Genomic DNA, 279958 nt, shown 5'->3' with positions numbered 1-279958 from the left:
GAATCTGAAGAGCAGTATCTAGCGAAAGTCGAAGTGAAAATAAAGATTCCAGAGGAACTTAAAGTGTGGCTCGTCGACGACTGGGATGTCATCACGAGACAGCAAAAACTGGCCATATTACCAGCAAAACTGACAGTCGCACAAATTGTCGACAATTATCTAGCTTTTAAGAAATCCAGTAAACTACACAATCAAGCGAAGGAATCAGTCCTAGTTGACATTACAGAAGGAATTAAAGAGTATTTCAACGCAACATTGGGATCGCAACTCCTCTACAAATTTGAAAGACCACAGTATAGTGAAATACTCCAAGACTACCCAGATACCCCAATGTCCCAAATATATGGATCTATACATTTGCTACGGTTGTTTGCTAAAATGGGACCAATGTTAGCATACACTGCACTCGATGAGAAATCATTGCAGCAAGTATTGACGCATATACAAGACTTTTCGAAATATATGGTCACCAACCGGTCGACCCTGTTCAATTTACAAGACTATGGGAACGCTACTCCCGAATATCATAGGAAAGTTCAGTAGTTATAAGTATTATGTGATTATGAATGTGTATTGATAATAAATAAGTGATAATTGGATTTTGTCTTTTCTTAATTATTATCATTTATGATGATGGAACGAAAATTATGCAAACTTTTAGTTTCTTCATTTAAATGGAGTTTTGGTTACAATAGTAGCATTTAAAAGATTACGGTTACTAATTTTCTTACCGGGCTGCTGACCAATTCATATGTCATGAACTGTAAATATAACACACATGAAAAAAATATTTACAGCTTACACAGTTCTTCACGACAAATTCTATTTTATTTGGCGTTATATTATAAATCTGACTTTAGTACTGCTTTTCTTAAAAAAAAATATTCTTAAACAAAAGTATTAAAATACATAGTGTTATTATGCTCAAATCATAAAAACGCCATGGAATTCTAAATGACGAGTATGTTGCGTGATTAGTTCGTACGCGTTCGAAAATATATTATATATGCGTGGATGCTAAGCGTGGATGGTTTTTGATAAATAAAAAATATTATATAGGTACTCGGAACGTTATATTAATAACAATAATTGCATTTCTGCATGCAACGATCAAATCAGCATTAAACTTTAGTTTTAGTATTTCATAGTCATACATGGTCATACTACCAATTTAACTCCTTCATCAAAGATAATAATACAGTACTGTTCACACGTAGATAAGTAAATAAAATCAATTATCGACCTTGTTTTTTTAAAAAAAAAAAAGATTTAATTGCATTCCTGTATTCTACATTGACCATATATTGCCACTAGAGGTCGGTAGTGAGACTTGACCGAGTTTAAACGTGATGTGACTCACGCATTAAGAAAAAATCGCGAATATTTGATTACTGGCGCGACTGATTCTTAAATAATTTCTTCGTTGAGGTCATCGAGATATGCCGCTTCGTAAGGTTATCAGCAATCACGATAATATCTTACATGTATTTCTTGAAAAGGAATGAGAAACGTAAACTATAATATAGCTACATACGTACACAGTACACACTTCTTATGGAATAACGACAACGGTTTTGTTAAAATGCACAATATAACAATACCGTTGTCGTTGCCGTCGCTGTATAACATACAGCTTCCATGTAAAAAAAAATATCAAATTTTGTTCTAAATAGCAAAAGAGATAGTTTGAACTTTTAAGACTACTGTCTTTAGGGAAAGCGTGCAGCATATTCTGTTATTTTCGATAGTAGAGCACTCTAATACCTCCTTCGCATTCTATAGGTAGTATAAATTCATATAGCGCGCATCAATCAGATTGCGTTGATAACGCATACACCTAATCTTAATTCCATCTGAGCTTGATAACCATCCACATATAACATAACTAGCTTTCCACCCGCGGCTTCGCCCGCGTTTTCAAAGAAAAACCCGCATAGTTCCCGTTCCCGTGGGATTTCCGGGATAAAACCTATCCTATGTGTTATTCTGATGTACCTATAAGCTATATTGTGGTAAAGTTTCATTCAAATCCATTCATTAGTTTTTACGTGAAAGAGTAACAAACATACATACATCCATACTTACAAACTTTCGCCTTTATAATAGTAAGATTGTGCGATGCTTCGGTAAACCTATTTATGAAATTATTTTATAATAAAATGGTTCTTTTACAATAATTTTGCTGTATTTAAAATATCTGTTACAAACGAATTTCTTTGCGATGCGAGAGATTCCACGAAGTGAAGCTAGTGTTAATAGTGGTAACTGCAGCTATTGGTAGTAGTACTTACCTAGTAGTAGTAGAGTATAACTCTATACTTATTATAATGTAAATCAAACAAGTAACATTTGATTGTATTCCTTATACGTTTTATAACAAATAACAATGTTCAAAGCTACTTTTATGTGTTGCAACCGAGCTTACCCTGACTGACCAAAGCCGATTTATTTGCGATAGAAATTGAGTAAGGTTTGATAAATGATACATTGCTTTAGAATGCAAACTGAAACAGCTGTTTAAAGGAAAACGTGACAAGGCATACCGCCATATGGTTGTATTTATTTAAAATTTCTGTAATATTAGGTCTTGAAGGCTTGAAGGTGAGTTTTAGATGTTCGTATCTCAACCGATTTTAGACGGGTAGATACAGGTAGATAATGTTTTATTTACATGTGGATGAGTTGGATCTTATTTTAGAATGATTGACCGCATTTAAATTTAAAATGATATAATAATATCTTGTTCCTATTCTACACAATCCTATGTGATGAAACATTTCGTTGTGTTAAAAAACTTTTTCTCGTTTCAACTATTTCTCGTTTTATACAGTCTAGCTATTTATGTAATGGCTACTTTAATCTTCTTATATATAAAAATGAATCGCAAAATGTGTTGGTAAGCGCATAACTCGAGAACGGCTGAACCGATTTCGATAATTCTTTTTTTATTATATTCCTTGAAGTACGAGGATGGTTTTTATGTAGAGAAAACGTAAATATGTACCACGGGCGAAGCCGGGGCGGACCGCTAGTTACAATTAAAAATAAAATTAGTTGGGACGCACGATACTTCAGTGTTTAAGCGTAGGTACCTCACTAGCATTAGGTCACTATTATGAACTTCAGACTAAGTTCAGGCTAATAACATAATAAGTATGAATAAAGCAAAAAGTATTAAAACAGCTCAGCTAGAGTCTCTGGAATGATGAATCTTTCCAGAGAAATCCATCTCGTTGAAATATCCTTTCTAGCCGGCAGCCGTCATAAAAATATCACGTACGACGCAAGACGCAGTTATGCATTGTAGTTTTCCGTGGCAACTGTTATCAGCCTTCCAACCTTTAAAGGCAAAGAGCTCCACAAGGCCGGTGTCGCGCCGGGCTGGCGCTCGCTGACTCGCCATTGCAATGTTTTTTATTTGCCTAGTCATTTATGTAATACGTAGTACCGACTGCTCTTAGGTTCAAGAATCTTAAGGATCCTTTCTCGGTTCTGGAGATGTAATAATAGAAGCTACTTTAAAGAAATTGAAAAGAAGGCCGTAGCCCGTAGCGTTATCAGACACAACAATAGACATTTTATAAGTAAGAAGCTATATCCAAATCAGTTATAAGATAAAGTTTAATTTCTCCAAAAATCATGTACTTACCTACCTATGACTGGTACCATTTAAGGATTGCCCTATGTCCCTATGCATGTTTAAATCTTTCAAACTACGCAACGGATATTGATGCGGTTTTTTTTTTAATATTTTTTATAGAGTATTTCCTTCTATATTTTTGAAATTGTTGGTAAACGGTGATACGAGAAAATTTATTTTCCTCTCCATAAATTATCTAAATTCTAAATGATCATTAAATTGTTTCGCTTTTCTACGTAGGTATGCTTCTTCATACATCACAAATCGCCTGTAATGACGACAGCGCGGCTATTCTTAGCTTTGGCGGGAGCCGAAAATACACCGCTCTAACATGTGTTCAGGATATGGGTTTATAATATGATCTGGATTGATGCATATTCTAGTAGAGATTTTGTGTTAGGTACATGAATTAAATACGAATTAATTAAATATGAGGAATGATGATGATTTTTAAGGATGATGGTAATTTTATTCAAATGACAAAGTTTTATATGTAGTTATTGCTTGAATTGATTGATCAATCAATTACATAATATCTATGAGTTATTATGTCGACATATTGTGATAGATTTTTGTCCATATATGGGAATGTATCACAATGTGATTCATTTACACTTTTCTCTCATGATTCACTTGTCTTCACCTAAATACTTTGTTATGAATAGGTCGAAAAACACCGTAATATTAACGTTAACATGAACATTAACAGTAACATCCAATTCCTACTAATATTATGAATGCGAAAGTTTTAAGTTGGTGAGGATGGATGTATGGATGTTTGTTATTTTTTCACGCAACTACTACAGAACCGATTACAATGAAATTTGGTTTGTAGGTAGCTGAAGACCCAGAATAAGACATAGGCTTTCTATCGAGGAAGCACAGGAACAGAAACTATGTGCGGGTTCTTGGAAATCTAGTAATAACATAATATTCGACACAATATATTTTTTGTGAATGTATTGATGCATCATGATATTGGATATTCTAAATTAATAATCCAATAATTGGAATTGTCTACCAATTAATATTAAAAATATACGTTTGAAAGAAGGTGAGGGTCTTCAAATTTCAACCATAAATCGAATCTGCTTAAAATAACAATAACGTGAGAATAAAATATGATGATCACAGATATATTACCTATATTATATTATTATACTTCTTATAATATATCACACGACTGAAGTCGAATAGCAGGCAAGTACCTGTACAAATATATGATAATTGATAATTATCTAATGAGATCTATTGTCATCACACTGCGTAAAAAAGTTTTGTTACGTTATCATCAACATTATAACAATAACTTGGTGCATCTTCGTGAGAATTGGTTAACCGAATTTTCTTTTGATGGGAAAATTATTGCCGCGTCTCTACGTAATTTATTGATATCGGGCATCATTATTGTAAAATAGCAGCTGCATTTTGGGAATAGCTAACTTACAAAAATATGCGATAATATTTTTGTTTTGAATTAAAACCACAAACAGAAATTAAATGGTTTTTACTATACCTAGGTATTTATAATGACTTAACCAGACAACAACTGAGTACCTAATTAAATTATTTATCTTTGTCATAATATCTTGATGCTATAAAAGGCGAGAAATAAAGATATAATCATACCTTTCAATGCAGAGTAATATCACAGGTAATATATTGTGAAGCTGAGATTAAATTGCGACTCACAGGTTGAATTTATTACATATACAAATAATTATTAGCAATCTGTGCTGAGTGCTCAATAATTACATGATTTGTTTATTTATTGTTAAGTTCACATCAAGTTTCTAGTAGTCCTAAGTACGTATAGCTGGAGAAGACGCATAATATTTCATTAAAAATGATCCAGCCGTTTAGGAGGTTGTGACACTTACGTAGACAGGTGGAAATGTAAAATCAGTCTGCCATCTTTGGCACGTACTGACCTAAGAAAAACTACATTACCCTATAATTATGCGTGCATAATTAGCAAATAGAACATTAAGAGCACGTAAAGCCTCTAATATATCTTTACTTTGTATCAGCAAGTGACCCTTAAGTATTGTCCAGCGCCAAGGCAAACAGACCTTAAAGGTCCCATGTGGGTCAACACCAGCCATACGGTTGGTGACTCATAGACGACGCGTATTTCGAAAATATACAAATGTCATCTTGACATGGAATCATTTTCCAGAACAGCTGTCAAATTTAAAAAGCTGAAATTAAACACTTGACCGTAATTTGAAGCTTACTTATTGAGAAGGTACCTAGCTTTTTCCGCCTATTTTCCCTCTCTTTCTCGTTGTATATATGCTATCTCTCTCGCACACGGCACACCTCCCACCAGGTGGCGCGGCCGGCGCACGATAATGTGCAGGCGCTTGATCTTCTTCATTGGCGTCTAGCTTCCGCCGCGAGAAGGTTGTCTACAAGACTACAACCTTGGTGCTATTAAGTATTAAGTATTGCTTAAAGCAAGTGCTAAAAGTGTTAAAAAGTGTATCCCGTCGGATCGGTACAGTGAGTTATTTTTACATCTATTCTAATAATATTTTACTTAAAAATGAGTAAAAATCTTTAGGCCATGCGCAGACGACAGACTATCCGTGACGCACTTTTTAGTCTGTGAAAATAGAACCTATGAAATTATATGCAGTAACGCACACGACGCGCAAAAAGTCCGGCGCACAAAAAATCCGTGTAATTCGGGCAGACCGCACCGCGCCGCTCCGCACAAAAGTGTGTGAAAAGAATTGAACGTTTGCTTTAACGCGCGCTAACGCAGACGGCGCACACTTTACACGATTTCCATAGCGTCTACGTCCCTACAGCTCTGCCGACAAAATGATCGAAGATGTGCGTCGTGTGCGTTGAGTCTGTGAAAAATCCGCGACCGACTTTTTGCGCGCCATGCAGACTTTTTGTGCGCCGCAGACTCGATCGCACAAAAAGTGTGCCGTCTGCGCAGGGCCTTAAAGTCAACGGTATAATCGTTGGACTTTATTTAAAATGCTGAGGTTTTTAATGAATCCTTCAGCAATAGTTTATTTTTCAATATGCTTAAATACTTAATAGCATGAATAAAGATATTTAAAATTAACGATACAACCGTTACATTTTACTTGAAATAGTAACTTTTCTTTTGAAATATTTCATTATGCAATATGTACTAATTAATATTTGAATTTTTAATACTGTGAGTAAAGCTATTTTAACGGTGTTACCGTTCGGCTTTACTCGAATCGTTAATATTACTTTTGTGATTATTTGATATGATATATCAAATACCCTCTCTTGTATATAGATATTTTTAATATTTTATTTCATTTTTAATAATGTGTTTTTATTACAAGGGCACAAGTGAATTTTTCGTGGAAAAATTACAATTAATACTTAGTATGGATATGAGCCAACTCAAAGCTTTACAGGCATACAATCCATTGCTACGACTTTATTACATTGTCGTTATCGCTAGGAACGGTTCGGAATTCCTATCATAGTTTATTACTAAAAATTATCGAACGAGATGAGTCAGCTCCAAGAAGTCACGACATGTCAGAACACGTTGTGATATTATTTTATAAATCGTACGGGAGTTACCGCTCAACTGAATAATGATGGAATTCGCTCATGTATAGTAGATACGTACCATGAATGTTCCACACATTCAAAACTATCCGTAGTCTATACGTGTCCTTTTATGAGTATTATTCTGATCCGTTTTTATGTGAAAATAGACATATTACACACGGCTAATTTGATTGAAAATTACGTTTCCTATGTTCAAATGATGCAACTTTTTTGTTAAAACGAGTAAGTACCAAAAATTTTACAATTAAATTCTTTGGTTTACTGAACTTGTGCTGAAAGGGTTATCGTATAATAATTATCGAGATATCTTAATATAATTAATTAGATTTAGATACACTTATTTCAAAGGATTTACAATTCACTTCTAACGTTTTAGAATAATATTATAAACTTGTACACCTTGACAAAAAGTAAAAAATTGCGGGTGAGTGGAGATTATTTTGTGCAATTAAATATTATAACGTCCTACGACGGTATGGTTGCGTTCGTAAGGAATGTTAACGGATATAAAGCAACTAAATGTTACATCGATTGCATGAACAAAAATAAATATGAATCGAAGTTCATTTTAAAATTTAGTGAATTGATTTGAATTATGAATTTATTAAATGTCGCTAACATTGGAAAATAAGTTAAAGGACCTTGTTAATTGCTATATTATTTAAATGATTATTTACTGCTATTTTTATATTAGCACTAAGGTGTATTCTTGCTCGAAGCAGAATACATAAATGTGGCCACTACTCCTCGCAGGGGTTAGCCAGGTCAAATTCACCCTCGCAGGGTGTCTCTTAAGCATTTTTTGGCAGGCCCTACTTATTTCTAGTTACAAACATCCCTCGCGCAGCTGTCGCTCGCAGGGAAATGGTGCAAATATATATCGGCCCTCGCGGGGCTTTGATTACAATCGTCCCTCACGGAAAAGATGGTGCGAATATATATCAGCCCTCGCGGGGCTTTGATTACAACCGTCCCTCATGGAGAAATGGTGCAAATATATATCAGCCCTCGCGGGGCTTTGATTACAACAGTACCTCACGGAGACATGGTGCAAATATATATCAGCCTTCGCGGGGCTTTGATAACAACCGTCCCCACGGGGAAATGGTGCAAATATATATCAGCCCTCGCGGGGCTTTAATGGCGATTGGTGCAAATATACAAAGGATTGATCATTAAAATGATCATAGATATTTGCTTTTGTCAACGAGGACCCACGAAAGAAGTTTTGGATATGACCGTATCGGATCTTCACTCTTCTAAGGTAGGTAGAAAAAGGTTTTGAAATCTACTTCACAGTGGGCAGTATAGTAAATGACCTAATAAAATACAATAAAGGTTAGATACGTCAAATAATGGGCGCATGAAATTGATACTTCGTATCCTAAAAGTTTACGCTTCAGGAATCAGGAAACCACCATTGGTTTACCAATTATGGAAATTGGAATTGAACAAATTGTATTTACCAATGCAAAGCCTAATCACAACAAAGGAAGGCGAGTCGGATCAAATATCATCTCGCAGATGATTTGTGGCGGTGGTTTCGAGGATTGTCACCAAGCCTTGTGTCAACGGTATGTTTGGTATCGTAATTAAATGGCACTAGCCGACCAATTTTCATATACAAACATCGGAAGAGATTTTTTAATCGCAAAGCGATTGAATGTAACAAATGACGATTGATTACGTATAGTTGACCTCTCATAGGCCTATTTTAGTTGCCCGGTCTTGTAGGCAATTTATTTGACTCGTTTTTCAACCCATTTGACCTCATTATTGCACCCATGAGATTTTTCTTCGGGGCTCAAACAATAAATCGCTGAGGGATTAGGATAATCGTTTGTTAGACAAGTTTTTTTGTCATCCCACCAGGATTATTATATTGTATAATAAAGTTATATACAACTATTAACGTAAAACGTTTAAGTACTCAACGAATGCTGAGAATACTGACTGTTGAGTTACATAGGATAGAGGATAAATAACGGAAAGTCAATCTTTCCAAACAAAAGCCTCTTATTATTAGATATTACTTGGAACCCCTACCCTTAACGAGAAAGCTCTGCCAAATGACTTCTCATTTCTTTGCTTTGGGGGGGGGGGGGGGGCAATAAATGAAATGTACAGGCTATACGGCTTTTAAAATATAAGTCTGGTAATCGAACTAAACTTTGCTGGTTTAGTTCTTGCTATATCGCTATCCGTGCCTGCTTCTCGTGTTTACGGGTGAATTAAGTTTATCAATAGTCATAAATGCAATGCTATTCAGAGGATATACTGCATTTAAAACATGACAAAGTCTGGTAAGCGAACTAAACTTTGCTAGTTTAGTTCTTGCTATATCGCTGTCCGTGGCTGCCTCGCGTGTTTACGGATGAATAAAGTAATGTCCTGTCTTCGCATCCACAGCTAACTGTCCTATACTGTCATAATCTTAACACAGATTCATTCGACATAGCTCCCCACGAGCTCAGTTCTTCATTTTTGCACTCGCACAACTGTGGACAACACAAGAGCAATGCCTCCATTGGTAGCAGTCACAATCAAGGGATAACTAACCTTAGGCTAGCCATATTACGGATGTTGGAACAACCGACTATATTCAGGGCAATTTTCTTTGTTCAGTGTAACGTTTAGACTGTCGTAGCATTCCTACGGAACAAAGATGGGATCAGATCTGCATCCTTAATGCAGTTAATCGAAAGGAGATACTTTCAGACGACGATAGTATTCAAAACCCACCATATTCCTTAACATAATAATGCATAGTTAAGCTTATAATCTCTCTTGCCATTATGTCAGTTAGAGACCTGAACGACGCGATAGAGTACCGCTATTTCAGTAGTAGTAACACCTAGAAGGGTGAAGGTATTTTGGAAAGCGGAACTGAAGGCCCGGTCAGCAGCATCAGCCACCTAATAGACAGTGTTCAGTGCTGCACCACTATAATCTGCAAAATGACTCTGACGGTATGTAAATGTGGAGTACATTTTCAAAATATCAAATGATATAGTTGGAATAAAAATCCTATTTGCCTCCGTCTATCCAAAAGACATACGGAGTAGCTAGTAGCAGTTGGTTGATTAGAATAAAGTAACTATAGTTAAAATCCTTTGTTACTGACTGGATAAATTTGGCTCTTTTCCTATCTGACGTTCATATAGCTGTTGACTGCCTAGTGTTGTGCACAAACACTATTATTATAAACTAGCGGTCCGCCCCGGCTTCGCTCGTGGTACTTACGTTTTCTCTACATAAAAACCATCCTCGTACTTCAAGGAATATAAAAAGAATTATCGAAATCGGTTCAGCCGTTCTCGAGTTATGCGCTTACCAACACATTTTGCGATTCATTTTTATATAAGTATAAGAATAAGAAGATAAGTCACGTTATGTAGTCCCGAGGCTTTCGGTATATAAGTTCTGATGTAAATCATAATTATATCTTAAAACCGAATTGATTAAAAGTAACGTACTTGGCTGTAGTAATTGCAGTTTTGGGACACAGATAAGCTCCTTATCATTTTAGTCTCTTAAGTTCAGTATATTTGTTTCCAGTACAGAGTTTATGACCTATCAGTTTTAAATAAATAATTCATGCATTGTACTGAAAGTACTAGCCATGTTTAGATTATGATTGGTGGCGTTGGCTCTAAACATTAATAGATACCGCACGGTTTGGTTGGATGTTAAAAATCTGTATTATAATTAAAACCGTTTACCTGTTTTGATATTTTATTGCCTTATTCAAGGGGTGACCTTTTAAATTTATTTCTGACCCCAAAAGTAAGGACCAAGTTCTCTTCTTGTCCGCTTGTAGCAGGTTGGGTTAAAACTGTGTGAGTTGAGACAGGTGGTAATTCTATGTTAAGATGATTCAATTGTGCTTCTACAGAGTTCTAATTGAATAAATAAAGGTTTGAGTTTGAGGTATTTTTGCCTCGTCGGGATCAGCTGTTGCTTCATTTTGTAAGTAACATCTAAATGCGTAATTGAAAGTCGTTACTGGCGCTTTCGCAGATTTACGCTAAAGATAGTGAAAATTGTAGTAACTTTAACTTTTCAAGCCCAAAAGGTTAACTAAGGTACGCTTGAACCAATCTCATAAGTTCTAATACTTTTAATCATTATGATTAACTTTTTGGTTCTTATTTGATTAACTTTTCATCTGGGATTGTTAATATAAATAATATAAAAATTTGTGTGATTTATTGGTATACTATCTGCACACCTTACTCTTTCAAATAAAGAAATAAGTAATTACTTATGTACCTATTCAAATTCACATTGGCGTCCATATATTGTACACCAGGTGGGTAACAAACAGGTCTCAATAAGTAAGCTTCAAATTACGGTCAAGTGTTTAATAGCTGTGTTTTACCTGAAAATAAAACACATATTAAATACTTACCTATATTTGAAGCTTACACTTAACGTCCACCTGTTGAGGATTTCGACTCAATGAAGAAGATCAAGCGCCTGCACATTATCGTGCGCCGGCCGCGCCACCTGGTGGGAGGTGTGCCGTGTGCGAGAGAGATAGCATATATACAACGAGAAAGAGAGGGAAAATAGGCGGAAAAAGCTAGGTACCTTCTCAATAAGTAAGCTTCAAATATAGGTAAGTATTTAATATGTGTTTTATTTTCAGGTAAAACACAGCTATTAAAAAAAATACTGTAGACAACTGAAAATAAAAAAAAATATATATATGAGCACAGACAAATCTTACCGATGAATTAAACTTATTTTTATTTTTACGTTATGGATAGATAATAAAGTGTACCTAGTCTGGTCATAAGTTTTGTCACATATGTTTTATTAAATAAAAAAGAAGTTACTATTATATATTTATTAATTTATATGTGCAAATTAAGCTTACATATTACTTAATAATTATGAATAAAAAATTTTCAAAATGGCCACCATATTTTGCGATACAAGCTTTCAATCTTTGCGGCCAGACGTCTATCGCAGTACGCACCATGTCTGCGTTTATTTCAGCAGCTACTTTAATAATGGATGCTTTGAGTGACTCCAAATTTTGGTAGGATTAAGCGCAGGTTCTCTCCTCTAAATATTGCCAGATTTTATAATCCAGAGAATTCGGGTCTGGGCTAGAAGATGGCCAATCTTGGTGACGAATGAAGTGAATCTGTTGGGTGGCCAGCCAATTTTGGGTACTCTTGGCTATGTGGACAGATGCTGAGTCCTGTTGGAATATCCAGTGCTGATTTTTAAACATGGTCTGAGAAATAGGTTTACAAGGTTTGTCAGGACCGTATTTTGGTAAACATTGGCACTTGTTTCAACACCTATTTCAGAGAAAAACACCTCTGTAAGGCCAAAATACGACACTCTCAGCTAAATCATCAATGATGAGGGGTGATGCCTGCGTTGGACTCCGTGTACACGTTGACTCGCTTCTTCACTACTGTGGGCATACATTTTGCTATTCTGTTTGTTGCAGCACTCCTCCACTGTAAAAATTTTTTCGTCTGAAAAGAGGAGTTCACGGTGATTGTTTCCCGTGTATCGTTTAAGCAAAGCGTGGCATCTGTCCAGTCTTAACTTCTTCAAGCATGAGTAAAGAAGATGCGATGTTTTTCTACGATAAGCCCGTAGCCCTAGGTCCTCGTTAAACACCCTTTTAACTATGGTTCTGCTCAGGCTCATCTGCAGTGCCAACTGTTTTTGATTTCGGACTGGATTTCTTCTTATTCGCGCCCATACTGCATTAATCACTGCCGTTGTCCTAACCGTACGAGGACGACCACTTCTCTTCGTATTTTCTACTCTTGAATCTTCCTTTAATCGTTTTATAGGTCAATCAACAAATCTCTATGTTATTTGTAAATTTTTTAGCAAACTGAAAATTGTACTTGGCGCGTAACCACAAGGATGCAGCGCGAGAACAGCGACTCTGTCTTATTTTTGCGTCCACTCTATTGTAAAAAATACGTTATTCTAATAAAATGTTTCGTTTTTAAATGCGTAAAATATTCAAAAATCGAACGTGAAAAATAAATTTGCGGTAAACATAAAAAAATTGAAAATCGTTCATAATGACAGAACTTATGACCAGACTAGTTATACTTACTTATTAAACGAAAATTTAGAGATTGGTATTTTACTGTTTAAATCAATAATTATTAATTATTACTACCTACCTTATAAGTACGTACTAACTTAAAATTTTAATTATAGAAATTATTAATGTTCAGGCCACGTACATTCGGGATACATTTTTATCAAGCTTACGTCAGTGGGTCTTCCAATAAACGGAATGACCGAAGAAATATTTATTATGATTGATCACGTATTTACATGGTATGTGAAATAAAAATGTTTAATGAATTGAAATACCTAATTGAAACTCCACATACCTACAAAAATTGTAAATTCTTAGTTTAATTCCTATTTTATCTACTACCTATAGAGTAAAAAAAGGTACATACCAACTTTTTGTATTATATCGCTTCACCCAGAAAAGCTACAAAACTGATCAAACAATAATTTTATAATACATATTATGAACTTTTTTATTACGTCCATATAAAAAATAAATAAACCGGTACTCTACACGAAACCTTTTTTTCGTGCAAAGAGGTTTAACTATTTCAGTTTTTAATTAAAATTAATAACGTACAGATACCAGATACTATAAATTTTTACGCAGGTTGTAAATATTATCAATTTATTTATTTACCATTACGGTTCCATAAATTTTAAGTATTTAAATGGTAAGCATGTTTTCAACACCTTTCAAGCGAATTAAGATAGCCTTGACTGCAATACGCACCACAATTCGGTTACTCTTTTGAATAAAATATAAAAATTATTTTTTTGTATTATCACACATAATATTATAATACTGTACCTTTCACAGATAATATAATTCTAGGTATGTAATTATATTCTTGTGGTCTGGACCTTTGGATTCATTATAATATTATGTCCTAGAGAATATAGGATGCATCGGGGTAGTTCCGAATGACAGGGTAAATCCAATAATGTGAATCTACGTTAGTTACATTTGAATAAATAAATATGATTGCTTTTATTCCTGTCCATTTTAAAATAATACCTCGATATTTTACGATAAAACGATCCTCTGAAGAGGCATTCACAATTTTCGGAAATTATCCCATATTCACACTTCCTCCTAAACTACGAATTCTCGAAAACAGGAAAACTAGTAACATAAATTAAAGGTACACTTTATTTTCGACATCTAGGAACTAATCTAGATTTTTTCAGAAATACTGATTAGATTTTTTGGCAATATTATTGAATAAATTACATTGGATGATGGGATTTCATGAATTTCGTTAAAAAAATATTCTATTTCTTGTTGTCGTATTCCTCTTTATTTTTGAATATCTTTGATAATAGTGCCAATTTTAATCCTCTTTACATTAGCATTATTATTAAAGATAATAAAAAATGTACTCATTAATGTTAGACCCGAAGTGAGAATTCCGAAATATAACTACCTATCTAAACAGATTTCAGCGCATGCACTATAAAGATTATGCATGTATTTTTTCTTCCTCTGTTTTTTAGTCTTTAGCCGTGTTGTATTAACACGTTATTTTACATTATTTCATTCACAAATAACGGAATTTATGTTATTTGGTCTATAACATAGTACATGAGTGCGTACTGTTTGCAACTTGCAATCTAAATTTACTCCTGGATACCTGATGCTTAGCTTGCGTTCTCTAAAACGGATTAGTCTGTAAGCGCATGTACTTGACCTTGTTGCCATCCTTAAGATTAATTGCATTATATAGAAAAAGTAAAGTAATGAAATAATCGAAGCCTTCCCAAACCGTATTCTTGGAGCGGGGTTGTCATCTCCATTCGTGGCGGTAAGGCGACACCGAAGGAGCCGCGGCCGCGCTTGCCAGTCGCACCACAGCTCGCGTCGACTCGACATGTAAGTACTCTGTGTAGTGCCATAGTGAATTTGTGATTTTTTTTTAATTTTCCGAAGTGCATTGATCATTGTTGAAACAGTTGGTAAGTGGATTACGTGTAGCTGGATCGAACGAATTCAAAAATTAAGGATTTGCGGAGTCAAAACGAACCATAGACAATTTTTTTTATTTTTGTGTCAAAAAAGTTATTCAAAATTTTGATTTATTGTTATTCTGAGAAGTTCATAAATTACACAATTTTAAGTGAATGCATCACCCTACAAAGATTTAAATTGTTTCATTCATGCCGGCTGTACGCCAAAATTGTAGTACATATTTTGTAACTTCGCCCTATATCTATTCTATTTTTGAATATCGCGGTGCTCGATTACATTCGCGGTAGCCAATGGGAACCATGTTTGTTCGAGATTCGGTGCGTTTTTGGCAACAAGCCAAATTCTAGCCAATGGCGTGCAAGCGCGGGAAGCGGGGGCGATAGATTAACATTTATTCAAAAGTGCGAGGGAAATTTTTCAGGAAAAGTTATTATATTTTGATGATTATTAAAAAATGCAGTATATTTAATTGTAATAACTACATAAAAATTATTTAAACATATAAACAGTTAAGTGTGAAATATGAGAGCTATCTGAATTCGATATCTACAACTAAATTCGTAATTTATACACAAGGACGTGACAAAGATTAATTAATAAAAAAGTCTTAACGCTCATACATTTCGCGTAAACACATAAAAACTGTATTTAAAGGTGACAATTAGTAATTATTGAAGATTTTCTAGTGACTACAGGTACTTTGAATCTATTTTTAAATAAGCCTTGCTAGTCTCTGAGCTGATCTGACGATGCAATATGTATTTAAAATATTATGTGTAAAGTTTTATAAAATTTTCATAATATAGAAAAACTTACAGTGTACCTATATGTTACTTTATATGATAAGTTAGACTATTATATAGCGTATGTCAGCAGTTTTGCTTGTATGTTTCGATAAATTTGTAGATAGTTACTGTTTATACCTACCAACCTGCGATCCAATTTTCAAACGAGCTCGAGACGGTAATCTATATAATGTCTTCAAATACACACAACACATACCTATGCAACGATATAAATATATGTTACTCAAAACTTTAAAGTTCATTTAATCCAGGCATAGGTACCTATCTAATAGAACTTCGGAGATGATCCTATTCTTATTAGGTTCAATTTAATTTCAGCTTTATCAATTTCAAAACGTAAACAAAAGATATCTGATGTTTCAAGATAATATCTCTTTTAAAACTAATTTATTTCCTATAAGAATCTAAATAATTTATACAATCGTTTTCTTCTTTGAGATCATTCCATCATTTTCACCAAGTGAAAATACTGAAAATATTATATACTACCAGATATATACCTAAGTATGTTCATCTATATATTACTTACTAATATTATAAAGAGGAAAGGTTTGTATGTATCTACCTATGTATGTATGTATGTATGGTTTTCACGCATATACTACTGGACCGATTTCAAAAATTCTTTCACCATTAGAAAGCTGCATCTTCACTGAGCAACATATAGGCTAAAAAAACATGTAGGTACCACGGGCGAAGCCGGGGCGGACCGCTAGTAATACATAAACGTATACAAAGCCGGGATCATTAAAATGATAGTATTGGAATGCTATTTACATGCGCTATTAGGTAAGATGGAACGTGCCATGTCTCGAGTAATTATATCGAACAATTATATTGTTACACAATAACCTTGACATCCGTAGGAACTGACATTTGACCCCCTATTTATAATTTCTAAGAAAGAATAATTATTATGATTGTACTTAACATATTTACTATAGACACGACTAGAAGGGTTGAGTTTTCCAATGTTTGTTTATCAATTTCTTTGAATAATTTCTTTTTAAATTAAATCAAGAAGAATTAGTCTGATGTAGATGTGGTTACCTATATTTCATTAAAATTTTCATTGTTTTTCATTGTTGGTAATATTTGATCCACAGTCGGGGCCTATTCATGATATAATAGATGCATTATTGTTGTTGATTTTTTTATTGGATTTTTAATTGAAGAACTTTATAATGTAGTAATGTAGTTATTTGTATTAAAATAGTTCTATCACTTTACAAATACCTAATACTAGCAGAGCCTCAATGAAAAATCATCCAAAAATAAGAATAGACAAAGTTGCGTAGGTCAGTCATGTTATCATGTATCTTATAAACTGATTAGCTTACCGTCCGCGGCTTCGCCCGCTTTATCTAAAAAATAAATTATATACTAAACCTTTCTCTTGAATCATTCTATCTATTAAAAAAAAAACCGCATCAAAATCCGTTGCGTAGTTTTAAAGATTTAAGCATACAAAGGGACAGAGAAAGCGACTTTGTTTTATACTATGTACCTAGTGATGATACAGCATTGAAATAAGAAAACATATTTGAACTCACAATACAATTTGTATTATGCATGATATTTCACACATAACCGAAGGTATGGGTCAGACGGTATCCCGTTCATCGCACAACATCCACATTTTTGCGAACCGTGACTCAGACAATGAAATATTTTCCCTTTGAATCATACGAAGGCTTTGCTTCAGTGATAACGACAAATATACTTATTTGGTCATTCTTTTTATATGGACTGCATTGTCAAGCTTCGTTGTTGATTGGTCACTTAACATTTTTTATAGAATCTAGCTATTTATCTATATAAACTACAAAGTAATAAGTGTTTGATATATTTTAGTCGAATGTTAGATAGACTAATTTAATATTCAGAGATAGAATAACTAGCAGAGAAAGTTTTGCCTAATTGCAATTAAGATTACTTAAATTAATTATATCTACCTAACTAGGTACTTTAGTCACAAAAAAAAACCTTGACCTAAAATAAAAAAAAATACAGACTTATGTTTTCCATGTAAGAATTGATAAATGTAATACATTCTGTCTAGTTATAGATAAACAGCTGTTATCCAAATTAAATATTCACACTTTTCAATAATATCAATACTTTTTATTTCTCCATCGGGCACTGAACCTATAGTCTAAGATCCCACCGCAGGATCAGTGCGTTCATCGGTTTTTTGCTGAAAACCGAATTTTTATGTATATTTATAATTAGGAGAATATATATCGACTAGGTTGCCAGTCAAAATTTCGCCGCAAGCATGTTTAATTAAAATGTTTCTAATCGATTTTTGGGAAAAAAAATCGTTCACTTGTTTTTTGAATAAAATGTAGTCTACATCACATCAAATGATATAAAAATTCTAAAAAATCACGGTTGCCGCTTTTCACCTGGCCGCAACATCTTGGCAGCCTGGTGCAAACAGGTATGATTTCGATTCATTTTTACGTTCATAACGCACATTTATGAATCATATATCAAATTAAAGCTAATTTTTTTCTATTTATTATCATATATGGTTGCCTAATTAAATCCCGCCGCAAATAAGGGTTGCTGGCTTTTAAAAATTATAAATATAGGATTAGTGCGTTCATCGTTTTTTGCTGAAAACCGAATTTTTATGTATATTTATAATTAGGAGAATATATAATATCGACTAGGTCGCCAGTCAAAATTTGGCCGCAAGCATGTTTAATTAAAATTTTTCTAATCGGTTTTTGGGAAAAAAATTCGTTCACTTGTTTTTTGAATAAAATGTAGTCTACATCACGTCAAATGATATAAAAATTCTAAAAAATCACGGTTGCCGCTTTTCACCTGGCCGCAACATCTTGGCAGCCTGGTGCAAACAGGTATGATTTCGATTCATTTTTACGTTCATAACGCACATTTATGAATCATATATCAAATTAAAGCTAATTTTTTTCTATTTATTATCATATATGGTTGCCTAATTAAATCCGGCCGCAAATAAGGGTTGCCGGCTGTTAAAGATGTTGAATATTTAAGGTTGAATGTAAACATGCTTGCGGCCAAATTTTGACTGGCAACCTAGTCGATATATATTCTCCTAATTATAAATACATATAGTTACATAAAAATTCGGTTTTCAGCAAAAAACCGATGAACGCACTAATCCTATATTTATAATTTTTATAAGCCAGCAACCCTTATTTGCGGCCGGATTTAATTATGCAACCATATATGATAATAAATAGAAAAAAATTAGCTTTAATTTTATATATGATTCATAAATGTGCGTTATGAACGTAAAAATAAATCGAAATCATACCTGTTTGCACCCGGCTGCCAAGATGTTGCGGCCAGGTGAAAAGCGGCAACCGTGATTTTTTAGAATTTTTATATCATTTGACGTGATGTAGACTACATTTTATTCAAAAAACAAGTGAACGAATTTTTTTCCCAAAAATCGATTAGAAAAATTTTAATTAAACATGCTTGCGGCCAAATTTTGACTGGCAACCTAGTCGATATATATTCTCCTAATTATAAATATACATAAAAATTCGGTTTTCAGCAAAAAACCGATGAACGCACTGATCCTGCAGCCGGATCTCGTACTACTATATAAATTACAACCTCTCAACTTTTTTCAAACAGTAACCAATGCAAATGTACCAATCTATGGTACCAGTACCAATAGTAAGTATATGTAAATAATAAGGCATCTTAAAGGATGTAATTTCAATAATGGAAAATTATTTCCCTGATTACAATACGAATACTTGACTAATATGTTAATAGAAACCTTGACTAGACTTGGCAAATAAAATAAATACATTATTTCAATGGAACCAGCAAGGATGTTTTCACAAGGAAATTCCTTTTCTATGTTTAAGCTAGCTGTGCCCCGCGGTTATACCCCCAGTTCTCCGCTCTCTGATGATATAATATAGCCTTCCTCGATAAATGGGCTATCTAACACCGAAATAATTTTTCGAATCGGACCAGTTCTTCCTGAGATTAGAGCGTTCAAACAAACAAACAAACAAACTCTTCAGCTTTATAATATGAGTAACTTATTAGTATAGTTAGGCATCAAGTTATAAGAATGTGAATCAGACAAAACTAAAAATCAATGAGATATATTGTAACACGTATAAATAATTATTGGTTCCAAATAATTCTCGTCATAAAATATAACCAAGACAGGCTGAATAAATAATACGAATATTGAAATCTGCTCAAGGGGCATCGGTATCACTTTAAAATTCTTGGAATCATTTTACATGAGATAAATCTACAGTAATAAAATCTCATATGTTTTATTTCGAGTGCAGATCAATGAACTTTATATGAAGAGCAATGCCCAATGGTTTAAACTTCCCAGTTACGGAAGTTGGTAATTAAGTAATTAAGAATACATTTTGTTTGTAATACTAGTTGAGTATTAAGATTTTGTTTTGCGTAGTTAAATATAAATTAATGCAGTAGTGTGTAAAATTTGGTGAATTATAAATTTGCAAAGGTGTTGGTAGTTCTGGTTTTTAGGTGGTCTGCGGTAATGTAGGTAATCAACCTTTTTTTTGGGGAAATATTCCAAAGATACCCACGGCTCCCGGGGAAGGAGCCGTGGGTTATGTCGGATTCTTACCGACTAAAACCCCACTGTGTTCCGTCGAGCCGCTTTAATGATGGGGCCGCGGGTATTGTTTATATGTAAAATCGGTAAACTGTATGAATAACTGTTAGAAATTCTTTTGGATTTTTCTATACTAAAATATGTAGGTGATAATTATCTTTTTGCTGGCTAAGTTAAAAGCCTCAATCACTAAGGAATCTTCGATCAGCAACGGGGTTTATGCCATGTATGCAATGTTCCTGCCTCTGGGAAACATGTAGGAAATACCTCTGTCTCCTTTGAAAGTATTTTGAAATGCTTTTTTACACTTGTTTCAGCGTTCAACGAAAGATCAATGCACTTCTCATAAATTGAAAAATAATAATGCTATGATAATACCTAGGTACTTAATACCGTAGTTATGACAAATAAAATTTCCTTTAGTTCTGTAAGAATCTAATAATGAAAGTATGATGTAATAATTGTATAAAATACAGACAAAAAAACATTGAGTTTGTGATGTTTTAATGTAACTAATGTGTGAGGTTTTAAAGAGTTTTTTGTTCAGAAATAACTGGTTTTTGGTTGCAAAATTCTGTATCGTACATTAAGAAAAGTAATGTACAAAAAATATACACTTGGTTAAATTTTTTTGTCTAATATTTTAAATAAATTCGCGAAAAGTGTAAAAAATAATGCATTAATGATCTTCAATACTATTATCTAAGTCTATACGAGATATTAATTCTACGAAATGTTCCCAGTTTTCGTCTAGGAAACAAGCAACACAAACCCCGCCAAAATGGACGCGATCAAAAAGAAGATGCAGGCGATGAAGCTGGAGAAGGACAACGCACTTGACCGCGCCGCCATGTGCGAACAGCAGGCCAAGGACGCCAACCTTCGTGCTGAGAAGGTACCTAGCATTTCATGATATCCTGGTACTTACAACACCTTAAATCCACTTGTGCTAGGCAAAAATACTATTAAAAACATTCCACCAAAGTGGCAATAAGGTATCAAAATAATTAATTAATTGCCTTGCAAAAAAGCTGAAAAAAGTTTGAATTTTATCAATCGAATTGTACAACGGAAAGAATTGTTGTTTGCATGATAAAAATCATGTTAATGGATTTCTTCCTAAAGTTAAAATGACTAGTTACTTATCTAACTAACATTAGTAAAGTAAATAAAAGAAGCAATCCGATATAGTGCAAATAATTCAGAAATCTGCTTTTATGGAGAGTTATTTCACTACTAATAGACGACCATTATATCCATTGGTGTAAACAGCTTTGAAATTCTTGTCCATAATAAAGGGATTAAAGTCCCTTTCAAAAAGGACCAATAAAACGTAGGGTCTTGACCGCACTGCTATGTGCAAGTAGCAGGCCAAGGACGCCAGCCTATACGTTCAGATTCAATGCGCCAATAATCACACGACTTCTTTGTAATGTATGCGTTCCTGGTACCATGCCCTTTTTGTCCCCTCTTATCCCTTTGCCTTAAGGGCCCTGTTGTGTTGTTATGTTTATATAAGCAACGAAAGTATAATGATAAATAAAATCCGCAAAATATTCAAAATGATTAACTACATTTTCATTAGGATTGGTTTTACTGATAAATCTACCTGAGACGACCTAGTCACTGATTCTGTATATTAAATTACAGTGAACACGATATTCCATTTGTCACTTTACTGTTATTAGCCGATATTCTTTTATTGATATTTTACAATACATTCGTAGATTCAATCATCAATTATTTGTCGATTGCTATTGTCTGCAAAATTATTAAATAACTAATAACTTCCTTTTTGCTTATCACGTCGGTAGTGTATTTAACGCAATTAAAAAAAAATCCACTAACCTTAATTCACTTCCTTTAAAACAGGCCGAAGAAGAGGCGAGACAGCTCCAGAAGAAAATCCAGACGATTGAAAATGAGCTCGACCAGACCCAAGAGGCCCTCATGCAAGTCAATGCCAAGCTTGAGGAGAAAGAGAAGGCACTACAGATGGTAAGTCTTTTTAAATTGATGGCATTATGTTGATACTACTTGATACTACTTTCTTTATTGGATAATTTATTTAAGTCCCAATGTACATATATGTGAAAAAGATAGGATTTGATAATTTTCAAGTACACAGAAACCAACCACGTATTTTTTTTTATTTCTATGTCTCATTCTTGGTTAATATTTCGAAACTATCAACATACCGAGCGCTAAATATAAATCTAATTGTAATTAGCTTTCATGAATTGCAAAACAGAACAGATTATGGAGGGTTTGCAAAATGCTTGGTGCTGTGGTTGAAATTTAACTAGAGCAGTCAATTTTATCAGACAAGATTTCCACGGATAGTATGGAAAACTACACTACTAAGGGAAAATTAATATAAAATAGTAACATTAGAAGGAGAAGCATAAGTACCTTTTTATCCTCACATTATTTTGTTTCGTGCTCTTGGATAAAACAATTGTAGCAATTGTAGGTAGAAATAATACCAATTTTTGCGTATATTTCTTCCGTAGGTATTCCTGCAATGAGTGCATAATATTATGTGCTAGGTAGGAATGTCAATTATTAATGATGGTTAATTGATCGCGTCTATATTTTTTACTTGAACACATCATATTTTTGTAGAAAATATAAAATCTTAAATTTTAACTAATGTATGTTCATTATTGGCATTGGATTTGTTTTATTGATAGATAAAAATTGGCCTTAATATAAAATTCTTTGGTAATTTTAATATTAAACATTTAGCGAATAGCTTTTCTCCATTACCTACTAATTGTTCATGTATTTAAACATAATTATGAGACTTCTATGTTCATGTTTAATACTTATTTCCACGTTTATCTAATGAGGCAAGACCTTGACCTGTAATTGACGGTGTTGGCTTTGCTGTAAAAACATTATCTGTAAATAACTAGCTATAGAAAAAGGTATCTTGAAATGTAAGTAAAATAATACTTGGAATTAACTTGCTTTGTTTGGGGAAACATTGTTAATATTGTTAAACAGATGGAGGCGAGATTAGAATCTGCGTTGAACGCGCCTCGCGCGCGCCGTGATGTTATTTTCAGCATCGCACACCGAATATGGGCCCGTTGCCCGGTGTTTCGGTAAAATTAGACGGACGACTGCTATACATTCTTGCTTCGTTTAATAGCTTTTTTATTACAATATGTTGAAATCATTTCTTAATTCATGTTTAACTTTTTTGTATGAAATCGAATTAGTCAATTTTCGAAAGTATTTTTTTAACATAGGGTCAAGATAGGGTCTATATTTTTTTTAATTCAACGTTATGGTTAATGAAACTAAGACTAGGTATTTTGATAATACATATTATATACTTACTCATATAGATAATAAAAAAATATGCACTATTTTACATTCATAAAGTATGATTCATCATTAATTGAAATTAAAATAATAACAATCACAAATCATTTGGCAGTCCATAGTCATTAATTTGTTTGAATAGATGCCAAATGATTATTTAGAATATAAACAATGATTTTAAATTTTACCGCGTTACTGAACCGTCGGTAAAACAGTGTTTGACAAGTAGTACAAAAGATGGCGGGCGAGAAGCGACAGCAGCGCCACGTCTTTGTTATTAAAAGAGACTGTCAGTCAACATGGCGGCGGGCGCTGCGCGGCCGGTCGGAGCGCGCGTGCAGTGATGTCCGCGTCCGCGCCCCACGCCCACGGGCGCACCCCCGTGCGGCGCAGGGGGCATCAACACCACCCGCGGCTGAGGGGCGACCGCATTCCCGCCCCCGGGCCTACCGTAAACAATACTCCGTCCAAAGATGTGACCTTAGACTGCAAAACAGACGATGTTGTGCCTTGTGTCAATAGTGTTAGTGAATCTCAAGAAGTGACAAGGACGAATAGTGACGATGCACTTTCGAATCGAAATATAATCGAGGACTCGAATATAGATGATGATGAATTCGATATTAAGGTTCCCGATGCGGAGTCCAATGGTAGTTCCGATGATGACTTTTCTTTTAGAGAAGAGAGGTCGGCGGGTGACGGTTCCGAGGTTGTGCCCCTCACCTCGGATATATCTGACGATGATCCTGAGACCGCAGAGCTAGCAAAACTCAGGTGTCCAAGCGAATGCACTGAAGTACTAGCGGCGAGGGAAAATCGTAGAAATCGAAGATGCGCTGATTATCCAGGTCTCGCGTTTGGCAGTTCGATTTTCTCTTCAGATACAATGATGAAATTCTCCATCATCAAGAATGAGTTGCAGAATATCAAGAATACGGCGTTAAAAAGGGTAATGTCCTATATTATTGTACTTGTGTTTGAAACGGCAAGCGAACAGGCGTGGGTTTAATGCGCTAGAACTATTTTTAATCACATTTCGTCAGAGAATCTCGTAATGTGCTCTGTGAAGCGATGTGGATTGCGATCAGCTGAGCAATTGACATTTCGCTTGGACTTGTTTACGCGTTTAGTAGCTCTCACTTCTACTAGATGTCGCCACATTGATTTGTCAAGTGGAAAATTTTCCATCCCTTAAATTTAAAAAAAATAATTAAAGTTATTATTTTTCAATCAATAACAAAATCATAACAACACACGATGATTTTACATGTTATTATTACCATGCCAATTATATATTCTAGGAAATTATAAAATGGATGTTCATACAATGATGCAACATGGATGCAACTATCTTCATTTTATCTCAAAGTATCTCATGACATGTCCTCAAGAATGTCTAGTTTACTGATAACAGAATTCTTACAAAAATCCTTTCATCTATAATGAGAATGTAAAGAATCTTTCTAAGATAGCACATATTTTTTATAGTCAACTTTTTTTATTATTAGTAATGTAAACTGTATATCATTTCTATTCTATCTTTTAAAAAGTACACACCAAAATTTTACCCATATTATAATTTGTCAAGGAATTTTCATACATTTTATTAGATTTTTGCTGTAATGCTAGGATAATTAGATATGTATTCAGATACACAAAAGTACATAATAATGATTTATCTGTATAGATCAGGTTTTATAGTCCCGTCCTACTAGGGCCTTTCTGGCCTCCAACACTCAAGCGACAGCCCAAGCAGAGGTTCGTGAGCCCGTCAAGGGGGGACGTCCTTGCACATGTTGCTACAAGGATGAACCTTCAGTTCACCCATGCGTTTGCGTTAAGACGTAGAAGTCCTTCTGGCTAACATCTGGAGACAACACATTTCAAATATTATCAAAATTGCATGCAATAGTTGTAAGTACAGGTTTTTTACATTATATTCGAGAATATACACAGGAATTGCTACTATGCATTTTCCTCGGACAGAATACAAGTCTTAGCTAATAATATATCAATGCAATTATTAACACAAAAATGATGTTCAAATGTAAGCCAGGTTTGCACATTGTATAATAAATCATTATGTGCGTTTGCAAGTAGAATAAATGAAATAATTAGGAATTGTAATGAAGCAGTTGGACGGGACATGCTACAATTACTGAAACTTGTTTATTATACAGATATTTTCAATTTACAACTGTTTATAAACGAATTGTTATTATTTCATAGTTTATTATGATAAAAGACAATCACTTCATTGACAACAAAAAATATAATAAATGTAACCAATTAAAAATAATTGAATGCTCTAACATTCCTTTTTTAAATTTAGATAATAGTAGGTAAAATGGAAATTCATTGATAGGGTAGGCAGGGAAGTATTCATAGGATATTTGGTCTTAGGTATTTTTATCACTATAAAATTGGTGATGTTTATTTGTAGGTAACAATGAAATACCTACTACATATTTTAATTGTTCTTAGAATTAAAACATTTTATATAGATATTTTCTCTAATAATAATTGGAATCAACAATGATTTATTAATGTGAATACATTAACTAATATTTATTGGTTATAATATTAAACAAGTACTATTAGTAATTAAAAGTAGTTCAGCGGTTACTGCTGTTTTTAGTGCAAATGCCTCAGAATGAGGTCAAAGCAGGTAATTCACTTACATGCAGAATACTGAAACATGCAAGGTCAGATATATTAACTCATATTTAGTTGAACGAACAAATTAGAGCTAAAATGTTCTTCACTGAAACTGCTTCAAAAGAATCTTTGCAATATTTTCTTAAAATTATCTAGCACTTGCTGTCATGGACAGTTTTTTTCTATTTAAACTTATAGGTAAACTTAACCTTAACTTAAGGCTGCAGTCTAGCAAAATTGCGTTTTCAACAAGTTATTTGACAATTTTTTCCCGGCTAATGAAATGATAAACTGAATTTTTTTTTCTTGTTTATCAATTAGTGTTATATACGCAATGCGCGTGAATTTTTTCACATTTATAAAGTTACTTTATGTTACCTTAATCAGGCCTTCAAGATAAGTCTCTTTCCCCCAAAATCATTTCGAGCTAAGTTTGTGCACTCACTGCGTTGCAACCGATTACAATTTACATAATCTGATCAGCGCATTATTATCCTTATATAGTCGTTATTAAAAACTGCTGAATACAATTGCCGAAAAACTTATGATTTTCTTAATTAGAGCGTTATAAATTCATTAAATTTCCCATTTTTTGCCTTACAAAATCGATTGATAAATACTGCTAAAAGTTATTTTTTCCATTAATTTATTCGAGTTGGTTGAAGACCAATGAGTATTAATCCCTTAAAATTTTTTTTTTTTGAATTTTGATAATTCTTTAAATATTAAAAAAATATTTAAAATAATAAGGAAAAATCCTAGCGAATTTCTTTAGTCGCGCTCCTTGGGCCGGAGCGTTCTGACGTGTGCTCTACGCTCGATTTTCCTTCATACCGAAGTGAAAGTTGCTCTACTTCATTAAATTTAATATTTTTGTTAATTGATTATTTTTATCTTAGTTTTGTGCAAATATTCGTATTTTTAAACATTTGATTTCGATATGGAAAATAAACGAAAAAAATACGCGTGTAACTAGTAACTACTAGAAAAAAAATTATCTTCGAACATAAAGTTAATGAAACCAAATAGATTGCAAAGGTGATTGGCAACAATTTCTTTATTTTACGGGGTGTCAGTAAAGGGATGTATATTTCTTTAAAACTAAAGTAGTTAAGCTCATAAATTTTCTTATAATATAATTTTTTTGAAGTTCCAAAAATGTTTATTTTTCGTTTGAGAAATACAAAATATAATATAAACTTGTATTGAGAACTTGAACTTCCCAAGTTCATCCGGGGAAATCCCCATACGGGGAAAATGATTTGTTTACTCCAAAATTGATCCGAGGTGTTTTAATTTTTTCTTCTAGTCATTTTCAACGTAGCGGCATGTTGTTTGATTATTAATTTTGTAACTTAAATACAGGATGTTGGTTTTATATTCTGATCTTACAGACGCGCTGACAAATTTAGTCCACCATTTCTAGTTTAGTCTAACTACAAAACTACCAAAAAACTCTAAGTACCAATATTAAAACGAATGGATTATCATCACATCATCAAAATTCAGTGGGGTTGAGAACTAAACAAACAGAAGTAACAGAGACGCGAAGAATAAAAAAAGAGGACGAAAACGATAATTCGTTGATGCTTTCCCTTTTCGACGTATTGTTAGGGTACATCACCAATCTGCAAAAAACAAAACTGATGATTCCCAATTGCTGATTAAAAATGAAAAACAAATAATCGACAACAGTGGTGAAAATTTGCTGATCACAATGAAACATCCTTCAGTGGTAGCAGATTTACTCATTTAAAATGTATCGGTGAACAGCGTAAAGGAGAGGAGGACAGGAAAACATTATGAATGTGGATGGTGGATTGTATACAGGGTGTAATCGATAAGTATGTGCAGGCGATTATGACGTTATTATTGCAGGTATCAAAAAACTTAAAACTGATATCGAAATTACTTTACCTAATGAGCAAAATGACAATAATAACTTTTTAAAAGTATAACGAGAAATATCTAAAAAATTTACTTTATACACTCCCATATCAAAAAGGGAAAATGGGACTAGTAGAAGTTAAATGTCTAATTCCGGCAAAAGACATGAATGCGGAAGATGTGGTTAAAAAAAATTTTAATATTTGAAATACAATGCAAAAAATAACACTTTTGTCATAGATAAGAATCATGACTATTTTTTCCAAATTCAGGGACAACTAAACGTTGCAGAAGCAGAAGTCTGCTTATTTGCTGTTTGGACTGGAGTGAATCATTCGTTAAAAATAGAATATATAAAATAGAATATATAAAATAGAATATATAAAATAGAATATATAAAAAAGTATGTAACGTTTAGGCAAAATAAAATGATGGACCATTATTGGATTTTACATAAATTGCCTACTGTCAGAATTGACTGATTCGAGACTTCAGCATTCGATGCCCATCAAGGACCCATCCTATATCATTCAAGCGATTGAAAAAAAAGAGATAAATCCAGTGCAACCGATAAAGCATCAGAATGCTAGCAAAAGATTTATTAGGTTTATCAATATAAATCTATATATTATACATAATATAATAAATCTGTAGAAGACGCGAAGACTGACATCCGCGCGGACGGAGTCGCGGGCGGAAGCTAGTCAGAAATAAATATCTTTTGTTTTCATTTGCTTATTTTTCTATTTTATAATTTTTTAACACAAACATTACATTTTTTTTATTAAATACAAAATTTGTTTATCCGTTTTATTAGTTAAACTGAACAACTTTCACTAAGAAACTTAGGTCGAAAAAAATGTATAGAGTTATGCATTTTGTATGGAAAGCTTATTTTTTTATATTCCGTACAAATTTCTTTGTAAAAGTTGATCAGTTATATAAACATGAAGTTGAAGATATCAATAGAAAGTATTCGCAAATTTTGTGTACTGATAAAAAAAAATCACCCGGTGTAATTTTCACGAAAATTGTTTCAAATTGTCATTTTTGGTACTTATTACGAATATTAAATTATACGAATGATTTAATTTTTAAAAATTAAGTGGAGCAACTTTCCCTTAGTACATTTGTATTATTTACATATAGGATGACAGGATGCATTTGTTTGCACTACTAGACCAAGCCCTTAAACTTCAACCTACTTATAGGTAATAATATGTTGTATTGAAATATTAAATTATTTTCAATACCTACTATTCATGATAGAGTACCTAAAAGAAGTAATGAAAATAAATTTACAAAAAGTAATAATAGTGTTTAATATGCATAAAATTCAGGACATAATGGCATGATCTCGCAAGAATTTACACAGGTTGTTAAGTAGCTACTTTCTAAATTACGTCACGTTTACAGTTCATTCGATTTTGGCTTCTCAACTAAATACCTACTTGGTCCTCAATGTTATCCCCATTTTTTGTCTTGTCGTGTTGTCTGCTACCAGTTGAAATAATGTCACACGTATAAACTAGATGGCGCTTTAATATAAAACTCTAGTACCTACACACTTCATTATTCACGGTACCAAATTTTCACTATTTTTTAATGCTTAATTAAAAATTAATTACCTATATTCAAAATAGTTTTAATCTGTCTAAGACTAGTTTTATTTCATAACTTATTTTTAATTATCTTTGTAATGTTGATCCCAGGTTCACACGATTTCATGAATTAACTCCTCAGTCCTCACTTCCGCCATTATTTTTGTGTACGATCATTGAACCGTTACACCCACTGCCTATCCCATCCCATGATTTTGAGGAATCCTATTGAAATTTGAAAGTTCCTACGCTTTTGACCCCACAGGATGTAGCTTCCTAAAACCATAACAGGTGGTGTTAGTGTGCCCAGCGCAGTCGATCGTGACGTTTACCATTTATGTATGTGGCTCTCTGTCAAACCAGTCATTTCAAGTATAATGTGTTAACGCGTGGCATCGTTATTTAATTATATTTAATGTATTGAACATTAACGTTATTAGTCATTATTGTTTTTTAAAAAGTTGATGCATAAAGTGCAGACGTACCGTGAAAAGTGATAAAGCAAGTTTCGGTTTCTGGCGGCCATTTTATTTGCCGGCTGTGTTCATTCGTATCTCTACGATACGGAGCATTACGACAAGCCCAGTCAGTTGGCATTTTCGCGACAAGGGCGAAGGTGTCTCTTGTTTTTAGCTTCTATAAATTCGGTTTAAGTCAAAAGTGAATAAAAATGACGACAAATATGCAACAAGGAACAATCCTCGACGTATTGAAGAAGAAAATGCGTCAAACTAAAGAAGAAATGGAAAAATATAAAGACGAGTGCGAGGAATATCACAAACGATTACAAGTGGAAATAATGCGGAGAGAAGAAGTAAGATAACGTGTTTTCTATGTGTCATGTGATTTGTGCAATAGCGTTTTAAATAATATGTGAAATTTGTGTCAAAATTCTTGAGCTACATGAAGTTATCAGTTATTGCCGTAAAGTATTACTATCTACCTATAGTGAGTAATGTCCGGCCATACTTAGGTGTGCCGGCGACGTACGCATATTCACCTCTCTTTCTGTTTTGTCTTCGGTTGACCTGTACGAATGAGATGGCGAATTCATGTTTTTTTGTAGCACTACCATATTATTCTTTCCATCGAGCACCATGTAGTATCAAGTATGTTTAAAAAAGCAACGGGTGTTGCCGTTTCGACATTCATTCTCGGGATAAGGCTTATAGGAAATTAATATCCATAATTTAACGGTGCGCGGTGTACCAGTTTCAGTTTGTAACAGGTTTCGTTGAGTCTGAGGTCGTGTGCCAGACTCGAGCACATGATGTCGAGCCGGTCTGTACCGTGAAGTGAAGTCGTGCTCCCTTTAATGCATTCCTCATGCTCGCTGGGGCTCGGACGTCCTCCGAAGGACCGCGCCGGCGCCCGAAAGGCGTGCCCGTCTCCTCGTTTTTATCGATATGACGTAATTTTTACGTCTGCTTCACAACACTTTATTCCCAACCTTTCAAAATCTGGAACATTGAAACGTTCTATAATCTTCTCCGTTATCTGTTAACAACGGAATCGTATTAATTGCATTCGCCCATATTCATGGTCATCAATTTTATTTTGTTAGCATCGCATGTCTTATCACCATTTTCATGTATGAAATTATCGATAAGATTTAAGACTTCAGATATTTTTAGGAAACGAGGTTAGGCAACGTTTCTTTAAAGCTAAGAATTATATTATTTCCTAGTATAATATTATAATCATCTTGGCCCAGCCAAAAATGTTGCCATCTATTCTCTGTGTTCATAAAATAATCAGATTTAGTATGTCACAGAGGTACCTATAGGATTGTGTATGAGTAGGCGTGTACTTACATGCAAAGTCTACATATAAGCATGACGCTATTTGGGCATTTGTATCATTACAGAATGCTAAATATAGAATTTCCATATAAATACGTAATACTGATTTACTTGAAATGTAATCTGTAAACATTACCGAGAAGGATTTGTCATGTTCTTGCTCCCGTAAATGGACTCATTAAAAAGAAAACCGGACAAAACTAATTACAAGAACCATAAAAGCATTTCAATGCTTCAAACATTTGTAAGAATTTAAAAATATCTGTTCTTTACTGCAAAGTAACGGCGCCTTCATTGTATAGCATTCGAACACAGAATTTTACTACTACCTATGCGTGACTGTTTTGTATTACAATTACTGATCGCTATTGTATCGAACATATCAATGGAAACAATGATCCCGCCCTGGCCAAACCCATGGAACAATATTTGATCCCCCTTATAAAGAGGATTTAACAGTTTGACTATTCAAGTGTAACCTCCTTTTGGAAGCCTTATTAAACCCGTATCACGTTACAAATTAAAGTTTAGGACCTTACATTCGCAAAGGTTAATGACTTGCAAGGTTAAGTTTTCGTATGTCCTCAGAAGAATGGCTAATATCAATATGCATGAATAGAACCGACGAGTTCAAGGTGATTATACAACGCACAAAGATCTAAGAATAGTATCATATGATTACCACCTGAACATCGATCTGCCGTATCATATTTAGCATATTTCACGACACTTAATGCTGCGCTATTTATTGGAATTGAGTTTCATTAGTTGCATGTTTGTAGCTAGTTTACTTTATTGCGTTTATTATCACTGGGGATTATTGCGATAGCGTTGCAATCATAAGTAGTTATTATTAGAGTACTAGCATTGATGACGACACAGGATAAAAGGAGAAACTGGGACTCGTTTGAGCTTCCTCGCAACAAGGACGCGTGATGTCATAAACATGTGCAGCTCACTGAATATAAATAGGTGACTAGCGAAATATTCCAAACGTCGGTTAATTCTCAACACGTATAATGTGTCGACGTTTAACAATGCGACTTGTGCTGTACACATACTTAAAAAAACTGGGAACAATGTCCTGGTAGTTACCACGATTTTGCGTGACCTTTTTGAGACGGCACGCCAAATATCGATATGTCCATTTGTCTTTATACATCACTATTTTATCTGCACGCAAACTATGCTGATGAATAATGCAATTTTCTCCATTAGGAATGCATAGACTGATGAATAAAAAACCTAGTCGATTCTGAATCTAATCTGAATGAGTTTTTATTACATACCTAAATAATTATAAAGGCGAAGTTGATACTTTTTTGACAGAAAATAATTATTTTAATAATCTGTATTAGATAGATCATTGTTCGTTTTTGGTCATGTAAATCGATCCATTTGTTGTTGCTTATTCGGTCAGGCGCAGCCCGTCATGCCTCGTGTTTGTCATCGTTGAAGTATTTAGTTTGCATATCGTTGTATGACAACTTCGACGAGGAATGATTTTAAAGGGAAATATCTATTCTCATTAGCACTATCGCAGAACTTTATTTAGTTTAGTATTTACTATTTAATTATGATTTCAATGCCTACTTCTTGACGGACAAAAATGTGTAACTATGGTGTAACTCGAGATACTTACCTGTTATCTTCTCAGTGGAAATATTTAAATGAGTTTAGACAATAACCGTTTAACATAATTCATTTATTTCGGACAAAGCACGATTTCGATTTTTTTTTCTATCGAGTATTTGCCCAATTTAGGTAACGTCATTATGCTATTTTTAAAGCATTATCTTATTACTTTCATTACTCACGTGTAAGTGGATTTTAATCACAATACTTGTTTTTCTAAACACCAGGAAATATTCATTTCTAACGAGAGTAGTTTTTATAAATGATTTGCTAAACGGTACCTACCTAACGAGATCCCGGCAGACACTGCCTACGTAAGTACGTAGTGTCGCTCTCTATTCAGTTGATAATGACATGGATCCAATATTATCCAGCTAGTTGTTGGTTGAATGTTTCTGTGTATTTGATAGTGGACAAAAGAAATCCCTAGGACCGGTTTTACCACTTGACTGGTAGTAACCCTAATAGCTTATTTGACACTTTTGACTTACATTATTTCTCCAGTAGGTATATAGATACTGGTCAGATAATGTAAGTCAAAAAGTGGAAAGGAGAAGAAGGACAGATACAGAAAACACTGAAATAATTATTCGACTGAATTGCAAATTGTTCGTTAATATTAATGTGATGATGTTTCGTAGGCCGAATCCGAAGTGGCTGCACTCAACCGCCGCATCCAATTGTTGGAGGAGGACCTCGAGAGGTCTGAGGAGAGGCTGGCGACCGCCACAGCGAAACTCGCTGAGGCCAGCCAGGCCGCTGATGAATCTGAACGGTCAGTTCGATTTCACTACAGATTCGAATATGGAATGATACAATTTTGAACATAGATTATAAATAGGTTCTTTTTTTATTGGGTAGTATTGATTCTGAACGGCCAGTTCGCTTTTGTTCTAAATTCTATTCAATACTGGCTCGTGGTTTTTATTTAATTCCTTCTAAGAGGATTATCGTTTGTTCTATTATTTATTTTTTATCTTCATGTTTTAACTTACAATAAATGTGGAAATAAATGATTTTATTATGATCATGCTATGAAACGGCAGGTAGAAAAATCAAGACGGGTTCGATTCCCGGCCTTCTTTTTAACAATATACTTTATTTTAGTTTTGAGAGATTTAAATATTGTATTAATCGATTCTGCTACAAAATTATTCATGTAAATATATTGTATTACTTATTTTATTTTCTACAAGAGTATGTATTATATTCGTGTGCATGAGTTTTATTTTTGTTGTTATATTCTGCTCCTAACCACCATATTACCTGATTATTTACAAATATTTAATTAGTCGACAAATACCTACTTTAATTTTTTGTTGTATTGAATAAATATCTGACTCTAATAGTTTCTTTAAAATAAACTTCTGTTTCGTTTATATTCGGAGAGTATCATGATTATAAAATTAAATATGTATTAGCACTGAGGTTCACTGGCTAATTATTAAAATTTTAATCATATTTTAATGAGTTTTTCAATCTTAATAATTAATATTTCACTTAAACAAATACATGAAACTTTCCGAAACACTTTAAAAAATACTATGTCATCAATGTGAATAAAACACTCAAATAGTGTCGTCACAAGTTTTTATCGATGTTTTAACACGCATGTGTTTGGCCCCGCACTAACACAGAATACGCAAGGCGTTGGAGAATCGAACGAATATGGAGGACGACCGCGTCGCCATCTTAGAAGCACAGCTTGCGCAGGCGAAACTCATAGCGGAAGAGTCCGACAAGAAATACGAAGAGGTGAACGCTTGATAATGATGTTTTTGCTCGGCTCCCGTGTTACTATACGATTATAGTTTTAATATCATTGACTTGCCAAGAAATAACATTAAAATCTATCCATACGTGTCAAGAAATGTAAAAGAAAAACGTTGATCGAATGCATATTTTTACGTATAGTAACACAAACGAGTCTCTGTGACAGAAACGCTCGTATCCCGATGATGTAACGCCATCGCGGGGTAAATTGTTTCTGGACACGTACTTAGTATAATGAAACGTTCATTATCAAATAATATGTAGAAATATTCATAGCTGTACTGTCATTTAGCGATAAGTGCATGGGACAAGTTGAAACACAGGGATCGCTCTGTTTCGATTTGTTTTATTAGAACCAAGAGCGGTCGTTACAATGTTTAGTATATTTATCACGTATTGACAGTCATTAATGATTACCCGATCGCTATCTTGGTTCTAATTGATTTTCTTCACAGCATTCTTCTCCAAGGTATTGTCTCGCTTTGTGCGTTTTCTCGATTGTGTCCGTCCGCATGTCTTCTAACTATTGGGTCACCCTTGATCGCTCTGAATATTCCGATGATATTGACTTGGGTGTTATTGGGTACAGTGCCCGCAAGGTCCTGGAGAACAGGTCGCTGGCCGATGAAGAGCGTATGGATGCCCTGGAGAACCAGCTCAAGGAAGCCAGATTCCTCGCCGAGGAGGCCGACAAGAAATACGATGAGGTCCATGTTTTTTCGCGTTGTTTGGTTTGATTTGCTGTGCTTGTTTGTTTGAAAGCTATTAGTTGATGTTCTAGCTTTCCATCAGGAATAACAAGTATCAGATGAAATGTTGATTTTTTATGTTTTTAACACTAATTGTTGTTTTCTCCAGTTTTTATGATCCCTTTTACATCCTTACTCAAAAGTAATAACATACTCTTTTTCAATAAAAAACCGTCTAATATTAAAATAAATTGTGTGATTGAATTTTTAACTCGATTCCAAAACAATCTTAACATTGCCTTTCCCATTCCATAAGCATGTATTGCCGTGTAATTTTTTTTTGTTATAATTTCACGACATTACTGAAACGTAACGTCGGTTTTTACATTTTGCAATATATTTTCAATCGACGTGATATTTCATATGAAAAGCCTTGTGCAAATTATTTTGCGAACATATGCTTGAACAGATGGCTTTAATGGTATTGCCCTAATTCCCCTGACATATGACCCTGCACGGTGAAGGCGGTCTTAAAAGTCAAACCAAAGATGGTGCGCTATAGTACGTGATCGTTGATTTCTTTTCCATAAATGGAAGAACAAGTTGACTCGCATGTCTCGTTACATAAGCACCTCGACGCCATATATGCGAAGGGTGCAGTCGTTCAAGACTATACCTTGCTTCCCCAAATAGGAAGAATCTAACGTTTAACATATTATCATAGATGGAAAAAATGGATCTTATATTGTGGAATGATATGTTCAGGTCGCTCGTAAGCTGGCCATGGTTGAGGCTGACTTGGAACGCGCGGAGGAGCGCGCCGAATCCGGTGAATCGTAGGTTTCAATTGATTTTGAAACCCACTGCTATACTTGTATTACTCGACAGAATTTGCGTCTCGTAATATTGGTATTCGAAGTGGGCTTTTAGTTTGCTAGTTTTCGCCACCGTTTTGCATGGTTGTTCATCGCATTTTAATCCGCACAGTAACCTAAATTTACCGTCATTGGTGATTCTAACTCTCATCATGCATGTACAGTTTTAGGTGGACGAGATGGAAGCCGGCTTGCAGTTTTATTTTATTTAGTTTTACATGTATCATGAAATTAACTTGGCCGCGTTGTTCGTCCGATTCGTTGGACGGTAACGCTGTTTATTTTAAGTAGGTAATTACACGAGTGATGTTTGCAGACGCTCGCGAGCTGCCAGCGTCACTCGCTTGGTTAATTACAAAACAAGGGTTGCCCCATCTCATGAATATTTCTATTCAATGTTAACTATCATGTCCATGTGTCGACTAAACTTCTGTCCTTTAATGTGTGTTTACTATAATGGCCGTAGGACGTAGGTTACGCTATCAGGAAATATGTGTGGTATAGGGCAATTTTCGTTTTCAGATATGCACCGCATTACACCAGAATTACTGGCCGTATGCGTGCCGCACATATACAAGCGCACACATCACATAACGATTATGATAACGCACTAGATAGCACATAGATTTTCTTATAATATTTGAAAAGTTTAATTTTTTTTAGAGCTAAATGTTTTGGGACAACCCTCGTTTATTTTAATTTTGAACTCGGGCGCCATTCTCGATTCCCGCTTTGCGTGTTTCCACTTTCCCCACGAGCACATCCTCTTCCCTATTAGCAGCTAATTAAGAGCTTAGATTTCAATACTATATTGTAAGATACCTTGAATTCTACCCACACCTAAAACACCTATCCGACCTACCTTAGTAACTACAATTTTGTTGCTTGGACGTTTGTACTTTAAAAGATAACAGCGTAACTCCCTATGAAACGTTCGCACACCGCTAGCGCGTAGCGTGCCAGTAGCGAATGTAGTGAGCGATATCAAAGGCGATACCGCCCCGACACGTGACGGCGAGCGGAGAATGGCGCCGGAGCGTAGTGTAGTGTGTGTGTGTGTGCGTGTACTAACGCGGGGCGCGCGGCAGGTGGCGCGCAAGCTCGTGCTCATGGAGCAGGACCTCGAGCGGGCGGAGGAGCGCGCCGACCAGAGCGACTGGTATGTACTGGCCTAACGTGTTGCTTGTGTGTTGGTTTGTTGGCGGTTTACGTTGATAGATGGATTGGGTTGAACTGAAAATGTTAAAATTTAGTAAGGGTTGTTTGGGTCAATTTAAGTTAGAAAAATTTAAAAACTTGGGAAGACTTTTTTCGAGTTCACTGATTTTGCTTGGACGTTGTGGGGTTAAAAATTCAAATGTTGGTGATATGGTCCATAACAAGTAGGGGCTTTTTTTGAGTCGATTTGAGTTCAAAATACATTTTAAAAACTTGGATAGACATTTTTCGAATTCACCGATTTTCATATTTCATTTTGATTTGATAAGTGTTTAAATCTAAATTTAAATGTACGCGATTATTTATATAGATGAAAAGTTAATTGATGAGTTCGATGAGACAGTTATAAATAAATGGAATTTTTCATACCTAAACCACGAGACGTGACATCAAACCAATAACACACAGCCAGTACGTGTTTTAGTATAATGCATAAATTATACACATTTTTATCAGCTAATGGATTGTGAAAAATTGGTTGGCCAATAATTAATGATTTTGCCATTAAAGCGGATAAAAGTGTGTAGGTATTTATATATTTTTTCATTATTTTAACAAAATCTAAAAATTCTGCTTTATCAGTATTATTATCTATCAATATGTACAGTAAATTATTATCCAACAAGGAAAGGACACAGTAGTAGAGAGATTATAAAATTGATAGAAAATAATACTTAAGCTTTGCATGCTGGTTGGTAGTTTAAATTTTATAGTTTATAAGAAGATCAAGTCCCTTTCATGTACCATACAAATATTTGACCTATTTATTCATGATAAAGAATTTGATTCAATTGATATAGCATTCCAATCCAATCGATTGTTTGTCAATATCAATAATAGATCAATTAAATTTTTAAAAGACCTTACGCAATTTACAAATTAGTTACCTACATAGTTTAAAAAAGTTCATACAATACATTTTTTTACAATTTCTACCTAAAAAAAGACACAAATTTGCTACAAACAACTTTCTTTTAAAAGAAATTGACTATTGTTCACTTGTCTTTCAGCAAAATTGTCGAGCTTGAGGAGGAACTCCGCGTTGTCGGTAACAACCTGAAGTCTCTCGAAGTCTCCGAAGAGAAGGTACGTCTCATAGATAAGACCTAGACTTAAACACTAGCATCAAGGGCTAAATTTAATATTAAGGCTAGACGAATCCAAGCTAATGACATCCGTTTACGGATCATTACAATCATGAAAAGCACCAACCAATTTCTGATGAACCGATGATTTTTTATTATAAACAAATTAGTTTTAACTTAATAGTAATGTGTCATATTCTATACAGGCCAACCAACGTGAGGAGGAGTACAAAAATCAAATCAAAACCCTCACCACCCGCCTAAAGGAGGTGTGATGTGAACGGGATACGTTCTTTTGCGAGTGTTTTTTTACGCTTGCCTAACTGCATTATGCCGCACACATCTAGTGTAGCGTTTACGACTGATCTATCATTACCCACAGTTCTACCCGTGCCTATAATTCATAATGTTAATCAAAGCACAGGGGAAATGATAAATGAGCCGTGAAGTAGTGCGACTACCGTTTTTTACCTTAATACTTCCGATTTTAGTTGTTGTGAACGTAACAGTACTGTCGATGTTTAGTTTTTAGTTTCTAATCCTAATGGTATCCGAGTGTTCGAACACTGCGATACACAGCATGGAGTTTTTTCTGTTTTGTTACCTCGTTTAACTGAAATAATCGCAGGCGACGCAAAGGGAAGAGTCGTTCGAGGGTCAGGTGAAAGTGCTCGACGCGCAGCTCAAAGAGGTAACGGATCGGACGACGTACATAGATTTGGTTGCGGCTGTAGTTTCGGTTCATGCTCATCGCCATTTTTGTGTCTATTAGCTACGGGGGCACCTCCTATTGTGATACTTTATCTGGTCGGTTGGTGCTTTATCTATGTATTTCCATGTGAGGTCTATCTACCTATGTATTTAATTTCATTGCTTTTATTTTTATGAACCTATTCCGCTTATGTTGTGATCGTGCATTTTTCATTTGTATCATACTATATCTTTGTTTTACTCGTATGCTTTCCGCAATGTAATATTAATTATCTATTTCTGAATATTTATATAAATGCGTAGTAGCGTCAGTGGTAGTAGAATGGGAACAAACGATGAATGGTATACAATCACAACATGGGCTGAGCATGCTTGCTGTGAGTATGTAATGCAATGAGTCGTATGTGGCTAGGCGATGGCGTCTCGGGAGCACGTCGAGGATAAGATACACAGCCTCTCCCAGAAATTGACGCAAGTAAGTTGCTCAACGAGCGGGGGCCTTGGTCACGCAATCGCACAGATTATACAGATACATTTTGACAGCTGTCACATTGACAGTTTTGACAGATGAAGTCCATGTGGATGCATTCTGTACAAAAAATACATATTAAATGAATAAAAAATTATAGGTACACATCACAAAACAGAAGGTTAATTTGTAAATTTTGTTGTGTAAAACTTTTCTCACACTACGATGAGTGTACAATGCACATATTTACACACATTTTGATTACAATCATTGAACTAGACACAGTTTTATTACGATTTTACATACAGATTTTATCAAGAATTATTTACTACTTTTGATATAATTTTTTAATACACAACAAAATCCTAGTGACTAAAGCTACTTGCGCCTCTTGTATATAACATTAATTATCATTTTCATTATTCGATTTTGTCTATAATAGGGGGTAATGGTATATTATATGTAAATTTTAGTAGCGTCAGCACAGCACATAGCTGCCCTTGGTAAAGGTAATTTGCATGGTGTTTGTGTTGCTTTGTTTTCAACTAGATTTTTTCTTTATTTTGAGCTAATAGTAAATTTTGTAAATAAAGTATTTGATAAATTAACTGTAAAAATTTTGATTTGGGATTAAATTTTTTGTTGTTGTTGAATTAAAAAATAAATTAAATTAAATTTTTGAGAAAGTTGCATGTACTGTTTGTCGTAAAATAAATAGCCTTTTTTCTAAATCTTTTTCGATAAATCGATTACTTACAATTTTTATTGTTATTATAAAATTCACATAAAACCTATAAACTGAGATTTAAAATGTTAACAGAAAAAAGGCTATTTATTCACAAGTATTTTTATTAATACGATGTTAAAAATGTTTGCAGGCTGAGGCTCGTGCTGAATTTGCTGAACGCTCAGTCCAGAAACTGCAGAAAGAGGTCGACAGGCTTGAAGGTAATGTTTATTCCATTATCACTTTAATGAATATTTTAAATATATTTTTTTTTTCAAAAAAAAGTAAAAAAATCTTTTAAAAGTTAAAATAAAAATATAATAATGATTGAGTTTAAGAGTCCACAGATATATTTAAACAATCCAGTACAGCAGTTGGTTAAGTGATTTTAATTATCTCTGGAGTCAAGTTGTTAACAATAACGTTTGACGAATAACCAAAGCTTTTACGCACTTAAACCACATCAGACATTTTAAGCCGTTAAAATTGTTGGCGCTGTACTATTTGATTTTATAGCTTTTTTCTTCTCTCATTACGCTACGTTAAGCTTAATTTTTTTTTCAATTAATTTTCTTAGTAACATTTTTTTTTATTTCATGAAAATCAATTCCGAAAACGCTATTGAAATTAAATTACTCATTACTTGAAGTGCATTTTTCTTAATATTTTTATACAATAGCTTTTTCGTAATCATATTTTTATTGCGTAGGCATGGAGTTTAAATGTTGTCCTAATAGACTGCTCGGATTTTCGATGTAGTGTCCCTTTATTTTTTTTCGCATGATTATTATTTTTTGTTGTTTTTTGCCTGTTTAGTTTATGTGAAGTATATGCAACTCGGAACATTTCTAGATTATAAACGTATACGTATTTTTTATTTTATTGTGTTGCGTAGTTTTTTTTCTTTTAAATTATGTTGTTTTAACGAGTGGCGTATATTTCGCTAACGCTAATGTATGTGTTGTGTGACTCACCGTGGCCACATCGGAACTTGCAGACGATCTGGTGGCCGAGCGCGAAAAGAGCAAACTCCTGCAAGAGGAAATGGAGGCCACGCTCCACGATATCCAGAACATGTGAACACCTCGCCCTCGCCCGCCCGACTCACTGTTTATCGATGTCGATACTTTTCTCGCCCCTTCCCTAGCCGCCTCGAACCAAACGTCAATGTCAAACAAATGTCACCTGTCAAACCGAGGCTTTCAATTTGTAGGAATGGGCGGGAAACAACATGTACATTATTTAATTCTCTTATTTATTGTCTCTTTCGATTTTCGTATTCTTAGCGTGTAGCGATTTTATATACGTGACAGAGTGAGGCGGGCGGGTGACTAGCTGTTAAAATGTAGTGTAATTGCCAGCCGCTTTTAATTTTACTATGATCGAGTGTTCGCTACGACACCACTGCCACGTGCAATTTTCGTACACCGTTAATCATTCTAATTATCGTTCGCCGATAGGTATCCTCATTTGTCTTAGTCATTCGCTCCCGTATCAAGGCCGTAAGGATATTAGTGTTGTATGCGATTAAACGCTTGTATTTATAAGTTAAAGACATTCCATATCGTGGACCAATTTTTACACGTCTAAATTTTATAGCACAATGATGATTTTTAGCACGCGATTTGTATTAACATTCCCCATTTACGTTTGTAAGTGTAATTTAAAGTGCATACGAACTGACATCGAGGAGAGCTCAGAGCACTATTTTACGATCATGATTTTTTTATTTACTTAATTCTAGAAAAGAGATTAGATGTTTTTTATTTAATGAGTGATGGTAACAAGTAAAATGATATTTATATGAAATGCTTGATATGAAGAATTTGATATTCTATATTAATTCGAGAATGTTTCCTTCTTGTGTCATATTTCCATTTTGTTGTTAATCATCGAGCGATTCGATGAACGACGGCCATCTTTCTAGGAGTTTCGGAATATTTAGAGCTGGCAATACCCTCGGGTAGCGTCGCGTCACTCGCGGTCCGGGCGTTATTACATATTATGAGACTAAATTTAATGTATTAAAATTAATTTTTCAACCGATCGAGGGTAATCCGTCTTGAAAATGTTATCGATTTATGAATTGATAGATAATAAGTACGTGAGAAATAAATTAATGAGTTTAAGAGTATTCTAACACAAGTGTTTATAAATATATTATATTATTATTTTTAGTGTGTTGTTTTTTTACTAACATGTGTGCACCTTCTCTAACCCCTTCCGTCTCCACTAATTTTTAATATCGTTCCATCAGCTATGAAGGTTTTTGTCGATATCTGTTCTCATCTCACTTGTCAATAAATACGATAATAACTGAACGTGCGAACGAGTCGTCGAGTATCATTGGCCGTCATCGTTTAAATGTGAACTAGGAGCACGGGGCATGAAATGAGTGTCCGTAACGAAATGAGTCCAGACAGTGTTAACGCATGCCCTCCGAGGTCGTCGAGACGGTGAAGACGCGTGACGAGAGTAGAGAGCCCGCATGGCCCACGAGCCCTTCCCGGTCACCCCCGGCACCCCCGGCATGGAGTCGCTAACACCCGCCCGGCGCCGCCTGACCGCCACCCACTGTCGCAGATGAACTGATCAACGAGAAGGAGCGGTTCAACGACATCGGCAACGACATCGACGACACCGCCGTGGAACTGATCCCGGGCGTGGAGATGACGGAGGGGCAGGCGGAGCGGCTGCGGCGCGCGCGCGAGCTGGCGCGCGAGCAGGCGCTCAGCAAGCCGCAGTACCACCAGCAGGCCGCGCCGCAGCCGCCGCCCAAGGAGCCCACGCCGCCGCCCGCCAAGGAGCCCACTCCCCCCCCGCCGCCGCCGCCCAAGGAGCCCACCCCTCCCCCCGCGCCCGCCCCGGAGCCCGAGCCGGCCCCGGCCGAGCCCGCCCCGGCCGACCCTGCCCCGGCCGACCCGCCCGCCGAATAGACGCTATCGCTATTTTAAGAGATTGTATTTTACGATATTTAAATTAAATAAACGAAATAGCTGATGGAATAGTAGTTAACTCTCTGAGCATGCGTGTGGAGTGCGATCGAGCGAGTGAGCGTCTGACCGCGGCGGTCTTCGCAGACGAGTCGGTCGCGAGCAAGGAGCTGCTGGCGGCGCTGGGCGACGAGCTGGACGGCGCGCTGGCGGAGCTCGGCCTGCCCGCCGCGTGGCGCGCCTGCGACCGCTGCCCTTGCTACCACTGACGACAAAACCGACCGAGTTTTACGCTTTTCATGTGCATTTAATACCAGTAAAATATTTTCACTCACACTCTAGACTCCTTTGAATTCAGAATTCGCATACGCATGGACGTTACGTCAGTATAATGTGCGAAACACGCATGGCTTCCGTAATGGACGACGACATGTAAGCATTATTTTAATATTTCTACGCGCTTCTGTAAATTTCGCTCGACTAATTCGAAACTTGACTTGCAGATGTTTTTAAAATTGTATAAAGTGAATACAAAAATAGAGAACTATTTGCTATAGTAGTGTAGAGAAAATGATTTTTCTATGTTGTATCTTCAGTTGTACTTTTATTAACATACTCCTAATATATTTAGACGAGCTCGTCGCCGAGAAAGAGAAGTACAAGGACATCGGTGACGACCTGGACACGGCCTTCGTGGAGCTCATCCTTAAGGAATAAACTGGCGTGTACTCTGTGCACTAACGGACCAGTGTTACGATGGTACCGCATTTGGGCACAACACCGCCCGCGTCAACTATGTATAGATTAACTTTATATTTTATATTGACAAAGTATTAACGTTATCCATAGATTTATGGTGGTATTTATTTTTCAACTACGATAAATAAATAATTTATTATTTACCAACGCCGTTTTATTTCTACACTTTTTCAGACCATGTGCTGTAAGATATCCCTTTTCAATCAGCATTTTGCACTATAAGTGTTATATTTTTCATGCACATACCTTAATTGCAACTGCTTGTGTAGTTATTCGCTCTATGCTTGTTATTTTCATTTGCTAATTTGTAAAGAAAGTTATTTCAATTCAGCCAATAAATATATTAAGTAGATAGACATTGCATTTAGTTGAAGCTGGGTCAATTGAGTATCAGCTTGGGAAGAGGAGTAAAAAATAAAGATATCTGAAAAAAATATGTTTGATTCTTATATTTAAAAATCGTTGATCTAATGAAGATACCTAATATCTATTTAATAGTCTATACATTTCTACTGGATTGTAGAAATATATTTATGTTTACTAAATAAAAATCTGCGACTTCTTAACTAATGTATTTAATAAAACTAATTGTTTCAATACTAATATAACTTAGCGTACTAGCTACTAACCATACTAACAATTAGTACTAACACCACTAAACAGATGAAGTTATTGAAGAAAGAAGTAAATACAAGGCGATCGCAGAGGAAGTGGATCAAACATTCGCAGATCTTTCTGGATATTAAACTGAACGCAACCATAAAGACCGCCATTTTAGAATGTGATGCAAAATGAGCGGGAAAATTTAAAGCTTTATGCACATGGCGGATAAAATGACATGTGACACTGTGATTGTAGTTTTCTTTTTAAATTGATTTGGAAAGCAATGAAATTGATTGAGGTGTGTAAATGTGATTTGAAATTAATAAATGATGACAATTGAATAATTTTGGATGTTTAATATAAATTTAGGCGCGGGACATATACAAGCGGCGCGGCGCGCATCGGGCGCACCGCGGGCGCGCCAGCCGGCGCGCCGCGGGCGCGCCAGCCGGCGCGCCTCGGGCGCGCTGCCGGCGCGCCTCGGGCGCGCTGTTGGCGTCCGAAAATGATATTTATATAGAGTGGTTAAATGCATTTTCTTCATGCATAATTTAGTAAAATTATGTTTTTTGTGCTAAAAGAGATTTGAAAGTAACGTTAATTTGAAAGTAACGATTTTGTTTTGATAATTCCTTGTAAGTAAATAGCGAGGATAACCCCACGATTGCAAATATATCTTTGTTGGAAATGTTGGAATTTACTTGGAAAATTTTATAGTACTTTTAAAGTACATAATTTTAAAGTAGTACTGGTGTAATGATGGAAGAAAAGAAGGTTAAAATAACACAAAATTTATATTGTACTAGCGGTCCGCCCCGGCTTCGCCCGTGGTACATATTTCGCAATAAAAGGTAGCCTATGTTCTTTCTCAGGGTCTAAAGATTATCTGTGTCAAATTTCATCAAAATCGGTCCAGTACCTAGTTTATGCGTGAAAACCATACATACATACATACATACAAACCTTTCCTCTTTATAATATTAGTATAGATAAAATATGGTTTTCAAACACAGGTTTACATTTAAACCATATAAATCTTATCATTAAAATCTCAGTTCAAAAGTATTTACAGTACTGATCATTCCACAATATTATTACAATTACAAATAAATAAAAAACACAATCAAAATCAGGATTATCTTTATTTCTGACATTGTAAATACATGGGAACTTTCATTATGCTCTTCTTCATTTTCACTTTCCCTACTGCCATCACCTGTGTAAATCATTTCATCGATTAATTCAATTCACCTTTAAAAACAAAACGAAGAAATGTATTTAATAGCAGCTCTATATAATTCCACACAGAGAGAACACATTTTTGACTGACAGGCTACCGTCTCCTATAGACCGGGAGATACTGACACAAAATTTCGAGTCATTTGTAACAGGATGGCGGTTCTACAGGGGTCTTAGTACGCAATGACAAAAAGAAAAACGATGGTGTGAACGCTGGTACCGGCGGCTTAGTCGCGTGGGCGTTAGTCGAACTCGTCGGAAAAATAGCGAAGTCAAACGATTTGTAACACAAAAATTTTAGAATTTACCGATAGCCCATAAAAAAGAAGTAGGCGGTAGTGTCATGCCATACTTTTCCGGTGTGACTTACAGCCCGCCATACATAGACGCGAATGTGTTGATTTAAAAAAAACAATTCAACCATTTGTACCAGGCTAACTTTTGCACAGGTAACCATCGTCGTGCAGCCATTTACGAAAATCGCCATGCCATACTTTTCGGACGATTCCAAATGGTCGCCATACCGCCGAAAATCTGCAAATTTTTTTTTTGTAACAATTGTAACAGACAAATGACTCGAAATTTTGTGTCAGTATCTCCCGGTCTACTACCACCCGATTTGTTTTTGATTGTGTATGACCGTGAATTGACCTCTATTTGGGGAAGCGCGCCTGCGCTGCGGTACGCCTGCGGTACGCCCGCGGCGCAACGGTGGCGTGCCGCCTCGACGCCTGTCCAAAATTCTTTCATACAAAATGTATAAGAAGGATGTGGTGCAAAACAGATTGAAGAGGCGCGCTTATGGCACGCCCGCGCCCGCACCGCTTGTGTTTGACCCGCGCCTTATATTGCTTTATCATTAATTAAATCATCGGTTGCGGTTTTTATATCTATGTGTAACATTATTGCTCATTCCATGCAGCTACTCCACTTCAAACTTTAAATAATTGTCTTTGAGTTAAAGATATGTAAGTAGCACTGCCGTTATTGTAATATATAACTTCTTTATACTTACCTACTCTAAATTATGGATTTATCCTTCTGGACGTGCTCACAAGCACTTAGTTTGCTATCAATTTTTCCCTTCTAGAAAAGCGCTATTTTTTTTCTCGACGGAATGAGATGCGGTCTATACTTGCTGGATGTCTGTTAGAAATATGAAATAAACATATAATTGTATGACAAAGTTGAGAAAAAGAAAAAAATATTCTTAAGGTTTATTCAAAGCGCATTCCTGTAAAATATTTCGTTTTCCATGATAGTATTAATTTTATGGCTCGAATAAGGGGTCAATGTAAGAGGACATGAGAAGGACAGAAATGACCCCTTTATAATAATGACTTTTCCATGTTTACGTGTTTTATACAATACTCATATTGCTTAGTTTCGAATTAAGTAGCTTTTAATATCGACGAATGTAAAGCTTCGAATAATTTGATTAACTATGAATATATACGTTTTTCACAATATTTGCGTTTTATTTTGTATATCCCTGAATCTATAGATATGCCAGACAATCCCATTTTTTTAAATTAAGTTTACGTGATGTTGAATTGAGATATTAATTCCTCATTTTTTTAATTTTTTTTTAAAGAAAAATTGAAGCAATTAAAAGTTGTAACAATAAATGTAAAACTATGATGCTTATAATTAAATATGATAATATGATGAAGTCGCAACATAAAATAATGGATTAACTAATCTGTCTGAATAATAAAAATTAATGAAATTAATTTGAAAAACAAAATATTGGTGAGCAATAAGTCTAGCCCTTGTCTAGCCTATTTCATACCTGAAACAGAGAAATACGGCTGTCGGATACTCTTATTATAAGACCAGTGAAAGATTGTAAACGATTTCACAGAAATGCAAAATGCAGAACAATCCTCAATTTGAAAAGTTCACCTCGATTCTAATTCCGGCATTGAAACTGAAAGTAGATATAAGTCACAGAAGTGACTTTCATTATGTGAAATGTGTTAAAATTTGATGAGGCATGTTTATGCCTTTATTTTATTAAATAATTATACCATTCATTGAATGCATGAAATCTTAGATCATTAAGTAATAATACTACTACCTAGTTACTACTAAATGATAACAGCTGGAGTAAAGAAGTTAAAAAGAAGAACTGCAAAACTATATTCGACATCTATACATCGGCCTCTATATATTAAATATAACTATATTGGCCTATAAAATATATATGTAGTTATATTTAATAGGTATTAATACTAGTTGTATACGTAGTATTTTATTATTAGTCTGTGATACTAGCTAGCTTTAATACTAGCGGTTTTACCCGCGTTGCTCCGCTCCTGTTGGTCTTAGCGTGATGATATATAGCCTAGGTATAGCCTTCCTTGATTAATGGGATTATCTAACACCGAAAGAATTTTTCAAATCGGACCAGTAGTTCCTAAGACTAGCGCGTTCAAACAAACAAACTCTTCAGCTTTATAATATAAGTAAAGATTAATAAAAGAAAGCGTGTAAGTAATGTGTTATTTACACAGGAACTCAAGAACTCTACTGAACGCACTTAAATGATAATATTTGATTTGTTACATTTGTATATCCTGGGGATTGCGATATATAATAACTAAAAATTTGTAAAACATCATTTATTGATGTTTTTATAACCGGGCGAACATCTAGTTTTTCATAAAGTGGCAAAAAATTATCTACTAAAAGACAACAGACAGTTATATTATACCTTGATACATTTGAAACTTTAAGAAGTATTGTAAAGGTATAATTATCTCGTTTTTTTTATCTTTACCTACATGTTCACACATCACATGAAATGGCTTTCTCTTTACGAATTTGTTATAAATCTTTCTTCATATTATCTTTCACACTTGCATCTACCTATATTCAAAATTCAAATTTAAATTCAAATTTCATTTATTTACAAGAATGTAGTTACAAAAAAGGTGTTATTACAATGTTAACTCTGTTATATCTGCAAATTTTGGCAGAGGTTAGAAATAAATACAGATGTACTTATAAACTACCTATATCACTAGATAACATAAAGCATAGGTACTGGCTCAGACCAATTATTATTTTCATCTATAAGGGCCCTACGACAATAAAATATAGATGAAAACAAGTCAATAACTGCGTTAAAAACAACCGACTTCAAACTTGCACTTGCAACATTTACAAATACAGACAAAAATGCTCATAAAATAAAAACTACTGGGCCTATCCGAATAAAATTTTTATGGGACCAATTCGACACCATCCCGCATCGAACAAAAAAAGAATCACGTAAATCGGTTCAGAAACCACGGAGTAATCGGTGTACATACATAAAAAAAAAAAAAAAAACATACCGGCCGAATTGATAACCTCCTCCTTTTTTTTGAAGTCGGTTAATAATGATAACCTCCTCGTTTTTTGGAAGTCGGTTAAAAAAAAAAAAACATACCAGCCGAATTGATAACCCTCTCCTTTTTTTTGAAGTCGGTTAGATAATAATGATAACCTCCTCGTTTTTTTGGAAGTCGGTTAAAAAGGTTCTAAAGATAGGTTTAGCTTTAAACATAGGTTTAGCTATCTTAGATGTCATACAATTTGCACAATGTCTAATTATTGGTTAGTACATGACTACATTTACATAACTAAGCAAGATTGCATTTTGAACGACATTTTGTAAACATGTCTTCCCTTACAGGATTTGTGACCAGCTGCAGCGCCCGGCCGTAGCTCACGAGGGTAGAGACTAAAGTTCAAATGACGCTCTTTGGTCGAAGCATTCATTATCATCAAATAATATTTTACATATTTAAAAAAAAATATTCCTATTAACTAGTTAGTGATGTCAATTTCATAACTTTTTGCCTATTCACCAACAAGATGAACATCTATATGATAAAAATGCATGTAGTTTAATCTAACTACAAGGTGTAATATTGGCGTTATGCACTTTGGAGCCCCTTAGAACCACCATAAGTTGCACTCATGCAACCGCCGGTACTGCCAAGAAGTGCTCTACCTACGTCCTAATCCAGTCTACTACAATCAATATCCTTGCTGAATTTCATCGAGATTATTTATAACTAGATTTCCGCCCGCGGCTTCGCCCGCGTTTGCAAAGGATTTCCGGGATAAAAACTATCCTATGTGTTAATCCAAGTTACCCTCTATATGTGTGCTAAATTTCATTGTAATCGGTTCAGTAGTTTTTACGTGAAAGAGTAACAAACATCCATACATCCATACAAACTTTCGCATTTATAATATTAGTAGGATAGAAATTGAACACTTCCAGTAGAGGCAATTAGCCACTAGTATAAATTATATGTCTGAATTAAAATCCCACAAATACATACCTACCTATCTACTATTCTGTTCATAGTTACCAAGCTACTGGATAACATTTAATACACAATTAAAAATTACGCATATACCGAAAACATGCCTCATTTTATGATCCTGTAATCTGATGTATCATAAATGTTGTGTAGGAGTATTTAATGTTTGTTTTCTATTCTTTATTTAGTGCTAACTAAAAGACGGACGATGATCTCAATGGCTGCTAAATATAGCTGTACTCTACGCAATGGTATTTGAGATTCTTTCAAACATTCCCATATCGATGTGAAAGCCGCGTACAGAAATAAATCGTAACAATAGCAAGAGAACAAGGATGACAAACTATAAACACCATATAAATAATCATTTAGTTACTGCTCTGCGTTGTCTAGAAAAATATTCACCATCGAAATGAAATATTAAACATAAAATGGACAAATAAATTTATTTCATTTCATTTCAATAAACGTTTGCGATAAATTCGCGTAGGTACCAACCCCGGATAAAACGTATCCATGTCTGCATATATCTATCTCTGCACAAAATTTCATACAAATACGACCAGCTGTTTTAGCACAGTATTACCATTATTTCCTACAGTAAGGAATCGCCTTTGATGTCGCGCGATGCCGCCGCCAGCGTAGGTAATGACGCTGCCACACGAAAATACGCTAGGGTTGCAACAAATGGGAAATAAAACAATTGTGATTATTAATATTATGATGAAATCTTTATTCATATGTACATTCAAAATAATTGCGATTATTAAATCTGATGTAATTATTTGTTCATAAATATATAATTACAGATATTGCACTGCTAAATATTATTTACGTGGACACTTTATTTTTGGATGTTCTTAATTGTATATTATAACATTTAACTAAGTAATGCATTCGCATTGGGATGTACAATCTGATTAGAAAATAATGAGGACAACATATATACATAGCTTTGATTTTAATTCAACAGATACAATTAATACAATCTTTCTGAAATATTGTTTCCTTCTGGGATTTCAATGTAGATTTACATCCGTAAACCGAACAGTTTGTGCGCGCCATAATAGAATATGTAAGTACCTATGTATAATAAAATTATTACACAAAAAATACGACTGCGTCATCCTTTCGCGCTAGGTAAAGCAAACTAAGCGTGTTTGCTTTACGCGGCCCGCGTCGCCCGACCCCCGCCAGTTCCCCTCCGTTTCTCTGCACAAGTACATTCGTCGCACTACTGTAGGAAATAATGGTAATACTGTGGTTTTAGTGAGTGCTCTCACACGTACATACATGATACATTCTGACAAACTTCCGCATTTGTAATAACTAGTAGGATTAATTTTTAGTATTTGAATACAATGCGTCCAAAGTAATTTAAAATTTACAAGAAATGAAACATTTTACAATTGTTTTAGGTATTCGTTGAATATAGGTAACAGTAGGATACATCCATACTAATATTATAAATGCGAAAGTAACTCTGTCTGTCTGTCTGTTACTCAATCACGCCTAAACTACTGAACCAATTTTCATGAAATTTGGTATGGAGATATTTTGATACCCGAGAAAGGACATAGGCTACTTTTTATCCCGGGAAAATGACGCAATCCCGGAAATCCCACGGGAACCATGCAGGTATTTCTTTGACCTCGCGGGCGAAGCCGCGGGTGGAAACCTAGTATTATATACATAACCACTTGAAAAATTTGCAGGAATAAAAAAGTTTAAAGTTAAACCTTAGAGTTAAAGTTATGAGATGAACGTTTTAATAATATTATAATGTTCTCACGTAAATATATCTATAATAATATTATCCAAATTTCTTTTATTTTTTACGTGTTTTGAAGCTATAAGCCACATTGTTAAAATATCTTTAACACTGGGCGGGAAACTTAAATATAAAACAAATCAAGCAAGCATCCATTGGTAATAGGATATCGTGTTCGGCGTCAAGCAGTCGCATTTTACTGCTGCTATTTCATTGAGTAGGTACTAGGTACCTACAAGTCAAATTAACCCTTCATATTAGGTATAATTAAAGTAGTGCTTTAAGGGCGTGAACTGCATTATTATTTACAAGGTTATAGGACTATAGGTGTCTCTTTACAACAGCAACGTACTTATTAGGAAAATATGCTCATCGATTTCAATGTCCAATGTGCACAAGCACTAATTGGATTTATTCTTGGTTAACATTGACCCTTACATGACCCGTTAGGTATTTGAATTTCAACTTGCTGCTAGAAGGGCCGATTGCAGCTGGTATGACCGATACACTTAGTTTTCTTTCGTTTCCTCTTACTGTAACATTTCCGAAAGAATGTTCGAAAGCAGATTTCCGTTAGCGTCAGTTTGCATTGCAATAAATCCGATATCCGTAACCCATAGCTGCCATACACATACATGATAACCGCCTCGCGGATCGGAATCCTGAATTTTTGGCACCGAAAATAGCTGGGCGGGTGGCGCGGCTTCAGGGCGGGTTAGTGCGCGCCGCTCCGCCGTGTGAACCGCCCGTAGGTGAGTGAGCTGGATACCCACGGACCTCACGAACCCGACGGACCCAAGAGCCAACTATTTGGAGTCTTCAAGGGATAGTGCAGTGCAGTGGTGTATCCTAGCTTTGTGTTGAAATGTGATATTTAGTGTTAAAGTCTCGGATTACACTGCGCGGGCGTCTTTGCTGAAAATAGTGCGCGACGGTCGACCTATTTGCGGCCGTCCGATGTATTTATTTAGCGATATGGGAAAACTCGCCGTGGATTGTATTTTTAACGTGTGCCCCATTTTTTATAATTATTTAGGACGTGGCAGGTGACAGTTGATTTAATAGATAGTTAATCTGGTAAAAATCACAAATTTTATAGAGCCACAATAAATATAACTTGTAAGTAAAGTTTTCAATAACATAAATGACTGTGACACATACAGTAATAATGTTTTTTTTGTAAGCATTTTTTTTAATTGTTTCTAATTCATTTTAACACGAAAGTAGAACAAAATAACTTTATTAAAGATTCTATTGATTCGTATAAATTGTGATAGAGAACATTACTTTAAAGATATATTTTTAAGTACAGCTGCAGAGTATTGTTTTTACAAAATTTATAACATAAAACACAAACTTGTATTTTAAGACATAGGTATAATTAAGTCATATTACACTAAACATAAAAATAATCAATTAGTAACTTACAAAAAACATTCGTTTAGTTCATCGTTTTCGGTTTAGTTCATCGTTCTATATTTTTGATTTTTTTTATTAATGTATCTATCCTTGACATATTACACCAAATATTTTAATCGAAAAATACTTATCATGCTGAATAATTAATTTAATGTAAAAAAAAATCCCGCATTCTATTTATTTTATATTAGCTAAAATATTGTAAGAGAATTTTAAAGTAGAAAATTGTCTAACTTGTAGCGTCTAGCTTGAAATATTAAGTTTCAGTATTTTAAGACATACATACGTTTTTAAATTTTTTTAATAACATTAATATGATAACTGACACAAACATATACTTAAAAAATCCGCACTTTAACATTGTGAAAATATTAATGAAGACTGAAACCTTATACAATCTTCCACTGATTAGTTAAGCGTGCAAAGAACACTGTTATGTAGCAGCTGTTTAGTTTTAAACAGCGATTTATTTCAGATACCAAACTGTAATATTTGACAGCCCGCCAAAAATAAAGCCGTCACACACGCGTTATTTTCGCAACACGAACGTTTCTGGACGTTTTAACGGATTTAATGCGGTTGACGTAACGGTTATATTTAATTTTTTTTATCTTCTACTAAACTTATACGATAATTATACATAATACAGAATGCGGATACAAATAATTACATTATGACAAATATTTAGATAATAAAGGATTATACATTTTCATCATTTTGCTTTTGTTTGCTTATTTGTTTGTGTGTAACATATAAATTAAATCATAGGAATTGAACATCGAAATATTTTACGAAGTGACAAATTATGGATAATTTATCTATAAAATATAAAATCTTATAACATATTTAACTTAACTTTAAACAAGACATAGTCAAAAAATATTATACATTTACAAACATAAAAATAACCTAGAAACATCCTAGAAACAGTTTTATGAAACGTTCGCACAACTCAAAGTGGAATGTTAAACGGAAATTATAGGAAACAGTTAATATTTTAGAGATTAAAGGAAGCCTTATAACAACTATTCTCAGTACCTATTGTATAGCTAGTTAAAAATACGGGAGATTATCTCATCGCACACGCAAACGATCGAGTTGATGCGCAAGTCAAGAATGTTCAGAATTATTGAATTTTAATAAATACGCAAACCGTGTAATGTTATTAATTAATTAGTATAAGGTACACAATACACATATTATTATAATGTAGGTCTTTTGGGAGGGTTATTAATAACGCAAAGTAAATTAATTCCAAATAAAACAAAATAAGATAGTTAAAATTTTTTTATTAAACAAAATTTTTACAATATTTGAAATAATTTCACTTTCACAAGATAAACTGAACTAGACTATTAAATCTGCAGTTCTGCATATGGCTGGTTGGAACTCCGCCAAGTGTGAACAAATAGATATAAAAGTCGATCTATTCTTGCAATGTAGAAACTCAGATTCTGTAACTAATACCTGCTTCGTCAGCTTTTACTACAGATATGCTAATACTTGGAATTGAAATATCGAGCAGATGAAAATTGTAATGGCCTTCACTCTTAGCATTGAGATTGCGGATACCGGGCTCTAAATAGATTTACTTACAGCTTATCTACAATTCGTAGGAAAAGACGCTAATGGATTCGCTCTATTTACATTTTAATCTAATCTTCTATAATATAAAAATGAATCCCAAAATGTGTTGGTAAGCGCATAACTTGAGAACGGCTGAACCGATTTCGATAATTCTTTTTTTATTATATTCCTTGAAGTACGAGGATGGTTCTTATGTAGAGAAAACGTAAATATGTACCACGGGCGAAGCCGGGGTGGACCGCTAGTGAAGAATAAAATACGGTACAAATTTAATACTGGAATAAAACCTCGATAAATCAAATAAGTATAAATTAAACATTTCACGATACCTCCAACACAAAGCTAGGATAAGCGTAATAAGAAAGGTTGTCAGAGAAAATAATGCTGCCTTTCTCTGTACAATAAGTTTAGAAAAGAATGCTTCACATTATTTTCTCTAAATTAAATGAATTAAAATTAACAATCCAACTATACTTTCAGGTACAACTGGCGTATTTTTTGTGACCGAAAAGTAAAAAAACAAAGCAGCCACCATGGACGCGATCAAGAAGAAGATGCAGGCGATGAAGCTGGAGAAGGACAATGCCATGGACAAGGCTGACACCTGCGAGCAGCAGGCCAGGGACGCCAACCTCCGTGCCGAGAAGGTTAGTAATACAGGCCTGATAGTTTTTTTTCCAGATCATTCTGTAAATACAGAATGCAAAACTAATTACTTTTGAAAACCAGCAGTCAAAAGTATTGAAGACATAATTTCACAAAAAATCGAGTTCAAAATATTATGGTCGTAGTTATTTCAACATTAACATAGATTACAACAAATACCTTAATATAAAGAATAATAAATATTATAGAACTCACGATACTATATAAATCTTTGTTTAAACCTTGTATAAAATGTAAAACCATGTATTTAGCATTTCTCCTTGATAAAAATGTTTAGTAGGTGCAACAATTAAATCTTTACCATCAAAACGCACATCATTCCAGGTCAACGAGGAAGTCCGTGAACTCCAGAAGAAGCTCCTCCAGGTGGAAGAGGACCTGGCTCTCAACAAGAACAAGTTGGAGCAGGCCAACAAGGACCTGGAAGAGAAGGAGAAGCAGCTCACCGCTACCGAGGCGGAGGTGGCGGCCCTCAACAGGAAGGTGCAGCAGATTGAGGAGGACCTGGAGAAGTCAGAGGAGAGGTCCGGCACCGCCCAGCAGAAACTTCTGGAAGCACAACAGTCGGCTGATGAGAACAACCGGTTAGTATTTTTTATTGAAATTAAAAGAAATAATGAAAGCTTTATTCAGTTCAACCATTGTACTTATGTATTTTTTAAAGTACAGCTAGAAACTAAAAATCACTTGTGTCTACCCATTCAGTACAATTAAAATGGTGTATGAAGAATGGAATTGTTATATGTATTACGTGTAATAAAAGACGTATACTTAATTATAAATTATTTTGTAAAATATAAGAGTTGAATTTATTTTCGACGATTTATGACGATCTGATAACACTGTGAAAAATGGTGTACTATGAATAATGATATAATCAGTGCACTGGATTCTTTCATAATATTAATAATAAATATCTATTCCCAGTATGTGCAAAGTGTTGGAGAACAGAGCACAACAAGACGAGGAGCGTATGGACCAACTCACCAACCAGCTGAAGGAGGCCCGTCTCCTCGCTGAGGACGCTGACGGCAAATCCGATGAGGTGACTTATAAATACTGATATTTAGAACTGTTTAAAACGGACAAAAGACAACCTAATTGAAATTAAAATTTATGAAATGAATAAGAAAATCTCATAAAATTGTAGAGCATTTAAATAACTGGACATTTAAATAGTAGCTGTTAACAACTTTATTGCCATAAGAATGAACAAGGATGTATGTTTTATCAATAACTGAGCTCTGTAAAAAAAACTTTTAACAACTTTAATTACTCTTTTAAGGCCAATCGTTCTCCAATTTCAACAAGTAAATGTCCATAGTCCAATGCTCCATAATGAATATTTTAGAATATTACAAATGGACAGAAATGACATATTTGATTTCGATATAGTTTCGGTCAGATGACACAAAGAAGAAAGAAAATATTTAATGACAAATATTAATTATGTCTCAGGTATCCCGCAAACTGGCCTTCGTTGAAGACGAGCTTGAAGGAGCTGAAGACCGTGTCAAATCAGGTGACGCAAAGATTACAGAACTTGAGGAGGAATTGAAGGTAATAAACATTATCAATTATACCATTATAATTTTATCAATACCTGTTCCAAATATTGTATAACTCTTAAGTTAAGCTTATACAGTCATTACGATTAACAACGTCTTCTTCCACAAACATGTATCTAAAAGTTAGGTAGCACGGTAAATAAATTCACAAGTAAAAACAAATGAATGTTCGTTACCCCACAGGTCGTAGGTAACTCCCTTAAATCACTGGAGGTCTCAGAAGAGAAGGCCAACCAGCGTGTAGAAGAATTCAAAAAGCAATTGAAGACCCTCACCATAAAACTGAAGGAAGCTGAAGCTCGTGCTGAATACGCAGAAAAGACCGTCAAGAAACTACAAAAGGAAGTCGACAGGCTCGAAGGTATGATCCAAACTAACACTAAAATACTCACACATCATAAATCATTGAAAAGAAGAATTATTATCTTTATACATGAAAGTAATCCAATTTAAATCACACTTAAAACTATTTCTTAAACAAACGAATCTAACGTGAGTGAGAATTTCAATAACACACTTAAAGAATTTTCTCTCTTCCTGAAATATTGTGTTGGGTGTTGAAGCAGTCAGTTATTAAGGAACACATTTACAAAATTACATTCTTCTGCTTCGAAACCCGACCAATAATAGCAGGTTAATAAAAGATCTAATAAGCTTACTTCTTTTACAGTCACTTGAACTAATTTCTTCACAAGCTGTCTAATAACAAAATTTTCCAGACGCGTTGTTCAACGACAAGGAGAAATACAAGGCGATATGTGCTGACCTGGACGGCACATTCGCCGAGTTGACAGGATACTAACTTCCCTTAGCACTTAGTTTAAGACAGAACCGTCCTTTAGCTGTCTCCATATTAGACATTCGAAATTTAGCCTCTAAATTCTACTGCCCTAGATTTTACGTGTTTATTGGGAAGTCGTCATAATATGTTCTAGATTGCTAATAACATCTCTTTAATCCTAACCCCATCGATATTTAGAGGATTGTCCTTAACCAAGAAATAACGAATTCCGGACAATCCTTTAGAAATCGCCTTCATACAATAAACCTTGCTTTCTGTGTTGTGATTAATATGTCTTACGCTTTGCTGCTACCGTCGTGGACCAATGCTTCTAAGGTACATGTACTTTAAACTCTTAAATAAATGGTTAAAATAGTTATTAAATCGACATATTCATAAAATTAAGAGAATCTTTAAAAATAACTTAATATTTAACAATATTAATCTTACTTCTTTTTAACAGCGATATCAATTGATATTTTACTATACGATCGTCCAGGAATTCCCAAATCTTAAAAAATAGGTGTTCTTGATAATTCATCGATTAATTGTTAATTTCTAGTTTTATAGTTGGGGAAACAAGCAAATTACTTGCTGTATTTATTAAAACAATAAATTAGCTTTGAACTCCTTTAAAAATCTATAGTCATGCAATTACTACGCAAAAGCGCATTCGTAGCAACCGTAGCACGTAGCACGTAACCCGCTACACCGTAGACCTACAGTACTAACTTGATTGCACTCGACAGACGAGCTGGGAATCAACAAGGACAGATACAAGAGCCTCGCAGACGAGATGGACTCCACCTTCGCCGAATTGGCTGGATACTAAACACACAAGCAGCCGCGCTGCTACGAACTCTTCTACTCGTGATGTAATTTATTAATATTTATGTAAATTTATTTACGATTTTCAATAAAACTTATTTATAACATCTTTTTGTGCGTTTTATTCGTTTTTTTTTGTTAATCCAAATATTCAATGTATCTTTTTTATCATAAATACTGTGTAAATTTACAAGTAGGTATCTGTATTTGGAAGATGGAATAAGGAAAGAAGAAAGAATCTGAATATTACAAGATCTGAATAAAAAGTCTAGGTATTTTATAAATAAATAAACATTTCTCTGTTGTAAAGTGTTTTTATTACTACTCTATAAAAATATTCATTTCAATATTTCTTTTACGAATTATAATATATTCATTGCTTTCTCTTTAGAAGTATGTTACCTAACGACGACGAGTAGGTACCTACGACTAAGTAATTTAAAGTAAGAGCATATTGGAAAGCCATACTTAAGATTTTCTTTTGAACCATTAATAAAATTAATGGAGGCAATTTTCTAAGAAGATTGTAGGCGTACTAAAGAGTAAGGTCAGAACGAAACAATAGAACATTTATAGCATACAGTTGGGTTGGGCCTAGCAGTTAAATTCAATTAATGAAGAAATCATAAAACTCCAATTGAGCTCCCACCAGACGCCTAAATAAACCCCTAAATACGTCATTAGAACTTGAATGGGGACCGGAAGCTGCTCTGTCATATGTCAAATGACGATCTTCCGGTGGTATATGGTGTGGAGAAGATGGCGCATGCGTGGGTACCTGCGTTCTACGCTTGCGCCCATCAACCGCTCGTTATGATCAATAGTGCAGTACCGACGACAGCCTGTTGGGTCGTACTTTCGCTCGAGTGTCCTGACGGCTCCTTTTTTCGGTTATCCGTTCTTTAAATTATTCAAGGTGTCGGTTTCAAGCAGTGTCCTACCAGGGGCTATCACCATGAAGATGCTGGCAGCAGAAGGTCCGGACATAACACCGGTTGAATCCTGTAAGTACAAAAGATTCCAAGGACCTCTAGAATCAATTGCTAACTTGATTAATGTTAAAAGCATTTAAGGCGAGGGTACTTTGTGATTGTTGAGGAAAATTACGCGCAATTCGATAGAGATGAGGTATAGAGCCGTGAAGGTTTATTGATGTTGTTTTCTACTACGTAGTAAGTAATGGTAAGGCTTTGTATTTGTTATACATATATGTATTATAAATTAATACATTGGGTCTATATTTATAATATCGACAGGTACCTAATAACTGCATAGTTTAACCGAATGCAAGTTATTATTATTAAATTGAAGATTTTGATCATTATTTTAACATTTAATGATTGATATCTAGGTATCTACGTTAAGGCTCAGAATCGGTTGCGACGTAATAGGGATACATTGTGATATACTAGAAATATGAGTCATATTTTTGAATACGATGTTTTAATAATTAATATCAAGCTAATAATGACGTTATTGTAGTTCTCATAATGCAAAAATCTCATGAAAAATAAATGCGCAGAAATCTCTAATATAGAGAGGGTACCACGTAATATTTACTGTAATACCTACGCTAATTATAATGCTCAATAACTTATGTTTTATACAGATTAAAGTATAAGTATATAACTATTTTTTTACAATATTTCATAGTAAAGGTAACTTAAATTAAGATACTAAAAGAGAATTATTTTTTACTATTTAGTAAAAATTAATAATCTTTTATATGATTTATGTATGATAACTAACTACTTGTAAACAGGTAAATATTAAAAGCACGTTAACACCGAATTTATCTTTCTCCCTTACAAAGCTTAATTATTTCTAAGTACTAAAACGTTTCATCCATTCATATTGACGAAGATAAAAGCTAGTTACTGGATCTATTAACAAAGAGAAGAAGCTAGTTTCAATAATGGTTTTGGAAATCTTTCAGCTTGTCATAGAGTACAGGCATATTGCGTCATGTTACACGTATAGAATGCATCGCTAATGACACATTAACGAACAGAAACCATTGTGTTACTGTCTAGACGTCAATAAAAGTCGAAGCTTTTATAAGCTTTTATCTGATGTTGCTTTTAATGTTGATAAAACAAATGATTTCAAATTAGTTCTTTTTGGATTTTTAGAGGAGAATCAAATGGACAAGGAAGAACTTTAAATTGAGACTAGTCACAATACAGTTACCTATGGATTGTAATAACTTTTCAAAAAAGCGTAAAGTTACCTATTTTTTTCTATAATAAATTAAAATTATTCTGGAATCTTCTGAAAAAAGTAATCATAATTTAAAATAATAAAATTGTCCATATTTTTGGCACTCAAATTATCGCTTAAACATTATATAACTAGGTACATTCACAGATTAACATTGATAGCAATCTGATAAGCTAAAATGTACCAACATTATTGATAGGTTATCGAAACAAAATTTACTTCTCATGCACTTATTGAAGAACTACATCAAATATCAACATCATAATTGCGAAATAAAGACCTTTTTAGATCTTAGAATAAAGATCACCCTTGTTTATATTACGTCCTTTTCGTATAAGGTAGGGTCAGGGAGGAAACAGTGACTCGGATTTTTTCGATACGCTCAAAAATATAGTAAATAATATATAATCAAAGTGATTTTTTTAGATCTTGAAGTCAGGTTACTACATTTCACTATTGTGTCATTATATTTTCATTATACTTTAAATTAATTAAACTAAAAAATAAAATATAAAAAAATAGATTTGAGTCACTGTGTACCGGTGGATGTATACAGTGACTCAATAGTGTAGTACACAGTGACTCTAATAGTATACAGTGGCTCAGTGAAAATAAAAAAGATATACTTAATCAAAATTCTTTATTATCTTTCATAAAATGACTAATGCAAATGTAAGAACTTCAATATATGAATTAATATCATCAGTCTTAGAATAAAATAAAATAAAAAACATTAAAAAATTTCACAAAAAAAAAAACACATCTAATATCTAATCATCGTCAACTAATTCACAGTAATAAAATTAAAATCGATTGAAAAATAATAAAATGGTCTCGAAGCTGTTCCAATCATTAACGGTTTAGGTAGAATACATTTTAAATCGTCCTCTTTTACAATAGACAGATCGGGCTTATTTGGCATAATAAACTTATCAGTAGTCAGTACCAGGCTTTCGCCTCAAAAATGATATGTAAAATTCCATGTTCTCATTTCGTTCCTCTAACACTTTTCCCATATATCTCTGTTTTTTGGTAGCTAATTGGACAGTAACATATTCGCCTTCTCGAGGTGAATGAGGTAAAGGTTTCTTTAAATCTTCATCCGTTAAAATAATGTTTTCGTTATCAGTGTCAGCGTCATTTTCATATCCATGATTGTTATCTGTTGGCCATTCCATGTCATCATCCGAATCTTGTAATAATACTTCTTCATTTTCCATTTCTTCATCGCTGCTGCTCTTATTGTTCGAGTAATTTTACTTTTCTTTGCGTCATATTTTCTTGTTCCAAAAACAAATTTTCAGATGTATCAGTAGCAATTAGCCTGCGTCTAGGATTCCTACGTTTTCTGTTATTTTGTCTAGGTTTGGCTTTTATTGGATCTCTGAATTCAAACGGACTTTTAAAAGAAACTTGTGAGGATGAGATCGGTGGTATGTTGACGAATGAACTCGGTGGTATGTTATTATATGAAGTCAATGGTGTGTCGATAAGCGAAGTTGAGGGTATGTTAATGGATGAAGTCAATGGCATGTTGATGAAGGCTGGAAATAGGTTTTCTGAGATAATGTTTGCATTCGGTTGGTTGTCTTCTACAGTTTCTTTGAAAAATATTGGCTCTTCCAAGACACATGATGTAAGTGGTTCAGTAGACTCATTTGTCTTGAAATTTATAGGTTCGTTAGGGCTCCAACTGTTGATCGTCAAGAGTTTCACAGTTTTTGTCTTTCAATAATATCTTTTAAGGGTAGCAAATGCAACACCGACCTTCTTAGATGCTTGTCTTATCGAGTCTCCATTTCTTATTAATAACCACCCTTCTTTAATGTTTTCTTGTGTTGCTTTTCCAATTTTACGTTCAGCAGATTTTTGCCGTGGTATTCTATCAACAAAATATAATAATTAAACAAATTACCTAAAAAATCAAAAGGAAAACATAGAACTGCATATTATAAACTGAAGTAGGTACACAGTGGCTCACGAGTCACTGTGTACCGCTTCAAATTGAGTCACTGTACACAACTCCGTCATTTTGATTATTTCATATTCAAATGGATCGAAAAATCAATCAATAAACTGAATTAAACATACAAAGGCAATCTGCATAAACATAACTATAAGACAGAAAAAATGATTACAACATTTATTATATACTTTAGTTATTAAAATCAATCAAACTTACGTTAAAAATATAATTTTGTGAGCACTAAAACAAAAACACGTGGTGGCACCACTGTTCGGCGCTTGAGACGCCGGCTGATTGGTTTGTACAAGTCCGAGGACCGTTAGCTTCAAACGAGGGAGGTAGACAACAACTGTGTACGTCTTATTCTAGCCGAACTAGTAATGAGTCACTGTAGCCGCCTGAGTCACTGTTTCCTCCCTGACCCTATTTAAAAAAAACTAAAGAGCGTACATATTATTTGCCAAGTATAGTTGAATTGAATTCAGACTAGAAAGATGGCACACCATCTCCTAACATGTGCTAGTTTAAACTACCTCTTTTACGGCCACTGTAATTTTTATTATAACCTATAAAATCTTGTAACATATGTGACTTTTACATTCGAAGTTAAGAATTTATTTGAGCTGAAGTACTTACAATATATGATGATACATACCTTTAAAAAAAAAAACAGTTAGTAAAATTATTGGTATAAGTAGGCGCATTTTGAAGCGATGTTTGTTTCCCAACCATTATAAACCGGATGGGATGGGAAGGCGACAAAAAATGGGATTACTGAAGCAATGGGATAGAATGACATTTGGGCGTTCCACGTTAATGGTTTGCAAACAAAGAGATAACACGTAAAAAGGTGTGCTAATTAAAAAAAAATCAACGAGAATACCATCCATTATTTTCTGGTATAATCAATATAAGAATTAATCATAATTAAGCCTTTTTAAGAAAGAATTTAATATACCTATGTATGTACTTAATAATGTTTTCGTATCTATACCTACTATTCATTTTATTCCCAAAAGTCTAGAGATACATCATATATTTTAAAAGGAAGTTTAACATAGTTTAGTCTAAAACATTTGCCTACAAACTCGGAGTGGAATGAAGAACTCTTTAGAGAGGAGCCCTCGCGCTCGGAAGCCCTCCAGCTATTTTAATTTTATGCCCAGACTGTATTTTTATGTTAAAAGCATTTTCACGCATCCCTTTATCTTGCTATAATATTGAGAAAGCATGATGTTCTTGCAATTATTTCTCTCATGTACATTTTTAATACGGTTCACAGATTTTCAAGATTTTATATGATAATATTGCATGTTTATAACTGTTTATTATTTAAGACTTTAACGCGCAAGTCACAACCTCTAGTTATTATTGCACCACCCATTTATGTATTTCTTCCTCTATTGTACCAAAGGTTGTCTGGAAGAAATCGCTCTAAGCGATAAGAAAAATTGCCGCCAATTGTACTAAGTGTAAGCTATCTTTAAGTGCAATAAAGTATTTATAAATAAATAGATAAATAAACCTCATAAACTAATACTTTTTCTTTGTTTTTCTGTAATATCATCATGTAAAGTATATATTGTTTAACCTAAGTAGATACTTCATTAGTTCGATGGCCTTAACAGGCTTCGATTATGTTAAGAAGGCTATAAAATCACTGTCATGGAAAAAATCACATAGTATTACGTTATTAAGCCTGATCGTTGACCTGTCGGTCTTTATCATGAGAACTTGTAGGATTTTAATCAATACTATTGCAATTGGCTCTTTAAATTACTAAAAATTATTAATATAGGCTATCAGTAGCAGAAGTTAATGTAATGATTATTAAACCAAAATTTTAACTTCAGCAGGTATTATATAAAATCAACAAACACCTCGGATAAACATAACCCCAACTGTATAAATCATGATTACACGAGATTATAGGCTTAAAGGGATAAAGAGTTTCTAGAAATTTCGTCTGGAATTTTTTGGTCACATTTTAAGCTGAACAACAACATTAAATTTATATCGTTAGGTTCAAGCATCAATTTGCTGGTTGTTGAATGCTATCCAATTATCTGTAGACTGCTGTAAGATGTCTTAGGTACCTACTTACATAAAAATATAAAATATTTGTATTTTCTTGATGTATGTTTTTTTAATGATCGTGTATTATTTTAAATAAAACTTTATCAGTAAGTATTGGTATCGGAAAAAGTAGTTATACTATAATTACTAAGATATTTACTATTATTTAAATTATGTAAATTACTATTATATACGTATGTCATCACAAAGGCTTTCAATTGTAAGTAATGCACCTAGCTATTTATTGAAAAGATAATCATGACGACATTTTTTTTATACGGGAACTTATACTACAAGAACATGTATTTCCTATGAGTACATTGATGTTATTATGATAATATTATATGCTACAAAATTAAATCAATTTCAAGACGGTATTGGAGCGCCCCGTCGCACCTTATTACGCAGTAATTCAAGTAACTACATCGCTATTCGCTTCGAAATTAATATTTGAAATTCACGTCGCTTTATATTTTTATCGTCGAAATAAATTTCATATTTTACTTTAAACGAAAACAAGATATAAATGGAATATTTATTTGATAATAAAACAAGAGAAAATGAAACATTTTATACATATTTTTATTTAAGCTAGACAGTACGTGAGCTAGGCCGTCTGAATTAGTTAAAAGTTTTTATTGCAGACAGACTCCCCGCAGACATACTTCAAGATTCTGTTACAATATTAGATGGATGTCATTTTTAATGTTCCTTGCATTTTATGATATAGTAACTACATATATATTTGCAACAGACGACGTTAATATGTTACGACTTTAATATATCTACCAAATAATATTTTATAAATAGTTAAGCACATATTTTATAAACCTATATTATGAATTACGTTAAAAGCTTTTGAAACTATTTTTAGTCTTCATATTCAATAAAAATACCTTTAAATTATTCACGTTGTCAATCAACATCTTTTCCGCCTAATGAAAACTGTCGTTTCATTAATTTGCGATTAATATCGAGCTTGAACGAGCAATTTATATAATTAATAAACGTTTCCATCAGCTGCCATCTTCGTAATTTTCATAAATTTATGAGCGCAGATAATCTTTCCATATCCATTAGTTAATATTAATCATATTGTAATGTAGGTATACCTAGTAATAGACTTTTATCAAAAAGCTTACCATTAAGCACAGGTAACATATTTTATTTCCCGTGGTTTTCTTTCTTTATTTTTAGGAGTCTAAGAAGAGTCTAATAATAAGGTTAGTTATTTAAACTCTATAGGAATTAGTATTAAGTGAATTAATTTTTAATAGCAAACATTGGATCGATTGAACTATCTAGTAACGACCCCAAAACTTCCAAATGTGTTGCGTCTAGGTCAAGAAGGTTACTTAAACAAAATAAGTAACAAGTAAGTCTCACACTTCATATATCGATCTGTCAAGTGATTTTAAACCTTGTTACACTGTCAAACATTTTATTTTCGTTTTTCTTTCTTGTCCGTTCAAACTAATACTTTATTACCCGCTTTTGTCTAATCTTAATATTTTCATTGTACCAACTTTTATTTGTTATGTTATTGTATTTGTCAATTGTCATGCTGTTGTAATTTGTTTACTGTCAACTGTCAAACATTGGCTGTCAGATCACAGATGTCACTGTTTAAACGTTCCCTCAAACGTTCCGATACAGATTAAAAATGCGTTCAATTCTGTACATTTAAATTGATTGCTGGGGTGTAGTTAAAATAAGTCATAAACAATTTTTTTTTTGTCTTGAATATTAATTACAATCATTTTTATTCATTACCATTAGAATATATAATCATTATTTTTTATCTTTATTGATTCATATTACTTGCATAAAACTTTATCATTTTGTTATAGTCTATTATTATACTTATTCATATAATTTATTTAATATTATATTATATTATTATATTTTATATATATACATTTTATATATTTATTATTATTTATCTTTTGTCTAATGAACATGCTGAACGAAAGCACTTCTAGTGATTTTAACTATTTGTCTTTCTCATCTGAGGATCCTGGTAGTGAGGACAGCTTCCACAGTACTTCTTCCTTCACTCCTCTAAATAATCTCCTTTCAAACTGCTTCCCTAATGGGTCCAAAATTTTCAACGCAGTGCATGTCAATGCGCAAAGTGTGCCTGCACACTTTCCCGATTTGTTAACAACTTTCGATTCTCTCAACATTCACGCTATACTTATCTCAGAGTCTTGGCTCAAGCCCTGCCTTCCTTCCTCCTGTTATTCCCTTCCTGGCTATAATCTAATACGCAACGATCGGATCGGTAGAGTTGGCGGTGGTGTCGCGATCTATCTAAGCTCACAAATCTCCTACAAAATAATTAGCGTGTCCCCCCAGCCTCCGCCATCCGATGCTGCTGAGCATCTAATTATTGAGGTTACTTTGCATCACTCTAAGCTTCTGCTTGGTGTTTTTTATAGCCCTTCCCTTTCCATAAATTACTTTCACTCCTTTCAAACTATCCTCGATCATTATGTTCCCATCTATGAAAACTCCCTGATAATGGGTGATTTTAATACCTGTATCATCAAAAATGATTCCCGAGCCAAGACTCTCCTTTCTACAGTCGAGTCAGCGAACCTACACCTTCTTCCCTTAAATCCTACCCATAATTTACCTAACTGCTCTCCCTCTCTCCTTGACCTTATTATTGTTTCCTCCCCTAACCTCGTCCTTAAGCACGGTCAATTTGCTGCCGATGCTTTTTCCCATCACGACCTTATCTATATTTCCTACAACATCCGTCATCCTAAACTGAAATCCAAAATTTCCCTGCGACGCAACTTTGCTGGAATGGATGTTGATCAACTATGTCGTGATGCTCAAGACATAGACTGGTCCGTAGTTTATTCTGAACACAATATCGATGCCAAGGTTGAACTCTTCACCTCACATGTTACACAATTGTATGACAAGCATGCTCCATTGAGACCTGTTAAACTCAAACACCTCCCTGCACCTTGGTTAACTGATGAATTAAAGTCACTTTTACATCTTAAGTCTAAAGCTAAAACTAAACTGAAGCTGAACAATACCGACGCGAACAGGGAGAAGTACACAAAGATTCGGAATCGTTGTAATACATGTTGTAGAGATGCACAAAGACGCCACATTCATTCGTCGGTCGAGAACGGCGACCCTGCTAAAGTCTGGAAGTTCTTAAAAACCTTAGGAGTTGGCTCTAAAGATCCTAACACAGATTTTAAAAATTTTAATATTGAACTTCTTAATCAGTATTTTGCTGAATCTACTCTCTTTGATAACATTACTAAAGTTACGACTCTTAATACTCTTTCCTCTATTCCAACTCCTAATTTTCCTCCGTTCTGTCTTAATCAATTTTCTAGTAGTGATGTTAAGAAGAATATTATGTCTTTGTCATCTAATGCCGTCGGGAGTGATTGCATAAGTCGTAGCATGATCCTTCCTATCCTCGATGTAGTTGTTCCTGTCATTACCCATATTCTTAACCATTCCGTTTCCTCTGGTACCTTTCCCACTTCTTGGAAAAAGGCTAAAATTATTCCTCTTCCGAAAAAACGCAACCCTTCCTCTTTTGCCGATTTCCGTCCTATCTCCATTTTACCATTCCTGTCTAAAGTCCTCGAAAAGTTAGTACATCACCAATTAAACACCTTTCTCAATAAAAATAACTTGCTGAATCCTCTCCAGTCCGGTTTTCGTCCAGGTCATGGTACGACTACTGCTCTCACTAAAGTCACTGATGACATTAGACTTGGCATGGACAACAAGCAGCTCACATTGCTTACGTTGCTGGATTTTAGTAACGCTTTCAGCTCTGTTGATTTCGATGTCCTTGTGAGTCTGCTTCGTTCCCTTAACATATCTCCAACTAGTATTGATTGGTTTCATAGTTATTTATATGGACGTCAGCAAAGGATTCACAGTGATGACGTATCCTCGTCATGGTGTGATATTCGAGCTGGAGTTCCTCAAGGTGGCGTTTTGTCTCCACTCCTTTTCGCCATTTTCATCAATTCTATCTCAAAATCCTTAACTTCTCTCTACCACATGTATGCCGACGACGTTCAAATCTATACCCAGTCAACCCTAGCTGAGTTGCCGAATGCCATCCAAACAATGAATAATGATCTGAGTTCAGTCCTTCAGTGGAGTAACCAATTCGGTTTGAAAGTTAATCCATCAAAAACGCAGGTCATCATTGTTGGTAGCCCATCGGTAATCGCGAAGGTTGACTGTGCTTCGCTTCCTCCGGTCAGTTTATGCGGTACTCTAATACCCTACAGTAAACAAGTCAAAGATCTTGGCATATACATCGATCAAACACTATCCTGGGATGTTCAATTGAATAATGTAAGTAGGAAATTGTTTGCTTCCGCAGGTGCTTTGCGGCGTCTACGGAATCTTCTGCCCATTCCAACAAAGTTAGAGCTTGCTCATTCCCTTCTTCTATCCCACCTCGACTACGCCGATGTCACCTACCTTGACCTTTCTGAAGCCCAGTTGGATAGGCTTGAGAGACTCCAAAACTTCTGCATCCGATTTATATTTGGGTTAAGAAAATATGATCACGTTTCTGAGTACCGAAAGAAGCTGCAATGGCTCCCTATCCGACTGCGGCGTAACTCCCATGTCCTTCATCTCCTGTACTGTGTGTTGTTTGATCCAAAAGCTCCAAGCTATCTTCGAGAGAAATTCAAATATGTAAATTCATTGCGCTCCTCCACTAATCTCTTGCTTTTTATGCCGGCCCATAATACTAAGTTCTTCCACAACTCATTTGCTGTTCGTGCAGTTCAATTGTGGAATTCTCTTCCCATAAATGTCAGACGAGCCCAAAACTTAAATTCTTTTAAAATTTTAGTAAAACATCATTTCATGTCTCTTTCTTAGTTCTAATTTAGCTGTCTCGTTAGTTATATAATTTTGTTACTTAAACTAGATGTGTCCAGCTTATATTTATACCTATATGTACGTATAATTATGACATATACAGTATACCTATATTATAAATATATTTAGACTGGGGTAGAAGCCTTTGAAAATAATGAAAAGATAAAAAAAATCGCAGTCGGATGAAACCCATTAGAAAAGGAGGGGAATATGATAAAAATGTAAGGAAAAATAAATTACGGTCAATCCGAGTTCGGGAAGCGGGAGGGGGGAGCTTTTAAGAGAAAAAAATGGTTTCTCTCGATTTCCGACAAAACTTCAAGTCCTATAGAAAAAAGTTCAATGGCAAAGTTGTAGGTAATTAAAAGTTCTACAACTTTTGTATTCACAATTTTTTCACATAACCTAAAAATTTAGGTGAAAAATTCAAAAAACCAAGTGTTTGGTCTTTTATTTCTATCTACTTCAAAATTTATTTTTTTTCTACGAAATTTGGTGGAAACTTACTTTATTATGTCCCAAATACACTGTAATTCATTTGATTGAAAATATTTATTTTTTCGCCTTATTTTGAATGAATACCAAAAAAACAACCTAATTTTCAATCGAAAAGTCACCCGTCAAAATATCAGCTTTTTTCAAAAACTTGGGGTGCCTTTTATTCAGTGAAATCTCTACTTTCATATGGTGTAAAAAAAAATAAACACCACCATAGTAAATGTTCTCAGGAAATGCATACAAACAGTCTGAAAATTAGCTTTTACTAAATCAGGCACACTTCTCGAACTACCTGAAATGTTTTTATCGACATCATTTTGCTTTTGAATATACTGTAAAATATTAAACTTAGAACAGATAATTATTTTTCTTTTGAAATATTACCGAAAATCCGATACAAGAGAAGATATAGAGTTCAAGAAGTGTGCCTGATTTAGTAAAAGCTCATTATCACACTGTTTGTATGCATTTCCTGAGAACATTTACTATGGTGGTGTTTATTTTTTTTTACACCATATGAAAGCAGAGATTTCAATGAATAAAAGGCACCCCAAGTTTTTGAAAAAAGCTGATATTTTGACGGGTGACTTTTCGATTGAAAATTAGGTTGTTTTTTTGGTATTAATTCAAAATAAGGCGAAAAAATAAATATTTTCAATCAAATAAATTACAGTGTATTTGGGACATAATAAAGTAAGTTTCCACCAAATTTCGTAGAAAAAAAATAAATTTTGAAGTAGATAGAAATAAAAGACCAAAAACTTGGTTTTTTGAATTTTTCACCTAAATTTTTAGGTTATGTGAAAAAATTGTGAATACAAAAGTTGTAGAACTTTTAATTACCTACAACTTTGCCATTGAACTTTTTTCTATAGGACTTGTAGTTTTGTCGGAAATCGAGAGAAACCATTTTTTTCTCTTAAAAGCTCCCCCCTCCCGCTTCCCGAACTTGGATAGACCGTAATTTATTTTTCCTTACATTTTTATCATATTCCCCTCCTTTTCTAATGGGTTTCATCCGACTGCGATTTTTTTTTGTTTCAAAAATTATCTACTCTAGTCTAATTAACCTATGTAATTATTTTATTTGATGTACTTTATCATGATATTTATTTATTTTTTATGTATTTTTTATTATATATATTTATAATATATATTATATATATTGTTTATATTTATATATATATATTTTATTTTTATTTATATATGTTTAGATAGTGTATTTAAATATAACGTATTATGTGTCTTAATAGAATATTTTATTTAGTTTTCCTTTTTCGCATTGCCTTGTTTTTGCTCACCCACTTTTTGCTTTTGTGTTTTTCCTATATTTTAAGGGTTGCCTGGCAGAGATCGCTGCCTAGCGATAAGGCCGCCTTTTGCTTGCTTTATATTATGTGTTGTGTGCTTTTGCATTTGTATTTATTTATAAGCAATAAAGAATTTTCATTTCATTTCATTTCATTTCATTGGATACAAAATAATTGTGACGTAGCGTAGGTATCGCTAACATCGCAACAAAATCGATTTTTAGTATTTTAAAAGCTCAGGTAATGTAATGAACGTTCATTTCTACTTTGATGTTTTTTATACAATGAATGGTAGAATAAGAATCCGTAGGAAGTCACCAAAAGTAAAATTAATTATGAAATAACGAGCAGAATTGTTTTGAAAGTCGTTGTATGACATTAAGCTCGTATATAATAACTTGTTAATTAACACAAAGTTTTATTTATTATGAAACACAACTCGTCATATTCAGTTAGAAGAGAAACGAAAGTGATATAAAAAATAATAAATACACATAAAACAAACCGGTGGCGTAAGCAACAAAAACAATACTTCTCTTAGGATTATTGACATGCATTCACATGGTTTCCTTTAGAAAATATCGATTAGGAATAATAACTAAGGAATAATAACAGAGAGGAGCATACGATTGCTATTTCGATTTTAATAATTTATATTAAACTTTAAAAAATAACAGAATAATCTTTCTGTCACAGACGAAAGATTTTTTGTCACAGTCGAAAGAACAGACCAAACGTAACTCAGGAATGGTCAATGGTATGTATTCAATATTAAATTCCATACCATAGGAACGCCATTACCAACGGTAATAATGTTATAAGTATCATTGAGTAGTATATAGGTATTTTCGGCACAATCAATAATTCTAAATGTCATCGAGTGTTTGTGATGAAGGTGCCATGTGCACTTGACTTACGTAACTGTATTTACTCATGCTACGCCATTTTAATTACCAAAGTAAACTCGTCTTAATAACATTGTTGTTTATTTGTGAAAATAAAGATTAATTAATTATTTTGATTATTCTGTGGCTTCCTTTTTATCCCACTAAAAATAGCTATCGAAAGGAAAAATATTTTTCTAGTTATACAGGGTGTCCCACTGTTGGTATACTAAGCTCAAAGGAGGTTATAGTTTTGCATACGCTGAGTATGTAAAAAATACTTAAAAAAATCCAGACGCATTTTTTTTTCAAATAGATGAATTCTTAAAACTCTATGTGTACACCCATAACAAGCAACCCGCCCATTTTTGCCACTAGCACGTGAGCTATCGTTTAAGATTATGTTTTCATAGACAAAATGCTCACATTAGAGAAGCGGTATATGACGGCTGCGCGAAGCTAGAGAAGAAAACATGGATTTTCAGGAAAAAATTATCAAAAAAAATTTAACGTAATTTTGTTGTTTATGTATTTTTTACGTGATCAGTGTATGCAAAACTACAAGTTCCTTCGCGCTTAGTATACCAATAGCGGGACACCCTGTATAGGTTTACACAAAGCAATATTTTCCTTAAGAACTTTCAAGTGAAAATTGCTTGTTTGAAGTTCAAATCTATAAGTAAGATATTATTTATTATTCACATAAATTATCAATTTAAAATTCACTGAAGAAATACATATCTAGGTGTTAAGCTGCTTTTTTCCATACTCTGATGAGTTTATAAGTAGATATTAAGTATAGATGAATATTTATAATAACTCTTTCATCGGAAAATGATCGTGCAAAACAAAAATAAATTCAGAGGTCTGGAGAATCTGGATGAATACATACTAATTTAGCTTATTGTTATAATTTAAACTGCTGCTGTTAAACAATTTCGTCATTTTGTAATTTTATACACAAAGCTTTAGGTAATGTGTCACCCTTTTTAAAGGGTCAAACAAGGTACGTAGAGACAGTTGGAGGTCAAACAATCGCACGAAACAAATTTTTATTAGATAGGGTCTGTTACTGTTGAATTTTAATCAAATCTGTTTCTATGTTTGTAAAGGCGTTATACCTTATTTTTTCTTTTTGTCAAATTAAGTACTTATTTCTTAGAAGAAAATAATATTGTTTTCTGTGAAATCTTGGATACAAAACTCAAATTAGATGTTCGAAATATATTCTCTCTAAACCCAAATCAATTCAGAAATTACCTGACCAATAATAAAGTGACACCACCATAGTCTTGACACTAAAAAGCGTGTGTATCAGAGGTCCTGGCATCCATCGAACAATACACCAAAATACAATACATAATATTTCTTTAGCTAATAGCTAGACCATAAAAAAAGAATCGATTAGCGAAACAGTCTGACATAAATGTGTCTGCTCAATAGTCGATACCACACAAGGGAGACGGGTTTTTATGTCTACCTCAGATCTAAAATGGCTATTTATTTCAAGTTGTATATCAATATCAGACTATCAGTGAAGATCTTATGAAATTAATCTGCGTCATAATCATGGACTAATGTACTAACTTGATACATCACTATTATAAAATTACTAACTCACTTACGTATTAACTCAGTAACGTGCTAACTCACTTACGTAGTAACTCACTAACTTACTAACTACACGTGGACACTAGTTGATGAAACGATTAGATTCCTCCATACACGTGTATGTTCCACGTGACGTACGTATCTGACAGCTGCATTTATTTTTAATTGACCGTACAAATAGCTCTGGGTGGGGTAAACTATCTCTAGTTTATTTTATCGTGTTTATCAACGCTACTCTCATTTTATTTTCTCTTTTAAAGACAAGTTCAAAGGCGGGTTAAATAAAAAGTATTTATTCGGTATAATCGTTCAAGGTTATCTTTAAACACGACTGTTTCGTGTTTTATTTTATCTGAAAAAGGGTCGGTTTCATTGGGGCGTAAGCGGTTGTTTTACGGATAAGCAAGCTTTTTGAACAATGTGATGGCCAAATTGTATATCGTTTCAAATACAGAAAATTACAATTGTTCTTTCTTTTCGACTATGAAATAAGGATGAAAATACAATATCATAACAAATCCGTAGTTATAGTAATGTACCAGTAAATATTCGATTTCAAATTTAAATATAATGAATAAAAAACGAAAGCTTTTGTTCTTTTAGGGTTGATTAAAGGTTGCTTGTATATTGGATACAATAAAGACATTACAATGTCATATTTTATTTGTGAGGCCTTTGTAATTTATCTAAGGTGCTCTACATTTCTATTTTCAACCAAAAATTCGAGCTTTTAATTCAATTAAAACATATCATACATCTACACTGAATTGGATATTGAACATCGGTGTAGTATTCGATGAAACATACTATTTTTAACAGTGACCAAAAGCCGCTGCCGCCGAAATGGGTCACTGAAAGAATTATCAGTGCATCGCCGACCTATAAAGCAGCGGACTTATCGATTTTATTGTGTTTCTTGGCTTCTCTACAGATAGAATTGTCTCTTTATAGACCTAACTGTAAAACTATTTGTTGAGGTTGATGTAGTAAAATGCTGTAAGCTCTTATGCTGAAAATATAGAGACTAAACAGCAGTCGCAATAATGCTTTTCGTGCAATATATTGCTTGTTGTATTAATTTAATACAACCGTATTAATTATTTATTTGAAAAAAAAGTAAAATATCAAGGATAACACTAGAATATTCCATCTCATTTCCACCAATCGTTGTCCCGTTTCTTCTTTGCGAAACTTTCCAGACTTGTACCTACTACCTACTTACAAACCTTCACGCTACATTACGCAAACCCAGGGGTCAAAGGTTAATCCCACACCGATCATAATCAACATAACCATCCTAACTAAACAGGGAATAACAATTACCACGTGACAATCACGTGTAGAATGTTATACCAAGTAACGTGCTTCCCTTGCTACTTTCTCACTGACATTCAAGTAATTCTGACATTTACGTAAACATGGCCGACCTACACTACAAGTATTTATATTTCGCTCGACGTTTATGGAGTTCTTTATTTATTACGTTCCCGGGAATTGCCATAAATTGAGGATTACTGTTTAGGGCGACACTACAGTCTCAAAGGATCTTTTGCAATGCGATTCTATTTATGAAGCTTAACGGTTTTAGTATTTGCGTTACTTAAAATTCGGTTGGATAAAGTTGAATATTTTAACCTACTAAATCAATGTTTTGCTGTCATATTACTTATTATTCGAAAAATACGGTTCAAAAACAACAAAAAACATTATGAATGTAATATGATATCAGACAAATCGACTTATTGTAAATCAATTGATTATTTTGTTAACAGTCACGCATCTCCTCATGTATGTTTAAGGTTTTGTTCGTATAATATATTATGTAATCGATTGTTTACTTACTTATAAGGCTTCACTTACAAATCGGTTTTAATTATATTGTATTACAGTTAGTTTTGCTAATTATTTACCTAAGGTTAAAGGTGAGCTTATGTCAGCCTGTGTAAGTCACGTTGTTAGAGTTTAGAAAGGGAATTATTTCATTTCGGTCCAGAGTAATTAAACCACAGATTAAACTAAGCGAATGCTTAGAGAACATTTTAATTCAATTTTGTTATTTACTAAAGGAATAATGTTATCTTGTTCATTATTTTATTAATTAATGTTGTCTCTACTTCTATATACATATATAAAACTCAAAGGTGACTGATATATTGATCTATCAACGCACAGCCCAGACCACTGGACGTATCGGGCTGAAATTTGGCATGCAGGTAGATGTTAGGACGTAGGCATCCGCTAAGAAAGGATTTCCCGAAATTCTTGTGGGAACGGGGGAAAATGGGGATGCACGTACAAAGTCGTGGGCGGAAGCTAGTATATTATAAATACGAAAGTAAAGTAACTTTGTCTGGTTGTCGCTCTGTCTGTCTGTCTCTTGTTCAGGCCTAAACCTCGTAATGGATTATTTCGATGATACTTTACAGTGATGTAGCTTAATATGTAGAATATGTATTATAATTATGATAAAGAAAAACTTCATTTACCCGCGAGTTTTCGTGTGTGAAACCGAGCGACGCAACTAGTTTCAGATAATTGAACAAGCAACTGTTGAATAAAATTCAGATAAAACTTTATCATTTAAATATGATTTAAATATTAAACAGAGATGCCACTTGCGAATATAGTCCATTAAATTTTTAATGAACCTTTCTGCAATTGTGAAATGAATTTCATTTTCACAGTGAAATAGAACAAGTAAAATAAAATTATTAGATACATAAATACCTTCTTATGCCTATCTAATAATAATATAAAATGACAAAGGCATTTGATGTGGTTAATCATGACATATTATTGAATAAGTGCGAACAATATGGAATCAGAGGCATTGCCTATGACTTAATCAAGAGTTACTTATCCGAAAGAAAACAGTGTGTAGAAATCTCAAATTTAAATCATAAATATGAAATGACGCCGTATAAATCATCTTATGAGTATAACACGTGTGGTGTACCACAAGGAAGCATGTTGGGACCTTTGCTATTTCTAATTTATATAAATGATTTACCAAACGTGACGAATTATAATTATGTTCTGGAATCTTGTATTTTTGCTAAGAAACATAAGGATTTGTTTAGATCTGCAAAAGAGGGATATCAACTTGGCAATAGAGACCCTACAAGGCTGCTGATGCCTAAATGCCGTACGGCCTTATACCATAAAAATGCATCTGTTATGTGTATAAATATATTCAATGAAATTCCCAAATCTTTGAGGGAATTGCCATTTAATATTTTTAAAAAGCGTTTAAAAGCCTGGCTAATTGAAAAATGTTATTATGACTTAAAAGAATTTTTTCAAAAATCAAAATATGACATAATATTATAATATTGTAATTACTTATTTATATAAATTAAATTGTATTTGTAGAAATGGACATTTAATAGTAAAAAGCGTAAGAATTGACATATATATTATATAATTGTAAGTGAAAAAGGGTACATAATAGTTGACATATATAATTATTATAAAAATAATATTTATGTATAATTGACATTCTCTTGTTAATTTTTGCATGCCAATCAATTGGCGATTTGTGCTGAACAATGAATTATGCAACATCTGTAAATCTACCACATTTCTTGCAAAATAAATCATTTCATTTCATTGAATGGATAATATTATGTACACAGGTAAATATTTCTTGTCTGTCTTACTATTGTAGCGCATTTACTAAAAATACTAAAAAAGCATTAAAATTGCTGAATATTATTCAAATAAGTTACAATTTTAACAAAAACACCATGATATTTATAGACTCAATTCTGCGTATGAATAACACCCAATTATTGTTATAGCAAATGAATGCAGTGCTGGCCAAATGTGAGAAATAAATTAACGCGAAAAGCTAGTTATAAATTGTAGAATACAATGGAAGCGCTCCAATGGCGACCCGTTGGAGCCCTATTTATTATCAAAGACTGGAATATTTAGGTTATGAATTCAATTTCATCTCTATTTCGCCGCTGGCTTTGTTTCTACTTACTTTGTCTCTATAAATGGAAAGATTTGAGCCTTATTGTTGCAAGGCTTCTGCCCTTTAGATAGCATGGATAATATAACAAACAGCGGTTATTATTTGACTAGGTATCATATGAAATATAAATATAATTAAAGATTTATGAGTTGTTACAAATCTTTCTTTTTTATATACCTAATTTCAAAATCGTATTATGTTAGAGCAAAGGTAATGTAGGCTGGAAGTTATAGAATTAGGTTAGTAATTTAATTGAGTACTTACAAAGATTTCTAGAGATCTACGTACCTAATACTTATTATAAGAACTTACAACATTGCTTAGAAAAACTAAGTAGGACCTTAATTAAAAAACTCTATAGGGGAAAATTGTAAATATTGTAATTATACTGATTGGTTTTCATTCACCTTTAAGATATTTCACGACCTTTACATAAATGCACGAAACCTTAGTACCAGGGTGGCATCAAACGAAAGGACACATAAAAATATTCGACATTGGCTGGCTTATTGAAACTCGTCATACGTACCGTGGCACCGCGAATTCTGTAACGAAGGTAATATACCCGTATTGGCTGCTTTATGTACATTTTGTGTCGAGACCTTCTCCGGGCAAATGTAGGTCGGCTGTATTTACTAGAAGTTTCGGGTGAGCCGGCGAATTTGCGCTTTATGAACCTTGATATCATTGATATGTCAACGCAAACAACAAAAAGCTTTTGTTTATAAAGGAACTTATGAACCATGAATTTCATTATTTTCTTTAGTTATGTCGTGTATTTATTTTTTTGATAAAATATCATGTTATGTTTACCTAAACATATCGTTTGCTTTTCATTAATGTAAAGGTTTCATTACTTACGCTTTCATTATGGTCGATTTCTGATTTATGTATAAGTCATCAGTTTTATATTCTCAAATTATAATATAAAACGCGGGTCCCGAAGCTCTCTGAAAAAGCTACCTACAGACTGGCAATCGTTTACATTAATTTTTGTTATAATAATGATTTCATAATATAAAATTTTCCATGCTCCACTTTGGCATGTAATATTGATTAAATTAGATGTGTAGGTAGTAAGGAACCTACGTCTTGGAATTTGAAATACAGGTGCTAAATATGAAGTGGGTGGTTTCCAGGCTAGTGAGCCTCTGCCCTCTCATATTGTGAATTATTTTAAGAACACAATATGTAGGTATCTAAGTGTTATTTATACCAATATGTGTTAGCTATGTAGAACATACATAAAGAATATGAACGTCATTAATACTATATAAAGTTCGTTTCTGGCGTTTAATACTTGAATGAAAGTAGTAATTTCGAAAGACATCACAAGAAGTGACACACTCCATTGAATATGATTTGTTATGGTTATGGAAAACTAATAGAAAATATTATAAGCAAATGTAGGACAAACGGCAACTATAGGTAAAGCAGCAGTGCAACAGTGAAATACAAGTGTCTTTTGTTTCTTTTCAAGCGAAAAATGCATAAGCGTGGACCAATTTTCAGAACTGTAAAATCTTACGTTTTGTTCACTCAAGTGAACAATATGCTACGTAGCTATTTCTAAATTTATGCGTCTCTACAGACTACTCTACAAAATACCATTTCCTGATAAAAGATCGTTGTAGGTTATAAATAAGCACGTATTAAATTCATATCATGAATAAAGAAGAATATCACAGAGCCAGCACCTACAAACTAGCTACAAATATTTCGTAATTATCCAAAAACGGCTAAAAAATACATTTCAGTTTAAATTATTCGCCGACGTTCGGATTTTGCTGTTCTTTACCAATCTTTCTTATGTATATTTTGTTGCAGCCGGCGAATGGCACAGCGCAACGTTCTGGGTGCTCGTGGTGGGTGCGGCCGCTCTGCTGGCCATCATCCTCGCCGCCGTCGCCTGCTGGGTGGCCCGCAGGCGTCACTCGCTCGCTCATAAGCTTGGTAAGTCACAAGAACACTCCGAAAATAAGGTTTTGTTTTAGTTCGATTTGATGGACGGGGGAACTTTGTAAGCTGTCATTAATTAGTCTTCTTCTTGCTTTTCTCGTGTATTTGGTTGGTTGGTTTTTGAGAAGTACATATTTTGATAGAGAGAAAATCCAACAAATCCAACCTTAAAATGCCTCTATTCTTCAGTAATAAGTAGTAATAAGTACGGTAGTAAACCTCCATTGTTTTATATAACTAATAACATAAATTTTAATTCAAAACCTCCTTATAATTTGGTTTAAACGACGTTATTGGTATTTTTTTTAATAATCGCAGAGTGTTCTAATTGGCTGAACCATTTGCACCGTAAATCTATGCCTATTTACTGTTTCATTTGTGTTATTTATTTAATAGTTATAATTATATTTTCTCTTATTATATACTTCTATGTATTTGTTGTATGTGATATATATTATATACATTGAATATTTATAATTATTCTTTCTTTCTCCCTAACGCCTTATTTTTTTGCTCACCCACCTCCTTTTAACGTCTCTCCTTACATATTACTTACGGTGGCCTGGAAGAGATCGCTACCTAGCGATAAGGCCACCGTTTGTACACTTTGTTTTTCTCTTACCTGTACTTTATGTGTCTCTATTTCCTTTGTGTGTGCAATAAATAATTAAATAAATAAATTAATTAAATAAATATTTATACTAATTTATATTAAATTGAACACAGGCGGCAAACGTGGGCCGGACAAGGCGCTCGTTTTCCAGCCGCCCCGACGCGCCACGGCTGTGCGCTCGCCAGGCTCCGCCACGCACTACTTGCGCAAGTCACCGTCGCCCACCGCGCCCGCGCCAGCGCCGCCGCAGCCGCAGACCCCTGCCAATCCGGTGAGTGAGATTTTGTACCACTAGTTGTCATCATCATTATGTTCCTACTACTACTACTGGGACACGGGGCTCCCGTAACGTTGTATTTACATCAAACGAACATAGAGTTAGAACATTGCATAGAATCTTTTCGAATGCACTAAGAATAACGAAGTAATGCTCTACAGTCAACACGCCTGTTTACACTAAAATAATTTAACATAGTAGGGTTAGAATAAGCATTTGATCATTTGATGTACATGCACCGTAAGGGATAAGGCTGTAATCCGCCACGCTGGCCAAGTGCGGGTTGGCAGATGTCAGATAGCTGTAGTGGTACAAAACTGGAAGCTTCTTTTAGAACCCTCATAGGTGGTGTGGTAGGTACCTACGTCGCAGCCAACTAGATTAAACAACTCTTTCACCAAGAGCTTTATATTTAAATTGCCATTGTGTTCAGAGTTACATTTAAAAAACGAAAAATAGCCAACGATGCGGCTGAATATCATTCAGGGATTTAATTAAGAGTTTCGTTTTGTTGTTGACAATAATTCAAGTACATTAAATAAAATATAAAAGAAAGTAAATTTTATTCCTATTCAATGTCGGTAAAACAGTACACGGTATTTAATAAAATAGATATTAAAGTAACTGCCGCCTGTGAGAACAAGTATTTCATTAAAGTTTGTAAAGCAGTAATGTACATTGTATTATTCTATAGAAGCTGGATTTAACTTTAATTAATTTTGCTGCCGCGATATTAAACTAGATTCTAGACTTCAGTCTTAATATTTGATTGGATAAAACTCATTGTTTTTTTACCAGATGAGGTTTTCTTAAGATTAGATAGTATACTTATAAGATTTAACATTAGAGGATACATTTACAACATTAGCATAAACGAAATTAATTACAATTTATCGCTATTCATGATATAAGACAATCAATAATTCTATCAAAAACTATCACAAGACCTTATGAAAGATTGTTTATACCTATATGCGAAACTGTTAACTAAAGGAAATAAAAATCAAACATTACACAACAAGTTATATAAAGTTCGTTTAGAAGCGCTTTCGAATCTTCAATATGTGTACAGAAAAATAATTCTTAACACAACAAATATACTTATAATATGATACGCTTGAACATTTAACCAAAAGAGATCCCTAACAAAACCTATATCTCCAGCCATCTGGAGGCAACAGCCCTCACTCGCCGACCGCTCCCACCGCGCCCTCCGAGCCCGCACCGCTGAGCAAGGAACTGGCTGATGTCCACGCTACTGAGAAGGTCAAGCCTCTGGAGCCTGAAACCAATGATGGCAAGCTTGGTGATCTGCATTTTAAGCTGCGGTAAGTGAACCTAGCACTTAGGACACAGTAAAAATATAATAGGGAATTTATACTGCGGTTGCGTAGAAGACAAAAACTGGACGATAGTCTGTTTATGCATATGAAATGTGTGTAAATGTAAAAAAAGTTGTGTAATAAAGTATTTTTAAATTATTTTACTTCTTAGTACTTAAAATCATAATTGCATTACAATAACTTGTGGCTTGTGCAGTTGAGGTTAAATTGGAAAAAAAACATGAGTTTAAAATAGATTCAATTCGTCTTTCAATAAAAAAGTTAGTGTATCCTTCTACATTATACATTGACGCAAACTCAAGACTTGTTTTTAAAGTTTCCTTTTAGAAAGTCTTGAAACAATTCGACTTTCCTAATTCAAGAGATTTAAAGTTACGAAAAAGCTTCCAAGTTTTTCCGAGATAACAAGAATAATATCAATGTCTTGTTTATAAAGTAGACAAGAAATAACATCATAATTTGAATAATTATTAAGGTTTTTAAAGGGGAAAAAAATAACAAGAAAATTAACGAGACATCGATGATAGAGCTTATTTTAGTATCATTGAATTGTTTTTCTATTAACTTCTAATTTTACAAAAGTTTTTAATTTGAATTGTGATTTGAACTGTATTAATTTGTTATATTTATATTAAATATATTATAAAATTATAAACGTGATGGATTTTTGAGATTTAAATTTAATGCATTTTCATGCACCCTTATCAATTTATATCTAAACACTAGATTTCCGCCCGCGGCTTCGCCCGCGTTTCCAAAGAAAAACTCGCATAGTTCCCGTTCCTGTGGGATTTCTGCTATAAAACTTATGTGTTAATCCAAGTTACCTTCTACATGTGTGCTAAATTTCATTGTAATCGGTTCAGTAGTATTTGCGTGGAAGAGTAACAAACACACACACACACACACATCCTCACAAACTGTCGCATTTATAATACATATTAGTAGGAAATAGGATTACCACAGAGGATACCGTGAAATTGCAATTAACAAATCAATTCCCTGACGCGGAAAATCGTGGTCAACACGTATCTAAAACCAATTTAATCCATCTATGCGTTATATATAACCAGCAAATCAATACTTGCACACCCCGCGCCGCCCGGGGTGAGGTAAATATATCAACGTCCATTTAGCGTCACATTATACTTATTATCTTCTCTATATATACAGGGTGGAAATTTTCGATGGGCCCTGGAGGGAAAGTACTTGAAATACTGGAGATAGCAAATTGTATGTATATACAATTCTTGTGTCACAATATTAGTAACCACTCCTCCGAAATGGCTGGACCGATTCTCATGAAATTTTGAGTGCCTATTAAGTGGATCTGAGAATTGGCTAACATCTAATTCATACCCCTAAGTGATTAGAGTGACAGAAAAACATTTAACGGGACAGCTAGTAATAAGTATAATAATATTTGCTAATTTAGCATTGATTGATTGAAAATTTGTTCTTGAATAACTTAAGGAGTGGAAGTTCACTGCGTGTTGTTTCGTATACATCTGTTTGCTGTGGGAAAAGGTCAACGAATAGTCGGAAGTTATTGATTCCGGTATTGGAAAGCGCAACAAGGCTTAGCTGTATGAAATAGGATATAGCGTGAGCGTGTGTAACTAGACTTGTAAATTTAAAACATGCCTATTTTTTAATGAAGCAAGACCAGCAAACGTTTCCTAATTCATTATTTTTAAGAGTTTCAAGGTTCCCATCCCGATTTAATTTATATTATCAAGATAATTGCAAGTTGAGGCAAATTCCAAATATTGACTTGGTGCAATTTTTTTGTAAATGTCAATATATTCTTCAATTAAAATGTCTACACTGAATGCTATTTAACAATGCTGTAACAGAACTCAGAAGACAAACTATATCTTGTGTAACTTTCATGTTCTCACGTCGCGTGACGCGAAACAAGTAACCAATCTATGTAGGTGACCAACACCGGATACAGTAAAAGTGCGTGTAAACGAAACCCTGACGCGTCGTAAATAGATAGAGATCATTAATGACCTTCAGGAAGGTCTCGGCCGATAAATTTACGACTCCATTCGGACGTAGTAACTTCGCCATAAACTCTGTCATCCAATAAATGAACCGTTGATTTAATGTTATACAGTAAAAGCTCGTTATTCGCGCTTCCTGCATTCGCGGTTTCACTATTCGCGGATGGAAAAAATGCGACCTAAATCCTGTATTCGCGGCCTAAAATTCTTTATTCGCGGATCGAATCGGTACATCGGTACATACATATATGTATTTACCTAAATAAAAACCATTCGTTAGCCTTAGTAAACGCTTGAGCTACAACTACGAATTTATAATGTCGACTTAAAAAAAATGAAAAACGAGTAAAAAATGACAAGCCATTGCCTAAACCTGAAGATAATACCTAATTAAATGGTAATTAATAAATATGTTTGGTCAAAAACTTAAATTAAACTGGTTTTTTATGTATTTGCTTTTTTATTTCGTCACCTAAGAACGTATTCCCTATAACCCCATACAAATTACCATTCCTTATTCACGGTTTCTCTATTCGCGGCACATTTACGGAACCTATTACCCGCGAATAAGGAACTTTTACTGTATTTAATATCGGTTTACTGCTCACAGAGGTAAATGGTATTCTTGTGATATTAAATTTTTATGATGGTCTGTCTAAATGTCATAAATACATTATAGCTAGGTATATTCAATAAAGAGTTATTTAACATTTAAACTAATACACCTGTTACCTGTAAACAGGATAAGCCTGAAAGGGAGAAAAAATACGTTTATTCACGCTTCGCCTCCTCTATTGAAGTTGGTTAAAAATAACTGACGAGAATTGATTGAAAACGGTTTATTTTGATACGCTAATCCATAATATTGCCACGCAATTTTATTACAATATGAGTCTAGGTCAAATTGTAAACCATCACGCAACCTTACTCATGATATTTTCTTACTAACTTTACTATAATGGGTAAGTATACAAATTGTAGTGACCATGAGTCATACAGCTTTACACAAGGCTGTTAATCCACGACAGAACATACAACATACTGTGATTTAACCTATTTGCCGTCTTATATGGAGCAAGAACAAATCTAGGTTGTCTTGGGTCACATCAATTGTTATCTTGATATTTAATCGTATTTATTTTGATCATAAATTTTTTGTCTATCCTACAGCAATTAAATGTAGAAAAGTATCGATTTATATAGGGATTTTAACAAGTTGTTCCTAGTCTTAAGTACATTTTTGGGTACAACGATGGAGATGAGATCAGTATACATAAACATGATTACTTTGAATTCTAAACATATTTTATCAGATGGTGCATTTACATCAAACGAACATAAAGCTAGAGCAAGAGCAAGCGCATTCTTTCGAGCTCTACGCCTGTTTACACTAAAATATTTTGTCATAGTGGGGTTAGAATGAGCAGTCGCTCGTTTGATGAAAATGCAGCGTAACAAGAAAATGATTGATATGTCAGGTATGAAAACGAGAAGAGTGCGTTGGTGGTGTCTGTGGTGTCCTGCCAGAACCTACCAGGTCGCGAACCCGCTGGTCCCGACCCTTATGTAAAGCTGCAGCTGCTGCCTGATAAACAACATAAGGTCAAAACTAGGTAAGGATCTTAGATTATTAAATTGCCGAAGAACTGGTCACGTTAATGTTATGTAATGATGTTGGTTAACTTTTCATTGAAATTGTTAAAGAATTGAAGAATTAACGATAGTGCGATTGCAAAATAGAAATAGGGTCTAATTTAGCTAGAACATTGATCGTGACGTGATACAAATTATTACTATCTAAAATGTTATATTACGACACTTTTTAACAAGAATACTTTTCAAAGGGTTGTCCGCAAGACCCGTTGCCCAGTGTACGATGAAGACTTCACTTTCTACGGCATCGCGCCGCACCAGCTGACTGGTATCACCCTCCACTTTGTGGTGCTTAGCTTTGACAGGTGAGACTAGATCTAATAAAATAAGGACAGGTTTCACCATTTGCTGATAATGTTCCTATGTCTGTCGGTTGGTCTGTCGTATTCGACAGACAAGTCGAGTATTTTTAACTGATCGATAAACTAAACACCAAAATGCAGAAGCTTTTGTGCTAATGAAGTATATTTTACTTCCATCTTAATTTGTTTACAACAAATATTTATATTAAGTTATTTAATTTAATGTGGAATATGTTTGCAGATACTCCCGTGATGAAATAATCGGTGAAGTGGTGTCCCCGCTGTCGAACCTGCAGCTGCAGAGTGGAGAGGCCATGGCGCTCTGCCGTGAGATTCAACCTCGCAGCTTGAAGGTAGATCAAATGATTTTACTAATATTTTATAAAGTATAGGTTGTACTATATAATATATTCTGTGATAAAGGTACTTAAATTTTAAGTTTACGTTATAAATTGTTTCAATGTGATATGAACCTTTCAAACACAACCAGTTAACCAGCAAAACAATCAATTTTAAAACCAACAAAATTTTATATGTCGAAAATTGATTTTAACACATTTGAATGAAACACGCAACGTTGAAAGAAGTTTCCGTAAGCTTTTGTGTAAAGATAGGGAAAGTCCTTCTTCCGCATGATACACAATCGATAAGTAATCACCAGCCGTGACTGTGCCGGCAGATGCGCAGCGTGGGGCGCGGCGAGGTGCTGGTGTCGCTGTGCTGGCAGCCGGCCGCCGCGCGCCTCACCGTCGTGCTGCTCAAGGCACGCAACCTGCCCAAGATGGACGTCACTGGATTGGCTGATCCGTGAGTAGATTTAACAAGCTTCATTTTTATGGCCTAAGTCTCTACTGAGTCATGCTACTGCCCGACTGTGGGTTCTTCATCGTTGTTATGAAACATCATACCTCTAGATTGATCGTAGTGTACATTTTTTAAATCTTTGTTAGTGACCCCTAGTTAGGAATAACTTGACTAACCAGCATTCAAATCAACTTTAAAATACTACACACATACATTTTACTGCCACCTAACTCAAGATTTAGACCTATCAATAAAACCAACTCGCAAAGCTCAAAATAATTGAGTAAATCAGAAGATGCAATAACTATTACCACATATAAAAAACGATTTTATAAAATTCCACCTTACCACTATATATAAAAAAAAAACATTGCAATATCATTTCAATGCACAGGTACGTAAAGATGTACCTGCTCTACAACGGGCAGCGCATCGCCAAGAAGAAGACGCACGTGAAGAAGCGCACGCTGAACCCGGTGTTCAACGAGTCGTTCGTGTTCGAGGTGCCCGCCGCGCCCAACGCCACGCTCGACCACGTGTCGCTCGAGCTGCTCGTGCTGGACTGGGACAGGGTCACCAAGAATGAGGTATGAGACATTAGCTTATTTTAAGCTATTGCATAGCTTCTATCGCGGGCCTTGAGCGCGGGGACCGAATCGAGAAATTCCGTAACGAAAAAACAACACGCTCCCCACTCCGACGGACACGGAGGTGTGGCTTGAAGGCATAGCATGCAATAGCTATACCGCGGCAGTCCCCGAGTGCCATACGTCTTTTTTTTATTTGTACTTTGAAGTCTAAGCATGTTTTAGATAACGATTTATTCGACCATTAAAACCATGTTGTATGAAACTTTGTCTCTGTGAATTATTTACTCACTCATGTGATTGGAACTATGTTGACAGATTGAAGGGTATTGTTGTTAGACGTTTTATAAGAAGCTGATATGGAGTAGTGGAATGAGAAATTGTTACAATGAACAGTCAAATTAAAGATCTTTTAACGGATTTGACAAGAAAGCATTTAGCTCAAATGAGATAGTGCCGCCCTTTAGATACCATTTTCTAAGCTTCACAAACTTTTAAAAACAAAAGCAACAACACCCACATCCTTCCATTCATTCCCATTAAGATTATTTTAATTCTCATTAACAAAACAACTATTTGTTGATAAAGATAAAGAATATTATATTTTAGATACTAAAAATATGGTTAACATAATGTAATATTTGCTCTTAGGTGATCGGTCGCGTAGAGCTGGGCGCGAGCGGCACGGGCAGCGCGCGGCACCACTGGCGCGAGGTGCAGGCCGCGCCGCGACGGCAGATCGCTGACTGGCACAAACTGAAGGAGTAGATCACTTACCACTAACTATTCTTATGTACGCCAAATAACTACTACCTTTTTGACGTGACAACGTCTTATAATTCGATAGAGCCGGCTGCACGCACGAAAAAACATGACTCATGCGGCGTTACCTCGCTCTGAGGCGTTCCATGTGGCTTGAAGTGCAAGCGAGAGCGCGGAACGAGCGACAAAGAAGCACAACCGGCCGTTGTCACGTTCAACTATCGTTAGTAAACCGACTTTACAGACAATCAATTTTTTTTAAAGTGAGGAAAAATTACTACCTGAGTTATGTAAAAGTATTCTGTGTGAATAGTTGGGCTCTAATCGCTTAAAACACCTTTACGATTTAACACCAAATAATTGATGCAGTAACACAGTTAACAGTTAGAGCAAGAAGGTGATTGAACAATTTACAATAGTATGAAATTGAAATCTATAGCAGCGTAAATCGTTAAAATACTTTCAGCTAACCTAGACCTATTATTAAATTGCGTGCGGAAAGCTATGTTTAAATTAGCTACACGGCATTGAAATCCTAACTAAAAGAAAGTGTGTATATGAAAGATCATGCGATTATAACCGCTACGGACGCGGAAGTGCCATATTTGTGTAGAACGGTTTAGTTATTTGGCGTCGAATATTTGTGTGAATTTGCTGTAAAGTGCTGATATCAACCAATTTATTTTCTGAATCTGATGAAAGTTTCTCTGTGCAATTGCTATCATTCTTCATCGTTTGTACTGCAAAAGAATATTCATTACCGCGTTTTTACACAGTAAAGAACAATCAGACACGGATATACATTTATAATCAAACACGGAATAATAATCGAAATTATATTCCAACCCTTTTGCAAGCTTTTGCTAAAAATTGGTTTTATTAAGCACTTGCAGCAATTTTAGATACATATTGCATTTATCTCTATAATTTGGATTGTAATTTTCCTTTCTTTCTTATGTAAGGTGCGTTTAGACCAAATTGGTAATTCATTAAGTTTTCTAACAGCTGTAAACTGTTCGCTCTTTATGTATGAAGGAAGATAATATCTGTATCTAATCTATCAAAGAACGATTATTTCGTCTAAATGCACCACTACAATTTGATCTCTGTAATCATTCTTAAGTACCTATTTATCTATCATCTTTAAGCATATACATATTTGATTTGTAGTTTCAAAATCTATGATTAAATATCCTTAATGTGTATAAAGTCCTCTACCATGTAGAATGTGATTGTAACTTTTGGAATTCAAGAAGTACTAATATTTATTTTATCTTTCGTATTATAATATATATTTATAATTATTATTATATATTTATAATTATTTTTTATTATTATATTTTTATTATTAAGTATATTATTTCAAATGTAACATTGAATAAAAATGCAATTGATACTTATTCATACAAATCAAAGTAGTATTAATTAGGCCAACGATTTTCGATTATATTGTAACAACGAGATAAATTATAACAGGCCAAAATTCAAAAGCAGGAAGTTTCGTTAAGAATTTAAATTGGTAATGAAATGATAGTAGATATTTTGTATTAGATAGAAAAATTTATTTCTTAAATAACCCATTTATTGGTTAGAATTTATGATCAAGTAATATAAGATACATAGTCGTAGTTTTTCCATTATATTAATTGTTTGGAAGCGCACATCTTGATTCCCAGTGATGTCACTTTTGCTAAGTAATGTTACATATCCACTATCTCTATTGGATATTCACATAAAATTAAATTCATCGACAAAAAACTGATAAAGACGCAATTAATTGCTTGCTCTTGTAAAAAGTGTGAGTCATCTTTTATGATTCCACGATTCAATATGTATTGAAGAACGAATTAATATAAATTATTTTGTTAATTTTTGACGAAATTCTCATTAATGTTGTAGTATTTTTGAACGTGAAAAATAAAGATATATTTGGTGTATTTTTCATTGGAAATACGTATATAAAATCATTAAATTCATAATACTCAATTCATGGAATAATATTATTTAAGTTAGAGTAAAGAAAAAAAAATCTATTTTATACTAATTGTAGACGTACTAAATGTCTAGATTAAGAATTGTAAGGCTCATAAAACTTTGGGCTTTTGGTCACGTGTACCTTTAGCATTTCACAATAGAAAGCTTAGCCCTTTACCACTTAGACATCCCATCGCAAAAGTAGCATTTTAAATATTACTTACATAGTAAGTTATTTAAGATCACAATATACCGTATTTAATCATCAAAATTTATAGAATCGGGTTTAAATACACAAAAGTATCCCCATATAGTAGCATCTATTTTATATAAAACATGTAATTGAAATAATCAGAATATATGATATTTTTTGTAGTGACAATAAAAAAAATTGACGCGAATTCATTTCTTTATTAGTAGATGTAACAATACGACATGGTTTGGTCACACCAAATAAATGTCCTGTGTTACAACATCGATATAACTAATATTATAGGGATATGTGTATATATTTAGTACCCACTCCATACTTAATACATTCCAATTGTAACTTGTATATAGTCATTTTGATCTCATAAAAATTTCATACTAATCGTTAGTGTTAAGTTACTAAATGTCGAACACTTTATAGATGTTTTGTTCGTGATTTTCTGTTGTATTTACGTGTAGTAGATGCATTTTGAAGCATTCACTAAAAAGCAACAATGTCTATATAATTATAAACTATAATATGTCATATTTATATTGTCTTATTTTACATGTAAAAAAAATCATTTAACTACTTTTTTTTCATATACAAGTCGGGTCTTCCACGCAGGCCTTCACAGGCCTCGGGGTAACTGTTCGGGGCGACGGCCCCTTTCAGTGGTAGCAACGCCGCCTGCAACTACAGACGGGGCACTGGGTGGGACCTAATGGTCCGAGGTGTCGAGTTCGGGAGGTGTCCTGCTGCAGTGCGATCGAGCCCGCGTGTATCGCGGGCGATCTGGGAGCTGCAGCAGGGAAGATTGTCCGTGGGTGCTTCATCGCCGCTTAGCGAGGTCGAGCCCGCCGGCAGAGTGCCGGGGGGCGCCCATCAGTCAGCATTTTTTTTTTCATATAAATTTTTTGGTTCTAATTTATAGTCGACTCTGCGTTTCCGATACGGATTTTTTTCTGTTGGCATATAATAGTTTATGGTCACCAATGATATTAAAACCTTGGGATATATCACGTAAAGTTTTATTTACTTATATCTAATTTTGTTCTAAATAATGTGTTCTAATTATGTGCTATATCCTAAAGTTTAACGGAAACAGCCGGTATCAGTTTTGTATACCTACTAAGAAATTTTAGTGAATAAATACTTATTGACTGGTGCTTTCACAATAATTGTGTGTTTTATTTACCTTCCTCACTGAATACTTTAGGAAAATCCTATTCCTTCTTCCTGTCATTATAAATAAAAAAAATCTTTAAATACCGTAACAGAAATTTAATCAGTTTCATGTAGAATGTAGATCATTTTTTATTTGAAGGGTTAAATCCCTTGGTAAATTTCAGGTTGTTTCAAAAACAACGTACTATTTTATGGTATGGATTTTGTCAGTTTGGCGCCTAGAAAGTGATAATATAGACTACTTACACAGTAAACAACTCATTCCCATCGGAATCCAATAGATGGCATTATATTTAAAATGTGACATGCATGATAACGGTTAATTTTTCTTACAGTGCATTTACATCAAACAAATATAGAGCAAAAAATCTTTCGTGATCTTTTAGTGTAAACGGAAACTCGTATTCAGTGTTGTTCAATGTTCAGCATTAGAACATTGCACAGAATCTTTTTGATGAATTCGCTCGTTTGATGTAAATGCACTGTTAAAGCTAGGTTATTGTTATGTTTGCTTAACAGAAAAATAAAAGACATTCATTCTTTATCAATTGTATATTTGATATCAAATCTTACATACACATTAAAAACTTACGAATAGAGGCGATATTTAAGTAAAATTAATACATAATATTGAGATCTACTCCAGTGTTCATATTATAGTGCTGTATTATGTGATCAATTCATAGCAATTTCTACGCTTATTATAGTGATTGTGTACATTGGTTCACAAGTTTCAAAGCTATGTACAAATATACGTAAAAATAACAGCGGATTTTGTAAAAAAGAACCTATTACAACGCGTTACGTTTTAAATTGAAATGACACACACACAATATTGTATAAGATCTAAATGTGACAAACGTTTTTAGTAATGAGAATTTTTGTCTTTTTAACGAAATTTATTTTAAATTAATTTGTTCATGTTTTCATTAATTCTAATACATTTATTTATGAATAAATAACACATTTACCATTACATTTGGTCATAGCGTTAAAAACATTATTTTATACGATACATACATCAAATGTTAATCTAAACAATGATAATCTCACAAAATTATATTAAATTAAAATTGATTTTAAGCCATTTACTTATTTCCACATTTACACACAAGAAAACACTTAAATAAGTCGTCATTGCGACGATTAATCGCTAGTGTGTAAGTAGCCTTAGATTTAAAATCGAGTGATATGAAACCCTTGATAATGTAAGACATAAAAAGCTAAATGTTATCGCGTATTTAACAATATTGTCATGCCGTTGAGGACGTCTTTGATATCATCTAGCTAAAACCAACCAACAAATAAGGCCGTGGACGTACTAGCAGATTGTTTACAATAATTAAATTTATTATAAAATGGCAATATTTTATTGAGTTGTTTCACATTATTAACATAATGTCTAAGAAACACAAAAACTACATACATATAATTAAACATTTATTGCGTAATTGGCAAGTAAAATACAAATTTTACATTATGGACGAAAATTTTAAACTTTAATTCATTCACTACCAAATAAACTATAATTCGTGCGTAGCAGAGATAGACAATTATATAAAGTGAGAGAAATTATTAGTTTTTTTTTTTATTAATTTTATTATTTCTATCTGGCAAGACTGTACTCGAAAAAAAAACAACTAGGTACAGATTTTTTTTGTAATTTTAAAAATCGAACCTGCTAATTTTCTTATTATCAATGGCTACATTTATTGCATTAAAAGATATGAGTACATAATAATATACAATATAGATATGTAGAAAGATTTTGGTCCGAAATTGTTGGTACAGAATAAAAATCATTTCCAAAAACTATTTGAGTAGAGAGCAGATATGTAATTCAAGCCAAAAAACCTTACTGTCTTACCACAAAAATCTTAAGACAGGTTTAACTTTAAGCGCGGGTTCTCTTTAATCGGGTTTTGTCGTATTTCACATAGACAACTATTAAAGTGACAGATCCCTGGTTTAAAGTTAGACTGTGTTTCAATTATTTTGTGGTAAGACCATTAAATTTTATTAAAATAATCTAAATTTATACTAAATCTGTCTTTAAAGATATTTCAATTTATATTCACGGATTCATTAAATACAATAAACGGATATAAGATGGGGACCAGTTTCACGACTTCCTGATTAACTGACTGATAAGTCACAGATTCTATACTCATACATTTTCTATATTCATACATTTTTCATCATTTTAACTGGCAGATAAGCTAAACATAACAAATCCAGAAGTTGTGAAACCAGCTATAATTTTTTACAAAGAATTAGAATTAAAAAAATATTTTCTTGAACGTGGCTACATTTTTGTGTTAGTACATAAAAAGATTCTTAAACATTTGTCCATTATCTTAGCTTAAATACAAACAAATACAATAATAATATCATTTTACATATTGTCCAGACACAAAGATCTTCCTTAACTCCAATACAATTAATATATCGGTAACCGTAATAATAATATATACCTAATATTTACATTAAATGCGTGATAATAAAAATGCAATTTAATATCAAATTAGGCAAGTATCATTAAGCATCTTCAAAAGAAACAACGCACATCAAATAAATATTTTCTAACATCCAAACTTAATTTTATTTACATTATAAGAGATATGTTAGGAAAGAGTTCTCCCTTACGAATTTTCTGTCATCCTGTCATAATATGTTAAAAAAAATAAAATGTCAATAAAGTTACTGCGTCATATTTTTGCAATATTACTTTTCAACCAATCACAGCGCTCTATTTTGCGCGCGAATTTCGTTCTTGTTTTAAATAATATGCTTTTTTCATCTTTCGAAACCAATCCAACAACAAAAAATTCAAACATCACATTTCATTCAATAACAAAAAATCAATCCTTTTCTTAAGCAAAATATCCTAACAACATTATAACAGCGAAAATACGATTACAACTTAATTAAAAATATTTTGAGTTAAAACCATACTAAATTTTTTCTTAATATTTACATGAGGCAAAAACTGGGCAAGTCTATGTCCTATGCATACTATATTTATGAGGTGCAAAACTTAGTAATAATTGAGTAAATGACGTCACACAAGCATAACTATCGTTCTCAAATAAATGACTATTCCTAAATACTTAGGTGATATTGTAGTCAAGACCTCATTAATGTTAAGACGATTTTCTGTTGTTCGTACTCGTCTGTTAAAAAAGTTTGAGTATTTGTAACAGTCTTTTTGCTTTTGTTTTTATTTTGGTTCCGAGTATAGAGATATGGAGAGAGCATAATTTAAGCAATTAACCCCTAATAGTGGTTTTTTGTTTCTTCTCTAAGACTTCAGATCTTTTCAACAACAACTTAAGGTCACCCATTAAACATATTTGAAAAGGTATGTTAAATTGCTTCTCTCTGTATCATAATTTTTTCTTCATGTCATGTCTTATATTTGACATCAACATCGAAAATAAATGCTGAAAAATTTTCTTGCTTTGCATTATGTGCCCTGTTATCTAATTTGCGATATTTGTATCGTCACTACTTGGTTTTAGTGTATTATTAAAGTGCAAGTTAATCGAAATATTCACTCTTTCCCGAGTTTGTATCAATACGGCATCTTTTTCTCATAGGTATATACGAGCCCTTAGAATATATTATTTTTGTTGATCTTTCATGATAATCTTTCACATTATTATTTCCACATCACTCTAATTCCCATTTCACAATTCATCATCAGATTGTTGCAAAAAAATTAAACAGAACGCCTGCATTTCAACTTGCAGCGTTCAAAAATCGCACCTAACATTGAACTAAAACCAATTTTCTTGTTACCGCTAATTCCAAACACTACCACCCTAACCATTTAGGCGTTAGAAGCTAGCAATTTTAGGACGGCACAAAAATTAAATTTTTCTGAATTAAAGCAGGCCTCGGTCTAATTCTTTTCGCAGCATTCTGGTAAGTTTGAGCACTCCTTCGTCTATTTGTCCCGCGAATAATGAATCTAAGAGGTCGGCTCGAGACGCGAGCGCGAACACTCCGGCGAGACGAGATACAGACTTGTCCGATAGATGGCGCTCTACTACTGATCTGAAAATATAGAGATAATAAATTTAAGTCTGGACTATAAATTAATATGCATAAAGTTTTTGGAGTTATTTTTAAATGATGTGTTATAAAAAGATGGGGGAGACAACTGTAATAAGTTTTAATAAGATATAATATCTCCAGGACGATTAACTAATAGTATTACTAAATCTTATCAAATATCAGGAATCATAACCAAAAACAAATCTTGCGATTAAAAGAGGAACCTACTCCCATCTGTGATCTGTATAACAATATTCGTTAATTTAAAAGATTTATAAATGTACTTACTTGAGTGACTGATGAGATTCCCTCAACGCGTCCTGTAGGAAGCCTCTGTCGTACGAGAACTCCACCTCCGAGAAAGATACCACAGCCATCAACACCGTCTGTAAAGTTTATACAAAATTTTATTAATATGGATAAATTATTCGATATATTGTTTAATTTATTCATACGCAAAGCTTCCAAAGTCATTTTCAATTTTAACGAGTATTTTAGTTAATTTTCCTTTCTGTAATACTACCAGTCATGTAACAAGTATTTATGGTAACGCTTTGCTTGCTCTAACATAATCCTAAAGATAGGAACAATATTTCGACTTAATTTCGACTCAACCGAAGACTACTATGTATAGCATAATACAGACCTGGAACTTGGATCGGAAGGCAGTAAGCGCACGCTCGTCGGCCGCGGTGAGTTGGCCGTGCCGCCGCAGCACGCCCAGCTTTACCGCTGACTTGATCACGTGTTTCACTAGCTTTTCTGCCTCGCGTTTCTCGACGCGCTCCCGGAGGACGTTTAGGAACTGAAATTGGTAATGGCGTGTTATTTTTATGTTTATGTAAATAGATGGGTTGTCGATATCATTATTTTTTAAATCAAAACCTTTAACATAGTGCAAAAGTGTCCTCATCAATGTAGAATGTATAACTCGTTTGGGATTGCCGAACGAATTTCTCACGTTTTTAAGTTCATTGTCTTTATTTATAAATATTTGAGGCCGTAGCTGTAAATAAATTTAACATTGGATTACAGGTTAAGCAAATTAAAACTGGCTAGTAACTTGTCCACCTAGAATATCCACAATATCTAAGTTAAATACCATAATATGACCATCCTGGTCATCAGTCCTACATAAATTTGGCAAACGAGAAGAACCTTTACATAATATAATATATTTTATCACACAACGTACCTGATCCAATAACTTAGCAGCATGTTCGTCGAGCACGAGCGCGCGCGCGCTGGCCGCGCCGCCGACGCGCGACAGGAACTTCTTCTGCGCGCGCAGCGATATGTCGCGGGCGCACCACGCGCCGCCCTCCATCGCTGTAACATGACGATGGTGAAAATTCGCCTTTATCCATACACTAAATAATATACATACATATTTAAATACATTCAGAAAGTGCAAACTGCTTCGGTTTTCATCGATGTAAGCGATGAAAAAAAATTAAAGAAGAAATTGGATTCCAAATAGAAATTAAAGTTTTATAAACTTGTATTCGTGTAAAATTAGTAGATACTTATTTAGGTATGTAACATTGGCATATAAATATATTATGTACCGAATGGTGTATTTTTATGTTATTAAAACGTTATGTTTATAATTCCTCCACATATTTTCATACTTGTTTATTTTCCTCACAAAATTGAACCGATACCTTATATACCGTGTCACAGACTGTGTATAAATATATCATAACCTTGAATACTGTAGGTATTAAAAACAGGAAACTTTATACTTTACAACAAAACAACAGCTGTTCAAGCAGATGCTAACGATCCCAATGCAACATCGGGTCAAATATCACTTGACACGAGTTCACTGAACATTATATACAACACAGATATACAACGTTCTAATAATAAAAATTAAGAAGTGACTAGGATAATTGAGAGAGAGAGGTAAGCGCAGTGGTAAGAAATGTGCTTGTGGATTTAATCTTTACGATGATATAACTATATATAAATTCATTTTTCTGAGCTTGCAATCATTAAAGCTTATGTGAACGACTTTGCTCAAGTTACACGAGGATATCAAGTACATGAAGTACCGACTATAAGTTATTCCACACCATAATCTTTTTCACATCGCACATCAAAATTCAATCAAATCAGTTTTTTATTGCTTAATGTATAGAGAACAACAAACACATTATCAAGCTTTCAGGCAACAATATTAGTACATATACTCAGCAGTTTTTTTAAAGCATTTGAGGTGCAGAAAACAAAACAAGGATGCTAAATTCTAAAAAACAGAAAAAATATTTAAAAAAGAAACAACAACAATACCAGACTACACGACTAACAACAAGTATGTTGTTAATTAACTAATTGTAAATTTAGCTTCAGTGACTAAATTACACCAATTGATCACGACAAAAACAAGTGGTCAAGGGCAGAGCGGATGAGTATAAGACCACTAATTAGTATACATAATACAAGATATTAAATATAATTTAAATTATGACATGCTTCTTCTTATTATTCTTTAATAAGAGCAAGGCTAGGAGGTGCAATTCATTAGCTACTTGTGGTTAATAAAAATTTCGTGAAATAAAAAAAAGACTATAAAATCTAAGTAATTAATTGATAACAACCAATATATTAAGAGTCAGGAAGACACAAAATCCATATAATTTATTACATTTACATTTCCTTCTATTGTACATTACAAAAATATTGCAGAATTGTGAAAGCACGCACATGCCCTCACCAAATATATTTCATCTTTCTCAAACTCATAAGGTAACAATAGAAGACAATTCCACACTGGACAGAGTCACCGCGGAAAATTAACACCCTTTATGTGTAATTCTTAACAAGGTGGAACAAAAAAACACCAACTTCCCTACTTCATTTATTATATAAGAGACCACACCAATTTTGAAAAACTGATAATGATTCTCGAAGCTCTACAAAATACAGTCAATGTACCAAAAATAAGAGAAGATCCTATTCTGTGATCCTATTCATATTTGATGAAGTCACAGATAATAGAAATATCTTGTAAAAAGGTTTTATCCCAAATATACTCTGGAAAAAATATTCTTAACGAGCTGTATATAAATAATCCTAGACATGTTAGTTTTGACTAGCAATCTATTTTTCTAGGAATCGGCGTAGACATGAAGATGTAAACATAATGAGGATGCGAATTGATGTTATCTAAAATATTATGATTCTCGAAATAGATATATGAATAAAAATATGAACAGAATACTGTAAAAAACAGACAATACGCAAAAACTGTAATTGTTTTTCAATTAATTAATTTTTAATATAATTAAGGCCTTTTATTAGTCACACACTTAAATATCTCATGCTCAAATGTAAGTTTATTTTTTCCACGAAAAAAAAAACTAAACTAAAGCAATCAGTTATACAAGTCTCAACATTATAATAAGCTCCTATCTCCATATTATCGGGGACCAAAACATCAATCAATCCACACCCTTGTAAGCTAAACCAATATGGTAATCTATACAAAAGGTTTTCAAAAGTATTTTTGTATGATTTTCAAATATCATCATTATCACGAACTGCAAAGCCCATCTGCATATTAGCTTACACGAACTTGCAACGTATACATAGGGTTCCTTAAGCCAAAACTACCTAGTACCAGACGATTTGCAAAGTTCCGTAGCCAAATGACCGAATATGATCGTATCGCGTGAGCAAACGACCTTCGGAGACTGTACGCCCAATGTCATGAACGAAGGCATTACGATAAAGCCCTTTACCTGAAGGGTCTTGATAAACGTGTAATAATATATTTGGATAACATTTGCAAGACGTTTTTTGGTGCGTGAAGTATTAAAATTAGTTTTATTATTTTTCTAAGAATTATCTATGAAGAAGAATCTATTATGTTTTAAGACAGGGTTTTCATTCATAATAAATAATAATGAATAATACAGTATTATGTTTGTACTAGATTTCCGCCCGCGGCTCCGCCCGCGTTTTCAAAGGAAAACCCGCATAGTTCCCGTTCCCGTGGGATTTCCGGGATAAAACCTATCCTATGTGTTAATCCAAGTTACCTTCTATATGTGTGCTAAATTTCATTGTAATCGGTTCAGTAGTTTTTACGTGAAAGAGTAACAAACATCCATACATCCTTACAAACTTTCGCCTTTATAATAGTATTAAGATTGTTTTCTGTATTATCTTTTAGTGAATTTTCATTTTTTTCGATGTTAAAAGAGAAAGCAATCTACAATGTGCTTTAAATAAAAGACATCTAAAGATTCACATCACTTTTGAATTATAAAGGTTTAATTTTGATAATGTATCAACTAGGGTTGTAACGGAACTCCGCCTCCGCCTCCGTTACTGCGGAACTTCCGCAAAGAATTTAGCCTCCGCCTCCGCATCCGCCTCCGCAAAATTTATGCGGAGTCATATCGGAAGTTCATTTACGATCAAAAACAACGCGCAAGGAGCGACGCGGCCGCTCGGTTGCGTGTTTTCAAGTGAAATGGTCGAGAGTTTGCTTAAGGGGGCGCATAAAGCAAAATAACCAATCTTCTATTAGATGATACGTGTAATATGCAAGACCAAATCTAAAAAATAAAATATATATCAAACTAGATGATATGTTCAACGATTCTGTTTAATCAAAAACATAAAATATTAAAATTTACTCGATAAAAAAAAATCACCAAGTTAGCTCTAATTTTCACACTTTTACGTTTTCTACTTGACATGGTAATACTTATTATGATTTTTTTTTTCATAAACAATTATATTAAAATATTTGCAAGATATTTGTCAGAGCATTTTGTGTAATTACTTTTAGTTTTGGTTTTATCTGCGATAAACCACTTTTATCGTGACAAAATCAAACGTTTATCTCGAGAAAAAAAGAGCGCCAAAAGTGGTTTATCGCAGATAAAACCAAAACTAAAAGTAATTACACAAAATGCTCTGACAAATATCTTGCAAATGTTTTAATATAATTGTTTATGAAAAAAAAAACATAATAAGTATTACCATGTCAAGTAGAAAACGTAAAAGTGTGAAAATTAGAGCTAACTTGGTGATTTTTTTTTATCGAGTAAATTTTAATATTTTATGTTTTTGATTAAACAGAATCGTTGAACATATCATCTAGTTTGATATATATTTTATTTTTTAGATTTGGTCTTGCATATTACACGTATCATCTAATAGAAGATTGGTTATTTTGCTTTATGCGCCCCCTTAAGCCGCGGGAACACGGCCAAGCGGGTGATGGGAGTGTGAATCATATAACATTAAAGGTAAAGTTTTTGCTCTGAATGTTTAGTTCGCATTTACTTATCGGCGCCACCAAGCTCAGTGCCAAGCGAACAGTTATTTAGTGCTGCTGGTTTAATTTACGAACCCTTGAGAAACCGTTTAGAAGGCGAAAAAGCCGCAAAGCTTTTGTTCATAAAATATAATTTGCCTCTTGTCAATTTTGATTACTAAGATGAATCATGAACATGTATGTATAATTGTACACATTATATACATATACTTTATATAAATGTTGCTGACTCTATTAATCATAAATTTATTTATATTTTCCCAACAAATTTCACCTCCGCCTCCGCCTCCATTAACCTCCGCATCCGCGGAGGCGAACCTCTTCACCTCCGCATCCGCCTCCGCCTCCGCTAAGTATGGCCTCCGTTACAACCCTAGTATCAACTATCAAGTCAATTAAATAATGAAAGGAAACGTTAGGTAGTGGAGGCCAATGTAATTCTTTGTAACCTTTCAGAGGTCGCACGACTTTTTGTATAACTTGATTCAATAAAAGCTTTGTTTATTTATGTGCCTTTTGAAAATACGTATATTTTTATCTTGGTATTGTGCTTTTTCTTTTTAAAAATAAAGGCTTGAACGGAAACACGGATCCTTTATTCCATTGATAACACAGATTTACCCTTTCTATTCATTCAATAAGGTTATAAGTACTAAACGTAAACATATAATCATATTGTTCTAAATATAAACAAACTTTAATATCCAAAATAATTCTTACTCATAGAAATCTGATCGTATTTCCCAAAACAAATTCGCGACAATGTCAGAAATATCTGACTCTTTTTATTCCAGACCCACTTATTCCCAAGAAAGCGGACAGAATTATTACTACGAATGTTTAACTTTTTCTTTTGTTCGAGTTTACAGGCTTACGGCCAGGTGAGGATTTGTTAGATCACCTTTATTCTATAGATTTAGGTACTCTTATGTGTTACTATTTATTATTATATATTAAAACATATTTTTATTCGTAGTTTTTTATGTAGGGCTTTCCTCAGTTAATTACCTACATTATGAAGAGAAATAGATTGTTGAATTATTAAAAGTGACATTTTTATTAAATAAACAAAAGCTCCATAAATAATTCTAACTTAAATTTAAGTTATACTTGTCCAAAATAAGCTACATAACAAAGCATTAGCAATCCAATCTAATTGGCAGAATCTTAGAAGGCTATCGACATTTTAGCCTTGCGTTCCTTCCAATTATGGATATTCATTGCTGCACATATGAAGTTAATTTAATTTAAATATAAAGGAAAAACTAAAATAGACTAATAGAGGTTATATGTAAATGATATTGGAATTCCTATAATTACATATTAAGCATTTGATGGAGTCCAAGAAATAAATTACATTAAATACATTTCTCGATTAGGCGTTACCTATATACATATAAGCTAAACTGCTCGCTCGAATCGGTAGAAATTGGTAAAACTATGCTATGACGATTCAAAAGTGCTCTTAGGAGAAGTCTAATTGAATAAATAAATGTTTGAGTTTGAGTTTTTATATCTTATACCTAAGAGAGTCAAAATTTGTTTTGTTTTTGGATTTAAAACTGTATCAATTAAACAATTAATAAAAAGCGACCCATAGATGCATTTACAACTCTATCGAATAGAGCCTACAATACTGAAATTTAAAAGAAAGAACCAGCTTAACACACATATTTCACATGACTCCACATTATAAAACCCTGGTCATTTCAGTCCAATTACGTAGGACTACCGAGTACCGATATCCCCGGGGTATAATTTCCGGCCCCCAAGGGCTGCACTATGGACGATTTATCGTGATAAAATCGGGCAGGTTATTACATAAAACCAATATAATATAGTGCTTTGTAATGAATGATAGGCCATTTACTATTAGCGTAATTTATATAAGAATCAACCTTGATTTCCAATACTTTTAATGTAGGCGAAGTAGCAAAAAATATAAATAATTTGGAAAATCCAAAAGTGCACGCCTCATAATTTTTTTTTAATAATTATTTATTAATTATTATTTTTGTTTATTTAATAACAATTAAACCACATCGAATCAGACCCTGAAAAATGAAAGGGTTCTATTCCTGAGCATACTCAAGCGTAAGAGAAAAAAAAATTTGGAAAATCCAAAAGTGCACGCCTCATAATTTTTTTTTAATAAATATTTATTAATTATTATTTTTGTTTATTTAATAACAATTAAACCACATCGAATCAGACCCTGAAAAATGAAAGGGTTCTATTCCTGAGCATACTCAAGCGTAAGAGAAAAAAAAGACTCGATTAGTAAAGTATTTCGGTCGCTATCGTGTTAACAAGAAAAAGGATCCGCACATACAGACACACGGACGTCCAAGACAGAACTTTTTTAAACTGTTTTTTAACTAGTTTAAATAACAAAAATGTCATCAAAAATATCATGAACGTTAAAAATAGTGTTTTTTCTTAATATGTGTGTGTATGTATTATCTTACAAGTGCAATGTATGATACATAAAGACATTTTAAGTTTGAAAAATCAGATGTTTTGCGCGAAGTGACAGTAGTACCCACCTCAACGCTTCGCTTATGAGGCGTGCAAAAGACTCGATTAGTAAAGTATTTCGGTCGCTATCGTGTTAACAAGAAAATCCTCCGCACATACAGACACACGGACGTCCAAGACAGAACTTTTTTAAACTGTTTTTTAACTAGTTTAAATAACAAAAATGACATCAAAAATATCATGAATGTTAAAAATAGTGTTTTTTCTTAATATGTGTGTGTATGTATTATCTTACAAGTGCAATGTATGATACATAAAGACATTTTAAGTTTGAAAAATCAGATGTTTTGCGCGAAGTGACAGTAGTACCCACCTCAACGCTTCGCTTATGATGCGTGCAATAGTGAGACAAAAACTTGCATCGTTTCTCGAAAAATAAAGCTTTAGTTACAGAACTGTTTCAAAATGATACGAAAATTCAGCTTTAAATTTACTAAGGGACCTATACGTAAACTCTGTGATTGACATTAGAAGAACGGGTTTTCGCAATTTAATTTGCATTCCTCCTTAATTCTCTTTCAATAGGGAAAGAAAACAATACAGTCTGGACAATATAACTACAGACAACTCAGCTCCTAGACAACCTAGACACTATAACACAGGCTATTTTACCTGTGGCCAGGACACTCTCGTTGATTGCACTCCATTAAATTGAATATTACTGAAAACCAGTTCACTTCATTACCATAGCAATCGAGTAACAAAATATTCAACAAGCTGAGTGCTCCCGGCTCGTATTAATTGAAAAGTTAATTAACCAAACTGTATCGCTCCGACTCAACAGCCCGTACGTACATATTTGCTATTTATTCACGGGTCAGGGAGTAGTATAATTGAGTATTAATTACGTTTTTGGGTTTGATCTACTTTTTTAAGGAAAATATCAAAGAGAATTATGGTAAGGCCGGATTCTGGGTCTTTCGTCTCTATATTATGGTCCGGGAGCCAGCAGCAGATTTTATGACCAAGTTCCTCTCAAGCGGTAATTAGTAAAATGCATCAAAGTATAATATTATGAAGCCTCGTGAACGTCAGCTGGAGCTCGGTTGGGGGGAAGAGCGGTTGTAGCCTCCCGTATCAGCTGACGGTTTTTCCACCAAGATACAGCCAGCTGACATATATATTTATCCACAGTTACATATAAGCTATCATCAGGTAAATTTTTGTTTGAGAGGAAATAACGGAAAATAAATTTTTCTTTAAATTTAACTTTCATGTTCGAGACACCAGCTGACGTATAATACACCATGTTGTAACCAGCTGACTATTTTTTTTCGTTGAGATATTGGGTAGCTAACCCAATTTGACAAATTTTTAGCTGAGAGGAAATGAATGAATGAATGTATTTTTTTTCCTATGTGCGTGGGAGGCTACAACCGCTCACCCCCCCAACCGAGCGCCAGCTGACGTTCACGAGGCTTTATAATACTATACTCTCATGCGTCTGACGAATTATCTCTTGAGAGGAAATAGTTAACCAAATTTGCACCTGGCTCCCTAACCATTAGTCTTTTATATTCTATAGATTTTTTTAAAATTACCAATTTACGTATGAGCCACTTCCATGGTTTAGTGCTTATCACGTGAGCGTTGAACCGAAATATTCTGGGTTATGGAAAATGAATTGATCTCATAAGACAGAAAAGATTGATACATCTCCGTAAAGAAAATCTATGAATCCAGTTATTTGATAGACCTTAAACTTATTTGCTCATAACTTATCCTATTGTTGTTTTTGACACATTGTAGGTTCCGAATACATCGTTACTTATTGGTGATTAAGGTAGTATTTTTGAAGGGAAATTTAGGCGCGTTGAGAGTAAAATTTCAAGGCAATACGTCATGGAGTAAGGGGACGATTTTGGTATCTTTGAATCTTGCCAAAGAAGTTTCACTTCTGACACGTGTGCTCGGTACACACGCACTTTTTTCATATATTTTCTATCATCCAAATATTTTCTCTATATATTTGCATAATTAAATTAATCAATACCAACATCTAATCTTAAATCCACTAACAAATGACATGTGACTACAGCATTTAAAGTTTAATTGAAGATCGTTATGGTCGATGGGCAGGCAATGATCGCGTGATGAAGATTTTTATTAGAAGCAGACTAAACTCTTGTATTTATACCACATTGTATAATTTAAAGCGTTAATATAAATAAAAAGTGACCTAGATTTCTGTTATAATTACACTATAACATATTAATCTACTTTAAAAGCCATTAATCCGGTACGATGGTGGTTTTTAGTCAAAAATATGTAAATAACGTACACGTATGATATGTATTTTAATTTACATTTACAATATTATGTATAAATGATATTATCACAAAAACCCCATTAGTTATTTGCCATGGACCGTTGAACTAGAAAAAGCTCCCAACAATATATTTAATAGATTTTTCCTGTTCGAGAAAAGGATTCTCCTTTGAAAGAACTCAGAAGATCTGCGCTATCAGGAATTAAATAGTATTAAAATAACAATGCTATATAACAAACAAATATATCAATGTGGTATAAAATATTCCCAAACTGTTAAACACGAACAAAAATAGACATGAAAGAGCATTTTTTTAGAATTCTTTAAACCGATTTTCACATTTTCCAGAACATTCGAACCGCTCTAAAACTATGACTCAAACTTGAAGTTTTTAAAAGCTTCGTGTCCAAAGCAAGCTATTCCACTTTAAACGAAATAGCAATGTATAAAGTATAAAATATGGAAGCTTTGCGTGACAAAACACGAGCAATCGATCGGCCTTACCTTTACCGTGTTGAAAGACTAGGTGTGCCGTGTGGAGTTTATTATTATTTATAGAAATACACTTCCGAGATTTGTCTCGTCTTTAGTTGTATCATATTTATTCTTAATGAATTCCGGTCTAAATCTGAACGATAAACTGTTATAGAGGAAATGTTAGGTAACGGGATTTTATGCTGGATTAATGTAATAATGAATAAATGGTCAGGATACTAAGTCGCTGCAAATATAATTAGATTGTATTGGCGAAATATTTTTCTAAGCTCGAAGCAATTTTACAAACTCATCATAACTAATTTTTAGTTTTTAGGATAATTTCAAAGTCGGGGTGGATGAAAAGTATACCCAATTTTTTTGGGAAATGAAATATAGAGGCATATTTATAACTTCTATCTTTAATATCAGCAAACTGCTTTACTAAATGCATTAATGTAACATTTTTTCTTAGTTATCTTTAGTGATAAAGTGTATATTCTTAGAAAAAAATGTGTGCGCGTGTACTAGTGTACACACCTAAGAAGTGAAACTTTTTTATGACCTTATTTTTAAAAAAAATTACTATATGCAACTTTACAGAAATACGTCGAATCACGCGTGGTAGGGATAAGAAAAAGATGGTGCGTAACGGAAAAATGTCACGCGTAACGAAAAAATGTTACACTAAATTTTTTTCCAACCCCGATAAAGAAGTTTCACTTCAATAAATATATTGTTATAAATAGGACTTACATTGTATACAGTCAGTTACATATTTCTCATATAGTTTATCAGAATTTCCAACAACAGAAATAAACCCCAGTTGGCGTGTCGAATTTAATTTTAACGGACAACCACGTCCCTGCGACAACGGTCTCGTAAATAATTTTATTTTCTTCACTTATTTTATCGTTTTTATTTGCCTGCAAGAAAATACGCCTTCTTTATTGAAAACAGATTGACCAAAAATAATACTTATGAATTTTTCTCTAGCATATAATATTCTATCTCTCTTCTAAGAGATTTCAGTCTCCTGCTATATTCAAAAGAAACACATTTTCGCTATGATAACGTCGAGCACTCACATTTTAATATGCTTCAGCATTTCTTATCGCATTTTCTCGACTTACTAACACTTTATTATTCACATTTAAACTTGATTTATCAAAGCGACCAATAATGAAGGAGCTTTAATTAAAAGGAGCCTGTGTCAACGACGGGCCAAAGTAATGGTCCAAGTCTGGAAGTACTTGCAACTTATGCCTATAAACTTTAGGGACACCACTTTAGGACAAGGTTATATAATAATGGGACGTTAGCTAACTCTGTCCCTTTTCATTTCTTTGAAATGTAGTTTGCTTGAGCGAGAAGTGTGTACAGTGTATTATTAGCTCTAACCTTATCATAATTATCTAAGCCAAATGGTTCATTGAAATTAGTTATAACATTTTCATTGCTAACTGTAATGATTAAAGATTTAAAATCAGCTACTGAATCATCAACAAAAGTACTAGAACTCATGTCTTTATCTCTATTTTAGATTTGTTACGAAATTGGAGGCCTTTCATTTACCCCTTAGACAATCTCCACCCTGGCGAACTTAAATCGGCCATGTCTTACAGCACTTGTACAAAATAAAGTAGCAAAAAGTAAAGACATTAAAGCAAAAAGAAACTTTGTAAGTAGCTAGTTGGAAACAAGATGACGCGGCGGCGTACCAACAACTTTATTACTTTTTCATCACAATTTGTAACGAGATCTAGAGGCAAGTAAGTCGTTACAACCACAATGAGGCTTCGAATAGTTTCATAAATTACAATTTTTATTGGTTATGTTTTTGTCGCATTAGTTTTGTCTTTATCGTGAGCGAATTGATTGCCGTAATTGCTGTTTGAAGCTATTGGATGATTACTCTTTTTAGAGCCTCTTTATAAAGCGGCTATTGTCTCATCAGAACATTGAAGTATAGAAAGCATTTGTGTTAGTACATAAGTGAAGTCCCATGTCCCCTAGTGGGGTAAGGGGCAGATGCATTATACATCTGTTTCACTGATCGATTTTCTTTAGGGACAAGTAGGTGATCAGCCTTCTGTGTCCTACCAGACCGAGACATTTTTTTTTCTTCGTCTCCACTGGGAATCGAACCCAACACCCCTCGGTGCTACGCTCACGCGTCAACCACTGTACCAAGGAGGCGGTCACAGGTGTGTTAGTACATAAGCGTCTTTAATTTGATTGAGTTCTCCTTTGAGATTATTTGCTTTGGGATTTAACTAAGGCATTATCTATATAATGGCAGCAAGAAAGCTCCATATATGACAGCAGCTTTTATTATTTCTTCCAAAATTCATAGATTCAGTTGAACTATATTGACTAAAACGACACTGACAAAATTCTATCTCCAACAAATTAGAATACATTGTTGGTCTACAAGCTCGTAAAAACCGGTACAAAATAATTTATCAGGACGCGTCATAAAATGTTTGATTGAACACGTCCACCGTGAGACAAGTCGTAAAACTTAACAAGATGTAAAATTGAAAGTGAGTGAATTTTTTATTTGTTAGAATCTGGGTTAGAGCATAGTATAAAGAGAGAAGTAGGCCAACCTCTGCCGCGGCGTTTAGGAGAAGGATTTTAAATTCACGAGAAGCAGGGTTATCACTTGTAACATTGATTTTTAAATAATCGTATAAACAAACACCGACCGTTCATGAGTAGGAACCGAGCAGCGTTGTGTGCGTGCATCAAGCTTGCATACGTACATGAACGCGCACATACAAACAGCACGATGTACCTTTGTTCGAAGATAACTTACGTTTCTCTTTATACTATGGTTAGAGCGATCATGTTCCACACTGGGTTGATACCGTGAGATGCTTTATAAAATAAACTCTTAATTACTTCAAGTTAAGTGGACGCGATATTGCAGATTTTTATCAAGCACGTCTTTATTTTTGTTAAGCTGTTTTTAATCTTATATCTTTTTGTTGGACGATATCTTGGGGTGTGGTTGAATAAGTTTTATCTTCTGTATATTTAACTGTCTATGATATATATTTCTTTATGTGGTCATAGTTGCAAGGAGCTTTTTTGTTGCTATGGCTTCTAAGAATAAGATTAGAAACTATTTTTACACTTGGGTATCGACTCTTGAATAAGTATATCGAAAGGGATGTTCGCAATTTTTTATGTGAAGGATTTTACGAGGGTTCTAGATATCTAACCGATTTTATTGGAGAGGAAATTTATAACAATCGTTATTTATGTTAATTTAAGCTTCCTGCTAAGTTTCGATTTTATTTTCTTGACCATTGTCAAGGTCAATGCCTTCATCGTGTTTTAAAATCCGTTAAATGTCTTTAATTTTCAAAAGCTATGCATCGTTTACCATTACCATTACACATAAATCTTCCACTTTTAATAATATTACTTGAAGATTTTATATTGATGATTAGAATTTTGTTATAAGTTAATCGATCTAAATATAAACAAGCACTTTTTAAATTATAAATTTCTCTTTTATGTTCGTAAACGCAATAACATCACAAATTTGCTTTCACATCCTGAGACTTCCTTCCCATGTGAACGAACCGTTACCTTCGAACAATCAAAAATAATAAACTTTATAATACAAGGTCTTTACCCTATAATTGAAGCATCCCTTTATTAGAAATGGGGTCCGTTTGAATGTAAGGATTTAGATACGAGAAAAGGTCAGGAGGAATGACCTTTATCCACCTGAAGGTATTAAATTTTAGATTAATGATGGTGTTGAAATATTGAGACATGAGCAAATCCATACTAATATTATAAATGCGAAGGTAACTCTGTCTGTCTGTCTGTTACTCAATCACGCCTTAACTACTGAACCAATTTGTAAGAAATTTGGTATAGGTATGGTATAGAGAATGGTATAGAGAATTTTAATACCCGAGAAAGGACATAGGCTACTTTTTACCCCGGGAAATAGTTAGGTTTTATCCCGGAAATCCCACGGGAACGGGAACTATGCGGGTTTTTCTTTGACTGCGCGGGCGAAGCTGCGGGTGGAAAGCTAGTGTTTTATAATTGAATTTGTTTAAGGGTACAACAGACGACAATAATTTTTATAAATAATATTCGTAACTAAATTTGAAAAAGAATACGAAGAGAATAATAATAATTTATTGGTAAACGGATAAGTGGTAAAATCGTTATCATTATCAGCCCATGCATACGATCCCACTGCTGGGACACGGGCCTCCTGTGAGGGTACGTTTACTTTAATTTATTTTCCATGGTCCTCTTCACACTGTTCCATGTTGTTAATTCTTATATTGCCTACCTTCGATTAAACATATTTATTATTTACCATCCTATTATGTGAAAAGGGTATACTCAAAAGGGTCTGAAATTCCAACAATTTCCGGTTTCCAAATACCTTATTCATTTTATAAGATTAAATAGCAACAGGAATATTGAACTACGCAGCGCATTCGGCCTTGGAATTCTCGGAAGCGTTGTTATGGCAACCAGCTGCTCTTGACACCCTACGCCGTTTTGTACTACCCTTGGCTCTTCATAATATGGCATCCTTCAATATAATGAGGTAATTTGCTTCCTACACGGAGTAAGACGACACAACATTAAAAAAATAACATTTGATATTCAAAAAACAGTATTGCGTAACCGACGCGACCTTGCCCGCTTCGGAAGTGTTGCTATGGCAACAAAGCATTTTGAAACTTCAACAAATGTGTTGGCCAAGGTGTTTGCTACTAAGGTTTGCTAAATACCCGAATTTAATCTTTTTTTTTTAATCTGCAATAAATTATTAGTTAACTAACATTCCGCGGCTTTGATCGCGTGTCCGTTATCGCACGCTGGCCATTCCTTTTTTTCCATTCTCTATTTTACCCTTTTCAAGTTTAAATTACTCAACAACAAGTGGCCATTAAGAATATAATAATAATAGAATTTTGCACAAAGATTGTGAATATAATATAAAGGGAAAAAGGGACATATTTCCTGCAATAAAATCGACCTACGTCAAATATTGTCGTAACTAGATAGTGCAGTGCCTGGAGCATTCAAAACCGTATAACCTCGGATTAGAGTTATAGTGAATGAATTAATATGATCGATGTGGGATTTATTTATTTATTTATTTATTTAACTATTTTATGTACCATTACATTACATAATATTAAAAGAAATGGAAAGCATGCATAGCACATAAGGCAACCTTATCGCTTATCAGCGATCTCTTCCAGGCTGCCCAAGGTAAAGGATAATGAATTAATGATTTATAGGTACACGGGCGGCAATAAAAGTAAAGATAATAGAAAATAAACTAAATACATATTATATGAAAAAGAAGAGGGAATATAATACATACATATTTATTTAGAAGGAAAAGCTAAATTAGAGAAATATTTATATAAAAGAGTTTTAAAGGAAGTTTTCGAGGAAGCTCGTCTAACAGCAATAGGCAAAGAATTCCAAAGTCTGATAGCGGTTATGACAAAGGATTTACCAAGGAAACTAGTGTGGTGAGAAGGAAAACTAAGGAGAAGGTTATCAGCGGAACGGAGAGTATAAACACCTGAATCAAGGAACTTAAATTGTTTTTTTAAATAGGAGGGAGAATTGGGATCGAAGAGGATGGAAAATAACAGTTTCAACGCATTTGCATTCCGGCGAAGTCTTATAGGAAGCCACTTGAGTTTATTGCGAAACTGGGATACGTGGTCATATTTACGAAGACCGTAAACAAAACGAATGCAGAAATTTTGGAGACGCTCAAGTGTATTTAAATGCTCTTCACTAAGATCAGTGGTACAGGCGTCAGCATAATCAAGGAGCGGAAGTAGTAAGGATTTAGCTAACATAATTTTGGTAGATATCGGTAAGAAATGCCGTAAACGTCTAAGAGAACTTGCCGCTGCGTAAAGTTTGCGACTCGTCTCTTTTATGTGATACGACCAAGACATGGTCGTGTCAAAGTGTACCCCCAGGTTTTTGACAGATTTTTGGAATTCAATGACGTAGCCATCAATATAAATTTTGGGGATGTATGTCCAGTCAATCCGGGAGATTAAACAGGGGCTACCGATGATAATGACTTGGCTCTTGCTTGGGTTAATATTCAGACCGTACCTACGGCTCCAAGTCGAAATTCTTTCCAAATCGGTGTTGGTGTTTAAGATTGCTGAGGATAAGTTCTCGAGGGTTGACTGGGTGTATATCTGGAGATCGTCGGCATACATGTGATAGAGAGAAGATAAGTTTTTGGTTATGGAATTTATAAAAATAGCAAATAGGAGAGGAGACAAAACGCCACCTTGCGGTACACCTGCAACAACATCACACCAGGACGATGACTTGTCCTCCAATAATACATGCTGTCAGCGACCGTGCAAGTAACTGTGAAACCAATCAACCACTGTAGGAGATATGTTAATAGAATGAAGCAGTTGTAGCAATATGTCGAAATCGACGGTGTTAAAAGCATTACTAAAGTCTAGGAGAGTTAAAATTGTCAACTGCTTCTTTTCCATTCCATTACGAATGTCATCCGTGACTTTAACAAGTGCAGTAGTCGTACTATGTCCTGGACGAAAACCAGATTGGAAGGGACTGAGAATACTGTTTTTATATAAAAAGGAACTTAACTGTTGGTGGATAAGGCGTTCAAGGACTTTGGAAAGGAAAGGTAGAATGGAGATTGGACGGAAATCTGAGAAGGAAATTGGATTAGATTTCTTCGGGAGAGGGATAATTTTAGCGTCTTTCCAAATGTCAGGAAATTCACTGGAGGATAAGGAAAAGTTGAGGATGTGGGTTATGACGGGAGCAATTATATCAAGGATGGGGACAAACATATTACGACTAACTGAGTCACAACCGACAGCATTCGATGAAATGGACAGAATATTCTTTTTAACATCACTAACAGTGAATTGATTAAAATAGAACGGTGGATGAGTAGGAGTTGCAGTTGATGAAAGATATTGCAGTGTTGACCTTTTTTGATCAGGACAAAGATGGGAAGAAGATGCAAAGAAGATGGGATATTGTTTTTTAAAGTATAAATTGCAATGTTTACCCAATTTTTTTTTTGTGCACTCCATTGTTTCGTTGATTAAAAAAAATGTTATGAAAAATTAATGTTTGACCAAATATTTTCACTTTAAACAGTATTTCTTTTTTTATTCGAGTAGACATATTATAGGAATATTTTTCAAAGATACCTGTGTATAAAAATAGCAGTAGGGATCTCGAACAGATAGAAAAACGTGGAGGGGAGAGCGGAGCCACAACTGCTATGTACAATGGAATTTCTCGGCCGGTTTAATTATAAATTAAACGTACTCTATTGAGTACATTTAAAAAAATAAGGTAATTAATTACGACTAATGAAAAGAAAAAAAATATTAGTACCAAATCTGTTTATTTAAATATATTACAATGACCTACTTACATTGTTGCCTACATCAAATATTTAGTTGAAATGATAATATCATCGTGAAAGCGTTCTATTAGTCGTTTTTTAATAGTTTTTTCTACCGGGATATGTTCTGTAGTGATGACGTTTTTCAACTTTTGCATGGTAAATTGGCAATCATCATTCTCTTCTATGTACTACTGTAGGTACTTGTATATTTGCTCCATTGCTGCATCTGCTTAGATTAATTTTCTTTTCAACATACTGAGGTGAATTGAATTTTTCAGCAAATTATAATAATCCGAATGATATTTTGCTGCAAGTGTCTCTAAGTCGGTTATACCAGAAATCCTTTTCTGGATATCTCGATAATAATCGGTTTTCTGGACGGCTATAAAATTCGTGATGGATTCATTCAAAGTTGATGTATGAAATCTGACTACACCGGAATTTTTTTGTATGGAGATACTACAAAGTACAAAGACCTCGTCTACTCGAGAGAATGCCGCAATTTGGACGAATTAACCCGGAAATTGAGAGTAGCAGAAGAAACCATTTAATTAATAAAAGGGTATTCAGACGTTTAAAAGACAACTTTTTCCGGTTGCAGTGAGCAACAGGGGGGGTCATTTTGAAAATTTATTGCAATTAAACACCTTGTAATTGGTTTTATTTTGTTTGCATTAAAATTTTGCACTTACCACTTTTAGATTTCAATTTTTCGATTGAAGCCTTATGAATAATAAAATGAAATTTTTAGGGTAGCTACCTCATAGATAGAGTAAGTTTTTAAAAAGCCAAACGGATATTTTTTATGTGATTTTATTTTTTACGGGCCCTTGAAGTTATGAACATACTGGGTAATTTTATCTTTCTTGGCATTAAAATCTTTTTTTTATTCCATTCGAAGATCTAACGATAGTAAATGTTACTACATATACTGAATTGGCCTATCTTTCAGCTTAGCACACAAAAAAAATCAAGCATTTACCGCCATAATTCACGTCACCATAAATCAAATTCTCTACGTACTCGGCGATAGGTGAAAATTTGAAAAAAACGTCATAACTCCGAAAATACGAAAAATCGCATGATATACATGGGGGTGATTCGGATAGCCCTTTATGTCTTCTACCTCCCAGCTTCAGTATATCACTACTTCTTGGGACACCCTCTATGGTCAAACATGAATTTTTCACAATAATTTGTTTAAACAATGAAACATCAAACAATGGAGTGCACAAAAAAAAATTGGGTAAACATTGCAATTTATAATTTAAAAAACTATATCCCACATCGATCATATTAATTCATTCACTATAACTCTAATCCGAGGTGAAGACCCCCAGGCACTCTGTATATTTATTTCTTGTCAGCGAGGTTAAAATTGTAGGCATGAGAGTCTGCGTTCGACAGATGAGTGATTCTGTGCCAATTCCAATCCCAACACGTGATTTAAATTGAAACATTTTCCATCTTTCCCTCGTGTCTGACATATAAACCCATTTCGAATACAAAATAAAATATCTATTTAATTTCCCTCTAATCCCATCACATTATACGATGTCAAGTGGGATTAGGGCTGCGAGATAGGTATCTAGAATATAATATTATGAGAAATGCTTTAAAATATAGAGATGTAAGGGGGATGTGGGAGATATTAGGAGAAGCAGAATTATACCCAGTAACAATTTAACATAAATTACCTATGCTAAAACAATCACGTTATAAAAATGTTTTAGCTTTAAAGTAAGATATGTATATGTATTAGATTTTACCTTTTACGTTGATTTCAGGCAATCGATTAAGATGAAGCGATTGTAAAACAGTAAAACACGCAGCTTTTAAGTATAACTATTTTCGAGAAGCTTTTTGTGGGCATATTTTATATTCTGTTAGCACTCAGCAGTATTTTGTATGTGGTAGTGTTGATACTTCTCCGTGCGATATGTACCTACCGTGTGTCAGAGGACATGTGGATCTGCCTGTCCAGCGGTGTACTCCGCCTTTCTCGATAAATGGGCTATCTAACACCGAAATAATTTTTCAAATCGGACCAGTAGTTCCTGAGATTAGCGCGTTCAAACGAACAAACAAACAAACTCTTCAGCTTTACAATATTATTATAGATATAGATTTCCTGCCTTTGTCATAATCGAGATTGGCAGAGGCCGAAATCCGTCAGGAGTATTTGGTTTGAAATGTGCCCTACATTTTAATCAATGGTCCGGGAGCCAGCAGCAGATTTTATGACCAAGTTCCTCTCAAGCGGTAATTAGTAAAATGCATCAAAGTATAGTATTATGAAGCCTCGTGAACGTCAGCTGGAGCTCGGTTGGGGGGAAGAGCGGTTGTAGCCTCCCGTATCAGCTGACGGTTTTTCCACCAAGATACAGCCAGCTGACATATATATTTATCCACAGTTGCATATAAGCTATCATCAGGTAAATTTTTGTTTGAGAGGAAATAACGGAAAATAAATTTTTCTTCAAATTTAACTTTCATGTTCGAGACACCAGCTGACGTATAATACACCATGTTGTAACCAGCTGACAATTTTTTTTCGTTGAGATATTGGGTTAGCTACAATTTGACAAATTTTTAGCTGAGAGGAAATGAATGAATGAATGTATTTTTTTTCCTATGTGCTTGGGAGGCTACAACCGCTCACCCCCCCAACCGAGCGCCAGCTGACGTTCACGAGGCTTTATAATACTATACTCTCATGCGTCTGACGAAGTATCTCTTGAGAGGAAATAGTTAACCAAATTTGCACCTGGCTCCCTAACCACAATACTTTATGAATTAGGACGAATCCTGTCTGGCAACCCTTATGGGACACTTCTGTTTGTTGGAAAACGCTTGGCTCTAGACTAATTCAATTTTTGCTTTATTTTGCGCTCGTTCGCTTTCATAGATGCCTAAATTTTTTATCAAGTTACATTCGTGAATAATTTGCTTTTTAGTTGTCTCTAGTTAGGGTTATATATGACATACATAATATATTCTGAATTACGCATCAACAAACCTCCAAAAGTTTGCCTATGGTTTCCGACAGAGCTTTAATAATATTTTGTTTGCTGTAGAAAAGATATCATTTTAATACGAGAAAGAAGTCATACAACTTATCAAGAATTATTTATAATAGAATCAACCAAGAAAATATGCCTAGAACAATCTATCTAATATATTTTGCACAATATGTACTTCTCTGAAATATTTTTAGCCTCCATTTTCTTTTTGAAACTTCTATAGGCTAGAGCTTTTTTTTTAAGATAGAGCTTACCAAGAAAGTAAAGTTTTATAGAAAACAGGACACTGTAAAATGCCGAAAATGCCCTAGTCGTACCTGAAACTGATTCGCACATTTCAGAATATATTCCTCCCACAAGATTGCCCTATAGGAAATGGTACAGTGCAAAATGCCCTAGTCATACCTGAAACTGATTCGTACATTTATAAATTTAATCTCCCATAAGATTTACTGCCCAATCCTTCACCACATTATGACTATAAAGTGAAAATCGCCACTAAAACCCAAAACACCATAAATTTCTAACACCATAAACTATAGAACACAACGCATTAACAAGAAGTGATCGGCCATATTGATTCCTATGTCACCATAAAGTAAATAATATATAGGTTTCAGTAGGCGTTGTCCTGGATTGGAATTCCGGTCAAGGTGTTCAGGTATGTTTCCATAATGTCCTAGAGCAGTATTATTTCCAGTGTGGGAAAGGGATGGCGCTAGACAACCTATATAGCGCTGTCTTTTTTCCACGCTGGAAATATAACTGCTTTAAGACATCATGGTACGGAGACAGGTGTGTAAGTTTGTCACATGAAGGTAGAAAGATATAGAAGGTTGTACGTGAGATTAGAAATAATCGGAATCGATTGACTTGAATATTTTAGTAGAGTGAACTTGGAAATAGCTTGTTAAATAAAGAAGCTTGTTAAGTTTATAGTAGTTAAGTAGTATTGATTTCTTTTTCAGTCTCCACATAGAACCAGTTTATAAATAATATCGCTTTTGAATAAATGACTATAATTAGTTATGAAGTTAGTATAATTTTCATTCAATATTTCATTATTTTCAGAGACTGAGAAAATTATATTGTTAGAAATTAAAATATAATTGAAATAATACTTATAATATAATACATTCTTGTTAAAACAGAACGGGTGAAATAAAATAAATATTCAAATTAATAAAACCGCAATAAATCATTATAAAATTAATGGTTAGTAACAAATAAAAAATAAAAAAAAAAATAAACTCACAAGTGGCTACCATGAAGAAAACTTAAAATAACTCGAAGCAAATAAAACCGTAGACTACAACATCAGCTCCTGAAAACAAAATAAACATAAAATTAAATAAAAAAAAATAAAGGAATCAATTTCTATAATCATCATTGTATTGAATCATCAATAGTAAACATTTGCAATAATTATACCGTTAGAATATTCATATTATCTACCCATTGAGAAATAATCAAATAAATCATTCAACGATAATTTTTTTTAACAATAACTTAAAAAATCATTTTTATAAAAATTGTTAACAGTGATTTTATATAATATTCTTTATAGGAAAATGTATGGAAAAGATAATATTTATTGAAGAAAAGATTGAAGATCCATTCTTCAATCCAAGAGAAATCTACTGTGTATCTTAACCTATAAATGCTGTTGTAATTATTTATTAATCAGTTATAGTATTGAACACATTTGAATTGCGCTATTTCTCGTTAAAGTTTAATGCATATAGTTTTAAACATACCATTTCAATTGTACTATAAGTAAAAAAAATATTATTATATAAAAAAATGCATAAGCAATGATTTGATAGCCACTAAAATAAATCAATGTTTGCGTGTCAAGGCTTGATAACCGTCTTATTCTGGCCCCTTAGTTATAAACCGTTTTTATCAATCTCTAAACTAATCCCTACTATACTTTCTTCTGTCAAATAACTTACAAGTAAATCGATAATTATTTGTAACTTGAAGTGAACTAGCTTTCCTCCCAAGTCTTCGCTTGCGTGCACTTAACGAGACACGCACATTTTTATCCCCTACATACTTCACTCGAATCAAGCTTTGTTTTCTTGATTTAAAAACCTTTATTTATTCCTAAAGTTTAGTTTTACTCTTACAAATTTCATCAGAATTGGTTCAGTTGTTTAAACGTGATAATGTTATAGATAGACAGAGTTACTTTCGCATTTAGAATAATTCAAGTTTGTTCCCAAAAGGCGGAAGGTTATTCGTTGCGTATGTTTAATTAAATTAATTTTGTCAGTTTATGACTTGTTAATATTTGAATATGATGGTAATTAAAGTCGTTTTTATGACTACAATTTCTGTTTGTTTGTACGTATGAAATAAATAACCATTACGATTCGTACTATAATACGAATATAAACAGGCTTTTATAAAAACACACCATAAAGTATAAACACTCGACAAAAACACACCACCATGTAGAGACATAATAAAGTTAACGACGGTCATTTCCTCGCTCTATATATAAATCCTTTTATCCGGACAGCAAGCGGAAGCTGGGAAAAATTACTGCACCGTGCTTATATTGTATGCTTTTTATTATTTTTAATGAGGCGCTAATGCTTGGAACACGTGGAAAACTAGTTACTATTAGACGTATGACTACGAATTGAGAATCATAGTTTTTGGGCTGGTTAAATCGGTTTTTTTTTCTTGATAGATTAAACGGCATCGTCTATTCCAGAAGACAATGTTTGAGGTGAGAGTAAAATTTCAAGGTCGCATCACGCATGGCAATACCGTCACGTCGAGTAAGGCGCCGATTTTTGGTATCTTTGAATCTTGCCAAAGAAGTTTCACTTCTGACACGTGTGCTCGGCACACACGCTCTTTTCTATCTTTACTTAACGCGAAACTTCAAACACGCAACGTTCATCGTAGACTTTTCTTGCATCTTCTATTTTTTAAGTTTTAGTTTGCGGCAACTCGTTCATTTTTAGCCTAGTTGTATGGCTTTTATTGTTACACTTACATAATATTTATTTATTTATTTATTTATAACTCTTTATTGCACAAACTAAAATATGACAAAAATAACATTAATGCAGAAAGACATAGTTTGTACAAGAGGCGGCCTTATTGCTAAGCAGCAATCTCTACCAGGCAACCTGCAGATGGAAAGGAAATGTATGTAGTTAATGGGATAGTGCAAAAAGAAGAAAAAAAAACAATAATAATAAATAAATAAAATTATGTAAGTATCAAAGATACCTACTACATACATAGTGTTTTATTAAAAGAAGAATGAAGATCCATCACACGACAAACTCGTATAAATCCAATCACTATCTCCAACCCACGCAGCGGAACTCTTTCATTTCCCGTGTTAAAGAAAGCATTATATCACCAATATTTACTCTTATAGATATATCTTACATATCATATTTGTATACAAAATTGGGTATTACCCGATGATATACATATAGGAATTAAGGTAAGGAAACTGATTAAATAAATAAATATTTCACGACAATTTTCACACACGGCACGATGATCCCTGAGCTTTCGCCTGTGTTATGGAAACCAGTTACCAAATAACTTATAATATTTTAACCGACTTCAAAAGTGTGCTTTTAATTTAAAACGTATTACTACAAGAGTAAATATAATGGAATAGAACTTAATAAATTAAAATTATTACAGCCATATCTGGCCCGTGGGTCTAAAAATAATAAACTACAAAAATAAATCGCAATAAGAGAAAAAAATTATAACTTGAAAAACTAAATTGTACAGCTTCAACCATAATTATTTTCATTTCAACGACTCTCTGAATGAGCTAAAGTTAGCTATTAAGAATGGTAAAAATATAGTCATAAAAATAAATATTACGTAGGTGCATCTATTAAACTTGAAAAATGAATGAATTAAAAAGAACTAAAAACTTGGTTTCGCCAACTGCGCTCACTGACTTGAAACTGTATTGAAAAGGGATAAAATAATCCCATGAAACATTGTTCGCAATTTATTACTCTAAAAGGGTAGATATACAGTTTTAGAGCTGTCGAATCGAGGCCACCTTCATAATCATATAAACACTTTGATAAAAACTATAAGTATAAAAGTTGTCGATATTAACCATGGTTGCTACCACGAATAAAGCCAAAGGAGATCATCCTTTGGCTTTGAATCTAAATATCAATGAATCTAAATATATAAAACTCAAAGATGACTAACTGATATAGTGATCTATCAACGCACAGCCCAAACCACTGAACTGATCGGGAAATTTGGCAGGCAGGTAGATGTTAGGACGTAGGCATCCGCAGGGTTTGATCAATTCAAACACCAAGGGGATACAATAGGGGATAAAAGTTCGTACCATGAAAATATATCGTTTCCACGCAGTCGAAGCTGCGGGCAACAGCTAGTATTTCATAGTAATCGGTATTAAGTTGTTTGTTGTGTAACTTTGGTAGTGATGAACTCATCGAAGAAAATCTGCTATGTAATGATGTGTCAGCTTAGTTGTAAATATAATATTATGTTATTGAAAATGTTAATTCATGTGTCTTATTTCTTGTCTTTATTCCTTGATAGAAATCTTTCTAGAGGCATCAACGTTCGCTACACCCTTGAACAAAATCATGTAAAAACTGAAGCTACAAATCACAACGATATTGCATGCTTTGTATAATTAGAAAGAAAGAAAGAAATTACTTAATTAATTACTTATTTATTGTACGAAATGTGACCCTATACAAATATGAACGAATGAATTTTATCACATACAGTTATTATTAGATTTTGGTATTACGAAAGGTTTTCACAAACCCATTTAAACTTTTAATTGAGAAAAATATGTTTTCGTTTCGACATTCCATTTTTTATATTCATACGCAATGGCCAATTTCTAATCTATACTTTAATATTATAAAGCTGAAGAGTTTGTTTGTTTGTTTGTTTGAACGCGCTAATCTCGGGAACTATCTACTGGTCCGATTTGAAAAATTCTATCGGTGTTAGATAGCCCATTTATCGAAGAAGGCTATAGGCTATATATCATCACGCGACTAACAGCTAGTCACAAATATATTTTAAAATGCAAATTATGATGAATGTTTACGAATAATGTTTTTCTAATATTTATGTTTATGTTTGATACGCAGGTGAGAGTCGTTTGAATGAGGACAAATTTTGATTACCGGATTCTAGTCTAAATAGAGATGTCTTCAATAATTATTATACTTAATTATTATTCTAAAGTATAATAATTATTTTTTACCAAAACTAAACTGCCTTTCGACAGTCAAAAGTGATCATAATTTAAATGGGACCAACCAGAAGGCACTAGCTTTCAAATAAAAAAATATCAACAAAATCGGTTCGCCCAATCAAAGGTCTAACAAATAAAATACAGTCGAATTAAGAACTTTATTTTTTTAATTATTTGATAAAATCACAGATCACAGAAACTAAAGGGAGATATGGTTAGGGGCCGGGCCGGTGTCGCAGCAATATGTACAAAAAGAGAACAAACTGTAGCGGTGCTGTATACGTACGTCACTTACAATCTAGTGTGCGAACGAATAGTCGCTCTCATATTTTTGTGTGATGACACGCACACAACGCGAAGTATTGTTTTGATTTTGTTTACTGCAGTTGTGTGCGTAAATTTTTTATGAGACACGGTTTCGTACTCAGCGCAAGCGATTGGCATCTCTCTAGATCTCTATGGATAAAATCGAAATACAAGTCAGTCTAGTCGATATAAAAATAGTTCCCTTTCAATAAATAACGAGCAAATTGTCAAGAATTGCCTTGTATGTGATCACTTGAGCACCATCTGCTCGACGGATATAGCAGCTGCATATAATGTCCTCACATCCTATTATACGCAGATGAATTACATCTGTAGGTAAGTACATCACTTTGTTGAGAAGTGTTAAAAGAGTTCAAATGAAATCATGTTAAATAACTTGTTTGTAAACATAGGTTTGTAAATATCAAGCAATTCAAAATAATAATAAGCTCTGTAGTAGAGTTTTCTATTTTCGATGGTTCCACGTTTATTACTTTCACACTTATACTACTGTTTTTATCATCCGAACAAAATGCTGCATACAGATAAATTATTATTTATTTTTGTCAAAAATGCCTGATTTCATGCGGCTATGGCATAGAGTATATATATTCTATGGTTATGGCGCGGACACAAAATAAACAATCGAACAAGTAAATTCTAAGTTTTTCGTAAATGTATAAACATTACTTTCACAACACAAATTCTTTATGAACCACATTAGACGTAATTACAACGATCATTATCTAGACTCCGAGGTGTATGTACGTCAGCTGTTAGTCTTAGGTCATTTTTTGTGGTGTATACTTTCGCTTCTTCATACTTATTTATACTTAGCATTTATATTCCTTGTTGTATTTGTATAGATAAATATAATTCCAACTTCTATTTATGATACCAACAAGCAGCTAATCAAAATAAACATAAGTAAAATTTTCATTCGTATATTTGTTTCGACTCATTTCCGAAACGATCTGGTTGATTTGACGAGGCTGTCACTGGCAAAGTTTCTTTTTTAGGGATATAGGTAGCTAAATATCAAAACGAAATTGAAATTAATCTTGTGAGTTTTTGTCCTTAAGTTTATTCATTACATGCACAGATCGATATAGTTCTGTGATTACATGCATGCAAAAACACTAGGTATTTTCTTTGCATAATTTTAGTTGTAATAAACTAACAATGCTTACAACAAAATCCCACGACAAAGACGAAAGGAAATCCGGTAAGATTTTCTACTTGCATTAAATCCCCAATACTTCCAAGGTTTCGTCTGTGACGACTAATAATAATTGACTTATTTGCATTTAAGTGTTAAACTTTTAGTCATATAATGTTACATGTACTTACTTTATTTATTTACTACTTTGTGTTCTGTGTGTTTTTTATGAAAATTACCATGGCCTTTTTACAATACAGAATGGACTATTTTAAATACAGCCTAACTCATTATTGACTTATGTTATTTAGTATTTTAACATAACTTTGTTGGTTAGAACACCTGAATGTACCTATTTTATAAACATAATACTTTTTGAAAAAAGAGAATGAAGTATATTATGTGTATGCATGACTTTTGCTTTATATGATAATATTAAAGGCGCGTTGAAAAAATAAAGAAAATGCTATAATCATGTAACCAGTTTTTATTAGGTTAATTAATTGACAAATATGCACTGTTTGCTTTCACTGTCGAAATATTTATGTCGACTTATTTATTAGAAAGGTAACTTTATGGAGATGATATTATAGATCTTTTTAATCTTATTAAATCACAGATAATATAATACCTACTATGTTAAATATTAAAAATGTTTGATATTCTTAGGCGACAAATAATAAGCATATCTAACAAAGACGGATTTAATACCACTTAATCAAGAACAACATGATTCTTACAATCCTTAATTCGGTGGATTGTCTCCGCTCCGAATAACATAATAAGAAAATATATAAATTTATTATCCTTCTGGGAGCGTGAACAAATGAAACCAAGGTATATAAATTAAATAAAATGAGTAGCTAGCTGATCCGGCAATCTTGTTGCTGGTTCACCCTACTATGTATAAAGCCCCCAGCATAAAATTTACTTTAAGACCTATTCGCAGATGTAAGAAATTATACCTACGCAAAAACATTATACAAATCTGTCAAGCCGTTTCGGAGGAGTTTGGTTACAAACACTAACCTGACAATAATTTTTTATTCTGTAAATATAGTACTATATTATCTGTGGCTGCAGTATAGCCCTAAATATAGATGTTTACATGACAGACAGATGGTTAAAACTAATCATAACTGTTAAACAGTCTTTATTTCAGTTATACAGGGTGTCCCACTGTTGGTATACTAAGCTCAAAGGAGGTTATAGTTTTGCATACGCTGAGTACGTAAAAAATAATTAAAAAATTCCAGACGCATTTTTTTTTCAAATAGATGAATTCTTAAAACTCTATGTGTACACCCATAACAAGCGAGCCGCCCAACTTTGCCACCAGCACGTGAGCTATCGTTTAAGATTATGTTTTCATAGATAAAATGCTCATATTAGAGAAGCGGTATATGCCGGCTGCGCAAAGCTAGAGAAGAAAACATGGATTTTCAGGAAAAATTTAGCAAAAAATTTTGGACGTAATTTTTTTTTAAAGTATTTTTTACGTGATCAGTGTATGCAAAACTACAAGTTCCTTCGCGCTTAGTATACCAATAGTGGGACACCCTGTATATACAATAATTAAAGGCTAACACACCGCGGTCAATCCCTCGCTTTTATGAACTAAAAATAAACTTTCTGGTTATAAGATGACTCATTAACAGGATAAAAATTGATGCAAAGCAGACCACTGTTATTACAATTTAAAAATGCAACATGATTTGCTTCACGTTATTAATATCAAACAAATATTATTTGTACCTATAGATAATGTTTTACTTAGTATTTCTTTGTCACATTTTGTGCCTAACACAAATAAGAGATATGAGGGAACTGTCAAAATGACATTTCACGCATATTTTTCAACAATTACATTTACTGTAGGTACTATATGGATTCAAATGTAAACTTTAAAAAAAAATTCATATTGACCCTCACACATCATTCTCATAATATGTAGCTAGATTTTAAACGGTTTAAGTTAAAGAAAGCATACTTTTAAATGTTATTGAAGCGTAACATCCACGTCACATCTCAAGCACGGCATTGCCAACTAAAATTGTACCTATCAGTAATTAATATGCAATTAAGTATATTTTCGAAATAAAATCGAGGTGCGTGAGAATATTCAATTTCTTTGCATCGACCGTTCCGGTTTCTTGCCGCGGATAGATCACACTAATTTACAATTATCTGGGATAATTAACGCAGAATATTTCACAAATATGTAAAATATGAGAGCTATCGAAAGCAGTGTGTGTAGTGATTAGTGGCTTCACAATACTTGCATCAGGTACTATTAATTTACCACCCGCGACTTCGCTTATGTGCATTTGAAGTTGTGACTTCAACCGCTTTGTGGAAAACTTAACAAATTATACCTACCTCAAGAACCACTCTATCTATTAAAAAAAAGACGGGCTGCACTCCGGGAGTGCCGGCAGAAGTGAAAAACTTGATTATTAACGTTGAGCATGTTTGATATCCATCCGTCTTACGCTTTTTCGATCAGGTCACGTGTCCTGACGCGAGTTTAAGATTTTATACCCAACGCCGCTAAAGAAGTTTTCACTTCAAAAATCTCCACAAAATCTGTTGCGTAATTTTTAAGATCTAAGCATACAGACTCGGGCTGCGGAAAGCGACTTAAGACTTTGTTCTATAGTATGTCGTGATAATACGTATCACCATAATGTTATGTTTCAAGTTTCTATTTTTTTATGAAACGTACAGAAGACGTAAAATTTGTATAGGAATTTATAATATCCATTAACCTATTAATTTCGTCGCTGAAATTGGGCACCCATTAGTGTATAATTATTTTTAATGAAACCATAATATCAGCTCAGTTCTATTCATAAACCCTTTAGTTTCACGACTATAATGGGTCATTAAAATAACCAGTTTAAGATGACCCATCAGCTATAGACCGTACTTAGATATTTAAATCCTAATTTTTATACGTTTTATAACAGGCCTTATTATATTCTTGAAACAACTTCAATAAAATACATAATTTCGATATATAGGTAATATTTAATCATAGCAATGAATTTAAAACGGTACAACCACGTGACTCCTACTTACTACAACAATACCGATTTAGAATTTCGAATCTATAATAATTAGAAAATAAACACACATAGGTACATAACCATCTTTAAATCATATCGGTTTACTACTCCCATAATATTATCTACTAGCGTTCCACCGCGACTTCGCCCGTGCATAGGTATATTATTTGCACCCGCCCAGGGATCACTAGCCATTTGTGAAATAACATTGGGATCGGTCAAGTAGTTCCTGCGATTAGCGCGTTCAAACAAACAAATTCTTCAGCTTTATATTATTTTAATCACACATAAGTACAAAATCAATACAATAAATGTTTTTTACTATTCGCTAAGCATAGAAATATTTTCTTCAAATAGAGGTATCGTCGGAAGGAACAAGAAAGAAAATATGATCTATCATTTCACCCAACTTTCATATGTCAGGTAAAACCGTGGGACATCATAACAATACAAGATCTCGAGATTTGTGCCTTCCATCTTCACGGATAGACAATTAATGTAATACCACAATTAACCTAATTAATGAAAATATTAAGCGTTTTTAATTTATTGTTTATTATTTATGTGAAACTAATAGAGGAGAATCATTCTTTAATTAATTATTTGAAAATACAATAAGTACGCTAAAATTAGTTTTAAGATAAAATTAAATTAATTTTTATTGAGCTGATGTTACTACGTTATTTCCGACGTACATATACCTCAGAAATATCTAGGTATTAATATCTTCTAACGATTCATTTGTTATAATTTATTAACGATATAACAAATATATATAAAATATTCTCCATGCATTTTCCTAGAAACATAATTCTAGAAACTTCACACGATCTTATAGAACTTTATAATAGAAAATGTATTTAACTTGAGATCTTTACCATTTTGAGTCTATAATTACCTCTTGCTCTGTATCTAACAGATAATATGAACTATAACATGATCAAAGGAACGTTTCTCTTGTATATACGGGAATACTGAAATACCTATCTAGAATTAATTATAATTATACAATACTAAGATATTCTTCCCATAGAGCATTAGTAGATTTAACAGCATTTAACAACTGGTTGAATACTTCAATTGACAATTAAAAGTATAAGCGCGCTGACCGATCTTTTAGCCCCATTAACTTACAAATTTAATAATCATATGTATTTTACTTTCTTATTCCAAATCAAATCAAAAGGTGGAAATGGATAATACCATGAGATTGATTAAATAAACCACGGGCCCTACTGTAAAAAATCTTCGCTCTCGCTTGCACTTCAAGCCTCACATGGAACGCCTCAGAGCGAGGTATCGCCGCATGAGTCATGTTTTTTCGTGCGTGCAGCCAGACCTATCGAATTATAAGATGTTGTCACGTCAAAAAAAACTTAAAAACACGGGCCCTAGTGTAAAAAAACTTACAAGTCAATCAGTCCTTTGACTTACATACCCTTACAATTACGATAATGTAAACATTGGTCAACTTCATTGAAGAACTATTTATTTAAAAAACATAGACTTATACTTTCATCGGTTCATCGCTTCACGCCACCAGCTCATCAGTGTGATATGTAAACACGGAAACCTGTTGTTTGCACGAATGAGTAACATAATCGTTATTTAAACTTGCCACTGATTTGTGTAAAGAATGTCATATTGTTAATACATTTATGTATACATGGAGAGTGTCAGCACTGCACAGTATAGATTTCTATACTTATTACTTAACAATATAAAGATGTAGCTGTAGTTGGAGACGCTTATTTCATGAACTACTGGTCCGGTTTGAAAAAAAAGTATTAGACAGCTCACATATTGGCCAAATGGCCAATATTTTGTCGTCAATAGGAGCGGAGCAGAAATGAAAACCGCGGGGCACACCAGTAACTTATAAAATCAAAGATCAAAATGTTATAAAAAGTTAGGCTAAAAGTTAACTTTTTATTTCGCCTAGAACTGATAAATTCAGGAATAAATACTCTATTCCCCAAAATTTTCCACGCCATATCAAGCGACGATCAAACGCAAACTGTGTTTCAAACTCAAATCGAATCGAACTTCAGCGACGCGACGGTCTAAAAAATTACGAAGGACGACAAATATATTTATTTTGCATAAGACATCAACCACTAGGCCATAGGTGTCAACATTTCACTATTTACAGAAATGAAGCAAACATCCGCTGTTTGCGTGTCGTGCTAGCCTCCATAACGAGACCGTTGCATATTTCATGTAATCGTGACTCACTCGCTTTATCCATTTTTTAGCCCGAAACATCAGCAATACCTGCTAGGTACAAAAAGCCCCGTCTTTGACGTGGCATATGTTTCAGACAAGGCTACCTATCGGGGAAATTGAAAATTGCTGTACAAACTGACGTGAATTGGAATGCTTTCGTGGAACAATCGAGTATGCTCATTTTGTTTCTGACAACAATCAAACATGATAGACAGTTCTGATATCTCAAGGTTATGGAAATATGAACCCATTTGGTTTGATATTTTTTTCTAGAATAATCTGAAATTTTTTAACATAAGTTTACATATTGGCATAAGACGCCGTGCACTTAAAAAATGAAGTGTAGGTAAATAAATGTACGACGTGTGTGTTAATAGAAATGACTGCAATGAAGTCATTAATACCTGGAAACTCATAAGCCGTAGTCTTATCAAACGGTTATTAATCATCGATCACATATTGCTTCAAGACACGACCTGTATTCTTCCAAGGATAGATTATAGGTATTATGTATGTCTTTTCACCATACAATACCTCATACAGGTTTCCAAACTAAAGAACTTATCCAAATTGCCCTTGGTGGAGAATAAATAAACGCACCTTTATACAATGACATAGGGACAACAGGGGACAACACAAGCAATCCGTCATCGATGACACTTAATTAAAGTTCGCTCGCAAAAAGCTCAGCAAAGGCTATCGACCCAACTGGTTTAAGATTCAAAATACCTGAGACGGGATTTGATAAAACTGTTAACAATCAATTAAGGCCAAATTCAGCTTAGTCCGTTAGCTGTGGTTTACATTTGCGATGTTGTCTTTGATTGGCTTCGTTAAGCTACAAGAGCTATAACGAACAAGAGCTAAGATATCAATGGGTCAACTGAATTCTAGTTTTAGCCCATTAAATCCTTAGTATTTATTGCCATAATAGGTAACATTCGCCACCTCGTTCGTGTTGAATAAGGTTTTCTTGGGTTTTCTGAATGCATAATATGTTTCTAAAGGACAAATAGACAGACATACACAATTAAGAATAGAAGTTTTATTAGTTGCTAGAATTGTGTTGGATGATTGCGAAAATTTTGACTTTATAAATAGATGGCGCGATTTCATTTATTTTAATCGAGATAAGCCCAAGAGGATTACCCAAATTTTGTTCGCTACAATAATTTGAAATCATATTAAATATCAAAAGAAGCGCCTATGCTTGACTCTGGAATATTTCTAGCATTTTATTTAAAAGTGAAACTTTTATTACATCGTCTCAAACTTTTTGGTCTGTGTAGCGCATGTCGCGTGTATCGCGGCTGCCGAGTAGGTTTCTTATCTAGGTAACCGAGATGATTAAAATGTACCACGTTACAGCTTTTTATTAAATGTGTAAACTGTAAATAACTTAGGTATCTATAATAAATACAATTAAACAAATTAAAAATGTAACTCGATTTCTAGCTACGCAATAAACATTCCAATATACATTAGCAGAGAAATAATCCGCACTACATATTATTTTCGAGACTGATAACGGTCGAATGAACCGGTTTCCAATGTTAAATTAATTGGCGTGGCTAAAACGAATTTCAATACAATATAACATGATATAATGAATCTGACAGCTTTGTACTGTCACAATAATGCACTAGATGTTAGTCTGACCACAGATAATACTATAGGTACTAGGTTCGACCTATTATTTAATCTGCGCTGCAGGGGACTGGGATTCAATAATTTATAGTCACTTGTTTGCGTACTAGATGTAAATTTTAGTAGATTGTGCATTTGCGCAGCTTACATAATAATATATTTAAAACTTTTAAACAGTATTTACAAGGATAAAATAGTTATAACCACGCAAGAATTAATATCGTCAAATGAATGTAAGCAAAATGAGGACATCGTCAAGTTTTTGATAACAAAAGGAAATAACTTCGAAATACAGCTATATAGGAAAATTTTCCTACCATTCGGAGTTTGAACATATCAATTCAGTCTTATAAACGATAATAAATTATTATACAACAAAGGGACAAGAGCTTACCAAATATTCAGGTCACGACACATCTATAAAATCGCGAAATATACAAATGGAAGATTTTGAAGGTAACAATAATCACTAGCTACATAACGATCTATTCGAATATTTCAAGGACTATAAACAAAGGGTTATTGGAAAATATCAAAGACAATATACAAAAGTTTATTCGTCCAAAAAAAATTGGGATTTCAGTATAATCTAAATTTCATTTAAAAAATACCGTGGTCATCTACCCGAGAATCTAATTTGTAAAAATAAAGCAGAAACAATGAATTGAAATAAAATTTCGAGACAGAATGGAATTTCAATTGGCGAAATAGAAATAATTAGTTACTTTATACTTAATTTAGAATAATTCACATAATATTATATATTCTACTAACCCTTTTTGGTTCCCAAAAATTTATTCATTAACATTCACATATTATTGTTATCTATTATAGAACATTTTGTGAATCTCTATCGACCGTTATAACATCTAGATTCGCAAATTTCTTACTTTTTAGTCCCTTTTACAACAACATAATTTCTTAAGTCTACAAAATAATACGACATAAGTAACATAGCTCAAGAAAACCATTACCTAAGCATTCATGATTCATAATCTTCGAAGGGGAACGGAGCGTCCTTCGTGCTTTATGTTATTACGATACTCATGTTTCCGCATATATACCTATCACATATGTACATTATGTTCTAGCTATTGTTCGGATTAAATTGTCCTGGATTTTATATACAGACGAGTCATGGTATTGTGAGCAAACGTTGTCTCGCAAGCGCGTATGTCATAAGTAATGTACAATTTTGAAAAATATACAGTTATAAGAGCCTTAAAATACTTTAATTTTTGAAAGAAAAAGAATTAGACTGTCTGGTCAAATACTGAAAGAATTGTGAGTAAATACAAACGTTATTTATTACCAGAAATCTAAGTAGTTTTCTGGCAATTTTCAGAAATGATTTGATTCTCAGAAATAAAGAACATTTTGTGAATGCAATTAAGGTCTATTAAATATCTATTTAGTTGTCATTATGACGTAAAGAAAGCGATATGAATGAAGGACACAATTCCGCATTAATGTTAGTAGGGCTAGGTGTTGTAAGCAACAATCGATCTTAATTATTAGCATCAGCTTAATTAATCGTCATTGTGAAAAGGAAAAAGATCTAAAAATATGTAATCTATACTTTATAATTTACATAGTTCCTGTTTCATTATTTACAAGAAAAGTACACAATTGAACTTCAACAATACTGTATTTTTATCTACTCAAAACTCAAACATTTATTCATTCATCTAGACTTTTTACAAAAGCGATTTTGAATCATCAAAGTAATTTTACGCTCTAAAAATATTTACCAGTTACCACCGGTTCAAACTCAGTCTGCAAAAATATAGATGAAGATCGGAATGTGTTCACTGTGTGGAAAGAAATGAAGCAAGAATCAAGATCCTTACCTTGCATTCTTCTTCATTGACACTGACCATATTACATATTACTAGAATCGGAAAAAGGCTATTTACATACCTCCTAGTAATTCCACCTTCACCAAGTTAAACGACATATTGTGTCCTTAAGTAAAACGGCATATTGTGTCCTTATTTTCGTTCTAACTGCCGCTCGGTTTCACCCGCGCACGTACTCGCGGACAAAATCAGGTATTTCCTCTCTTTTTACTATGGTATTTTTATGGGTCATTCTGACGAATAACCTATTTTACTGTATAGTTTCACCCAAATTCGTCCAGTAGTTTTTTCGTGAAAGATTAACAAACATCCGTCCATCCTCACAAACTTTATCTTATCCTCATCCTAGTAGGATTCGTATAAAAAGCATTAGCAAGCAAATGCAATGATTAAAAACAGGACAAAACAATTGAATAAGTAACTCAACCCAACATACGTGCCAAATGCATACTTGAACAAAGCGCTTATTAATATTAAACCGTCCATGAAGGATTCAATATTTATCAACCCATATGACTCATTGTAACAACACTGACTATTATTAAACTTAGTATTACGGTATTACATTTCCTTATATGACTGTACCTACGCCAAATACCTAAACATTGTACAAGTACATTTAATTCAAATCAAGCCAGATCGAGGCAATGCTTTATGCAGATTTAATGACCTCGCGATATCAGCTATTCCAGACGGAATCATTCTTACCTATTTCATGGATTTATTCAATTACAAAATGAGATAGGAAGGAATCTATCGAGGAATTTGACGATTCTTTTCTCTTACAATTTCATAATTTTTGCCTTTTGGACTACCTAGTTCATTTTTATAACATTTGTCTTTTCAATTTAAGTCTCATAATTATAATAAACATCGGTTACGTTTTTCTTCAAAGACCGACAAACGTTCTAGTCAAAATTAAACATAGTTTTTAGTTTACCAATGAGCTTTCTCATGTCTTTTTTACAAATGAAACATCTATCTATTTTACAAAATATTTGCATGCCTATTTGAATGCATTTTTTCATTCTCCCATTCTTCCTTCTATTTGCAACTTTAACAACAGGACTTACAATTAAAATAAAAACCCCATAATTCTTGCTGGCAACACGCGCGTCCGTTAAGACCAGCTGTTCGCGCACCTGCCCGCGCCTGTGCAAGGACCATTTCTTTGTTAAGTTTCTTATGAGGGGTTGTATTGTTATTTAACCGAAGATTACGTATCTTATACATAATATACGTTATTATTGTTTTTGATGTTACTCGTTTCTTAGATAACTGGATGCCTTCTTCGTCTTCGTTCGTTCTGGATTTACTATTTGATTTGTTTTTATTAATATCTGCTTGTGGAGTTAGTTCCTTCTTCTCAGAAAAACGGTCAGTAATTTCTGGCAAGGATTATAAGTGAAGTTATGTGACGAAGAACATTAAAAGTAACGGTTTATAAGGAATGAGCATCCTTAACTCATTACAGGCAATCTTCATTTTGTATTTACGGGAAGTTTAGCGCTTCAAGCTGCATTCTTGTTTTTATTGTTGGTAGGTAGGTAGGTAATAAAATTTTGAGTTAATTGTCTGAATTAATTCATCATATGGCAATGTACTCAAATAGTTTATCATTCTGTCTAGAAAGAACTGATACTTTTAGGCTTTAGAGCGTACAATTATCTAATAAAAGTAATAAAAGTATTAATACAAAACAGACTAACTCCGTGCTCAACTACCTACCTATACCAATAACCATGCCAGAGTAAGCATTTTTCCAACAATGTTTTATCGCATTCTCACTCCGCTCAATGAAAAACTCTGAATGGCCGTACTATGAATATTTGCTATAACCCGGCTAAATATAGTTGCATAGTTTCTCATTAAGACCCCTCGAACGTCCCGGAATGTGGGGTCGCTGTGACCCCGACCTACCATATTCATTCGCATAACGCATTCGAGAATCGAGATACTGATGGAAAATTTGAATGGAATTAATGTACTATGAATAACATTCGCAAACTGTTATTGTTGGTTATGGTTGTGTTAATGAAGTGAGGAATTTACCTTAAACTTTAGTAGAAACGTTTGTTAGATAAGGATGTAGGCTATAGTAAGTACCTACTTAATAGTTACAAAAAAATCATTTTTTTACGATCATTCAGTAAATTCGTACATACTTGATAGTGAAGAAGTTATTTTTAAAAGCTTTCAGTAAATGCTTATATTATGTACTATTAAAGTTCACTTTATCAGAGAAATCCAGAATCTTTATTAATTAAAATTGCAACGAAAAATCTTTATATCGAGATCACAATCGTAAAATCGAAACCTTCGTAACAAACAACAGTAACCAAAGATTAAACAGCTAGTGAACAAATGATTTACAGCAATTTACGGAACTATCTGTATCCTTTACACAGTTCAAATGAACGTATCAATGCCTTTAATCAAAGGATAACTTCAAACAGTCCCAAACTTTGAACAAACATACAGTTCAGAGACGTTGAACATAAATCTTGTGCCATCTGTAAGGCATAATAAATTGGTCTCAGGTTTGTCTTTATTACTCGACTGTGGCTGAAATGTTAACATCGTTTAGACAAAAATCAGTAGTTAAGTTCGTCTGTAGACATTTAGAGAGATTGATGAATATAACATAGATCAAGTGCTATAACAAGGACTATCAGCATCGGGTATTTACTTAAGTTGTACTTGATTAAGTTCTCGACACAAAATCATAGGCCCATAAGTTATAACATGCTCCAAAAGGAAGGAAATTGCAAAATCAACAAATATAATTAAAAAAAATATGTATTTTGAGTATTCAGTGTAAAAAAGCCTTATCACTCATTGTCTAAAATTCTACTTAATATTCGCACAAAAGACCTTGTAACACCCCCATGTTTAATTGCTATAACTATTATAGCATTACAATTTATAGTAGATACCTTCACATCTATCGAAATCAAACAAACACGCTGCAACTTCATGAGTCACTGTATGCATGTTAATCTAGGCTGTTCCATTTCTCCAGTAAAACATACGTCTTAATTATAGTCTCTCAAATGTAATTAGCACTACCCACGTATGCATAGCATATTATAACATGCTCTTTGCGTCAAGTTATAAGCCGTAATAGTACATTGGAAATGTAATAAGAAATAGAACAGTACTATTAATAGTTAACGAACATGCTACTAATATTATAAATGCGAAAGTTTGTGAGGATGTGTGTGTGTGTGTGTTTGTTACTCTTTCACGCAAATACTACTGAACCGATTACAATGAAATTTAGCACACATATAGAGGGTAACTTGGATTAACATATAAGATAGGTTTTATCCCGGAAATCCCACGGGAACGGGAACTATGCTAGTTTTTCTTTGAAAACGCGGGCGAAGAAGCGGGCGAAAATCTAGTTTACTTTATAAATTTACTTTATAAGGTTAATAGATATGTTAATAAAACTCGCGAGATAACGGGCGAACCAATTTAACTTTTAACTATTCAAGCGATCTAGACATTGGACGTTTAATGAAAAATAAACTTTGTAGAGTAACTGTGAACCCTCTTTTAAATAAGTTATTAAGATAGATATGTATTTGAAACCATCTTGTGAGTCAATGACCCGCGAGCTAAGCATTAATCATAAACAATACAATTGTGTTGTTAGATTAAATTTACAAGAATTTATTCACTTTCTGTTTTGAAAACAATAAAATGTTTTGAACAAACTTTATTGATTATATTTCGCCTGGAATTAAAGCAAAACACATGAAGGCGTGGTTCATAAATGATTTAATTCAAAACTATGAACCCTACTAGGAAAACGAGTACCTAACATAAACATGAAAAGTTACGAAGATGGTTAAAAAGTTCGTTCACAAAAAACATTTGATCGAATCTACCTATATGAAACTTATAGACCGGGAGATACTGACACAAAATTTCGAGTCATTTGTAACAGGATGGCGGTTCTACAGGGTTCTTAGTACGCAATGACAAAAAGAAAAATGATGGTGTGAACGCTGGTACCGGTGGCTTAGTCGCGTGGGCGTTAGTCGAACTCATCGGAAAATAGCGAAAGTCAAACGATTTGTAACAGTATGGCACTTATTTCTCCTGTAAGTTTGAGGATCAACGAATATAAATACAAAATTTCAAAGATCTAGGTGTTGGAAATCTTCACTTATATAAATTAATAATAAATTTATTTTTCAAGTATGACAGCACTTTTTCCCCCTACTAGAAGTATGGCAAATATAATAATGGTCACATTTTATCAAATACTCTCCAAAAAGCCAAATGCAATACTGGTACAAAAAGATAGGCGAAATAAAAAAAATTTGCAGATTTTCGGCGGTATGGCGACCATTTGGAATCGTCCGAAAAGTATGGCATGGCGATTTTCGTAAATGGCTGCACGACGATGGTTACCTGTGCAAAAGTTAGCTTGGTACAAATGGTTGAATAATTGTTTTTTTTAAATCAACACATTCGCGTCGGTATGGCGGGCTGTAAGTCATACCGGAAAAGTATGGCATGACACTACCGCCTACTTCTTTTTTATGGACTAACGGTAAATTCTAAAATTTTTGTGTTACAAATCGTTTGACTTTCGCTATTTTTCCGACGAGTTCGACTAACGCCCACGCGACTAACCCACCGGTACCAGCGTTCACACCATCATTTTTCTTTTTGTCATTGCGTACTAAGACCCCTGTAGAACCGCCATCCTGTTACAAATGACTCGAAATTTTGTGTCAGTATCTCCCGGTCTATTAGTAGGTACAGAGATAGATCATAGACTGGAAGAGCACATAAGCTTTTTCATTTGGGAACCTACATGAAAACCATACGAGTGAAGCCGGCGGGCTCCAGCTAGCTATAGCTCAATTTAGGAATATTTAGTCTTTGTATCCACAACCTACTGGAACGATAAGGTAATTCAAAGGGACCGAACAAAGACCCATAGGTAATCGATACGTGTCGAGTTTACATAACAATATACATAAATAATTTGGAAAATCCAAAAGTGCACGCCTCATAATTTTTTTTTAATAAATATTTATTAATTATTATTTTTGTTTATTTAATTACAATTAAACCACATCGAATCAGACCCTGAAAAATGAAAGGGTTCTATTCCTGAGCATACTCAAGCGTAAGAGAAAAAAAAAGACTCGATTAGTAAAGTATTTCGGTCGCTATCGTGGTAACAAGAAAAAAGATCCGCACATACAGACACACGGACGTCCAAGACAGAACTTTTTTAAACTGTTTTTTAACTACATAGTTTAAATAACAAAAATGACATCAAAAATATCATGAACGTTAAAAATAGTGTTTTTTCTTAATATGTGTGTGTATGTATTATCTAACAAGTGCAATGTATGATACATAAAGACATTTTAAGTTTGAAAAATCAGATGTTTTGCGCGAAGTGACAGTAGTACCCACCTCAACGCTTCGCTTATGAGGCGTGCAAATTGCAATAACCTTTAGGCTTATGTGTAATCGAAAATGTACCCAAAAGCCGCTGTCAGCGCTAACGTAAAAGAGATCAGTGGCCGTAAATCTAGTCGAACTGAAATGAAATTAGCTGAAAGAGTTTTGAGGTTTAATTTTGTAGGATAAACAATAGATGAACGATTTGTCTTTGATACTGTATCTTTTCTATTGAAGTACGTCGACTGTTAACTGTACCAATGAACATTAATGATTAAAGACAAAGATAGTTGTTGGGATATTTCAGTATCCGAAATTACAGCTTCTAGAATTTTCGTTTAATAATGATCATTACTTAATTCATTACAAAACAAATCTTCTACGTCTGTCTGTCTATACGCGATCAACTCAAAAATAGTGCACCGATTTTAATTCAGTTGTAAAGCATACCTATAGTTACCAATGATTGGTTGTTATGTTGATTTATCATTTATTACTTCACATTATATACCACGTTCATCGCAATAAAGGGTCACGTGCTATTTCATATTTGATTTGACGAGACTCACAAACATCAATCAATCAATCAATGGAAACAATTTATAGGGACCTTTGAGTTACGTCTTTTCGTCGATTGGGATTTGGGACCCTGGAGAAGGAAAACTTTGAACATATTGTTGTTGAGCGTTTACCTGATTCTGGTAATGGTTATGTGGTAATTAATTGACGTACCTATGTACATATTTACAAACTTTCCGAGCAACAGCTTTATTGATGGATATGTATTGCAATAGTAAGTGGTTTTGACGAATTAAGTTTCAGCCCACGGCTTTGCTCTCGTGTATTGTGAAATAACCTACGAGTACAATTTATCAACAACTATTATAGAGATATATGATTTGGTTATTCACGATTTAATTCAAAAACTTCTCAACCGATTTTAAACATTAGGTAGGTACCTATCTATCTACTAATATCCAGGGAGTGCGCGCCGCGCGGGTGAAGCCAAAACAAGTGGATAGTAGGTACCTACCTACCTAACGGAATATCATTACGGGTCCTTTGGGTGTTTTCAGATAAAACAATTTTAATTTTAATTTATTTTTTATTCCGTGCCGGAACAGAATAGATATGAGAATGGATTTCAATATGTATTTATTAAAAAAAATTAACACTCTTTTATTATGACGATAGACCTTTTTTATTTTATCAAACAAACGTTTATTGTAATAGACGTTATTTTAATATAATTAATAATTATGTATTACAAACTCCCTGTATAGGTACTTATGCCTAGAAATATCCTTAACCCTCGACTGCATACGTTCTCTTTGAAAGCAGAAGAATCGGGAACCGAAAAACCGTTAAATTAGTTTTGTTTTGTCCTAATTTATACTATATAAGTTAAGTTTAGACAATTTTTAGCGTCGGTTGGTTTATTATTGCTAGGTACGTACCTACGTTCATTTTAATTTTAATCTATAAATATATTCACACAAACTCTATCTTTTCGTATATTTCACACAACTTGGTTTAATAAAATTTAAATAACTATTAATAACCACGAGATGTATAGAGGAGCCTTTCATAAATTCATAATTATGAATACCTAATTAAACTGCAACACAGTGAATACACGAGTACGATGATTGCAACTCAATTAACATTTTGCGCCTTAAAATAACAGTGAGCCGTTTATTCATTTAAATTATGAATAAAATTTAAATAAATACATAAACATTATTCTGCATTGTATAAGTATAATAAGATATTCAATCAAATATTAATAACATTTGTATAATTTGTAAAGAAATCTAGAGAATGTTCTACATATATTTTAATTGAATACGAATTACGAAAACAAACCCGTCTATGACCTTGCGTGTAAAATTTGAATAAAGAAGACACAATTTTTGTACGATTCCAATTAATTATTAAACGGGAAATCCATCATTTACCTATAAATGAATAATATTGGACTACATTGAAATTAGCTATTAATTTAATTACTTACATGAGCTGGACACATGACACTCATTCAGGACACACTGGTAAATAATCCAGGACTCCAGTTCAATCATAGTAGAAGCTGTCATTTTCCAGGAAAAATGAAAATGTTCGCACCACTTAGAAAATTATTATTTACGGCTCACTAAAACCACTCTGTCTTTTAGTAAATAATGATATATATACGTTTTAATATTATTTTAATTCAAATATTTCATATATTTTTAAAAAATAAGGCGGGCGCATGGATTCGTTTGCAATGTTTTGATGCCGCCCACGTATGTCAGTGACTTCAGTTCGGAAAACAGAAACAAACTGTCTGCAACTGGAACGTTAGCAATGAGTAGTGTTGCCGCTCGATAGTCCACTATCGATAGTCTATCGATTAACTATCGATAGTTGGGGAAAAGCAATAGTATCGATAGCACTATCGATACTATCGATAGTGTCGATACTATCGATAGTAACGTAACGGCACCGGTTTCCGACTAGCCTCCTCTATCCGACCATTTTGATTTTTATTTGATAAAACGTTTAAAATACGCGCGACACTCATGAAACGGAAGGCTTTCGATCCAATCACTTATCGTACGTCATTTGTAAAAAATTGGGTTTAAAATTTTAACCGACATTTCGTCAATCCAACAAAAGCTAGGCGAGGGTGTAGTTTGTATTGGATTGAATGCGAAAACAACATAAAACGGTGAAAATAAACATTTGGATTTTTACGCTAAATACTCTGACAAGTTTGTGGTTAATTTACTTTAAACGTTTTATTGGTGTTTTAAATTATTAATTTTAAAATATAAATGCAAAGATAGCGTGTTTTTATACGTTTTTTTGGACAAATAATTATGGACGGAATGAGGAGCTTGTCAAAATAACAACATTCCGAAATCCGACCGAATCGGTCGGTAAAAGGAATTTCGCACTTTTTAAAAGAAGGTAATTTTCTATTATGCATGTTGTTTTGTGGAGGTTTCGTATTAAGTTATTTATTCTAAACGCTATGCTTATATACAACACCTGTATGCGACCAATACTAACTTTAATGGATTATTTGTAATATTCGTTTTAACTGACACTCTTTTTTGATTTTTTTGTTATTCATTTACAAAGACCGGTCTGGTTTAAAAACCCTATATTTTACGTTTATGACACATAATTGCATAACTACGAAATTGTGAGATCTTTATAAGTGTACATATGAAATAGAAATGAATTAAAAATGAATATCAATTTCGGTTTAGAGGCTTTATTACGTAAATGTAGGTTTGGTCGGAATCTAGGTGCTATTTATTTCCCTGTTTCCGTCCAACTGGGTTGCTTTTGCTTGCGCTGTGCTTGAGTGAAATTGCATGCGTTTACTTCAGGAGTGATAAAAAAGAGGCTGAAGTATTCTCATTAGCTGAAATAATACTTTTGGTGAAATGGATTTTAGAATTATTGGGCAAAGTAGTCAATGGGACATTCTAAATTAGTGTGGATGACCAGTGAACTACTACAGTCTAACATAGAGTTAGTTTTTGTTATTATAATAAATGCTCAAATATTATTTAAAACTAGCGGTCCGCCCCGGCTTCGCCCGTGGTACATATTTAAAATATCTCTCCATAAGAACCATCCTCGTACTTCAAGTAATATAATAAAAAAAGAATTATCGAAATCGGTCCACGCGTGATGCAGTGAAAAGACGAAACGGGTTTTTACGAATTTCCATTGTATTTCTATTATCATAAAGTTGATTTTAGTAGAAAATATTTGGCTGGTCGGAATCTAGCTACTCAGTGGTCGGAAACACGCGCATTTGTACTCAGTCGGTCGGAAAATGGTGCTTTCAGTTAATTTCCAGTCGTGACAGTTAAAATCCAAATTTAAGTAATAAAAAGCCATTATGAAATACAATTATGTGCATATTTTAAAATATAAGTTCGTAATCTTTCATAATATCATTTTTTCTTATGACCTCTAGAGTATTTAATTTATCTTTTAAAGGATTCATTTAGCCGTATCAATCAGTGGTCGGAATTCGGTGCCATTACGTTATCGATAGTCCTATAAGCGTAAATACTATCGACACATAGCAATACCATCGATAGTATCGATACTATCGAAGCTCAATATCGAACGAACTATCGATACTATCGATAGTGTCGATACTATCGAAGCTCAATATCGAACGAACTATCGATAGTGTCGATACTATCGATAATATCGTCCCATCGATAGTGACCTTTTTCTCGATAGTATTGCTTTATCAATAATATTATAGTGGATGACAGAGAACTAGATGTTGGGTTATAATACTTTTCAAGTTATCTATTGGCGCTTTGTACAATCCATTTTTTTTAGTTCGTTAATTCGTAATCCAATAAGCCACGTACATTTGTGCATAGTTAGTGTGAAATAATGAATATAAAAATCGTGAACAATACTATTGCACAATTTACTACTATCGATAGCTCAAAATTATCGATAGTATCAGTACTATCGATAGTATCGATTGTAGTTGCAATATTAAGTAGCAATAGTATCGATACTATCGACAGTATCGATAGTATAGCAACTATTGGCAATCAATACTATCGATTTTATCGATACTATTGCAGTTCATCAATAGTATTCCATGATTAACGCTATCGATAGTATCGATAGTATCGATAATATCGATACTATCGATAGTGCTATCGATATTCTGACTTATTTTCAAGGTCAACTATCGATAGTCAAACTATCGATAGTTCGGCAACACTAGCAATGAGAGTTGAATCATGAATGAGAGTGAGAACGTGTCGATGTCTGACGTCCGACGTTCATACTTCAAAGCAACGCTTCTCGTTCATCGTTCAATGAGAAACATTTACAGCTCATTTCATTCGTTCAGTTTCGATTCCAGTTCACCATAAATTCCGTCACTAAAATAGAGTTGCCAGACCCTACTTTGTAATTCTCCCATGAATAAAATGTGCATATGCATGTATGATTGTTAAAATTTATTCAAAGATTTTCGTATTTTATCTTATTATAACAATTTGTAAATAAAATCACCTTATCTAACACAATAGTAAAAAATCTTCCTTTTTGGTACATTTATTGAAGTGAAACTTCTTTATCGGGGTTGGAAAAAAATTAAGTGTAACATTTTTTCGTTACGCGTGACATTTTTCCGTTACGCGCCATCTTTTTAAAGTGAAACTTTTATTACATCGTCTCAAACTTTTTGGTCTGTGTAGCGCATGTCGCGTGTATCGCCACGCGACATGCGCTACACAAAGCAGTGTTCGGAACCGTTCGAACAGTTTCACTTTTACCGTGGTTTCATAAAACTACACAACATTTTTTTTTCTTATCCCTACCACGCGTGATTCGACGTATTTCTGTAAAGTTGCATATAATATGTAGTAAATTATTTTTTGAAAAATGAGGTCATAAAGAAGTTTCACAAGTACACGCACACATTTTTTTATTTTACTATTATTGACAATTTGTAATTTTTCTTAAAAAATTTAGGACAATCCGTAGAAAAGAAGTTGCAATAATTATAATCGAATTGTCATTAACAATTTATTCAGTCTCAATTGTACACTGTAATCTCACATTAATAGGCAAAATTTTATTAAATGGTAACACATTATCCATAAACTATAAACTGTTGTTACGACTGAGTAAAATTAATTCCATCTATACTTTTACAAGCATGCTTACAATAATTGTTTCGATATATTTAATAAGACTAATATTAAAATACTGTAAAGTGTAAACAAATACATATATTTAGCAATGGCAATATCAGGAATTTATGTTTCTTTTTGACGTTGCCTCATTCTTGACTTTACTAATTTCTTTTGTCAATGGTTTTCATGTCTCGCGGAAAGAGAGTGATGTATTTGTAAATATTACAAAAAAAAATTGTAAATATTATATTCGCTCTAACAAACTTAACAAAGTGCATTTTAAGTGTGTTTTATACAAATTTTATGGATACACATTAATAAATAAGGATTTTTGAGCCCATCAAGGTAAATATATTTGATTTGCGTACATACGTTAAATTTATAGGTTTCTATTGAAGGCTGCTAATTAGTGTTATATCATAGGTATAGTTACGTTAATAAAAGTTTTGTTTGGGTATACACGCCTGAAAAATCTCATAATTGATTTAATTATTAATCTTATTTTTATACCGTTCGGAGTAACCTTGGAATTCGTATAAGGAGTGTCATCGTTAAAAACAGCTTTAGAGAATACCAACACGGATGGATTTCTCTACAATCAGGAAGGAAATATTCTGTTTGACCTTAATTGTAAACAAATCAGACACAGTAATTAAAATCGACTTTTACGTGTTGTTTCCGAGTCATTGTTTACAAATTAAATGCCAATGCAGATGTTTTCATACGTAAATAATTTAGATCTATGTTTTCTTTGGCAAATGCTTATCTTATTCATTCTTTTTAGTACTATATCTAGTTGTAATTTTTTTTTTAATAAACACTTTCCAACAAGTTTAATATTTATAATCATGTTTATAACTATAATCAATGTGTTGAGTATGAACCCATGTGTTTTGTAAAATAAATTTAAAATCAACATACACCTAGTAAACAACAGTTTCCAATACAGCGTGGCATATTGTCAATAGATATGGTTAATTAATTATATGATAGTGAAATTTGTAAGTAAAGTCATTTCTGTGATGAGGCCAAACATAAATAATAGATGTATTTTTATTAAAATTCTAAATTTTATTTCCATTATTTTATCAAATACAGTCAAACAGTCATCGAATATTTGATTATATTAAAATATATCTATTACTATTACACTAAATATATATGACGTTTAAAGTAATTGGATATTTATTATATAGATAACAAATTCGTCACCTGATAGCTAATCAGTCAGTGATTCTGATGTAAACATGGTCAGACAATTACAGGTGTGATTCATGCATAAATAGTTAACTTGTTTCAATTGTTCTGTTTTATCTTGTTATTTTTAATAATTATATTGACTTTTTATCTGTTTGAGGAACTAAATAGTTTTAGGTCGTCCTTTTGTAGAATTTGATGAAATAATTGTAAAACTTAGTGAAGGTTGTGTGTCGATTTATTTGTTTATAATTTAATTAACTTAATAATTAAACTTAAATGTAATTGCCATTAAAGTAACAATTTGTTAATTATTCTCACTTACTAATTGTTTCGTCTAAACCAGGTGCATTAGTTATTGCATTTATTGAATGAAATTGATTTTTGTTGTCCTTAAAATGAGATATGAAGCACATGTATGACAATACTTATATTTTTTTAGAACATGTAACAGACAGCTTTAGTAACACAATATTTTAGTTTTTTTTAGTTAAAAAATACTAGCTTTCCACCCGCGGCATCGCCCGCGCAGACAAAGAAAAACCCGCATAGTTCCCGTTCCCGTGGGATTTCCGGGTTAAAACCTATCCAATGTCCTTTCTCGGGTATCAAAATATCTCTATACCAAATTTCATGCAAATTGGTTCTGTAGTTAAGGCGTGATTGAGTAACAGACAGACAGACAGAGTTACTTTCGCATTTATAATATTAGTATGGATATGTACATCAACAAATCATGCCATCATATCTTGTAACTATGTTTTAAACCAATGCAATGTAAATATCAACATGCATTGAGTATCTGTATAATGCTGATTGAATCGGTACCTGTTTGCATTAGAAATCACTTTCCCCGCTTGTCGTTTAAGGAATAAGTAATGACAGTGTATTTTCTTCTACTTTTAGTACTGGTAGTGTAACTTTGGCTTCCTATTCATCCTGCCTCAATATAATTGTGAATGTTACTTATATTTTTGAATATTTTTTTTTGTTTCCTCAAAAAATTTATGTTGATATTTTGAAAATAATTTATCACATATATTTTTTTTAATAATAATAATTTTACTATATGACTTAGAAAATGAGTTTTTTACATTTCTTAAAACAAACATGTGTTTCTCACACAGTGCAATAAAGGTAGGTCCTTTCACAGTCATCTAATCTTTTTCTCCATGATTATCAACCAACTTCTAAAAAAGACGAGGTTTTCAATTTGAATTGCATAATATATGTATATTTTAACAGAATCTTGAGTGTAGAAATAAATATTCTACAAATGAAAGGGCTGAATCATCAGTATTCCTGACTGGGTAGATATGGTAGATGTAACTTGATGTAAAACTATACGCCACATAGATCTCATACTAAAACGATTATATTCCATCATCATTTGAGTCTTAAAAAATAACGACTATTTTATTAAGACCGGCCGTCATTGTAAATATCCTTGTCGAAAGACGGTTTATACTGGTCATGTATTTATAGCAAGCTACCTATTTTGAGCATAGTGTAGGAGGTATATGTCACCGCTACGTATTTATTTTAATTTCTACACTCATATTTGGAGTTGGCAATGATCCGGCTTCATGTAAACAAAGCATAATCGAGTCTTAAAACGGATTATCACTGTTTTAGAATATTATAAGTGCGAAATATTGTATGTAAATGTATCTAGGTAGATTGAATATGGTGTAGTAATTTTATTTTCAGTTGGTAAGTACACTATTTCTAAAGATCCTCTCGTCCCGGCTGTGACCCGGATTACACGAGATAGATATAAAATAGCCTATGTCAATTGTCACTTGGGAATAATTTCATAGCTTTCTGTTGTTGAAATATTTTTACAAATCGATCCAGTAGTTTCGGAGCCCCTTCATTTCAAACTAACACTATCAAATCTTTCCTCTTTTTAGTAGGCGTATGGCGTCGTGGATAGCTATATAATACATCTACTTTTTTAATATACTTATTTATATTTTTATTATTCAAATAAGTCATCTTAGATGACGTCCCTTTTCCGGGTAAATGTTGGCAAGGGACACAGGTGTTCTACGTTCGTGCAATGCGTATTGTAATTAGCAGGAAACATTACTAAGTATTTTCGAATAACTAATTACCAAATGCTTTATATAGAACTAGCGACCCGCCCCGGCTTCGCACGGGTGCAATGCTGATACTAAATACACTACAGAAAAACTGTGAACGTTGTATATAAAAACATAGCGGCCCGCTCTGGCTTCGCACGGGTATAAAATAGATAGCCGGCCGGTACCGCCGCAAACGCTACGTCCCGCAATTTTTAAATCTGTAATATCTTCGAAAATATTCACTTAAATCATACGGTGTAAAGGGCCATATAGATCTATATTAAATGAACAATGTATTCAAGGTATTTAATTGGTTAAGGATTAATGCTGTATTGGTTAAAATCGCATCGAAAATTAGCCATTATTTGTCGCAAAAAGTAAATGACAAAAAAAAGTTATTGTGGGTTATCCATAAGAGATAGACATATACCATCGCGGACTTTTCTGTAGACCTTTTCAATGTGTATAATACTTAGTACATTATTTTGATAAAACTCGTAGGGTTCAGCCTGCGTTTGCAATGTAAGCGGAAAAAATGTAATTTTTTACGACATCACATTAGAAACCTCAAAAATAACAGTACTTCTCCACTATTTAATGGATGTTATTATACATATAAACCTTCCTCTTGAATCACTCTATCTATTAAAAAAAACCGCATCAAAATCCGTTGCGTAGTTTCAAAGATTTAAGCGTACAAAGGGACATAGGGACAGGGAAAGCGACTTTGTTTTATACTATGTAGTGATCAGGGGCGTGCACAGAGTTTTTGGACAGGGTAGGCAGAAATATTGCAATGATAATCCATACTAATATTATTATAAATGCGAAAGTAACTCTGTCTGTCTGTCTGTTACTCAATCACGCCTTAACTACTGAACCAATTTGCATGAAATTTGGTATAGAGATATTTTGATACCCGAGAAAGGACATAGGATAGGTTTTATCCCGGAAATCCTACGGGAACGGGTTTTTCTTTGAAAACGCGGGCGAAGCCGCGGGCGGAATGCTAGTAAGTCATAAAAACTAATATTTCATATTGCAGTACTGATATTTGATTGGAGATACATAGTATTTCCGCAAAATAATGGAAAACATATCACGATTCACGAACATAGGTCATATTATCTATAAAATAATTGTCAAAGTAGGTATGATATCCTAACTAGTATTCTATATTATGTAATTAATGATTAACTTTACCTTTGTGTATTACAAATTTCGGTATAGATCCATTTATAGATCGGCCTTTTTCCTATCACTCTCTGTTTGATAAAAGTTTATTCATAAAACAAAAATAAGAATTTTTCGTTAAATTAGGTACTTATGCCTTATTATCTTACAAAATACACTGATGATATACTGCATAATCTATTTAGTTACTCTCAAAACACTTCACTTGCAAATTGTCGTAGTAAACATTATTAATTTTCTCAAAAAACAAATTTAACCTCAAAGTAAACGTTTGTTATTTCCAAAACAAAACAAACGAATAATGATACTATTTGCAGATGGTCTTTACCGCTACAAAATTGTATACATTATCACACTTCTTAAATTGGTCGCATATTCAACTTCAGTTTCGACTTTCGAGTTTCGATGTAGTTCCGAATTCGGTTCGTACGTATATCTTCGTAAAAAGACACTGCCTACCTTGTGTGTTTGTGTGCGTGGTTTTATTACATCAGTGTGCCGTGTTTATAGGCACGCACACATATAAAATATGCGTAGACACGCAGAGCACACATATAAAAACTTAGACACGGATAGTTTGTGTCTTTGCCGTCCCGTGACGTCTCGGAGCAATTAACTAGCCTGGAGAAGTAACATTTAATTGAACAATAACGCACTAGTTTGGCCTTTTTAGCTTATGGCAAAATGTCATGCGAAAAAAGAGGACAGACATATGTCAGTTCGACAGTTTGAAATGACATGGCCCATTTCAATTTGTTTTGATCACCAGTCTGGTGATCATCGCTTGGTTATTTTAATTATTATTTTTGAAGTGAAAAACGAGTGTTTTAGTTTAATTTGTTATTTTATGAAAAGACAATTGACTAAAGATAACATGGCTTGTGTTGCTTACGGCTGTAAAAGCCGTAGTACTGGTAAATCGGATGAAGATTGGAATTTGTCATTTCACAGGTTAGTGTTTTGATCAATTTTTTTGTTAATTGTATTATAAATAAGTTAATTAACGTTATTTTCTTAATCATCTATGTTTTATCTAACCGTAATCATTGAAATGAAATCATAATCAGCTTAGTTTTTAGAAAAAATGCAAAAAATAACTTCTATAGTGTTGTGCAATTATCGATACTTGAGTAGGAACGAAGTAATTCATTGATAATGACTGCTTTAGGTTAGGAGAAAAAAAAGGTATTTAAGTATGGATTTAATTGTTATTTGCAGGTTTCTGGCTTGAGAACAATTAAAAGATGTTTGGGTTAAAGCACAGGGAAAATTGTAAGCCTTCAAAACATTCTCGGCCTTGTTCAAATCATTTCGAATCAGACGGGAAGAAAAGTAAAGTGCTTTGCAGAGATGCTGTGCCACAAGTTTAAGGTGGCATCTATTTTAAATAATAAATATTGTCATTTGGTAATTGAGTATCGAAATAAAATGTTGTAAAAAAATAAATGTTTATTTGTTTTATTTGAAGCAATTTATTTTAAACTTTTACCATTTTTTTCCTGTGGGAATGAGTTATTTTCCTGCGGTAAATCGTAGCCTATATGTTATTTTGATGTTTAAACTATATATAATTATAAAGTTTCATAAAAACTCATTCAGTATTTTTTACGTGAAAGAGTATCAAATGTCCATTCATATATATTTTTGCTATTATAATATTAGTAGGATACGACTATTGATTTGTAAAAAGATCAACCAGGTGGAAGTCAGATTTGCGAACGAAGGGTTCCGTATAATTCTATGAATGAATCTATGAAAACAGGAAAAAATACGTACCTTTTTACGAAACCATAAAAAACAACCTAAACCGAAATACTTATAATATTTTTTTATAAATACCACTACCATACAATGCAAGGCAGTCAATACGCATCGTAAATGAATAATTCCAAATTAAACGAATCTTAAAATTTGGAATTACCTATCCATAATTCAAAATTAAAAGAATCTTAAATTATCTTCAAGCAATTTTATAACTTAATTTTTTTATTTATCGATATTTTAGTATTCGATAAAGTGGCAAGCACTACCTTTTTAGAACAAAAAGTGGCTACATGCGGATTTGAATGCCAAGCAGATAACAGTGTGTTGTCTCTTTCTATCGCATTAATTAGGGTATTGAATAAAAGAGAGCCACTATATAAGAAACGTTCAATTAATTGTTACTTCTCCAGGCTTGTTAATTGCTCCGAGCGTGACGTACTGGGTCCTGTGGCGGCGCTAGTGCAGCGCATGAATAGTGACTTGAGCCGAGCCGGTGTTATAGAAATTAGATAATAATGCTACCAAAATACCGATAGATGGATCTAAAATATATTTGAAATATATTTTTATTTCATAACTACATTGCGCAATTAATAAAATAAGAATAAAATTTAATGACGCTGTGAATTTCATATTTTATGCATATTAAATATTGATCAGAGTTTGGTAAATGGTAGGGTAGGCAGTGTCTTTATGTCTTTATGGAATGCACGCCACTGGTAGTGATATGCTTTTACTTATTCCTAAAATAGACAGAACACCACATTTATTTTTGTTACAAAAAGTAGGAGAAAATTATCGTAGTCCTAAGTACGTATTCAAGCTGCATATATTTAGACTTATGGCTCATAAACAATACCTGAGTAATTATTTTGACCCATAACGATTAGTGACATTGAGAAGGCAGCTGGAAAGGTTATGACGTCACGATCGGTTGTCATGGCACCTGCAGCTGCGGTTCAAAACCGCAACAGACCAAGCACACTTCATACCGTATTTGGGCATAAACATCAGGCGCATGCGCATACGTCCATGTTATTCTGATGTTTGCACTATTGACTTAGGTATATAGAATAGGAGCATACTGTATACTGTATACAATTTTACTTCAAAATTGTAATACTGTGCTACTACATCTGAGTTCTAAAATCTTAACGTATATTTTTGCACAATAATAAAAAACACTATTCCTCAGTGTATCTATGCTTGACGATTTCATATGTGATAAGGATTAAATGTACTTATGTACTTACCTATTTATGAGAACAAAATATAATATGTAATAGTGAGTAGGTATGTTACAAAGTAGCTTTCTCGTCATGAATGACTACGATTCTTATCGGTTCTTTATTTATACATCAGAAGTCTAGAATACCAACTAATGTTGGTCCGATTTGGAAAATTCTTTGAGTGTTAGATAGCCCATTTATTGAGGAATGCCATGGGCTATAATATCATCGCGTTTACAGTTTACACAAATAGTATTTAAAACCGCGATGCATATCTACCGATTTACATTTTATAGTTGCAGGTATACATAATAAGGTTTCAACTTTAAAGTAATTTTCCACACGATTATTCCTAAGCAACTTTGTCTGAATACTTTTAAACGACACCATATTATTATGCTTAGCATTCACAAAATAGCTAGTCAGTATTTCATAATAAATGCATTGTTCTAGTGGGTACACAGTTACAGGAACTCCCCTAGGGACACGTTCACGTTATTTAGTACATTATTTGTAATTCAGACACGCATTGGCTGTGTATCTTTGTTTGAAGTTTGTCTACGGGCTTTGTGAAGGACGTAATGTAAACGAAAAATTGTGTGTCTTTTCTGTAATGTCTCGAAAAGTAAACACATGTTTTACTTGAATAATATTAAGAGTTAATTAAACGCAAGGAGTGTCGTGTTAATACATTTTGTTAAAATACAATTTATGTTGTAATTGTATTGGATAACAGCAATATTAGATGAAGATTGTTTACATAATAATCGGGTCATCTATTTTTGTACCTCGTAAAGTATAGCAATTATAGGAAGGTTGACCTTCCAATAAATAAATACCTACCTAAACCTACAATCAACCTCTTCGCTAATGTGGTAACTAATAACTGAATAATAACTAACTACTCTTTATAAACATAAATATTTTGATTTACACTGACAACTAAAATTCAATGAAATGGAATGGTGGTATCGAATACCGCACTGAGAATCATCCAGCCACCATGTCATGCATATAAATATAACAATAATTAATACCATTCATACTTTGATCGCCACGTACATAATTTTATTATCTATGCCACTTGCACAGTGATCTCTAAGCAATTCTTTTATTGTTTCAGGGTCACCACTATGGTTATGGAAGCCGCCGCAGACAAACATAATGATGGTAAATTCTTTCGTTTTTAATTTCTTTTGATACTTATTATCTGTGTGTCACTTATACTTATTTATGTTAAAACCATTTCAAACATAATAATTAAAGTCTTATTTCGTAAGTCCCAGTTCCAAATAGTTTAGTTTATTTATTTATTTATATCTTACAAATAATTTATCACCAACAGTCGGAACTACACACATTATAATTAATTAGCTGTCGTAACTATGAAATATTTAGGGCTTTAAGTTTATTTAATCACAAACTTTCCCCTCCTCTTATATCAACATCATCATCATCATCAGTAAATAGAGTTGTTTGTTTAGAATAAAGTTCCCAAATAAAGAAATTACACAATTTGCAATTGAAATAAGAAAAAAAACACAAAAATACGCACGAAATATCTAGATTAAAAACTTTCGCCCACACAAGTCGTTACTCCATTTGCAACGCGTTCTAAAAATATTCATCACAGTCTGTCAGTCTGTTTTGTATTGCGTGTGGAGGACATATTATGGTCAGATAAATTGATTAAGCAGGTCTCCATAGAGCGAGCAGCCTCGCGAACTTAATAAGGTTAGGTTATCGTGATGTCATAGAGCAGTATTATTTCCCGTTTGTGAAAGTGATGGCGCTAAACGACATATTATATTGCGCTGTCATTGATCATTTTTCCACACTGGAAATAATACTGCTATAGGACATGGTACAGGGGCAGCACGATCTATAATCTATATGGACGTTGCTCGATGGAAAATGCTCTCTAAGCAAATGACAACATACGTCATGACTGATTCGCGCAATCATTACTTCGCGAGGCTGCAGCTCGCTCTATGAGGACCCGCCTAATGCCATCATGTTTAAATACAGTGTAAAAACAATGTTCTTATTTTGCAATAGACTACGTATTGTTTAATCGCTAGCGAAGGTTTAAAACCTTGCAGTGGTGTTTGTTCTATCTATACTTAGGTCATTTCTTGAACAGAATGCATTTATAAAATATAGGTCCTGCATTCCTTGATATTCTGTTACATGTAATAATTAATAATACATTAGTATTTTTTATCTTCGATTTTGTACAAGGTTATTTATTTTGCTTTAGTGCGTTACAATATGTATAACCAATTTTATAAAACTTCCTGAATTGGCATTATTTGCAAGCACACGATCCATTTTTTTTATATTCATTGAATGTACCAGGTACTTCCGCGATATGTCGGTTTTATTACTTTGAGATATGTTTTTATTTATCTTTGTTAACTACAAATTATCTGATAAAATTATATCTATGAATATTGAATACCTAGGGGGATAAATTAGGACACTAATTTCCAATTATTATATTAAAACTAGCGGTCCGCCCCGGCTTCGCCCGTGTTACATATGAAAAATAGATGTTGGCCGATTCTCAGACTTACCCGATATGCACAGAAAATTTCATGAGAATCGGTCCACCCGTTTCGGAGGAGTATGCAGACTAACATTGTGACACGAGAATTTTATATATAAGATATCATTAAAGTTATATAATGAGAGGTTACTAATTTAATAGAAGTACCTAACTAGTATTTACAATAACCTTTTTTGTGATTAGTACACTGTTTTACATTTTAATAAGACCAGTTGTAATACCTACAAACTTCATTCTGTATAAAACAGAAAATTGAAAACATATTCCTCTTTTTTTGAAGTCGGTACAAAAATAAACAATAATCAACACCAAACTGAAACCACTTGGTCCATTGAAAAGTTACATTTGGGGTCGCATTTTTTAGAGGACGCAATTTTATTTTTTTGATGTGTAGGGGGGGTCAGTGTGAAGCTATCACCAAGTTTGTGGGGTCGCCACTCTTTTCCCACGGCCGCCATCTTGAAAATAGCGGTTGAAATGGTTTTTACGATATATCTCTTAAACTATTTATCTGATAATAAAACAATGTTAACATTATTCGTTGCAAATTAAATTCTCTACAACTTAGGTTCAGTAACTTTTTGTCGTAGAACTATAAACAAAAAAGTTATAAGCGAAAATGTTCAGAAATTAGAGATGTTTATATTTTTCAATAAAACTTTTTTTTATAAGTTTACGAAGAAATTATATCAGACCATTTTTGTAGATTGTTTTTCGTAGAACAACTTTTATTTACAACATTTTTTCATTAAGTAAATAGCTAAGGTTTTACAGCCATCCGAAGTGAGTACTATTTTTCAGTAGTAACTATACATAATAAATTGGCTATTGGCTCTTTTCCCAGACTCCACAACAATGGAAGCACACTGCAGAACATTTCAGCCCTGCTTTTCGACGTAAAAAAAATGTTGTAGGTATATAAAAGTTGTTCCTCGAAAAACAATCTACAAAAATAGTCTTATACCATTTCTTCGTAAAATGATAAAAAAAAGTTTTATTGAAAAATATAAATAGCTCTAATTTCTGAACATTTTCGCTTATAACTTTTTTATTTATAGTTCTACGACAAAAAGTTACTGAATCAAAGTTGTAGAGAATTTAATTTGCAACAAATAATGTTAAAATTGTTTTATTATCAGATAAATAGTTTAAGAGATATATCGTTAAAACCATTTCAACCGCTATTTTCAAGATGGCGGCCATGGGACAAGGGTGGCGACCCCACAAACTTGGTTTTAGCTTCACACTGACCCCCCCTACACATCAAAAAAATAAAATTGCGTCCTCTAAAAAACTCAAGGTCAGGCCTAAAAAATGTAACATTTCAATGGATCAACTACCGCGTGACGCTATTCACGTCGATCGCATCCTGTGCTCGCTCCATTGGTCCCTTTGTTAGCAAAGCCTCTACTGCTGTGACGTCAGCAAGTAATGTATGCTGCAGTGCATTGTGCGAGTAAGCTTTTGTTTAGTGGTGGATTTGTGTACTTAGTTTAGACTACGTCATGATCATGTGTTTACAACTTTAAATCTCAAACGAAATAATGCTACGATAGTTTTAAAAAACTTAAAAAAATGCTATAAAATCATGAAATTTTTGTATCGTCATTCGTCACCGATCATTGATAAGTGTATTGTGTACACAAAGTTTGAACTAAATCTGTCCGTTTAATTTAATAGAGTTAAGCAGTCTGCAATTTACAAACAGCTGAAGCTATAATAAAAGCGTGATGAATAATTGAAGAAGATATATTATGAGGATTTCCTTTTTAATATCAGAATTCAGAGGATAATTTTCTAAAATCAGAACAAATTACCTCCACCGACCCGATTTCATGATTTATTTCATATATCCGCCCCGAATAACATCCGAGTATAATTATTGAAAAATCCGAATTATTTGCGAATAAAATAATGACGAAAATTCTTGACGCCGCCCGCGGCCTTACAAAGTTCTTCGGGTTATTTAGAAAACTGTACAAATGAATTAGAAGTTCTTGTTTATTTTTATCATATACTTATTGGACAAAGCTAAGATTCGATCGAATATGCAAATAATATTATGTATGCCATATTCATGATGCACGTACGCAAAATGGTACGCTCCATAAATACGAAATGAGTAATGCATAACACGATTTTAAATTTAAAATTAGATTAGTACATCACAGTGACCTAAAAACATATAGACTGTTTTTCGTAAGCTGATCGTGTTTTGGCAAGAACACTGTATTTATAACATTTTGCCGTGTTTGACTTCATTATACTCTAAATTGTTTACGAAATATGAATCATTGTATAATTAAACACCTTTATGTATAGGAAATGAATTAATATTAATGTATGTAATACATTACTTTATCTCTTATATATCTCTCGTTATATGGTAGAAGTATTAGGTACATACAACTTGGCTCTTTTGTTTAATTCCTAAAATAAGATTGGCAATTGAAAATATTTATGAATGATATACCTAAGATAAGATTTATGATAAATATAAATTTAACTGTTTTTGATTAGATAAACAAATCAATAAGAACGTGTAAAGTTAGCGAAAATTAAAAAAACAATGAGAAGATAAATAGTCTCTATTCGTTCGCTATAATTAAACATGATTACTGTAACGTTTTTTAAGATAATTATCATGTACATTTTATACTGTGGTCTGTGTTCCCTTCCCTACTTTTGAACGTATTTTCTCTCTTACAGATCGAGTGTCGATTCGGCCGAAAGCAGGCGGTGACGTCATAACTCCAGAACGCTCTGTCAGCAACCTGGACCTCACCATACCGTACTCCGCACCATCAAATTTAGTCCTCACACCAGCGCCTGAATGTAAGTGAAATAATAGACATCATTGATCTAAAAGGATAGTTAGACACTGGACAGGTTACATCAATATTGTATTTTTAAACGATAATGACCGCGCTCTTTCACTCTCACACAAAACAGATAACATCTCTCTCGCTCGCCTCCACGAATCAGGCAATTACCTAACTTTTTATGCCATACTGGAGGATGTACGATGTAACTTTAAAAACATCTTAAAAGTGAAAGATTCTATGTGTCCAAATTTAAACACTTTCAGTCGTGGTGAAATTATTCATTGTTGCAGTCTTTCTTACTTTCTCCATTCATATTAATTAGAACGCTAGTACTTTTAGACATGTAAGATTTTATATAACATAAAAATGCTGGAAATATGATGGTGGTAAAAAGTGGTTCTGAAAATAAAAGTGGGCAGTTAATAAAATGTAAGGATGTTAAACAAAACAAAATAAAGGGTTCAAGTTCGCTTTCAAAGTACAAGTTTCAGTTACGTAATTAATACGCATTAACGCTTAATTAACTTGCTAAGCTATTCAGGGAAGGTCCAAAATTTTATAATGAAACTAGCGGTCCGCCCCGGCTTCGCCCGTGGTACATATTTACGTTTTCTCTACGTAAAAACCATCCTCGTACTTCAAGGAATATAATAAAAAAAGAATTATCGAAATCGGTTCAGCCGTTCTCGAGTTATGCGCTTACCAACACATTTTGCGATTCATTTTTATATATAAGATTATTGAAGCCTAATAACATGGTAAATCGAGCCTACAGACAATATCCTGATGTATATTGCTCAACTCAGCTGTATTAGAGCCACATTTCTTATAAAATTCACGACAAAAGGTGAATGGTACTCGAATAGCGTGTAATCTGGCGTTTTTCGCAACAAACAATGGATATTAGGGTGGCTACAACTGTTGAAATGTCAACAGCCCGGCGACCTTCGTAATTGTGTTTTTCGCGTCCCTGTTTTCCGATATTATATTCATTATTGACCTTGACAAGGACAATGGCGGGTACATTGTCTAGCTTGATTGTTTGTTTATTGAGTAATTGTATGAAGGAACAATTCTTTACGCAATGCTTCGTATTAAAGAAGTGATAGATTCCGTGGTTTCGCCCGCGTTTTCAAAGAAAATCCCGCATATTTGCCCTTCCTGTGGTATTTCACGCAATAATATAGCCTAAGTCTTATTCTGGGTCTTCAGCTACCTACATACCAAATTTTATTGTAATCGGTTCTGTAGTATTTCCGTGAAAGAGTAACAAACATTCACCCATCCATCCATCCTCACAAACTTTCGCATTTATAATATTGGAAGGATTGTGTGATGGGTAAGATTGTGTGATTGTGTCACTGGAACAATTCTTTACAAAATGCTTCGTATTAGAGGAGTGAAGTTTTAGGTCTTGAGATATGTGACAGCTGGCAGAGGCATTTCACATCTGTTGCATAACTATATAAATACATATGTACATTGCCTGCACACGCATATTTTGTTACTTTCAACCGGGAACAAAAACAATACCTTCCTTTTGAACGCATCAGTACTCACACAAGATGTTGTTTATTACATCTAAATTCTAACGTCAAGATGGCTGGAATTTATAGATGCTACATGGGATATAGTATTTAAAATTAAAAAAAAATCAATAGGTCTTTTCACGTACTAGTCTTCAAATTGTATCCTTTTCCTCACCATTTCCAGGCAATTCTTCTATCCCACCATGAATACTTTGCAACACATTTGCAGATGATGGTCGCTTACTTTCTGGTGCATGCTCATCAGAATGCAAGCTACAGTTCGATACAAACTTAATGGCGGTTCGGAAGTTAGCTGCGAATGCACGAGCGCGCAGTTATCCGACCCTTAACGTTCCGGTAATATCTAAAATTGTTTTCTGCGCATCAGATCGTTCGAAGTTCCGAGCCGCCATTAAGTTTGAATCGTACTGTACCATCATCGGCAAATGCTCCACCATCTCGGTTGCCCACCATGATATAGCAAAATATTCTCTTTCAGGTCGCAAACTTTCCCGCGGAATCTCACGCGCCACAGATAACGAAGGGCTAGTATGGGCGCTGCGCAGTAACACCGAACCTGATCTGAACACGCTCAGTTCAGACCACATACTCCTGCTGCCTGATATATCAGTATATCCGCCAGATTTCAGGTTTGTAGATAGTAATTTGACATATTTAAAACTTACTTAATATCTAAAGTAACTGTAATTTTTTTTAAGAATACAAACGAGCACGAGGCGGGATTCGAACCCGCGTCTTTCGCTAACTTTAAAAATATAAATTTTTATGTGTTCGAGTTTTTACTATTCTTTAAAAATGTCTAGTTATATATATAAAGCATTTGAATGCTGTAAAACTGAATAAAAATAAATATGAAATTCAATTAGGTAACTTATCATATGCCAAATTAGTAGGTTTAGAACCTTGAAAGTTGTAGAACGCTTCCTATTCTAGTAGAGGTGTTTGTATTAATCTTTTAAAATTATTTTACGCTCAGCAAAATGAGCACTAGTAAATTTGTATAATCATAATAAATGCAATTAAAAACGATAGTAAATAATAAGTATAGAGAGTAGTTCAGAATATGTGTGTTCTATAATTAAGCAGAATAAATATTTAGTTATTCCACTGTTTTTAGAAAATTCTTGATGGCTTATGCAAATGGTGGAATTGCTATGAAAATCATAGTGCAATATTGTTGACTGACTCTGCAGTCCAGTCACTGATTTATTTTGTATTCACGCGTGTCAGGCAAAACGCCAGAGTTGATTCAACTAGCTAAAAACACGCAATCTGTACCTTGAACCCTTTTTGGTCAATAATCTTTAACCTTTTTGACATCTATCGAGTATTAGTGACTGTCGATGGTTGAAAATTCGGTTCAAGTTGAGTTTGATTTATTTTCGGCACGCGATATTTAAGATTTATGATTCTGTAGTGTCCGTTGTTTTTGTGGTTCAATTATTACAAGCAATTTTCTGCAATATCTAGATATAATTGGTTCTAAAATCGTACAATATATTGGTAGAGGTCATATAGAAATATATTTATTCTAGCTTAAATTTATTTATCCAAATAAATGTTTCTCTAACCAGAACTATTACTTTTTTACTTTTATAACAGATGTTTTAAGTTCGTAGTAAAGTTTATATCCCATCTCCACCATAACATCATTATAATTTGTTTCAATAATATTCCAGGATATTTTTAGAAAAGGATTTGCTAGAAACCGCTACACTAGTGACCCTAGAATCCGCCAGCATCCTCAACTGGTGGCGCGGTCGAGTACCGGGAGCACCTCGCCTGTTGCCCCTAGCAACGTCGGGCGATGGGAACTGTTTACCACATGCCGCTTCACTTGCAGCGTATGGGTTTCATGATAGATTGCTGGCTTTGAGGACTAAAGTGCAGGGTCTATTAGAGGGGGAGGAAGGCGAGGCTTTAACTGGTAAGTTATAAGTATTGTGGTGTACCGGTTGCCCCTAGCAACGTCTGGAGATGGGAACTGTTTACCACATGCCGCTTCGCTTGCGGCGTATGGGTTTCATGATAGACTGCTGGCTTTGAGAACTAAAGTGCAGGGTCTATTAGAGGGGGAGGAAGGCGAGGCTTTAACTGGTAAGTTATAAGTATTGTGGTGTACCGGTTGCCCCTAGCAACGTCTGGAGATGGGAACTGTTTACCACATGCCGCTTCGCTTGCGGCGTATGGGTTTCATGATAGACTGCTGGCTTTGAGGACTAAAGTGCAGGGTCTATTAGAGGGGGAGGAAGGCGAGGCTTTAACTGGTAAGTTATAAGTATTGTGGTGTACCGGTTGCCCCTAGCAACGTCTGGAGATGGGAACTGTTTACCACATGCCGCTTCACTTGCAGCGTATGGGTTTCATGATAGACTGCTGGCTTTGAGGACTAAAGTGCAGGGTTTACTAGAGGGGGAGAAAGGCGAGGCTTTAACTGGTAAGTTACAAAGTATGCACCTCGCCTGTTGCCCCTAGCAACGTCGGGCGATGGGAACTGTTTACCGCACGCCGCTTCGCTTGCAGCTTATGGGTTTCAGGATAGACTGCTGGCTTTGAGGACTAAAGTGCAGGGTCTATTAGAGGGGGAGGAAGGCGAAGCTTTGACTGGTGAGCGTTATGTTTTCCTACATTAATTAAGGATGCTTTTGTCAATTATGTTAATGAAAATTAAAATAAATAAATCTAGTTTCTAATTTGTGCATAATACTGAAAATTTTTCAGATTTAGTATTAATTTTGTAGTGGAAAATACATAGAACATTTTAAACGCCAGTATTGTGAATTTATTTCCTGTTTTAAATTGTTTTAAGCACAGCCGCATTAAAGCGCTACTGGTACTAGTCATGTTTTCAAACTTCGGCTTTACTTAATAAAATTACAGTCGCAAAAAGTGCTATTGGCGGTGCTCATATTTATAATACTCGCGCGTAAAATCAAACATAAGAAAATCTATGTAATAATCATATTACCAGTTTCGTTCCTAATCTAAATCCCCATTACAGACGCAATAAAGCGTCGTTGGCGGTGGTCCGAAAGCGCATCACTCCGGGCAGCTGGGCTCCAACTATCGGACAGTGAATGGGCGCGTGAGTGGCGCGAGTCGGTCCGAGCCGCGTCCGCGGAGCCGCGCCGCCCGCAACCGAGTGCTGTGCCGCACTATGCGGGGCTGGAGCAGTTGCATGTGCTGGCGTTAGCGCATGTGATGAGACGGCCTGTGTTGGTGTTCGCGGATGTCGCACTACGGGTGAGTTGTGGGGGGGATAGCAGCGTATCGCTTGTAGCGCGTAGCGTGTCCCATGTAGCGCGTCCCACGTAGCGCGTAGCTCGTAGCGCGTCGAACGTAGCACATCGCTCGTAGCGTGTAGCTTGAGTCGAGTGCTGTACCGCACTATGCGGGGCTCGAGCAGTTGCATGTGTTAGCGTTAGCGCATGTGATGAGACGGCCTGTGTTGGTGTTCGCGGATGTCGCGTTACGGGTGAGTGTGGAATGTGTGTGTGTCCAATAGTATGCTTGCATCACGAAAATAGCGCCGAATTATATCCGCGACGCGCTTGGATAAAGTAAAAATTCGCGAAATTCGAGCTATTCTACTAGAAGACTTATACAAAAGGTCTATCCTCGCGTCGTTCTATGGTTATCAATTCATTGCCAGGTTTCACTTCATTGCCATAACTCATCGTGTTCAATTATGAGTGCCACGATACGATACGAATAAAAAAAACCTGTTAAACCTGATTCCGCACATTATTAAATCCTAAAGGAAACAATACATTTTTCCATTTCCACACCAAACTAACCAAACACGCTTTTCCAGGATTTCCGCGGCGACCCCATAGCACCTATCCCTTTCGGGGGCATCTACCTGCCCCTAGAACTCGACCCGGCTACTTGCAGCAAAGCACCGATACTACTGGCGTATGACGCGGGGCACTTTTCTGCCCTAGTGCCGTGTGAGCCGCTGCCCAGCGATGGGGCAAGAGTGCCCCTGGAAGATGCTGCCCAGAATCCGCTGCCAATAAGGTACTATTATATTTTGTAGTAAGTTTTTCTGTTCAGTGTTATTATGTAAGCAATTAAAATTAAAACAAAATAAAATCAATTTCTATAATTTTATAGAAAAAATATATCGTCATGATTTCATTTTTATGCTATAACTAGTTTCTTCTTCTTTCCGAATATATATCATACATGGCATATAATTATAGAACAATAGGGTAAATAAAATTTTCAAACTCGGTAGTCATAAAAAACTAGATTTCGTGAACTACCTCGACACTCTAGGAATCAGTGCCGGCTATGAGCAATGCACTCAACGGGTTAATATGGGTGCCGAATGAACTCACAATTAGTTCTTCTCATCAATCACAAGCTACTTTTTCGTTTTCTTAATTTTGAAGATATGAAATACTAGGCTGCGTGATTTCACCTAAAAGTAAAAGCAAGTGTTACTATGTAATAATCTGGTACATAAGCTACAGTACTGCCTACAATCATCAAAATCCAAAGTAGTTTTCTTCCGAAAGAGTAACACAGATTTCTACAAACTTTTGCGTTTATAATATTAATTGAATACTTAATTACGACATACTTTAATATTCCAGATTCAACGTAGACCCCGGTGAAGATTTCCGCTGGGACGTCGAACCGGATCAAAAAACGATAAACAATTTGCTCCCAGACGAATTCCAACGCACAGCCATGTTAGAAGCTTATTTGGACCTAGAAAGAGTAGAATGTCTTTCACACACACAACCCCCAGAAGAACTAAGAAGATCTCTAGACGCTCTATCCACGAAGAGCTCTAAACAGCTGAACTCTGTGGCCAAACAGTTTGGCAGTATAGGCCGGTCTATGTCGAGCAAGTTGAAGAGTTTTGGGTCTATGGCCAAGTTAACGGGGAAGTTGAGTGGGAGTCAAAGTAATCCAGAGGATTTGATAAGGAGACGGTCGACTTGTGAAGTTTTGTGCTGTAGGGTGTTAGCGGCTAGGGCTCCTGTGCAAGAGGAAATGGTTAAGAATTATTTGAACGAGGCTTGGGTTGGGTGAGTTCTTTTTTTTAATGTTTTTTGAAGTGAAAACTTCTTTAGCGGCGTTGGATATAAAATCTTAAACTCCCGTCAGGACACGTGACCTGATCGAAAAAGCGTAAGACGGATACCATTCCAAAATATCAAACATGCTGAACGTTAATAATCAAGTTTTCACTTCTGCCGGCACTCCCCCAGTGCAACTCGTCTTTTTTTTTATTTCATTTGTCGTACTCCTGGTTTTCTGTGAAGTTGAAGTGTTGCCAGAATTGCATCATTTAAATTGTAAGGATATAGTAATTTACACTTTTATAGTCAATTCTAACTTCACTGTTAAAAACAATTAAAGTTGTTAATATAGATGTAGTATCAAGCTAAATTTCATAAAATTCGTCTCATTTAAATAATAAATAAATAAATAAATAAATATTATAGGACATTATTACACAAATCGACCTAGTCCCACAGTAAGCTCAATTAAGGCTTGTGTTGTGGGTACTAGGCGACGATAAATATAATATTTAATAAATACATATATAGATAATAACACCCAGACCCAAGAACAAATAATTGAGTTCATCACACAAATATTTGCCCTGACCGGGGATCGAACCCGGGACCGTCGGCTCAGTAGGCAGTTACTTACCACTGCGCCAACCGCGTTACATTCAAAATGAAATTATACTGATAATAATACATATATATAAATATTTTCATTGCAAACTATTACTGTTCTTTTTTTATTGCATTCAATTATATTTTTGTTTCAAACACTTAAACACATCACTTTCCTAAATACCCATTTTTAATTATAGCTACACAACAGAGAAGAATCGTAAAGCAGAACCAACAAGCGAACCGTCCCAACCGCGCTACGGTACAGGACGTTCACAATTCTACACCGAAGCGGAAAGGAGTACGGCCCAAAGGTAATTGTATTATGTTTAAACTAGCTGTGCTCCGCGGCTTCGCCCGCTTTGTCTTAAACCTATTTAGGGCCGATTTTTCAATGCTTGGATAAAACTTATCCGTCCAATAAAGTATTACATGATAATGTTAAAATGTCACGTAAACTGTCAAATACGGGCAATGAGAATGCGTTTTTAAAATGGTAGTTTTATACATTATTCGACGAATAAGTTTTAACCAAGGATTGAAAAATCAGCCCTAAATTATATACTAAAACCTTCCTCTTCGCTTTCTGTGTCCCTATGTATGCTTAAATCTTTAAAACTACGCAACGGATTTTGATGCGGTTTTTTTAATAGATAAAGTGATTCAAGAGGAAGGTTTTATTATATAATTTATTAGGTTTTAGACAAAGCGGGCGAAGCCGCGGGCGGTAGGCTAGTAAGAGATAATTTAAAAGACAATTATTAATTAACATCCTTTTATACGTATTTTAACGATTTTTTTTGTTTTTTAGAAGTCTAGCCACAGCCAAAGCGCCCGACCGCACGCTATATCTCTCAAAATCAACGTTCTACGACGACCGCCCGCCGTCACCGAAGCCTTGCAGGGCTCCGCTGTGCATGTACTACGGGAGCCCCGTGTATAACGACTATTGTTCACGATGCGCTAAGTTACAGTAGTTGTTTAATGTAAAAAAAATTTTTTTTTGTTTGGAATTTAAAAAAAAAACTTTTTTTTGTTCAAAATATTTTTTTTGGCAATTTTTCCGTCTTGAGAAAGAGGTTGTCAAGAAATCTCTTTCGTATTTTTTTTCGTAAAATATTTAATTCGACTTACAGGAGTCTCACATTCGATACTGTTATCGACTTATGAGTTATTGATTTCACGAAAATTCGTATTAAGCTTTGGTCGTATTTGTCTTTTCGTATGTGAAAATGTTTTTTACGAGGCTTGTTTATCTATTTTTTTATTTCTAATATGGAACCTTTTATATCAAAAGCAGCTAAGAGCTATTCATGAATAATTGTAGTTTTTATTTAAAAGAATTCGCTATATATTTCTAATGGCAGCTATAAATTAAATACGAGTGATTGGTTTATATTTTACTAGCTATTCCTTACCCTTATCACTTAGCGGTATGAAAAATAGATTTTGGCCGATTCTCAAATCTACCGAATAGACACACAAATTTTCACGAGAATCTGTCCAGCTGTTTCGGAGGAGTATGGTAACTAACATTGTGACACGATAATTTTGTTTAAACAGAGATATTTTATTTAGTAGCGTGCACTCTATAGCTTTCTAAGTTCTACGTCTTCCACCCATAATTGCGATTTTCATTTTCCAAATCCAAATTATTGTCAAAATTTCAGCATAATTGTATTTATTTTTATAATGCGAATTCCTAATGCAGCTATAATTCAGAACTCATAGACTTATAAAAAATTGGCTTTTTTTTATTTTATTTGCAACAATATCGTGTAAGGTTTACAAAAATTGGTATTATTACATAATTGTTAAGAATAGGAATAAATAGAATAACAATAATACTTAAAAACGTTGACCCCAGATATAAGTGAATTATATTCAAAATTAAAAGTAAAAATTATAAAAATGTTATTTAGATTAAAAGTGAGCTTAAAAATGTTATATCGTATATTGTAATAACGCAATTCCCCAGTAATAAAAAATAACTTCAAAAATTATTACCTATAAAAAATCGTCATGGAACTAATAATTCTTTTTCGATATTTTACAATTGATAATTTGTTAAAAAATCATTTTAAAAGTTTAGCCTAAAAAAGTAATCTTGATTTGACTATACTATATCTAATATCAGTGTTTCCTTATGAATTGATTGACGAAATTTTATTCGAATAAAAAATAGAATTTTTATAACGATTTTTTTTTGTTTTACAAGGAATTGCGTTCAATATATACAATACAATACAACAAATTGTAATCAGTTTAATGTTAACTGCAGAAATAGTGTTAATTAATTATCTTAAAATTTGAATAACACCATATTTAAATATATAAAACGTTAATATGATTCCATATAAAAGTTAACAGTTAATAACGAACTCATAAGATAGATTTTAAAAAGTATATTTTTATATAATATTGCACTTTGAAATAAATCTTGTAATATTTTTCTAATCATGAAACAGACGGGCTGTAATGAAAATACTTATTTAAATTAAGTGTAGTATTAACTAAGATTTAAGGTTTTGTTGTCACATTTTTAATTTAATTTTTAAGTTTGTTAATTAATTTCTCAATAATAGTATTGTAACAAAATTAAACACCAAATGCACTAAAATAGAAAGTGCCAAAAGATGGCTTCCAGTTTGGCCAAGTTTCCAGAAAATTCTTCCGATAGAGACTTTACCTGTGTAATAATGTTATATATCGTTAATGGAAATAGAGGATTTGAAAATAAGTGCCAGAAAACAAAAGAAAATACGAAATAAGAATAGAATAAAATCGATTGCTCTGGCGGGTCACGAGTGGCTGAGTTGGTCAGGCATCCGCCCCGGAGTGGCACGAAAGGATGCGGGTTCGAGTCCCGCTGAGTGATCGAATTTTTTCTATTCTTTATAAATTTATAAAAGAAAATACGTTATTTTATTCATGTAAGTATCGGTATACAGGTGGACAAATTGCAGATCAAAAGAATGGAAAGAATGTTTAAGAATTATATTTGTTCAATCGACTACTTAATAGTAGCTTTATGTTATGTAAAAATTTCCCATTGTACGTGGACAATAAGAAAAAAATTGTATAATATAATACATAGGTTATTTTTCCATTGAAATCTGTAATAGTTCCTACACAAATATATTTTCTTAAAATTTTCTATCTACTCAGCTACCTCGAGGCACTTAATATTATAAAAAATATTCTATGTATGTAATAAAAAATTGTTTCGAATCACTCCTAGAGATGTTTATTAGGCGGTACCATTCACATAAGTAATTTTTAAAAACACCTGGGGCCGTATTATAACCTCTTATTTCTAGACAGTTTACACCGTGAAATGAACTGACTTGAAATTCATATTATGATCGCAATAACCAGCCGTGGTTAATTATGGTATTACTAGCGGTCCGTCCCGGCTTCGCCCGTGGTACCTACATGTTTAAACTATCCTATCTCTCAAGTTGGATCGAACTGCACATGGTGTGCGAATTTTATTATAATCGGTTAAGTGGTTTAGGACTCCATTGAGGATAAACATTGTGACACGAGATTAATATAATATATTAAGATATGAATTTGCCAGTCAGTTCAATTCACGGCGTAAACTGACTGGGAATAAGGGGTCATAATACGGCCGTTGTAGAAAAAAATACAAATGATAAATTTACGGAAAAATATTTTTTTAGTAGATATAATTAAAACATGTAACTATATGAATAAAGAATACTCAAAAATTGTAATTATTAAAACTTTTCATGTCATTTTTGTTAAAGACTACAAAATGTAGTTTCCGTAAATAAAATTTGAAGTGAAATAGTGAGTTGGTACAATGTAAACATTTTGAAATCAGTTAAGGTCCCAAGGAACGGCAAGGTATATTCTCTTCCAAGAGTTGAATCCTAATTATATTTAGATAAATGAGCTTGGAGTTATCACTCCGTCCTTCTTTTGCTTAAAACATAGTTATTGAGGTGTGCATAAATATTCTTAATCTTCTAGTCCCTTAATCTAGTGTTAAGCTTGATTACATTTAAGATTTTATGTTTGATAAATTATATTTAAAAATCATAACATAATATAACCCACCTCATTGTAATACTTAACGTCGTCACATCAAATTGTGTTAGCCTTAAAAGATCTGTGAATTTAAACTAAGATTACATGACAGTAAACTTAAACAATAACAAATATACTTTTAAAAAATATTGTTAAACGGAAATGTTAACGTTATATTTTTTCAAATTAAAAACGTTTAATTGTTTAGAAATAGTGTTTGCATATCATGTTTTTTAGAAATATAAATCGTTACGCATTTTTGGCTTGTTTATTTCAATTATTATAATGTCCTTAGCCCAAACTTTTGCCCGTCTTTTGGTACAGTGATTAACGCGTAAGCGTAGAACCGAGGGGCCTTGGGTTCAACTCCCGATGGAGAGAAAAAATTCTCGGCTCGGTCTGACAGGACACAGAAGGCTGATCACCTACTTGTCCCTAAAACAAAATTTCAAGGTTACACAAGTATGCTAAATGCATCTGCCCCATACCAAAATCTCACTAGGGGACTTCGCATTTTTTTAATTCAACTAGACTTCGTTTAGAAGCGTTTAACTGTTAATTTTATCAAACAATATTAGAAATACAACGCAGGTGTTTTTATTCTGTTCTGGATAAATTTATTTGTAGCCTTCGTATGTATAGGTTCTAAAATCATAAAGATGAAGACTGTTTGTTTGCTTGAACGCGCTAACCTCAGGAACCACGGGCCCGATTTAAAAAAAAATTATTAATAATTTAGTTAGGAGTTTAGGACCTAGGGTAGTGTCGTCAGTTAATAGTTAATACTGAATTAGTGAATTACGATTATATTATAAGACAACGCTCTAAATTAAGAAACAGCGTTATCATTCAAAAATTTATATCAATAATGACATAGCCATTTCTCTTCCATTAAACATTTCGCAGAAATCTCGGGGTCTTCCACGCAGGCCTTCACAGGCCTCGGGGTAACTGTTCGGGGCGACGGCCCCTTTCAGTGGTGGCAACGCCGCCTGCAACTACAGGCGGGGCACTGGGTGGGACCTAATGGTCCGAGGTGTCGTGTCCGGGAAGTGTCCTGCTGCAGTGCGATCGAGCCCGCGTGGTATCGCGGGCGATCTGCTAGCTGCTGCAGGGAGGAATGTCCGTGGGTGGAGCCACCCGCCGCTTAGCGAGGTCGAGCCCGCCGGCAAGGTGCCAGGGGGCGCCCATCAGCCAGCGGCGAGGAAGCGGTCGTGTCCTAGGAGATTAGGTCACGTGGTAGGCCTCTTATGTCCGGCGGTCGCCGATGGTATGGCGCGATGCCCTGCAAATGCTGGGATCGCGCTCCGTCGGCGCGCGCGAACATGGAGGAACTCAGGCGACGAACGAAGTCGTCCAGGCTCTCCATGCGCAGGTCCCTGGAGATGACCTGATTCCGTACGAAGCGTGGTGCTCCGGAGATGGTGCGGAGCGCTAGCGACTGCTGCGCTCGCAGCGACTTGCGGTCTGTCTCTTTGGTTAACGCGAACCACGCTGGGGCCGCATAGGTGAGTCGCGTGCGAACGTACGCCTTGTAGATGCACAGCTTCGTACGGAGAGGCAGGTGAGATGCTAGCATGGGGCGGAGTATGTTCCGCACGGCACGCGTCTGGGCAACTACGTTCTTCACATGGGGCCGCATCGAGAGCGTCTTGTCAATGGTCACACCAAGGTACTTGGCCGTCGGTGACCATTCGACGCTCTCGCCCATGAGAGACACCGGGGGCGGCAGAAGGCGCGCCCGCCCGATGGAAATCGCCTGAGTTTTACCCACGTTGACCTTGAGTCTCCAGTCCTCCAGCCATGAGGGAAGTGCATCCAGTGCTCGCTGCATCTTTACCGATGCGTGCTTGGCGTTCAGCGAGGTGGTGATAAACGCAGCGTCGTCGGCATACAACGCTAAAATAGCTCCGCCAGCGACTGGAATGTCGTCCGTGTATCTGCTATAGCAGACGGGCGACAGGCAGCTTCCCTGGGGCACACCGGCTCGGATGGGGCGCTCTGTGGACAAAGCGTCTTCAACCGCCACTTGAAAACGCCTGTCTTGCAGGAAGGTGGCCACAGTCTTAACTACTCGACGCGGAGTAGTAGACGTGGACAGCTTGTAGATGAGTCCGGTGTGCCAGACGCGATCGAACGCCTTCTCCATATCAAGAAATACTGCAACCGATTGTTCTCGCTTGTTGTAAGCGGTAGCGAGGTGGTGCAGTACTCTCGTCACTTGTAAAGTGGTGGAGTGTTCGGCGCGGAACCCGAACTGTTCGTCGCGTGGCTGAAGGTGGGGCGTAATGTGCAGCAACAGAAGTTTCTCGAAAACTTTCGAGGTCGAGGACAGAAGAGTGATGGGGCGATAGCTCTCAGGCAGCATGATGTTCTTGCCTTGCTTGGGAATCAGGATGACTCGGCCGAGCTTCCACGGGGATGGAAAGTGCCCGGTACGGAGGATTCCATTGAAGAGCCGCGTCAGCGTTGCGATGGCTCGCGGGGGTAGGTGACGCAGCGCTTCGTTGGTGACTCGGTCGGGACCGGGGGCTTTGCGCAGTTTAGTTCGGCGAATCATCCTTTGGACTCGACCAGGGGAGAACACGACGGGATCTTCTGTCGGCGGTATCGGCAATTCTAAGTAGTCCATCACATGTCGCTTGATGGTCTCTACGTGCTGCACATTCGCAGTCGGATTAGGCGTAAACTGCTTCTCCAGGAAGTCTGCGAAAATCTCCGCTCGATCCTCGGCGCGGTAACGTGGGGTTCCGTCACCGGCCATGAGGGGTCTAATCGGAGAGGGCTTCCTGGAAAGCTGGCGGCAAAGGCGGTGCATGCCGGACCAGTCATCGCCGGCTCGCTCGATGGCGGTGTGCCAAGATTCGACTGCTACCGTTTCCAGTGCGTCTGATATCTTGGCTGCCAGGGCGTTCAGCCGCGTCTTCATGGCCGGGCATCGCAGGTTTTGCCATAGTCTACGCAGCTTCCTCTTCTCCTCTAACATCGCTAGTATGTAGGCAGGGAGCTGGGGTTTTCTACGAGTAGTTGCAGCATCGAGTCTGGACTCTCGAAGCGCATTGGACATGACTGCGCTGAGGTCCGTTGCGAGTCGATCGACGTCTGCAGGGCTCTCTACTCTAAAGGACGGCGAGTGTTCGGCCATGTGTTTGGCGAAGATTCTCCAGTCCTGGCGATGCTTTGGAGAAGGCAGCGATGTCGTCAATGGAGTCATTGTCAGCGTCAGGAGGACGGCTTGGTGGTCGGAGATGAGGTGGTCATCCAGGACGTCAAGTGACGGTGCGGCAGCGAGGCCGCGAGCTACTGCTATGTCGATGACGTCCGGAGTGTGGGCTGCACAGTACGGGTAGTGCGTTGGGACCTCTGGTCCTAGCACTTCGTAACCGTGGCGATCTGCATCGTCCAGTAGGCGTCTGCCGTCCGGGCTCACGGTGTTGGAGTTCCATGCCGTATGTTTCGCGTTGAAGTCGCCAGCGAGGATCGTGGGCAGTGGCGAGTCCAGCAAGGTTCGGACATCAGCCACTGCCAGTCGATTTTGCGGCGGCTTGTAAAAGGCGAACACACGGATGGGCTGGCGGTCTATGCAGATTTCTACGCCGAGGGCGTACGACGACTGCAACTGAGGTACTGGCAGCAGTTGGTGGATGAGGTTCCGACGGACCAGGACTGCTAATCCCCTGTAAGCAGTCCCGATCGGCGAGGTGTGGTCCTCCCGGTAGACATAGTATCCGGAAACCTTCAACTTGTCTGCTGGTCTGAGGTGTGTCTCGTTAACCAGGCCGATGTCCACCTGACGCTGGGAGAGCAATGTTTTAAAGAGACGGGCTTTTTGAGCTGAGAGCCCGTCGGCATTCCAAAAAGCGATACGGAGCTCAGCCATAAGAGGCGCAAAGCTCCGCGATACAGCCCAAGATCAGCGGTACTGGGTCACGCTGCTCTTGGATGGCTATCAGCACCTGGTTAAGGGTGCTGATTACTTTGGTTAATCGGGGGTCCAGCGGCATCACTCGCTTCGCCTTCGTCCCCCGTACAGGGGCGGCGACCACGGTGGGCTTGGACGTTTTGCTACGCTGGGTAGGTTGCGGCGCGGAGGGCGGCGCAGAGCGTGGCCTAGAGGTGGATGCTGCAGGCGGTACACTAGGCGGTGCAGTGACTGGGGCTGCAGTAGGTGGCGCGGAAGGCTGTGTAGCTGGTGGCCGCTTTTGTGTGCGTTTGCCACGTTTACGGCGGCGTTTGCCCGTCGGTCCTGGCTGGTTGGCGGCAGCCATGAGCGAGCCAGGTGCATCGACTTCTGTTGCGGGCGCACGGGCATTTGTGGCAGTGCGTGCGACGGTGCCTGCTCGGCGGTTGCGCGTCTCCTTGCGAAAGATGGGACAGTTCGCATTATTAGCCGTGTGGGCGCCGCCACAATTGGCGCACGTTGGTGGTTCCTCGCGCGAACGTTGACACTCCTTCGCCGGGTGGTTCTCACCGCACCGCACACAGGCTATTGGCCGGTGGCAGTTTTGGGAGGAGTGTCTAAATTGCTGGCAGCGATGGCATTGCGCGGGCCCCTTTCTGCCGCGCCAGGCCTCAATAGTGATCCCAGGCATACAGAGCAGTTCGCTCACCTCGTAAATGCCTGGGATGAGATCCGGGGTCCGCTGCAATTGCGCGAACATCAAACAGCCCGGCCTGCCTGGACGAGCGGGTATTGCGCGGACGTGCTCTGGGATGAACCCGAGCTCTCGCAGCTCTGTCTCTACTAGTGCCGGTTCTGTGTTAGCCGGCAGGCCGCGGATCGCTACTTTAACGCTTCTTTCAGCGGGCAGCGAGTAGCAAAACCAGGAGATTCCGGTATTGCTCTCCAGCTGCGTAAGATAGCGCTGGATGAGTCGGAACTCCTGGTCCGTCTTTGGTATGAAGCGGACGCCCTTGCCAAATGGACGTCCGTTTGGGGTGTGCCCGAGGACTTTCTTTAACTCTCTAAAGTGGGTGGGCCAGTCGGGCAGCGTCTCCACGATAAGCGGGGGGTAGCGGTTGGGCTGTTTGGTAGGGGGCGCGGCGCTTGTGGCGCCGGCAGCAGCAGAGGTGGAGGCATAGGCAGTAGTGTCGGTCGCAGTCGAGGTAGAGTTGGTCGCGGCGGGCGCAACGGCGGCGGAGGAGGTGGAGGGTGTAGGTGCTGGGGATTTTTGAGACGCGGCTATGTTCGCGTATGAGGTGCCGGTGGTCCCGGTTTCCATAGGAGAACCCGGTGACATCATCGGCATATTCAGCGTAGGCGGAGACGAGGATGCTGTGATGGCTTTCTCTTCTACTCTATGTGGAGGGGAGGGAAAGCGTCCCACCGGAATACCCGGTAAAGGGGCGGGGAAGCGCGGAGTGCGCGGCAGTGGTGCCTGTGCGGGGCGCTTCAAAGTGCCCGGATTTGGTGTGGCGGCGCTTACCGAGGCCTGTCGGCGACTCGGTGTGAGCGAGCGAGTAATCGACGATACGGATTCGGTGGATTGGGCCGGCGACAACGTCAGGGGACTCGCCAGGAACGATTCATCGCCGGCACCTGACAGAGGTTCCGGTACCAACGCGGGAAGCCGGCCGGTTGCTGTTGAGCGGGCCACGATTGCAGCCTGGCCGGAAGCGGCAATGGCGTCCAGGCCCATTTCAAGTGCGGCAACCGATCGACTATAGACCCTGCGGCCCAGTGCGCGCGGACGAGTCGCGCGTCGCTGCGGCAGCGGCGGCACGCTCGGCGGCGGCATGATCGCAGGATGTGTTTATTCACATCTGGCCGCAATAAAATTTTAACAACTCAGAAATAACCAAATTATTTATGAGTTATCAATTTATTTATTTAATTAATTAATTAATTAATTTTGATTAATCAATCAATTAATTAATTATTTATTGATCAGCGAGCAGAACGCTGAGAACGAGAGACCAAACGACCAAGAACAAACAACCAAACCTATCACAAACAACCAAACCTATCATTCACAAACAACCAAACCTATCATTCACATTTCGCAGAAAAAATTCATTCGTCAAACTTAATGTTTTGCAAATACACTTTGATAGCGCGTTTAACAGTAATCAAAAATTTCTGTAACGACATCTGGTAAAATTTTTATAAAACTAATATCACAGACTAATAATAATAATATACTACGTATACAACTTGTATACACTATACAACTAATATTCAATATTGTTATTTCGTAGCGCTCAACAACTAAATTTAAATTTACTCTATGGGATTATGGGTGCAATATGGTTATTGGCACAATTGGGTTACATTCACTCATTTCGGTCATTCATGATTCAACAAGATTCAAAAATCAAAAGTTGCGCTATCTGGTGGATGTAGTGTTTATAATAATTATGTGTAATGTTATTCGATTACAATTAATTTTATAATGGTGCTAAATGTTTATATTTATTAAAACACACTTAAAACAATTAGTGAGAGATAAGGTTAAATTAGGACATAAACTGCAAAATTGTATTATTTAACAATGTATATTCATTTAATGTATTAAAAACAAATCAACGTTATTTTACTTTTCTTTAAATAATTTAGATTAGAAATTTAAATGTGACTTAAATCAAATAATTCAAAAAAAGTTAAAATCTTGTTTTAATTGTGGTTAAAATCATGAATGTGATCATGAAATATTATATAGTATATAGTATAATATTAATATAATTGTAATATAATTGTAATATAATTGTATATTAATATAATATAATTGTATAAGTATAATAAGTATAAATGATCTAGGATTTAAGTGAATTATCTTTGATATTACATATATACCTTGTAGTCTATCGTCTTTGGAGCTGACATCTATTCCCTATACTATCTATATCTAATATCTATAGTCTTTGATCACGTCTTTGATCTTTGTCTATATGTCAAAACATTTTGATTAAAAAGATGCATTTCTCGAAAGCTAGTAAATAAAATAGAAATTTTACACAATACTTTCGGAAACAATGTCTGGAGGTCTTATAGATAAAGTTTATATAGGCCTAGACAACGCGCCAGCCGCGTTCGATATTAAATCCCGTATTCTCGGGCCAGTAAGTTGATAGTCCATATTCTGACTTACTTTGTACAATAATACGATATATCGATGAATACATATCTAATGAAATATTTTTTTGTAGAATGGAACAAATCTCGAATATATTCGTTCAGAAACAGGCGTGTCTGCTGTGTTAAAAAGTGACAAATTTGAACCATTACATCTCGCATTGCAACATACGCGTTCAGAGGCATTGGCAGCTGCTCGCTCTTTAGCGCAGAATCTCATAGAGACGATCCGAGCTGAGCTGGCTCAGTGGAGCGCCGCGCAGGCCGGGGGCCCGCCGCCTGCACTGAACGTCCCTCCCCCAGCGTTGACCACCACTACGGCACCGCCGCCGATACCTCCGCCTATTGTAACGGTGGCTCTTTCGTCGACGTCTACATTGAACACATCGTCGAACCCTTCAGTCATCCCGCCCGTGGTGAGCGTCGCTCCGTCGACACCATTGATGACAGTCCGACCGCCTACAGTGTTACAGTTACTCCCTCAACAGCAATATGTGCTTAACCAGGAAAATGGCCAGCTAATACCCATTGTTCAGCCAGGAGTTCAAGTTTCAAACACAAACTTTACATCGCTACCTTTGGCACAATCATTGGGTGCCTTACAACAGCACAATTTTGGTCCCACACAGATTGTAGATATATCCAATATGCAACCGGTGAATGTAACCCAGCTGCGGCTCAGTGGGGTGCCGTCATCTATGTCAATGATACTGCCAAATGGGTTAACATTCCCACAGGCTACATTCACAGGGGCGGACACTACAGTCTGCTCGGCTACAGCCACGCCTGTCGTGTGTGCCGCTCAGAGCACTAGCTCATCACAGAAGATCCTGTATAGTACTGATAAGGGCGATAAGGACATCCGGTACCACATCCAGGGCACAGACATGCAATGGACTGTGCCTGGGTCGCAGACTATGATAATCCCATATCAGCAATTACAAGATCTGACTGGAAATCAAACAGGTCTGACTAATTTGCAGCCCCAGCAATTTGTTTCTGTAAGTATTTTTTCTCAAATGTTTAACATTCCATTTTAAGAAATCTCTTATTTTCGGTCATATAATCACTACATAGTATAAAACAAAGTCGCTTTCCCTGTCCCTATGTCCCTATGTCCCTTTGTACGCTTAAATTTTTACGCTTAAGATTTTGATACGGTTTTTTTTAATAGATAGAGTGATTCAAGAGGAAGGTTTATATGTATAATAACATCCATTAAATAGTGGAGAAGTACTGTTATTTTTGAGCTTTCTAATGTGAGGTCGTAAAAAATTACATTTTTGCCGCTTACATTGCAAACGCAGGCTGAACCCTACGAGTTTTATCAAAATAATGTACTAAGTATTATACTCATTGAAAAGGTCTACAGAAAAGTCCGCGATGGTATATGTCTATCTCTTATGGATAACCCACAATAACTTTTTTTTGTCATTTACTTTTTACAACAAATAATGGCTAATTTTCGATGCGATTTTAACCAATACAGCATTAATCCTTAACCAATTAAATACCTTGAATACATTGTTCATTTAATATAGATCTATATGGCCCTTTACACCGTATGATTTAAGTGAATATTTTCGAAGATATTACAGATTTTAAAATTGCGGGACGTAGCGTTTGTGGCGGTACCGTCCGGCCGCGGCCCGGCTATATACATATATTTTATACCCGTGCGAAGCCGGAGCAGGCCGCTATGTTTTTATATACTTACTACGTTCACAGTTTTTCTGTAGTGTTTTTAGTATCAGCATTGCACCCGTGCGAAGCCGGGGCGGGTCGCTAGTCTGTGATAAATATGAAAATATAGACAGTTACTATACCTTTTTTTTAACATACTTACTATGACTATATTATTTTTACATTATTAGAATGCCTAACCACACTAACAATATCCAAACCACTTTTTTATAAGTACGTAAAAACTATTCCTGCATTAATAATTTAAAAATTATTTCCAGATTGCTCCGGCAAATAGTTTCCAACAAACAACCTTGCCACTATCGGCAGCTCAGTTGCAGCAATTACAAGCCACTGGAACAATAATGCAGCTAAACCAAAAGGTTTGTTCGTTTTTTTATTTAAACAAAATAAAAATATTTTGCACTTTTCTTTATTTTAAAAATAATGAATTTAGGTAAAAATTTTGTGAAAATCAATTTTTTTTATTAAATTTGACTTTTGTATCAGTATAGTACTGTAAAATTATTTACCATTGGATTTACAAAAACTGCATTATGATAATATGTTGTATGTTAAAACTATATTGCAGTTGTTTATTTCAATATTAAGAAGTTTTTTGTTTTATAAATTGAAATTTTTTTCTTCAATAAATGTTAGGGAAAGGATGTTTATGCTGTAGCACATACATGTAATTTTTGTAACATTTTTATTATAAAAAACAGCGTGTGTGCCGAGCACACATGTCAGAAGTGAAACTTCTTTAGCAAAATTCAAAGATACCAAAATTGTTGCCTTTTTCCATGATGTGACGGTATTGCCTCATCGCGACTTCGAAATTTTACTCTCAACACGCCTAAAGAAGTTTCATTTCAAAAATATCAATTTAAGTAATGAATATGAATTTTCTCAACAGCCCATAGCAAGCAGTGCTCCTCTTATAAACATTATATCGACCGGCCAAGCCTCGTCGCCGCAAATAATATCAGTGAGCAAATGCAATATGTATTCTACATTAGCATTTCCACATACTAATTTTATTTATCTTTTGCTTACTTCTTTTGTTAATTGTTTGCAAATCTATGCTGTCCTTGTTAAACTTTTCTATCCAGAAATCATTTGTTCGTAACTAAATACTTACATGAATACTAAATTATGTTATACCTAATATTATTATTTGAATTTATTAAAAATTTTTATTGAAATTACAATATAGCGCTATTTATAATTTCCCAGTAATTTAAATCCGCATTTTAACTGTCTGAAATTAGATGTTTCATCGCGGTAAAAGTAGTCTCTAGCCCCCTAGTTATCTACAAGAAAAAAAAAATCATATCAAAAAATCACACCGTCGCGACCGAAATCAAAATGGAAAGAAACAGACATATCTTCGCATTTATAATAATAGTAGGGATGATACTTATTTATGCAGCCAAGAAGAACAGATAAAGATCAGGGTCATTTTTGAAAAGCCCAAATATTGACCCATTTGACACCTCAAAAAATACAAATCCCGCTAACAACTATCTCTCATGCCTTTAATTTCTCACCTAGCTGGTATTTTGGGTTCTGTAGATTAAATGTAATCGTAATAAATTATATATTTTCTCCTATCTTATATGAAAAATTGTCAATTTTCAGACGTCGTCAACAAATACAAAGAATATATCACAAGAGTCACGCGGTCAAAAAAGATTGTCTGATGGAACGCCGAGTCAGTTACAATTGCGACCTATTGCGCCTGCTGGGTGAGTTCTATGTCATTTCTATTGAAAACTAATTTATTTTCTTTCAGAAGTTTACGAAGCTACATCGACAAATATTGGCACTTCAGAGCAAAATTTGTAATCGTTTTTACATAACAGCAAAACAATGGGTGTATGGATAACTCATAAACTAAAAAAAAATAAATACTAAAAAAACATGTACAGAAAATGCATGGTTGTGTAAATGCAAATGTAGATATTAAATATCCTTATTACAGGTTAGAATTTTTCCAAATTATCTCGCTCATTTGGCCTCTATGACAGAGATGTTACGAAGAAGATTTTTACGAAGATTCTACGGAAGCCTGGAGTTCAACAAAATAAGTTTTTTTTTTAATTGTAGGTGACTTCAAAATACTCATTTTATAAAAAAAAAATTAAGCCTCACGAAAGGCGAATTGTTAGTAGGATTTGATCATCATCTAAATTCTAAAACATTGATTAAAATCTAAATTCTTATGTGTATTACAAATTGTCTAACGAAAGTTAATTCTTCTAAACATCACTTAATAAATATTACCAAAACAAAAAGGTATCCAAGAGCGTCAGCAGTAACATTACCATTATATTAATAATTATTACTGGCTTTTCACCCGCAGCTTCGCCCGCGTAGTCAAAAGAAAAGCCGCATAGTTCCCGTTCCCGTGGAACTTTCTGGATAAAAACTATCCTAGTCACCCTCAATGTGTGTGCCAATTTCATGAAAATCGGTTCAGCAGTTTTTGCGTGAAGGGTGAACAAACAAACAAACTTTCGCATTTATAATATGGTTAGGATTTAATTAAATTTTTGCCTCTAAATGTTTTAAATGGTGTCTAAAGGTGTGTGTGTATATTGTTTCATATGATGGCACAGGTCGCATAGCCAGGACAAGAACTCTCGAGATTCGCGCTCCTGGACTCCAGTTGCAGGTACATTGAAGATTTCAGCGAAATATTACCGAGATTTGTTACCGGATTAAATCGCAATGTTATTTACAGCTCTAAAAATGTCTAGAATATTGGAGAAATCCAGCTAAAAATGGAAATATACCCAAAATAATCCTTGAACTCATCTCGGGCATTTTTCATGTTATTATAATAACTAGCTGTTGCCCGCGACTTCGTCCGCGATTCGGTCGTTTTTCGTCATTCGTCGTTTAAAAAAAATACGTGACACTTTATTTTTGAATGTTCTTAATTGTCTCTTATAAAATTTAACTACATTAAAATTGAATACTCTGATAAGAAAATCTTAAAATCATCGAAAATCATAGACATCGAATATCTGAGGAAAACATGAATGAATGTGATTTAAATTCTACATTTCTTAGTAATTAAAATAATAATCTAAATTAAATGTAGATTAACAGTTTGAGCGCACCATTATAGAATATGTACCTAAGTAATAAATTACGTTAGTTTACATAGTAACTTTACTAAAAACACGATGACTTTCTTTCGCGCTCGGTACCACAAACTAAGCATGTTTGTGGTACGTGGCCCGCGTCACTTTACCCCCCACGAGTTCCCCTCCGTTGCTATGCGAAAATACATTCGTCGCCCTACTGTAGGAAAAATTGTAATACTGTGGCCTGGGCGTTATAACACGCTCAGGGAATTCCTGAGTGCTGATAGACTTCCGTCTATCGGCATTTATACCAATTTTATATTAATATCACCATCTTGAGGAAAAGCTTCTAATGTCGATTTAAAACGCATATATACGGATTAACCTGATGAATTAACATGTTCTAAAATTGTGAAATGAGTTCAGTTTTAAATTCGAGAAATATTGATTTCTTGTATTCGATTATTCGTCGTAGTCGAATACAAAATATATTTAAAGAAACTTAGGTTGGCCTTCAGGCAAAAGGGATCCTATCAAATGATAAACTTGACCTTGTATCTTAAAAGTAAGAATGAAAGGAGCATCTGATAATTGTTGAGCACCAAAGGATCATTTAAAACGCAATACTATAAGAGCTAATATTGTCTAAGAACTGTTTAGATTGCACATGTTCCTCTAAAACTTAAAAGTAGTGATTTCAAAGGTTCCGGCGTATCTTCAAACGAAAGCCGACTCCTTACTCCACTTTAAAGCATTACAAAAAGAACATACTACGTTAATATCGCCTATACAGAAGATGATCTGTAGGTAATCAATTGTGAGGTTATAAGCAAACCCACTTTTATATTTGTCGGACCACACCACCGAATTTGTAGATTGATCTTCTATGTTTACCTCTAAGTCATTAAGACTATGTCGAAATCTGTCTGCAGTAAGACGGGCCTCTCGCTATTCGTCCGTTTCAAGAGACCAATAGTTTCAATTCTTAATCTTTCATTAAACAAACTTATTAATCGTTCTTGTCTCAAATAATGGTAATATTCGCGTCCCTACTCTAGTCATTGCTTATGCTCATGTTCATCTTCGAGAGATCGAATAATATTATGGTGCACCCTATTATTTGTCAAACGGTCTTCATATTGAGTAAAAGTTTCAGATTCTCGAGATAAAATATGACGATCGTGATCAGCTGTGAGACGTAATTCCCTCTCAGTGAGGGTTTCGGTCTCACGGGATAGTACAATATGCCATTTGCGATCAGCTGTGAGACGTTATACCCTCTCAGTGAAGGTTTCGGTCTCACAGGATAGTACATGCCGTTCGCGGTCAGCTGTGAGCCGCAATTCTCGTTGTGAAGCGGTTTCAGGGTCGGCATAACACATGTTGTTTTCGGTCAATAGTAAGCCTCTTATCTCTAACGATCCTTGAGAACTCTTTTTTCTCATTTTCTTAACTTTGCTCGAATTTCGATATAAAGATTTTTTAGGTGGCACTGATGCGGGTGAATAAAAATTAAGTTAAAGCCTGATTCCCACGACATGTTTGCTTCACAAATCCGACCGCGCCACACCACACCACATGCCATGGGAATCGGCGCGCTTGTCGCTCGCCAGTGCTTGCCATACGCACACATGCCGTGGGAACGCTCAGTTCAAATCGCGACGGATGGCGACAAGCGCTTGTCGTCTGCCAATGCTTGTGAAGCAATACATATAATAAAATTGTGGAAAAGTGATGTCTGTACAATTAAAATATGTAGAAAAAAATTAGCAGGTGTTATTATTATCGAGAAATCGAGAGAAACCATTTTTTTCTCTTAAAAGCTCCCCCCCCTCCCACTTCCCGAACTTCGATTGACCGTAATTTATTTTTCCTTACATTTTTATCATATCCTTTTCTAATGGGTTTCATCCTACTGCGATTTTTTTTTGTTTCAAAAATTATCTACCCTGGTGTATTGGAAAATTTATTTATTTATTTATTTAAATAAATAAATAAATAAATAAATAAATTTTCCACATAAAATGTCCTTTAAATTATGTCGTATTATATTTTTAACCCCCGACGCAAAAAGACTGGTGTTATGTGTTTGGCCGCTATGTATTTCTGTGTGTGTGTGTGTGTGTCTGTCTATGGCACCGTAGCTGGCTAACAGGTAAACCGAATTAGATGCGGTTTTTTTTGTTAGGCAGAATATTTTCCGACGCTGGTTCTTAGATAAAGTGTATCAAAATTGGTTCATCCACTTATTATACCTACATATAAAAAGTGGGAATGAAAAAAATGAAAGTTATAATTTATTTTTAAAGATCGTCGGGAAGTTTATGAAATTATTTATTCCTTTTTCTATACACTTTTCTTCGTCTAAACGGTTTAGTTACGTGCTCTCTCTCTCTTCAGCCTTTAGTTACGTGCGTGAGACAGGAAAGATCTAATTTGGATTTGTTGCTGGATTTGATTAAGCTGATCAGTGGCTACACCATAGATTATTAAAAACATCCGTTTAAGAAAGGAAGGAAATAGAATTTGCTCCTCTCCCCCCCCTGGTTCCTAAAAAATAATATGACATAATTTAAAAGAAATTTTACGTAGAATTAGTTAGGCATTTCTTTTTTGATTTTCGATATTATATACTAATCATAATTTTTAATTACATTATGTAGTAACTATTTGGTATAGGTTAGGCATTTCATTTCTTGATTTTCTTTAATAATTTGGTACGTAAGTTTTTTAGCTCAGTTTAGTAAGAAATTTTAATAACAATTCTTTTAATTATTTATGGTAAAGTCCGGTCGCGGAGCAGGAAGAATTTCGTACATTAACCTGTTATTACCTGTCACTGTCACTCCCTTGTAAAAATAATGTGTCTTGCTCGCACAGGTGCAATGACCGCCGTCCTTAGGGATTGTAAACCTTTAACCTGAGAGCGTAAGGTTTGTGTTTGCTTGATTGGTGTCAGGTGTTCAATTATGATTTTGTGAATTCAAAATTTATAAGAATAAACCTCAAACTCTTTATGTCCAATCAAAATCCGCCTAAGTCGAAATCGCGTGTTAGAATAACGTATTTCTGTAATATTGTACCTACATAGTAAATTATTTTTTGAAAAATAAGGTCATAAAGAAGTTTCACTTCTTATGTGTGTACACGCACACTTTTTTTTATATAATATATCGTTGTTATTGAAAAAGTTAAAATGTAACTAACTAATAAGTATTGTAAATGAATAGAGGACATTTAGTAAAAAACATTTTCTCCTCCAAATATTTCATGTAAACTGCACTTCATTCAAAAATGTTTATGACCACTGTCAGTAGGTAAAGAGGTCATTGTACGAAATTCTTTCTGCTTCGCGACCGGACTTTAGTACGTATTTACTCAATAATTGTATCTTAAGTAGTAATTCAGCATGGGCGTAGCCACGGTGGGGCTGGGTGGGGCGCTTACCCTGGCTTTGATCTCGTAGGTACTAATTGTGAAGGGGAGTGGGCGTGGGCGTGGGATTGGGACTGAACGTGGCATATGGCGTGGGAGTGCGAGTGGGCGCGGGAGTGGGAGCATGAAAATAAAAATGATTTTTTATTGTTGCCCCACCCTGAGCCCATGGTCATAGGTCCCATAGTCACTATTCCACGCGAAAGAAGTCGCGGGGACAGCTAGTAGACAAATATAATCAGGAAGCTTTGAACTCCTAAGCTCAACCATAAAAGATAGACATTTATGATGTCGGGAGATATTTTTTATATAATATGGAGAACATTTCTTTTATACTTGATTTCTGTGTAGCTTTAACCATTAAGATACACGCATTAAGAACGCACACGCGACGAAAGCTTAAAAATGGAGTTGCTGCTCTGCTCACGAATATGAAAAATAATAGTTATTTAGGAAATATATTTCATGTGCAGAATTGACCTCTACAGATTTAATATAAGTAGGTATACATATATTTAGATTCCAATTTCCATGTAACGTTAAATTCGACTATACAATAACTAACAGACAACGCAGGTTACTCTCGTTTCCGTAAGTTGAGGCGGCTACATATTCGGTCCTAATAACATGACTTTTTGTGAACGAAACGACAGCGCGGTTTAATTCGATGGCAACACCATCAGAAAAAAGGAAATATTTTTAACTTTGAAAAAATATTATGATTTACACTATTATTAATACTATTTTAACATTAACACAAAATATAAGACTGTGAGTGTGTAAAAATAAATCCAGCTAGTTTCACATCACACTTATGTTTATAATTAGGTATACGACATGAAAATATATTAATTACCAAGCAATAATCATACAGATAAATACTGAACAAAAGTATTAACAGTCAAAGTATATTATTACTAACAACATGTAAATGATGAAGGAATAATAATTATCAACGAACTAACCTTTTTGTATTAGAGTCCCGCCTCGTGATCGAATTATTAAAACACGAAGATTTTTAAAAATGTAACCAATGAACACAATCAATATTAGATTAACTGTAATGGTGTCAAGTTTGACTTAAAATAATATACATCTACCCTCACTTTTAAAAATGTAGTATATTCACACGAATTATAAGCGCACCTTATAGGGAAGGGAAGATTTATTATGGGTTAAAGAGTTAAATAAATAAATAACATAATTATATTTAAATTATTAATTTTTAACATTGTGTTCAGTAGTGTTAACATGTAAATTGATTTGATTTTTACGAAATCTCATAGATGGCGCTGAATCAAATTTGTCTTTATAGTACTAAGATTCATTAAACAGTTTCTCTGCCCAAATTACGTAAATGACGTAGTTTTTATAGTGTAAAGCTAGATAATAGCATGGCTTACTCAAAAACAACATTTAAACATGAGTCTTTAGATTGTACGCTGTCGTAGTACACGGAATACGTAAGAAAAGTAAAGGTTCACAGCTCCTCCCCCGGAGGTGATAGCATGATAATATGTTTAAAAAAACCTCACTCGACCTGTTAGTAATATTCATGCAAAATTTGAAGTCAATCTATGCAGTACTTTTCGAGATTAGCTCGGACAAACATACAGACAAACAGACAAACAGACAAACAGACAAAAATTCTAAAAACTATATTTTTGGCTTCTATATCGATTATAGATCATGGAATATGTATTCTTTTAAAAAAATATTCAATGTACAGTTTTGACTTTCCTACGATTTTATTATATGTATAGATTGTCAGGATAATTTTTATGTGTTTTTGTTGTAGATTTATAATAGTTTTTAATAGGAATCCTGCTTCGCAATTTTTTCTTACTTCTATATTTCTTGCATTTATTGTTTTAATGTTATTACTATTTATTTAGCCACGCGATAGATGGAGATATTTTCAGCCAAAGGAGGAGAAACCCATTACATTGAGCTGCGCATTAGATCTTTTTTTTTCATAGTGTACTTTCAGGAAAATATTTACCTACAGCATCATTCTTGTTGTCTCTTTTCAGCTACAATTGATTTATAGCTCAGCGTCCATATTTATAAGTTTTTTTGACGTGACAACGTCTTATAATTCGATAGCGCCGGCTGCACGCACGAAAAAACATGACTCATGCGGCGTTACCTCGCTCTGAGGCGTTCCATGTAAGGCTTGCACTGCAAGCGAGAGCGCGGAACGAGCAACAAAGAAGCACAATCTGACGTTGTCAAGTTCAACTATCGTCAGTAAACCGACTTTACAGACAACCAATTTTTTTCTATTTATTTGTAAGTAAAAACAGGTACGAGATATACAGGAGCTGAAAAGAATTGCAGGGAAAAACATGCAACTTATCTAAGAATGGATCGACATCGAAGCTTCTGTTCAGAATTAAATTTTGCCCCTTTTCAGAACTTTTCTGTTACGCTTGCATAGAGTGTCTTCTCTTCTTGAGTAGAATTGGCGACACGTGGGAAAAACTATTGCATGTATGTTAAATGTAATCTAATTTTATTCTTTATTTAGAACACAGATTAATTTGACGTGAATTTCCTGTAATCCTTCAAAAATTTACTTTATTTTTAGCTCTCATTTTGTTTGCGATTTTTCAACATAATATATTTTTGTGTCAGCGCTTTCATCTACATTTTTTTAAATTGTTGTATAGATATCTGCAGAGTCGTCTTTAGATGCAACTAAATTAGATAAACAACGAGCAATAGCGGAATCTATTTCTTAATTCTCGCATGAGTGCTAAAATTATGCGTAATTAATAATTTGCATATTGGCGTTAAATTGCGTAAACATTTTTTATCAATTGGCAATTTGCGTCATTATTTTTCATATTAAATCACTCTCGTTTGCATTATAGCATTGTCCCTAAATCTTTCTTTTTAGATATGCATGTAGTGACTGTTTTACATTTTTTTACTTTCGTTTCTTTAAAATTTTAGCTGTACCTAAAAAAATCACCATGGCTCTACAACATCTTTTGGCATGTGGCCTCGTGCAGCTTAAACAATCCAGATAATAACTCAGTATTACATTAGATAAGCTCTTCTTTTACTTTGCTTTAGCTTCGGTGCAACTCACGAGTTACGACAGGCGATGAGATACAACAAATAGCAAAGAAGATTTATGTTTCTTTAAATAGGTCAAAGGCGTCTCTGCGTTAAAGCCTGTGTGCGTTCCGGAGAGCTAGAGATTTTTTCCAGAACATTGCTGTTTCAATAGTATTGGAGCTTTTTAATATTACTTTTTCAAATTAGCATTAGAGCAGCATCTGGGATTATATTGCCTGCACCTTCATAGGTAGCCTGTGTGCCTGCAGTACAATCAAATATTGTCCGAAGCCGAGAAGCAGTGTTCTTTGTAATTTTTACAAGTTATTCTTTTACACAGGTTATCCAGCGCTCTGCGACAACGAAACACCTTGAGCTATGCGTAGATTTAAATGTTATTTATTACTCTGTATATTTATTTGGAAATGTATAAATTTAATGCTGTATTTTCTATAATTAGCTAAAGACAACACTGTGGTCAGCATGGGGATGAAAATCAATCCAGCTCATGGAACCATCATTCATGTGTCTTCCGGTCAGCAAACAAAGTGAGTAGTTTTTTAATATGTATAATCATTTAAAAAATAATACCCACACAATCAATTGGTTACATTCTAGTCAAATAAAAGTAGATATACAACTGTAATTATTGTGTTTGTCGCGTAATTAAAACTTTATTAATTCGAGATTCCTGTTCATGGATTTCTGGAATTTTCTTGTAAACTAATTTATTTCTATAGCTATCTTTTTAAATTATTGTTTTTCTTTTATAGCGTATCAGCGTCGGGGATAACACACGATGGAATGTACATAAAGCAGATAGATAGAAATTCCATCCAAATACAAACGAGCAAAGATGGACAGAAACAAGATTTGACCACCAATAAACTTCAGACTACCGCTCAAAACGTTCAAATGATAACCGTTCCGCAGGGAATGACTGTACTACAGAACCCAATAAATGTTAATCAAATGCCTACAGTACTTGGCCAGCCGAATAGTCAAGTGTACATGATACCCACAAACCAACAGCACCTTAATCTTCAAAACGCATTACCACCTGGGCTTATTGGCCAGCAAGTTCTACAACCGGGGCAAAACGTAACAGTGGTGCAACCGAACCAACTTGGAATGCCTGGAGGTGTACAATACAATATGCCCCTTATGCCCATGAATCTACCTCCGAATTCCCACTTCATGCCAGCAGGCATCAATCTCAATCAACTCTCAGCACAGCAATTAAACGCTGCACTCGCTGGACAGCAATTAACAAACGCTAATTTGTCGGGAACTATACCCATAGTACAAGCTGCCCCGCCACCCGCTTCGCCATTGGCTACCAATCAAAATATTCCCGTGTCACAACCGCCACCGATGCAACAAATACTTCCTCAGAACTCGTTTATGACTCCCACATCGCAGTATCCCGGTCTACCACCGCAGTACATAATGCAAGCTAATTCGGGAGCCATTACTATGCCGCCATCGAACCCCAACGTTCAATACACGATACCACCGACGCAAGAACCAACCACTCCGGCTCCCAGCAACGGCAATGGACAGACTACTTCCACCGATACCACAGATTCTACGATCGCGACAAACAATCAAACGAATTATATTTCATCTTCGTCTCAAGATTCAGGATATGGGTCGTCAATTCAAAGTCAGAGTCAGCAGACTTTTACCTCTGAAGGAAATACGACACCAACGGCGTCATTTACATCAACAAACCCGACTGGACAGCAACAGACGTACACGGCCAACGGGACGACCCAAAGCCAAAATTACAATGGAAACCAAACGACTAACCAGCCACCTAGCTACCCGGCGAATGGATCGACAGCACAGACTATTAATCCTTCTTATGGTACGGGAAACACGCCAATATCGCAGAACACGACGCAAACTAACTTCTCGCCGTCGTCTACGCCGATCCCGAATCAGAATTATCCAGCGCCGAGCATGCCTAACGTGGCTTATCCGCCCAATCAGAATCCTTATCCGAACGCGACAGGGCAGAATTTAGCAGCATATGCGGGAAATCAGTATCAATACACGAGTAGACCGTGGTTCAGGCCTAGATACGGCTCGCCGCAGGGCTCCCCCTACGGCCCGGGTGTGCCCCCGAATGGGCCTCCGATGCCGGTCCCGCCTCCGCCGGGAAATTATAATTATTGGCAGGACAGTTGAGATTTGGAGAACATGATCGATACGGACGTTCTTCCGGATTCCTAGCAATTACCCCAACCCGACAATGTGCTTTTGGGCTCGAATGATTTCGTCTTCCTAGGTCCAGTCAATCCAATGGACGGGTTTTATTTCAATGACGCTAATATGGGATTTTAAACAGCGTATGACCATTCATTTGTGAAGGAAGAGCCTAAAGCACAAGTAGGGTTTACACTGACTATCATTAACATGAACTGTATTCTTAGATAGTTATATGTGTTGTGCCTGCGAGAACGTATAATAATATGTCTATAGTGTACTGTAAAATTGACAGAGACTGCTTGAATAATTAAATTAGAATAAAGTTTACATTTTTAAAATGTATAGGTATAATAATTGTAATATAAAATATATATTATGAATCCAAACATGTTTTTTATTTATTTATTTCGAGTATCATTTACTAATTACTTCATATCGCTATAAATTCCAAAACTACTATACCGATTTTATTCTGTTTTCACCACGTTTTCAATAATGGACAGCGTGGTCACAGTATTACAATAGGCGTGGTTTCCGAGAAAGGTTTTATTTTATACCTAGCTGCTCTTCGTGGTTTCATCCGCGTGGCTGCGCTTCTGTTGGTCTAAATGGGCTATCCAACACCAAAAGAATTTTTCAAATTTGACCAGTAGTTCTTAAGATTAGCGCATTCAAACAAACTCATAGAGCTAGCGCGCACGAGCAACTTTGTCGCCGCAACTATTTTGTCTCTCCCATCAATTTGTATGGGGAGTTGCGTCGCTACGTGCGCGCACTTTCATACTAGCCCATGGGTGGGAGAGACAAAATAGTTGCGGAGACAAAGTTGCTCGTGCGCGCTAGCTCTAAGACAGTGCGCGCGCTCCGCAACTATTTTGTCTCTCCACCCATGGGCTAGTATGAAAGTGCGCGCACGTAGCGACGCAACTCCCCATACAATTGATGGGAGAGACAAAATAGTTGCGGAGACAAAGTTGCTCGTGCGCGCTAGCTCTTATAATGTTAAAGCTAGCCTGTGGATTTAGCTGATAAACTATAAAAACTATTTGAAACTATTAATGAGAGAAAATTTTGTTTGACAACGGTCATTCACGGTCAACATTTTGACAACGCAGTTTTCAAAAAATCTTAAAAAAATGAACTCTGAAAACCGTTATCCTGTAACTGCATCCTTGTTTATGTTGCGTGAAATAAAACAACGCCAAGAAAAAGTCAATAAAGGATATCAGCTATTAAAGAGAAAGGCTGAAGCCCTACGCTTCAAAGGGCGCCAGGCAGCCGCTGAACTAGCTACAGTCCAGGCTTTACTCGGCCATACTTTGAAAGAGGCTTACATTTCTCTTGCAGCTATAAAATTTACTAATGGCGAATCAAATGCGTTAGTTTTAGAAAATGTTGGCCAGGTAAGCTAAAATATCCTTGATTCATAAGCTTTACAGTTTAGATTTTTGATTGAGAAAGCTGTAGCTTTTTAAATAATAGGCAAATTCCTCCCAACCTTAAATAATTAACTTAATCAAGCAAACAAAACATCCATCTTGATCACAGATTATGAATAGGTATTTTGTATACGTATTATCTAATATTATTTAAACTAATAACAGGCTCAAATCCGTGTTCAACGAGTCCCTGAAAACATATCTGGGGTCCCAACCGTGTCACTTCAAGCTATTGAGGACCATACGGCAGGCGATGCCTTCCGCTACGCAGGTTTAGGTGCTGGCGGTCATCGCACGAGTGAAACGAAACGTGCTTTTCGAGAAGTCACTAAAATCCTTATAAAGTTTGCCTCCTTGAGAAACATTTGCTTACTTTTAGATGAAGCTATTCGTACTACTCTCAGGTATTAAAAAAATCTGATCTATATAAAATTGCTTTCGACAAAATCCGTTTAAAATATCTATGCACGTTTCAGGAAAGTCAATGGCATAGAGAAAGTGATCTTGCCGAAATTACGCAATACTGAAAATTATATCTTAACTGAAATGGATGAAAGGGTACTTAAGCATTTTTTACTATTTCTGTTGACACTAAAATCACTGGTCACAAATATTATACAAATATTTAAATTGTTGAGCGCTTGATAGAACGTAATTTATGATGTTTGTAGGGAAATTTATTCACAATTTTAATAAATTTATATTACATTTTGTGATCCTAGGAACGTGAAGAATACCACCGTTTGAAAATGGTGAAGGCAAAGAAAAATCTTGGACGCATATTGCCCAAGCCCGTGGAAAGGAAAGTATGCGGAGATTCCAGTGGTAAGATGGAGAACATTTTTTTTTGTTCCTGTATTTTTTTTCAGTTCAAAATTCTTATTAGAATAACTACCATAAATTCATACTATAAAATAGGCAATTTTTTGAATTGAAGGTTCAATCCACACTTTTTAATTCTATAAGTAAATTATTACCGCGCTCGATGAAAGATCGACGATTTTTTTATATTAACCGAATATGTTGAATATAAAATGACTGCTTCCCAGATATATCGGAGACACCTTCAGTATCGAGCAGACAGAGCGATTCACTAAAGGATCTTGTAGACGTAAATTCCAAGAGCGGCTTATCAACCACTACGGTTTCTGCCGGTGATTTCAAGCCAGTATGCTATCCTCACTACTGGGATGATGACGACTTATTGTTTTAAATAGTGTAGACTGCAAACTAGAAACTACTTGTTTGAATAATATTTAATTTATGTACAAAATTTGTTCTATGTTTGGATAAAATAAAAAACGAATTAACATTTGACACGAATTTTATTTCAAAAAACCTTCTACAAAACCCATCCATTATCCAGCCTTTCCTCCATTGGCTTGGTGAAGTACTGGCATCTACGGAATTTTTCTAATATCTCACCCTGAAAAGAATCAGTTTATTAAGTATCTTAAAATATGTTATGTTAATTAAAATAATAAATATATTTTAAACTTACTGGGCCAGTCTTTTTCACGCTTTCGCTGTAATATGTCACAGCACTAGACCCGGTTCCGTACAATGGGTATTTTAAATGCATCTAGAAAACAACAAGAGCAAACAGATATGTAGGTATATTTTCACATTATAAAAACATAATATTCCTATTTTTCAAGAAAGATATTTTGTTTTTCACGAATTAACTCAAAAACTATTTGACCTATTTTAAAAATACTGGTTAGTTTTCGCCATTAGCGACATCTATCGCGAGAAACAAGGACTACATTTTTAGTTATCCCGGGTGAAGCCGGGACGTGAATTTTTTAAAGATTAGTCTTAGTCTAGCCAAGACGTACATACATTTTTATCAGCAGTGACTTCAAGATTGCGTGGTTCAAAATTATCTTTAATGAAATTGGATTCATATTCTGTGCAATAATCGGCTACTGGTTGAGACGTTGCTAATTCTTCTATAACTTCATCTAGCATCTGCTCCCAAAAGAAGTCTTTCAACATGCGCTTTCGAATACCTATGAAATAACAACAAATCTTACATTATTATGATACAGGTACCTAAGCGTTTCATACGTTTCCCTTACCTAACAAGTTTTTTTTTACCTTCACTATGTGGAGCTTTTTTAGGAACACCGAAGCTATTGCGCATTTCACTACCCTTAGCTGGGGCATCTCGACCGTCCTGAAGAATCCAGGGTCGGCTAAAATTTTTACCCTTTCCGTATGCTGTTGGTTCTATTGGCGCCTTTGGATGCAACTTAATTCGTTCTAAGGGTCTTAATTTTATTTCTCTCTCTTCATCTGGTGGGTCCGGTAAATTGACTTGAACTTCTTCATTTATAGTATCAGATTCCATTTTATGTACAAGTTTGAAATAAATTTATTTATCAAAATTTGTTTATTCGTTGCTTAGCAAAATAGGACGGATGTTTGATTACGGTTTGAAGTTATAAGAAGACATTAAATTCAAAGAGTATATAGATATTTATTTTTGAAAGCATATTAATCTAAATAGAGAAATAGTATTACATGCTTAGCTATGTGGCTACTTTATATCAGCTAGTCTATTTTCAAGGATTATTTTGATAGATTCGGTCGAGCAAATAAACATGTATCTAGCCACTAAATCGGAGATTAAAAAGGTTTTCCTTTACTTTGTGGTATTGCTCCTGACAGGTGACTCTTGTCAATGGCCATCACAACAAATTTGACAGTTTACAGATGATTTTCTGTCGAAATTAAAAAGCCAAAAAATGGCTGAGGCTTGCCAAATAGCTCGAAAACAAGACTTGCCTCCTCCAGGGGGATATAAGTCGATTCCCTTTAAAAGAGTCCCGGCAAAATCATACTTTAGCGGTAAGTTTGACAGTCCTATCAGAAAATATTGGGGTATTATTATGTAATAATTTAGGTTATGTTTCTCTCAGATAAAATTATATTTTTTTACACTTGTCCGCTATAATATTTTCTAAATAACAGTATTAATACCAGGTTTTAAATAATTTACTTTTATAGTCTAGTGACTAGACTCTAGTCAATAATAAGGAATACAATGAAATACAAATTTGAAATAAAGTTTTCACTCCCAATCTACAGTAAAAATTATGCAAGTTAAAATTTGGCGCTACAATTTCAGGCTTGACATGGTTCGCTGGGTATCTTGGTGTGACAGTAGTGTCTGCATATGCATACTATTTGAACTCCAAAAAGGTTGATAAGGACAGAATAGAGATGCGTTCTGCTAAGATGGCTATTTACCCAATGATGTTGGCAGAGAGGGACCGCGAATATCTGAAACAATTGCGCAGAAACCGCGACGCGGAGGCCGAGCTTATGCGCGATGTTCCTGGATGGGAGGTAATTACTAATAATCAATTACTAGTTTAGGTCACCGCTGACACAGACTACAAATAATATACTACATATACAACCGCTGTCTTAGAAGTAGGATAAAAAGATACCTCTGTGCTTCTAGCCTATTAACTGTATCTGTGCATCTTTCACTTAGATTATAATATGAGCCAGTAATGTGATAGCATCTACCATCTATCTATCTATAATGAAATTGTTGTTAATTTAATATGTCTCCTAATTTGATAACCAAGAGTTTTTCTAAGAAATATTTAGATACACATCATAAATACTAGTTCCAACATTTTCTTTAAAACCACATAAACTCCCATCATATTATGATTGTTATGAAAAGTAAAAAAGTTATACTAATGCAAAAAAACATTAGTACCAACTTGAATTTAATATACCTTATACCTCAAGTAAAATTTAACTTACCTATAATTAATTAATGTCCCCATTTTCAGGTCGGCACCTACTACGGTGAGCGAATCTACAAACTAGTGCCCCCCGATGCACTGGTCGAACCTATCTTCCATGAATTCTACGCCCACACCGAACCATCGGCGTGGTACAAGAGAGCCGAAATGAACTTCTGGGCTTAAATATAATATGCCTGTTCTTCTGCTATTGTGTAAAAATCAACTATGAAAGTTCGGATAACTTTTGAAGTTATAAAGATTAATGTTATGATGTAATAATGTCGCTGTTTGATACTGTAATAGTATGAAGTTCAGGAATATTTATTGTAGTTGTTTGAATTAAAGGTTATATTAGGAAAATTGCTTTTTATTTCATTAAAAGCCCATGTATAACCTTTTTGCCGTGCTTTTCTAAGAATCTTCAACTATTTTGGTTAAGGAGCTCATAATATAATCCTATTGATAATTATTGCTATACATTTGTAAATTGTAACAGAACAAATAAGACAATTTTAATTTAGTACTGCAGTTAGGCATGTTACAATTATGTAATCACATAAAGTATTCTAGTATGTACCTACATCCAAAGGGTTTTCAAAATCCATATACTATAATATTTTTCGGTTCATTTAATAACTGGTTTTCAATGGTATAGTTAAAAATTTTCTTTATCCTTAAAATATAATGTACATATTAAAAATAGTATAGAGCATTCCGCATTCGAGGAAATCCGGATGTCGGATAATTCGGAAAATTGTGATTACCACTTCAGAGCATCGTTTTATTGTGAATATTGTGAAGGCATTGCATGAAAATAAACGGTTTTGATAATAATATTATTCATATTTGTTTAATCAATCAATAGTTACGTATTAATTTAACGATATTGCATTTACCCCGTCATCTGTTTCTTACCCTAAATAATAATGCACCTTATAAGGTGTTTATAGACTACTGTTCTGGTGCCACGCATAGGGGCTTACGCCGTGAATTGAACCTGACTGGCAAATATTATGATCGCAATAACCAGCCATGGTTTATTATGGTATAATATGAATTTGCCAGTCAGTTCAATTCACGGCGTAAACTGTCTGGAAAAATGAAGTCATAATACGGCCCCACGTGTATGTACAAACTATGATGTTATGATTATAATGAAAAAAACAATCCGATTATATTCATATTACCTTTATTTCACATTTATTTCTTATAAAATTACAATAGTAACATAACCGGTAACAAAAGATAAAATATAAAAACAAAAAATTGAGACCAACAATTTTTAAATCAAAACTTAAATTATTCTTGCATATGCATGTACATAAAAAATTAAAAAAAAAAACAATGTTTTATCTACATAAATAAATATAATTAATAATGTCTTTACTTTTTAAATCTAAATTGCATAATAATTAATGTTTAATTCTTAGTAGTGTTTTAATTACGTTTTTAATTTTATTGATATTCTAAAAATGATGGTAGTGTCACAAAAATAAGTTAAGATTAGATAGAGACGAGTATTTTCATATGGAAAAAACATTGAGCATTGTATATCAACACAGCTTCAAGAAATTGAAATTCATTTCATATCGATTTTACTCTTCTAAAGTCTAAACGTTTAAAATGTTTCTCTACGTTCATAACAGCTATTTTTGATGAAATAGAGCAAACATACATAATTTTCACATTCAGCAAATCAGAAACTAAATTATCAACTTACAATTACTAAAACTCCTAACTTATTTTCACGACAAACCGTGTATATAATAGACACCGAGACTAACACCAATTAATATTGAAATCAAATTACAATCCTACATACCAAAAAACTCCAAGGAGCACATGGCTAGTCCAAAAAAAAAAAATTTTTTTTTCGTTTTCATAATTTTTTCACCTACTTGCATTTCTTGATGATAATTTTCGGCTTGAGCTTGACCGTTCGTAGCTTGTGCATGTGTTTCATTACGAAAAACATTCCGGGGAAAGCCAGGATCAAAAGATATAGCCTCATGAATGAAGGCATGTGGAATGCGAAATTCCATTCATTTGGTAGGGATACTGTGAATCGGCCGGTTTCTTCGAAGTAGGGAAGGTTGCGAAGAATGACAATTGCCTCGCAGAGAATGCCTAGTGGGTATAAGGGGATCCACATGGAGTAGCGCAGCCAGGTGAGGAAATAGAAGTTCTTGTTGTACAACTGCGCTATGTAGAACGGGTATCTGGGAAACAAAAACATTATATTCAGAACCCTAACAAATTAATGTAGGTAGTGTACACACGTAAGAAGTGAAACTTCTTTATGACCTTATTTTTCAAAAAATAATTTACTATATGCAACTTTACAGAAATACGTCGAATCACGCGTGGTAGGGATAAGAAAAAGATGGCGTGTAACGGAAAAATGTCACGCGTAACGAAAAAATGTTACACTAAATTTTTTTTTAACCCCGATACAGAAGTTTCACTTCAATAATACAATGAATATTTATGGCATTTGGTAGGTATAGGGAAAAATATATTTGTGGCAGAACATAGAAGGCTTATCCGACAAGCAACTTTTATTTACAGACAAGTAGGTTGATTGTTACAAATACTGGTTTATCACACCGTAACAATCTTAAAAAATCAGATGATGGCTAGTAACTAGAAACTTGCAACCAATAAAACATACATTTAAACATTTTATTGTAGACTAGCTTCCGCCCACGACTTTGTACGTGCATCCCCGTTTTTTCCCGTTCCAGCAAGAATTTCGGGAAATCCTTTCTTAGCGGATGCCTACGTCCTAACATCTACCTGCATGCCAAATTTCAGCCTGATACGTCCAGTGGTTTGGGCTGTGCGTTGATAGATCACTATATCAGTCACCTTTGAGTTTTATATATGTCGGAGATCCCCCCCCTGATATTACCGAACGCAAGCGCATGACTCACGGAGTGCACTTGGACATGGCCGTGGTAGCGGACGGGCATTCAAGTATTGGATCTCGTGCCGAGCGGACTTGACTGTTCGAGTCTATATCAGTCTCTATATTAGTTTGAGTTTAGATTCGCTATACAAAGTATTAATTTCAGTTCATTAGTGATTTCAGTTATTATTGACAGTGTTAGATTCCGTTTATGTCTTTTGATGCTCGAAGTTACCCAAGATGCCCAATGTAGAGGATATAACCAGCCCACATAGTTTATAAATCCAGCCGCCGCCGATAAATGTATATAGATTTAATCTTAACTAATATGCGAAAGTAATCACTCTGTCTACTTCAATTATAAATTTATCTATATATTTCATCAATTATATTATATAATATTATATATTTCATCCAAATTGGTTTAGTGGTTGATGCATGAAGAAGAAGTATCTTCTTCATGCATCAACCACTGAACCAATTTGGATGAAATTTGTTACAGAGATAGCTTGAGACCTGAGAATTTAATAATTAATAATCTCATGTTATACCTGACAACCTCAATGAGGCTCCACATAGCAAACAGGTAGAACACCACCGGTTTGGTCTGCATCCTTGGCTCTGACTCTATCATGGCGAATAGTACGAACGCCCGACCGCCTATTTGCAGGAAAGCCACTAGTGGACTACCCTGGAGTGTGAAAAAATAAGTTTAAACTTTAAATAATAATAAATAGCCTTTTATATACACATTACAATTATATGAGATTGTGGTCAAGCGCTTAGTCCTATTCACAATAAAAAAATATCTAATAAAAATAAATTTTAAATTATTTGATTTTTTTTTTTACGTTTATTTTAATGATGTTAAATTACAATACCCATTTTATAGTTATTAAACGACTAACACGCATTCTTTTGTTAGTCTTAGTTGAAAGAGAAGAGCTTTAAAAGCTACCAATTGGTAAAAACATTTGGTTTCTTTAAAAATGACTGAACAAGTTTTGACAAAACTATTTCTTATTCAATGGGAAGTATACTTTGCTTTCATGAGTAAATTACTTATTACTGTAGAATGAATAAATTATTATTACATACATACATACATAGCAAATTTACAAGCTTATTCCTGTTAAAAATTAAATATTATAAAAATTTTAATACGTAGGGCACTGAAATGCTAAAAAAACACTGAAAAACAATTTTTGTAACTGAAAAAATTGTTGTCAACTACACTCTAACCCCCACTTAACGAATAAATTTCTAAAAACTCTCGCAACCCCTAAAAAACCAACTCACCTTAGTATACCCGAATAGCGGGTGCATGACTTCTAGGAACATCATCAGTTGTAGAAACTTCATCGCAGAGCCCACGTGTTCATACGTATCCGGCACAGAGTCATACTCCAATTTCGCGTAACGCACCCCCATTACGCTTAGAACGTAAGTGAAACCGATGAATTGAAACAGGTTGTATATAATGAGGTACACCTTCTTGTAGTCTTCTGTAATTGCCGGAGTCATTTCTAAAGGATAGATAGATAATTGTGGTTGTATCGAGCCCGCGGGGTCCATAGGAATAAAAGGGGCTCGTGGTAATTTTGGGGGTTCATGAGAATTTATTTGCACATACTCTCTTGTTATAACAAATATAATCTAGATTCTAAACTACATTGTTCTGTTTATTCAACTAAGAAATAAAACTATTTTGAGATAATAAAATTATTTGGAGTAAATAAACTATGTACCTCTTACATATTAAAAATAAATAAGGATTTTAAATAGCATCATTTAAAATTTTATGTCGTGTTTATTTTGTTTCCGTAACACGACCGGTTTTATTTATTAAAAAAACTGGTTTAATAGATCAGTATCGCAGTAGGTATGTTAAGAACATTATGATTACTATATGATTGAAAGAGCAATTTAAGTACATATATGATTTATACTTAAATTGTTCTTATACATAGCTTAGAAAGTGTTTATATAAATAAAAAAAATATTATTTTTATAAAGTTCTCTGGGGACACTAACAGTTTTTAGGTTTAATTTATAAATATCCCGTGGACGATAAATATATGGATTTATCAAAATAAAATAATTAATTTTGATAATACCTATTACCTATTATCATGCTATAAAATTTGCTTATTAATATTATTAAACAATGTACATACATAGAATAAAACTATCTACTGACAGCCGATTTCTTAAAAATATAAACATTCATAATCCTACTTATATTAAACCAAGTATTCGTAACACCGGGAACGTTTAGAAAATATTATGTTCATATAGATGAATAAATTAATATTTTCTTTTATATTGACATTGAATCTTAGGAAAATTATAAAAATCTTGTATTCCCAAACGAATATATCTTACTCGACACTTCCGTATTTTCACGAGATGTCTCCATATTAATTCTTCAATACAGAACTTCACTCAGATGTTACATAAAAATACTTAATATTTTAAATCACCAAAACTATTATCTAATTCCACAATAATTTACTGATAAAGAAACAGATAAACAGAATATTGAACCGAAATCTTGTATTGTCAGTTTTAATGACGAAATAATTTGTGTAATAATAAGGTACATAAACAACACCTTTATATAATATCTCAATACCCTTTATTTATATTTTTTTATAAAAAATACTAATATAGTACATATTTTGTTTCTTTCTTCCTTATCTCAAATAATATGTATGTGAAAGGGACAAAACATTGATTAAGTTTATCGATTTATATTATTATTAATTATTTTTGTAAGAGGCAAATATGTTTAATTATATATTTTTATTTTAAATTTAAATGACCTTCAGCAAGATTTCCATACGCTTGCCGCTTGGTAAAATTGATATTTGCGCAAAGGAGAGTGTGTTCGAAAATAATTGCATTTTTATGTTTATGGGGGTATAAAAGGCGATTTTCTGAATTATTTATTTTAGAAAAATTATGCACTACAATATGGCATAATTCTTTTATTTTTGGACTAGATGGCGTTGTGTCAATTGGTGTGTTGTCACAATTTTTTTAAAGAAGTAAAAAGTCGATGAAATCCCGCCTCCTGGGATTCGAACCCGCGTCTTTTTGCATTTTAATGAATCTAATTTAATTGCTACAAAACTAAATATTGAAATAACATACCTTTCCTATAACCTAGCTCCTCTTTGTGCACTTGATCGTACATCCCGGGATAGTCTTTCATCACATCGCGGGTTTCTTCCTCGCTAGGTTCCTCAAGATCGTCTTCCGTTTTCCATAGATCAAAGTTTATCTGTAAACATTAAATAGAAATATTCTGTTAGTAGTATCAAAAGAACAGGTGCCACTAAATATGTATATGGTAATCCATACTAATATTATAAATGCGAAAGTAACTCTGTCTGTCTGTCTGTTACTCAATCACGCCTAAACTACTGAACCAATTTGCATGAAATTTGGTATGGAGATATTTTGATACCCGAGAAAGGACATAGGCTACCTTTTATTGCGAAATATGTACCACGGGCGAAGCCGGGGCGGACCTCCAGTTTATTATATAAAAAAAAACATCCCAAACATTAATCTTTCCTGCCTGTTGTTTGAATGGTCTGTAATTTTCGAAAGCTAAAAGTTGTGTGGATTTTCAATGGTACATAGGTATGTTTACTTACTACAGTCATCACGTTTTTAAAACAAATTCTTCCACAATGTCTGTCTCTTTGCGATAAACTCAAAAACTACTGTACCGATTTTCATTCTGTTTTCATCAATGGATAGCATGATGCTCGAAAAAAGTTTTAGTGCATACAATGCGGCAGAAGCCGCGAGCGGAACGCTAGTTAACTAGTTTACAACATTTACCTTTAGCCATGCTGGTTTCTGTGGTTGTGCAGTGAGTCTTGGCCACCAGCCCTGCTCCTCCTTTTGGAGTAACACTTCGATTCTGTTTTCATACACTTTGACCGTTGTGTTTTGTTCACCATCTTTATCCTATGACAAAGAAAATATAAATAAATTACAATGTAAATTACAATATAAATAAATTACAATGTACAATATGCCTTACAATATATGGAAGAGATCACTCTTTAGTGATAAGGCCGCCCTCTGTGCTAGTTTAGCTATAAGTTTCCGTTTTAAGTAATTTGTATTATTAACTAGCATAGTAAAGTGTTATAAATAAATAAATAAATGTATATGTTGCCTTTTCATCATTTTTATAAACCCTATTGTGTATATAAAAAGATAAAATCAGTTTTATTATTTTTTTCTGCTTTATTTACCAATTGAATGTCTTATAAGAATGCTTTTAGTATATTTTTGTATGAATGTGATCTTAACATTCTATCTATACTAATATTATAAAGCTGAAGAGTTTGTTTGTTTGAACATGCGAATCTCAGGAACTACAATCCAATTTGAAAAAATTCCTTTGGTGTTAGATAGGCTATCTAACACCAAAGGCCTCAGCAAAGCCTTCCTCTAGGCCCTAGAGGAAGGCTATTGCTATAAGACCAACAGGAGTAGAGAGTTATATAAAATTTGAAAATCCAAGCATAACATTTTGGATCCTAATGATTCATAAGAAACTTTTACACATGGAATAAATTATAAAGAATAATTAAAAAGAAATTCTTACTTAAATGTATTTTTACGCATTATTCTTTATTTATACATAATTTGTTGTATGTATTTAACAGCGATTTGCTAAACATTTACATATATTATAAAAATTTGTGTATGAAATTTGTAATGTAATAATTTATTTGAATTTTGTAATTTTGAATTAACATTATATGCATTATATACTCAAAACAAACTACAAGAAAAATTCTTATCACTTAGGGGTACAAAATATTGTTTACAACATAATATTCTTAGACCTACCAAAAATGCATAGATCTATACCAATAATAAAATTGAAGGGTCGATTTTTAAATTTTATTTAAATAACCAATTTTTAGTAAATGCATATGGATTTACACACTGTACATATACCAAAATTGAAATTTTAATTTTTTTTCTGTCTGTTTGTTCTGGCTAACCTCAGGAATGGCTAGACTGATTTTGATGGGACTTTTACTGACACATAATTGTTTTTATCAGGAGTAACTTAAGCTGGTTTTAATACTAATAATTCTAATGTTCCTGTGTAATCACAGGAACTTTAGAATTAAAAGGATAAACACATTCACACACGCAGGTGCAGGGTGCAACTAGTATTTTGTTAAATTGGTGAAGCCCTTACGGAGTTTATGGACACTGTTAATACTGTTACTTGTATATCTATACTAATATTTTATAGCTGAAGAGTTTGTTTGATTGTTTGTTTGAACGCTGTAGTGTATGTGAGTGAAAGAGAGGGAAGTATTATGTCATCTCTTGCGCACGTGCAACGGTGACACCGCTCACACAGCTCAGTTGGCTGCAGGCGGTCGGAGTGAGAGGTCGTGTGCGTCTAAGAGCCGATAATAGGGAAGGACATACACTACATTTTTGGCGACGAGGTAAATCGGGAATAAATGTAAGTAATTTTTTTTTTTTTGATAATAAAAAAAAAATTACAAAACAAAAAAAAAGGGAGGAAATAGGTGTGCTGTGATAACTATTGAACTAATTATATCCACAGTCGAGTTACATCGAAGGGAATATTAAAGTTAATAGTAATATACACACATACCTATTTTCATTATGATATTTTGTGCCGCTTACATAAAAAAAATATCCGCACAAAGTAGATAAATAACATGTGCGTGCCTTTCGAGAGGCCTCCGGCCTCCGCGCCGTAGAAAACGAAGGTTTCGTTTACATAAAGATTTAGCAAAACCTCTTAAATAATTGTAGCCAGAAGGATAAAGTAGGTGTTGTAAATTGTTTCTCGTATACATAACTACACTGATACCAATGCATACGCGGGCTGTCTTTATTGCTCGAGCGTATGGTGCCTGTTTGATAAATACACTGTACAGTGTACGGATATACAGCTAGCGTCGTCCAGTATATGTACTCACGTAGTCATGCATAGGACTGTAACTGCGTTATGCGAGACTAAATGTGATATTTTGTTTAGTCGAGGCTGTAGATTATTATTTTGGGACATTTGTTTACATATAAATTTATTGATACTGATATGTAAAAACCTGCTTAAAGGATTGGTTAAACATGATTAAATGAGCTAAGAAGGTTCGATTCCCTATCAGCTCAGAATAGATTTGTCTGGTTACAAAAATATAATTATACCAAATACCCACTTATATCTTATTTAATTACTCGATGTGAAGTTGCATGAGTATTATTTAAGATTATTCATTATTGCATAAAAAATTAATTAATGGTTATCATGCAAGGAACGTAAGTTTCCTGGACAGGCTAATATAGTAACATTATGGAAGTTCATGTAAGTTGATGTATGTGTTTCGATGGTGATGTGGACCACGACAAGGGATTTCTAAAGTTGTTGTTGTTAAGCTATAATGTTACAAGATGAAGCCTGACAAAAAAAAAAATGTTGTGTGGTTTTATGAAACCACGGTAAAAGTAAAACTGTTCGAACGGTTCCGAACACTGCTTTATACCTACTCGGCAGCCGACCGTCACGCGACATGCGCTACACAGACCAAAAAGTTTGAGACGATGTAATAAAAGTTTCACTTTAAAAAGGGTAACGCCCGTGTACGTAATTTGTACTGTGTTACCAGATAATGTCTGGTGGTCAAGAAAAATCGGGTGACGCCCGTCTGTATTTTATAATGTCATACCAGATGATGCCTGGTGGTACAAAAACAAAAATCGGGTGACGCCCGTGTGTATTTTGTAATGTTATACCAGATGATGATGCCTGGTAGTGCAAAAACAAAAATCGGGTGACGCCCGTGTGTACTTTGTAATTTTATACCAAATGATGCCTGGTAGTCGTAATATAATTACAATACAGGTGATGCCTGTAGTGATGTGATACGGGTGATGCTCGTATAAAATGTTTATATTTTGGGTGATGCCCATATTGCGAATTCATGCACTTAAATACGCGATCTTAAAAAAAAAAGTGATAGTTCGTCACCATTTCACAGTGAAGATTTCACTGTTCGTAAGATAGATTGTATCTTCGAAATTACTTACGGTTAGTATTGATATCCAAATAAAAAATGGAATAATTCAATTTTTAAGAGCATACAGTAAATACTAAAATATTTACAGTAGATTTTATTATTCTTATCTAAAAGTGACTTAATATTTTCATAATTTCATAGCAGATTTTGTTAAACAACGAAAGAATAATCATAATGATAACAATACCTAAAATATCTGCGATAGGTATTGCACATTTAACCGACAACTATAAAGTTAGACAGGTTAAGTGATAATATAATAATGATAAACAGGGTAAGGTAATAAAACAATGAATATTCGAAAACAAAAATAAATGGAATGAGAGACATACAGAGTAGTCTCAATATTCATTATTTCAAACTACCCACCTGGCAGACGTTGTAATGCTCTTTCGCCTTTTATCGGTTCGTTAAACGAATTGGAATTTGGAACATGAATATTATCTGAATTGGTCGAGCCGATACGCTGCGTGCCGAGGTTTGAGTTTTACACTTAGCAACATATTTGGCTATTCATTTTTATTGTATGTATATACTATGTGGCGTTGTAGGTGAGGTGGAAACAAAAAAATAATAATAAGAACTAGATACTCACCATACAGTCGGCAATTAATTTAGTTATTTAATAAAATAAAATACAAATATCAGTAACAATAAGGGTCGTGGTGTGCCTAGGTCCAAATCCTCCGGTAGGGCTCTTACTGATATAGGTGGACGTAAGATGGAGTGCGCGTCTCGTTGCGAAGGCTAGGCGGTAGGGTGTCTTTAGGGTTGGTCGCTGAATTCCTTCAACAGGAATTAAGGAGCCGAAGCAAGCAAGACTTAGAAGGATTTCCTCAGCGGCAATCGTAGCAATGTCGTAGTACTACTGAAGATGGGTCTTAAGCGGTATGTAGCAGCGTATGAGGTTCCTTATCGGAACGTGGCAAGGACGCGACAATTCCCTGCGCGGGAACGTTGCGGGTATGTAGAAGCTTTCTAAACGGAACGTAGCAGTAGCATAACACCACTCTCTCAGCGGAAATGTAGCACCCCGGTTTGGGGTTAGGTATAACACACTGTTAATCATTACATGTTGGAACGTTGAAAACGACTTTTACGTAATTTATACAATAATATACCGTGAAAGACAAAAGTTGGACAATAGACAGTTGGCATAAAATATGAATCGTTAATTGTTAATAACTAGCAAACCTGGCGAAGTCCGTTTCGCACCAGAGACCTTTCCAACGAGTGCAAAGCCGTGGAAATCGGTTCGTGCGTTCTGGAGTTGTAGCGTCAGGAAGGAAAACCCGACTTATTTTTATATAGTGGATTACTTTGATAGATAGTGTATAGTGACAAACAACCTGTCAAATATACACTTGAAATTTTTAGATAGATAATAAAGGTCAATTTCAAGATGAACATTTAATGTAAAATAAAAAAATGGATCATAACCACATCATACCGCAAATATTGGTATATGCAAGGTACATGTAAGAACCATGGTAAAATCATAGATAATAAAGGTCAATTTCAAGATGAACATTTAATGTAAAATAAAAAAATGGATCATAACCACATCATACCGCAAATATTGGTATATGCAAGGTACATGTAAGAACCATGGTAAAATGTGCATCTAGTTATTATCTACTATATTAATAACGACTGTTTTTAATTAAAAAACACCAATTTTATAATAGACGAGAAAATCAGCAACACAAACATCAACGTGAATAGTAGATATTATAAAAGTCAATACACTAATAATTTTATTTACAAGTTTGAAAAGTTATTAAGAATTTAATAAGATTTACAACGTAGTAATTCATATAAAATCCAAGTTTTAATGGTGGTTTGTAAGACTGGTCTGATTTCATATTCATAAAGTAGGTACTTACGTAATACATCTTTTAAGAGCTCATCTTTTGAACATTAAATATCGCACCTAATGCATTAACACCGCTGCGAAAAAATAATGGATATCGTACTAGATTGAATAAAAGATTATCAATTAAGAAATACGGTAAAGATTTCTTGTCAAAGCAAAAAAAAAATGTATTATCGCGAAAAGGTCACCATTCGTGCCTTAGTCAGAATATAAATTCCAAGTATTAATCTCTACAATATTGAGGTGGTATAGTGGTATTGATTTCGAAATGCAAAATTGAATATTGTAAATTCAAGTTAATTACTTAATTTATGCAAATACTTATATAGTTATAGGAAAACAAAGTTTTTATTGATTGTTACAGTTAAATTTGTATTACTGATTGTTACAGTTAAATTTGTATTACTGATTGTTACAGTTAACATTTTTCAGTTAAAAAAAATATGTATCCAACTACTTATTTTCAGACCATTAATGTGTGATTAATGTCTAGCCATTATTATTGTCATTAAGTTATATTCTTTTTCTTTTTCAAGTGGCTATTAAGTTGTCAGTAATACAAATACAAATGTTATCATAAGTAACAAATAAAAAAAGTCATCAACAAAATGATACATTTTGATTCGTTTTAGGTTCGTTACATTAATTGAATTTTAAATACCTATGTGTTATTAATGTAATAATCATACAATGAACAACACCGCGTGTGTGTTGAGGTTACAATAAGAAGTATAAAAAAAAGTAATACATTATTAATCACGCTTTACTAAATATTCATTATTGTATTGTCAATAAATTGTTGTAATATTGCCACTGAAGTTAAATCTGTACGGTTTGGGTAGGTCATAAGCGAATCGAAAAGAATCGGTTGCATACAGTCATACGAACATACAGGTGAAGCTAAAAGCGGTTCAATAGAAGTCAATGGCACAGTATAGTATGATATTGTACTGTTGCAGAGCAAGCTCCACTAAGACTATAATTCTGTCAGAGTGGTTTATACCCAAAAGTTGGTATTTAAATAATTGATAATTATGAACCTTAACGTTGTAATACTATGTATCTGTATGAATTAAATATATTTAATGCGCTATAAAAAAGGCTGCCACTTTCTAACCTCTAAACTATCACCCAAAAATATATCATAAATCGCTTTATTGCGATATGAAAGAGAGACGGACAAACGAATAAATAAACAAATCTTCCTTGTGCCTAAGGATCATTATGATAAGTTGTTGTTGCTTAAATAAGAATAAATAATGAACCAATTAATGTTTGGTTACAATTTTGCCGTATAATATTTATTATATTATTTAGGGTACAGATATATACATATTATATTACATTCCGATTTTATTAGGTATATTGAATTAAAATCGGAACATATATTGTTTTAGTAACGAAGTACATATACAGAATATAGATATTAAATAATAACCGAGCATTTAAGTATGTACCCAGTCTATAGGCATTTCACTTGGTAATAATTCGGTTTGCAGCTATCGTTTATTAATAATTTTAATATGTGGGAAAACAGTGGTTACTTAGATGGTGCAGATGCCGGTGCAGGTAAAGTGAATTAAATTATGCGTCAGAAGAAGCAGCATTCACCTCTTCTAAATGACTTGGAGTGCAGGTCATGATAAATAGTGAGTGAAACATATCAACAAGGTAGTGCAATAGTCATGTAAGGAAAAAATAAAACAGGTTAAGTACAGTACAGGTACAGAACAGGTACAGTACAGGTACAGTACAGGTACAGTATAGGTACAGTTAGTCAAAAGTATAGTTAAGTTACAGAAGGAACATTAAGTTACTGAAAACGATTTCGTCCCATTGGTTAATAAATAAATAATGACTTAATAAACTTAAATATAAGTATACAACTTATTCATGATAGATTGTCGTATACTTAAATAAATTGTCATTATTGTTATTATAAATACCTATGTAAGATGTTACATTTCTATGATTTTGAAGGATCGACTATATGCCTATATATTCTTGCCGGCTCTTCTCTGTTGAGGCGGCTTTCCGAACCAGTGGTAAATTCATATTTTGTCCTTATACTGACGAAACGTTTTAAACGTTTCTGGACGAGGTATGGTTGATGAATGAAGGTTTGAGTTTGAAAAAATTATTAATTAATATCGATTTGAATACATATATATTGTAAAAATTATTATAATTTTGAATATACATATACTTAATGAAAAAAAAAAGAAAAAAAAATGAAAAGGAGAGATGTTGCATAAAGATAGAATTATATTACTAGGCCAGGTGACACATTCTACTCTATCGCTGGTATGGAGCGGACGTGTCCCTGAGCTGTGTTTACTAACTGATACCTAACTGATACTGGTGCTTAGGTATAGACTAGAATAGAAGCATACATACAACATACCCGAATAGAACATAATATTTTATTTAATAAAATTAATTGAAAAAATTAAAAATTTTCTAAAATAAAGGAGGGATGTAGTGTATGTGAGTGAAAGAGAGGGAAGTATTATGTCATCTCTTGCGCACGTGCAACGGTGACACCGCTCACACAGCTCAGTTGGCTGCAGGCGGTCGGAGTGAGAGGTCGTGTGCGTCTAAGAGCCGATAATAGGGAAGGACATACACTACAAACGCGCTAATTTCGGGAACTACTGGTCCAATTTAAAAAATTGTTTCGGTATTAGATAGCCCATTTATCGAGGAAGGTTATAGGCTATATATCATCACGCTAAGACCAACAGGAGCGTAGCAATGCGGGTGAAACCGCGGGGAACAGCTAGTATGTTATACATATTAATGTATATCTTCATAAATAATTTATTCTGACATAACCAAATACAAATCAACAATGCAAATGATATGAGAAACCATAAATAATATGTAAAATAAGATGTAAATGAAGTATTTTTGTATTAAACAAACAGACAATGCATAATTATTCTATTAACCTTTGCCCTAACACATTAATAATACTATTTTTGGATAAAATTTAAATATGAAGAAGATAATCTTATCTTTGCTTTCATTATTTAATGATGGTGCAAAAAATATACTTATACAGAGTACATATTAAAAAAAACATTTTATACATGGACGTATAAAAAAAGACGGACGGTATATCGCCTAAACATTGAGTGAAGCCTAGTAATGGCGGCGAAACATCCATGTGTGTGTGCCATGTTGCCATGGCAACAGCTGTGTTGATGACAATGGCGGCTGTATTTTTTTCTATAAATTTTGCCGTAATAATTTTGTCATTAAAACATAAAAGAAATAGCTTGCTTCCCTGTGGAATGTAATCCCTTGTGATTTGTTATTTAAAATTGTACTGTTGCGACACCATTTAACCACGCAAGACGGCATTTTAAATATTTTTTGTGAAACAGTGACGCAGTTAATCAGTCGGTAGTTCACGACGTAATGGCGGCTGACTAGCTTACTATGGTGAGAGTGTGTGCGTGTTTATTGTCTTTACACGATCGCTAGCTTACTATGGTGGCTTCACGTTGTTTGTTCGTAATACGGCGTCCGTCTTTTTTTATACGTCCATGATTTTATAATTAATAATAATGTGAAAAGTTCAAATAATTATTGATTTGAGAATATAGCACCTTGACACCATATAAATATAATATAAAAGTTCAATTACCTACCAGTTGTTGATGCAATGATATTGAAATATTATAAAATAAATACTCACAAACAGTCACAAATCAAGTCATGATAAATTAACACTGGCTTTTCTGACTTGGACCCACTTTAGCAGTAAATATACATTTTATGGTGATACATATATTCAAAGAATATCTGTACACACAACACTTTTTATTTTATATAATTAATTCTTATCTTGGTAAAATTCAGTTATTTCAGACACAAGTACAGATTTCAGTATTTAAAATTTCGATTTTTTGAAAACATTCTAGAATATTCCACATGCCCCTGAATAGTTTTTTTTTAACTTACCGGTTTAATTGGGGAATACAGATCCAAACTGAATTCGTATTTGCATATCCCGTGCGCACCGACCCCTTGAGCTGCGAGCCTTATTTTGTTGTCAATCACTTCTACATCGGGATCTTCGGCATTCCGCAAATCAATTTTTAGTGAAACTTGTTTTGGTGTTTGAGCCCAATAAACAAATGGACTTGGGACTACCATTTTTATTTATTATTTTTATTTTATGTTGTTTATTGACTGTTCAACGCAACGGTGAGAACTTTCTTTTCAAGTGAGATGTTCGCACTCAATTCATAATTTTACATCGCAGTAGTTATTTATTTTCGTCTACTACTACAGCTACCCTTCCAATCACGAAATTCACGAACACGTGCTATTATACTATAGCATACATTTAAAATTGAAAATACAGTAATGATTATTTTATTAAACTGATTAGGATTACTGAAAACACAACTGAAAACTCCATAAAATTTACTTGACACTTCAAGGTTCAATATTAATGTCATATTTTGTCAATATCAATAAATCAATGTGGATGTCATCTGTCACTATCCTTGGAGCCGCCGCACCGTGGAGAACCACTGGAGAACCGTCTATTGATCATATAGAGCTATATATAAAAATAATATAGGAATTCACAATATTATATTTCGTTGATAGAGTATGAGAATAAATAATATAATATATTGAATTATGATTATGAATTTACGTTAGGGTCGTTCTTTTTTAAAGTGCCCTATTCCTAAAATAAAAATATGCGGTATACTCAGCAGGGATGAGGGACATCAGCCCCCCTAGTCAAGTGGCTTTCTGTTAGCGTAGCGTTCAATAGAATAGACTAGAATGTATGAGATTGACGTAAGCTGTAGATACGTTTATCTACAGCCTACGTCAATCTCATTCTAGTCTATTCTATTGAACGGTACGCTTACAGAAAGCCACTTGACTAGGGGGGCTGTAAACATAAAAATATATATCTGCAAGCAATAGATGGGCAAAATAATCCACCACTGCACAGGTACAGCTTAATCGTCGGAGAAAATTACAATTTCACACATAAGTACAATTTTTTACATAATTTATTTTAATATTATACGTACCGGAACTTTCGATGCTTTGTCTTTTCAAAAATCCATCAATAGCGATTTTTATTTTTACATAATATACTTTAAGACTATACTACATAATTATATTACTACTGCACTATTGTATACTACCAATTTGTGAAAAACGAGTACAAATTTAAGTTTTACCTGTTTTTGGTGTATGGTTCGTTATATGTCAGTTCTATAAATTCAATCAAAATTACCCCCTTATTTTTAAAAATTTTCCCTTTTGTAAATTTAAACAACTCAATGTGGGTATTATAGCTGGAATATAAAAATAATATTGTGTGACGAAGCTTAATCTATCGACACCAATGTTAAATCTACAAATATTTATCAATATTTCAAAAATATATTGCTATCGGTGATACGAAGCGATATCCATTAAATATTAAATCAACCCAAATCCAAAAGATTTTTTAAAAGAATAAAATCCAATCGACTCGTATCCAGTCAGTGAAGTAAGATAAAAAATAAAGTTTCATCAATCGTTCTGTCAAATAGCCGTTTGCGGTTCGCACTTTGCCATTGATGGGTGTCGAGTTTCTGTAATAAATTTCGTATTTACGTTAAATCCTAGTGATTTTATTATTTTAAGTGCAATAAAAATGGTTTAGATAGAAAACTGTGTTAATAACTACAATACGTAGCCGTGCGCCGATTCTCGGAAACACATTCAAAATGTCCGTTCCTACCACTGGATTGAGCAAATTGAAAAAAAAACATATTCGCGTGAAACATCAGAAAGTGAAATTATTCCGTGCTAATGAACCTTTACTCTCTGTTTTTATGTGGGGTGTTCATCATACGGTAATATCATTAGATAATAATAGCCTCTAAAATTTCCCCATTCGAGTCTAAGTAGAATATAAAATAGCCTATATTTTATGCCTTGCTTGCGAAACAGTTGCGGAACTGTTGTTGTTACAATATTTTTTTGTTTATGTTACCGGTTATGATAATTTTGTGGCAACTACGACTCAAATTATATTAAAAAAAAATGATAGCCTACTTGTAATATCTGGCACTTGATCAATTATTATTGTTTCAATAATCATGTATGGATCAAGCACATTGTAAGGGTAAGAGTTAGTTGCCAAAAGTTTATTGTCATGGCTATCAAACAAATCTAATTATAATTCTTTAGGTACTTATCGTTTTTATTTTTTTATATTTATCTTTTTTACAGATAAATGAACTGAGCCATGTCTCGATCCCCGTTATGCTGCTGCCTGATGATTTCCGAGCTTACTCCAAGCTCAAAGTGGACAATCACTTGTTTAACAAGTAAGTGATTAATAACTCAGGCCCCGGAATCACAGACACAATAGAAAATCTATTGTGTCGTGGACCGATCGGGCCGTTCGGGGCTCAATGGGTTAAAGCTTAATTTAGGAATTAGGTAGTCAACGGCCAACACTCTTTATTATCTGTGAAAATCTATACATATAATAAATCTGTAGAAGGGTCAATTCTGTACATTGAAAATATTGAAAAAATAAATAGCAGGGGGTGTTACTGGAGGTTAAATATTTGATTCGATGTCCCCGAATTTCATTATTTTGTGCTGTTTAATCGATAGCTGGTAGTGGATTTTCTTAACAAACTGCTTTTCTTTTCCAACAAAAATGCGTAGTTTTTGTGAAAATCGAAAATGAAAATTATTTTTTTTAAGGTTATTTTTGTACTAAAAACGACACTTTTATACCATTGTCGTATTAAAACTTCTAGTAATCTCGCACACAGGCAATATTTTTAAATATAATGCCGTATTATTAATTTATTTATAACAATTTCTTAAATTATATTACCTGGAAAATGTAAGTTTGTATTTACCACGTATTTACGACATGCCATTATAGATAATAAATGTTATATGACGCGTTCACAATTGTAGATAATAAATATAATTCGAAAGTGATTTTTAAAATGAATTTGTCAAAAATAATTTTAAGCGCTAGTCGTCCGCTAAACGGATGAATAAAATAAATTAGTTGTCCGATTACCGGATGAATAAAATAATAATTCTTTAGAGAACTGCCGCACGTATTATAGGTTTTTTGTGGGGGGAGGAGAGGGGGGAGGAGGGCACACGTAGGTATTTGATTTTTTTTGCGCGTCGACGGAGCCCCGCTTCGCGGGGCTCCTATTTCTGTGTAGTTTTTTTTTTAAGAAACCTAACCTAACCTAACCTAACGGCTAACCTAACCTAAACTTGATTTTTTTTTGCGCGTCGACGGAGCCCCGCTTCGCGGGGCTCCTGTTTCTGTGTAGTTTTTTTTTAAGAAACCTAACCTAACCTAACCTAACGGCTAACCTAACCTAAACTTGATTTTTTTTGCGCGTCGACGGAGCCCCGCTTCGCGGGGCTCCTATTTCTGTGTAGTTTTTTTTTTAAGAAACCTAACCTAACCTAACCTAAACCTAACCTAACGAATTGAGGGCGAATATCTCGGCCATTTTTGATTTTAGAGAAAAGTTATTCCTATAAAACATGCTTATATTAGCGTAATCTTTACGATAAAACAATAATAAATAGGTGTTATAATGACACCAACTCCATCAAAAATTTTCTAAGTCCTGAGCCCCCTTTGCTTTAGTCCAACCCAACTAGCTTTAGTGTTAAAAGGTTATCTAGTAATCCGAATAATCGGACGATTAAATTATTTTATTCATCCGGTAATCGGACGACTAATTTATTTTATTCATCCGTTTAGCGGACGACTAGACACTTCGTAATTTTAATTTAGATAGCGTTTGATAATAACAAAAATTTTACGATACATAAATAAAATACAAACAGGTTGTTTAAACCTACGTAGTTTTTTTTTGTTTGAGTGGGAATCGCCCTAAAGTCGCTTCTGGCACTCGCCGGCCGCTGCCGCGGCACGCTCGCTTCGCTCGCTCGGCTCGTGCGGCAGTTCAACAGTTAACCTAACACGCTCGTCGCTTCGCTCCTCGCTACCTATTTGAATACTAAAAGTAAAAGTTAATCGATTTTTAAAACTGAAGCAAGTGAGCTATAAAAAAAACATTAAAAATTAAAATGTATCATTTATACTCTATGATAAGCTAGTATATTTGTATTGCTAATCTGTGATCTGCGTCATATTAACTAATCTGTGTTATCTGTGGCTTGTTGTGAATACAAAATATGGAACGATTTTTGGCTATACTAAATTGTTAAAATACTATTTTGACAAAATAAATTGTAATATGTAAATAAAGTAATAGGTACGTAAATATATTTAAAAATAATGCGTGTGCGTGTGATAATTAGACATTTTGATACTATAATGGCTTAAGATTTTACTTTAAGTTGCGTTTTTAGTACAAAAATAACCTTAAAAAATATCATTTTCAATTTCGATTTTCACAAAAACTACGCATTTTTGATGGAAAAGAAAAGCAGTTTGTTAAGAAAATCCACTACCAGCTATCGATAAAACAGCACAAAATAATGAAATTCGGGGACATCGAATGTAATATGCAGCCTTACTGGATCGATACCAAACCCAAATATGTGATTAAAAAAATTTTTGTCTGTCTGTCTGTCTGTCTGTATGTGAAGACATCACGTAAAAACTACCAGTTCGATTTCGATGAAACTTGGTATAATTATACCTTATTATCCTGGGCGTAAAATAGGATACTTTTTATCCTGGAAAAATACGTAAAAAAACTTAATCTTAATTTTTCAGTTTTATCCATAGACGTTGTTCTGTAGAACCGCGAACACACGTTGCGTATAGGCCTAGCCGTATTTGGGTCCAATAGATATTTATAAGATGTCATTGTCAGAGATACTCAAAATGGAGAAATAAACCATCCACACGAAGACCAACATCCGCGCGGACGGAGTCGCGGGCGGAAGCTAGTTTCTAAATATTTTAAGAAATAGCGTAGTTAAGTTTAATATTTCAAATTGATAATCCAAGCAGTTATTACCCTCCATTTCTCTATGCATATATGTTTCTCGGTAATAAATAAATAAAGACTATAAATTTAAAGAAAAACTTTTATTTATAAACCTTATATGGCAGATTATAAACTCAGGTTGTCTAAAACATAATATTAAGGGCTTGGTCTAGTAGTGCAAACAAATGCATCCTGTCATCCTATATGTAAATAATACAAATGTACTAAGGGAAAGTTGCTCCACTTAATTTTTAAAAATTAAATCATTCGTATGCATAATTTAATATTCGTAATAAGTACCAAAAATGACAATTTGAAACAATTTTCGTGAAAATTACACCGGGTGATTTTTTTTTTATCAGTACACAAAATTTGCGAATACTTTCTATTGATATCTTCAACTTCATGTTTATATAACTGATCAACTTTTACAAAGAAATTTGGACGAAATATAAAAAAAAATAAGCTTTCCATACAAAATGCAGAACTCTATACATTTTTTTCGACCTAAGTTTCTTAGTGAAAGTTGTTCAGTTTAACTAATAAAACGGATAAACAAATTTTGTATATAATAAAAAAAATGTAATGTTTGTGTTAAATGAAAACAAAAAATATTTATTTCTGACTAGCTTCCGCCCGCGACTCCGTCCGCGCGGATGTCAGTCTTCGCGTCTTCTACAGATTTATTATATTATGTGTAATATATAGATTTATATTGATAAACCTAATAAATCTTTTGCTAGCATTCTGATGCTTTATCGGTTGCACTGGATTTATCTCTTTTTTTTCAATCGCTTGAATGATATAGGATGGGTCCTTGATGGGCATCGAATGCTGAAGTCTCGAATCAATCAATTCTGACAGTAGGCAATTTATGTAAAATCTTGATAATGGTCCATCATTTTATTTTGCCTAAACGTTACATACTTTTTTATATATTCTATTTTTAACGAATTATTCACTCCAGTCCAAACAGCAAATAAGCAGACTTCTGCTTCTGCAACGTTTAGTTGTCCCTGAATTTAGAAAAAATAGTCATGATTCTTATCTATGACAAAAGTGTTATTTTTTGCATTGTATTTCAAATATTAATTTTTTTTTAACCGCATCTTCCGCATTCATGTCTTTTGCCGGAATTAGACATTTAACTTCTACTAGTCCCATTTTCCCTTTTTGATATGGGAGTGTATAAAGTAAATTTTTTAGATATTTCTCGTTATACTTTTAAAAAGTTATTATTGTCATTTCGCTCATTAGGTAAAGTAATTTCGATATCAGTTTTAAGTTTTTTGATACCTGCAATAATAACATCATAATCGCCTGCACATACTTATCGATTATACCCTGTATACAATCCACCATCCACATTCATAATGTTTTCCTGTCCTCCTCTCCTTTACGCTGTTCACCGATACATTTGAAATGAGTAAATCTGCTACCACTGAAGGATGTTTCATTGTGATCAGCAAATTTTCACCACTGTTGTCAATTATTTGTTTTTCATTTTTAATCAGCAATTGGGAATCATCAGTTTTGTTTTTTGCAGATTGGTGATGTACCCTTACAATATGTCGAAAAGGGAAAGCATCAACGAATTATCGTTTTCGTCCTCTTTTTTTATTCTTCGCGTCTCTGTTACTTCTGTTTGTTTAGTTCTCAACACCCACTGAATTTTCTATGTTATTGTGATCTTCCATTACATCTGAGTTTTGATGATGTGATGATAATCCATTCGTTTAATATTGGTACTTAGAGTTGGTAGACTAAACTAGAAATGGCGGACTAAATTTGTCAGCGCGTCTGTAAGATCAGAATATAAAACCAACATCCTGCATTTATGTTACAAAATTATTAATAATCAAACAACATGCCGCTACGTTGAAAATGACTAGAAGAAAAAATTAAAACACCTCGGATCAATTTTGGAGTAAACAAATCATTTTCCCCGTATGGGGATTTCCCCGGATGAACTTGGGAAGTTCAAGTTCTCAATACAAGTTTATATTATATTTCGTATTTCTCAAATGAAAAATAAACATTTTTGGAACTTCAAAAAAATTATATTATAAGAAAATTTATGAGCTTACTTTAGTTTTAAAGAAATATACATCCCTTTACTGACACCCCGTAAAATAAAGAAATTGTTGCCAATCACCTTTGCAATCTATTTGGTTTCATTAACTTTATGTTCGAAGATAATTTTTTTTCTAGTAGTTACACGCGTATTTTTTTCGTTTATTTTCCATATCGAAATCAAATGTTTAAAAATACGAATATTTGCACAAAACTAAGATAAAAATAATCAATTAACAAAAATATTAAATTTAATGAAGTAGAGCAACTTTCACTTCGGTATGAAGGAAAATCGAGCGTAGAGCACACGTCAGAACGCTCCGGCCCAAGGAGCGCGACTAAAGAAATTCGCTAGGATTTTTCCTAATTATTTTAAATATTTTTTTAATATTTAAAGAATTATCAAAATTAAAAAAAAAAATTTTTAAAGGATTAATACTCATTGGTCTTCAACCAAATCGAATAAATTAATGGAAAAAATAACTTTTAGCAGTATTTATCAATAGATTTTGTAATGCAAAAAATGGGAAATTTCATGAATTTATAACGTTCTAATTAAGAAAATCATAAGTTTTTCGGCAATTGTGTTCAGCAGTTTTTAATAACGACTATATAAGGATAATAATGCGCTGATCAGATTGTGTAAATTGTAATCGGTTGCAACGTAGTGAGTGCACAAACTTAGCTCGAAATGATTTTGGGGGAAAGAGACTTATCTTGAAGGCCTGATTAAGGTAACATAAAGTAACTTTATAAATGTGAAAAAATTCACGCGCATTGCGTATATAACACTAATTGATAAACAAGAAAAAAAAATTCAGTTTATCATTTCATTAGCCGGGAAAAAATTGTCAAATAACTTGTTGAAAACGCAATTTTGCTAGACTGCAGCCTTAATTAGAATTCATATTAACAAACTGTATAAGATTTTAAATATGATGTGTAATTAAAAATTAATTAAAATCTTATTAGATTGTTTCTATGTCTCTACCTTACATAGGTTCTATTCCTATTAAATGTTAAAAAAAATAAACATTTAACCAAGGAAAAATAGTAACATAGAGGCAAATATTAATGTTTTCTATACCTTAATTTGACTTTTCTATTGTGCCATATTTCTTTCAGAGAGAACATGCCATCTCACTTTAAAGTGAAGGAGTACTGTCCGCTCGTCTTCAGGAATCTGCGCGAGAGGTTTGGAATTGACGATCTTGATTACAAGGAGTCCCTGACCAGGTACAGTTTATAAGCAATCATTTATTTATAAACTAGAAAATCACGTGTGTTTCGCTATTTACGCGTGCTGTATTTATTTATATTTATTTTTATCCTGTATTCCGTCACGCCATCCCGGTTCCTATTTCCCGTCATGTCCCATAGGTTTAGAAAGCCAGATAACTACCTCCGTTCGCGGGCGTCAAAGAAGTTTATTAATAAGCTGAGGAGGTCGGCCACAGCGCCCTCCGGTGTTGCCGAGTTGAAAAATACTCAAGAGGGATTGTTCCATGACGCTAGCGAGTTCATGAAACGCGGCTTGACCATGAAACGGCTGAGGTCAGGGAAGTTTGAATTGTAACGGTTTTATTTTCGAATAACAGTATGTAGTGTGCCTTTGACTGACACGGCATTTCATCGCATTCACGTTCACCGGCTGTGTTTTTGTCGCGTGCTATACCAAGGAATGACGTTACATTTGAATTTGAACATTGGACATGCTTTTTGTGATTTCGGTTTGTCGTCTGTACCCCGAAGAGGTTGTTGTATATTTGATTCGTGTATCCCATCCCTTACATATCACTGTATACACGCGTTTTATATATTGACACGACTAAATTATTTATAAGATGTCACCAAGCAATTTTGCACCTAGCAACACCGAGATGGACACGTCAAAGGTACGTATGCGGGTAATTACAAAAAATCATATTTTTGTTTACATTTAAGTGGGTTTCCAATTTGAATACCATACAAACTTGTTGTAACTAAAAATAAGCTGAACACTTATTTCTAAACAATTAACTAAGAATTATTATCACATATTACTTAATTGTTACGCATTATGACTGACTGAAGGTGTAAGGGTGTGTGAGGTGTGTATAATGCTCATAGTTATTGATGCGCGCCATAACTCTATGACATTTTATGTCTGATTTAAACAGTGTACACTGGTATATTATAAAATTGTAATTCGTAACAAACGAATTTAAAATCTGTGATATTTAAAATAATAAAAAAAAACTGGCAATATAGTTCTCACATAGTCAAAATGATCGCGTTCTCAAAAGAAAAATTATTTGAAAAATATTTCAGCACCCAGGTCTAGTAGTTGAATATTGTATGCGAGTTGTAATACGACTTAACAAAAGGTCGGCGCGGGTTAATAGGGCAGTTAGACGTTACACTGGTATTACAGCTTTGCGGTACAAATTAGTGGTAATTATTTAGTAGATACGTGACGAAAATGGCAAGGTTTTAAAGTTTGAATATTTTATGATTTTATTTAATAATTTGAATGTCTTAATATTAGATGTTTCACGATCACTTCTGTGAATAGAGAAGCTTTATGCTGCGGTATAAATTCATTTTAAATGAAGAGGGTCTTTTCTATATCTCTTTGCATATACATACTACATATTATATTAAACTTGACCAAAACCCTTCTAGTGAGAGAGTTGAAGTGTAATAAATATTTTGTCGCACAATTTTTCGGATTTGTCTAACGAAAAAAGTACCTCCACTCTTTACAATTCATCCACCCCTACTAAATCCATATTTCATATCCATGTTCAAAGAAATTACATAATATTAATACGTTTGATTTGAACCCCTTCGCTAACTTTTTTCTTGATACGTTTTGTTTTCTACGCATGGTTTTACTTTGCGTGTGTGCGATACATTGTTATAAAGAAATACTCCGCTATCTGTAGGTTTCTCGTTATTTTATCGAAAATAAAGCGTTTTCTACTAAATGCCAATAACTCAGATAAGCATAAATATCGCGATTGTTTTATAGAAGTCTTGTAAATACACCAGGTACTTACTTTGTACTTATATGTTATTTTGTTATGTTTATAATGATATTTTCAGCAAGGATATATTTTGTTTTGCCAGGATTAAATTGACCTATCCATAATATTATCCCTTACCACATGAGCAGATAAACGGTTATTTACTAATGTGCTCAAAAATGAATGCTTTAAACAAACAAATACTTTTTATAATATTTTATATTTGTATCTACTATTTAACATGATTTAGTTTATATAAAAACCTATTAAAGATTTAAATATACAACATATGTTCTTCACTGGGGAATGAAAGAAATTTTTTTTACAAAACATAAATCTTCTAGATATACTTTGAAATTGAATAACCTAAATAGATCATATTATAATTTATTAAAGTGAAACTTTTATTACATCGTCTCAAACTTTTTGGTCTGTGTAGCGCATGTCGCGTGACGGTCGGCTGCCGAGTAGGTATATAAAGCAGTGTTCGGAACCGTTCGAACAGTTTCACTTTTACCGTGGTTTCATAAAACCACACAACATTTTTTTTTACAGTAATGATTCACAACTGCAATGATGTCATATTACCTACCTTGTGTTTTTAACGTTACTTATATTTTAGAGTCAATAACCATATCTTCTATTTATAAAATATCTTGTAAAGAATTATAAAACGATAATAAAAGTAACTTATTTTCTTGCAAAGCACCTGTAACACTACCAATGTTACTTGTGTTTATGGGAGGTGGTGACCACTTAACATAAGGTGACCCACCCGCCCCTTTGCTTGCTCTGACATAAAAAAAGCGTGTTAAAAAGACAGGCAATAAACAATTATTATCCGGGACGTACATATTTACCTCTGTTTTACATAAAAATCTCAATATAAACCATTTAAGGTAATTACGTTATTTGTTGACAGGTCGCAGCCGATACCAGACGAATCGTCTGGCAAGTCTGGCGCGAAGTTCTACCAGAGCTATGACAGACTGTTTATATTGAAGACCCTCACGTCGGAGGAGGTGGAGAGAATGCATTCTTTCTTGAAGCATTATCACCCGGTGAGAATATATCAATATTGACTTCTATAGATTTTATGTATTTTTAAAGGTACAGTTTGATTTAACTGCGGATCCTTATTGCACGCCTCATAAGCGAAGCGTTGAGGTGGGTACTACTGTCACTTCGCGCAAAACATCTGATTTTTCAAACTTAAAATGTCTTTATGTATCATACATTGCACTTGTAAGGTAATACATACACACACATATTAAGAAAAAACACTTTTTTTAACGTTCATGATATTTTTGATGTCATTTTTGTTATTTAAACTAGTTAAAAAACAGTTTAAAAAAGTTCTGTCTTGGACGTCCGTGTGTCTGTATGTGCGGATCCTTTTTCTTGTTAACACGATAGCGACCGAAATACTTTACTAATCGAGTCTTTTTTTTTCTCTTACGCTTGAGTATGCTCAGGAATAGAACCCTTTCATTTTTCAGGGTCTGATTCGATGTGGTTTAATTGTTATTAAATAAACAAAAATAATAATTAATAAATATTTATTAAAAAAAAATTATGAGGCGTGCACTTTTGGATTTTCCAAATTATTTCGAACTATGGTAAACTGTGTTTCGAAGGTCAGTTTCTTCTGAATATTCTATCGCTTATGAATAACTTGTATTGCTTTAAAGTTTTATCAAATCCGAAAGTCCGAAGTAGGTTAGGAAAATATTGTGGAAATGTTTCGGAGGTGAAAAGGTAAAATTTCAAACGAAAATGTTTGCTTGGATCTAAATAGTATTTGACCTATAGGTACCTAGTAAGATTATAGTCACCCATAACTTTACCTAAACTGAAGTCGCGTCTCTAAGCTCATAAACGCAAAAGTGAGATTCCAAATATTGCAATGGAAAGTTTTCCTTGAAATTTAGATATCATAAAGAAAAATGTGTCATGTTTCTGACGAAATTTTTCCAGTGCATGTGTGTTGAGATTTGTTGTTAAAATAACATGCAAATTTTTTATCACAATAAACATTGAGTATCTTTGTATAAGATAATATTTTGATATGAAACTAGTTACTTTTGGATAGAAAAGATTCTGCCTGATGTGAAATCAACTACAATAATGTCACGCTACCTTGATTAATAATCTATACTAATATTATAAAGCTGAAGAGTTTGTTTGTTTGTTTGAACGCGCTAATCTCGGGAACTACTGGTCCGATTTAAAAAAATTCTTTCGGTGTTAGAAAGCTCATTTATCGAGGAAGGTTATAGGCTATATAATATCATCACGCTTACGACCAACAGGAGCGAAGCCACGGGGGTGAAACCGCGGGGAGCAGCTAGTAAATTATAAAATCGTGACTGTGATTGTATAAGTATACCTTATTTATACGTATTCTTATCCAATATTTTTTTAAAACATCGAATTCGCAGTTTAAAAAAATATATAGTTAATATAATTAAATACCATCAACCTCGGTGTTACTTGAACCTTGAAATTTACAAGAATTTTAATAATGTACGGTTTAGGCGGGTGTCCTAATTCTTGTTATGAAATATCGCTTGTAATTATCTATTAACGGGTTGACGCAGTAGTAGTGTATTACATATATTATTATGATTACTTTCTTTATAAATTATTCAACGCTTATCTTAAATAGATTAAAATAACTACAGTGTAATTGCGTGCAGCCACTGCAAACGAAGCCATAGGCACGCAGCAACATTTAAATGTATGAATTTAAACCCTAGAAATTCATTCACATAAGCGAATCATATACAAAAAGTGAAGTCGCGTGTCCCCTAGTGGGGTAAGGGGCAGATGCATACATCTGTTTCACAAATAGATTTTCTTTAGGGACAAGTAGGTGATCGGCCTTCTGTGTCCTGCCAGACCGAGACATTTTTTTTCTTCGTATACACCGGGAATTGAACCCAGGACCACGACAGCGTCAACTACTGTACCAAAGAGGCGGTCAGAGGACAAAGAACCTTATACAATAATGCCAAATTATTCATTCAATTTGATAAACAATCAGACAGATGTAGGTACAAGATAATATAATAACATATGCACGGATTACATGATATCTCGTATCAGTGCGAATCAATATTTATCTACATTTTCCTGGTTTAATAATTTCTCCGTACTGATATTGTGTTTATTACTCATTGTGTTGTATAATAAATTAATCATCGTTCTTAACGCGTTGTTGGTATATGGGCTAGATGCTTGACTATGAAATATCATTACGTATTCTTTATAATGTAACACTTGTTATATCATTCGGCTTTCCTATCTGGAAACGTGAATGTGGAACTCTATTTTTACAGTAGCAATAACATGATTGCGTATACTTTAAGCAGAACATTAGTTTAAATATCACAGAAAGAAAAAAAAAAAAACTTTAATAAAATGTAGACAGTATTACATTTTAACAAACCTATATCACAGAATACTTAATAGTAGCTAACGCTACCTACATTCTAAAAGGTTTGACGCCCAGCACTTTGACGTGACAACGTCTTATAATTCGATAGAGCCGGCTGCACGCACGAAAAAACATGACTCATGCGGCGTTACCTCGCTCTGAGGCGTTCCATGTAAGGCTTGAAGTGCAAGCGAGAGCGCGGAACGAGCGACAAAGAAGCACAATCAGACGTTGTCACGTTCAACTGTCGTCAGTAATCCGACTTTACAGACAACCAATTTTTTAGTAAAAAGGGCTTCAACTGTTGCATTATCAAAATTGATCGTTGATTATTTCAAGTACCTTGAGTTAACCACCAACATTTTCACTTATAAATAATCAAATCTTCCGTTGTAAGTTTGAATAATATAAGTCCTAACCTTAGAACTTACTTACTCAACAAATTTACAGTACATAGTGGAGAGGCATGGCAAGACGTTGCTGCCGCAATATCTCGGCATGTACCGATTGACGGTGGACGGCATTGAGCACTATCTAGTGGCCACCAGGAACGTGTTCTCCAACCATTTGAATATACACAAGTAGGTGATGTTTGTTTGTACATGTTTATGCTTTAGGACCCTTTGTGTATTATACTTTGGTGGACATTTTGGTCCGATAATTTCGAAAGTGTAGAGATAAATTGGGTAGTGGAGCTTCCCCTGGGAAATTTTTGTGTGTTTTGCAGGATATATTGGTAAAATACTTAAAATCTAAAATATGTTTGTTATCCATGTAATTTATATGCTTTTGTTGTATGTAGTTAAGAGAAATAAAATAGTTATAGATACGCTTGTGAACAATACATAGATTAGATATCATGAATGTAAATAATGGAATTTTTTATTGATGAGAAGAGTATTTTTCTTGGAAATGGCTCTTAGCAATACCGCTCTTTAGACATTGAAGTTATTATATGTAGGTATATTCTATATTTTTTCTTTAAATCTATCAACAATTTCCCAGGAAATACGACCTAAAAGGGTCGACGGTAGACCGCGAGGCGTCCGAAAAGGAGCTAGAGAAAGAACTGCCAACTCTAAAGGACAACGATTTCATCAAGCAAGGCGTTAGGATCGATATCGGTGATGCCGCCAAGGAGAAACTTCTGGAGACGCTCACTGCTGATGTTGAGGTAATTTTCATTCAGGGAAATGCCAATTTTAATTGTGATTGGACAAGACTTTTGTTTATTCAGGGAAATGTTAATTTTAGTATGTTGTGTTGTAGTTGGGAAGGTATTTGGTTTTAGTGTTCTCGTATTGAATAGTTTTTAAAAGAGACTTTTTTTAAAGAATAGGTGAAATTCGAACCCGCGTCTTCCTCCATTACGCGACCGGGGCGACACCTGACCTCTCGGCCAAATGTATTCTGCTCTTTCGGTTTCATGTGTTTAATGGTTTGGCGTATGCCGTACATAAATAAATAAATAGGCAATCCCTAAGGATTAGTAGGAATAACACGTCATTACGTCATGTGAATGCTTTTTTCAATTAAAATATGTATTATAAATGCGAAAGTAACTCTGTCTGTCTGTCTGTTACTCAATCACGCCTTAACTACTGAACCAATTTGCATGAAATTTGGTATAGAGATATTTTCATACCCGAGAAAGGACATAGGCTACTCTTTACCCCGGGACATAGAATAGGTTTTATCCCGGAAATCCCACGGGAACGGGAACTATGCGGGTTTTTCTTTGTCTGCGCGGGCGAGAAGGCCGCGGGTGGAAAGCTAGTATGTAATATTTTTGTGTATTGTACCGGCAGTTCCTAACGAAACTGCACCTCATGGACTACTCGCTGCTACTGGGCGTGCACGAGTGCGGGCGCGGCGAGGCGGAGGCGGAGGCGGCGCGGCAGCGGGACCAGGAGCGGGACAGCGACAACGAGTCCGACACCGACTCCGACACCGACACGCGCCACGACAGGTATCCGACACGTATCCGACACGATAGCTATCCGACACCACACCCCGGACACTCCATGCAAAATTATCGTTTTGACAGTCACACTGTAGAGAGTGCAAATGTGTGTTAACACACACATTGGCACTACAACGCTTTATGGTTCGCACATTAATTGTGACTAGCGTAAAGAAATTAGCGTTTTTCTGATGAAATACATCCGTAAACAGTACAATATCTAACCATTTTCTACGAAAAACGATAATCACAAATCCAAAATAATAAAATTACTTTAAGTCAATTTGATTGAAATGAAATGAAATGAAATTTAAATTAAAAAAAAAAATGTATGCGTGTACTAGAGTACACACGTAAGAAGTGAAACTTCTTTATGACCTTAAAAATGTCACGAGTATGGCGTAACGCAAAAATGTCACGCGTACGGCGTAACGCAAAAATGTCACACGTACGGCGTAACGCAAAAATGTTACACTAAATTTTTGTCCAACCCCGATAAAGAAGTTTCACTTCAAAAAAACAAATTATCGGGGTTGGAAAAAAAATTTAGTGTAACATTTTTTCGTTACGCGTGACATTTTTCCGTTACGCGCCATCTTTTTCTTATCCCTACCACGCGTGATTCGATGTTTTTCTGTAAAGTTGCATATAGTAAATTAGTTTTTTAAATATAAGGTCATAAAAAAGTTTCACTTCTTACGTGTGTACACTAGTACACGCACACATTTATTTATTGAAGTGAATCTTCTTTATCGGGGTTGGACAAAAATTTAGTGTAACATTTTTGCGTTACGCCGTACGCGTGACATTTTTGCGTTACGTCGTACGCGTGACATTTTTGCGTTACGCCATATTTTGTTTTGAGTTTATTGTACTTCCGAATTTTTCGATAGATTCACCATAATGTATGATGAATCTGTCTAAATTTGTGTATATTAATAATCCCTCAATAACTAAATTCATGATCCTGGGTTCTCATAATCGCATCAAAACTTTTGAGCAATCGATTCCACCAATATACATAAATGGAGAGGCAATAGAGCGGGTGAAAGAGGCTCGTAATCTTGGTATCGTCTTCGATGAGTCACTGCGGTTTGAAAAGCACATTAACCAAACAATTTCCAATTGTTACTACCGGTTAAAAGTACTCTACCGTATCAGAAGCCATCTGTCAACCAAGCTCAGAATTAGATTGTGTGATGCATTAGTGTTATCCAAATTCAACTACGGTGACGCGTTATATGGTGATCGAATACTCGCGCGCTCAAAGAAAGCTATACAACGAGTACAAAATGCGTGTGCTCGCTTTTGCTGGGATGTGCCCCCCCGATCCCATATATCGCCATACCTAAACAATGCCAGGATTTTAAATATGGAAAATCGGCGAAGGTTGCATTTTGCCGTTCTACTGTTTGCTGTCATACGGTCCAACATACCTTCATACCTCTCCGAAAAACTATCCTGGTTGGGAAATTCGGACACGGTATACAGAACAAGGGCGTCTTTATTTAGTCTGGCTGTGCCTCGACACCACACCATGGCATTCAGAGGTGCTTTTAAATACCGATCAACTAAGTGTTGGAACAATTTGCCCCCACCATTACGCAATAAAAGCAGCGTGCCGAGCTTTCGTAATGAATTAAAAAAACTAATAATTCAACGACAAATCAGCCAACCTTAGTTGGTTTTTAAAAAAAAAATATATATATATATACATAAAACAATACCTATTATTATCTTAGTTTATTTTATCTGGTCAGTTTTTTATTATTTTTGCCAGTTTATTCAATGTTTTATGGTATATACTTGTATATATATAGGTGAATAGTATAATATGAGTATCTTGTATTATAGTAGATATAGTACGCATGTCGCATATATGTAGCATTTTTGCATGAATGTAGTGTCTGTTATTCCATATTTATGTAATGGATGTATATATTAAAATGTATGTAAGAAATTATTTAAAACTTTATTATTTTATAAATTTGTAGCCCCTATCGCTGCAAACGTCAGTTGCGATATGGGAACCACTGAAAATCAGTGCTGCGGCTATTAAGCCACAGATTTGCTGAGTGGTATCCCTGTCCAGCACACATACTATAGTCAACCACATAATATAATACCTATGTTTCTTTTTATACTTGTACAAACGTGATACCTACTTACCTCTTTTATAAATTGTAATTTTTATTTAATTGTTTTTGTTCATTGTAAGTTATTTTGTTGTTTTTGCCTTGTATTTTGGTGTGCTGGATTAAATGTATTTTCTTTCTTTCTTTCTTTCTTTCTATTATATTGGAAATAATAAACAAGATGGGGCTACAACACGCCGCCGGACAGCCCGCGCGGGTTCGCTCGCCAGTCGTCGCTCCGCTACGAGGGGATCATACCGGAGCTCGATATATACGCTATACCTAGTCAGGAGGGTGAGTGATTACCGATATATGTACGTTATATTACTTATTATAAAATGGTTTCATTTTGTGATAAAGAAAAAATTTGAAAAAAAAAAAATTTTTTTTGTTTCTTAACCATATGTTCTTAAAAAAAATACTGATTAAGACAAAATAAAAATAAAAAACGAGTGTTTTTGTAATGTATTTTAGCTTCCAAAACTCTATTAAAATGAACGTCCCTTTAATTGTTTTATGTAATTTGAAATTACATTTTTCTTGCAAGATTTATATGTTTTTGACTGTGAACAATGTTACAGGGGCTCCAAAGAAAGAGATATATTTTGTAGCGCTCATTGATGTCCTCACTCACTATGGAGTTAAGAAACAGGTAGGAAAATGAGCTTTTACGTGAGCGTATGCTACCTACTATGTATTTCTGATACATATAAATATTTTAATATTTTCTCTGTAGAAACTTCTTTTTGCTGGTAACTGATTTATTTAAAAGACTAGCGGTCCGCCCCGGCTTCGCCCGTGGAACATATTTACGTTTTCTCTACATAAGAACCATCCTCGTACTTCAAGGAATATAATAGAAAAGAATTATCGAAATCGGTTCAGCCGTTCACACGTGATGCCGTGACAACGCGAAACGGGTGCAGACCCGCCGCCTTTTTATAGCTCCCGCCGCGAAGCGCGTCGAACGCGGCAACTGATACACAAAAATAATCCTTATGGCATGATTCTGTATTCACGCGCGATGACTTATAGCGTATTTCATGTATAACTTTGGTGTTTCTACACCGATTTACATGATTCTTTTACTATAACCTGCCCAGGAGTATGAAGAATAATTGTGCCAAATTTGGTTAAAATCCGTCGTGTAGTTTCTGTTTCTATAGCGAATATACAGACAGACAGACAGACAGACAGACAGACAGACAAAAATTTTACTGATTGCATTTTTGGCATCAGTAGCGATCCCTTATCACCCCTTCATAGTTTTTTTTTTAATATATTTCATGTACAGAATTGGCCTCTCTACAGATTTATTATAAGTATAGATGACAATTGAAAGCCTTGTGTTGCAAGTGTAGTTGAAAAAATAATTCATTATGACGAATCTATCCGTCAATACATACTACTGGGTTGATCGGACCGGTATTAGGCATGCAGATAGACACTATGATGAAGGCATCCTATATCAAAGGATTTTGATAAATTCCAAGGGGATAAAATATGGGATGAAAGTTTGTAAGTATTTTTTTTGTGGGCAACAGCTAATTTAATGTCAAAGTTTAAATCTATAATATAAAAATGAATCCCAAAATGTGTTGGTAAGCGCATAACTTGAGAACGGCTGAACCGATTTCGATAATTCTTTTTTTATTATATTCCTTGAAGTACGAGGATGGTTCTTATGTAGAGAAAACGTAAATATGTACCACGGGCGAAGCCAGGGCGAACCGCTAGTGTAATATAAAAATATCACTTTCCAGGCGGCAAAAGCGGCGAAAACCGTCAAGTACGGCAGCAACGTGGACGGCATATCCACGTGCGACCCGGAGCAGTACGGCAAGCGTTTCATTGAGTTTGTGGCGAAAGCGATCGAGGGGAACTAAGTGTTAAGTGTTAGTGCGGTGTTAGTGCCTCTTTTAGTGTCAAGTGTTCAGTGCAAGAAGCTTATATCTAATACACTGGAGATTGCACTATGACCATTAAATTGTTTTTTTATCCCTTTCACACCTAACTTGGCAAGTTGGTGTGAAAGGGATAAAAAACATACAGGCGTCATTCAACGTCATATTTTCTTGTTACAAGTTAATGGTCATAGTGCAATCTCCAGTGTATTTAGATATAAGCTTCTTGGTTCAGTGTTTGTGCTGGGGGCGGCTTGTGTTCTGCGGAGTGTGGGTAGTATTGGCAGGTTTGGTTTTATCTTTTTGTGTAGTAATGTTAGATTTCTTTGACTTGTTATGATAAATAAATAAATATTATAGGACATTATTACACAAATCGACCTAGTCCCACAGTAAGCTCAATTAAGGCTTGTGTTGTGGGTACTAGGCGACGATAAATATAATATTTAATAAATACATATTATATAGATAATAACACCCAGACCCAAGAACAAATAATTGGGTTCATCACACAAATATTTGCCCTGACCGGGGATCGAACCCGTGACCGTCGGCTCAGTAGGCAGAACTTTTACCACTGCGCCAACCGCGTCGTATATATATAATAATGGACTAACAATTTGAAATAAATGATACTATTTCTTTATATTAAATAAGGTTGCTAATTAAAAATAGCACCTTATATGTTGTAGCAAATATTGTATTGGCTGTAATAAAATGAGTAAACAATAGTCTTTATCAACTATGTATTACTCTTCAGTTTTTATTTTTATTTTTTCTATGATAAAAATGTCTGAACAGCAGACTTTTTATTTTTAATTCTGGAAATGTTATATTAATATTCAACATACCAAATTTTCTCAATAAATTGATATCTTCTTTTTATAATAATATTCAAATCCCTTTAAAAAAAGTTTTTCATCACTCCAAGGAACACAAAACTCCCCAGAAACCCTAAAAAGGAATGTTATGGTAAAATTCTGTGGCCATTAATGTTATATTGTTTTGATGCAGTCCTTTAATATTGTTGTATAATTTATATTTTAATTTTTGTATTAAATAGCTTAGATTCATTTATAAAGGTGCATTTAGATGTAGCCAAGGAACTTTTAGTATGCATATTTTATTTCTCAGTTTTGCTGAATACAATTTGTATTCCTCTAAGGGCTGATTTTTCAATCCTTGGTTAAAAATAATTCATCGAATAACATATTAAACTACCATTTCAAAAATGTATTCTAATTGTCCGTATTTGGCAGTTTACAGGTGACATTTTAAAATGTTCGTGTAATACTTTATTGGCCTGATAAATTTTAACCAAGGATTGAAAAATCGGCCCTTAAATAAATATTTAACGTCGTGTTTCTATTTTCTTAATTTGTGTAAAATTTCTTAATGGAATAAGTATAACATCTAAGAAGCCAAAGAAAATGAAAGTAAGTAATTCATTCTCTAAAATAAAAGTTATAAGATGCTCTTTAAATGCACTTTTATTGACTTGTATTATATTTTTTAATTTCATGCTTATTTCTTAAATAGAGGTTACTTTAAATTTTATAGAAATGTAAAGATTTAGTTTCCGCTAGTGTAAAATTAAGTTTGTTGGATTGATAATGGAGTTAACAGGGTGATGTAGGTTAAAAATTTTACCCACATGCACACTAAAAGAGGTATTATGTGTTTCTAAGCAATGTCTTTTTATTCTATGAAGGAATTTTGTGACTTGAAAAATAATCTGTGAAATATGTATTGAAAATCCCATCAAAATAAAAACAGAATATGAGTTGGTACAAAAAATAGAGAATTTTGAATAAGAAGATTTTAGATTTTTAGTGATATAAAAAAATCATTGCTTTGAGGGCCTCAAAAATATATTTCAAATAGTTATGGTTTAATTATTTTTATGGAGTATTCTATAAGAATTATCTTTTTATTTCTAATTTATGCTTGTTTTGAAGGGGTTTTTGATAGATATTACAGCTTAGAGCTTTTATTAAAAGCTAGTTGTGGTCAAATGTTCATGTAGCATGTTAATGGATAAATGGCGCTTAGTAAATTGAAATGTGGCTGCAAATATTCAAGTGAATGAGTCGCAATTTCAAGTGTCTATGTTCTGTATGAACTTATGAGAAATTGAAAATTCCCAATAATAAATACTTCTCGAGTATATAAGAAATTGATTAAAAATGTTGCAATTATAAGGGCATTTTTGAGGCTTCATAATACCAGACTAAAAAGTAGTATTTATAATCTGATTCAGTAATTATGGAATGCAATATAAAACTATTGGGAATCATTTATTCGTTTCTCTAGCAAAATTTAACAAGACACAATAACATCTGATTGGAATTAAGTGCCATATTGTAAGGAAAAAGCAGTTTTTGAAATGAATATAATATCTGATTGGACCAAACCTATAAGCAAGTGAAATAAAATATGCCTTAACTCCCCTTAGTCCCCTATAATAATTCCATTGATGTCCATGAGTGTCAAATGTCAAAATGAATGCTATAGTCTATGACTCGTTTTGACATGAAATTGCGCGGAAAATGGGATGAAAATTTTATGAAAGAAATTTGTTGTTCTCTCTTTGTATACAATTTCTTAACACTTGAACTGATCTTATATGGCACGTTTGCAATATTCTCCTAACTCGTTACTAGCTTTTATAAAGTTCCGCTATCGGTTAGATTAGTGCTGAGAAAAAAAATATAATTACTGTTGAAATATCTTTAAAATTTCGTGTTATTGGCTAATGTTTGAGCGACGGAATTAAATACGGTACCACGAAAATGAGTTTTAAGACATGCTAATGAGTAAAGTCGATGGCATTTGGCGCGTAGTTTTCAAATTTAAGGCGCTAAAGACGCCATTTTGATATACACAATGTGTATTGTATTTGTTTTACAGCATTCTGGTTCTTGGTTAACATAATTGTTTTTATGCTCTGTTGACTTATATTCGTGGTACTGATATATTATGTAGGTGGTTGTATTGAAGATATTGTATTGGATTTGGATGTAAAATAACTTTGTATGTTTACGGTCAATATAAACGCGCTATAAATTGTAACTTTGCCAATATTAATAGCTTAGTTCTTGTCTAGTGTAGTAATTCTAAATTAATGTAAGATTTTGTTATTTATTATTCTAATATTATGGATTTAAGACTTGGATTGTTATAGTCTGTGTGATTATCCATATGTCATGTAAAGTGTTTATAGAAGGAATTCGTGAAGTATTAAGTTAAGATTTTTGTTATTCCCTTACTTTCGATATGTATTGATGTTAGTATTTTAAATTAAGTCTTGAATTCATCGCGTTATTTATTTCCGTGTTGTACCAAAAATTATCTATATATGTAAATTCAACTTTAGAGTGGATTCATATTGCTTAACCAATATTTAAATATTATTAATATAAATAACAACATTGTTAAGGCGTTACAATAAATTCCATTTTTCCTAAATAATAATGCCTATAAATTTATAAGAGTATTTTGGAATATAGACTGGAAAAACATAATAGTTTTTGTTTTATGTGACCTATAAATGTATAGCACATTTCAAAGCTCTTTTGTGATAGGTTTTTGTTTGAATTATTAGAATTAAATTTGCCTAGAAATAAAAATTGCATCTTAAGTTTACTTTAGTATTGTTTCATAATATACAGAATAAAATGAAAGTGCACAATTGAAAACATTGAAAGAAATAAAATTTTATTGGTTTTTAATCTGTATATGTTCAAATATGATACCTATATGAATAAGTGTCTCGCTTTTAGTCTCGAAAGCTATTAAGATATTTTCAGTAAAAAGCATTGGTTTATTTGATGTCATATTTTCATGTTTCACTAATATAATATATATTGTCTATGGAATACCGATTTTGCCATATATTTTGTTTAGATACTCGTATATAGGTACACGTAAATGTAATCCTGTATGTGAAAAACGCTTTTTCGCAATCGGTTTCGCCTTTTTGACACTCATTCGTGAAGGTAATTCATTATTCAGTCTTATAAATTGTTCTGTGCTTGAAAAATAATTTCCCGCCATCTTTAAAATTTTGGGGTTATGAACTGCATCTGCGGTCATCTAGCTAATTACATAAAATTATGTTAAAAAGCATAAAATAATAATATGTTGTTTTGGAAAATTATTTGAACAGATTGCGTTTGGAATGTCGCCTTGATGAGTATTATTGTAAATATATTTTGTCTTACCATCACTATCATCTTGTACTTTGTAGATTAAATAATGCTAACAGAGCTTGCTTGCTATTGGTCATTTTTGCAAGGGTATTATGTCATGTTATCCTTTTGGTCTACGGCGCATGTATTGGAACTTACTCATCAGGGCTTTTGTTCTAAAATATTGAAGGCAAGGCACAGTAATAACGGCGTTGGATTCTATAGCTTTCGTGTGCGATAAAACGGCACAATTGTAATGTTATTCCTCTAGTCTCCATCTCTTGTAAAGACAATGTATAAACATTGAAAATTATAATTTTTTAAACATTCGGTTTATAAGGTTTCTGCAATGTGTGTTTTATTTTAATTCCCCAACAGTCATACATTTACAAATTCAAAAAATTATCCCATCGCCACGTTATGTTACATGTAGAGGCGACGCACATTTTCGCGTTTTACTTGCTAGTCATTACGTAAAAGTCTAATCCACACGTCTTAGTCCGGGATACATCGCCCATTTTTGCAAGTGATTACTATCAAGCTAATTTTTCGTGAGTAGCTTTATTTTGATGAGATGCCCAATAATTTCATGTACGAAACTCGATTGTGGTAGCTACCAGAGGAAACAAGGATAAAATATTTTGATTTCATGGTTCTCAAATATTAATTACTAACTGAAAGGTTTTTTTTTGTTCAATCTCAAGATAATTATCTAAATTATTCGAAAAAATATTTGTCCTACAAAATCTATGGTTTGATCAAAGAGTCCCCCTTTCCAATGTGTATCGATAACGAAGTCATCATAAATGATTACTAACCAGCTGATTTTTTTTATTTTCACTTATTTAATACTTAAATAATTCAACAGACATATTGTCCTACAAATTGCGTAATAAATATTTGAGAACCGTCAAATCAAAAATTGTTATCCTTGTTACCTCTGTAAGCTACCACAATCGAGAGTTTCGTACATGAAATTATTGGGCATCTCATCAAAATAAAGCTACTCACGAAAAATTAGCTTGATAGTAATCACTTGCAAAAATGGGCGATGTATCCCGGACTATCTGCCAAACAACGAACACATAGGGACGGCGCTATACAGAGAAGCGAGAAGGAAATAAGTACATCTCTTTTCTTAGTATAGTGCTGTCCCTATGTGTTCATTGTTTGTCACGTTGTTCGGCAGACGTGTGGAATGTGGATGCGTGTTGCGGAACAGTGGAATATACAGCCAACAGTTTTGTTGTCCCTTCTATTTCAGATAAAAAATCCATTGAAATTATAAAAAGGTTATTAATTAAAAGTTATCATATTTAAAAGTGTAAATTGAATTGGTGTGTTTCAAAAACACCTAAAATGTTATCGGAATCCTAGAGCAATTTCTGACAAAGTGAAAAAAATAAAAAATGAAATAGCTTTTATATTTTATTAATAAACATTCCCACATAAACCTAATCCATCCTTGTCTTGACATGTTTCTCGGTGATTTTGTCCTTCTCAACGATGTAGACCACAGCTCCCCAACCTGAGATCGCGTCACGGTCCGCTGCATTTACTAGCGCCTAAAATATATAGAATAATAATTAATATAGGCACTTCCTATTATCAATAGGAAGTAAATGAGGAAGGAAGAATATAATATAGTTATGGATAATGACTAGATTTATGCATGATGCGAAAGTACTGTAAGAAACTGTCTGTCTGTCTGTTACTCAATCACGCCTGAACTACTGAACCAATTTTCATGAAATTTGGTATGGAGATATTTTGATACTCGAGAAAGGACATAGGCTACTTTTTATCCCGGGAAAATGACGCAATCCCGGAAATCCCACGGGAACGGGAACTATGCGGGTTTATCTTTGACTGCGCGGGCGAAGCCGCGGGCGGAAACCTAGTAATGAATATTCTAGGCAAGAACAATCTTTTATCACAACATATACAGAAGAAATATAATTAACTACAATGCCGCAAGTTTACGGCACAGACTGCAAACATGGCATGCCATCAAAAATATTTGTTCTGGTAAAAAATCTACAGTGATGTATATTGATGTTTGGCAGTGACCAAATGCTATCAAAATCCGTTTAGTAGATGTTGAAAAAAAGTAGTGAAAGGGTAACAAAAATTCAACCAAAGATTTTTACAAACTTTCACCTTTATATTGGATACAATAAGTAGAAGAAATACATACCTGTGAGATTGTTTCAAACAACTCATCAGGTTTCAGGTTTGGCTCCCACAGGGCTTCACACATACCATACAACTGTTCTGAGCATGTGCCTGACACTACGAAATCTTCTGGTTCATTTGGACAACCAATCTGTGGAGTTATTATTTTTTTTTAATATGGCCATTAGGGACATATAAATTTATTTCAGCATAAATTCCCACATTTACTTTGCTCATCATGAATACAAAGCTCCAAACACAATAAATATACTTTAAAAAAATAGACAAGCAGTTGATAAAACGCTAATGTCTATATGTATAAAAAAAAATGTTATGCAAAATTTCTAATTTCACATACACAATCATGAGTATTATACCTAATATACTTTTCATTATTTTTGAAGTGAAACTTCTCTATCGGGGTTGGACAAAAATTTAGTGTAACATTTTTGTGTTACGCCGTACGCGTGACATTTTTGCGTTACGCCATACTCGTGACATTTTTAAGGTCATAAAGAAGTTTCACTTCTTACGTGTGTACTCTAGTACACGCATACATTTTTTTTTAATTATAGTACAATCATTGATAATACTTCTAACCTAAACTTGTATGCATACAATATTTGCAAATAAAAAATATCTTACCAGATCCATATTACAGACATAAGGCTCATTAGTATAGGGATCGAGACCAGCGATGACTGGCTCAATGAAGTAAGGTCCAAAACGCTTCTCATACAATAAGTTGGAGAGCATCGCTGAGAATGTCTTGGGTTTCATCATTCTGTTCTCTTTTAATTCATATAAGTTCATTCTGGAAAGACGTAAGTTATATTTTTTACAGAACAATGTTTTTTGCTTCATATGAGTAATGTAAGTAAAAATGAGGTTCTTAATGTACTTGACGGATCTATTTTATTGATAAGCAGGTAATTAGCAAGTTCATACATTTATATCAAATCCTCTTGTTAAATATTTCTACATATTACAGGATACAGTGAGTGCTTACAACTTAGGATGTAACAAAGGTGACAATGCAAAATTAATATTAGTAGTATTATTGATATATAATATTGAATGTAAGTTTACCTGAATTTCAATCTCTGGAACACAGTTTGTGTGTCGGTGGCGAGGCCGGGTAGACCAACATACAATGTGGGGCCCATTTGAAATACTTTGGGGAAGTTGGTCGACACTGTTTGCGCTTGTATACCATAGCGTTTGTCTGTAGCGATAGCCACACAATCCTGGCCCTTCATGGCCACAACAGCACCTCCATTGTAAGCTAGAATCGACTACAAAAGAAACACAAGTTAGATTGAACAAAAATGATGATCAATAGTCGCTACAAAATAACCAAACTCATCCGCAGTACGTCTAATACATATTATAACGTCATTAAGAACAAATAAGAAAGTTCATATTTACCATTTTTCTCTTTATTTACTCCGTAATATCAATATATTTTTCTACTTTCGGTATTTCAAATGAATACAACTCTATGATTTACAAAAACGCAAAATGACATATCATCGTCGATGTCACAGATATAAAATATTTTACTTGAATTGTGTAGATAAAAAATGTCTGATATAGCTTATTATTTTTGTCCAAGACACATGGAATATTTTTATAATATTTTATATTAAGAAAAAAATATTTTTCGTGGACAACTTATATGAAAAATAATATATTAAGTAGGTATGTAGCTGACTGGGTATTGTCACAGAATTACAATATATTGTGCATAATACTGTGGTATCATTCACGACCGCGGTCCGCGACGCGGACGGTGGCATACCGCATAATGGCCTAAAACTATACCTAATCGCCAAAGCAGCTGATAGTCCTTCTTTTTAGAGGATTTTCATTAAAGAGTTCCTGTGTAGAGAGAATACATCATTTCAATGCAAGTAACTTTCGCCCATTGCATATGCATAAAGTTGATAAACGTTTTAGAACATAATATCCCACCAAAAACATTTTCATGTAAAATGTTGCCAAGACGAATCCATATATGACTCGCACTGTCAAAAAGTTATCAGATCTCATGTAGAGCCAAGCTTCTAACACTACACGCCCTAACTCTACAAGGCCTAAGTAACTTCACAAACTCTACACCTTAGTCAAAATATGTGGCTTGGCCATTTCGCTACATTCACATCGGCGTAAGGTGAAAAATTAATTCACTGTTCATTACTTTTGTGTTATACAATAGTTCTTGTAGTAACGAACGGCCAAGCCACATATTTTGACTAAGGTGTAGAGTTTGTGAAGTTACTTAGGCCTTGTAGAGTTTGGGCGTGTAGTGTTAGAAGCTTGGCTCTACATGAGATCTGATAACTTTTTGACAGTGCGAGTCATATATGGATTCGTCTTGGCAACATTTTACATGAAAATGTTTTTGGTGGGATTTCATTTCTTTTTGTAAGTTGTTTGTAACAATTTCTTATTTTTATTTTTAGCTACTGTGTGGACGTAAGAGGCAGGAGACGTTCGCAACACTTCTATTCATTCATATTTATATGATCTGATCTGAAGTATACGTCTCAATATACTATGTCGATTAATTTTTTTTTTTTAACAAGGAGTACCTATAACCAAGTTTTAGATTATTAGATTAGACCTCTAGCGTCATCAAAATTTAATTTAAAATTACAGGTCTCATACAAACTCCCATCCCCTAGTTTAAGGGGTTGGGGGATGAAAGTTACAAGTTTTATAATTTTTTTGTTGTTTGTGTGCTAATACTAGCTTACATACAAAATTTCAGCTTTCTAGGGCATTAGGAAATACCTTAAGAATTTTGATGATCATCAGTGAGTCAGTGACGAAATTAGCGTTTTTTAGATATAAATAAAATCTGAAGTATAAAAGCTAATGTAATTAAAACTTAATATGTTCAATAAGTCCGCTATTGACAATATATCTCGAAAATTTTGTTGATCTAGCATAATCCAAACCCAAGTTATGAGGCTTCAAAAAAACGTCGAAGCGCTTCGAGAAAAGGTAGGTAGTGCCCGTGCGCGTAGTCGCTTGGCTCGTCTTGGCGGGGGCACTACCGTGCCCCCAGATACCAAAGCAGAATATCATTACAAGATAATTACAAGATAAATTACTAAATGATCAATATAATATATGTACTACACACCTACTTGAATTAAAAGGTAATAAAGAAAATTAGCATGACACAAATTACTTACTTGTAATTGTAAATTTATGTAGGTGTAGCTCTGTTGTTTATTTACTTCGTGTAGTTTTATAAGATGTAGGTACTTAAGATTTATAGGTAGTTAAGTTTTAATATTGCTTAATATAAGGAAAATGTAAAGGAAATTTTAATGATCTTAAAAATTACAATAGACTTCTTATAAACATATTATTATGATTTAATCTAGAAATAGCTGGAGAATTTTCTTATAAATATTGCACGCCTCATAAGCGAAGCGTTGAGGTGGGTACTACTGTCACTTCGCGCAAAACATCTGATTTTTCAAACTTAAAATGTCTTTATGTATCATACATTGCACTTGTAAGATAATACATACACACACATATTAAGAAAAAACACTATTTTTAACGTTCATGATATTTTTGATGTCATTTTTGTTATTTAAACTAGTTAAAAAACAGTTTAAAAAAGTTCTGTCTTGGACGTCCGTGTGTCTGTATGTGCGGATCCTTTTTCTTGTTAACACGATAGCGACCGAAATACTTTACTAATCGAGTCTTTTTTTTTCTCTTACGCTTGAGTATGCTCAGGAATAGAACCCTTTCATTTTTCAGGGTCTGATTCGATGTGGTTTAATTGTTATTAAATAAACAAAAATAATAATTAATAAATATTTATTAAAAAAAATTATGAGGCGTGCACTTTTGGATTTTCCAAATTATATTTTTATTATCTATTGAAAGATTTTACTGCACTATTCTCTCATAGGTATATATATAAAAAAAAATAACTTTAGCCATAAAATTATTTATCTAATAAGATTCACTAAACTTAGACTCAATAGAAATAAAAGACACAGGTAGACATATAAGATTTTTATGCTTGCGCAAGCGTGTAAAAAGTACTACGGAAAAAAAGGAGAGGCTGCTATAATGATAAGGATTAAAGAAAAATAAAGCGTAAGAGAAAAAATATTTATTTTAGTTTTCAACGACTTTCTGGAGCTTATCAGCGTACATATCTAAACGCGAAGTCATATGAAATCCCCACTGATCTCTTACTTGTCTACATTGGTTCAAATCAACTTCTGCTATCAGTAAACCGTCTCGATTTCTTGGTAAGCCAGGTGTTCTAAACCCATTGGGAGCAGTCACGTAACTGGAACCGAAGTAAGAACTTTTAATTATGTCTTTACCAACAGTAAATTCTTCTGTTCCAACTCTATTGATGCTACAAGTGAAGTACCCATTGGCTATAGCAGCATTGCGAGCCTCAATACCCCAGAATGATTCACCGAATTCTAAAATAGTTGCTGACGGATTAAAAACTACCTCAGCTCCATTCAGCGCAAACATCAACCAGTTTAATGCATGATGCCGTCCATAGCAAATATTTACAGCAATTTTGCCGTATTTCGTATCAAATACTGGATGGTTGGTGTTGCCAGGTTCATAATAAGGTGTTTCGCTGTGACTTCCAACGCTTGGCAGATGGTTTTTACGGTGTTTACCAACATAATTGCCCTGTTCATTGATAACTACTGCCGTATTCCACCAAACACCATCTTCATTTTCCAATATCGGTGATATGATAATTATTTCGTATTTTCTTGCCAACTTGCTGAGGAATTTTGTACTAGGTCCGTCAACAGCAGATTCTGCAAAGTCAACCCATCGTTCTTTTTCTCTTGTGTACAGAAAGAAAGGCATCGGCCATGTTTCTTGTAAACATAATATTTTTACCCCTTCCGAAGCCGCTGCTTCAATAATTCTTTCTACTTTATCGAATATGGCTTGCCTTTGTTCATTAATGGGCTTATCAGTTGATAAAACAATTGAATGTTGTACCAAACCTAACCTCAAAATTCTTGGTTCACGAAGTTGCTCCTTTGAGGCGTGAAATGTATACCCCAAAACATCGAAATTATATTTTACGCCTGCGTCTTTTGTAGGATTATTTATTTTCAACTCACTGTGCTCGCTCCTTCCATAATATATTCTATTAAATTCTCTCAATTCGTTTCCACTCAAATTATTCTTGATAACATCGTCGAGAGATCGCTCCATTTTATTTCAATACACGAACCAATGTAGCTTTGTATAGATAAGTAAATATTATTGCGTAAGAATTTGAGACGCAAATAAAGTTACTTACTTAGTATATGTTTATGCGGTTGGGACTTGATGTGACTACGTATTAACTTGGTCTCATTCACAGTTCGAATGTGTTATAATTGCCATATGCTAAAAATATCTAGGCGGTCTAAGTTCTAACCTAGTCACGTAGGCTGCAGGTATTCAACATAATTAGTATGGGTAGAATAAATTATTTACAATTATTAACACTGCATACAAAACTTGCACACATAATATTGTACATCTGTTGTATAAGTATATCAAATAAAATCAATCTGATCACCAATAAAGTTAAAAAAATCTTATTAATTAATATCTATGAATCAAATAAACAAAAGAAAAAAGCTACTGTTTTTAAGTTTTAAAGAAGTAATTTACTTACTTTAGTAAATTATTTCTTACATCCATTTTAAAAAGAACCGATTATTTTTTAATTAGCGACGCACTCCGGCTTCGCACCGGTGCCATTATGCATTAACATACAAATACATAAAATTGCGTAATTTTAAAAATCTAACCTAATATAGGGCCAGACAGACATACCTACAGTGGGAAGCAGCTTTTTTTACAAGTTATGTTGTGATAAATTTCAGACATTTCTGTAATTCATTAAATACAAAATGTTAGTCGATATTATAATCTTCTTATCTTATATATAAAAATGAATCGCAAAATGTGTTGGTAAGCGCATAACTCGAGAACGGCTGAACCGATTTCGATAATTCTTTTTTTATTATATTCCTTGAAGTACGAGGATGGTTCTTATGTAGAGAAAACGTAAACATGTACCACGGGCGAAGCCGGGGCGGACCGCTAGTTATAATATACATAATAACATCAGACGAAGTATTTCCATTAGACACCTCTATTCCATTTAAAGTCCTTTTCAATGACACCTCTGTCCTCATAATTCATATTCGCGAATTTATTTTATTATACCTTTACATGTACTGAGAGTCCTAAAAATACTTATTTTTCGAATAATGCAACCTGTAAGTTGACACTAATATGTATGTAGGTATTAAAATTTTAAATGTGCGTGTCCAATTCTGCGCAATAGCTTATACGTGATTGACGCATACACAAACATACAAACAGAAAAAAATATATGTGACATAGTGTTGTAGTCTATAAAATAAATAAACAAATTACATACCAATTATTTCTCTTTAAAAAATGGACAGAAATTGTCTGGTTACTGTTTAAATAACATAATACTAGCAGTCCGCCCCGGCTTCGCTCGTGGTACATAGGTATTTCGCAATAAAAGGTAGCCTATGTTCTTTCTGAGGGTCTAAAGATTATCTGTGGCAAATTTTATCAAAATCGGTCCAGTAGTTTATGAGCCTATTCATTACAAACAAACAAACAAAGTTTTCCTCTTTATAATATGTGTAAGATGAAAGTCAATCTATTCTATAATAAGTAATAAAGTGAAGTTCAAGTAGTTAATGGATTTATTAACAACGTGAACTTCGCTTTATTACTTCATATCAAGTCGTAAAACTAATAATGAGAGTTTACTCTCGACCAATCAAATATTTTCGTTCATACGATATTGTCTCAAACATATCTAAGGTCACGGAGCTCAAGTCGAACCACCCAAGTAGATAAACAACGGCCATCTCATTAAATGCTCTACACAACCGGTGACAAGCCGCTAAGCTATATAAAGGCGGGATTGATCGAGAAAATGTAGTCAATCGAACCTTATACATCAGATCGCTCGCATTCAACATGGACGGAGAAACTAAGAGCCTCGAATCTATCATTGAAAACAATCTAAGCGGCCGGGACTTGGACGAGTTTAATAGAATATACTATGGACGGAAGAACCACCATGAGGTCCAGCTGAAGGATTCTTCCATTGCTGCCGCCAAGGACAACAACTTTGAAATCGCTGCCTACGCATTCCCTGCTAAGAAGGAGCACACCAGGCCACCTAGAATTGTCAAGGTCGGAGTAATCCAGCACTCCATTGCCGCACCCACTGACCGGCCAATCAACGAACAAAAGAATGCTATCTTCGCGAAAGTCAAGAAAATCATCGACGTAGCTGGCCAAGAGGGCGTCAACATCCTTTGTTTCCAAGAGCTATGGAATATGCCATTCGCGTTTTGCACCAGGGAGAAGCAACCTTGGTGTGAATTCGCTGAATCCGCTGAAGATGGTCCTACAACGCGTTTCCTTCGCGAGCTTGCAATCAAATACGCAATGGTCATCGTATCTTCCATCCTCGAGAGGGACGAGAAACACGCAGATATCCTGTGGAACACCGCAGTTATTATTAGCGACACTGGCAACGTGATCGGCAAGCACCGCAAAAACCACATTCCGAGAGTGGGCGACTTCAATGAATCTAATTACTACATGGAGGGCAACACGGGACATCCAGTTTTTGCGACTAGGTACGGTAAAATTGCTGTTAATATTTGCTTCGGGCGTCATCACGTTTTGAACTGGATGATGTTCGGCCAGAACGGCGCTGAGATTGTTTTTAACCCGTCAGCGACGATCGCTGCAGAGGCCGGTAGCGAGTACATGTGGAATATCGAGGCGAGGAACGCTGCTATCACCAATTGCTACTTCACAGCGGCTATCAACAGAGTAGGTTTTGAAGAGTTCCCGAATGAGTTCACTTCGGCTGATGGAAAACCTGCGCATAAAGATTTGGGGTTGTTCTATGGTTCCAGCTACTTCTCCTCTCCAGATGGAGTGAGGTGCCCAGGCTTATCGCGTACTAGAGATGGCTTATTAATTTCCGTAATGGATTTGAACATGAACAGGCAGATAAGAGACCGTCGTTGTTATTACATGACGCAACGTTTGGATATGTACGTTAAGAGTCTGAGCAAGGTTTTGGAGTTAGATTTTAAGCCCCAGGTTGTACATGAGAACGAGAAATGTAAGGATAAGGAATAATATGGATCATGGCATTGTTGTTTTTGTTTCAAAATTATAAGTTAAGTTGACAAAAATAAAAGCATTTATGAAAATATATACCTATCTTTTATTTTTTTAATTAAGTCTAAGATGTAATGAATTATTATTATCCTTTTTTGTTTTTATCAAGTTGTTTAATGTTATTAAGCATAATACATACATGCTATGAAATTTATTTACGTACATAAGTACTACATAAGATTTAATCAAAGTACTACGATGTAATTATATTCTAAATCTATTATGCATTATTGCACATTCTAAGATCTTTAAACCAGCATAGCATTCTGATTTCTTATTTAACAAACAATCCATACTAATATTATAAATGCGAAAGTAACTCTGTCTGTCTGTCTGTGACTCAATCACGCCTAAACTACTGAACCAATTTGCATGAAATTTGGTATGGAGATATTTTGATACCCGAGAAAGGACATAGGGTACCTTTTATTGCGAAATATGTACCACGGGCGAAGCCGGGGCGGACCTCTAGTTAGTTATAAGTCTTAAATTGCGAAAACCTATTTTATTTCATTATACGGCCTCTAAATTTAATTAAAATATAAAAGACATATTTTCAAATACAATACATATATTCAATAACCATAAATAGGTAAAGTTATGTACTTAAGTCGAAGTAGAAATTGAAGTTCTTACTCGAAGCAGCTTTTCTATTCATGAAGAATGATGGTAGTTAGTAGTTACCACAGATCACAGAAACTAAAGGGTAGATAGTTACCTACACTATAAATGTTTTCGCAATATTTTCCATGCATTGCACGCACGAAAAATATGCAATAATATTATTTTAAACATGCATGGTAGGGCCGTAGGGTTGCCAACTATACCTACTGTTTTAAACAGTATTCTAACTACTGTTTTTCACTAAATTATACTTTTTACTGTTTAACAAAAAAAAAAGTATACAAAATACTGTTTTCAGCATCAAAGTGCAGACACATTATTATGTGTTACATTTAGATTTTAGACGCTCACAATTTTTTTTTTATTTAGTCAGAGGGCGCACACTACAATAAATACTGTTTGTTTTGCTAAAATACTCTTTAATAATCTTCATAGACCTGAATATACTTTATTTCTTGTAAAAAAAGTCGGCAACCGGTAGGGGATTACTGGTCCGATCTTAAAAATTCTTTCACTATCAGAAAGCTACAATATTTATGATGATTATACGTTATTTGTTAAACCGGATCAACCTGGGAAAACCGGGGCAAAGGAGTAGACGTGGATCATACTAGGATCATCTCTAAATAGCTTTGAATGTTTGCATGTGACGAATAAATTTGTGATCATATGTACTGAATATATACCTGATATAAAAATTATTATATAAATAATTACTCAATGGAATATAAAACTTTTTTTGAAGTCGGTTAAACAGTCGGTTAAAATTAACTTAGCAACACATGTACATACGTATGTAACATTATCTGTTATATTTGACTTATGAGTTTGTTTACATTTTTACCTTACATTTGTTAATTATCTAATATTTTTTTTGTTCTGATAATAGGTAGTTATTTTGGAGCGCAGGGGCACCGCCCACTTTAGGTCACGACCCTTGATTACAAGTAATTTCATCAGACATCATTCTGACGTTTATTTTATTATTATTTTTTTAATTTTTCCTAGCCCTTTGTTGCGGTTGATACCCAAATTAAGCAAAAGATTAAATATCAACTGTGGGCATTCATTTTTATTTTTTTGTTAAAAATGTTTATCACCTATTATTATCCCTTTTATAAATTTATTTACTCTATAAATTAAATATGAAAATTATAAGGAAACGGGTCAATATTCTAAGTTCTCGTGTGTACCAAACGTATAGCTATATTTACGGAGGAATTTAGCGTATTATAATGTAAATCTGAAAGCAAACATGAAACAATATATATTATGTTATATGTACTTATAACAATTATAGCTGTTATAGTTTCCATATTTTATATGTTTACAAATATAATATGCTAAAGGGATTTGACACCTATGTGCTAAGTTTTACGCACTTTTTGGATGTGGTAATTTTTTTACCTTCGTAAAAAAACACAACGAAATCATGCTAATATAATATTATTATCATATTACAACAGGATCTCATACATACTAACTAATACTCATAGTAGTAAGTTTATAAGCATAATATTTACATAAGTTTACTGTCCAAATGATATAAAAATTCCATGTATAGTTTAGTAGTTGCTTTTAAGTTAGTATAACACAAATGTAAACATCTAATCTGATCTTATTTATATTAACACAATCACACCAAAAACAATAAAGACAATAATATTAATTATGTACAGGAGTGTATATTTGAAAATTAATAATAATTATGTAATCATTTAATACGATTGGAAAATAGGTACCTATATTTAATCCAATTTTGTTTAAATTTAAATGAGTATTCTTTTTCAGACGAGAATAAAAAAATAATGAATTTTTAATCTGGCAACACTACAAGTGACAGCTAAAACGTTAAAAGCGCGCGAAGCTCAACATTATAATTCCAGTGTAATTTTCTCACTCCGACCGAGAGATGTCGCTAATGTGATGCTCTCTTGCGGATGTTGCACCATCAAGCTATCATTTTTGCAAATTTAACGTGCAACTGCATTCGTCTCTCTGCAGGGGTTTGTTAAAGTTGATTTTTTATTGTGCCAAAGAAATTATCGTCAGTGATAATGTGGTTACCATTGCTTTCTAGTGCACTTGGCGCCCGTGACATCCATTACGGAAATGATATTTCGAAATAGGGCTGTCAATAATTCTATAGAAAAGTAAAATAATATTTTGTTATATTAAACGGCTGCGTAGTTATAGGAATTATCAAATGAATAAGATGTTCACGGTTAAAAGTACCTAGTCACTGCCTAACCTACAAAATATCTCCAAATCACAGACTAATAATAATATACTACGTATACAATCCAAATACAAAAATCATAATATCACAAAATCGCTTCGTTGCAACGTGAAAGAAGGAAGAATAAACATACACAATTTCGCATTTGAAGTATTACTAGGGACAAGTTAAAGAATTATATCAAATTTTCTGATTTAACTATGTATGGGAAAGAATGGAACATATTATAAAAATTCATAAGTTTCTTTGTTTACTTTTTAATTTAAACACATAGGGGATAGTCCTTCTTCTTATTCTTCTTCGTTTAACGCCCCACCTATTAAAGGGACTTCGCTAGGGTCTAGCATTTACATAGAACAAATCATTTACTTTCGCGCCCAAATTATATAATATTCCAAATGGTGGATAACTGTTAAATAATAAAGTATTTTCAGTTTTTAGAAACCACCAACTTATGTTTAAACATGAGTGAATACTAGTTTGTTTGTTATGGTAAAATAAAAATCCAAACGACCACATGGCCTTCATAATGAAAACTGTCAACCCTATGGCAACTGGGTCGCGAGAGGAGTACAAGAGGGTAGTGTCGTCTGCGGAAGTCATGGGTATATTTGCACTTATTTCGCACATATACAATAACTCATATACTGTAAAGTTGGTATTACAATTTGATTCTGGTGTCTAGACTCTAAATTGTCCGTGGCTACCTTTAAGTAAGAATGTACGTAGGCGACTGAAAATTTTGGTACATATTCTGATCATCTGATGTGATATATAGATGTGTAAGATAGCCTTTCCCACGACTATCTAATTTAAGAATATTCAAATAAATAAATTTTTTTGAATAAAATCTTAAAAGAATATACATATTATCTAATTAAAGGCTATACCTACCCATTTTTATAAATATTTTTTTTAGATAACTCATTAAGAACTTAGGGAAACAACGTCAGCACAAATATTTGTTTTCTAAAATTCTTTATCTGACATTAATAAACATTGCGTTCGTTAATTTTTTGCATCTGGTAATTAAGGTCGTTACGTTTCGGATGAAACATGGCCGTACTACCGTTTCCGGCGGGACTTTTTTAATTTTTCATTTACGCTCAGCGATTTCAATTTTTCCGCTAATTTCTCATTTAAGTTTGTTGTATTATTTTAAGCCATAATTTCTCATTTAAATTAGCAGGTTGCAATGTTAAAAAATTCTTTGCAATTTGTAAATTCACGACAGATTTTGCATTTACGAAAACAATTTACGAAGACTTTAAAACCAATATAGATTTTACTAACTTGGTATTAGGTCATTGTCTATGCTAAATTCTACTTTTCAATTCAACATACATGTACCCACAACTTATGTTCCATATGAATTTCTTTATAACCTCAATCGAATACAGGTGCGTTTTTCCAATATACAGATTCAAAATTCCCGCCACGTATGACGAGGATCGTTTGACGTTCCGTAGCATATTTTTTCGCGCCACAATTTTGGGCGAACGATTCAATCGACACATGCTCCGTTTCATTTCCGCTGCACTCTGTCCGCGGTGGTTTTTTGAGCAGACTATTGAAAAAATGTCTCACTATTACACGAACTTGATTTGACTAAGAACAGAACCATGTGTAGAGCCGATTCATGTATGTTCAGTAGAATAAGAAGTGTATTTTATCTGAAGCTTTGACAGAGACATAGCTTTACAGAGAGCAAAGTCGTGCGAGTACTGAGCTTTCATAAAATAACTTGACACTATTCCAAAACCTGCTAAGTTAGTTTTATTCCAATTTATCTTCCATAATTAACTAACAAACCAGGCGCATGCTTTGTCTAAAACCTAATTAATTATTTATCAACCTTCCTCTTGAATCATGATATCTATTAAAAAAAACAAATCTCAATACTTTGCGTTTTAATGACATACGGACAGTGAAAGCGACTTTGTTTTATACTAGGTATTTAGTGTTAACTGTGCCAGATTGCATTGTTTCTTTTGCTTTGTGTACTCTTTGCTATTGTTGTAGAGTCAGAAACAATAATTATTATTTACCGTGGATAGCTTCTGTCTTTAAAAAGCTCAGTTATTATACCTTCAATATATTTTATACATATTATATGTAATCCCCAATAATAGAAAAAAACTCCAAAGTTTCGCGCCAGTAAGTTTCATCCGAACTTAAAAGTATCAGCTCTATCCATTTCCCTGTTCCACATTAGCGACGGCAAATTGAAAAAGCACACTCGAAACCCCTTCAGTGTCACGTATGAACACAATAGGACATGTAGGTACCTTTGCATGTGTGCGTTTACACATACCTACAAGTTTTATCGTTTAAAAAATTTGACATTGCGGAAACGGATTCCCGGCTCATGAAAAAGTTTCTATTGGAACTATGATTTTCCAAACGAATGTAGTCAAAATGTAGTGAATGTAATCATGTTTTCATTCCAAGGAGGTTTTATATTGCTACTAGAGGAAGAGAATTTGAATGCAAAAAGTTTTCCTGTAAATATTGATCCCACCAAAAACATTTTCATGTAAAATGTTGCCAAGACGAGCCCATATGACTCGCACTGTCAAAAAGTTATCAGATCTCATGTAGAGCCAAGCTTCTAACACTACACGCCCTAACTCTACAAGGCCTAACTTCACAAACTCTACACCTTAGTCAAAATATGTGGCTTGGCCATTTCGCTACATTCACATCGGCGTAAGGTGAAAAATTAATTCACTGTTCATTACTTTTGTGTTATACAATAGTTTTTGTAGTAACGAACGGCCAAGCCACATAATTTGACTAAGGTGTAGAGTTTGTGAAGTTAGGCCTTGTAGAGTTAGGGCGTGTAGTGTTAGAAGCTTGGCTCTACATGAGATCTGATAACTTTTTGACAGTGCGAGTCATATGGGCTCGTCTTGGCAACATTTTACATGAAAATGTTTTTGGTGGGATTTCATTTCTTTTTGTAAGTTGTTTGTAACAAATTTTATTTTTATTTTTAGCTACTGTGTGGACGTAAGAGGCAGGAGACGTTCGCAACACTTCTATTCATTCATATTTATATGATCTGATCTGAAGTATATGTCTCAATATATTATGTCGATTAAATTTTTAATTTTTTTTTTAACAAGGAGTACCTATACATATATATATCTAGGGGAACCAAGTTTTAGATTATTAGATTAGACCTCTAGCGTCATCAAAATTTAATTTAAAATTACAGGTCTCATACAAACTCCCATCCCCTAGTTTAAGGGGTTGGGGGATGAAAGTTACAAGTTTTATAATTTTTTTGTTGTTTGTGTGCTAATACTAGCTTACATACAAAATTTCAGCTTTCTAGGACATTAGGAAATACCTTAAGAATTTTGATGATCATCAGTGAGTCAGTGACGAAATTAGCGTTTTTTAGATATAAATAAAATCTGAAGTATAAAAGCTAATGTAATTAAAACTTAATATGTTCAATAAGTCCGCTATTGACAATATATCCCGAAAATTTTGTTGATCTAGCATAATCCAAACCCAAGTTATGAGGGTTCAAAAAAACGTCGAAGCGCTTCGAGAAAAGGTAGGTAGTGCCCGTGCGCGTAGTCGCTTGGCTCGTCTTGGCGGGGGCACTACCGTGCCCCCAGATTAAAGAATACATATTATTATTTGTATTTTAACGTAATAAGGTAGGTACCGCACCGGTTTAATACATCGATTCAGATAACTTACAATAAAGTAGGTAGTTATTACCTTTTTTTAACCGCTCTTATCAAAACCTAGCAGAAAATTCTATTTAAATTAAGTCTAGATATATCATATTATCACTATATTAAAAAGGGTATTAAAACAATTAAATAAATCGTTATTACTATATTGTATTAGTTTTTGTCTAATATTTACCAAGGCGCCGCAAACACCACATGTTGATGCAATAACCAGCAAATAGAAAGTGCAGTAATTATAATTACTCCATAATTGGATGGGTCGCGAGATGAGGGTCGTAATTTAATAATATTGTATGATGGATCGTGTTGATCTTTATATTGTGCTCATAGTAAGAGACAATGATATACATACCTAGATAATATGTGTATGTGCTGATATTTTTATAGATACTTAGTACTAAATAAATTAAAGAATTGAAAAATTTAAAAATAATTAAAGTAGTTTAAAAATATGAATTTATTAATGTGAATGCAGTGAGTACCTACATTTTATTAAACTCTAATCATGCCAAATAAGTTTCAAATTGATGTTTTTAAAAAATTGATCACGGTATTCATTGTTACTTGCGTTAAACAATTTTCTTTCGAATTTAAAATAAAAAGGTTTAATTTGGTTTGTTTTATTTGAAAGGTGTTGCCAACATTCAAGATATTAGGATATAGGTAAATAGGTTATAATTCGGAATAGGGAACAGAAAATGTAGACCCACATATTATAGTCTGTTATGCGATCACTCCCGCGTGTATAATCTGTCATCTGAGGTGAGGGACGCCATTGGACATTTTAAATTTCGAACACGCTACCCATTTTCCATTACTCAAATTATTTAATATTAGTCAGTTCAATAAAGAAACGAATCTTCAATGGCGGCCAAAGCTGACTTTGACAGATGGTAGGATCAGCAAAAAAGAAAATAAAAATAACGTAAATTGATAATTATTTTATTAATTATTTCAAATTGTTTGTTGACAAACTTTTTTGTTATTGTATTTGTGTATTTATATGAATTATCATATTTACGTATACAGAATGTAATAAAATCCCCATAATACTTGTAATAAGCCCATAAAACTGAACAACTTTTCCCAAAGAACATATTTTGTCAAATTCCAATAAAACATTATTTACTTTCGCAAATGCATAATTGTCATTGTAAATTTATGATAAAAACTATTATAGGGAAAATCAAATACATTTTAGTGACTTTATTTTTCCCTTTTTTTTTGCATACCGTACGGCCGTGTGTGAGCGAGAGGGAATGATAAGCGCCGCCATTGAAGATTCGTTTCTTTAAAGAACTGACTAATAATAAATAATATTAGTTTTTATTACATACTAGCGGTCCGCCCCGGCTTCGCCCGTGGCATATGTTTACCTACGTTTTCTCTACATAAGAACCATCCTCGTACTTCAAGGAATATAATAAAAAAAGAATTATCGAAATCGGTTCAGCCGTTCTCGAGTTATGCGCTTACCAACACATTTTGCGATTCATTTTTATATATAAAGATTTTAGAATCTAAATAAAGAACAAATGCTGTAGCTAAAACACGGTGTGAAGAATGGTCACATAGGCTGGGTCAGAAAAAAATCCAATAGTTTTAAAGAAAATAGTAGATTAGTTTCAAACCTTAAGGTTTCAAATTATTGGAGGAAATTACAATAAAACACAATCCTCTTTATTTATTTAACACTTTATTGTGCAAGAAACCAGGTACATAAACTAACAATGTATGTACAATAAACAAAATCTCTTTATTCTTTATCGAAAACAAATCGCTACAAAATAGAGCGAGCTATACTTATCAATGGATAATCATTGTCTTGTAACTATGTCCTGTAATTATAAAAATAATTGCTTCGTATACCCAGGGGATGGTTAGGCTCAAAGGCCGCGACATTTGGCTGGAAGTTCACGACCTTTGGAGACGATTCAGTCCTACACTGGAAAGGGCATTTAGACCATAAAACTGTGGTTAATACGGTGACATTTTTCAAAACAGTTAATAGGAAAATGCAATGAAATTCTTTATGTGACTCATGGATATGGTAATAGCTGTGCCTGCACGTGATTTCACCCTCGGATGAACCCGCAGGCAAAAGATATTAAATACATATTTCTATGTGTTCTGGTACTAAATAAGTTATATCACTGCAAAGTATCATCACAATCCGTTCAGTGGTTTTCACTTGAAAGAGTAACAAACATACATACCTCCATCCAATGATCCAATACTTAAGTAGAACTAATCAGATAGTATTGTTTTATATTATCTGTGGTATTCCTGAAAAGTACGTAAAGGGATTTTTGATTGTTCTTGCCATTTAATCAATTTAATGTTTTCCATTAAATAACATAATGGTCCAATAAAAAGGGATTATCTTAATTATTTGTAAGAAAGTCATAATTTCTAATCATTAACTCGAATTTGAATAAAAGCTGTAAATGACAAACCAGAGATACGTGACCTCTGCGTTTTTGATACTTTGATAGGAACGTTTGGTCACTGACAGAATTGAGAGGTCAGATTATTTTGGAGCGTTTTGTAATCATTTTCTTTAGAGCAATGTCTTATCTTCCGAAAGAAGAGTCAATAGCGAAGGGGAGACAACCCTTTGAACATTATTAACACCTGTGACTTGGAATAAAACATTGTCTTTACTGTGGTTTTACGTTTTGAAAATTCGTCCAGAAAACAGTGTATTTGAGGGCCACATATTTACATAATATACTAGCGGTCCGCCCCGGCTTCGCCCGTGGTACCTACATGTTTAAACTATCCTATCTCTCAAGTTGGATCGAACTGCACATGGTGTGCGAATTTTATTATAATCGGTTAAGTGGTTTAGGAGTCCATTGAGGACAAACATTGTGACAAGAGATTTATATAATATATAAGATTTTCACTTAAAGCTTGTATTTCCTATGTATACGCGGAAGATTCGGTTTTACATAATAATGAAGGTGCTGTAGGTAATGTGTTTGTAAAACTAAATAAAAATTTGTAATAATTTGTTTTCAGCTGTTTAACGGAAATCCCATAAACTTTTTTAAACAGTTTCGTGTTAATATTATATGGTATTGCAGCTACATATTTATAGAGCTGTATGTTGCAATATGCAGCTAGAGTTTTCAAAATATTTTCTACTTTTAGTAATATTAAACTCGCATCTCTTATTATTATTAGGTATTTTAAGTATATTTGGCACTTAAATATGAATTTAAACAAATTTTTAATTTTAGTGGATAAAATTTTTTTTCAGTTTTTTCTCTTCTTATAAACAGAATTAGTCCATAAAAATAACATTTGACTTGATTACGACACGAGATACTGCGCTGGGGTGACATTTATCCGATTGCACACAAAGGGGTTAGGGACTCGGCAAGTTATTGTGACACCGAGTGGAAATATCTTGAAAAGTGTCTAAATTATTATCTGAGTTGTTATTTTTGAATGAAATTTAAACTTTGAAGATGCTTATGGAATATAAGACAACATTAATCGATATACGGAGAAATGATAATCACTACATAGTATGAAACAGGTTTTTTTAATAGATAGAGTGATTCAAGAGGAAGGTTTTAGTATATAATTTATTGTTATAAGCGGGGGCGGAAAGCTAAGTTAATACAGGTAAATAGAAACTGTAGGGGAATGCAAACTTTAAAATGGAGGACACAAAAGTAAAAAAAGTACTGAATACTAGGATAGATCTGCTAAGTCATGTACTATAATATAATAATAAATAATTCACCTACGCAAAATATACGAAAATGTGATTAATTATACCTTATTGACAACGTTGTTAACGTTGTCTTCAAAAATTTAATAAAATTTTATTTTGCCATCATTTCGCACACGACTGCCAATGAGGTAACAATCAATAAGTCATAACAAATAACATGTTAAGACTAACCTGTTACCTGACTCCTTGACAGCCTAGGTTTTCCCGTTTAATTTAATGTCCTGAAAATAAACTTCGATAGCGCGATTTACAATGTTCCAAAATTTCCATGACGACACCTGGTAGACTTTCCACGAAACTATATTTTCTTTACCAACTCTTACCTGTTTAATTTTTGTAAACTTATGTTAGCACAATATCAATATCCATCATATACTTACAATAAAAGTAAAACAGTTTTTTAACCTGTTCCGTTAATCAAATAAAAAAGAAAATTCTCCGAAATTTTAATATGCACGCCAAGCAGCGCCACTTAGTCCCGCGGTGAAAATATGAACTAAATTTCACAGGATAGCTCGATAGAGGGTCGAGTTGCTCCTCACCTCCTACTCTTTACCACTGTGATTCAAACAGTATAGAAAAAGCATTTGAATACCTAATAATAAATGTACAATAACATATATTTTCTTTTGGTTACATTATGCAAATACATAACTGCGCTTTATATAAATAAGTTGAAAAAGTGAACAGCTCAGCAAATGATCACGGCATTGTTATGATTGATAAAAATACCAATAAGCTCAAATGCAAAACAAAAATAAATAACCTATCCAGTTTATAACCACGCCAAGCATATTCTTCCAAAACAAAACACGTAAATTAAAACAAAATAAGTAAATTAAAACTCAAATCTCTTTATATTTATAAATACATATATAATTAATAATATAGTATATAGTATACCTATAATATATAGTATACCTCTCCTCTCCTTTGAGATCTTCTTTGGATGTGCTTGTGCCGTTTCACAAAATCGTTTCAAAATTCAAATATTGAAAAAAAAAATGTTTTTGTATTTTTGACTCGATGCTGAAGTTTTTTAACATTTCCTTGAAATGCAACTTAAGTGACTGGTAGGTATACACTGACTTCATACCTTTTGATACTTGTATCAGAATCATTTTACGGTAACATAAAATAATATTAGTAGGTATACAGTATACACAATCATACATATGGATATTTTTCAAAGAAATATTAGGAAATGTAATGAATGAATAAAGGGACGTTTAATTATGATATTTCTAAATTCAGTTTCATGTAATACTTGCATTGCAATTCCCTTTTTTTCTGAATAAAACAAAGTTTAAAATACTATATGTATACAGTGGAAATGGAAATTAAAAAATAAAGGAAAGTTTTCTTTTATCAAAATTTGCTATCTCCAGTATTTCAAGTACTTTCCCTCCAGGGCCCATAGAAAATTTCCAACCTGTAGGTATATTCTTTGTGTAAGTATATGTTTACTAAAAATAGCTGTGACAAGAGATTGTCTTATAGAACGTCTTTGAACAATATTCATCAACTTTCAGTTCTCAATCTCAGATCAAAACTTGCAAATCCATCTATACTCTATGCAAATGTTACCAGCGCAATAATCGCGAAAGTAAGCGATACGAATAAAAATGCCGCGAAAAAAACCTCTCCAGCCCCCAAGGAGTGAGGTTTAACATATCTAATGCGATTTACGTGTTCCCTCTTCACACCTTGACGACTGTCTGTAATCGTTTTAAGACGTTGTTGACTTGACTGTTGTCGGTTTGCGGGGATTTTTTTATTGTTGGCAACATTTAACCCATTGACCACCGTAAGCCCCGATCGGGGCGCGACACAATAGATTTTCTATTGTGTCTGTGATTCCGAGGACTGATGGATTAATTTTTTGAGAGCGATGTTTGCTTTAGGGTGTGTGCTGGTGTGAGTATTTGGAATCTAAAATGTTTTATACGTTTATTAATGCTTTGTTCATCATTTTTACGTTATTAATTGGGGAGTTTATATTGTTTCGTAAATTACCAATATATAATTAGAACAGCTAACCGTTGCGTTTAAAAAACCTTATTTTTGCATGCTCCTTCAGCTGTTTTATTAAAGAAGGTAGCTTATACCTAATTTCCTAAGATATATTCTGTGCGTATAACTATGCTATATATATTTATTTATTTAATTTATTTCAGATAATTGCAATATCCATATAATTGTTAGTACATAATATCTGTGGTATGAATTACGACTGCAAAGACTATTAATATGTCTAAATTCACTTGTCCATCGCATACCAAAGCGTATTTATAATGCAATCTCTATCAGCTTCATACAATACCATGTGGCTTCGCTTGCACTGTACTAATGTCATAATTATGGATCTATGAATATCAGACATCTTTGATTGAGCTATTATTACGAGTTCATAAATTTTGAACACTTGTAACTGTGGGTTTACAACTAATAATCAGGAGGTAGCTATCCCGTTCTAATAAAGGGCAGGGTGAATAGGTCGGAGTGAGAGGGTAAATTTGCAATTTGTATGACTGGTTGAGTCGTTCGCGAGAGATTTATACGCTCATTTGTAAATAATGAAGGCGCCACTCATTGTGATAGAGTTCTATTGTGGTCGACCGTCTCAGGGTTGAAAATGAACATAGGTTTTTCTTGGCCAAATTGTACGGCAAAGGTTTGATTAATAAGTTGTGACGAGAGATAATATGTGGTTGTGATACATTTTTGTAACGCCTAGCGAATATATGCAGCAATATTTGCTATTACAATTTTATAAGGCAATGCAAATTTGCGTTCTTATAATATATTTCGTGAAAAATATTATAATATTATGTGTTATGTCTTAATGAAATTGTCAATCGTCCTATACTAAATTAAACAATACAATTTCCTATTGTAACTCTTAAGGAATGATGCTTTTTTGTTTTTAAATCATTTATCCTAAGTTCATCAATCAAGAAACATATCGTGATCGATGTTTTTAATCTCTGTAGTGCAGCCCTGTCGCAAGGCCAATTACTTAAAGTCAGTGCATATAGTCTTGACTACATCTGCTATTGTGCGTCCAATGCGTCGCTTACTCGCCTACCCTCACCATTCTTCGTGGTTTAGTGGAAAATGGGGTTACTTACGCCCATTAGCATTATTTAAAAGTGCTTTCTGAGGTTGTTTTGTTGATTAAAGCGGTCTATTCAGTGGTGTTTTGGGATGACGTTTTATAGTCTATGAATGAGAACTAAAGTTTATTTTATTTATTTATTTATTTATTAATGGCGAAGGTTTGCTTTTAATTTTTCAGAAATAAGAAATAAGGAAGCAATCACACCAAACTCAAATAGTTATTTCTACATTAGCCTTTCTTTGGGAATGCTTTTCAATAAGTAGTTAGTTGCAACTATTCAATGCAGATTTGTGACAGTTAGGATGAGTTTCAGCTTATATTTTCCATTTCAACTCTCTTTTAGCTGCTTTTCTACCGTGAAACACATGGTAACATATCTCGCTATGCAAATTAATTTCTCCTGGTACAGAGTGAGAGCAATTATGAATTAATGCGTCATAATCACTAAGCATAGCAATGAATAGTGTATAGTGTTAATCGTTACGTATTGTAACACCCGGAATTTCATTACGGGCCAGGCCTGGATTAGAATGCCCGGCCCATTGTTCATTGAGTTATAGCTGGACGCAGTAATATGTGCTGCGGGGGAAGTCGGAATGGTGGGCCGTTTATGAAATGTCCATTTAAGCTTACATTTGTTTAAAAAGTCTGCCACTTGTTAATGTAATAGAAATACAAGTGCGTTATCATCATGTCTTACAGCTGGCTGAAAATTGTTGGGACAAGTGATTGATCTAAATATATAAATGTAGGTATGTTAAATTTGTATTTGTGAATTAATTTCTACAATAAATAGATATAATAAGGTAAAATAAGGCTGTCATCAGGAAGTTATAATACTACTACACCACTAAGATATCAACTGTAATTTGTGTAATTTTTAAGTTTTTTTTATTTTTAGTAAGTAAGTAGAGTCTCCTAATTATTGGGATACTTCAATAAAACACTTGAAAATGAAAATGACGGCAGCAGGATGGCCAGCAAGACCTTAAATTGGCACGATTGGCCCGTCTAATTGTATGAAATATGCGCTCAATGTAAGTTGTGGATGGTCTTGGCAATACTACGGTTAACTTTTAATTAATACATACGTTAATGTCATTGGCATGAGCGTGATGTATTGCGTGTTAGTAAATGGGATATATTTTACTTTTCAGTGTATTAGGTAGGCATTACCTACTATTTAACTACTATATACTTTTATGTATATGTATGTTTGTATATCGGCCATCTGGTTTCCATAACACAAGCGAAAGCTTAATATGGGATCAGATCGTGCCGTGTGTGAAAACGGTCCTGAAATATTTATTTATTTATTTTTTACTATTTAATCTATATTATAGTGGAGTGGAGCGTGGAGCAGCTAGTCTATACTAATATTATAAAGCTGAAGAGTTTGTTTGTTTGTTTGAACGCGCTAATTTCGGGAACTACTAATCCGATTTGAAAAATTCTTTCGGTGTTAGATAGCCCATTTATCGAGGAAAGCTATAGGCTATATATCATAACGCTAAGACCAACAGGAGCGGAGAACTACGGGTAAAACCGCGGGGCACAGCTAGTTTCATGTCGTCGCGTCGTCGTACCAGCCGTGGAACGTTCATTGCTGCAAGTCCTCCCTCAAGGGTCGACCACGACCATAATAATATATATTTTACCATATTATGTAAATGTATGTTGTAAAAATATATATAAGATATTCCTTAAATTTTCGCACCGGTGAGGAGAAAAATCCTAATAAGTGAAAGGAAAAGATATATTTTCGCTTCAAATTGAGAACCTCTAGGGATTTTAAGTCAGTTAAAACTTAAAAATAATAATACATATAAGTCACATAATATAAGTAACTTTAGTCTATGTTGTAACTGTTCACATAAATGACTACATAATTAAGTAAAAAACGTTAATCATTATTTTTTTAACTTCAAAGCATAAGCCACAAGTAGTCATAAACGATGGTCTCTAAGTGGAACACAAATTATAGCTGATAACGATAATATTCACATAAATCATTTAAGATAACTTTGTACTAAATATGGAAGTAAGTAACATTAGGAAATAGTTGTTTGTGATTTTATGACTGGGATACTCCAGATCTAAATTGACTTGGTTGGTAGTGGCAATGCCTTCCAAGTCAGAGGTCGTGGGTTCGATTCCCACCCGGGGCAAATATTTGTGTGATCAACATAGATGTTTGCTCTGTGTCTGGGACCTGGGTGTTCATTATCTATCTATGAGTATTTTTTTTTAAATTATATATGTATGTTTATCAGCCATCTGGTTTCCATAACACAAGCGAAAGCTTAGTCTGGTATCAGGTCGTGCCGTGTGTGAAAATTGTCCTGAAATATTTATTTATTTATTTAATTTCGTGATAAATTCTTGATATATTTATTTATAATTGGTTCTTGGTGTATTTTTATTATTGTACCTACTCACTTAAGTACTCACGTAATATAATCGATATAATTAAGGTAGAGTTCGTAAATTAAGAGAGTTCTTGATTGTCATTAAAATGTAACGTAATTTTTGAAGTTATACGAATAAAATAAGTGGTCATCAAAACATCTAAGCACTTTTTGAGAAAATAGCTAACAGAAAGACAATTTGTTTTTATGCAGATTATTTATGGTAAGAATCAGTTAGAAATCACTACAAATTAGATCAGGGACAATAACGAGGGTGTGTTATATAGGGTGTTCAGGTGTATACATATATACAGAGTGTTCAGGTGTTTATATACAGGGTGTGTTCTGTACAGGTGGGTGGGGTCAAAGGTCATGTCAACCAATCGCTACCGGACGTCATTCGACCGGAAGTACATCCGCTTTAGTTTTTAATTATTACCATCGAGTGGACAGTTTGTGCAGCTTGTAAAAGGTTTGATATGTATGTTTGTAAATGTGGACAATGATTCAGATTTGTATGGATTGAACTTTCAAGTTCAATCCATACAAGAAAGTTCTTTAAACCGAACTTTGAAAATTAGAGGGAAAAGTGACCAATAGTTAGGAATGGGGCATATATTAAATGTATTTAACATAGCTGTATCATTGATCGATATCTTTTGCAGGCTTAACCCAGCATCACGAATTCAGAAGATATAGTCGGTGGCCGGTGCGGAGAAGAGAAGAAGCTACCAAAACCAACTTAAGAATCCTGTCTGCAGAATATTTAACGTATGTTTGTAATGTGATGATAAGTGAAGCCGTTGCAAATTTCAGTTTTTATAAAGGCTATTTAAATTTTTGTGAATTTCCATAAGTAATTCTGATCATAATTTTAGTTTCTGGATTATATCGAAGTATATTTTGAGCAAGTAGGATATAATTATAAGGCTTTATTCAGTTTTAACAATTTTAATAATTGCTAATATGTATATACACTACTAGAGGTCCGCCCTGGCTTCGCCCGTGGTACATATTTCGCAATAAAAGGTAGCCTATGTCCTTTCTCGGGTATCAAAATATCTCCATACCAAATTTCATGCAAATTGGTTCAGTAGTTTAGGCGTGATTGAGTAACAGACAGACAGAGTTACTTTCGCATTTATAATATTAGTATGGATTTTCACACTAAACGGCTTGTGAGTTGTGACCTTGTAGGAAGTAAGTAATTCTAATTAGTTACAAGAACACTTTAATTCAGTATACCAACGACAATAACAAAGTACTTTGAGCTAATAAACACTATTAAAAGTAAAGGAAATACGAATTAAAGGCAAGTCTAATAATAACGCGTCTTACCGGATGTCTCTTGTTGTAGCCTGAATAAATCTTACTACGCGTTTCTTTTAGATTTGTCTACACTAATATTATAAAGGGGAACTTGTTTGTTTGTTTGTGTGGATAAATAGATAAACTGTTTTATCGATTTGATAATTCTTTCACCAGAAGAAAGCCACATTACATATTCGCGAGAAATATAAATGATAGGCATATTAAGTTTTACTAAGAACCAGTCTACTAATTATTGTGGGTAATTCCAAGAAAGTAAAGTCGGTTAGTGTGGCTGAAGTATCTACATAGCTGTATATTAAACTTAATATAGTTAAGTAGTCCGTAGAAGTTTGAATAGAGGCAGATTTGTCTCAACAATTAAGCTTTGCAACCATACGTCTTGGCCATTTATAATTTGTGTAATAAAAATGTAGCATTAACCAAGGGGGCGGTGAAATGCTTCCTTTATTATTAAAAATATCACACTATGAAATAATATAATATCTATAAATGATCGTTCTAACGAGTCAGAAGTATTCGTTAACTATGAACTATACATTCAGACTTTCGTAATTTTACATTTTCGTTCAGATTACAATTATACTGCATTTTTAATATAATAATTAATTAGTATTTTTTTATCCAAAAAATTCAAACAAATGATTATAAAAATTGAGACAACGTTCTGCGACTATCAACGCTATGTACCTACATACCAACTTTGCATAAACAGTCCTGATCTTTAAAACCACCAACAAGCGTAATTAATTATCTTATTTATTGGTCTACAATTGCGCTAGTGTAGAATGTCCCAATTTATCACAGCTTACAAGCAGTCACAAGCTACCCCGCATTGTTTCCGCAAAATTGGACCCTGTGATTAATTTGTTTAACTCCCCTTGTATGCAATTTGTCTCAATCCATTTTGACTAGACCTCCCCCACACCCTTCGAATGTCTTGACTTAAGATCCAGTCAACGGTATGTAGTAGATTCCGATAGATCAAGTTATAATGGTCTGCTATGCCTTAGTTTATTTGGTAAGATGACTTTGGCGGCAAATATATATGAAGATGTTGGTAAAGGATTGTTTGTGTAATTTAAGGCTATCCTATTAAAGTATTTGCAGATGTCGGAAGACGTTTGGAGTATTCTAAAGTTGGATCTAAAAGCAGGAAATACACGAATAGATAGGTCATAATATACCTTTATCATTCGATGATAACTATAAAAAATCTTCATACTTGGTGCTTTTAAACTATGGGGATTTGACCTGACAATTTTATGCGTAAAATATAAACGGTATAGTGAAATCAATCTATTGGTAATAAGAAACCTGTGGCAGAATGAAATTATTACAAAGTTGTAAATATGTAAACTTTTTCCGTACCTCCTCAATCAAAAACGTAAATTCCTTTTTCTATACATATCATAATTCAAATAATAAACCGAAGTTACGTAATCGTATTACTGTAAAATAAGGTTTCCGTTATTTTCACTTCAGCGAAACCTTTTCTTATCAAGAACCCGCTAATTATCAAGTTTCGGAAGCGCTGAGGTGTCATCTTTCACGCGACATCTGGAATCTCTGATAGTGATATCTTGGCCACGTCCCGAGGGACCTTGTTACGGCCCTTAATTAAACCTACCACAATTACTATAGAAATATTTGCTGATACTTACAACCTTGTGGTAGTGATCACCGTTAATTTATAGGGCTGCTAAATGTGACAATTTTCTTTCATGGAGTTTCAGGACTCAGGTATAGGTACTTTTTCGCTAAGAAAGGGATTTAGTATAAAAAATAAACTAAATGATGCGTAATTGGTATTTTAATATGTCATACATTGCGTTTGTTAGTTTTCCAAACTTTTATCAGTTTGTTGTTTGATGTTCGTGTGCGGTATACAAAATGAAGTATAGAAATTTCTGCTGGTGTCTGCTAGATCAGTAAATATTAGAATGTATTCTTATTTTGCTTTACTGGAGAAAATCAATATTATAAACAAAATTGTGATTAAGCAAGGCAGTATATTATTGAGTAGATTTCCGCCCGCGGCTTCGCCCGCGTTTTCAAAGGAAAACCCGCATAGTTCCTGTTCCCGTGGGATTTCTGGGATAAAACCTATCCTATGTGTTAATCCAAGTTACCCTCTATATGTGTGCTAAATTTCATTGTAATCGGTTCAGTAGTTTTTACGTGAAAGAGTAACAAACATCCATACATCCATACATCCATACTTACAAACTTTCGCCTGTATTAAGATTAAGATAAGATTAAGATTAGGAGAGTCATCTTTTTTTAATATGTTTAAAATACGCGACGATTTGAAAACTTACATTGTTTCTTGGAACGTGAGTTCAAAATGTTCGTAACAAAAATTGTAGATAATTATACTGTTATTAGGAATTGACAACCCTACCCTTAATGAAACCGTAGAATAACAAGGTCGTAAGTGTTTTAAGGAAAATCAAGTTTCTGAGCAAACAAGGGAGAGAGATTGTTTAAATTATAGCTCTTACGAGTCGGCGACATTTTCGGCTCGGAGCAAGCAATGTTGTCAACGGGTTAATTTAAGAAGTTCTTTCGCCTTCCGTTTTGATAACGATAACGTTATTTATATTTATGGACTTTCATTTTGTAGCTGGATTCTTCATGATTGCATGGGTTAAATAATATTTAGATTGTTTATCCGTTTCGCTTTATAGTTGATTTTACTTGGCAGATGGATTTCAATGATATTCTGATTTCGTTGCAGTTTTGTAGGAGATTTTTAACATATGAGGATAAACATATTATACATTTCTTCAAACATATAAACATATTGGACTTATTCTTAACCATTGTATCTAAGCATTGTAGCAAAAAATTTAAAGAATTTTAGTTAAATTCACATACATACATATTTTTTTAAGGCTTTATGATATTTTTAATCATTGCAACCTAAAAATATGTTCCTCCGGATAAAATATATCACCCATATCATAGAGAACAGATGAACCAAATTAAAAACGGTGACCATAAATTAGCAAACACACCGGACGATTTGTCCACAAATCCCGTGTCAATCGGGGATTATCCCGGACAATTGTCCGTAATCCCACAACATTGTGGTCCTTCGTCCAGTATTTATTGCGGTGTGGTCACCCCACCCGATTAGTCTTAAGAGTCGGCTAATTAATTTGTTTATGGCACTGGATTAGACGTAAACCTACTGAATTGATACAGATAATAAATGTAGAGTCCAACTCTATATTTCTGGCTCTAGTTTCAATAAAAGGTATTTATGATTTCGGTTTACTTTATTAGATTGTAGGAGATAACCAAAAGGAGACAATCATCAGTACATCATGTACAGATTTAAATTTAAAGCATGTTTATTATAACAATACAAAAAATAATTGAATTATATAATGAATAGTAAGATATTTTAGACATCTACGTAAATTAGTATGTAAAATTCTAATTATAATTATTGTAGTTCCCACAACCGACCCAGGTACCTAAAAAGCCTAAAAACATCCATCGAGTCTATATAAATTCGCCACTCCATTTGGTTAGACTCATTTTTGCGAGTCCGAGGCCAATTTGCTAAGTGGACCCAGTAATGACAGATTAGTGAGCCTCCGCGGCACCTGAGCGGGTAAAATTTGCAATAACTCACCCGGGAGTGGCTAATACACCCGGATCGCGGGCTATAAATTTGTCCGGGGTGATTAGTGCGGGGCTCTGCTAGGTAAGTGTGGAGGATGCTTTGATTTTGTCTAAATGTGATGTTCGTAATAATAAGAGAGGACTGTTCTTTTTAATAACTTAATGATGTGTTAAAAATTCTAGGCTTTTACTTCAATGTAATATCAGTAAAAATCTACATAGTCTGATGTCTAGGCTATCTCTATAAACTGCTCAATATTTTAATATTTTTACTGATCCGTAGGTATATTATTTAAACTTAACACAGTTACTAGATACTTAAAAATCAGTAAAAACATCCTTTTTACGCATAGGCTTGATTCGTAATAATAACAAAGACACTGAAAAAGCTTAAAATATTTAATATTTATATTTAAACGTTAAAAATAAGAACATTATAATATAAAATTATCAGAAATTGTTTATCTACAATGAATGAATCCATAAGCTAAAATGTAGTATTTAATTTATCATTTTTCTTTGAAACTTTTTGAATAGCGCTGTCGTCTAAAGTGGTTTTTACTGATTTACAAAGTGTCTTCGTAGAACCTGGAAATTCTTTATTATTATGAGGGGAAGTAGGATTTATATTTCCATTATCTGCTTTGAAAATAATCCGTCTTGGTATTTTACTTGGTTTTACCTTTGAAGACCTATAGCTTGTTATATCAACTTCTATGTCTGTTTGCGGATTATCAATATTAATGTTTAATGTGTTATATTCCTTACTTAAATGTTTCTTACTCTTTTCTTGAATTGGTTTAGAAATTTTCGAGATATCAGACTTTCTTCCTGTGTCGTTCTGAGTATTGTAAATTTTTATATTTAGAGAAGCATGCTCGTTTACAGATTTATCTTTTTTATTAGATTGAGATGCATTTGTAGGTCTAAATATACCAGGAAACCTTTGTTTCTTCTGTGTATCTATTTGATGTTTATCTTTTTTATTTAAGGTTATTGGGCTTTCTTTTTGGTGCTTATTTCTTTCCTCTAATTTATAACTTTTCTTTGGTTTTAAAATCTTTGGAACTTTAGATATTTTGTGTTGCTGATCTTCATATTTCATTTTTCTTTTAGATCTAGCTTTATCCATAGGTAAAGATTTCTTTTCTATTATAGTTTGTGACTCACTTTTTTCAATGGAAGCGTTATTTGTATCATTTTTGGATTTAGTTTTTAGTTCTGCAGTCTTTTCAAGAACCGACTGTCTAATGGTCAGACTTCTAGATCTTGTTCCAATGCCAGATTTGGTAATGGATTTATTGGATTTTGCTTTGATATTTTCTTTTGTTTTATTCATTACAATGCTTGGCACAACGTCTGTACTTTTATTGTCAGTTATTGAGGTATATTTCTCACTACTATCATTTTGTATACTAGATTTTTTATTATTATCCGTATTCATGGATACACATTTACATATACTTTTGGACAGTGATATGCTTGCGTGTGTGTAAGAAATGTTTTTGATTTCCTGCTCTTGGATTAGTGTCATCGTTTTAGAGGAATGTAGATCAGGAAGCAAAGGTACACTTTTGGAACATTTTGCATCTTTAAGGATGCCGCGTATGGGAACATATGGGCATATATGTTGCTTCGACAAACTTATATTTTCTTCTAATGATGGAAGAGGATTTCTATAACTTGGCATTATTTTTGCAAAAGATGGTCGCTTTGGAATCTCATTAATGTGCATAACTTTTTCTTTGGACGATTTAAGGCTTTTAACTGTGACATATTTTGGGCCATACGAGGGTAATTCAACGTCTACTTCCAAGTTTCGCGTTCGTGGTAGCAAAAATAGTTTAACGCCGGGAAGTAAATTATTATCTTTATTGTGTTTAAATGGTTTCAGTGGGTTGGGTTTTCGTTTTCTTTTGAAGCATTTACATACATTCACCGGCTTACGTTTCTTTTTATGAGACCACAAACAGCAAAGCGCAGGAATACACCAAATGATTTCCAAAAACAGCAAAATTATTATGATAATAATTTTTTTCGAAGGCCACGATACTGGACATCCAGATTCAAGAACTTTATTTTGTAAAGATGTATATTTGTCATCGCAGAAATGTACTATATCTTTGTAAAAGTTCTTTGTCTTATTTAACAGGGACAAAACACTACCAAAAGCAACGTAAAGGTTATCATCACTTAAATGTGGAATCACATCTGACGCCAGCCATATTTGAAATCTTGAGCCAAAATCAGTATCATTATCCAAATTATCTGTATTTAAACAACTTGCCGCTACTATGTAATAATCCAGTAAAGCTGTAGATGAATTTGGCGACATAAGTTGAACTAACGATTGATTTCTTAAAGGTACAAACATAGTTTGTGGATTGAGACCCCAATTTATGTAAGGTATGGGGATAGTCAGTCCGTTATCTGTTTTTTCGTAGTAGGCTAAGCGGTTGCAAGCATCATGTCTACTTCTTTGGTGCCATTCGTGTGGCTTAGGAGCTATGTCTATTGTAACAGATTGTAACAAATCTTCATTCGGACCGTGCCACGACGTGCCATCCGTATTTAAATTTCTTTTGATATTACCAAATAATTTAAATATCTTGATCGCATTATCTGAACTGATTGTTCCAGCGTAGTAGGAATATTTAGTGATAGGTAAGATCCATACTTTTATGTATCCACCAATGGCGTCTGATAGAGCCATATCCATAACTTCTTGTTCACTTAAACTAGTGGCTTCTTTATTAATAGTTGAGTAGCAGTTTTCAAAATAGTTCACCAGGTTTACTAAATACTCGTTGTTCAAAGAATATCCTATCTGTGGAGGTGGAATGAGGTTTTGAAAGTATCTTCTCGCTTGTAAAGCTTCTAATTCCGACGTAGTCCATTGTTCTTTGCCAACATCTGATGATGAAAAGAGAACTGATCCTACATTTGGAGATTCTGGAGCGCAGTGGACTAATGCTTCGAAAATTATTATTAGCTCTATATAAATTATCATCACAATAAACTCTATAAAAATAAACACATACAAAATTGTTTACGCTGTTATACAATCTGTCAGTGATCGTGACATGACAGTTTATTTTTAATTACAGAGTTTAAAAGCTGCGTTCAGATTGAAACCCAGACAAAATTGAAAAGGAGAGAAAAAAATCCAGCAATTCTGCTGCTAAAGAACATCGGTAGAAGTCTCTAACGTGTTTCAGCGCTGTCCATATTATCCATTCATGCAAAACTCTGTCCTTGTCTTTTTGCCTATTCCCACATCTCTTTAACTGAATTGATTCGAATTTTGTTGATAACACACAAGATACTATTTTTTTATATTGGTTAAAATGTAGCGCAACATTATGATCTATGAAATCTTCAATCTAGTCCTTCCGCATCTTCATACAAAAGTTGTATTTGTTGTGTTCTTGATACATAAAGCATTGTCCATATCAAGAAGCCCATTGATTTTCTCAGCTGATCGTGCGTGTCATTTGTTGTCTATGGTTGGCATCCACACGTCACGTTCAGGTGTAAAAGGAGCCGACATAAATCACGCGGGAACTGCTCTAATTGTTTCAATTTGTGAGATTTGCTAACAGTAGGGTAGGAGGATCATGTAGGATTTTCAGATTTTTATTGGTGTTAAACTTGTTTATTAAGAAAGACATTGTTGGAGGTTGTTAGAACTAAATTTTTACACGACAATAATTTGTGAATACTTATTAGTATGTTTTAAAAATCATGCATCTTGATGTTTTTTGCAGATTGTATTTTTATGTAGGTGCGTATAAGAAAAGGCACGAGTAAAAACCTAAATAAGGATATATATTTTAGTATTATTTAAAAATTAAAAGGGATCAGAAAATAAGAGAGATGAAATACACTTCACCACAACTTTTCTTTAATAATAATTTATCTTACACCATTCATTATTGTTAAAAACAACGCAAATATTAAAACTGTTTCTATTGTATTATCGTTGACGGTACCAACCTCCCAAAATTCATCTTCTGTCATGTATCAATCTCCAAACCAACATAATACCGTTTCTACCACGCGTGTAAGTCTTTAATTACTAACCATTCATTTGTCCCTAAATTGTGATAACCCTTAACTATTAATCCGCACTAATGATGCGTGTAACTCAATACTGTTGTGTCAGAATTGATTAGAGACCGCAAGATTCATTAAAATACATCTTCAAATGTTTAGTAACTTGCATGAGTCTCAGCATGAATGTTTGTTAGTCTATAGTTTATTAGATGGTGGTAAAAAAAAGGTTTGAATTTGGCAAAACCATATTTTGGGGATTTATCAGAATTTCTTTATCTACTAAAGGTAAGTATATTTTTCTTAAAATGTGTCTCTTCCGCCCTGTTCCTTCATAATTATCATGTGATTATGTACATCGGCGAATTGAAATATGTATTGAATAATAATAAGAGGTACCATAATATACTCCATCATCAAGATTTTACTTCTTTTTGTAATTTTATCAGACATTTCCCCTATAACTACCCCATCTATTCATCTCACAAATATAAGAACATATTTAACTATGCACCACATTTGTACTGAAATAGGAGCATACACTTGAAGTATTAAGAACTCGTAAAGCTAATAGTCAGGGCCTCCCCTAATTAGGGTGAATTCAGAAGTGTGAGTTATTGCGGTTCGTGTATAGATTTATTACCTTTTACGTACGTCTTATTATATCTCTTTGGGCATTGAGATTTCAGTATCTAGATATGATTCATTTACAATTTATTTTATTTAATCTATTTAAAACTGTCCAAAACAACACACGAATTTTGGACCAATTATCCGGAAAGGTTTTATGCAATATTATGTATGTACATTAAAATGATTTTTGGTATTAATATAGTAAGTATATTCTTAGAAAAATATAAATGGATATCCATTGCAGAAGATAGTAAAAAGATATTGAATGATTTATGGTTTGTCGAAGGCAATTTATTAACTTTATATCTATGTTCATAAGAACCTCTTAGAAAAAGCCCTTGTCTTAATGGAGATGATCATTAATATTTAACGCATAGATAGAGGCAATTCATTTATGTCTATTTTATTTTTAATTTTTCTTTTTTATTTGAACGTGCGTTAATTCTAGCGTGTTGTGTTTCAGTTTACGTTTCAAAGTAAATGTTCTGTAAGGAACTGTGTACGATGACAGTCAATATTAAAATCAATATTTATTTAATGAATGCTTATAATTTAAAGATACTCTGGTTATTAATTAGTAAATGTTATGTAACTGTGTTTAGTTGAGAGTCTTTTTAGAGAAATGGATTTTCATAATTAAACGTCAAAGTTTACAGTAACAAATAGTTTTGAGATTAATTTTGTCTTTTTTTTTACAATACTTCGGTGTATTCTTTCTTGTTGTGTATGAATTGTTGAGTTTGTAATTCTTATTATTATTACCTTGTCTACAGATACGCGACAATTTCGGCAGGGGACAGACAGGCTCAGGGGAAATCTGCGGTTATTAGCTGTCAGTCAAACTAACAATATCTCAGTGTGACTTATCGAAAGTGCGAATTGACGATTTTTTGACTGGAGATTAAAGATTTTGTTTTTGGATGAGTTTTTATGGTTTTCTTTTGGTTTATAGTTGATCGTTGGTATGTTGTATATTGTGTAAGTTTGATTTAAAATGTACTTACCTTACCTATATATACCTATACTTTTATTTTTTATTTTAAAAAATCTTATCTACTTATTTCTAGACGGTATTATTATTGGTACTCACTTTATCACACACATTTGGATTTTTTAGTGTTAATGATAAAAAGGAAGTTTTGTACACAAACTAAAAGTTCCACGATTCCTTATTTTCAGAAACCTCTGCAACCGGGGGTGTAACTCAGTGGTAGAGTGTCTGCTTCGCATGCTGAAAGTCCTGGGTTCAAATCCCAGCACCTCCAACTTAAACAATCATTTTTAAATTTTTCTAATAAAATATTTTTAATTGTTTTATTTACTTTATGATTCAAAATTACTTTGTTTATAAAAGGTTTATACTATATTGCTTAAATTTTAATATTATTGTTATATTGGTATTTGTTAAACGCCTAAAAGTAAAATAGGCATGGTAAAAGTTATAGGTATCTTACTACTTAAATAAAATGGTCGATGATCAACCGAAAAAATCAGATTTTTTCGCAAATTCGCATCAATAACTAAGAAAGCATTTTTCCAAATTTAAATTTAGAAATGAAATAAAAATCAGAAAGTCACAGATGGCTGTAGATTTCCGAACGGATTACATTGGAAATTGAGTCGCGACGTAATTTCCTGAACGAACCGAATATTCGTCGTGTCACTTTTCTTGTATTTTTTTTAAATCAGGTTATTAAGAAAATAACATTTAATATAATAAATATATTTGATGTTTTTCTTTGAGTAAAAATATATTTTTTATGTTCTAAAATAATATTAAGTATACTACGTACGATCTGCATACACAAACGTATGTATACTTTTTATTTCATATTTAGTAATTAGTTTAATTAATTCTTGACTTCGATATTATTCGAAAATATTCTTTGCAAAATTGCAAAACGAATTTTGGCACACAGGTGGCTGATCTTTCTTTCTTTTTTTTTCTTTGATTAGAATAACTAGCTTTCCGCCCGAAGCTTCGCCCGCGTTTTCAAAGAATAACCGCATAGTTCTCGTTCCCGTGGGATTTCCGGCAAAACCTATCCTATGTGCTAATCCAAATTACCCTCTTTATGTGTCCTAAATTTCATTGTAATCGGTTCAGTAGTATTTGCGTGAAAGAGTAACATACATAGGTACATACACATACATCAATCCTCAAAAACTTTCGTATTTATAATATAGGTAATAGATTTGCGCCCGCGGCTTCGCCCGCCTTTTTTTAAAGGAAAACCCGCATAGTTCCCGTTCCCATGTGGTTTCCGGGATAAAACCTATCCTATGTGTTAATACAAGTTACGTTATGTGTGCTGAATTTCATTGTAATCAGTCCTTACAAACTTTCGCATTTATAATATTAGTAGGACTAGCTTTCCGCCCGCGGCTTCGCCCGCTTTGTCTAAAACCTAATAAATTAAAAACAAACACCTTCGTCAAGAATCACTCTATCAATAAAAAAAACCGCATCAAAATCCGTTGCGTAATTTTAAAGATTTAAGCATACAAAGGGACATTGGGACAGAGAAAGCGACTTTGTTTTATACTATGTAGTGAAGTAATAATAATAATAAATAAATAATAAAATCTTTCTTAGCACAGTTTATTAGCAAGCAGGCCAGGTACATAAAAAAATAACAATCTATGTACTTACAAACTAATTACTAAAACCTACTAGCTAAAAGGAATGCCGCTCAGCATTTTACAGTGAAAGCATAGACTTTCACTGCAGAGCTGATTTTCAGCGACACCTTATTTATATACCTAACTAGCGGTCCGCCCCGGCTTCGCCCGTGGTACATATTTACGTTTTCTCTACATAAAAACCATCCTCGTACTTCAAGGAATATAATAAAAAAATAATTATCGAAATCGGTTCAGCCGTTCTCGAGTTATGCGCTTACCAACACATTTTGCGATTCATTTTTATATATAAAAGATTACTAGCTTTCCAAGTAGGATTTCTAAGTAGGATTTATAATATTAGTAGGATAGGATATAACTAATTTACAGATAGAATATTATACCAAGGATATTCCTCAAGTTCATACAATTGTGGCAGTGGTTACGAACCAATGCTAGTTTGAATTATTAACCAGCCTGTCCATCCTTAGTTTGTTATTCCATTTGGTCTGACATTTGAGGAACTAAGCAATTCATTGTGATTAGCTACTGAATACATTGCTTGTATGATTACGTTATTTTAACCGACTTGGAAGAATGTTATTTTTTAACCGACTTCAATAAAAGGAGGAGGTTTATTCGGCCGATATATTTTTTTAATAACCATTAGGTATTATGTGTCAGAAGCGAAACGTTTTAGCAGACCCATCATTTAAAAATCATAATTGAAACAACTAATTTTTTTGAATATGTTTTGATTTTGTAGTATGAAAGTAGTTAATGTAAATCTTATATATAAAAATGAATCGCAAAATGTGTTGGTAAGCGCATAACTCGAGGACGGCTGAACCGATTTCGATAATTCTTTTTTTATTATATTCCTTGAAGTACGAGGATGGTTTTTATGTAGAGAAAACGTAAATATGTACCACGGGCGAAGCCGGGGCGGACCGCTAGTTCTTAAATAAAATTTCAGGAACTTTGAAGAATGGGTTGATGTCTTATACAGAATGTTTATTAAAAATATTAAATACTAGCTGCTAAGCGCGGTTTCACCCCCGTAGCTCCACTCCTGTTGGTCGTAGCGTGATGATATATCTTATAGCCTGCCTCGATAAATGAGCTATCTAACACCGAAAGAATTTTTCAAATTGGACCAGTAGTTCCCGAGATTAGCGCGTTCAAACAAACAATCTCTTCAGCTTTATTTGTCACTAGAATGTACCAAAATATAAAAATACCTTTACCACTGTAAAAATATTCTACAACACCAACTGTTAACCAAGTTATTAAAAAGCATTTTTTGGAGGTGCTGGGATTTTAACCCAGGACTTTCAGCATGCGAAGCAGACACTCTACCACTGAGTTACACCCCCAATGAAGTAATGCTCCAAAATAGGGAACCAAATACGTAGCATGCATTTAAAAATTTATCTTTTACATTTTACAATCTAACAAATCTTGATAAAGATTACCTATAGTTAAAACTTTTCGGTCGGATATCGTCCGAAAAAAATGTAAGAAATTTAAAAATTTGTAGGTAGTTTACTCAAGCAATCAACAACAAAAACCTCAATAAATATAATATGTATAAGTATGAGTAAGTACAATTCCTTCTGATACACTTACATATTTATGGTAGGTAAACAATAATTAGTACGTATTTCTGCATTTTATAGTATTTTTTCATATATATTTTCGGTTGATTTTTAAATAATAATTCTCACTTTTTATTTTAACATTATATTATAGTGTGAATGTACCCCACTAGATGGCGCTGTACTAAATTAATCTCGGATTAAAACAACTTTATTCGTGATTCGTTATCTGTTTTTACAGTTACACCCTTTTAATGAACTATCAATGAAAATATTGCATAAAATTAAAGATGCGTGGTAGTTGGTACACACGGTCATGCTCATTTTAATGTTATGAATATGAATATTTTCGGATCATTTTTGTTATTACATACTATTTTATATGGATTACCTACCTATATTAGGTATATAAATTTTAAGTAAATTGGAGTGAAGTAAACGGTAAATAATATTTTAATTGACTTAAGATTTAAAAAGGGCGTGTATGCCGAGCACTCGTGTCAGAAGTGAAACTTCTCTGGCAAGATTCAAAGATAGCAAAATCGTCGCCTTAATCCATGGCGTGACGGTATTGCCATGACGCTACCTTGAAATTTTATTCTCATCGCGCCTAAAGAAGTTTTACTTTAAAAGTTTACTAAATCGTGAGAGTTTCGGTTTCCATTTAATTCGGAGCGAAAAGTAATGACATAACTACATTAGTAGATACCGTGCTAATTTTTTTTTAAATACACTTTAAAAATACAACATATCGTTCAAAAATCAGTAGCAAATACACCAATACGTATTTTAAAATCTGCTGTATAATTAAAAAACGGTTTCGCATTTTCGTGGGCGGTGTTGCGTGAAAATCACATAAAAATCATTACATCAGTCTATTGTGTGCCCGTGGTGCCACCCCACAACCCCTTGTAACAACCACTGTATAATTATTTGCTATGAACGCAAATGTGGTTCGCTAGAGATCCGTAGGACAGTATAAAAATAAACATTTGCGAAATAAAAGAAGATCGAAAACTTGCGTTGATTGATGCGTTGAAAGACACAGTTAGATTGTGTATGTGTACTAGCCAACAAGCTTACATCAAAAACATATCAAAATTTTGATTGACGTCACTCACTGACGTCAACTGTTCTACATAATATTAATATTAGTTTTAAATTAACTGTTAAGTTATAGTAACTGTTATAACGTTTGTTACAAAAATTTTATCTGCAGCTTCATATATAAATTGACCATTTACAATTTAACGTATCAACCAAAACATTTTTTGTAATAACCTGCCACACTTATTTGCGTATATTGATGAGTACCTATATTCAAGAAATATTATAACATTCTTCATTTAAGATTCAAGAAAATATACCATTCGATTTAAATAAAATACCTACGGAACCCTCCATAAATTGTAGCGCAACGTTAACTTAGTTACATTGACTTATACCCTATATTTATTGATGCGGGTGATATTCTTTATTCGGCTTTAAACGAAATGTATGTTAAAAGAATTGATTGTGAAGTTAATTCTGATAGGTGTAGATTTAACGAGTCGAGTTTTAAACGAGTATAGTATTTTATTAAGGTTACAGTTTACATTTACGGAATATGTGCATTGCTTTATGATCATTTATGGATGTTTGAAATAAAAATTATATGTACCTACGTAACCTATTTGCAACAAACATTACAGATATTTCAATCATAAAAATTATATTGGTTTCGTCAAAATGGTTTTATGCGAGTATAAAATGCAGGTTTTATCTCTTCTTTTACCGGAGATACAAAAATTACATCGAAAGATCGCTCTATATATTTCTAACTAGCTGCGCCCCGCGGTTTAACCCGTGGCTCCGCTTCTGTTGGTCTTAGCGTGATAATATATAGCCTATAGCCTTCCTCGATAAATGGGCTATCCAACACCGAAAGAATTTTTCAAATCGGACCAGTAGTTCTTGAGATTAGCGCGATCAAACAAACAAACAAACTCTTCAGCTTTATAGATTCTATGGTTATAAATCTATGGTTCAATAACGAATTAGCGCGAAAATTTGCATTCCAAATCCCATTTTATAGCTAAGCAAGCAAGTAAGTACCTCACCTTATGTTAAGTGGTCACTATTGCCCATAAACATTTGCATTGGTGGTTGCAGGTGCTTTGCCTTTTAAGGGTATAAAGGCTCTTCATAAAGTTAAAGATACATAGACTCTTTTCTAGGTATGTGGTAACTGGTAGGTGTTCGGAATACTGCAGGAAGTTGGGAGTAAAATGTAATATGGTAGATTGGACCATCTAGACGGTGTTGGTGGTATTTAAAAACCATTATGAAAAATTGATTCAATTGGAGGTACCTAATCTTATCTTAATACTATTATAAAGGCGAAAGTTTGTATGGATGTATGGATGTATGGATGTTTGTTACTCTTTCACGTAAAAACTACTGAACCGATTACAATGAAATTTAGCACACATATAGAGGGTAACTTGGATTAACACATAGGATAGGTTTTATCCCGGAAATCCCACGGGAACGGGAACTATGCGGGTTTTCCTTTGAAAACGCGGGCGAAGCCGCGGGCGGAAATCTAGTATTGGATATTTTTATTATCATGATCATGATATAAAATACAATAAGAAGACATCTAACGGTGCATTTACATCAAACGAACAAATGCTCACTACCCCACTATGTCAAATTCTTTTAATGTAAACAGGCGTAGAGCACTCTTTCGTTGTTCTTAGTGCATTCGAAAATATTCTAATACTGAACAACACTGAATACGAGTTTTCTTTTACACGAAAGAATGCTCTACCTTTATGTTTATTTGATGTAAATTAATTATAGGTATTTTTTGTGTAAATAAAATAAATAAATAAAATAAAGAATAAGTTAAAATTGATGTTTTTCATTGTCCTTGTTTTCAGGTTAGAAATTTTCAAGGTGACAAATCTTAACACCAAGACTTCAAAGTAACCAGCTCATACCTAGGATTCACACAATGACCTATTAAATATAAGCATACAGTTAGTCCCTACCCGTCGGCGAAGTTTCTAGACCTTGAGCAAATATTAAGCTGAAGTGATACTAGTTATTTGCGATATTATCACAGATTACTAAATAGTTACTAATATTACCTAGTAGCTATACTATACCTCAGATTACTAAATAGTAAATAGTTACTGCCTTGTTAACTGTAGAACTGCGGTAGAGATTATCTTCTCTACTAAATTTATTTCTTTTCGTCGCCTTATATGTTTTACTTAATGATCTAAGATGTTTTATCAAGGTAAAACAATTTATAGCATAAATTGTACTTCATTTTATTGTATGATTCTATAGAGCAAAATAAAGTTATTAAAACTCTAGTTTTAATGTGAAAACGAAAAATAATAACTCTCCTACCGATCATTGACATACTGAGAATAAAATGCAAAACATAAAAAAAAAAAAAAATCAGATTCAGACCCATTTAGATGTTAGGATTTAGTTGCACATTAATTAAATTTAATTGAAATATTTGAAATATAAATAAATCGTTTCCTTAAAAATATGAGCATTCCGAGATTTAAGCAATAATTTTAAAATTATTTTCCTATTAGACAAGAACCTTATTCGGAACCAGTATACGTCACGAGAGCGTTCACCCCTGACCCCTAACTGGTCATCCTAACGACTATCTCTTTCTCACTAAGCTGTTTGTGATATATCCGTCCCGCTCCTGGCTGGGCACGATCTGATCATATGGACCCGGGCATCTTCAGAATTGCACTTGGCAATTTGCTACAAAAGTGGATGGAATTTAATTTTATTGTTTAATTTTTATTATGTGGGATGTGTGTTAACTAGTAGATATAATTAAAATAAACACAGATAATTCCTGGTGCACTCCAATTTTTAAATTAAATGTATGTTTTTTAAATTAATAAAGTTACTTCTATTCTCTACTATGAATCGTATAGACTATAGAGAAATTGATTCCTATTTTTAATTTTAGAACATTTTGAATTATAAAAACTGTAAATAAAGAGTTTTGAGTATCTTATAAGAATGTATCATTACGTGCTTATAGATTCTTCGTTATCATATACATACTGTATTTATATTATCTTACTTATTGATGCATCGTATTATTTAAAAAAAAATGTTACAAAATTAAATATCCAATAAGAAAATAAAAATTCAAATTCATCAATTATCGTCACGAGTCACACGGAAGAGTACGTTAAGTTACTCGCTCGCGCGGCTCGATCTAAGCACATTTACATGCATTGAAATTTATACACCACCTTAACTTAGCTTCTAGTTACATTATGCGGAACACTAGCGAACCTACGTGACTTTGTCCGCATTTTAAATCCATTCGTAACATGAACGAAGATTACAATAGTGGATGCACTATCCTATCCTACTAATAATATAAATGCGAAAGTTTGTGAGGATGTGTATGTGTGTGTTTGTTACTCTTTCACGCAAATACTACTGAATCGATTACAATGAAATTTAGCACACATATAGAAGATAACTTGGATTAACACATAGGATAGGTTTTATCCCGGAAATCCCACGGGAACGGGAACTATGCGGGTTTTTCTTTGAAAGCGCGGGCGAAGCCGCGGGCGGAAAGCTAGTGTTTTTATAATACTGCGATGCTAGGTTTTATTGTATGGTTAAAGATGTTAGAGTCGTAGAAGCTCAGTGATTAAAGCTTTCGTCAAATCTTGGTAAGACCTTTTTAATTAAATTCTTGTATAATGTGCTCATCATCATCATTTGATAGATGATGATGATGATAATTAACTATACCTAATTAATAAATTAATATGTAATTCATTCTAGCCATTTGCAATGCTAATTCTAGACCATTTCTAGACATAAGTTATTTCAATATTTATAAAAGCATATTTATTGTCATTACGGTTTCAATTTTAATTTGAAACCCGACTACGTCTACATGTAGGTACATATTATTCAATTTTAGATTGTTATTGGCTTCTTAAAAAGTTTCTTACTCACTATTCACATAAGAATCTTATTACAATAAATAATCCAATAAGAACACTTTATAATCTATTTCGAATTGAAACGACGCGTGAAATTTGTTGTAAGCGATTTAATTTTTGATTTATGTGATGGATTTTAACGGCTTTTACACCGAGTTCTTAAATTACCGCTTAAGTTACAATACAAATATGGTTTTATTACCGTTTTGTTGTGAGCGCTTGGAATTAGCTAAGTGATTATACAATACATTTTGAGGTAGGTAATATACGAATAGAGTGTCCATAATATTTAAGGTTATTATTATTTATTAGTTATCAAAATATTATGAGGTAAATACTGATTATGAAGAGTACTATTTTAGTGCTTTAATGACATTATTTGTGGTACTAAACGACATTGATGCTGATTTCCGACTGTAGGTATTTATTTTCAGTAAACGTTTCAGCTTGTTTATAGAAAGAATTTGAATATAACGGATATTTCATATTCTTATTGGTTTTTGCAATCTAGTAGTATCTCTAAATCGAAACCCGTGCACCTGCACCGTCTCAAAGGTAGCAAGTCTAAGAATTCTATTTTAAAATGCTAATATACTTTATGAAAGATTTTCCATTTTCTTGTTAGAAAGAATAAATATTGAAGCGTAAAATGATTTCAGTGTGTCTGTGTCTTCGCTTGGTCATTTATGACATGATAATTGGTATTGGATAACGTAGCTTTCAAAAGAATTTGTTTTTATTTTATTTTATAACAATCTACATTATGAAAAGATGAGAAAGTTTTGGTTATACATTGATATAAACTAACTGGAATGACAAATGATTCGATAAGAATAATAATTACTGCATGAG

At 34.0% G+C, this 279958-nt stretch overlaps 14 protein-coding genes, 1 long non-coding RNA gene, 2 other non-coding genes and 2 pseudogenes across 48 annotated transcripts in view; 11 read left to right on the top strand and 8 right to left on the bottom strand.

Annotated features, from left to right (window-relative positions):
* Positions 1-599, top strand: part of MRG15 (mortality factor 4-like) — a 3872-nt gene extending 3273 nt beyond the window's left edge. The window contains exon 6 of the mRNA XM_089707341.1: positions 1-599. This exon is cut by the window's left edge and continues 31 nt beyond it. Coding sequence (XP_089563467.1) covers positions 1-543 — 543 coding nt within the window. The 3' untranslated portion in view covers positions 544-599.
* Positions 600-15017: 14418 nt separating this feature from the next.
* On the top strand, positions 15018-45783 carry Tm1 (tropomyosin 1). Of its 27 annotated transcripts, none has more exons than XM_089707064.1 (10): positions 15018-15158; positions 21425-21576; positions 22554-22679; positions 34239-34372; positions 35235-35352; positions 38023-38093; positions 39163-39238; positions 39444-39506; positions 41296-41365; positions 44709-44979. In XM_089707064.1, the coding sequence occupies exons 2-10, from the start codon at positions 21463-21465 to the stop codon at positions 44792-44794; spliced, it is 858 nt and encodes a 285-aa protein (XP_089563190.1). In that variant the 5' UTR covers positions 15018-15158; positions 21425-21462; the 3' UTR covers positions 44795-44979. The 27 variants fall into 27 exon arrangements, 23 of the variants coding, with proteins under 23 accessions (XP_089563190.1, XP_089563188.1, XP_089563194.1 ...); XM_089707062.1 differs by lacking the exon at positions 38023-38093 and adding an exon at positions 36825-36895; XM_089707068.1 differs by lacking the exons at positions 35235-35352; positions 38023-38093; positions 44709-44979 and adding exons at positions 35960-36077; positions 36825-36895; positions 43728-44095.
* A 7633-nt stretch (positions 45784-53416) lies between these two features.
* Positions 53417-59731, top strand: Tm2 (tropomyosin 2). 3 transcript variants are annotated; one of them, XM_089707709.1, is made up of 8 exons: positions 53417-53523; positions 56258-56424; positions 56768-57027; positions 57371-57488; positions 57902-58003; positions 58195-58372; positions 58731-59128; positions 59542-59731. In XM_089707709.1, the coding sequence occupies exons 2-7, from the start codon at positions 56311-56313 to the stop codon at positions 58811-58813; spliced, it is 855 nt and encodes a 284-aa protein (XP_089563835.1). In that variant the 5' UTR covers positions 53417-53523; positions 56258-56310; the 3' UTR covers positions 58814-59128; positions 59542-59731. The 3 variants fall into 3 exon arrangements, with proteins under 3 accessions (XP_089563835.1, XP_089563833.1, XP_089563834.1); XM_089707707.1 differs by lacking the exon at positions 58731-59128 and having other exon boundaries at positions 53418-53523; XM_089707708.1 differs by lacking the exons at positions 53417-53523; positions 58731-59128 and adding an exon at positions 53870-53890.
* Positions 59732-60458: 727 nt separating this feature from the next.
* Syt4 (Synaptotagmin 4) lies at positions 60459-89610 on the top strand. Its single transcript, XM_089707412.1, has 10 exons — positions 60459-60624; positions 80888-81013; positions 81746-81903; positions 83074-83237; positions 86740-86874; positions 87106-87219; positions 87458-87569; positions 87896-88023; positions 88415-88607; positions 89259-89610. Exons 1-10 carry the CDS (start codon positions 60576-60578, stop codon positions 89373-89375), a joined length of 1296 nt encoding a protein of 431 aa, XP_089563538.1. The 5' UTR covers positions 60459-60575; the 3' UTR covers positions 89376-89610.
* Positions 62935-64241, bottom strand: LOC149479849 (uncharacterized). The gene is made up of 2 exons (XR_016317134.1): positions 64023-64241; positions 62935-63722 (listed from the first exon to the last, which is right to left on the bottom strand). It is a non-coding gene; the product is annotated as an uncharacterized LOC149479849 (long non-coding RNA).
* Positions 89611-93258: 3648 nt separating the features above from the next.
* sigmar (Tumor necrosis factor alpha-induced protein 8-like protein sigmar) lies at positions 93259-141125 on the bottom strand. The gene is made up of 6 exons (XM_089707438.1): positions 140794-141125; positions 119077-119145; positions 97976-98109; positions 97427-97585; positions 97069-97166; positions 93259-96780 (listed from the first exon to the last, which is right to left on the bottom strand). The coding sequence occupies exons 2-6, from the start codon at positions 119087-119089 to the stop codon at positions 96609-96611; spliced, it is 576 nt and encodes a 191-aa protein (XP_089563564.1). The 5' UTR covers positions 119090-119145; positions 140794-141125; the 3' UTR covers positions 93259-96608.
* Positions 141126-144624: 3499 nt separating this feature from the next.
* LOC149479846 (OTU domain-containing protein 7B-like) lies at positions 144625-168831 on the top strand. Its single transcript, XM_089707497.1, has 10 exons — positions 144625-144805; positions 153055-153101; positions 157210-157335; positions 159354-159504; positions 160555-160802; positions 161877-162118; positions 162690-162895; positions 163477-163917; positions 164718-164831; positions 165329-168831. Exons 2-10 carry the CDS (start codon positions 153065-153067, stop codon positions 165492-165494), a joined length of 1731 nt encoding a protein of 576 aa, XP_089563623.1. The 5' UTR covers positions 144625-144805; positions 153055-153064; the 3' UTR covers positions 165495-168831.
* A 6607-nt stretch (positions 168832-175438) lies between these two features.
* On the top strand, positions 175439-189524 carry LOC149479845 (uncharacterized). 2 transcript variants are annotated; one of them, XM_089707482.1, is made up of 8 exons: positions 175439-175632; positions 175720-176646; positions 177610-177711; positions 178245-178316; positions 178970-179076; positions 179950-180005; positions 187385-187472; positions 187698-189524. In XM_089707482.1, the coding sequence occupies exons 1-8, from the start codon at positions 175546-175548 to the stop codon at positions 189115-189117; spliced, it is 2859 nt and encodes a 952-aa protein (XP_089563608.1). In that variant the 5' UTR covers positions 175439-175545; the 3' UTR covers positions 189118-189524. The 2 variants fall into 2 exon arrangements, with proteins under 2 accessions (XP_089563608.1, XP_089563609.1); XM_089707483.1 differs by lacking the exon at positions 178245-178316.
* A 750-nt stretch (positions 189525-190274) lies between these two features.
* On the top strand, positions 190275-191802 carry LOC149479844 (V-type proton ATPase subunit D 1-like). Of its 2 annotated transcripts, none has more exons than XM_089707603.1 (5): positions 190275-190541; positions 190743-190981; positions 191054-191135; positions 191300-191399; positions 191627-191802. In XM_089707603.1, the coding sequence occupies exons 1-5, from the start codon at positions 190275-190277 to the stop codon at positions 191788-191790; spliced, it is 852 nt and encodes a 283-aa protein (XP_089563729.1). In that variant the 3' UTR covers positions 191791-191802. The 2 variants fall into 2 exon arrangements, with proteins under 2 accessions (XP_089563729.1, XP_089563728.1); XM_089707602.1 differs by having other exon boundaries at positions 191300-191402.
* Positions 191803-191900: 98 nt separating this feature from the next.
* On the bottom strand, positions 191901-193021 carry LOC149479843 (uncharacterized). Its single transcript, XM_089707434.1, has 4 exons — positions 192678-193021; positions 192420-192589; positions 192079-192159; positions 191901-192003 (listed from the first exon to the last, which is right to left on the bottom strand). Exons 1-4 carry the CDS (start codon positions 192928-192930, stop codon positions 191920-191922), a joined length of 588 nt encoding a protein of 195 aa, XP_089563560.1. The 5' UTR covers positions 192931-193021; the 3' UTR covers positions 191901-191919.
* Positions 193022-193248: 227 nt separating this feature from the next.
* Positions 193249-194707, top strand: ND-B16.6 (NADH dehydrogenase (ubiquinone) B16.6 subunit). Its single transcript, XM_089707441.1, has 3 exons — positions 193249-193430; positions 193711-193931; positions 194393-194707. Exons 1-3 carry the CDS (start codon positions 193328-193330, stop codon positions 194528-194530), a joined length of 462 nt encoding a protein of 153 aa, XP_089563567.1. The 5' UTR covers positions 193249-193327; the 3' UTR covers positions 194531-194707.
* An 812-nt stretch (positions 194708-195519) lies between these two features.
* On the bottom strand, positions 195520-210749 carry Hacd2 (3-hydroxyacyl-CoA dehydratase 2). Of its 2 annotated transcripts, none has more exons than XM_089707416.1 (6): positions 210204-210749; positions 201111-201239; positions 200412-200541; positions 198555-198781; positions 197807-197946; positions 195520-196566 (listed from the first exon to the last, which is right to left on the bottom strand). In XM_089707416.1, exons 1-6 carry the CDS (start codon positions 210396-210398, stop codon positions 196242-196244), a joined length of 1146 nt encoding a protein of 381 aa, XP_089563542.1. In that variant the 5' UTR covers positions 210399-210749; the 3' UTR covers positions 195520-196241. The 2 variants fall into 2 exon arrangements, with proteins under 2 accessions (XP_089563542.1, XP_089563543.1); XM_089707417.1 differs by having other exon boundaries at positions 198555-198760.
* Positions 210750-211797: 1048 nt separating this feature from the next.
* On the top strand, positions 211798-233270 carry PIP4K (phosphatidylinositol 5-phosphate 4-kinase). Its single transcript, XM_089707413.1, has 11 exons — positions 211798-212116; positions 212496-212593; positions 218423-218533; positions 221228-221366; positions 224195-224325; positions 224750-224918; positions 225553-225713; positions 228024-228136; positions 228424-228494; positions 229606-229766; positions 229969-233270. The coding sequence occupies exons 1-10, from the start codon at positions 211988-211990 to the stop codon at positions 229726-229728; spliced, it is 1245 nt and encodes a 414-aa protein (XP_089563539.1). The 5' UTR covers positions 211798-211987; the 3' UTR covers positions 229729-229766; positions 229969-233270.
* A 2081-nt stretch (positions 233271-235351) lies between these two features.
* On the bottom strand, positions 235352-237675 carry Prosbeta3 (proteasome subunit beta type-3). The gene is made up of 5 exons (XM_089707468.1): positions 237540-237675; positions 237201-237406; positions 236757-236925; positions 236134-236262; positions 235352-235501 (listed from the first exon to the last, which is right to left on the bottom strand). The coding sequence occupies exons 1-5, from the start codon at positions 237540-237542 to the stop codon at positions 235391-235393; spliced, it is 618 nt and encodes a 205-aa protein (XP_089563594.1). The 5' UTR covers positions 237543-237675; the 3' UTR covers positions 235352-235390.
* Positions 237676-240243: 2568 nt separating this feature from the next.
* On the bottom strand, positions 240244-241590 carry LOC149479838 (beta-ureidopropionase pyd3 pseudogene; annotated as a pseudogene).
* A 1510-nt stretch (positions 241591-243100) lies between these two features.
* LOC149479837 (beta-ureidopropionase pyd3 pseudogene) lies at positions 243101-244420 on the top strand (annotated as a pseudogene).
* A 21267-nt stretch (positions 244421-265687) lies between these two features.
* Positions 265688-268210, bottom strand: LOC149479836 (uncharacterized). Its single transcript, XM_089707619.1, has one exon. The coding sequence runs from the start codon at positions 268208-268210 to the stop codon at positions 265688-265690; it is 2523 nt and encodes an 840-aa protein (XP_089563745.1).
* Positions 268211-271079: 2869 nt separating this feature from the next.
* Positions 271080-271151, top strand: TRNAA-CGC (transfer RNA alanine (anticodon CGC)). The gene has a single exon. It is a non-coding gene; the product is annotated as a tRNA-Ala (tRNA).
* Positions 271152-273812: 2661 nt separating this feature from the next.
* Positions 273813-273884, bottom strand: TRNAA-CGC (transfer RNA alanine (anticodon CGC)). The gene has a single exon. It is a non-coding gene; the product is annotated as a tRNA-Ala (tRNA).
* Between the last annotated feature and the right edge of the window lie 6074 nt (positions 273885-279958).

This window comes from Colias philodice, chromosome 19 (assembly GCF_061535455.1).
Source record: "Colias philodice isolate Cphi_HAF_F1 chromosome 19, ilColPhil1 Martin Lab GWU primary, whole genome shotgun sequence".
Lineage (NCBI taxonomy): Eukaryota > Metazoa > Arthropoda > Insecta > Lepidoptera > Pieridae > Colias > Colias philodice.
The sequence above is the reverse complement of the archived record's forward strand: the minus strand, read 5'-3'. Positions and strand labels throughout refer to the sequence as shown.

What these genes read in the sequence shown, in the direction of transcription:
- Tm1 (XM_089707067.1), top strand. Translation starts at nt 24,358, where the DNA reads ATGTCCGCGTCCGCGCCCCACGCCCACGGGCGCACCCCCGTGCGGCGC. An exon ending in AGAATACGGCGTTAAAAAGG is followed by an intron (nt 24,964 to 34,238) that starts GTAATGTCCTAT and finishes GATGTTTCGTAG; the next exon opens with GCCGAATCCGAAGTGGCTGC. An exon ending in AGAGGTCGACAGGCTTGAAG is followed by an intron (nt 41,366 to 43,727) that starts GTAATGTTTATT and finishes CCACTGTCGCAG; the next exon opens with ATGAACTGATCAACGAGAAG.
- Tm2 (XM_089707709.1), top strand. Translation starts at nt 56,311, where the DNA reads ATGGACGCGATCAAGAAGAAGATGCAGGCGATGAAGCTGGAGAAGGAC. An exon ending in CCAACCTCCGTGCCGAGAAG is followed by an intron (nt 56,425 to 56,767) that starts GTTAGTAATACA and finishes ACATCATTCCAG; the next exon opens with GTCAACGAGGAAGTCCGTGA. An exon ending in TCGGCTGATGAGAACAACCG is followed by an intron (nt 57,028 to 57,370) that starts GTTAGTATTTTT and finishes ATCTATTCCCAG; the next exon opens with TATGTGCAAAGTGTTGGAGA.
- Syt4 (XM_089707412.1), top strand. Translation starts at nt 60,576, where the DNA reads ATGAAGATGCTGGCAGCAGAAGGTCCGGACATAACACCGGTTGAATCC. An exon ending in TTCAACCTCGCAGCTTGAAG is followed by an intron (nt 87,570 to 87,895) that starts GTAGATCAAATG and finishes CTGTGCCGGCAG; the next exon opens with ATGCGCAGCGTGGGGCGCGG. An exon ending in ACAGGGTCACCAAGAATGAG is followed by an intron (nt 88,608 to 89,258) that starts GTATGAGACATT and finishes ATTTGCTCTTAG; the next exon opens with GTGATCGGTCGCGTAGAGCT.
- sigmar (XM_089707438.1), bottom strand. An exon ending in CTGCTAAGTTATTGGATCAG is followed by an intron (nt 97,586 to 97,975) that starts GTACGTTGTGTG and finishes TACCAATTTCAG; the next exon opens with TTCCTAAACGTCCTCCGGGA. An exon ending in CCTTCCGATCCAAGTTCCAG is followed by an intron (nt 97,167 to 97,426) that starts GTCTGTATTATG and finishes TAAACTTTACAG; the next exon opens with ACGGTGTTGATGGCTGTGGT.
- LOC149479846 (XM_089707497.1), top strand. Translation starts at nt 153,065, where the DNA reads ATGGTTATGGAAGCCGCCGCAGACAAACATAATGATG. An exon ending in CCTCACACCAGCGCCTGAAT is followed by an intron (nt 157,336 to 159,353) that starts GTAAGTGAAATA and finishes ATTCTCTTTCAG; the next exon opens with GTCGCAAACTTTCCCGCGGA. An exon ending in CAGAATCCGCTGCCAATAAG is followed by an intron (nt 162,896 to 163,476) that starts GTACTATTATAT and finishes TTAATATTCCAG; the next exon opens with ATTCAACGTAGACCCCGGTG.
- LOC149479845 (XM_089707482.1), top strand. Translation starts at nt 175,546, where the DNA reads ATGTCTGGAGGTCTTATAGATAAAGTTTATATAGGCCTAGACAACGCG. An exon ending in TAATGCAGCTAAACCAAAAG is followed by an intron (nt 177,712 to 178,244) that starts GTTTGTTCGTTT and finishes TTTTCTCAACAG; the next exon opens with CCCATAGCAAGCAGTGCTCC. An exon ending in CGTCGCCGCAAATAATATCA is followed by an intron (nt 178,317 to 178,969) that starts GTGAGCAAATGC and finishes GTCAATTTTCAG; the next exon opens with ACGTCGTCAACAAATACAAA.
- LOC149479844 (XM_089707602.1), top strand. Translation starts at nt 190,275, where the DNA reads ATGAACTCTGAAAACCGTTATCCTGTAACTGCATCCTTGTTTATGTTG. An exon ending in GCTATTCGTACTACTCTCAG is followed by an intron (nt 190,982 to 191,053) that starts GTATTAAAAAAA and finishes TGCACGTTTCAG; the next exon opens with GAAAGTCAATGGCATAGAGA. An exon ending in AGTATGCGGAGATTCCAGTG is followed by an intron (nt 191,403 to 191,626) that starts GTAAGATGGAGA and finishes ACTGCTTCCCAG; the next exon opens with ATATATCGGAGACACCTTCA.
- LOC149479843 (XM_089707434.1), bottom strand. Translation starts at nt 192,930, where the DNA reads ATGGAATCTGATACTATAAATGAAGAAGTTCAAGTCAATTTACCGGAC. An exon ending in AAGTCACTGCTGATAAAAAT is followed by an intron (nt 192,160 to 192,419) that starts GTATGTACGTCT and finishes GTTGTTTTCTAG; the next exon opens with ATGCATTTAAAATACCCATT. An exon ending in GCGTGAAAAAGACTGGCCCA is followed by an intron (nt 192,004 to 192,078) that starts GTAAGTTTAAAA and finishes GATTCTTTTCAG; the next exon opens with GGTGAGATATTAGAAAAATT.
- ND-B16.6 (XM_089707441.1), top strand. Translation starts at nt 193,328, where the DNA reads ATGGCTGAGGCTTGCCAAATAGCTCGAAAACAAGACTTGCCTCCTCCA. An exon ending in GGCAAAATCATACTTTAGCG is followed by an intron (nt 193,431 to 193,710) that starts GTAAGTTTGACA and finishes CTACAATTTCAG; the next exon opens with GCTTGACATGGTTCGCTGGG. An exon ending in GCGATGTTCCTGGATGGGAG is followed by an intron (nt 193,932 to 194,392) that starts GTAATTACTAAT and finishes CCCCATTTTCAG; the next exon opens with GTCGGCACCTACTACGGTGA.
- Hacd2 (XM_089707416.1), bottom strand. Translation starts at nt 210,398, where the DNA reads ATGGTAGTCCCAAGTCCATTTGTTTATTGGGCTCAAACACCAAAACAA. An exon ending in TGTATTCCCCAATTAAACCG is followed by an intron (nt 201,240 to 210,203) that starts GTAAGTTAAAAA and finishes TCTTTGTCATAG; the next exon opens with GATAAAGATGGTGAACAAAA. An exon ending in AGAAACCAGCATGGCTAAAG is followed by an intron (nt 200,542 to 201,110) that starts GTAAATGTTGTA and finishes TAATGTTTACAG; the next exon opens with ATAAACTTTGATCTATGGAA.
- PIP4K (XM_089707413.1), top strand. Translation starts at nt 211,988, where the DNA reads ATGTCCGTTCCTACCACTGGATTGAGCAAATTGAAAAAAAAACATATT. An exon ending in GACAATCACTTGTTTAACAA is followed by an intron (nt 212,594 to 218,422) that starts GTAAGTGATTAA and finishes TATTTCTTTCAG; the next exon opens with AGAGAACATGCCATCTCACT. An exon ending in ACCGACACGCGCCACGACAG is followed by an intron (nt 225,714 to 228,023) that starts GTATCCGACACG and finishes ATAATAAACAAG; the next exon opens with ATGGGGCTACAACACGCCGC.
- Prosbeta3 (XM_089707468.1), bottom strand. An exon ending in TTCCAGAGATTGAAATTCAG is followed by an intron (nt 236,926 to 237,200) that starts GTAAACTTACAT and finishes ACGTCTTTCCAG; the next exon opens with AATGAACTTATATGAATTAA. An exon ending in TGTTTGAAACAATCTCACAG is followed by an intron (nt 235,502 to 236,133) that starts GTATGTATTTCT and finishes TATATATTTTAG; the next exon opens with GCGCTAGTAAATGCAGCGGA.
- LOC149479836 (XM_089707619.1), bottom strand. Translation starts at nt 268,210, where the DNA reads ATGATAATTTATATAGAGCTAATAATAATTTTCGAAGCATTAGTCCAC.